Source organism: Apus apus, chromosome 4 (genome assembly GCF_020740795.1).
Source record: "Apus apus isolate bApuApu2 chromosome 4, bApuApu2.pri.cur, whole genome shotgun sequence".
Classification (NCBI taxonomy): domain Eukaryota; kingdom Metazoa; phylum Chordata; class Aves; order Apodiformes; family Apodidae; genus Apus; species Apus apus.
In genome coordinates, this window is record NC_067285.1 from 2205471 (window position 1) to 2475389 (window position 269919).

The 269919-nt window shown below is 43.0% G+C and overlaps 3 protein-coding genes across 5 annotated transcripts; 1 reads left to right on the forward strand and 2 right to left on the reverse strand.

Annotated features, from left to right (window-relative positions):
* Positions 1 to 109963: 109963 nt before the first annotated feature.
* Positions 109964 to 138199, reverse strand: MKI67 (marker of proliferation Ki-67). The gene is made up of 16 exons (XM_051616666.1): positions 138189 to 138199; positions 137547 to 137642; positions 133725 to 133806; positions 133528 to 133643; positions 132959 to 133028; positions 132007 to 132082; positions 127972 to 129453; positions 127439 to 127674; positions 126307 to 126730; positions 124137 to 124252; positions 123768 to 123939; positions 123545 to 123679; positions 121607 to 122823; positions 116547 to 116622; positions 111883 to 114957; positions 109964 to 110433 (listed from the first exon to the last, which is right to left on the reverse strand). The coding sequence occupies exons 1-16, from the start codon at positions 138197 to 138199 to the stop codon at positions 110282 to 110284; spliced, it is 7536 nt and encodes a 2511-aa protein (XP_051472626.1). The 3' UTR covers positions 109964 to 110281.
* A 6849-nt stretch (positions 138200 to 145048) lies between these two features.
* Positions 145049 to 243467, reverse strand: PTPRE (protein tyrosine phosphatase receptor type E). 3 transcript variants are annotated; one of them, XM_051619191.1, is made up of 21 exons: positions 243396 to 243441; positions 215091 to 215170; positions 180686 to 180795; positions 173074 to 173176; positions 172754 to 172827; positions 170543 to 170679; positions 166141 to 166231; positions 165557 to 165633; positions 165400 to 165436; positions 164739 to 164836; positions 163457 to 163576; positions 161488 to 161648; positions 157976 to 158111; positions 157407 to 157556; positions 155842 to 155935; positions 155059 to 155135; positions 153991 to 154125; positions 152836 to 152961; positions 152181 to 152341; positions 148817 to 148952; positions 145049 to 148157 (listed from the first exon to the last, which is right to left on the reverse strand). In XM_051619191.1, exons 3-21 carry the CDS (start codon positions 180786 to 180788, stop codon positions 148083 to 148085), a joined length of 2091 nt encoding a protein of 696 aa, XP_051475151.1. In that variant the 5' UTR covers positions 180789 to 180795; positions 215091 to 215170; positions 243396 to 243441; the 3' UTR covers positions 145049 to 148082. The 3 variants fall into 3 exon arrangements, with proteins under 3 accessions (XP_051475151.1, XP_051475152.1, XP_051475153.1); XM_051619192.1 differs by lacking the exon at positions 215091 to 215170 and having other exon boundaries at positions 243396 to 243467; XM_051619193.1 differs by lacking the exons at positions 215091 to 215170; positions 243396 to 243441 and adding an exon at positions 190166 to 190222.
* Positions 243468 to 251531: 8064 nt separating this feature from the next.
* CLRN3 (clarin 3) lies at positions 251532 to 260347 on the forward strand. Its single transcript, XM_051619065.1, has 3 exons — positions 251532 to 251760; positions 257564 to 257743; positions 260076 to 260347. The coding sequence occupies exons 1-3, from the start codon at positions 251532 to 251534 to the stop codon at positions 260345 to 260347; spliced, it is 681 nt and encodes a 226-aa protein (XP_051475025.1).
* The last annotated feature ends 9572 nt before the right edge of the window (positions 260348 to 269919 follow it).

The window sequence follows — 269919 nt, forward strand, 5'->3', positions numbered from 1 at the left end:
GTTGGGATCTGCAAGATTCCCCTACACGAGTTCCAGCTTTCAGCCCTTTTGCAGGAGCAAAACCTTCCTGCAGCAGTGGTGTGGGATGTTATGGGAGTGTTTCCTAGTTTTCAGGCAATTAAACTAATGCACCTGGAAATAAGTGGTCACAGAAATGACATCTGAGGATTCATGCCTAAGAGGAGCCTGTGCAAATGCACTTATGATATTTTACCTAACCAGACATCTTTTCTGAAGTGATTTTAGACTTCATGTATGAGAGAAGTGGGGGTACTGAAAAATGTACTTTTAGACACTTGAGGAGGAAAATGGTTGTGCTGGTTGGGGTATGACATTGCAGTTGCCTGGAAGGGATATGATGTCACAGTTTATCTTCATTACACCCTACCATGCTGTGAGCAACCCATTCACCGGTCGTGCTATTGCCTAAATCACATCTCTTACTCAAATAGTACAACATAAGAGGGTACTTTTTTCTTTATCCACGCTCCCCACATGATCACAAAACTCTCTTTTACAACCCACCTTGTGACAATAAGTATGATTTGAGTGAAGGTTCACCTAGGGTTACATGACCTATGCCCTTTTTAATACACATTTGAACTTCTGATAAAAGATACCTAGGGCAATTCCCCCATCAGAAATTTCCAGAACTATCTGTGGAGGTTGATGTCTCTTGCCATATTGTTTCAGGTAATATTTGGTTTAAATTCAAGTGAAGAGGTTACTAAAGACCTCAGTCTGCAGGGCAGTGGGAAGAGGCATTTCAGACCCATTAGATGTGTTAGCTGGGAGCACACAGGATGACAAGCCAGGAGACCCACCATGTACATCAGTCACTAAGCTGCTGGGAGCTGGGGAAAAGAAGGGGGAAAAAAAAGGAAAAAAATCCTCACTTTCCTCCTCACTGCCTCAATTTTGCCTCAGAATAAAACTAAGTGGATAAAAGTACCCTTCCCTTTGTGCAGGACGAATGTCAGCCTTGGCATAATGCTCAGGAGGCAGAGCCTGCTGCTGCTGGCTTTGGTGGTTCAGTGGTGCAGAGCAGAAGATGCCAGGCCCTCTACAGACACCAGAGAGGCTGTGTTGATTTTTCACTGCACACTGGCCTGCAGCTCATGGAGAGTTTTGTCTCTGTGCCTCTCCAACAGCAGAACTTAGCCCTTCATCTCTTTGTTATTAATTGGGTAAGAAAAATAAAACCGTACCTGAAAGCACAATTTTGGTTCTCTCGAAGTGTCACCTGCATGCTCTTTCACACCCTTTGTGCTTGATCTGGCCTCCAGCTTTGCAACTTGTAGGGGAATTAGTTTGTTGCAGCACTAAATCCTTTGAGGAGACAGTTGCCCTGGGCAGGGTGATGTTCACCTCCAGCAGCACCACCCGTGGTCTTGCCAAGACCTCGCTGGAACCTCCTGGCCGTGGGATGGGCTCCAAACCTCAGGGGTTTTCCCCTAAACCATCCAGGTTCAATATCTAACACAGGCATAGGGAGGGGAGAGAGCAAAGATCATAATGCTTAAAAACGAAACATTTCAGGTGCAAGAGTTACTTATTTCTAACTAAATGTAACTGGAAGGGGAAATACGTCCCAATGATCCCTCATCCCGTTTCTGTGCCACTGGGGAAGGGGAACATCACTCTCCATCACTTGATGGATAGATCTTGGGAATGTTTTACCTGGGCAAAGTCTTTGAGAGGGGCTTGCAGCTCTTCACAATTTTCAGATTTTTCACTGTGCAACCACGGATTTGAGCGAGATCCTTCCAGTGGCTAAAACTGGTCTCTAAGCAACAAGCACTAAAATGTTTTCAAATCTTTTTTTACTTGACCCTGGATTTGTACTGAGTTCGATGAGTAAATACTGGCATGATGTGACATTCTTGTTATTTATGTTACATCCAAATAAGTGGAAGACAACCTAGGCAAATTTCCATTATCTAATTATAAAAACCTTCTCATATTCCCATGAAACTCATTTTAATTTGATGAAAAACAGACAACTTGGAAATGGATTTCCTACGATTTGAGCGATAAGATTCTTTCTCAGTATGTTCTCATTTTACCAAAGACTCCAAAATTGGAGATCTCTATTAATAAACATTGCTGGTTGCTCATGCAGTAACTTTATGTTATTATTAAAAAAAAAAAAAAAATGAAAAGGGAAAAAGATTGCTGGAGTTAGCAGCTCCTCTGCTGCATTCAGGGGAAGGAGAGAGGGACCACTACGTTCTTTATTTTCAAGAGGGAACTGAAAGATGCTGAGCTACAAGGGCTGCTGCAGAAACCAGGTGAAGCTCTGGCTTGGTTAGAGGCTGCTCACACCATGTGTGTTTAAAATGTCCATAAGAATTTGACAAAAAGTTGTCTTTGGAGCACTGAGAAGGAGCATTACAGAACACACACTACAACCATGATATGCAGGCAGTTAGGCTCAGGGGAAACTAATTGTACCTTGATCCTTATTTCCTATTGAAGGACCCAATCCTGCAATCCTGTTCTAATCCTGCAAATTCTGTCTAAGGATAGAAAAGCACCACAGCAGAACTTCCTGCATGATTTAGGGTGACTGGGCAGACCGTCAGAGCCTCTCCTGAAACTTCTGACATGAGACAATGTGTAAAATGACCACCAATAAGAAGCAGCACCAGAAACCTCCACTCTGTACCTGGCAGGCAGCAGCTCAGAGCCAGGTCTGACCACTTTTCCTGAAAACTCAGCTGCACAAGCCCCCGATTTCCTGCAAAATCTAAGAGGAAGATCAATTTAACTAATGATGTGGGGGTTCTGTGTCCCCATGGACCTCACACATATTATTTATAGAATGCATTAATATTTCATTTTTCCCATCCCTAAACAGTCTTTGAGGGTGAAAAAAAAGAGATAGCTTGAGACAGGTAACATTTTAATTGAAATTAATGGGATTGGTTTGATTTCACCTCTGAGAATATAAAAATCATTCATTTTTTTTTTTTTTTTTGTCATGAAAAGAATCTTTAGGTCTCCCTGGTACCCTGACAAGCACGAGGAACACTGGGTCACACTGAGAATCCACCTCCTGCCTCTCACTAACCTGAGCTCCCCAGACCATCACTCTCCAGCTCATGAGAAAACAGCATGAAAAAAAAAAATGCATAGATCTTAAAAAGGCAGAGCTAAACCTCGATTTTTCTTTCCTTTTTCTTCGTGTTGGTCAGCATGGGCAGATGTTGTCCTTTGGATCAGCTGGTGTGGGGGCAGCTGTGCTGCCATCCTTCCAACTCTGCCTGTCGGTGACTGCAACCTCTGACCCGGAACAGTAAGTTGGAGAATTCTTTATGCTACCTCTGTGTTGTGCTAGACCTGTGCTGCTGCACGTGCCAAATGAAAGCCCTGCACAGATTGCTGCTCTCCAAAGGCTTTGCTGAAGTGTTGTTGGACCCTTTACAAGAGGTTTGCCAAATGGCTGCAAAACTGAAGTGCTACCAAACCTGAGCGTGCCGGCCAGCGGCGGGAGCCATTTCATTACTGTCCCTTTATTCATCCACTAAATAGTTTCATGCTGCCAAAGTAGGGACATGAACCTCTTCCCTTTAATTTATATTAGTAGTATTTATTTTTCCTAGAGAGCGTTAGAATGGGGTTGTGTTTTCTAAGCACCTGAGTTCCTTAACATCAGAAACGCACCCGGGTTGGTTGTTTGAACTCATTCCTGAGTTTGAAAAGCTGAGTCAATGGACCTCATGCTCCTAAGTGACTTAAGAGCTTTGGAAATCTCACTAAATCCTGTCATAAGCTCAAAATGGGAAATAAATGGATCATCACCCCAGAGCCCGGGTTACCTTGCAGTTCAGTCCCAACTTTCCTCCACGTTCCCTCGCAGCTCAGTCCCAACTTTCCTCCAAGTTTCCACTTTCTTGCTGTCCATTATGAAATAATTTTCCTCTTTATCATGAAAAACTCTTCTGGAAAAGCTTCTTATCATACCCTTTGCAAACATCATACAGGCCAGAAGCTTCCTGGTGTCTTTGCTGAGTTGCACCACACACGTGAATTCAGTCCCAGCACAGAGGAAGGTCTTGAAATTATTTATCTTCCACTCTGATTTGCAAATTATAAATGGGACAAGTGAAACCCAACTCACAAACAGAGGCGAGGAGCAGCTAAAATCCCACAGAAGCTGGAAGAGAGCACATGGACAAGTCAAATAAAGCATCCTCCACCTGAAAAATGTAAAAATGGCTTCAAGATTTATTTAAAATTTGCTTTTCTTGCCAGCAAATGAGGCTGAGCAGAAATAGGAATCTTACAGGATTTCCTGTTATCTTTTTTAGACCTTTATTTCATTTGAGAAAGCCCTTGAAATAGAGAAAAGACTTCAGGAGTTCTCTGTCATCGTCACCTTTTCATTTCCTCACTCATCCTAACTCGTTTGGCTGGAGTCAGAAGCACACTGCCCATGGGCCACTACCTCAAAAAACAGGGTAAAATGTTGGTGCAGAGACCCCCAGTGTTACATTTTATTTTTTTTTCAGTTCCCAGCCACACACCAAGTTCAGCCACTTCCTTTCAAGGAATTAATAGATAAGAGTAACAGTGAGATGCCTGCTCCGTATGAGGAAAGGTGACCTATATTCCAGGTAAGGAAATACTCATCCCAGTGACACACGGGATAGATCTTGGCATGAAAGCCTTTGCTAATAGCTACGGTTGTATTACTTTTTCATCTAGGTGCCCAAAGGATCTTCCTTTCCCATTCATGCCCAGTGCAGGGCCACCCTTTGTTACAACATTAAAATCTACTTAATTTTTTTTTTTTTTTATCATTTCACATCACAGCCACAGTAATTACACCCTCAGGAATGAGGCTTCTTCCAGCCTATGCTTCTCAATATTATTGGCATCTTCCTCATTTGGGGACCTGAAATGATCTTTTTTGCATTTTCACCGTGAAATGACAAACACGGCTGGTTGTGGCTCAAGCACTATTTGGAGCATGACCCCCTCAGCTCCTGGTGTTATCCAAATTAGATTTTGATCTTTGTCAATTAGGCTTTGCCACTGTGGACCTGCTGTGCCATTATCAAGAGAATCACTGTCAGGGTTGGGAAGTCAGTGAACTTTGGAAGCCTTTTCCACCTTCCAGGGATGCAGCTTTTACGATTAGCACAATTTAAAACATAATAAAAATAAAAATAAAATAGACCTTTCTGCCCACAACCTGAATTCTGGCAATCCTTGCACTGTTTGTCCTTGAACCAAGAATCAATTGCAGCAGAGAGAGCTCTGCCTTCCCATGGCAAAAAAAAAAAACCAACAACCAACAAACCAAGCAGGCAGTCCTCATTTCTGCAAGCAATTTGGCTTTCCTTTTGCTCCTTTTAATGTTCCTGGCTTTGTAACATTCCCTGTGATGGATTTGTCTGGGGGCCAGTTTGCTTCCGGGGGGAAAAAAAAAATGTGGCAAACTGAACAAAAAAACTAATGCCAGGAAATTTGCAGTTGTCACCCAGCAGGACTGTGATGCTGCTCCAGCCCAAGCGTTTTGTCAGCTGGTTGGTCTGGACCATTTAAACTGGGCTACTAGTGGGGGAAGGTTGGTCCTGGAGTATTTCCTTGCACCTAGTGACCTCCCACTACACCACATGTCTCAAGTGCCATCTGAAGTCCTTCAATAAGAGCAGCTTGGCTGCCAAAAAGCTTCATTTTCATTCTCATATTTAAATTCTGGCTCAGGTTTGCAGTGAGGTGTTTCGTACTGAGTCACAGTGATGAGGACATGGGATCTGCTGCTTGGACCCAGGGGAAGGAGGAACCTTCCTCGCATGAAGAAAAAGGGTCACATTCTTCCCAAACCAGGATTTTCCAGTGGGAGATGTAATTTCACAGTTTTAAGGCCAGGAAGAGCTGCAATGATCATCAGGTCTAAGCCTGAGAGCACAAAAGGTCAAGAGTTTTGCTGAATCAGTGCCTGTCTGAATTACAGCATCTCTCAAAAAAACTAGTTAGGAGCAAAACCTTCCTAGGATAAAAAGTCCTGCATCGACCTGCTCATGACTCCCAGTGCTCAAGTCTGAGGCACCTGTACAAGCTGCTGCCCTTGCCTTGTGGGCAGCAATTCCCCTCTCACATCCCTGACTCCAGTTCAGACCTGGTGTTTCTTCTGCCTTGAGGGCTTCCAGCAGTCAGAGGGGCAGCAAAAGCCCCTAGACTCCTGGGCTTGGCAGCTGTTCTTCCGTGTATTGCATCTGGAGAAACTGCCCTCCTACATGCAAGGGGAAGTTGATAGGTGACCTGTCTGGTCTCTACAACTAAAGAACCAAAAATATAAAAACAAATCAAAAAACCCTAGAAATAGTAAGCAAAAGGCCAAGAAGAAGTCATGGGATGAACATGGAATACAGGTAAAATCTAAAGTCTGGTGGTGCAAAGTGCATTAAGGAAAAAAAAAAAATAAGAGAAAATATACCTAATAGTTTAAAAATGATGTCATGAAAAGGCAGGAAAAGGCATCACTGACACAGGAGCTGGGAGTGTTACAGCCTGCAGAAAGCAGCTCCAACAAGAAGAAAATCAGTAATTTTCAAACTCCAGAAAGATACATGGTTTTCCAAACTTATCAAACTTACTGTGAAACACTGGGAAAAATAGAGAACAGATATAGAAGAGTACATAAAACATTTCAGTATCACAAAGACATAAAACAAATAAAAATAAATATGTCATATTACTATATTTACTTCCTTGTCCTTCTTACACCGTCTGGCTGAGTTATAAATTGAATATGGATGAAGGAGAAGGTAACATATCCTCAGATTTCAAACATAAATATGTAGCTGTAAAACAGGAGCAACCCACAAGCACATATGCCATCCACCTGTCTTTGAGGAGTGAACATGTCCCAGAAACATATGTAGTTTGAGCACGACACATGGAACATGTATAGCTTGCAAGGGGAAAAAGTCCAGGCTTTTCTTCTGGGGCTTTGCAGCCCAGCTTTGCAAGGGCTGGACCCATGGATGCTTCCAACTGGATTGCCACCCACAGGGATCCTGAGTCCTTCTGCCACAAAGGTCGCATTGTGGAGATGGAGAAGGCACTTCTCAACACCACCCCCATGAGCACGCCCATGTCAGGTTAAAAACCCTCTGGCACATCTATCTCCATCATCCAGGTGATGCAGGCTTTGGCAGTTTTCCACCTGCAGTAATGATTGGGGGGTTAAACAGAACATCAGCATTTGTTTTCTCTTACCTCAACTGGTTCTGTTTTCCAAGCCAGATCCAACCTTCCTCCATGTTTTGTTATTGAGTGCACCAAGGAAGAGCAAGGCAGCCAGAGCTGAGGAACTCAGCTTCTTCCACAGAGACTTTCTTGGGAATGCTGGTGTTATCTGGTGATAGAAAAGTGAGCATGTACAGCTTGGTTGGGCTTGGTCCCTTGCTGCTCCCTTGGCAGACAACACTGGGACAGCAAAGGGAGGTGGGTCAGCTCTCATCTCTCAGCTCCTCTGACTTGAACACACAGAATTTGTCAGAGCAGTGAGGATGGCAGAGCTCCTGACACCTGCTAGGAGGGAATTCAAGGTGGGAAGAGCCCTGGGGGCTGATCTTCCAGAGAGCACTTACACTGGGAGGTCTGGATAAAGGAGCAGATGTAAAGGCTGCTTGGGAAAATGGTTGCCAGAGGCTGCCTTGGTTGGAAAGAGTTGATTTTAGCAAAACTATTTATAGGAAGGTTGCAGGAATGGCTTGTGATGGTTCAGGGTATTATCACCTCCTTGGCAGTCACTTAATGTTTTCAACCAGACAAACTGAAGATAATTTTTTCCCATATTTTACCTACAGTTTTAAGCAGAAAAACCTGTTAATCTTTCTGCAGACACAGAGAGCAAGAAAACAGCTTTTTCAAGCTATGTTTGATAATAAAAACAACTTACCAGTTCTGAAAGACCTGTGCTCTGGAACTTCACTTTTGGCACTACAGCAAACCTCATGCAGAGAGAAAGGCAAGGCCAGATTTTGAAGAAACTTGATTTCTAATTAATCAGCTTATTAGGGTTTGATCCAATGCACTCTGACATTGAAATTTTTGGTCCAAGCCCTTAAAATACACACTGCTCATAGTTTTCTGTTTCTCAGCTTATTCAGCTCATTTAAGAACATGCACTAAGCTGGCTTGACTACAAATTAGCTCGATAGAGAAAGCCAGTACTAGATTTTTAGGATATTTTATTGTGTAGCCTGTCTAAGAAGTAAAGCACAGATTATGAGCTTCATACATCATTTTTTAGGATTTATTTACTCTTTCTTGCCAAACCATCTCCAAAGCTGAGAGGTCAAATCCTACAGATCTTGAAGTCCTTAATTTTGCCACTGACTTCACTGATGGCATAATTTCAGGCACGAAGACTAAGTTCTTACTTGAGGTTTGTTTTTTTGCTTTAGTTGTGCTTTTAGCACCCTTCCAAAAAAAACCTCTATAAAAAATTAAGAGCATTTATATAAATGGCACTCCCAACCCAAAAACCAACTGACTATCAAAAAAATGCATCTGAGAAAATGAATGGGAATATATCTCCAGCCCTGATTTTGTCATTTCATGCTCAAAGTTTATAGTGTGGCTTTTTGGATCACCTAGTGAGCCATTGCTGTGCAGTGTTACACTTTGCATCCTTCAGTGTTTTTAGCTGCTGTTGACAATGTCTGATATTAATGGTTGTGCTGCAAGACTAAATGACTGCAAATTGAATTAAGTTTTATCTCCTTAGCTACCTCCAGCCAACACAAGCAATTGCACAGGATGCCAACACAAGCCTTTGTCCTGTTTAAATCCTACTTGAGCCCCACATGATGCTCCAAAGTGGTCAGCAGACCTTTTGCTGGCTCCATGCACAGGACCACTGTCACCTGGTGTAATTCCCACTCAGTATCCCAGCCACAGCAGTGTTTTTGGGGTGAGTGTCCTTCCAGGTACGGACACAGCCAGAGGAGAATGATAAATGCAGCGAGCAACTCATTAAATGTAAAGCTTATTTTCTCACACACCTGCAAATACTTGTGTGGATCAGTTCTGGAGAAAAAAGCCAAGTTAAAGGCAATTTCCAAATATCCAAGTGGAACTCATTAATGTGGAGGCCAAGACTTTGCCAGTGGTATGTAAATTGAAAAAAAAGCACCTCATTTAATGGGACATTTTATTTTCGTTTCACATGTGTTTAAGACGTGTAGAGCTAAAAAGAAGTTATACATTGCATAACAGAAACTATATTAACTAATGTTACAAAATGAAGATTGGAGGTCATTGGCTACTGTGGTCTGCCCTGAACCTCCTTCTGACTCACTTTGATGAATGATGTAGGAAGTTCTTTTAATGAGATTCGATCTTTGCTATTGGAATACACACCATTTTAATCTCCACAGCATTCTGCATGCATATCCATACCCTCCTGTGGCAGAAAGTAGGGGATGGCAACTTGCAAGGACAAACAGGCCAGCTCACATATCCCTAACTCTGAGGCAGGAGGCAAATGCTGGTATTATTGAAGTTTACGGTAACTTCAATGTAATTCCACACTTGCAACAAGACTTGAAGCTTTACAGCTGAAGTCTACAAGAATTTCTGCCTGAATATAAACCACAGCCAGTTGTAGCAGGGTATTTTGAAACACCAGCACTAAGTAGTCTCTCAAGGTGGCAATGACCCACTGTCATCAGCCTCTGGTCCACCAGCCCCAGTTTTTCCCATCTCTAAAATGGAGACTGTAAGACCTTCCTTTCTCAATATTTATCTAAAGAATGCTTTGAATGTTAACTTATTAATGAGCATAAAATTACCTTTAGAAAAGGCAAGTTACAAGACTTTTATTTAAATCTCTAGTAGTATTAATAAAACTCTCTATTACAGGCTGCTCATGCACATACCCTTGTATGTTTATACAGATTACATACATGTGTGTGCTCGCCTATAAAAGCACCTTCAGACTCTGTTAATCCAGGACCACTCTAAAACATGGGGTTTAAGCTCCAATTCTAATTCTTTTTCTGCATATTGCTGATAAACAGGTCTGGATCCACTTCTGTCTGTGTGAACTCAAAGGCAGGTCAGCAGCAAAACCAACCATAGAACAGCAACGTCACCGGCTACAACAAACATAAAATGACCTGATCCTGTTCCCACTAACTTCAAAAGGCTGGATATTTAATGGCAACATCCTGACCCATGCTGGATCAATAGGGATTCTGCCACTGACCGAAATGAAACCAAGATTTTGGAAGAAGGACCTAATCCTGCAAATGATGTGTGTGATCTACAGGAACAAACACCTCCTGAGAAGGTAATGAATGTTCGTGGAACTGGCTACAAGTCAAATTCCACCTAGGCTGATCTGACATCATAATCAAAGCTATGTTAGAAAGCTTGCAAGATTATAAATATATATTTTTTTTTTTTTTCTCAAATGACTCTACAAATGCACAGGAATTTTTTTTTACTTAAATGGGAAGGAGAAAATCTATATCTTGGAGAGTGAAAAACAAATTAAAGGTTCTTGAAGGGTGTTTCTTAACATTTACCAGTGTTTTTCCCCATGGAAAAGATGAAAAATTAGCTTGAACCCTAGAGCTTTTGGTCTTTTGTAATCTTTTCCTTTTTTTTTTTTTTTTTTTTTTTCAGCACAATGAATATAGATTTTCTTAATCTTATAGAGGGAGATTTCACTTATTTAGATTTGAAAGCTTTCTTGTTGTTTTATGAGATGGCTTTAAATTAAAAATGCTTACCTGTGCAGGGACTTACCTGTGCAGCCAAAATGTACCAGCACTCGGGCATAAGCAAACACCATATGAATCTGAGTAATTTTTGGATCATGTTTTCAGAGTGTATAACAAAGTAATCCTATCATCAAGAGAGATGCTGTGCTGTCAGACTCCCTGTGATAAGATAAGAATCTTTGCTGTCTGCTTCTATTAGGCTGCGTGCAGGAAACCATCAGCGGTCATTACAGAGGGCTTTGCCATCCCCCATCTGGGGCTCATCATGGCCTCACATCTCACCCAGGACCCTGAGAGTGCAAGAGGAAATAATGCTTCATGTCTCAGCACAGCAGCATCGCTCTGACTGGAGGGAGAGGAATATTTACTGCTCTGTGCTGTTCTGCCAGGCCTGAGTCTGCTCGGCTCAGACTCAACCCCTCGCTGTCTCCTTCATGATTCTTCAGGCTTTGAGGTTTCCCTTTGCATCTCCAGCTTAAGGAAGCTGATCACTGTGCTCATTCGTAGAATGGTTTTTGGTTGGAAAGGACCTTATAGATCATCTAGATCCAACCTCAAATAAGCCCACCTCAAATAAACTCCTCCTTGTCCTTTCCTGAGGGATACAACACCCAGAAACCCGACCTTACTGCTGTACAGGGCAGGAACAAAATAGCAAATCCTAGAGAAAACACTGTATTTCTTCATAAGATATCTGAAGAACTCTCTCAGCCAAATCTCTTCTTGCAAACAACAAGCAAGGATTCAGAAATGTGGGTTAAAATTCTTTAGCATGAGTTACTGATCTTTAAAACATTCCATGCCCCGTTGGTAAGATGGTGATGTTGTAATTTCCCCTTTTCCCTCCCTTTCCCTACACTGCCCGTTCAAATGTAAAAATCTAGAGGAAGAACCTTCTCATTCTCTGTATTTGTGAAACCTCACACATGGTCAAATACTCATTTGAACAAATGAGAACAAATACAGGGCAAATAATATTTGCAGGATAGACTTACAATGCACCTGATTAAAATAAATAAAAGCATTGGCTGGTTAAAACAATTCAAATTATCAATCTGTAGCAGCTAACTTAACTAGAAATAGCAACACTCTTACTTCAACATTCTCTATCTGCCTGTTTACACATTCTTGAGCACCCATTTCAAATACCTGTTTTGATAAGAATTCCTCTTAAAGATTTGTTTGCAGGAATATTTGTAGAAAATTAAGACCAAAATGTTAAAAATTAATTAATTTAGAAGTTATGAATGTTTGTGAAAAATTCTTGACATATTTCAGTTGCAGGTCATTAACTGAGAATCAAGAGTTGTATAAATAGTTAACGAAAGGTCTGCTGGCTTAGGAAAAAAATACCTGAGAATTGTTTGTCACCCTAAATCACCTAATTCACACAAATATGTACTTAATTTCTGCAGATTTGATATTTTTATAATTTTGCTTTTTAGGCACCCCTTTTGACATGAAATTACTGGTTTTGTAAGTTTTGCCCCATAGTTAAAATATTTTAAGATGAATACACCACATTCTTCTACTAGCTCTCAAAACCCACCTCCTGGCCAGACCCACATCCCATAGATGCTCAGCCTTGCAGGAAGCTCAGTGTTATGGAAAGCTGAAGCAAGGAACAAGCCATCCATGCCAGGATTTGGCTCTGCTCACCTTGGTCACCAGGAGCATGACACCACCATCAGAATGCTACAGGGGACAGAAAATCCTTTGGGACCATTTAGCAATGCTGGCAGAGATGTTAAGATGAGACCTGGGTGAAAATAAAGCAGATTTCCCCCATTTTTTTTCATGCATTATTAAAATAGAGATTTTTTTAAAATTTAAACTTTCCTTTTCCTTTAAAAAAATAAAAATGCAACAGATGTGAATGAAGACAAAGCTGGTGCCTGCACTTCCTCATGGAAGCCTTTTTATAGTTATGTTAAGCAGTTACCAGAGGAGAGCACAGTGGAATGACTGCATGTATCTGTCATATGTTAATTAGAGGGATCTGCATAGAGCCAAGTTTTATAACCTTGATCAGTTTTAACAGGTTTTCACAGTTACTGAATGCATTAAACCCCAGAAAATGTTATGGGGTTGTCCACTGAATTTTGCACACCGGAAATCTCACTTGTTGGGCCTACGGGGAGAGTTGATTTAGTTTTGCTATAAAGCCCTGTGAGTACAACAAGGAAAACAAAGGTATAAAACTGAGCAAAACTGAGTTGGAGTAAACCGCCAAACACTCAGCAATAACCCTTAATTTCACTGCAAAAAAACATTGATAAAAGAGAGCTCTTGAACATCTCCAGTTCCTCTAATCACATCTAATTATGGGTAGATATGTTCTCTATGTAGAGCATCAGGAGAGATGTGGCATGTTCTCAGGTCACAGTGGTGAATGGTGGATACCTTATTCAGGCAAAATTCCATTTGAAATCCAGTCTGTTCTGTCTCAGAACTGCAAGTAAGACCACCAGGAAAAGGACTTTTGGTGAAGTGCCTGAGATAAGCAGAGGGATTGCCCTGTGAGCAGCAGCAGCAGAGAATAGAGTGCTGGGCACTTTGGTGGTTTGGTGGCTGCAGCAGAAATGACCACATCCACTTTATTTTGTTCCTACAAGCCATCCAATTAGCTGCAATGAAGATACAGCCCCTACATGGCTGAGGGGATTGTACAAACCCTGTGTCCTCTGCCTGAGCCCTTTCCCATGCAGACTGGTCCTGTAAAGGGCAAAGATGACTCCACTACGACCACTGCACAGGGCAGCAGATCCCCCTGAGCATCACTGGCTGCCTCCCCAAAACACAAGCAAAGTACCCTGCAGCAGCTGGAGCAGTTCCTTCTCTGTTCTTTTACCATCAGGCATCCAAAACTAGCACTTAATTCCCACCTGAAAACTGGGATTTTGCTGGGAAGCTGAAGATCGGGGCAGAGGTAGGACCCTCTCCCCAGGACTGACTGAAGATTGCTCTGACAAGCTGCTCAGGGAGAGCAGAAGACCTTACTGGGTGTCCATGGCCAACGAGGCTGAGGGAGGCAAAAAGAAGAAGAAAGGAGGTCAGTTCTTGGTATTCACAACCTGCCCCCAGGGGGCATCCAGCAGCACAGGGGCAGTGACAGGACACACCACCAGCAAGGAAGGAGGTGGCCAAGGTGTGAATTATCACTGTGTAATTCCCGGATAAATTGAGTTAAGAAAGGTGTGGCCTAATTAAACCCCATCATCTGCTTCCTTCCCTTTTCTTGAGGTAGTGCAAATCCAAGCAGTGCTTTCACTTCTGGGTGGGGAATCCTAGAGCTTTTTCCCAGGGGAAAAAAAAAAAAATTAAAAAAAAAATAGAGAGAGAGAGAAATAATTCCTGTTAAAGTATTTCTGAGTTTCTGCAAGATGAACCCTGCAGGACCTTCAGGTGAAATACTCTGAATAAGCAGAGAACACCAAGCACAACCAACACAGGATCAAACTTTGTTGTTCCCAGAGTTACTTAATAATTATATCAGAAACGGGCCAGGCTGTCCCAAGAAACTTCACCAAAGCTGTTCTAGATCAGAGCAACAAACAGGATTTGAATGAGCATAAATTTTGAAATGAGAAAGGTTGAATACACAAATCAGGACAGGGATTTGCTATGGAAATGTCCTATCTCTGAAACAGATACACAGAACACATACAACTAAGATTTGGCCAACCACCCTCATTTCAGGAGGTTTAAAATGTTACAGCAACCAACGACATGTTTTCCACAAGAAAAATGTGAATCCACAGCTTGATCTGTTCCCAGTTTTCACAAGCAAATTCCTGTCTATTATCATCTTGTTTTTCTCAGCCATAAACACAGTGTGAACAAAAAAAAAAAAAAGAAAAAAAAAAAAGAGAAATTTATGTTGAATATGGTTATGGTTATTATTTCCCTTCTGGGGATTTATTAAGCATGTGTTAGGAGTTTAGGTATAAAATGAAATTGTTTTTTTGCTACATGGATGTCTTCTGTGACTATCTGTAAAATTTCATTAAGGTGTTAGACTTGATATTGCAGATCAAAGTAATCCCGAGAGGTTAAGGAGACCCTGCTAATTGACTGAGGTCATGTACTGCACTTCCCACTGGCACTTTGGCCTACACTGACAACAGAGGAGCAGTCCCATCTCAGAGGACCATTCTATAAAAATACCATTTTCTTTATCTGTAGTCCAGTTTTCACACCACTATGATAACAAGGGATTTCATAAATCCAGGTGGACTGATTAGAGTTTTGAGTATGTAACTTTCTGAGTAAAAAAAAAATATACATGAGACTTTTGAACAATTTTGACATTTTATCTTACCCTTTAAAACTCACGGGAACGTATTGGCACGTTAGGTGTTTAAGAATAAAAAGTGTCAGCATCTATAGCAAGTTCCATCATTCAAACTTGGCACTAAAGGGGATATTGAAAGCATTGCTGCAGACCATTAAAACAGGCTAATTTACAACCAAAGACATTGTTGCATGAAGTGCCAACTTGGTCAGTAATTAGGGCCTCAAATACATATCCAGCTTTGACAAGAGAAAATTCCTAAAAAACCTTTCCCTGTTGATCCAAATTTGCAACATATTCGTCAATATATTCATCTCAACAGGGCAGTCACTGTTAGCTCTGCATTGTGATATTATTGAAAATTATGGACTATGGAGGGGGGTGTGGTGAGGAATTATTTCTCCTGTCAGCAAGATCTGTGAACCCGTTGCTGAGATGTGTGCTCCCTTCTGGATCCTCCCCTTTGAAATGTGAAGGCTGCAAAAGTTGGAGGGAAGTCAGAAAAAAAAACCCCAAACCCTACAGAAACGAAGCATGATTTGGAAAACAAGTTTCCTCTCTGTCTTCATCATGGGAGCAAAAGGAATGCAGAGCCAATTGACCAGAAGTTTATGGGTAAGATTTACAGTTGCATGGAAATAAACAGGGGAGCTCAGATCATACAGCTCATTAATTTGGCAGACCAGGAATAAGGACGACTGACAACAGCGAGCTGAGTGACAAAGGTACAAATTAGAAATTAGCTGCCATTTTTTAACTCATTAAGTTCTACACCAAGTTACTTTGCCAGTCTTCTTTTGCTAAAAGTCTTAAAACCAGATTGATTGATTGATTGATTTTTCCTAAAATGTTTCAGAAAGGGGGTTTGGGGTTTCCCTCACTACTTGTTTTTCCTCAAGTTTACCCAGGTTCTTCTTGAAGGGAAGATTCAAACTTGAGGCAATGTCATAAGCAATGGGTTTACTGGGTGCATTTTAATGATATTAATGGATGTAACAACCACCCTTCCATTCACCAGATGAAATCCCCACCTAAGCAGAAGGATAGTAGGAGCCTTATGACATACATAAAATGTGTGTCGTTTGCATGGAGATGAATTTCAGACTTTAGAAGCCAACAGAATCACATTTTCCATTATGTTCACCCAGCAGAACGGATTTCATTAATCAGCCTATCATCAAGGGCTCAGTCCTACCACATCACTCACCCTAAGTAATACCTAAGATGCAAATAGGTCCACTAAAGCAAAGGACGCATCTGGAGAAGTTGTGTCATTCTGTAAGTAAAGGTGCTTTAATGGACTTTGAGAAATCCCTCGTTTCACAAATGAAATTCTCATACCCTTTCAGCTCTTCAGAAAGGTCTTGAATAAATAAGCTGTTCAACAGAAGTATTAAATTGCCTGTAGAACTGGAGAACTATGAAAAAAAGTTAAACTGTTGAGTGATGTACTGGATGAAAACAGGTAAAATTTACCATACTCTACCTCTTTAGCTCAAATAGACAGTGCAAAATACCTTTTCATTTAGTGATTGATGAACTCTTTAAGGCACTATTTTGAGTAAGATACAGGAGGACTTAGGGCCTAGTAATATGGAAAGACTTGGTGCAGCTGAGGATGATTTTTTTACTCTTGATTCACTGGAATTCCACATGCTGCCAGTATTTTTTATGTTCCATATACCCATTCAACCACCCTGCTACTCAGAGAGGCTCAGTTTATCCACGATAAGAAATACTAGCTTTTATACTGTAATAAATATTTGATTCCTCTCTCTTTAAAGTTTTCCTGAAGTTGGCTGGATGCTACATTTTCCTTGTTTTATATCCTAATCAGTACTATAAAGTCTGAGTGACCAAACTGACTAAACAAACCTTGAGAAATCCCAACTTCTATATCCACATTGCACTACCCTTTTTTAAATCCCGCAAAGCTTTTTGACCTTCCTTACCTCCAAAGGCAAATGAAAAGGACAAAATTTTATTCTTCCCACTGAACTGAGTACTTGTGTATTATTCCTTGCAAAATGCCTAATAGATGCTGGGTGATTTTTGCACCTCTTCACGTAGTCAGTTTGTTAGTTGCTTCCTAGTGCGATCGGTGGTATGTGAATCATTTGAAAGACTCTCTGGGATAAAAGGTGGGAGAAGAATGATGTATTTGTTAATTGTTGCTGCTGTTCTTGCTCTGATCTTTGGCAACACCTGCTGGTGGTAGTACGCAGTGCTGTAGCCACTCTACATTTTTGCCTTCAACATATAGACCTTCAACTGGCCGCACAACCGCGATCAACAGCAAAGAGCACGGCCTCAGTCAGTGGGCTTCAAAATGCCAGGCCAAGTTCATGAAAGCATTTGCATAGACTTTACAGGCTTGAATACTTTCATATTAAGGTGGGCCTGATTTTGTTTATCAGTTCATCCACTGTGATTTGTAAAAGATGCAATTTTATGGTAACTTCATCCAAAGATCATTTTGTGCGGAACATCTCCTGCTCACTTCCTAGTAACAAGGTATTTTGAGCAGCCAGATAAATAACATTTAGGCATCTAATAAGAGCTGCCTGGGTCTTTGTTTTGTTGTTTCGATTTTTTTTTTTGGTCTCAAATCCTTTTTTTTACATAGTCCAGCAGCAAAGCCTCATATTGTAGGTGAAAGTCTGTAAATCTGCAGTAACTGAAAAATAACAGAAGGCGCAGCAGCATTCTTTATGTTAGTCTATATTGATCGGCTCTAATGAGCACCAGTGGAGCTGTAGCTAATGGTGGTATGCCTGGTGTTAAGGGCAAATGTGGGAGAAGATTATCAACCCAAGGGGTTTAACAGTTGCTGGACTGCCCTCAGCCCTCAGGGCAATGATGCACTTGAGAGGTCACTGTATCAAATGAGGGAAAAGATTCAGCTTGTGCTGCTGGAAGAAATGCAGCAGGAGCTGTGCTTTAGCCCAGACTACAGGCATCAACAAAACAGTTACTATCTGCCCTTCCTCTCTTCCCCTCTCCTTTTCCCCCAACCACAGCCTAACCAGTGTTGCATTTCTAATTGAGACTCATAACATCAGCCTTGGGGCCAGGGGTAGCACAGAGCTGCTCTGAATTAGTCAGGCTTGAATATGCACATGGACAAAGTGGTCACTTTGGTTCCATCACTGCAAGGGACCCTCATGAGGAGAACGACAAGCTACAGGGCAGGACACTTTCACACCTCGTGCCTCTTTGTTACCTGGGGTGGGTGATGCTGCCATTTGATGTGAATTTGCTTGATATTTCATTCACTATGTTGCCTGCCACCCCCTTCCGAGATCTGAGCGGGGTGAGATGAGTGACCACCAGAGCAGAGAAGGCCACTGGGCTTCAAGGGGAAGTTAACTGGCAGATAGGAGAGAATGCTCGCAGTAAAATGTTAGTGCAGAAAGGAAGCCACAGGTACTCACAAAGATAAAAATGAACTGAGAAATGCCTTGAGGTGTATGGCATGTTGCACATTCTGTGCTTTAATAGCATAATGGAATAATTTTAACCGTCTGAGGCTCCAAAACACACCAAGAATGTCTGTTGAGAACTGAGGTTTCAAATATTTATCACAATAAATACTAATAGATATAAGAAAAAAGAAACAGAATATTTTACTTAACGTTGTAAATAAGCAAATTAAATATTACCTTAGCTCCATTATGCCATGGTACCCTGTGGTTATGGCAAATTATTTATTAGGTCTTTACAAATTCTAAGACATGGATTCCTCTTGTCCCCTAGAGACAGATGATGGGTCAGATTATTAAAAAAAAATCTTCTCAGTTCTAATTTTTTTGCAGTGTTAATATGCAATAAGGCTGAATCTAGCATTCTTTGTTCCAGTCAGGGATTTTCAACCAGAGTTTTGCCTGAACAAGAATGAAGCAAGTCAGCATTTGGTCCAAGATGAAGAATATTTCCTACTTCTGTCAGCAAAAAACCAAGGCTTTAGACTGTTAATGGGATCTTGACACGAAAATACCTGAAATAAGTGGAGCAGGCACTAAAGCTGGCATGCACACTCACTGGGAGCAACCAGGCTGGAGACGATAGGAAACATTTTCTGCAAAGAAGCAGGAGCTGACACATCCGACGCTCGCTGCCTGATGGGCTCCAGCTCGGGGGTTTTCTGTCTGCCAGCTCCCACCACTGTCCATTAGACAGGCCCCCACACCAGGGATGCTGCAGCCACAAGTGACACTAATGTGCTCAACTGTTGACACTGGGGAACCCACAGAAAAATGTGTTCATACCCGTGGCTGCATGCACAGCTAAAAAGTGAACCAGTCTGGCAAGACAGAAGGAGGGAGTTTGCATCCCCGCTGCTTCGTCTGTCCCTGTCCTCATGCCTTGTTAGAGCTGACATTTAAAAAAAATAAAATAAAATAAAAAATTAAAAATAAGGTACATTCTTTTTAAAGTGCAACCTGAGCTGTATTTATGCATTTCCTGATGTAATTTGAATTCATACTTCGTTTAGGCAACGCCGTGCTGTTCTTTACAATATGAACCTGTGAGCAGACTATGGGTCAAACTCATGCCATTGTTTTTCTACAGACTTGAGTTCATAAGCACCTTGAGTGGGTTTCTTAATTTATACAGAGATTGAGATTTCTGTGAAACATGAGCAGAAGATGGCCATGCCTGCTGAGCCTGCAAAAATGTCATACTGACTTATTGACAAGGCCAAGTCTGGATTTTAGAAGCTTCTGAGGAAAACCAAGATTCCCATCTCAAGATGAAGCCAAGAGCAATATAAGGTGTTTCAAGTGAGTGCTCATCCTCTTCAAATGTTTTTCATGTTAACAAATGTGTTTATGTAGGTGTTTTTCTCCTGCTCCTATTTCAGTCCTAAGAGCTCTGTTACTCATAGAAATGGACACCCAGAAACACAAAAGACTGTTAAAGATTGACAGGTGGGATTCATCCATGGACTCTTCTAGAACTCTAAACCACTTCTCCACTCTTTGCTGTTGAAATTTTGTTTGGGGCAGATTTGGTCTTAAGAAGGTCATAGTTAAACTTTCAGGTACCTTAATGACAAGAGCCACAACCAAATTACTGTGTATATAGCAGCAAACTCCATAATACAGAAAAGCCAGTTTCAAAATACATTTCTTTAACAAGATCTCTGTGCACCCAAGTGAAACATATTAGCAAAATGTTTCTCTGAAAAGATAATGTGAATAATAGAACAAGAACAGTTCTGTGATGGCTTTTTTTTTCTTTTAAGGAGACCTAACAGTTTGTAATGCATTATTTATTTCATACCTTTTGTTCAACACGCTGTGCCTTTGGACAGATGAATGACTGGGATCTGAAATCAGCTTTTGTTGGGTTAGCTGAACTGGCAGGTAGCACCCAGGTAAGGAACAAGTGTTGTTGAGTCGTTTGATATTTCTCTTTCCACGGCTGCATCTCTCTGGTTTGAGGTAAGTGCCATGAGTGCATTAGAGAGTCCATCAAAGCCTGCAGAAGAATGAAGTGGAAATGCACATCACACAGCTGGCAGGACACTGGGTCTACACAGGGCTTACTTGGGACCCTGCTGTATTTACCCATAGCCTGGATGTTAACTCCAAAATCTAATTAGTCCAAAATGCTCCTTCCAAAGCAAACACAAAAATGTAAACCAGCACAAACTTTAATGTTACCAAAAAGCTAAAACAAATAACTCAGTGATCATAATGACATTTAGAGAGCAGGTTTAGAAGTGATTGGTTTACTCAGCTCTTTTGCTCTGACAGTTGTATAACGGAAAGATCTTGCTCTGCAACGTCTGCAACAAAACTCCATTGGAGTTTAATGATGTGGGAGTCCAGCTACCTTTTTCTTTTTTATAGTTGGTATTGACTAGTCATTTTGAAATGTTTGCATTGAAAAGGACGTGATATTTATTTTTTCTTGCCATTTAAATATCAAAAATAAAAGATCTTGCTCTAGCTCAAAACAATAATCCATCCAATGAATAACCACTCTGTGGCATAACAAGTTTCTTCACTCAAATGAAGACATATTTTCAGCTCTGGAGATGAAGTAGCCACAAAATCTATCTCTTTACCCATCAGTCTCAAAAAATCCTACCATTAAGTCATTATAACCTAGGCAGTAAATAAAATGTTGCTGATATCTTCTTTTCCACGTGCATTTCCACCACTTAAATGACATGCAGCTATTTCAGGGGTTTATAGGAAATGCACCTGATGTTGTTTGCACAGGAGGTTTTCACTTTGCAGTATCCCAGCCTTCACCCCTTAAACACCACTAAATCCCACCAGTGATCCCCAGATGACACTGTTTGGAGCAATTCTATTATTTTCAATGAAGCAGCAAGTAATGCTGCATGAGCTCTTGAAAATGTATGAATCTTGCCAGGTTGTGAAAAGAATCCAGAACTTGAACCTTGTACATTTTAGAGAAAAAAAAATAGAGAAAAAAAAAAACCCAAACCAAAAAATGCGCTACTTTAAAGCCACTTTAGACTGCATTATCATAAAGTCTGATTAATATTCAGTGATATTATGATTCTATGATATGCACAGACCACAGGGAAATCCCCTCTAAAGGAATGAGCCCCTTTGCTATGCACTTACTGGCCTCTTATTGGATAACACCGGCTCTGCTCTCTGCATCTCAGCATCTTCTGAGCACCTCCTGGGGAATCCAGCCACAGGGATCCTTCCATGCAGAATCATTCCCTTACAGAATCACGTCCATAACCCATGTCAGCCAAGGTAGGGTGGGAAGTTTCCTGGTCTTCACTGTCCTGCTTGGAGCACTCTGCTGAGGATTTAAAATAGGCGAAATACAAATTAAACCACTCCAACCCAAAACAGCAAAACTGGCCACAGCTTCTCCACAAAGTGGTTTTGCCACTTCCTGCAAGAGGAGCTTGGCTGAACTTTCAGCACTTTTCCCCCGTCACAAGGCTGTCCTTTAGAAAGCTTTGAACCTTTAAAAGTTTTGACAAGTCATTTTAAGATTATTCAATAGCAATACTCTTTGCTTGTTATTAGAGTGAAATAGCCAAAAAATCCGAAATTACCTCAGTGAAACACGACCCAACCAATAGTTTCTCTCTCTGACTTCATGGAGTTCACAGGACTCCCCTCTTCTTTTTTACTCTCTGCATCTTTCTGTCTCTGCAGTTCAAGCCAGACTCAACACAGAAGAGGAATCTTTGTACTCTGATATTTCCTAAATGCCCAAATATTATATTTATAGGAATTCTGCAAGGTCTTTCCTGGCTGAGCTCTCCTCACTGGCTGGTGGTCTCAGGCAGGTCTACAGTGGGCCTCGCTTTGCTGACTTTAACAGTTTCACTAAATTACTTGAGACAAATCTCAAGCTTCTTATTTAAACAAACTTCCTAAATTGCTTAAAGACAATATAATCACACAGTGGAAAAGATGCATTTGCCTAGTTATTAATTGACTTTCTTAAAGATCAAAATATTAAACGTCAGCTCAGCTCTGAGACTTCCAGGACCTGCATCTTCGATGGATGTGTTGTGTGACCCAATTTTTTGTAAGAGGATGAGACACTCCTGTGCTCAGGAGCTTTTTCCATTTTGACTCCTCAAAGCCAAAAGGACAAGGTTTAGTTTATCCATTAAAGCTCATTGTGATGAGCTCTGTTAACAGATCTACAAAATTAAGCTACGGGCACAATGGTCCCTCCACTACTCTTGTTCAACAGCTTTCTGTCTTCAAGGTTTTCCTAAATTTCTCCTTCCAAACTATTTCTTCTTTTTTTTTGGTGGACCATCTCCACAATGCTTTTATCTCATTTCACATCAACTCCATTTCTGCTTTTCTCCTTTCCTTTTGTCCTCTGCCATCATCTTCTCAGTGAATAGCCCTCCCATGATCATTTACCTGCATTTCTTGTAGGTTTCCTAACATCCAGGCTCCACACTTATGCCCACTGCCACTTGGTTTGGTCATTGGGTCTCTGAGTTCAACCATCCCTTAATTTCTCTCTCTTTTTCTTATTCCAGAGAAAGAAAGGACTTCAAAAAATGTGGGGTTTTTTCAAACACCTGGTTCCTCTACATAGAAAGGCTGCTGTGGGTGGTTTCATATTTAAATAAATATTTACACTAAGGTCACTAACAGTGCCTAATAGTCACTAGTAGTGACACAGAAGATATCAAAATCTAATTAAAAATGGAAAATCTTTTTTGATTGAGAAACAAAGAAATGTATCATTTCATTACCTCATCATATAAAATCATTAATGGTAAAAGGAGAGCAAGGAGGGAAAAACCCAGTGCTGAATCATGAAAAGAGTCAGCAGATCAAGGTCTTTCTTCTAAGAAATCTTTAGCAGGGAAAAGAAGAAACAGTGGATATTATTTCCAATTATTTCTCAAATTGGAACAGAGAAAGGGAAATAAAAAATACACGCGCGCACACACACAAAAAACCAACCCTGGCTTGGTGCTACTGGAGTTTGTAGCTGGAAGGAAAGTCCTTGCTTATATTGAAGTAAAGTTCTGAAAATAAGCAAAGAACAGATTTATTGATTTTTGGTGAAGTCTGGGTGTAAAAAAGAGAAAGAATAAAGAAGTGCTCTTTGCCCGCTATGTCCAAATGACATCCCCAGTGGCCTTCTTAATGGTGGGGGAGGGGAGGGGGCAGGTGCCTACCCCGGCACATGGACACAACTGCCCTTAGGCTAGGGCTAATGGTATTGGCTGAGCCTGCTGTAAGCCTCTCTTTTCTAATAGCCAACTTTCTCTGTGCGAGAAGACAGACAGATATTGATTGGTCCAAATGCCCTTGAGTTGACAACGTCTGAAATGAAAATCCACAAGGCTAGCACAAACTTTCTGCAAGTTCAATTTCTGGAATCTGATTATGAGGCTGGACTGCGAAACCGTTCAGACATGTAAAAGGTCTCCTTTTGTCCCTGCCTTTCCACGTGTAATTATGGGGAGGTAAGTGGCTTCGCCAGGTTTGCCAGACAAATGGCAATTTTAAGAGGCAATTTAAGGGTAATAGTGTTTTGATTAAAGGAAGAAAGCCGGTCATCTCCACCGTGAAGTTTAACGACCAAGGATCTAATTCACAAAGGCACAGGTCGCATTTCCTGTCTCTGAGCAATAATTAGGTACAAATAAATAAAATATGCATTCTCTTTTCATCTGCCTCAACAAGGGGTGCTTTCAGAAGTGACTAAATGGGGTTAGAGAAAGCTACACAACTTAAAGAGTTCACCTTTCAGGGAAGTTACTACATCCATGCAAAGCCCAAGGTTCAAACTAACGTTGACTACCAGCAAATCCAGCTTTATTTTCTAATGACTTTGCTTCCCAGAGTTAAAATATTGAAGTTGGAGTTTGCAAATGTTAAGGATGGGGAAAGGAGAAAGCTGAAGGAGTTTATTTGCACCTTATTAGGTATTCTTTTTTATTCTACAAATTCCTCCTAAATCAATACATTGACTACTGTATAAACCTTAAATAAAGCATTATTAAAGTGGAAGAAGTGTTCCTGTCTTGGTGGGTTATTTAGAAGCATAAAAGATACACTCTTAAGAATCAGTCTCGTGCCAGGTAAAGTACAGCTGGAATACACATTAAATTTATTCAGTCATTGATTTGTAATGTTGATCCTCCATGGCTTCATGTTTCTTTTCTCATTAATCTTAGTTAACCCTCTCAAAACAATGCCAACATTGTCGTTTGATGTATTGATGATCAACATGCAGAGGATGCTTCTTCTTAGACTGTGATTCCTGCCATCAGCAGGGCTAAAGTGACAGAACCAGAGACCCTTGTTTGCTTGGTTTTGTGTTAAAAATGAAAGTTTTCTCACAGAGGGAGAAACAAACAAAAAAGAAGCTGCTGTCCTAAGACAGAGCATCTGAATGATTTGGCTGCAGAATATTAATAGATCTGCTGGAGGTCTCCTATGGTGCAAGGAGCAAACTGCTGAGGTGTTTCCACTAATAAAGAATCAGCTCCAGAAGAAAGTCACTACAGAAAGCTGCAGAGAACAATACTAAATAAGAAATTCAGATCTCTGCCTATAAAGTTCCATTAGCTAATTGGTGACAGCTAATTTAATTCAAGGTTCTTCTTACTAAAGTTATTTCTATCTTCTACCTGCAGCTCCTCCCTATCCACCTGATATCAGTGCTGTTGTGGAGGTGTCTGAAAACTATCCAGCTTTCCTACAAATCCATCTCTCTTTTGATTATCATGTCCAAACTTCCCCACCTGACTTGGAATCCCAAAAATCTATTATCAGTATAAGACAAAAATAAAGAAAAAAAACCAAAAACTCAAAAAACCACAAAAAACCACAAGCTTCCATTTTCCCTGTCATTATTTACAGACTGTAGGAGGTCGAGACACAGAGTGGACATCCCCTTTCTTATCCATAGAAGTTCCATCCAGCATCAAGGGGGAAATGTTTCAGCTGAAGGCAGACCACGAAGCAAACATGAGCAGCAAATACGAGTCTTGTTTTCAGTAAATCCATCCCTTGAAACTCTTTCTTCCTTCAGTACCAAATAGTCTTTTTCTAATCTTTTGTCTTTTTCAAATAGCTGTGATAATATTAAAACCATGCTTCACGGCAAACAGCATTGCTGGGATTTTCCTAAGAGATGTGGCTTTGGATAAGAAAGTGCAATTGAGTTAAAGCAGTGGGAGAGCCTGGAGTCAGTGGGGTTTGTTGTGATCAGTTGACCACTTCCCAGTAGGCATCCCTGCAGTTGCTGAGAGTTGCTAAGCACCATTTCAAGGAATATAGGTAATTCAGTCAACCAAAAAACCAAACACAATAATCCCAGCATAAAATACATTTAAAAAAAAAACCCAACACAACAAACCCTACTGGCATGTGAAAAGTAGAAATCTGTCGAGCCTGCTTTGAATTGTTTCCAGGGTACTCAGCTGAGTGAAAAAAAAATAAAAATCAGTCAAAATTTCTTGTTGTGCACATGGATTAGGAAACAGTTATTGCTGCTATCACTGAAAGAGTTTTGAGATAGAGAAAAGACAAAGGTGGCTTTTTTTCCCAGTGGTTATAACATCTCACACCTTTCATGCAAGTCAGAGAATAAATAAACACTGTTTGATTTGACAACACAGAGAAGACATGCAACTGCAGAACCTCCTTGCTGGGGGATAAAAGCATCTTAGGTTTGCCCTGGACATGCCATGGCTCTCTGTGGTCTGGCTGCTATTTTTGCTACAATGCCCAGAGAAACCCTTGTAATCCAGACCCTATTTTCACAAAATGTTTCATGGTGAATTGCAGCTGGCTGGTAACAACCAGGAGGAGCAGCTGAGGAGCTCTCTGTACAGCTCACACTACTCTCAGGGTGTTGTCTTTTCACTTAAAGTCCCTGATATACCAGAAAAAAAATAAAATAAAAAATATGTATATATATATAAAAATTCTCAGCTGGACTTTCTTAGCCACTACTGACAATAAACACGTGTATATATGTCCATACAGGTGTCACACACTTTTCTGACATACTGGCCCATGCAAAATCAAATGAACAATATCTGCTCCTGTTTTATTGTTATTGCACTTCTAAGACAATACTCTGCTACCTCTATAAAGACAGATCGGACAGGCAGGCTGGAGTAGCTGCAGGGGATCCTGTGCCTGTTGCCTGCCAAAGCTGCTTACTGCTTAACAACTGATCAACTGGCCCCCAAGGCAACAGCTTAACAAGCCCCAGTAGAAGTGGACTCAAGATTTCTTCCTCAGCAAAGAAAATGAAACCATTTTCCAGCTATGACCAATATCTAGAAATCAAGGGCAGCAGCACCAACAACACTTCAGCTCCACAGCTCTTCAGAAATAGCAAAGTATTTTTAGTCTGAGTTCCTGAAGTCGAGCACTGCTCACTAATATTGCAATGAGAGAGGGGAACGTGGTCCAGGGCTGCCTTGCAGAGATGGAGCTTGGTTTGCTGTGCCCTGCACACCCACTGCCTCCAAGGGATGCTGGTGGGTGCTCCAGGGCAATACCAAGTCATATGTGTGTGTGTGAGAGAGAGAGAGAGACAGAGAGAGAAAAAAAACAGAGAGAGCTTCAGTACCAAAATGCAGCAATTCCTCTGGGGTGAGATGTGGCAGCTGTTTACCAGCACAAAGCAATTCCGTGCAGCAGTTTCGGAGAGGAAATGAAGAATACTGTACTCGCCTGAAACTACAGGGGGGATTTTAGGAAGGCAGAATTTAATTACCCAAGCTGGAATTTGGCCAGGACACCAGGGCTCACACCTCTGCTCTTGTGAAAAGTGCCAAGGGGTCTTTAATAGTAACAAACAGTCAAGATTTGGGGTTAGATTTTCACCTGAACGACAACACCTTCAATAACATTTTGCTCCATCAGAAAATGTTAAGAAAACTATCCAAAAAGTTCCAGGTTTTGCAGTGGAGTTACCATGAAGCACTGCTTTTTTTTTTTTTTTTTTAAGAAGTCTTTCTTTATCTCAGGATCATCTAGAAAAAGCCATCTAGTAACACGTCTTCAGGTCCACTGCAGGAAATGAAAAGAATAGTTGCCATTTAGAGGTGGGATAGACCATGGAGACTGTCACCTCGTATATCCAGATTAGCTGAATCAGTTCCATAACCTACCAATGACCTGGCACGTTTCCTAAAGCATCCATATTCTAGCTCTTCCATCCCTGGAGTCAGCAATGTTCTCCTTAGGAGATTATTTTTTTAGCACTTTTTCAGAAGGAGCTAGAAGGAGGGTTGGCATTTTTCAATTTGTTTCTATGACTCGTTTTTTGTTGTTGTGGGTTTTTTTTTATATATAGTTTCAATCCTGCAGCCATCAGGAGAGGTGTGAAGGAAACCTGCAAGGACAAACCTTATTTGAAAATTGGAATGATCTGTTGACAACTTACCTTCCTGCACACAGATCTATTAGCATATGTTACTTGGTGTATTTAGTGGGCTGTGTTGCCTGCATGAGCGGGTGAGAGTTCTCTGCTTCAAATTTCTCCTCTGTTTTTACTTACTTTACTCCCTTCCTTCCTCAGCCATACTCCTCAAATTATACCTACAGCTTTTTTTTGATGTTGTTTGATTCCTGCCTCCAGCTCTTTCTAGATCATTATTCACCTTCTCCATTTATTAATATACTAAAGAACTTAGAGAATGGTGAAGGTTGGAAGGGACCTTAAAGCTCATCAGGTTCCAACCCCCCTGCATGGGCAGGGACACCTCCCACCAGCCCAGGCTGCACAAGCCTCATCCAACCTGTCCTTGAACACCTCCAGGGACGGAGCAGCCACAGCCTCCCTCAGCTACCTGTTCCAGCATCTTCCTACCCTCATGGTGAAGAATTTCTTCCTGAAATTTCTTCCAACCTAAATCTCCCCTCACATAACCTTGAGGTCCTAAGATTTTGGAAGAGCTGTGTCAGATCTTCCGGGGCAGGTTTTAGGTTTATCAGCAAGCTCCAGGTTGTTTCAGCTATGCTCAAATTTGCAAGTGGTAATTGGTTATACATTACAGCACGCTCAATCTAGAAGAAAAGGATGGTCTTTAGGACCCCTATCAAGGGGGTCCAATAAGTAGAAATTGAGCATCAAAGCAAGAAACTGGTATGATGACGTACCCAGGATGACATTCAATACATGGAAAAATGGAGGACATGTCATGCACACATGATACAACCTCAGTGAAATAACCAAAATACCAAAGAAAATAGCAAAACAGTGCAGATTTACTCAACAGAAATACAAACAAAAACTTCAACTCGAAATTCTAGGCATGACCGTCCTTGTGATGCTGCAACAGTGTGTGAAATCTGAGCTCCATGTCTGCCAGCACCAAGAGGATTTCAATATCACAAGTCCTAATGATTTCTATTGCCTCATTGTAGGATCTTCTGAAGGAAAACACAGGACTGGATCAATGCAGCCATTGACTCACTCAGTGCATGGAAAACTGATGCACATTGACACAGTCTGCGTCCAACTGGAATGGTCCTCAGAATTACAACTAAAGGTACATCAATGCAATCTTCACTTTAACCTCAGCTGCACTGACTTCTCCAGCTCTGTCTTCAAGCAGACACTGCTCCAGTCTTGCAAGCCCCCAAGCATCCTCTCCATAAGAAGGGGAGCATAGTTAGGTGAATTAATCCCCAACCACAGCCCATCATCCTGTACTGTCTGCACCATTTAAAAGGACTTGCCACTTCTAAAGCATCTCTTTAGAGTATACTGATCTGTAGGTGCTTTAAATGTACTCTTAAAAACCTCACAGGGATGGTGAGAGATAAGAATCTACATTCTCATTATACAGATGAGCAACCAGATTGAAAAACACACTGCACAAATTGTCGTACCTTGTTTTCATAAACTGGAATCCTATTTCGTTGCTGGGCTGCATGTAGGACTTTCTCCTAAACTACAAAACTCATCTTTCTTGCAACCAGAACGAATCTGCTGCTATCATGTAGCTATCTTGCAATGTCACAGCTTCTTTTTTTTGTCCTGTTTGTTTGTTTTACTGACCCAGTATCCCCTCTGTGACATAGAAACCCAGGCAAACCATCAAGCCCTGCTTCCTGACACACAGAGCAAGGGGATCAGACAATAACTGTTCAGCCTGTAACATTAAATTACATATAGTGTACACACCTTGCCCCACTTTATGTGCTGCAGAAGAGATCTTGTCAGTGCAGCTGAGGTCTGAACTGGGTGCTAGGTGTTACACTGTTTATTTCGACCAGAAGGAGGAAATCCTTATGACCAATAAAATTAACACCATAGTTCACTAGTACCCAGAGGCCAATGGCAAACCACACATCTTAGATGTTTTGGGGGCATGAATACCTAGAAACCAATAACTCATCCAGCCAGGATAACTATCCAGAGTAAACAAATGCAGAGTCCCAAATACAAGTTCTACAAGGAATTAAGTCCTACATACCTTCTTCCCAAGCGTTCATCTTAAGCTTTGATTAGTTCACTGTTTGGTCCATTATTTTTTTTTTTTTTTGCACAGAGAAACAAGTGAAAGCAAATCCTGTGCCAGGGAACTGTTTTTTAAAGAGAAATAAGAGGAAATTTACAGAGAGACTTAAACCTTTCAAGACCTAGAATTTCAGAAAACAGGGTTACAGATTGTGCTTCAGTGTGGCTGAGTTTCATTTTTGGAAGTTAGTTTAATCACCTTCAACTGAAAGACTTCTGTCTAATGAAATGAGAGAGTAAATTAGCAGGATAATGTGAAACGAGGTTACCCATGGTACATTTACTAAAAAAACCCTACTGTTGTAGAATTTCTTATTTGGAATTTATCTTCAATATTGATTGATGATGTCATTTGGAAAATAATTAATCAGTAAATGCCTCAAAATAATGTTAACCTTTGAAAATTTGAAAAATACTTTTGAAAATTCTGAAAAAAACCCCTATTTTTTTTCTTTATGGAAATTGCTAAATCTAATTTCACCATTTAACACTGATCCATCGTGAGAGCAGTTTCTAACAGTTTATTCAGCAAGGACCAGTTCAAAATTTAAAGCAGAGAGACCGTTACTTTTTTGATGCCACACAAACTCTACCAAGTTTAAGCAAGACTTAACTGTGACTTCTTATAAATAAACCCAAACTTTCCTTACATTAACTTATTTAGCATACAGGCATCACAACTCTTTGGGGAACCATGTTTTCATGTAGGTGCCTTTAGCCAGAGATTTATCGAGTAACAATGTGTACATGGCACAAATTTCTGCTCCCTTATAATTTCTAAGCAATGCTAGGAAACTAATTTCTTGTGATCTCTGCTATAAAAGCCTTTGTTTTATTAAAAAGTCTTCTCACACCCCTTAATTTTCCACCTGATATAATTTCAGAAGTTCTCAGTACCATTTCTCAGCTATTATCAATGCTTAAATAAGAAGAACTCTACCACACATGTATAACTTTGATATCTACAAGGCTAAAATACAGATAAAAATTATACATTTAAAATTCAGTATCTAACTATTTATAAACAGGCTTTTATGTTTGCTTTTGTATGTTCCTTCACAATGAAAAAATTCCAAAATCCCTGATGTTAAGTAGTCTAGACAGACGTTGGATGTGTTGAAAAGTTTTTGATTCTTGTAATTGTAGCCAATTAAAAAAAAAAAATAAAAAGAAGTTCACAAATATTTTCAGGTCTAGGACTACCAACATCTTTTTCTTTTCCAGTGAAAAAATTTCCCTTAACATCATGGGTCAATCAAGTGTTTTAGTCTCAGGAGAAAGTGGAAGAAATCACTTGAAAATGGCTGGAAAAAATCTTAGTTCCAGAAGGAGTTTTGAAAAGGTGGACTCAAGGTCAGTAAAGTGCTAAATGCTGTTCCTGACTCTTGCCAATCCCTTGGTGCTCCAGTTCATATAGCAAGTTGATTAGAACAAGCAGAGCTGCCTGCCTTCAAGATGTAATTGGCCACGGTGCATCTGTTAGACTTTAAAAATAAGGTATATTTTATGGAAAGCCAAGGTATATTTGTTTATACATCTTAGAAGAGGAAGAGCAGATGCTCAGTCCTTTAAAAGATACAAATATATACGTTGGGATTTAACTCATAAAGATGCACAGACATATAATTTTTAAAATCATCCTCAATTTCCCTTAAAAGATCTGAAGAGCGATGCAACTTTCATGTCTAATCAAAGGTGGTAGTGGCCTTTACATGATAAAACTATTTTTTTGGAACAGAACTTAACCACACAGCAAAACCTTTCCAAGTCAGGTTAGTCCCGTTTGATGAAGCCTGTGTGCATAATGATCAAATTAATGAATGTCATGATGTTTTGGAGGTGACTTTTCTATCTGGAGAAAAACTACTATTGACCTGAATCCCAATAAACTGACATTAGTATGTGCCAAGCAGTCATTTTTATATTAAAAATAAGCTGGTACATGTAGAATTGATTATAGAAGCTAAATGCTCTTGGGATCCCCTACACTGAAATTAAGCTCATCAAGCTCCTAGGAAAGCTAAACAAACTGTCCAAGCTTGTGAAGCTTTGCTTAGGCTGGGGATACTGAAATAAAATGAAGAGAGGATTTTAAGATTTTGAAGTAAGTCTTCCAAAAGATCCTCTCACTTGTTAAAGCACCTGTTGGATTCATTAGCTAGAAAAGTTTATTTTCTTTTCTTTATTTTTTTTCCTTACCACTTTATTTAGTGTAATGTGCTCAGGGCCAGTTCAGAACATTTTAGGCTACAACAATTGACCTAGAAATTAGCTGACTGTCCTAAGTTTCTGACTTTAACACCAATTTACCTTCTTGTTTAATTTCAAGGACACACTTTTTTCACATCTGTAGACCGAAGGTGAAGTCATGTACACAAAATTGTTAGAATAGAAGAAGTGATATTTTAGAACTATAGTAACATAATGGATAATAAAAATTATATTCAGGGACAAACCAGTACTTCTTATTTATGTGCATCCATGGACATGTATTCTAGACACAACATGTGTGCAGCTTTCAACAATCATTTCAGAGATTTTTTTTCAGCAATGATTTCAGAATTATTTTTTTTGGCAAAGTTTTAAATTATATTAAGAGAATAAAATACAATAAAGTTAAGATTTTACCAAAATTGCATCTCTACAAATCAATCTTTTATTTGACCAGTTGGAGTCAGTGGGATTTACCACATGAAAAAGAGGGGAGTTTATTGAAAGAATAAGTTAATACCACCGCATTTTAAACTGCTGATTTGAATTTAACAGTAATTCAGTAAAATTCCTCACACAGGTGTCTGACAAACAGCAAGTCAAACTTCTATTTCAAGTCAAAAGCTCCTCTGCAATTGATACACTGCAAAAGCAGTAAAACAGAGGTATCACCACATCGGGTGAAGAAGCAAAACAAAAGGTGGATTGGAAAGCAAGTCCCTTTTTATTTCTTGGTCAGAAATGCACAAAGAGCCTTATTTTGACTCTAAGAGGAAAGACAATTTCCCTTTTTGCAACATTAAAAAGAATTTCAAAAGGACTACAAAGGTTTGAGGGCTAACTCCAGAACTGTCAGAAAAACTTTTATCTTCCCATGCTCACCTAGAACTTCTCTGTTTCTACAGATTTTCTATGTAATAAGATTACAAAGACCATCTGCAAGCTTTTCAATTTGTATGGATTTATTCTAGAAATTGCAGCTGAATGCATGAATTACTTGGTGGAATTCCATGCCCACTTATGCAGAAGGCCTGACTGGATGACCATAATAGTCCCTGTTGGTCTTAAAATCCATGAGTCAATTAATATATGAATCTGATACAATTTAGAGCCTTGTTTTCATGGATCCACTTGAGATTAAATATAAATGGCTAAGCTTTAATTATTTTAACATCTGATATTTGTCAAGCAAATTACTTCAAAATCAAACCATGACTTTCCATCCTGGTGAAAATATTTAATTACACTAACTACTAGTAAAATTAGTTCAATCTGGTCTCAAATGCTTTTGGTTAGTGTTAAATACTGACATGTCTATTTATCATCCCTTCTGGTTCTAACACTCAGCAACACTTCCCAGTTCCATCCATGCACTCACCTGCAACACAGGCAATGAAAGTTGCTACCTAGTAAGAGTTTGTGAAGAGCTGAAGAGTAACAAAGAGCTAAAAATGTGGATACTTGTTGAAGAACTTTTTCTAAAAGGCCCTCAAAACAATAACTCTAGGTCAATAGAACCTTTGTCAGTGACAAGACACTTGCAAAGCCAGCTCTTCTCTTCCAATAAAAGGCAGCATTGCTTGGGCACACAACCAACTTAAGGTATCCTGATTATTGATAAATCACCTTTCTGCTGAGGACCTGACAACTTTTCCGTGTCATGATTCACATGGAGTAGATGTTAGAGCTGAGAGAAATGTATTTCCATGCATTCTTCAATCTATCCTACTTGCTGCATCTGCAAATTTCTTTAGTAAAATCCTTCCACATTGCACAGATATTTTTAGAAGAGGATTGGCAGGGAGCTAAGCCAAGGAACAGAGGAAGCCAAGGGTCCACTTAGAAGCAGAGTTGTTTAAAAATGAGAAGGTTACAAACATCAGTGTTATGTTAATTTTAACTTCTGGTTATTAATACAGGCATGACCACAATAAGCTGAGGTTACAATATTGCTGTCATTTGTTCATACTGTGCATTTTCTTCATGACAGTAAAAAAGTTCCTCTGGAGTTGCTCTAGCACTGCAATAGCTGGCATTGGTAAGGTGAAATATGGCAGAAAAATAACATTCAGCCAAAGAACCTTTTACTGAGCACTGTGCAACAAGGTCACATCTTAAAAAAATCACATATCCTGAATGCATAGCTCATTCTTGCACTTGGAGTTCCACCCAAATGGGAAGGTGGCCTGCTTAACCTTTTTTAGAAGCACAAACTGATAAAAATTAGTGTTGCTTTAACATGAAGAATTCTACAAACCCAAGTTCTGCTCAACATGACCTGAGTGGCTGACTCAAAGTCTGGACAAACATTCATGTGCTGATGAGGAATCAGCTATAACCTCTCAACTGATCTAAGGTGAGCAAATCATATCGAGGGACAATTCAAATTATTTATACCCATGTAGAACCAAACAAAATTGAACATGAACATTTTAAGACTGCAGAAAAAACCATCTGTGGTGTTTTTCGGAAACCAGTATGAGGTAACTTGATTTAGGATGTTATGGATCTGTTAAAATATCTAAGGGTAGAGCTAAGGTTGCATAGGTAACCTTACCTTGAGAACGTCGCTCTGCTGAGGTTTGAGCAGAATTTGCTGGTAACAGCTTACATTTCCCTGTGTTGTTTTTTTCTAGAGCAATACAACACATGGCACTGGTAGAAAGGTGTAGTCAAATTCCAAATGCACTGCAGGCTGGTAGTTCTGATCTCCTTTAATCTTCCTCTCTTGATTAACAGTAAGGGCTTCTGTGAAGGACAATTGACGTGGTGCAATAGGTCGTTTTCCGGTCTCAACCTTGGCGGTGTAATCAGATACATGGCATTCTTAATAGAGGTCAGTTAATGCAAAGATTAAAATTAACTGGAAGTCAATAAGGGAATAATAAAGGAAAATGATCACCCTGTTGCTCCTACTTTGTAAGAGTAAACCTTACATTGCAGGCCAGTAGTAAAAAAAGAATGTTAGCCGCAAGAGCTCCACCAGGCCTTCATAAGCCCTCCAGCAAACAATTTAATGATTTCAGGTACCCTTTAAACTAAGTGGCCAATCACTGTTAAATCCTTTGGTATTCATTGTAATAACATTGATCATGATGAACTCTTTTGGTATTAATGTGGATGTAATATATACCTTTTTAATTATAGAACAAGAAAATCCAATTACCCCTTTGCCTCATCAAAGTTCTCTGCTAGCTGCGACTATTTAAACATACATTATGAAACATTCAGACTGAGAGAGATTTTTGTGCAAAGCAAGGGCCAAATCCTGCCAGGTTCTGACCACTCGTAACTCACAGGAATTCTGGAAGAAAGCGAAGTGTGCCTAGTACCCCTGAGGAGATGCAAAGCTCTTTGCAGGATCAGGCCTACATAGCACAGGGAGAAGTAGAGGATGTTGTGAGAAGCGTGGAGAAGCTCCTGATGAAAAAGGCAGAAAACATTTGTTAATATAATGGAGTGGAAGCTGCTGTGAACAGTTAACGTCATCAGTAGTTGGGACAGGGTTTATACTACAGAAACAGGAAGAAAAAAATAATGAGCTGAGCAAACAGATTCATCATAAAACCACGGAAAGGTTTGGGTTGGAAGGGGCTTTTAAAGGCCATCTGGTTCAGCCCTGCTGCAGGGAGCAGGGACATCTTCAACTAGATCAGGTTGCTCAGAGCCCCATCCAATCTGGCCTTGAGTATTTCCAGGAACAAGGAATCTACCATCTCTCTGGGCAGCCTGGGCCAATGTCTCACCACCCTCATAATAAAAAAAATCTTCCTTATATCCCATCTGAATCTCTCCTCTTTCAGTTTAACACCAGCACCCCTTGTCCTGTTGCAACAGGCCCAGCTAAAAAGCCTGTGCCCATCTTTCTTTAAGTACTGAAAGGCCACAATAAAGTCTCCCCAAAGCCTTCTCTTCTCCAGGCTGAACACCCCAACTCTCTCAGCCTGTCTCCAGAACAGAGATGCTCCAGCCCTTGGATAATTTCTGTGGCCTCCTCTGGATACATTCCAACAGCTCCATGTCTTTCTTGTGCCCAGGATTTGGTTTTATTCCATGTGCCACTGGCTGAACTTGCCACACAGGTTTTTGACATGGCTCCAGGAGGCAGATTGTACTCCAGTCCAAGTCAACTGGAAGCAGAAATCTGAGTCCTTGGATGCCAGTAGCCCACTTGGCAGCCAAGCAGCCCAGATGAGCAGATGTATTTTGCAGGCCTTTCTTACAGGGTAGAGATCTGCTCCCACTCACTACCCCATGTGTGCAGGGAGTATTTACACAGGTAAAACCACCAGGATTTTCCCCTGAATCAATAACCAGAAAGAATTATCAGGAGGAAAAAAAAAACCTGCCTTCCCAAGAGATCATATCCTGCTTTCCTCTCCAGTTCCTACTTGGGGAAAACTCAGGCAAGCTGAATGTAGAGATTGAAATTTAACTGTTGGGTGATAAAAGCAAAACAATTAAAGTTATAGAATTAAGTAGTTCTTTTTGAGATGATCCTCTGGTGTAAATAAAGCTAAATTCAGAAACATATAATTACACACTGTATGAGTCAGGTTCCCACGTGCAGGGGGAGCCAAGCTTTTTGAAGGATACAATCAGCCCATGCCCCATGATTACACTTCATTAGTTAATCACATTGTGGGGGCTGCTCAGGTATCTTTATTGTTGTCCCTTCCTAGCAACAGGACAAGCAAACCTCATGTCAGAAATTTAATTTTTTTTGTTTTATTTTTCTTGGTCATCCTGTCAGTTCAGTCCCAGAACAGCAATATTTACCAGAACAGCTCCAGCAGAACTTCATAACGTCACCAAGAAGACAAAATATTGCAGAAACCTGTTATGGAAGGGAAGCTATGAGGTATTTTCTCTTACTCCAGTTGAAAACTAACACAAAAATCACACACAAAAGAAAATTTTAATGACACCTCCAGTAGATTAATCCAGGTATAGCTGTCCCAAATGGCAAGCTATAACAGAGGTAGCAAAGCACTCTGCTTGTAGGTGGGTACACTGAGTAGGGATCAGGGGAGTTATGTGCTACTACAATATATAAATATACTTAAACAATACATGCCTTTACAGCAAAATGGCACTGTAATCGTGTCAGGCTGTAATTTGTAAGATATCACTGAACATTTATGAGATAATTGCCTGATTTCTACAGCTCTATTGCAACTAGAACCTGTTAATCTCAAAAGTAGCATTTGGAAAGAACAATACCAAATTTTCACAACACTTTAATGCTACATGAAGCAGTATAGGATTAATAAAGATATTTTAAATGTATTAAACATTGCTCTTTCTTTAAAAATTACATTATAAGATTCTATCTTAAACACAATTTGAATAAAGCCTCATTACTCACAGTCCAAAGAAGTTCATTAGGAGAAGATCACTTTGGAAAGCATTCAACTAACTAGCCTTTCTTCTCAGCAGTGAATTACATTAGCTACTTCCTAGTTATTTAAATCTTGAAATAAAAGATGTAAACGCTACAGTGACATCTTAAGATCATTGGTGAGGCAGGTCTTGCATGCACAAAAATGCCCAGCTGGTCGGGAGATAAAACAGATTGATAATTAGTTGCAAAATGTAACATTTCATCAGGAATATTTTGAATAATCCAATTTATCTTTGTCAGAGGCGCGGTGCGTGTTTCTTTCTTTTTATTTTTCTCCCTCTTCTTTTTTTCCTTTTTTTTTTCTTTTTTTTTTTTTTCCCCCCCTTTCCTCCTTTGGAGGCTCTTTGTTCTTTAACATAATATTATAATCTCAGCCTCCTAATTAAGGCGCCGGTGGCTCCGCCAGGCCTTGATGTGGCGCCGCGGCTCGCAGGCTGCCCGCGCGGCGCAGAGAGGAGGTGGTGGCCCCGAGCCCCACGCCAGCAGCACCCACCCTTGCCTCCCACCATCCTGCTGAGCAGGGAACTGGTTTGATACCGGGAAGATCAAAGGCAGCCTGGTTGGGAGGGAGGAGGGCCTGACTCTGGCCAGCCTGCCCGGCGCTCGGCAGCTGGGACGGATGTTGCTGCGCGCTGGCAGCGCGGGCTCCCACCTGCTCTGCATTCTAATTAGCTGATGGAAATGGCTTGCTCCGGTGCTGGAGGGGTCCCACGGCTGTCCTGATGCTGCTCCCTGCTTTTGCTCATCCCAGTAGTGCCAGGTTCTCCTCCTAAAATGATGGTTTGGGGTTTGCGTGGAGGGAAAGGCAAAGCCTCGCTGGGGGCAGGCAGCAAGGAGGACCCGAGTGGGCCAAGGGATGTAAACGCACAGGACTGGGCCACCAGCACCACCAGTTCCCCCGTGATGTGAGGCAGTTCAGGCCTTATGGGCCAGTGTCATATCATATCATAGAACCCTAGAATGCTTTGCATGGGAAGGGACCTTTAAAAAATCACCCAGTTCCAACCCCCTGCACGGGCAGGGACACCTCCCACCAGCCCAGGCTGCTCCAAGCCCCATCCAACCTGCCCTTCAACACTGCCAGGGATGGGGCAGCCACAGCTTCCCTGGGCAGCCTGGGCCAGGGTCTCACCACCCTCACAGCCAAGAATTTCTTCCGAATGTCTAACCTAAATCTCCCCTCTGCCAAGGTCTCTTTGGAGCCTTCTCTTCTCCAGGCTGAACACCCCAACTCTCCCAGCCTGTCTCCAGAGCAGAGCTGCTCCTGCCCTCTGAGCATCTTCATGGCCTCTTTCACATTGCAACCACAATAACCCATGCCCACCCCATGTGCTTTAATATGTTAATCACGTTGTTTGCTGTAACTTGTCCAACTCTTTAAATACATGCTTCTTCACACGCAACGCTTGAACTTTTTTAATTTCAGCTGATATTGATGAAAAAAAAATTAATTTGAGCACCTAGATTAAAGTTTTGTGCTAGTTCTTTGCCAAACTCTCTTCAATAAGAGATGGAAGTCATGTAGTCTTATCAGCCTGCACCTCTGATATGATAATGATATCTGTGCAGCCTAGAAAGTAGGTCACAGTAATTCTTCATAGCAGTTTTTGTAACCTACTCAGGGACTACAAGGCCAGCTATTTTAAAGATAATTCTGAATTTCTTTAATAAGATTTTATTGGATTCAGATAATTGATCCGATTATTGGAACCTGGGGAAAGTGCTATTGACCTGAATATATACATTAGTAATTCTCTTTTTTAAATTAATTTAGGTCATTACGAACTTATTGTCTCTACCTAACGTTGGGAAAGGTGTTCACTACTGGTCTGAGAAACAGACACAAGTCCTGTCCTCACCCTCTTCCCACGGCCCCCTCCTGTGTCTGCACACATGTCCCAGGTAGCTCCTGGTGGGCCGGGGGACTTGAAGCCTGAGTTAAGCCCATCACCGGGGCTGGTTTCTGATGACAATGAGCATCATGTACTTTCTTTTGATATTTTTTACTTTTTCTCAGTAGGCAGCACTAGCAGATGCCCAAAACTCTGCAGGTACTTGTCACCTTTCTGGTACACCAGCTATTTCTGACCATTCAATGCTAGACAAGTCCAACTTATTTTTCACCTTACTCTTGACTTACCTTCTGTACCATCATCTATCAGACTTTCCTCCATAACCTTTGAAAAAAATTTTCTGCAGAACCCAGCCCATCCAGCTCTCCCACACTTCTCCTCTTGGAGGACACCCACAGCTTGGAAGTAACTTCTAATTCCATCTTGAAGTCCCTCCTGTTTGTTACCTGCTTCGCTGCCCAGTCAACTGCACTCTGGGTAAGAGGGGACACCAACTCCACCACTCATGTCCTTTTGCAGAGCCAGCAGATCCCCCTATGAGGTGATGGGATGTGGTTCAGAGGAGATGGTCCGCAGTGATCCTCCTGCCTCTGCTCTGGGTGGGTAGAAAAGCTCTGGCTGTCTTCCCTTCCCCCACCTAAAGATGAAGACTTTACCTAGGAAGGAAAAAAAAAAAAAAAAAAAAAGACATTTTGTTTGTATCATACAGTTTATGGAGTCCCAGCCCAGAGTGGCTGGGGCTGCTCTGATTGTCAGGGCATGTCCAGCTGGCTAGGACATCACTCACCCTATTTCCTTGCTTTAATGCAATGCACTTGATTAGATCTCACACACCAGATACAGCCCTGATGGGCATGATGGAAAAGTGCAGAGAGCCAGAAAGCTGGAGCAGCCTCATTCCCACCAGTCAGATATAGAATGTTACTGAAATTATTTGCACAGCTGTGGAATGGACCTACCTCCATCATCCCAGATCAGTTCCTGGTGACTGACCTTCCACAGAAGCAGTGTGTTGCATGCAGAAGGAGTTAGAAAAACACTCCCAATTTTATTTATTTTCTTTTCCACTCCTCAGCTGCATAGTTCTCAAAGCAAAACTTCCCCTTGACCTTAATAATCTCACTTTTAATTTGACTGTGCACAGTATTTTTTCTTTGTACTTGGATTTTGCTTTTTACAAGTATTTTTTTCTTTCTTTTGTACAAGCTTCAAGCTCCACTCTTGCTACTTTAAGCATTTTTTTCTTCAGAGGGTTTCTGTCCTGAAGCAAAAGACTTTCTCCAAATTCTAGCCTGTAGCAGCTCCAACTTGGTGACAGTGTTACCCTTCCTTCTCCAACCAACCTCTTCAATGTATTTGAAACTCCAAAACAACAGGGAGGTTTTATCTGCATGGTTATGAACCCAAAGTTTTGAAGCATTAAATAATTAGCAAGTTCAAAATAGAGGCTCATAAAAGCCTTTAAAACTGGTCTTACATTGCAGACTGCTGGATGACATTCTAAAGCATGGTCCTCAGGGGTCTCCCAGACTGCTCAGGAGCCTCTCCCTCAGCTACATGCAGCACGAGTGGTGGAAGAAATTCCTGCACAGGATTCAAGCACCTGAGCAAGAGATGACAAGTCCCTCCCATCCGTGCTGGAGACCAGATGGTGACCACCAGCTGCTGAGCCAAAGTCATCCTGAGCTTGCAGCCTTGAAGTTCCACCAGAGCCTTATTCTGGTCCTTGATAATCAACCTATTTGGTTGTGCTGTTCAGTGATTTTTTTTCCTCTGTTGCTGCTTTTTATGTCTCTTTATGTTGTTGTGGATTTACATGCTCTAATTATGTAAACAAACAGTCTGAGACCAACCAAAATCTCTGGGAGTCCTGAGGGGTTTCCCTTCCCTGCAGACATGCTGTCCATTTTCAATTTCCCACTATCTTTGCTTTTCTCCTTTTTTTTTTTCCCTCTTGTGCTGCCTAGAGGGGAGAATTTGTCACTAAGCCAGAGCAAGTCTCTCAAACTTCTAAGAAAATCATAAACAGGCTGCAGTCCCTTATGAAAGCAAAGAAAACAAATGTGTGAAAGGCAAAATCAACCATCTTTAATTTATTTATCATTGAAAAGCTAATTGCATTCCTCCTTGGAAGCATCAAAAATGCCTCAAAGAGCTGCAAAACACACGAGTGTTTAGACCATCCCCTGGGATTATTCAAGCCAGCTCCTACTACCTTCTGTCTGATGCTGATGGAGATGGCATGACCCTACAGGCTTGAAACCCCCAGAAGTCCCTGGCTGGGGTGCAGCTCCCCATCCCCCTCAGGTCAGGGAGTGGCAGGGGCTGCTCCTCACCAAAATCCCTTAAAATATCATACATACAAATGGTTTTTTTCAACCAAGGCACTGTTAGGTTAGATGTGAGCAAAGTCCTCAACATCATGAGGAGGTCTGAGATTTTTCCAGCTCCCTTAAGGAATAAAATTTGCCCTTGGAGAGGTCCTGTAGCATTCAACAGGTGCAGCTCCTGAAAGTATCTAAAGAAAAACAGAGTCAGTTCCTGGAAACGTCCCTTAAAAGAAGAACTGAATGGAAATTATAATGTTACCCGGGATTTTTTATGAAAAACAAATTTCTACAGTAAGATAAAACCCTTGATTAAATTTTACAGTCTGGTATAAAAAGTGCTGTATCAGGTTGTTATTTTCTAATAACAATCAGGTTTTTCTTTAGGGCTCTGAAACAGCTCAGCAGGCTTTTCTCAGGCCTGATTTAAGACAGTCGGAGCTGAAACTGAGCCAGAGAGATGAGTTTTCATGAAAACCAAGTGAAACACCAAGTTAGAAGAAGAGCACTGACACAGCAAGGATGAGAACTTCCCTTTTCCTTGTTCTGAGATGGACACGGGGAAGCTGGACCTGCCTGTGGCAGCAGCTGATGGAAGAAGCTGCATCCCCAGCACACGAGCACCCAGATTTCACACTGGAGGAGCTGGAAAGGTGCAGTAAATACACTTAGTATCTTCTAAATATGTTGGTATGAATGTTCTGGGGGTTCCTACAAGTTCACAGAACTTTTGCCTTTCTTGCACAGTTTGGTAGTGAAAAAAATGTGGAATATATGCTGTACCCAAACAGTATCTAATACAATTAGCACAGAAATTCTATTACTCTGTTTTCTCTCTGTTATTTTGCTGTAGACTCAAAAGAAATGTACCTGTAAATCTCTAGATCTGAAACTTGAGGGGTTACCTTCTTTTTGTTGATCCTTTCCAGTGAAATAATTGCAAGTATAGTTAGTTGGTGTATAATCAATATCCTCCTGCCAGGTTAATGGGACATGTGATAACACAGAGACAGTCCCTCTGCGAAACAAAGTACTGACACTTACTATTAATCATTTCTGAAGGTGTTGTGTTTGTTGTTTGTTTTTTTTTCTCCAGACCAAAAATAAGCAAGGAGTGTGTTCTTTGTAGGCACAATCATAAAGTGGTCTTTTGAGAAAGCTACAGATTATCTGTGTATAATACAATCTTTCACCACAGGTTTATGTTGGCTGGGCTGCAGCGTTTCACATAAACTGTAAGTGGTACAGAACGCAGCTGCACACTGGGGTGAGTTGTTGAGTTTGCAGATGAACTAAGTAAATGGGTGAGTGGAGGAAGATATCCCTTTTTCACCAGGTAGAAGCCATCACCTTCTCACAGACTGAGTAAATATGCCATTCACAATCTGAAACCCACTCTTTCAGCACATTCTCAGAGCACAAATAACAAGATGCCTTTAAAAAATATCTGTAGATGTTGGGATTTCTTTTAAATCTGTCCTCTCTCAAAAATCCTTCCTTTTTAAAACAAACAAACAAACAAACAACCTCTGTCTGCTTCAGTAAAACCCTATTTTAATTCATCCACTTAAGAAACAGGAACAAAAAAACACCATTTGTGTCAAATAGAGCCAAGCTGTACACCGGGATACACACTGAACTTCCAATCCTGAATGAGTCGTGAAGCCAAAGCAAGTGAAAGTCAGTGTGAAAAAGAGAAAGTAAGAAAGAAAACACCCCTGAAATTAAAGACCTCTTTCTCTCCAGCAGCTTGGTAGGCAGCTCTGACTGTCATCAGGGGATAAATCAATTTTCAGCAGCTGTGGACAGCTATTTAAGTGTGAGCCCTGAATAGCTTAATTGGGGAAGTGTGTTGGAAGCTGAAGGGGCAGAGTCAGTCTGAGTTCAGGGCACACGTGCAGGCACATGTGCCCACGTGTGCACTTGTGTGTGGGCCTAAGAAAATCTCTTCCCCTTAATTCCTGGCATTGGCATTCAGGAGACACTTGTCTCTGTTCATCAATGAAGCTCCCAGACATTGTTGTTACCTGATTTGCAGAACTTTCTCAAAGAAAAGGGAAAAAATATTGATGCAGAGGGAATGATGGAACTGATTTTAAGAGTTAAAATTCAACTTATAAGCAGAGATGGGCCTGTTTTCTCCTTTGAGGATGGTGGTGCTGGAGATTAGAAGACTGCTGGTAGGGGCGAAAGCCTTGGAAAAGGCTCCGGAGACATCTCAAAGGGCTGATGCAACCCTGGGAAACACCTTCCTCAGTCCTGGCAGCTAACAGAGGATGAGTTTACACATCCCTTAGCCTCACCTCATGCAAATATTGCTATCCAAATCTTGAATTGCTCAGTGTTTAAACCCATGACCCTCCAAATTTCTGCAGCTTCACTGGCAATGAATCCGCCACCCAAAAAAGCATCCATCTCATGTCATCAGCCTGAGACACTGTCCCTGACATGTCCTTTGGCCATTCCTCTGCTCTTACATCAGCAGAAAGAGGGGGAGAAAGCGCATCCTCAGCAATTTCCTGGGCACTATTCATTGAGATCTCTTTTCCATCTCCATTCTTGCTAGCCATCAGATTCTTCTTCCAATCTTGACAGGCTCTCATCACGCACAAATCTAGCCCTCTGTCTAATCATTTCTATCAACTGCCTATGAACTTCTTCTGCTTCAGCTGCACCTTTTTTGAAGTGGAAATGACTACAGAGCTCAAGGCAAAGGCACTTCACCCCTTTATGCAACAGTATTCAAATATTTCTGTACCATTTTCTCTCCAGTATTTGCATACATCCTGTGCTGTGGTTTCCTTTTTATCACAGAGAAAATGGCTTTGATGAAGGGAGCCTAACGTGGTGCCCAGGACTTGGTAGAGAGAAACCAGCTGGTTAGCAGTGTTGTTGACCTAGAGTGGGTCATCCCTTTTCTGCATGCAATTTTGCCCCCAAAGTTGATGTGGAGATTGAATCTCATTAGTAAATTACTCTGTATCTCTCTCAGACTGGGCATCACAGGATAAACTTATCAGACAACCTAAGGAGAGTAAGTTACTCTATTACCAACAGCACTTACCTTGATGTCTTTGAGGGATTTGACCAGGTAAGGATCACAAGCAAAGGCAACTCGAGCATCCAAATGAATGTGCTGCACTGGACACCACAAGAAACCCTTTAGTCTGCTCAAAAATATTAACTATAGAGCACAAATAATAATACTCTGCTTGTTGGGGGACCATGCTTGCTCTGTCTAAATCCACTCGCTTTTGAATGGTTAATAAAGGAACTTCAAAAGCTGTTTCTTTACTCATGAATGGAAGAGACAAAACAGTATTCTTTTTCCAAATATTGGAACCTCAATAATATATCACACTAATCTCTTAGCCACAAAGGTATTTTATAACTAAAGCAGGGTGTTTTTTATGGGTCAGATGTTGTTGTCCTACTGTACCACAGCTTGTATCCTCCTGATACCACACATGTTTGTTCTCTACTTAATTTTTAATGTATGAATTTGTTTTTATATTAAAATTCAATAAAATTTTAATTATAAAACATAATATATCACACTGAAGTATATATATCTGCTGAGACACACATCTGTGCTTTTACAACAGATGCGTGTATCTCTGTAAATATTTAAGATGCAGATTTTACCTCTAAAACAAACTCATATCCAGCTTGTTTATAGATGAAGATTTCAGGTAGGCCCAAGCTGAATGCACTTAAATGGGTCCCTGATCACAGTGGAAGCAGAAAGTTGACAAGTAGATACTGAATATCACCAGGAAGCAGGAGGAAAAGGCAGAGCTAGAGTCAAAAGAAGCCAAAAGAAATGGAGAACATCTAACATGTTGGACTAGTTTTTCCATATATGTGTTTTTACAGATCTGAATGCTTTCTAATTTGTTTGGGTGTTCTGATTGCTAAAAAGTAACTTTCCTCCTACCTTTTCTGAACCATGCATCTACTTAATGTTGACTGTCAAAGGGAACATTTTCTGTAGGTAGCTCAAGTAAAATGTGCTCAGTATATTTTGTGCAAGTGGTGGCTCTTTGGTTGGATTCTGAATATGCAGAAATCCTCCATTTCCTTTTGGTTTCTAAACCAGGATTTATTCTGCTGCCATTGAAATGAATGAGTGCACCTCTCTGCTGTGTCTGCGTGTATGATATTTCCTATAAGCATTTCAAGATGCAAAAGCACAATCCTACCTACAATTCAAAGGAAACCTGGGATGAGAAGGAAAGAATGAAAATAATAACGAAGGATCAAAATTAAAGTTTGGTTTCAGCACTAATTTAAAGTAGTCTGAAGTTTTGTGCATTGGTCATGCAGATATAAAGCAAAAGTGTCTCCAGTACAAAAATAAATGTGATGGGAGGAGAAGTGGGCCCTGTGGAGAACAGTAATGCAGAATTTATCAGAGCTAAACTATATCAAGATGTTTCTTTCCAGCTGAAACACCAGCGTTCCCAGTTTTGCTGGTGCGAGTGGCTCTTCTGGTGTTGATGGAGCACTCTGGATTTGCACCGACGTGAGCAGGTGCTAAATCTGGCTCATGACATTGAGGGAGGCAGCTCTGGGACATAACATGAGTCTCCACCATGGCAGCAGCCCTTGGAGTGGCCTTGAGGAGCCCCTCACCCAGCCCAAATCACACCCAGGTTTGAGGTTGACAAAAAGCCATCCTGGATTTGGGGCTTGGCCAGCACGGAGAAGTTTCTTTCCCAGCTCCTTCATCTCTCTTATCTCCCAGTGAACTTTCAGTTTCTCAGCTTACACTTTTAAATGAGAATGTGGAATATTAAAATCCTCATCTGAATAATAAATAAAACCAAATCCCTGGGAATTATCCAGAGGAGCCTACAACAGCACACTGCAACTCTTTGCAGGACCTCGTGCACATACAAACTCTTAACTTGGCATCTTATACTTTGCTGCTCTAATCATTACCAGCATTTTCTTTAAAGACATATAAAATTCAGTTCCTGAAGTGCAGTGTATTTCCCTATTCATTGCTCACGTCATAAGGTTGACCCATATAATTTTAAGCAAGAAGCTGAAATCTTAACCAAACTCCACAGAGATTACACACGATATTGTTTTAACTGTTTGCTGAACTCTTTCTATTCTCATTTGTCCTTAATGTTGGTGAAATAAAGTGAATAAATAATCATGTTTCACCTGGGAGTATGAAATTCTAACAATTTTTAGCCATGAAACCACTTTTTTGGGGTGGAATAAGGGAGAAATCTGAGTCTGAGAGCAAGGTTTGCAGGTTGTCTACGTGTTTAAAATATTAATCAGTGGGCAGCCTTTCTGCACTTTCTGAACAAAACAAAATCAAAAGGAAAAAGGAAAAAAAAAGGCACATTACATGTAGCCAACAACACTCACAACTTGAGAAACTGTAAGATGATCCTTTCCTCAGAAAAATCCATCACCAGTTTCCCTCTGAAATCAGTGTCAGTTCTCAGGTTTGCTTTTTTTAAACAAATGAAATAGCTGGTCGTTCTCCTAAAACTAAGGAAGGGCTGATGCTAATGATGAGTTCCTGTCATAATTGCAGCAAGCTGTCATCAACAAGACACTGCAGCTAAGACCCTGTGTTGGCAGAGCTCTCGGGGAGTGCAGCAAAAGAGTAAAATCTTCCATGTCAAACTTCTGCAGATGGTGCAGATTTGTGCTATCTATTAGCCTCCCATATAGCATGCTGTCTTTCACCTTCTTTTTTTTTATATTTAAATAAAACTATTATTAATAATCTCCTTGGCGTTTACCACTCTGTGATTTGCTTTTGAAAATGATTACTCCAGCTGAAGTTTTTAACATCATAAATAAACTAAAACCTTTATGCTTCAAGAATGTCAATGCTGTTTGTGAGGAGCTTTCCCTTTCTTCTTGCCTTTTGCTTTTGCAGAGAAAGCCTAAATGCATTGTCTCCTTGGACTTTCAAGAATGACACAGAGAGCTATTTTTAAGCCTCTGTTTTCAGAGGCAGAAATAAACTTTTTTCTTATTTGTTTCCTTTAAAAAAAAAATATTATGGGGAAAATGCCTGATATTCTGTTACCTTTGCTCTTCATACTGAAGACACTGGGAACTCAAAACGCACAATGAGAATGTGTCAATCCCAGAGCTCAGTTTGCCTTCATGGACTAAAGATAACAAATTGGGTTTTGGCACAATACTTAGTCCTTTGAGAATCTCTGTGTTATAGGTGCTACTGTTTTGTAAACTAGCATTTTTTTATTTCTTTTGCTTATAAGAATGAAAACTGGACCCTTACAGTGCTTTGTAATTCAGTCTCGCATCCATGAAAATACAAATATTGCCATAATCCGAGTATGAATTAAAAGCCAAATGACTTTATGGATTTATTTATATTTGTACTCGAGGGACTTCATCAAAACAGACCTCAAGAGCTGAGAAACAGTTGCTTTCTTAAGCAGAGCTTTTCTCCTTCAGCGTTAGGTTAACAAGCTCAACTTTGTGATATTGTAAAGCCAAAAGGGGGAAATGGAACTGTACTCTGTGAGCATAATGAACTCACTACTTGTGGTACAAGGCATCTAAACACATGTGAAAGAAGCATGAACATGTTCCAACAGCATTTTACTGAAAATGCTCTTCTCAGAGTTACCTGGAAAAGGATGTAGGTGAGATTTGCATAGGGCTGTGCCATATATCCCCTTCAGGACATCCCAGTGGTGCTGCACCTAAAAGAGCCTGGTCCTGGTGCCACAGACACCAAGCAGTCCAGATACATTTCCCTTCTCTACCACATAACCTTGATATAATTTTAATCATGATTTTGTGGTGAGTTTGCTGCCTATTTTTTTTTTTTTTCCCAATGGCTCGCCTTCCACATTTGGAGGAATCTTGCCTTTTTACTGATTAAAATTTGGGATTCTGCAAAAAAACAGTGACCTTTTGATGCAGTCTACAAATTACTCCCACTAAACAGGCAATAAGTGAATCTAATAGACACCCCAACCCACGCCAAGTCCCATAAAATCTGGGTGTGAAGCATAAGGGAGAGAGGGATTCGTATTAATAATTCATTCCAAGCAACCCCCTGGAGCAGTTTTACTATGATATGCTATGCAGAATGCTTCAACACACTAATTAATATTTTCAAAGTGTTCCACGAGCCCCTTTTAAAAGCACTTTTTGCCATCCATTGAGCATTCTGCCTTTTAGAAGGGGAAGATCAGTTCTGCCCCCCAGACCAACTGATGAGGAGCTGCCCTCTCTAACCACGACTTGGGGAGCAGAGGAAAACCTTGCAAACCTTGACATACACACCCAACATTTCACATTCACCAGATTAATAGCCTGTGCATCTTCGCTCTTCAAAACCAAAATTAACTGGAATAAATTATGTTCCCTTTGCAATAGATGTAACTGAAAACACAGGTGACCTCAAGAGATATCTCATAATTGCAGTGAAGAGTCCCTGCCACATTCCCTTCTCTAGCTAACATGGAAAGAAAAGCACTGTAAATAACTTCCTAACTTATTATGCAAGTATCTGTTGTTTCTTGCCATGAGTTAGAGCCCATCTAGTGCATATTTACAAAACGACCCCATTTCTTACTCCAGTTAACAAGAAAACAGAGCAACGTGGTACTCAGGGATGAAAAAAAAAGTGGATTTTTATGAGTAATGGATGTAACTCAGTATCTGTCCATCAGTAGAAAATTGTATCTGTACCAACAACCAATCTCTCCATCATATTTCTATTAAATGCACTAGAACACTTAAAAAGAGAAACAACCAGGGATGCTCATGCTCCAAAAATCATAACACAAGAATTTCTTTAGGAAAAATGAGGCAGAACGTACCATGTGAGGGAACTCTGCCCAAATGATTGTTTCCTGGTTTGTACAAATAATCTCTTGTCTAATTAAGCACTAAAGAATTCAGTGAGTGAATTATTCTTAACCTCTGGTGTGCCAGGGAATGTTTTGTAAAGGTTGGGGAGGCTTCTAAAAAAAATAAAGCAGGACAAAGTTTCAGCAAAAAATTATCAGGTTGTAGATAGTAAAGATAGAGTGTTAAGCTGCTTATGATAATTAGGGCTGGGGGCCAAATGTGCACTAATGTCCCACACCCATATAAACCACAGGTCCTCCTTGACTTTTGAAGACCCAATTTTTGCAGGCTATCTGCACAGGGCTCACTGCATCTCATTCTGAGGTGATTGTCAGGATTTGACCCAAGAGGTGCTGTCAGCCAGCTGCTGATACAGACTGCACATTAAACCATCTTGACATTTATGAAAAAGAAAAAAAAATTAAAAAAATAATCAGATCTTCCACCATGTAGATGGATTAGCTGCTGCTCAACGGGCTCTGCAGACATGTGGCAATAAGCAGTGGAAGGACTGTGTTTCTCCACACAAATCTACAGTAGTTCTTCCAATGCAAATACTAATAATCAAGATAATCGTGTTGATTTTGGACACTCCCTTGAGAACGTCCTCTAACCCTGGCTTGGCAATTTTCAAAAGATGTCATCTAGCCCAGCTCTGAAACCTCTCCCACTCCAGCCGCCCTCCAAAGAGCCCCCATGGGCACTGGGCAGTGGTAAGAACAGGACCCCACAAGCCCAACAACAAGCAAAAAGCAGCAGGAATGGTCAAGAAGAAGCCAATGATAGGTAGGGGCTGGGAACCACTGCTGCTACCCCAATATTCACCAATCTACCAGACAGCCCAGCAGCAGGGGAGGAGGCTTCTGCTCACAGAGACTCCAACCTGCCAGCCCCTCTCCTAATGTGCCGGTGCCTTTAGGATGGGCCTCACCCCATATCTTTAAGATGTGCAGGAGATTATCTGGGAAGCATCCCACAAAGAGCTCGTTTGGCAGGCAGGGAGTCAGAGATTTGTCCTGTTTGCAACACATGCTCTGGCTGCCCCTGATTTCTCCATGTGCTGACCCACTGACACTTACTTGCTCATGTCTGTGCACAGTTGTGCAAGATTAGCTCCAACGCTGGCAGCACGGGCTGGCTGACGTGAGGAGGGCTGACATGGGGGCTGTGGTGAAGACCCTCTGAGCTTCCCTCCTGGCTCAGCCCCTGCCCTGCCTGGTGGTGGTATGGGCCTTCTTTTTGCATCAGTGGACGACAAGGTGAAACTCTCTTTCCTGGGGCATCCCCTGCCCCAGCAGAAGCTGTGCCACGAACCGCTGGTGGTCAAGACCTCCTGGAGAACTTTGAAGCTCTGTATTTAATAGGTAGAAAATACCTTCAGCTGGCAATGGGAACAAAGGAACAAGGTCTTGTTTTTTCCCCTGCCAGCAATACACATCAGGTCAGCAACCTGTACACAAACCCAGGCCCAGCTGCTGCCTGTGCAACCACCAGGTACCTCCAGGCTGCAGACCCAGAAAATCCTTCCAGAGCCATGACCACAAGACCCAAACCCACCACGGGGGGGGGAAAGGAGCAGAAATTGCTTCCATGGCTGTGTTGGTGTGCGGGGATTTGCTGACTTTTCTGACAGGCACACACATACCTCCCAGACAGGGTGGCATGGCCATCAGAACAACTGCACTGAGGAGGACAGGGCTGCCCCCACCACTCCCCCACAAACCTTCTTCCTCTCCCACACACGCTTAAATATGGAGTCAATTTAACACTCCCCAAAGTTGCCAGATTGATAGCAAAGAATTCTTGGGTTTAAAACTCACTTAACAGCTAAAGCTGTTCAAGAAAACAGCCCACGCTCCCGACTTACGTACAGCTGTGCAGAATAAGCTACAAACCAAAAAACATGACCTTTTTTTTCCCCCCATAAATGTCCAAACAAGAGCTTGCTCTTGGGCTGCAGTGTTTGTGGCCTTCCAGCCACGCAGAAGGTCTTTTTTTTTTTGAACAGGCATCTAAAATAGCGTTTCCAAGCTGCTCTCAGGTGCTGTTCGGCCGCTCTCCCTTCCTGCAAAACGGGGCTCCTGGAGGATCCAGCCCCTCCTGGCACCTGGGGACCAGCCCACGAGGTCACAGCGTGGGTTGGGCAAGGGACAACCTGAGACGTTCTGATTTTAAGGGGGACTCCAAGCGTCGCCGTCCCTCCCCACCTCCTCCTCTCCTCGGCTTTCGGCAGGCGGGGGGGGGGGGGAAATAAAAACAAGAGGTTTCGCCTGAAATGCCAAGCGAGATGCGATGGTTTGAAAGCTGAAGAGTGCCATCGTGTGGCAAAGGGACGGGGCGTCCCTGCTCGGGGGTTGGGAGCAGGGTCGGGTTCCCCCCACACCCCCGGCTCCCCGGGCAGCCGGACCCTGTGTCACCGCCGGGGCTGGGACCCCCCCAGAAAACCACGGATGAGGGATTCAAAGCCCAAGAAGGAGATGTTTCACTTGCAAAGAAAAACCGCTCCTCTGTTTTCTCGGGATTCCCACACGGAGCACCTCACGGATGGTGGGATTTCCCAGCAGAGAAAAAAAGATCTGACCAAGCACCACCAGCCAGAGCACGGGAAATTCCCCAAGGGATTTATGAGTACAAATCCCAGCAGCTTCCGAGAGAGCCTGTCAGCCCAGGAAACCCAGAAATGGCCCCAAAGCCTCTTCTTCCACCACCAGAATTATCTTTAATTTCCTAACCACTCTATTTTGGGGTCCCACTCACAATACTCTTCACCTTCCTTTTTTTATTTTAACCATCATTATTTTTTATTATCATTGCACTTTGTTACTGGTTTAACCTTTTCTCTTTTTGTGTGTGTATAGAACACACTTTGTCCTGGCACAAATCACATGAAACTAACCAAACCATGTTACAAGGAAGCAAGAAGAAAATAAATGTCTTCATTCCAAAGCCATTTCCTTTGTGCTTTTGGACTCCAGGTCTATTTGTATCCCAGAGTTTCATGTTTTACTTGATTTTAATCACCACAATCAAAAATAAACTAAACTGCTATTTGTGCCCACGGTTTAGCAATATGCCAGAGATTCTATTTCTAATATTAAAAAACCTGAAAGGTTTTTAATTCCATGTAAATTGCAGTTAAAAAAAAAAAGAGGGGGGGAATGAGATTTCCTGAAGTGGGTTACATTTTCGCAAAAAACAAACCAAAACAAAACTGAAGAGTCTTCTTTTTCTTCATATTTGAATGGTCACAGGCATGCAAAGATCCTTCTTTCCCTTTTTGTTGAAATGATGTTAATTAATGAAATATTGCTATCAAGCTATTTCAAGGCATGGGACTGATCCTTCCTGATCCTTCTCTGAATGTGGTGGCCTAATTCCCTCTCAGCACAGTAGGTCTGGGCTAAATATCTGGGTCTTTTTGTCAGAGAGTTTTTAAACCAGGCCCATTGAAGTCAACAGAATAAACTCACACTACCTGGATGAGGGTGGCCTCAAGCCCCCAGACAACACCTGGTCCCTATATACATTATTAAACAATGCAGGCCCCAAATTTTATCTTGTCTGCCTTGAAACTGTTACACTCTGCTAAAGATCAACCTCTGGATCCCAAGGATTTGCTCCTTTTTTGAAGAACTGAATTAAAACTCTGTGAAGGTCGGTTGATACTCTTACAAAAAACCCACACAAACAAACACACACAAAAAAACCCAAAAACAAGAAACAAAAAACAACCACCAAACAGAACGACCCAACCAAAAAAAAACACAAAACAAAGCCCAAAGTCATGCCCAGGAAAAAAGAAAATAAGAAAAGAAAAAAAGAAAAAAAGGAAAAAAACCAGCATTTTACCCAAAATACTGGCAGGGCCTTATGCTCCCGAGTGTGAAATTGCAGCTCTGCTCCACTCAGCTTTGTTGCCTGGGCAGGTGGGATGTACAGACCTGTATATTACAATAACACGAAGCAAAACAGAAAGTGAGAAACTCAGGGTAGGAAACTGCATCTAATTTGTTTTAAATTCACAGAAGTCTTAATCTTTTGGGAGGTATTTTTACTTTACATATTTGTTAATGCGAAACGTTCTCGTTGCCAAATACGCTTAATATGCAAGTGGAAACAGATTCTGCTTCAGCCTCCTCACTCTTCCTAAACCCAAACTAAATCTGCTTTTGTGTGACACAGATTTCCCTCGTACACCCAACCCTTTAAAATGCCAGCTGAGAAAGTGGAAGCACAAATGTCACTGGGAGGGTGGGATTTTCCTTTGTTGTAAAAAAAAAAAATAAATGTTGTGTCGGAAATTTCCTGCTTTTCTAAACAGATATTGCTGTGGATTTGGGAGAAGCAAAGCAAAGCTTTTAGCAGAGGGTCTATTTATTTGGAGTGTTAAATCTCAGAAACTGAAAGTGGCTCTTATAAACTTCATTTTAAAAGCAGACTAGACACGGGCTATTACAGCGAGTGAAATTGAATAATTCATATTATTTGCCATCATTTAGGAAAGCTGCTGAACACGAAGGGATAAATATTTTGAACAGCACAGAAACCTCTCCTTCAACAAGGGGGAAAAGAGAGGTGCCAGCAGCGAGCAAGAAGATGATCTCTGTGACAAACAAAGATGTTCTGCTGCACCGCGGCAGGAGTCAAGGACCAGTTTAAGGACCATCCACTGAAAAATGCCAAAAATATCCGAGTCCAGCTTTAGCTGCACAGACCAGCCCAAAGCCCCAAACTATTTAGGGTCTGGAACAAGCCTTCTCTAATAGGCATTACTTCTATTACTGCCTTTGTCATCAGTCATATGATGGTAATAAAATTTGTAACTGTTTCACTTACACTAGTGCTGCGATTTACCTAGTCTAATAGACAATGCAAATGCTAAAAGGCACATATACATCTTCATTATATAAGCTGGTGCCTGAGTCATTTTCCTCCAGAGACAGTTTTATTCATTTTTATACAATTTGCCTACTGTACAGTGCAGATGGTTTCTATTAAGTAAAATATCTGTTTGCTTCCAAATTTTTAGTTTTCATGATTAAATTACTTTAAAATGATGGTACATTGTATTATCCTTTTTCATGACTTAATTTAGTTGCAATAGCACAAGTATAAACTCTAAACCCTAGTTTCATTCACTCAGAAAATGGGTATTGTGACCACATGCTGACAATTTCTTAGGTCTGCTTTACACATGCTGCAGCTTTTTCCCATAGCCTTAACTATGAGAAGTATTTACTATATATATATATATATATATATATATATATATATATATATATATATATACAAAAGGTTTCGACAAGAGCGTTGGGCAATATGAAGGGGAAAAAAATATTAAAATAGTGGAATTATTTTTTGATTGTGGAAAAAAATCTCTGCTCCTCGGCTGGGGAGGGAGGAGAGGCCATGGCCACGGCTGTGCTGCCATCGGGTGGAGGGCTGGGAAAGCTGCACATCCCACCACGCCGTGCAGGAGGGGCTGGAGGACCACCACCCCCACCCCCAGCCAGCCCTGCCAGCGGGGACATCCCTCCTGCCACAGGAACCCCCCAATGATCTCCTTGGTGGACTTGGCACCAAGTTGTCTCCTCGGTGTGTGAGGTTAATGGTTGGGACTTGAAGAACTTAAAGGTGTCTTGTGTTTTTTTTTTTTCCAACCAAAAGAAGTCGATGATTCTGTTTTCCCACCTGTATTGCCATGTCCTAGGGTCACATCTTGCTGCTCAGGCACCCCCAGGACAAGGTCCTGTGTGAATCTTGGCTGGGTTGGTGACAGTCCCTCACACACAGGTAACTGCTGGGTCTGAGCAGACCTCAAAGCCTGGGGGCAAAGCCCATCCCTGGCGTTTCACCCCAGTCTCCCAAGCCCCTCCACTCCCCACACCAACACCTGACCAGGTTTGGTGCCCACACAGTGGCTGGTGGTTCTGCTCAGGGCTCCTCCACAAAGGCAGGTTTTCCATAATCTCTCAAAAGGTCAAATTCTGCGGGTGCCAGCAGACAGAGCAGCACCAGCTTCTGCCTCACAGCAGTACAGGATGTAAATCTACCATATTTCATTGCTTTTGAAATTCCTAGAGGAGAAAGGGGTGCAGGCACCTGACATCGAGGTGAGGATGGGAGAGAATGGTGCCCTGAGCAGTGTCCACTCCCTTGGTGATTACCCCTGTGCTGACTTCAGGGGCAGCAGAAAACCTGCTAGCACAAAGAAATAGATAAAATGAAACAATGAGGTGTCTCTTAGCCAGTCCTTGGTGCCAGACATGATCAAATGAGCTGACAAAACTTGCAGACATAGAGATTTACTAAATGCCAGCAATGGGAGCCAGGCAAACTGGAGTGACAGACCCCTTGTCACGGCCTGTGATGGCAACAAAAGTTCCTTCCCAGGGACTGGAGGACAGAACCAAACCCTAAACAAGTGGCAAGGCCAAGGACAGCTGGTTCAGGTCTGGTGACTCATGCAAACAGTAGCATGAACCTTTTCTGTTGTCTTCCCAACCCTGAAAGAAAGCTTGTCGTGTCTGCCAGAACGTACAAATCTTCTGGAGGAAGACAAGAGCAAGGAACATACATCTGTAACAAGTCTCTGCAACGTCAAGTAAAAATCCATTATCAGTCCAGATAATCTACTGGCAATGGCAACACAACCCCATAAATCAGACAAGGCAAAATATTGCTTTCATATCCATTTGAGATGTTCAGGGAAATCAGGATCTCATCTCTCCAGCTGACATAAAAATTATCTGTTACATCAGAAAAGGCAGATTTTGAATGTCAGCAAAAGCAACAAGAACATCTGTTATGTTCAGCTTGTCCACTGCCTTTGTCCTCCACAGCAGCCAGTGGAGAAAACCTTACAGCAAATAACAGCAGCTTCTGCTGCAGTCTGAAAGGGACACTCAACAGACATCCCACTGGAAAAGTTCTCTGACCACCCACTTCATGTCCCCAAGCACCACCTCGAAGGAGAGAAGAGCTCCCTGGCACCAATGCCAGGCCACTGGCTCAAAAACACCAACAGTGGCCAGAAATACCAAATGTGCCACAGAAAAGCCAAAGTGGAAGTCAAACCTTCACCTGTGTGTCCAGACTGGCAAGAAACAGGCGTGGTGAAAACGCACAGATGGGTCTGGGAAACAGTTACAGACGGGAGACCAGGAAGCAACCACTAGCACAGATCATGGTACGGATTGGAATCGTCCCTCTGTCTCATCTCTACAGTTAGAGATTTGTTGAAGAAGGGAAGCAGGACACTAACATATCCAACATACCCCTGAAACATAAGACTCCTGTTTTTCCATCTGCCATCTTTCACAGCAGGGTAAAGAAATTCCTCCTACAGCATGTGAACAGCCTTCCATTTTATAGTTTTTTTAATGGAAAGCAAATAAAAGCTCTCAAACTTGGAATTTATCAAAACCATCTTGAGTAGTGCTTCAAGAGTCACCCTTTCTGATAGCCACACCAGCTGCACCTAATCAGGCCAGATAATCCCTTTGCAGATTCCCAGGGAGCCTCAGGAGGTAACTGGAGCAGTTCACATCCATAGGATGATGATCTGTGGTTGATAACACAGGGAACCTGCGGCCACCAACAGAAACAGCACCGCGAACAAATTGCTGGTAATGAATTTCAGGAAAGCCAACATTTTTTTCAGAATTAAGCCCCACCATATGATAACCACAGACTAAAATAATTTCCTGGCTCCTAACACATGGCCTCATTCCCCGTCGACACTGGATTTTTGCAAGTACAGCATCTGAAGCAGGTAACTGGGAAGTTGCTGTTGGAAGGATGATGTCAGGGCTTCAGCCACGGGTGGGTGGGAACCATGTCACTCAAGAGGAGTGGGTTGGGCTGGGGTGATGGGTAGGTAGCAAGAAAAAGCATTGGCCTCCAATTCTGAAGACATCACTCCAAGATTTTAATTCTTGAGCTCCTGTGCTCTTAAGATTAGCAACGTAATGCACACCCAGAATTTCAATGCTTGGGAAGGGTTCTGGTCCCTGTGTCTGCAGCAGTTTGAATATTAAGTTCACCAAGAAGTTTGGAATGCACCGAAAAAAATGGATCCTACAAGATAAATTGAATATACTGAGGGGCCACAGCAAAAGTACTAAGGCAGATTAAGAGTTGAAACAGCACCACAAAGCATAAGCAAAACCAAAGCCTTCATGTGAAGAGCTCTCAGAGCAATAACCAAAAATTTCTCATGGCAAGGGAAAAGGGGAAGAAAGCAAGACAGTAATTTTAAAAGGTACACTGATTTTCAGACAAGAAGCAAAATTATAATCAACTAAGGAAGCAGGATTATTAAAAAATGTAGAGGGTGGAAGAAGATCACCCATAGAGTCTCAGCTCTTCCAGTGGTCCAACACCACCAGAGTCCCTGGGTAAGGAGTACAGACAGCTTCATGTCTCTTCTGAAATCAGCTCATTTCTTGAGCATAAGAATGCAGAATAAAACATGATGGTTAAAGAGAGCAATGCCATCAAGCCACCCAACCAATGGAAAGGCATAATGTAACCACCCCTCTCATTCTCCCTCCCCTCAACAAGAGAGGACAGAGTCACTGGCAGTGAGTGGGACAGAAACCTGTTCTCACCTCAAGGGCGCAGTGGGCTTCTGAGCAGCTCCAAGTCCAGAAAGACCACAGGACAGCCAGCTGGTATCCAGTCAAGGTTTAAATGAGTCAAAATATGACTAAAGCAGAAACACTCTCTCCTGCTCAGTTCAAAGGGCAGAGAACAAAACAATTGGCTAAGTGTTAGTGATATAAGACACAGTCACACCAATAAAAACTCAACAGAAACACTTGTTTTAAAAGTTGCCTTCCTGGTTGCTGTCATTTCATTTGAAGTGTTTTTCAGGCACAATGATGCACTTTGAAAGAATAGGAAAGAGAAGGAGTGTTGGGGTTTCATGCTGTTCATTTTCATTCGTGTCAGAGTGAAAGTTCATCTCTAATGAACTGTGAGCACTTGTTCCCAAAAAATGTTTTGTGGCACAAACCATTTCTATGGTGACATATCATGATGCAGATCTGGGGTAATAATGCATAGATCAGGATGTAAATGCAGTATTTCTGAGGGGAAGGAGAAAAACTGAAGAACAGAGGATAAGAGAAAACTATTCTCCTTGTGGAGAAAAAAAAAAAAATCTTTAAAGGAAAAATGTAGCAGAGTACACTGTATAAATCATGTAAGTGCAGTGATGTCCAACACCACTGCAAATGGCAAAGCAGTGAATTCATCCCCAGCTCAGGAAAATGCTTGAACTCTAATCTCAGCAGGACTAATCACAAACCTTTGGGATCCAGTTCTTGAAGGAAAATTGAGTCTTGACCTTCAAGTATTAGAGGATGAGTCGAGAAACATAATTTTTAGGCTCTACTTCAACATAGGTTTCCTCGGCGTTCCGGGCAAGTCAATTGTGCAGTCTGTGCATCAATTAGAACCTTACAAGACTGTGCAGCTGGTCTGTGTTTGAAGACAAAACCTTAAAAGTGCTGAGATGGTCTCTCAGTAGGCTTGTAGGGCAGCTGATCTATGGAGATCTAATCTTGGTTGAAACTACAATACAAATAGTAGCTGCCCACAAATACTCACAGACGAGGGTCAGAAGACCATTAGATCAGTTCTGCCATCCCATTCCTAAAAGTAAATACACAACTTTGTTCATTGAAATTAATGCAAATTTCTAATTTCCTGTAATCAAAATCGTGATTTGAGCTTCATCTGGGTGACCAGTCCAGCCAGGGTATTTTCTGTACCTTGTAGGGACACTGGTCCTTGAACCTGACGACGGACTAACCGTTCCAACAGTAAAGAACCCTGGTCTGCTGAATATCTCAGGTTCTAGTAAAGCAAGTGGATCCATCCTGGCCTCGGGCCAGCTAAGAAGTAGAAAGATTTATGAAAACTCTCAAGAAAACATTTCAAGCAGCTGTAATGGAAAGGAAATCCATGCAGCATCTGAATTGCAGAATTATTACCCTGCTGCTCCGTACAGTGTAACCAGGGTCCCTCCAGCAGCCACGTTATTTAATAGACCATTTAATAGACTATTACGAATCCAGTTGCCTTCATTACAGCAAACAGGCAAATTCATGGATAATGGAGCTATTTTGTGAGTGGAACAACTGCTTGGAACAAAAGGTGAAACAACACACTGGTAAACAGAGAAGTCAGGCAACTAGCAGAAGTGAGAATGTGTGATGATGTGGGCTGAAAAACAACTTTTCAGACACTGAACATCTTAATTTTTATGCTTAGCATGCAAAAATAAACTAATCAATAAATATGAGTGGGATTGGGGTTCTAACTACATGATATATATAACATTTCAAAGTGCTTGCACAGATGTTGAGCATTTTTCAGGATGAGTCAAGACAATGACTGCTTCTTCAGGACCACACTGACATCTGCAAACAATCAGGATGGAGACAAGGTCCAGCATTTCACATCATTCTTACAAAACACGGTGATTTAATATTTGTGGGGTTATGATTCAATTCCAAAACAGACCCAGGGTAGATGAGGCACACGGTGGCTGATCCAAGATGGTACAGAACACAGGAAAGAGAACAGAGAGAAGCATGTTCAGGACAGGGCAGGAGCACTCAGCACGTTGCAGCATCACTTCCTAAATCAGCCCTAACCACCAGGCTGCTGAAGTGTCACTGCCAGAGCTGGAAGCAGGGCTGGAGATCACCAGGAAAAAAAGTGGTTTTGAGCCAAAGTGCCACCAGAAGGCAGATAGCCAGGGCAGGCTGAGAACTGCCTCCCATTATGCCAAAAATTCAAGATTTAAAAAAAAAATAAATTAATAATCTATTTTTTAAAAAAATATCTTTCTAGATACTAAACTTTTCACAAGGAGAATTTTAAAGAGTCACTAGTTGAGAAAATCCCCACTAAATCACAAATTTACAAAAACTAGCTTCACAGTTTCCCACACACCTGAACTTAGATAGTGACCTAGCAAATCACCCCAAGTTTGGAGCAGCTGTCCCAGAGCCTGAGCCTCGGAGTGCCAAAACATTCCCTGCCTCCTCCTTGAGATAATAACTGAAAATAAATTTCTCAACAGTTTTGGGGCAATAGCACTCACCTCCATGAAGTCTACTGAAGCTGCAGAGCAGTAGGGAGGAGTGCCAGAGATCCTAGCAAGAGATCCCAGGAGCAGATACCAGATACTGCTTCTCTTCCCTTTCACTCTCTTGGGTGGACGGGTCAGAGCTGTGACTGATGTTCATCATGGTCTTCATGCTGATGAGGTCTGCACCCCTCACTTGAAGCTCGTATCCTGGATATCTGTGTTGTTACTCCTTGACACAGCTCTTAACTAGTCATCAGTCAAAGAGTACAATAATCTGCCCAATATTTTTTAAGTTTTGGTATTTCATAGAGAAAATTCAGGATGACCTTCATATTTTCTATATTTTAATGAAGCAAAATTCAGAGAGCTTATAAAACCCTGGGGTGGTTTTGGCTGGAAAAGACCTTTAAGATCACCAAGATCAACCATGAAGCCAGCACACTGCCAAGTCCACCACTAACCCATGTCCCTCAGCACCACATCTACAGGTCTTTGAAATATCTCCAGGGATGGGGACTCCACCACTGCCCTGGGTGGTTAAAAAACCTGCCTGTTCCTACAACAAATCATATATTTTATTTTTCCAGATATAAAACACTCAGGCACTTAAAGTCTGAACTCTCAAGCTTTTCCAAGTCTTGGAGTGACTGCTGGGTTTAACAAGGATCCCTCCCTCAGGGTTTTACATTGAGGTTCTTGCTGGCTGCAGACCCACGTGCAGATGTCCTGGGGCTGCTGCCAGTGGGGAACTCACACCTGGGGACAAAGCAGGAGTTTTTTTGTTGCTGTTTTAAAAAGTAACATTTCAAAACAGTTGCAAATGGTTCTGTCTTGCTAGAATAAAATTAGCCACTAATCTTCCTTTTTCCCTTCTCTGTGGTGTAAATTAAAGCTGCTCTGAGACAGTTCCCTTCAGAAAAACTACTGGTAGTAGTAACAAGCCCTTTACAGCCTTGAACCTGAAATAAACAGTTTGGACATTTTGATTTTCCACACACTTCAGCTTGAAAGGAAAGTAAAATAAGCACGTGGACTTGCAGCTCTGCCCATGTGCAAACAATTTGAAAGACAATTAACCTTTCAGTTACAAGACTAAAATACAGCACTGCTAGAGTAACCTCTCTTGCCCGTGCTCAGGGTGTTCCACAGCCTGCAGCTCTCACTTCTGGAGGCAACTTAGAGAAAAAAACAAGTCCACTTTTCAGGAGTTTCTGGGGTAGATTGAAACAAACAGGAATCCACTATTATTAAATATGCTAATAGGATCTAAACTGAAAATTGGATCAGTAGGAAAAAAATATATGAAAACGTTACCAGGGTCACCATTAGCAGAGATCAGGATGTCTAAGGTGAAGGGTGTGCTCCAGTGGTCCTAAATGCAAGAAAAAAATATGTCTTGGTAAATTAGCTCTCTGGAGGCCAAAACTGAAGATGAAGCAAGAGCATATCTTCATTTTCAGCAAACATCATTTCTTTTTCATGGTAATATCAATAAACAATCCTGTCAGTGCAAAAATTTCCATGGGAGTGGTCCAAGACAAAAGTGATTTTTCCTCTGGGATTTTTATCATGCCAAGTAATCCATATTTTAGCAAAGCTTCACCCATTTCAGCACAAGTCTTGCTGCAGCAGGAAGGTGGTAATGGATTCATCCATGGTGGAGTTGGAAGCATTTCCAGGGTGGGTCGTTGTCACCTGGTGGATCCCTGCAATGAGGGCACAGGGTTCAGCTTTTTGTCACCAGGCACAGGGTGGGGTACCAAAACTGGATATATAATGTATGCAGATTTTTCTTCAGATGATGGGAAATCTCAGCTCCATCAGCTTCCCTGGAAGGACTGGGCTTGGTGGTGGGTTCCTGCTGAGGACTGGCAGGTGCAGCATGATCACATCCACAGGAAAGATGGGAACCAGGGATAGAAACGAAATCTCGCCATCTAACCAGGAAGGAAAAGAGGAGAGGAGAAAATGGAAGGTTTTCTTACCCTGCAGCTGGGCTTCAGCCTTCACTGGTTGAAAAATATTTCAAGGTTATCTCCAGAGAAAATAATTTCAAGAGATGAGCTTGGAAAACAACAAGAACAACAAAAAAATTCAAAGTGGTCACCACTTTCACATAACTAAACGAACTCACGTACCTTGTGGTGCCCCATCAACACTGAAACTTCAGATTTCATGTGTCCCAGTTGTAATCCACAAAGTGCTGCCTTGATCTCCTCAACATCTGGGACTCATCTTTTCTCTCCTGATGTCCCACTGCTCTGCAGCAAAGACAGGCTAGGGTGCATGTGGGGTGTCATACAGTCCTAAGGGCCTGTGAAGGGAACAAAGAAGGTACATGTGAGTGATGAGGGGGATAAGAAGAGGCAAAAGGGCCTGACCACCTCACCTGGCATGGTTATTAGGCTGGGTCCTGCTGCAGGCTAATGGGCCTAGAACCATCAAATGATTTGGGTGGGAAGGGACCTTTAAAAATCATCCCGTTCTAACCACCCTAGACCAGGTTGCTCCAAGCCCCATCCAACCAGGCCTTGGACACTTCCAGGGATGGGGCAGCCACAGCTTCTCTGGACAACCAGTGTCTCCCACCCTCACAGCCAAGAATTTCTTCCTAATGTCTACCCTGAATCTCCTCTCTTCCAATTTAAAGCCATTCCCCCTCATCCCATCCCTACCTGCCCATGTCCAAAGCCCCTCCCCAGCTTTCCTGGAGCCCCTTCAGGCACTGGAAGGTGCTCTAAGGTCTCCCTGGAGCCTTCTCTTCTCCAGGCTGAACACCCCAACTCTCCCAGCCTGTCTCCAGAGCAGAGCTGCTCTGGCCCTCTGAGCATCTCCTTGGCCTCTGGACTTGCTCCAACAGCTCCATTTCCTCCCTGTGTTTGGGACCCCAGAACTGGCTCATTAGGGGGAGAAGCAGCTCCAGTTCTTCTCCCTTCTCCCTGCTGCATGTGGCCACTGCACACAGAGTAAGGCTGTGGATGAGGCAGATGTTTATAAGATATATATCATTACCCTGTGCAAGGACAGATCAGTCAAATCCTCTTTCTGCTGAAGAAGACAGACTTTTTCTACAGTGGTTCATTAATAGAAATTTGACTTTGTCAAAGACATGCATCTTTAAACCACACCACTAGAGAAAAGCTGTTTCAACAAGTACATCTTTTATAATAAATACAAGGAGATTCACAACCAGGAAGGAAATTGTATTTAGGAATAAATTTGTGTTAGGATTTTATTACTAATTCATTACATTCTTAATCTGAAAAATCCTGAAGCAGCACAACTACTTTAGAATTATCATTAATAATTACATTGATACTGAATTCTTTTATGCAAATAGTACAGAAGACTTAGAGATAGGCCTCTTTGTAAACCTCCTGAGTGTATGCGGGAAGTTTAATTCATTTCATATCTCCTTTAGTTTGCAAATGAGGTGTGAAACAATTGTCTGTTTCTAGAAGGTGTCAGCAGTCAAGTGCCACACACAGGCCGGGTGCTGCTCTGTGAAGTTAATGGATTGGTGGATACTGTCATCCAGTATACCCCATGTCATGCAGCCATCCAGTGAGGACATCCAGATACTATTAATTATTACAATTTCTGGAGTGCTGACAGCCTGCTTGGCACGGTACCGATGGCCCCTGTCACTCTGCAGAGTCCTGGCTCTGTAATTCCCTGTCACCCCACCAGGATGGGCAGGATCAGCTGGGGGACGTGGGGCCAGGCTGTGACTGAGCAGAACAACACCAGAACCTACCTGGTCACACAGGGAACATCTCCAGCCCATCATTAGGAGCTCTTCTGTCTTCCCCAAGGAGGGAAGAGCTCCTGAGCACGTAAACATCAGGATGGCTGATTAATGAGATGCTGTAACCTCCCAGATACTTTTTTTTTTAAAGGAAGACATGCTGTTGCCAAATATTTCTGTGAAGGAAACAAAACAATATTGCTAAAGAGATTGCATTTGAATATGTTGTGTCTGAGCCTCATCCTGGAGCATCTCAGCTTTCCTATCAGTCTCTGCTAATGAGTTTAGCTCCCTGGGTAGTATGTGTCTGGTAAATTTTTCAAGAACTGATCATTAGCAATGTTTTGTATATTTTATTTCCTTGTTTTCACTGTATATAGAGTTGTCATTTTTAATTCATTGCCCACTGGAATTTTATGAGGGAAAACTTACGTTCTCTTAAAAATAATATGAGCAGGTTGGCAAAGATTTTAACAGATGCATGTCTTGCTGCTGGTGAAGTTTTCTGATTCTAATTCAAGTGCGTGAGAAACAAGGCGACGTGGACCACGCTGAGAAAGCACAACACCTACAGAGATATAAAGCTTGCTCTTCCCATGGCAGGAGGGATAGTGCTCTGAACATTTAGGAAAAAGAAATCCTAATTCTTCCACCTACACAACCTGGCCACGGCCCTTCCTGAAGCGTGGCAGCTACTGCTGGCCTCTGGCTTGAGGTGAGAGAAGTGGAGCTCAGCAAAGCGGGGATTTTGTTGGCACAAAAACCTGAAAATGCAAGTTTAATCCTGAATTTTGGGGAAAGGGTAACATAATCTTCTTACTTCACGGTCTTTGCAAGTGCATAGAATCAAATGGTTTAGCTTGATTTCACAGGTTTTCTGTTAGATTTCTACAAGACGAAATAAAATCAGTGTGGCCACGAAACTCAGGGTGTCCTCCCAGGGCCAACAGCTCTGCTCGCAGAGCAAAGAGTCCTACCAGGTTTGTAAAACCAACTTTGCAAACATCCTGACATGAGTCAGTCACTTAGTGGCCAACATTGGATTGGAAAATCAACTTAGAAACCATTTTCTGCTTCTCCACACAGGCAGGAAGAGCCAGCCTGGCATGGGGGGTGTCAGCCCCCAAAGCCTTCCCACAGCACAGTGCCAATCCCATCCCATCCAAACCTCTTCCCAGAATAAAGATTCGTTTCCCCACCTCTCAGAGCATCACAACTTAAAAAAAAGCAAAATAAAAGCAAAAACTTGATGCATTTCCTGACTTTCTACTCCAAATCACAAGCGCCTTTGCTATGACACTGATGCTCACTGATCACCAGGCTGAGCATTTAAAATCCTGCAACAAAACACACTGACAACTCTGGAGTCTCCCAAGGAACAGCCAGAGCAAAACAATACGGGCAACTTACAGAAAACTGTGCATATTAAATGACAGCATATTTATCTGCTTTTGTTCATCCTTTGAAAGCACGTTTTATTGTGACTAAAGAAGATGGATAGGCAGAATATGTTAGTGGGTAACTAAGCCCAGATACCAGAGGACAAGGAAATATTTGACATCTTCGTGGTAATTTTTAATCAGAAAACCTGCACAAATGAAAGAAACAAATACATAATAAAGTGATTCCACAGGAGAAAAATGTATGACTTCAGCCTTACCCATAACATTATAAATGGATTTTGTCAGCTTGCAGTCTTACAAGGCTCGTTGACAGTAAATTAAATCTGGTCAGTTTATAAAGGTATCGCTTTCATGTTTCTCTCATAAGATCTTACATTCCTCCGAGGTTTGGAATCACCTTGCTTCTCCTAGCTTGTCTTCTGTCTTCTATTCTTCATTACACAGCAGATGACCTATCAGATATTCTTCTTCTCCTCCAACAGATTTCCCGTTGCCAACCTTCGATGAGAATAAAGCCTGCAACCCTTTTTATCTTCATTCTGCTGCTGTTTCCACCAGGTTCCTTTCTTTTCCCCCCCCCTCCTAAAGATCATTTGCCAGCATTGCTTTCTCAGCTTTACCCAGTGGGGCAAGCAGTGTCTTCTGAACTGACAATTCTGACTTTTTGCTGCTTGTGATTTTTCTAAAGCATGACAACTCCTCGCATGAAGACATGGCAAACCTTTTCAGATAAGGAACTCAAAAAAAGAACGGCCTTTCAAAGAACAGAAGTAGTTACTGCAGAACAAAACAAGTCTCCTATGGATTAATTTAATTCACTCGTACCTTTTCCATGGCAGGAACAATTAGAATAGTGACTTTTTAACACATTGTATTAATTATTTTTTAAAAAGAAAACGGGTATTATTACATAACCATTTTTCTTTGCTAGCAAAGTAAGGAAATCTTACTAATCTTTGATATATTTCATTCTGTATGAGGAGTATAAGCAGAAAGAAATAGGAAATGGATCACTGCCACTCTGTTACAAGAGCAATATTTTTAAAAAAATATTTCCACTATGTATAGAAGATGGACTAGATGATCTTCAGAGGTGTCTTTCAACCCTGACAACTCTATGACTCATCTTCCACTTTGCAAATTAATTACTGGTTTAGGGGTATTCATAGTGGGGTCTAGATGGATGTAATGTTTGTTACTGGCTGTTGTATATTTTTGGTAATTGAGAATAAACAGGTGGACAAAGACCCAGCAGCACTTTTGGAGCTCCTTGCCAGAGGCAGGAATGGGTGAAGCTCAGCAGTGAAATGCATTCACCTCCATGCCCTGGCTTCTCTTTTGCAGGAAACTTTTACTCCTGGGGCCACCCCACAGGGCTTCCACACAGGAGGGCCAGCCAACGTTCTGCGTGCAGCAGGGCAGAACACACTCAGGTTTCAGAGTCTTTTAGCAACACCTCTGAGATTTTTCACTCTTCTCCCTTCTCCTGCTCTTAAACAGCAGAGAAACTACCTCTCAGACTTCAAAAGACTGTCCCAAACCAGGAATTGAAGGCAAATCACTGGTTTCTGAATGAAAGAAAAGGATTCAGGAGTATGTGCCTAGGAATTGCTCCTTTCAAGATCTTGGTGTGACTAATCTGTGAGTAATGAGGCCAGGAGCAGAGTGGGGCATGGAGGAGGCTGCTTGGAGCTGCCCAAGGCAAGAGCTGGGTATTGGAGTGAGACCAGAGAGGCTGACAATAATGCAGGAAATAAATGAGCCCTTCTCAGGCCTGCAAGTCAGCCTGGATGGGCTGATCCAGGATCTGCTGTGCAGACAGTGCTGGAGCTGGGATGGGGGATGTGGCTGAAGCCTGGAGGGGCCTCGTGCGATGCTGATGGAGGGGCCGATGCTGCCAGGAGAAGACTCTCTCAGGTTTGCAGTCTGAGAGTGGCAAAAGCATGCTTCATGGTGCTGGCAGAGATGGTGTTTGTTTTGCACAGTCCTTAATAGAAGTTCAAGGAGAAAATCTGGGTTCCTTTTCAGAGCCAAAGGCATTACCCACGTCTTTATCTCTGCTCTTCAGAAGGAGCTTTCATCAATAGTCCACCTGGGTGAAACGCTGTTAAGACATACAGCACTGAGGGCTGCAAGTGCTATAAATGTGGCTGAGGAGAATAAGTCAATAGATCCTTACATACAGAAACAAAACTATTTTATCCCTCTGCCATAATGGATTAGGAGAGCAGCTATCAGGTTATATTATCTTATTGTAAATGTGAATGGGGGCTAATAGCCTTCTCCAGTGCTAAATTAAAAGGAGGATTGAATCAATATATGTGAGAAGATGAATCAAGTGTCCATTTCCTTGAACTGATAGCAAAAATAATGTGATAACACATGAGAAGCTCTACTCTAACATTGCTAGTGTGTGACTGTAGAGTTTTCATTCAGCAGCAGCAGAAGAGCAAGGCTCTTACAACTTGGGAAGTCAAAATTGAGACCTGATGTAAAATACATTGCAGAAAGAAACAAACACTGTGAATCCAACTCCTTACCAATAACTTCTGCTCATCAGCAAATCCGTAATCTCATTTGTTTTTCCCTCCTGCTAGATGGGAAGTGGTGCAAAACAGATCCTTTCAAATAATTTATTATCATATCTGCTGTTGTTTGCTTGTGCTGGCAGCATCCCCACCATAAATGATGGTCCTGTAAGGATTCCAAATTGGCTTTAGGAGTTTGTTTGCAAAACTGAAAGGAAGCAATCAAATACATCACCTGCTCTCTGCCGACTTTCACAGGGCCAGGAAAGACAGTTCAAAGGTGAGAGAGGGAGCAGCATGACCTAATCTCACCTTACCTCCTCATGGAACATCTTCTAAAAGCCATCAGCACCACTCATCACCTGAAATGATAGAGAGAACGATACTGTAATTGCAAAATGGTGCTGTTGGAACTGCCCTGATGTTTTCAGCAGCACTGATTAATCTCACAAGTTTTTTAACAAAGCAGCAAGTTCCTCACAGAGGTGATACGCAAAGGAAGGAGAGGTAAGAGAGATGGTCACTGCTGTTATTAATGTATTCATTGGAGTAAAGAGCCTGGATTCTGTTTCCAGCTCTGTCACAGACTTTGGATGTCACCTTGAGCTTCTCACTTTCTTCATCCCATTTCCCAAGCTGTACAATTAGGACAATAATAATTCCTCACCTTTGTGCTACAAGGGGGAGCACAGATTATCTTCCTAGAATCTGTTAAAGTGCATTTCCTGAACCCTCTCTACTATAATATAACAGATATAACTTTTTCCTGCACTGAAAGCTAGTTTTCCTTAAAAAAATAAACAAAGGAAAAAAAGATCTGTAATAGTGTGGCTGCTAAGTATCTCAAATAGCTTTACCATATACTTAAATTATTGGTATCTGTTAGAGTCACACAATAATTGAGGTTGAAAGGATGTCCAGAAGTGGTTGGTCTAAACCACTCAGAGCATCAGTTTGAAGCTTTTACTCCCAGATAATAAAACTGCCTGTTAGTTAACCTGAAATATAGCCCAGAATGGCTTAAGACAGGACAATCCTGCAGTACCCCAATGAGAAGACCTTCTTTCTCAGGGAAATTAAAGCCAGCTCTCTGTCTTCTACTTCTGTCAACAATTTCCGTATTTCTTTCAATCCTATTTTGGCAACCTCCACTCTCACCTGACTGAACCCCAGGAATCATGAGCCTTTCTGGAAATTTCTGCTTCTCTTACTCTTCCCATTCAGTTCTCACTTTCCCCTTTTACCCTCTGTCTTCTTCTGCAGAACATCCCACAACTGACTTCTCCTGATGAGCAGCTTATCCACACAGACACCTTAATGCCCCTTTTTATACAAATAACTCTCAAATCTATCTCTCCAGTCACAAAACTTGCCTCCTTTCATTCAGCCTTGCCTTTCACTCTCTCTTTTGACACCTATTCCTGAATGTTTCCAAGCAAATTCTAATTGCAAGTGACTAAAATTGGATTCCTGATCTTTCATCTTCTGACACTCTCCTTCCTGAATTCACTGTCAGCCCTGTCAATACTCTCACCTTTCCTGTCATCCAGAACTGGTCATCAATGATTACATCCTACTTATAATATTTTAGCCAATTAATGGTGACTAGAATGACAGAGATAGGAAGTTAATGAGTATCTGTGCTACTATTTGTAAATGTATCCGTGAACTTTGATTTTTATCAGTAAAATGTGTTATCTTAGTAAAGATGCTTACCTGGTTGTGCTACATCTAAAATCTGGAAATAAAATCTAGAAACAGTTACAGATTTTTTTTCTAAGTTTTCTGAAAAAAAAAAAAAGTCAAGTATCATCAAGAAAACCTTTCAAAAAGTCTGTAATTAGGAAAGGAAGCTAATGGATGGTTCATAAGATGAAACATAAAAGTTTCATAGAATCATAGAACGGTTTGGGTTGGAAGGGGCCTCCAAAAGTCCAACCCCCCTATAATAAGCAGGGACATCTCCAACTAGAACAGGTAGCTCAGAGCCCCATCAAGCCTGACCTTGAATGTCTCCAGGGATGGGGCTCCTACCACCTCTCTAGGCAACCTGCTCCAGTGATCCACCACCATTGAAGAGCTTTTGCCTCATGTCCAATATCCACAAGTACATCTAATGCTTTCCCAGCCCCACTAAAAACTTCAGGAGGAAATAAGTTCCATCCTGTATCGTGGGTGAGGATGAAACTCCTGCAAATTTATACACCCCACAGCAACAGGAATCAAGGTCATATATATGCTTCCACTACATTCAATTAACACAATGAGTGTTAACCAGGAGCTGGTTTGCAGGGAACTGTCAATCAGCTCCAGTACTGACCTCAACCAATGGAGCATCTGCTCAGGCTCCCCAGGATCTCAGCAGTAGGTGTGTTCCTCCCTGATCCACTCCTGGGTGCTGTTGTCAGGCAGAGAGGGGGAAAGGAGAAACTAATAAACCAGCAAAGTGAGGGAAAGGGAATGTCAGGGAATAAGAGACCAAAACGCAGCTCTCCCCAAAGAAGGAAACTGGTGGCAGGACCCAGAGGGAGGATGCTCATCCCTGAAGTCCTGCCACAACCCTCCCACATGCAGCCACAGGAACCAGCATCCCTGGTGATTTGTGCAGGGTAAGGAGCAGAAATTCTGGTGAAATCTCTCATTTTAGTGGTTTTGTTTTTTTTTTAAGTCACAGATCATCTAATGTCTCCAAAGTTATATGCTTCCCTTCCTACTTGCTACAACAGTTTTTTAGATATAATAATTACTGACTTAGACTGCCAGACTCTGTCATGTGGAGAAGCTACAAGCCTCTCCTGTCGTCCTGCTGCACCTCACACATGCCTTCTGGCTGTAGATGCTTTCAAGATCCCCCAAAGGCTTCTCCACTCTGTCAGAAAATAAGTGAGCATCTTGTTTCTGTGCAAGATGTTGTTCTCTAACTTTTTTTTTTTTTAAATAATAAATGTAAGTTGTGGGACAAACAAAGACATTGTCTTGCGATGGAAAAAGGATACACTCTGCTGTCTGCCAGATCTTGCAGCTGTCTGAGGAGCAGCAACTAAAGATGTCCTGGCTGAATTATACTTTGGTTCAGAGAAGAGTGTTCAACGTTGATGACAAGCATGAAATCACTAATGGCAGTTGCAGAGAGACCATGTCAGTCCTGCAAAGATACATAGCATAGATCAGACAAAATTGTACACAACCTGAGCTGCCTCTTTTAACTCCATGTAAATGCAGCTTGAAGCTCTGGATAGAGCTTTTAAACTTGGAGGTTTGGGCTTTTCTTGCAGGTGAGCCATTGCCAGGGCAAAAAGGAAAAGGCAGCAAAACAATTCCAGGCAGGCCAGTTTAAGGAGGTGTAAATAATAAAATAAAGCAACTTTAACAAGTAACTTCATCCAGCTAATATCTGCAGCAGTCTGTGAGACTTCTTTAAAGGGGTATTGCTTTTAGCATTACACACATATATGGATCTTTTTCCATAGGCCTGGTAAGATCACCTCATCACCACCCCACCTTAGTGTTGAAGGTTTCTGTCAAAGTGACAATTTGTTCATATTAAAAAAAAGATGCAGAAATGAAAATCATTCAATTCTCACCCAGTGCCCTGGCTGTGGTCAGCCTGCAGCAGAGGCTGGGCTGGGCTGGCAGAGGCAAGAAGTGGCTCTTGTGGGTTCAGTTCCTCCACACTTGGGTCTCCAAGAGCCATGGCCAAGGCAGCAGAAGGCCTGTTTGTCATGTTGCCCTAAATCAAATAATGTAAACAGAAAAGTTGTGGCGTTGCTCATAAAACTTGTAAGAAGCAGTGAAGTAAAGAGCTTGAGAACCAACATTAGGTCAACCATCAAAAACAAGAAAGCTCAAAAGACCAAAATCATAGAATCATTAAGGTTGGAAGGGACCCTAAAGATCATCAAGTTCCAACCCCCCTGCCATGAGCAGGAAACCCCATCACTAGGTCAGGTTGCACAAAACTTCATCCAACCTGGCCTTAAAAACCTCCAGGGATGGGGCATCAACAGCCTCCCTGGGCAACACATTCCAGTTCCTCACCACCCTGAGAGTGAAGAATTTCTTCCTAATATCTCACCTAAATCTCCCCTCTCTCAGTTTAAAACCACTACCCCTTGTCCTATCACTATCTTCTCTGATGAAAAGCCCCTCCCCAGCTTTCCTGTAGGGCCCTTTCAAGTACTGGAAGGTGCTCTAAGGCCCCAGCAGGGCTGTGGGGCTCCCAGGTGCTGGAGCTTTAAATCAGAGACCTGCTTTGTGCCTGCTCCAGGGTGCCTTACCCTGGACTGCAGGAGGGCTGCTGCTGGCTGTGCCCTGGAGTGGGTGTGATGTTCTACAGGAGCAGCCTGTAAATCCACACCTGCAGTTTATCCCAGCTCCAAGCACTTTGATTTACTCAGGAAATAAAGTATCTTCTCTCGCTCCATTCAAACGTTATATACAGATTTAATCACAAGCCCCAGGGTACTCAGTGTTATTCACAAAGCTGTGCTTTTGTACATCTCCCACTCCTTTCCTTTTCCTTTTCTTTTTTTCTTCAAGTACCCTTAAGGTTAAAAAAAAAAAACACAGAAGCCAAATCCAGAGGCACCAATGATATTTTTCTTCTTACAGTCTAATTTTTCAGGCAAATGACAAGATCTGGGGGACTCACCTCGATTCCTGAATGCTTGGGATTAGTGGTGCATTATGAGACACCCTCCATCATTGGCATACAGCACATTTCAAAGAACTGAGTACCACAAGTGACTTGGCAATGCAGTAACAAAAAGGTACACAGTCTGCTGGGGGTGAAAATCAAAGGGTAAAACAAGCAGGGAGGGAAAGAGGCAAGGTCCTGGATTCAATTCAGGAGAAAAGAAGGGGTCCCCTGAAAGCACTGAAAGCTTAGGAAAAGGAGAAAGAGGAAAAGGAACAAAATAGAGAAGGCTGAAATAAAGCTTTGAAAGGGTCACACCTTTATAAAAGATACTACTCATAACCACCAAAGCTTTGTCAAGACTGAACTGCTGAACTTTCCGAGGTACCAAACCAATCATTCACCTCCCTGGACTCCAACCATGTTCCCAAGTTCCCCTCTCCTCCTCCCCAGCCCTCTTCACACCCCAAAACAAGTTAATCAGTCTCCAGGTGAGGGAGCTGAGCCCCAACTTCCCTCCTGTGAGCAGGTCTTCAGGGGTCACCACGGACAAAAAGACCTTTGGAGCAGGCCCAAGGTCAGGAGGCAGAGTGTGAAGGCAGCACTGGGAGCAAGGAGGCAGCAGAAGGAAAAGCAGGTGCAGCAGCTGAGCTGAAATCTGTCCAGCCCTCGCTGCTCCAGTGGATGCAGTGTATTTAAGAGAGATGGCACTTAATGCCTCTGTTGCATCTGAGAACCCACTGTTTCCATACACACACACATTCTGTAACCTTGTGGGATAATTTATGCAAAAGACACAGCAGCAGAAAAAGGTCTTACGTGCCTTTAGTGGGATGCTGGCAGAATTCCCCCATCAGCCCCACTCCTGCACAGCACAATTCACTTCCTGGTGATTATTGTGCAGAGAAAGAGATGTCAGAAATAGCAAATCTTGGCCTTTCTTTTCAGAAACACCTGTGGGAGTGTTTCTCTTTGCCAGGGGTTATTTCTAATCACCTTCCCAAGCTTCCCTGATGGCTTGGGGTCATCCTTAGATAATCCAACATCACTTTGTGGTTTATTGCAATAAATGTCTTATTTGGTGGCATAAAAAAGTTTTTAACCCTAGAAACAGCACTGACCACATCCTATGTCAGCATATCCCCTGGCCATGGTAATTACTGATTTCCTTGATAAAGTGAAGTGTAAATTCTCACCTACACCAGACCTCTGAGCTTTCATCTTCAGTTTCATCCAGCCACCAGGATTAGTTTCCAAAAGCATCCTTGGCAATCAGATGCACTGAGGCCCCTAAAACCTCTCCCACCTCCTTCACGTGCTATTTGCATTTCTTAAATCCTACTTTTGCTGCTTTTTACACTGCACATTGGATATATAACACCATTTCAGAAGCCCTTTTTGAGGGGTCTGCTGCTGTGCTAGCAGCCAGGGGCATGCAGGAAAGCATCCCCAGTGCAAGTGTCAGCTGGGGAGTCTTGCTGGGGGGAGGTGGGAACCCTTTGGTTCTCTTTTCCAACGTGTTTGCCAGCACTGGCTGTATCACAGACAGCCTAACTGTGGCTTGGCGGCCTCCCACACGGACACAGACAAGTCTGAGAGCAGGCAGAGGAGTCAGCAGCTCCTCCCCGGGCTGCTCTGGGGGCTGGTGAGCAGCAGGGGGGTGGACAGCAAGGCCACACCGAGGGCAGGTGGTGATGGGAGGGGGGCAGAACTTCAGCAACTCCAAAACCAAAATGCAAAATGGCATTTACATTTAATTACAAGTAACTCACAGCACGTACCTGTTATCTTCACCAGTTTTGTTTTGCTTAAATAGTAGGGTCTTGTTGGTTGGAAAAGACCTGTAAGATCCTCAAGCCCAACCATTAACTGAATGTCTGGTGGTAGTCAGATTTGTAGTCAAATTCACTCCTGCTTTAGTTCACATTTCATTTATCTACACATTTCTTTCTCTGTGTGCCATTCTTGCTACCAAATGCCCATTCCTCGTGCAGTAAGGGGGGGGGGAAAACAACAATAATAGATATTTCTGATTTGTACCTTGTGGCCATGATTTTTCCCAGCACAGTTTTGTAACCTGATGCACATTCCCTTTGCACAGCTGCAGCAATCCTCACCCTTTCACTTTTGGGCAAGAGGACACACGGGTTGCCTAATTTGCAGGTCCAATCTAGGTCTATTAGAGAGAAATGAACACTGATGTTTCCATCAAAATCCAAGCGGGCAGCAGGTTGAGAAAAGCTGGAGATAGAGAGAGACTGACCCAGTACCAAAGGGTGTTTCTGGGAATTACCACGTTGCTGCCCAAGCTTTGCCAGCTTGAGCCATTAATGCCCAGGTGTCCATCACCTTCAACTGTCTTGTGGGGACCTGCAGCTGAGCTTTGATTCAAGAGCACAGTGATCCTGGGAAGAAAACAAGAGAAAAATTATTGCAGCGCCCTTCAGCAAAGGAATTGCAGGAGCAAAACACTGGATCACCTGCAAAAATACATGGCAAAAACCCCACAGCAGACACCACACTTGGGCTGTGACGGTCTAAATCTCTTCTGCCTTTCCTGGAACCACAGGCAGAGCCCATCACAAAAGCCCTGGAGCAGGACAGAGGGAAAGGGCAAGGTGAAAGCCTGGGCACTTGTGAAGGTTCCTGGTGAGCAGGCGGCCACGCCACAGAGCCAGGTTCAAGGTATGGAAAAAAAAAAAGCCAAGGAGGTAAAACTTTGCTCATATATATTCTTCAAGTGGTGTTTCATGCAGCTGCCTTTGTTTGTTTTGACAATGGATCTTATCTTTTGGTAAGGGCTGTGTTCAGGACTATTATTACCCTCTATAAAAGCCTCATAGTCTTTCTTTCCACTTGTTCAGCACACCAGAGTGGCATAGCAAATTTAATCGAAGAATGCAGCTCCAGGGAGAGCCTTTGGAGACTCTCCCCTTTTTCATAATGCTGTTATCTCCCCTTCCTTGTGTCGGGGATGCATAAAAATCACAAAAAAAGTCATTCTGAGTATATTCTTCCCGATAATTATTGTCAGACTCCGAGATAAGTACCCTACGTGATGTAATGTGTGTTAGACCCAGCTCTCTGAATGCAAATCCTGCAACACTTTTACACCCAAACAATGGTCCCCCTAAACACTGGGGCCTGGTATTTTGCCACAGACAAGAGAGAGCTTTGATTTTTTGTGTTTCGATAAGGCGCAATCTGGGTGCCTTTATCTCAGCTGTTATATTTAAAGATGACATTCTAGCCTTGCAGCCTCCCCTATTGTTTTGACCCTGATTATCTCCAAATGTTGTTGTTTAGTCAAACTCACCGGTTTAATGAGAGGCCTGCTCCCAATTTAAGGAAAATTATTTAAATGCAGAGTATCCTATACACGGCGGCTTCGACAAGAACTAGGCGGTTAATCAAAAGTTAATTGTATAATTCTCATGCAGATTAGGGCCTCTTGCAAATGAATCCCAGGTTGTGATTATTAAAAAAAGAAAAAAAAAAAGGGAAAGTGCTGGAGTAATGCACAAGGGTCTCCAGTCTGGTAAACAATCAGCTCAGGTTTAATTTGTGGTAAACAAAGTGCTGATACACCAGGGGTCTCCAAAGGAGACAAAAAGGTGAAAATAAATTAAAAAAAAACAACATACAGATATGATCTTTTTGTTTTTAGGCATCTTTCAAAAACACAGGCTAAATGAATAAGAAGTAATCCATTAATATTTACTGCCAGCATCCTGGCAATATGCAAATGAGAGCAGGGCTATAATTATACTCCAGCCCTCGGACAGGGATCCTGCTCACACAGTGTTGCCACCACCTCCAATAAACACCTATGTGGTGCTCCCATGTAAAATAAACTGCTGTAATGAAGGGTTTGATTAAGCACAAACATTTCTCTATACACCAACAAACAACCTTGGCAGAAAAGGGCACAACCTGTATGTTTAAAGCCCGTATGTGTGCCTTGGAGCTGTGTTTGGGCAAAGGAGTAAACTTACAGTTATGTCTCCCAAGCTCCAAAAAATCATAGCTAAGTTAAAAAAAAATTAGGCACTGTTCCAAGTCAATCTTTAACACCTTTGAAACTGAGAGGGTGAAATTTATGCTGAATTGTTTTCATTAGTTATGGCTACTTATGATGAAAAGTAAGAGTGATGTGAACACAGGGGAAGGTCCTATGTGACTGCAAAGCCCATTGCTGCCATGTGGGACAGGAAGAACCAGAAATACTTGTCTCTCTGCCCAGAATTAGTCTGTTATTAGCTTCTTTACTGATGACAATATGCTTGGTCCCATGAAAACCAGACACCAGCAGCACCCCCAGACCACGACAGGAGCTGCTGTCTGAGCCTCCTCCCCATGTGGGCAGACCAGAATCATAGAATGCCAGATTGGAAGGGACCTCAAGGATCATCTGGTCCAACCTTTCTAAATACTACCACCAGCTAACCATCCACTCCCCCCTGCCCCCCGAAGCCACCCAGAGAGAAGGACCCTCCTGAAAGGGTCTGTATTTCAGCACAAGGTCTTAGTGACCATGACTCTGCCAACCTCCAGCTCCCCAGAGCTCAGCAGTGGGGCTGGGGGCCAGCCCCAGCACACAGCCCCCCATGGCAGTTATGTCTTGGGATGCCAGGTACCCACCACCTTGCATTTCACTTGGCAGAGGGAAACTGAGGCACAGTTCTCTGCAATGAAGAGACTTACCCTTCAGCTTTGAATTAAGAACTGGATCCTCAGCCAAATACAGTTGATCTAGGCAAAAAAACTACATAGCTGGCCACACTCAGGCAGACAGAGCAGTATCCTGGAAGAAGAAAACAGGCTTATATATATGTGAAGAGTTATATTTATATAACACAGAATCAATTACTAATAGTACTAATACTAATAATAATCACAGAATCAATCACAGAATGTCAGGGGTTGGAAGAGACCTCGGGAGATCATCCAGTCCAAACCCCCTGCCAGAGCAGGACCAAATCTAGGGCAGGTCATGATTAAAATTGTTCCACACAAAGCAGAGAAAAAGCCCTGCTATGACAGCATCATATGATGCTCACTGCTTGGTCACCATCAGATCCACAATTAGAAAAAACACACTGAAGTTTCACCTGAATTTGGCTCAGTTTCTGGAGGTGTGACATTAAGTACGGAAGCAAGGAAGTAAACAGGGCCTAACCAGAAGAGTCTGTCATTCTGCCTGCAGGAACCAAAAGTTATTGTCAGCTACAGTTTCAAGAAGAAATGGATACAACACCTTTCTAAACATTCAGAAATTTAAAGAAAAACCTGCAACATCCAGGAACCACTGCAATATTTTAAGGAGACCATTCATATGACAGAAAATCACCAAAGACAGGAAACCTCCTAAAGCTTATGGTGCAGCCTTCATCTGGAGGTGAAGGTGAATGGCATTTGATATTAATTAGTAAGTGATTCATATTAAAGGCATACACATTTATTTGCCAGAAAATTGGAAAAGATGATGAAGAATGAAAAGATTTGTCTCTTAAGGGGAGTTTCAGTTCAGTATTTACAATACTACTCTTACTTAGAACATTTTATTTCAAAGTAAAGGGGGGGAAATGATGCCTCACAAATAAAAACCTAGGAACTATGAATTGCCCATTATTAACTTTAAAAAAAGTTCAACTCCATGCATGTGTATAATTAGCACTATAATGATTTTCCAGGGAGCTGGAGTCTGTCAGAAAACATTCCAGAACTCCACTGCAGCATTAATCCGTGCATCTCTGGGTGCTCCTGAAATGCACAACAATGAAATCACTCTCCAGCAGTGCTGGGTCCTTCTCACGGGGTTCGTCTCGTGGAGCTTGTGCTGTGACCTCTGCAACCACACCTGCAAGTCACCTGGGGTAACCTGCTCCCCTCACTGCCATTGGCAGGGTTTTGCTTCATGCTCATGAAAGCAGAAGCAAATGAGATCCCCTGCAAAAAGCCAAACAACTTGGAATTGCCAGACGGGCTCCCGGGGTGGGAGCGGAAAACGGGAGCCTCGGGGTCACGCCAGGGGGTGGATTTAAAAAACCAGGGGACACATCTACAAAGTACGAACTGTGCACTGCTTCAGAGCTGCCACACTCACTGCACAGAGCTCCTCCTCCTTGTTTCTTTTAAGAGAGGAACCCCAGAACAGCAGAGACCTTTCCACAGCACTGCCCGGGGTGCAGGGAAAGGGGAACGTTGAACTTTTCCCACATTTCAATCAGACCATGGCAGACACCAAATAAATCTCACACCAGAGAGAGGCTTTGGGAACTAAATTGCTCACTAATATGCATTTTAAATGCAAACACAAGGGAGACTTGAAAAATTTACTGTGCATAAATAAAATATTTGATCTTTCTGATACTTATCTTCCAAACCCTTACAGACACTTCCTACTAACATTGACATTAAACTTCAATATTGATGCAGGAAGGATAAAGGGGAACTGCAGGGTATCAATATTTTAAGAGGATGCAGTTTCCACAAAAATAAGTGTTTTCCAAGGGGTTCTTGGGATCACTTCCTCACTTGTGCTGTGTAGCTGAGGACAGCCAAGGAGGACTACAGATGAGCCTAGAGCAACAAAAAGACACATCTGGAGGTCAACATCAGGTTTCAGGGCAACTAAAAAGCCAACAAGAACTGAGATGGCTCCTACCTTGCTTAAAGCATTCATGGCTCTCTGCTCGTGTCTGGTTCCAGGGGAGCTTGGAGAGATGCTCCAAGTGTTCCCTGAGCACTCCTTTGGGGCTGCAGCCCTCTCCTTGATGGCAGGGTACACAGGAGAGAGCACAGAAATAAAAAATGCCCTGTGGATGAGTGTCTCTGGTGGGGTCTGGTCCCACACAGCCAGGGCCACCACCTCCTTGTTCATCAGGTGAGCTGAGAAAGCTACAGAAAGCCACAATTCTTGCTAAAGCACATGAGATGCCTGCTTAGCACAACACTTAGAACAGTCTCCATGGCATGTCTTACAGTTACTACAAGAACATCACACCCTTCATGGAGTTTTTTTTGTCTTTTTTAAATAACACTCAGTTATTTACATTGAGGTCTCTTCCCTTCTTGCTGTGCAGGAAAGATCAAGTGATCAGAGCCAACATGAGAACCAGCATCTAACCTAGTTTAAAAACAGAAAAAAAATAAAAAATTCAAATAATTAGAGCCAGGTTGCACAAGAATCATCACAGAAATCAACATTCAGCATCAGTTAAGTTATCTCCAAGTCACTAGTAAAATAAAGTTCTTTATTTTACTAGAGTGCTGTCTTCCAGGGGGGTGAAAAATAAAAGACTGAATTTTCCTTGAGGGAAGATAACACTAATCAAAATTTAATACTTCAGTTTTGTTATGAGCTTGTTCTCCTAATCAATATCTGAGCAGAAAGGCTGGGCTGCAGGGTGAGCAGCATGCCCTGACCAATGGGCATCTGTGTGCAGAGCTGGCTGGGGCTCTGCTCCTCTGGCTGGTGTGCAGACACATGCCAAGGTCTCCTCCTGCCTTCACATGCCCAGAGACACCTCCCTTTGAGCTGAGCCAGTGAGGTCAAAGCCAGAATTTCTCAGAATACATGTTTGAGAAGGCCAGAGCATAACGAGCAAATAAGGAGGAACGGATGCACTCACAGTCCTTCTCCTGATGCACCTCCTGGGCCAGGACCAAGCCATCAGCATCCCTTGGCCATGTGCCACCTCTGTGCTCCTGGAGTGACCAAGTGACCTTGGCAGTCTGTCCTCCTCCTCATACCACGTTTCCACCCATCTCCAGCACGTGGCTCAGTTTTTGGGTTTTCCTTCTCAGAGCAGCCAGGCTGGGAGACCTTTGCAAAGGCAGGCAGATACCTCTCTGGTTTTCTCATTTGGTCACATCTAAAACACTTGAACAGAAACCCAAGACCAATAATGTTTTTACACTCCTAATTCAACCCAAGTACCTGAGGGGTGACAGCTGCCAACAGCAAAAACCAATGCACAACAGAATCTGATTTTTAGATGAGGAACTCATTTTTGGTAGAACTTTTTACTAATCCTTTGCTGTAGATGAAGGGGATAACAGCAGAAATAAGAACAAAACCAGCAACAAGAACAGAATAATCGGGAGCAAACTAACACTGATTTCTTGGAAGTCCATGAAATTAGGAGTAATAGATGCAAAGAACTGTGAGGCTTGCAGCCCTGAGCCAGGGATGGGGTGGTAGAACCTGCCTCCCAGCAAGGGCCGTGGCAGGTGGCCAGAAGAAAGAGAAGCAGCACAGAGTACAACTAGAAATCACTGCTCATCAGTTACCAAAAGCTCATTTTTGATATTTCAAAGCTGATTGATGACTTGAGGTTGAAACCTTTTGCAATCTGTCACCTGGTTTACAGAGGATCACAGACAAACCTGATCAGGTTGGCACAAATTGTTGGCTGGTTTTGCTTGTACCTAAATACCACTCTGAGCTACCTGAACCAGCCCATGTTACTGCTGTTGCTACCCAGGAATAACTTCCTTATCTGATAATGAAAAGCTGGAAAATAGGAGGAATGCTAAGCATACTCCCAGTACTAACTGGGCATATCTATACAGGAGTAAGATAATTTTCATGATTTTATACCTAGGTTTTAAGGCACTGAGGTCACCTATGCAAATTCACCTTGTATTAGCTTAAATGCAGAAAATATGTAGGCATTAATCTGGTAATTTACACACTTCTATGAATCATTATAGAAACAGTCAATGGCTGTATCTGTGAGTGTCAAAACTGCAGAAAATCAGGTTTGACAGCAAATATAAATTAAAATTACAAAGCATGCAATGATAAATATCTTGTAGAAGATCCTGTTTTGAGCTGTGTTTAATTTCTCCCTTCTGTCAGATACCAGATCAGTATTTCTGTTATTGCAACAAAACCTGAAATACTTAGAAGCTCATACCAAAAGAGTTTGGCTGTGCAGCTTCCTGGACACTGCACTTAGTGTAACAACCTACAGAGATGTCATATTTCATCTTTAATTCATTTCAAATAAAGCGACTGCATGACATCACTCTGACATTCCCTAAGATCGTAACAGCTAGCTGATGTCACGCTCACTCTGAGTAAATATGTCAAAATATATTAGCTAATATTTTTATCTGGACAGCTATCAAATTAAGTCAACAGAAAACAAGCTAGGTTGAAAGCAAACATTTCCATTTTTACAGTCAGTCTCAAAAGGGAACGAACAAATTATTTATAACGTTGCAATTTTTACATGCAGGCAAGACCTTTCTCTTTTGAGTTTAGGAAAAAGAAAACAAGGAAAGTATTACAAGCAAGCTTATTTCCAAGTCTGCACAAATTCCAATTTCATAGGTGCACAAGCCAGCATTCCCAGCAGACTGTGATTCATAATTCTGTCTGGAAATGGGCTAAGTCTCGCTTCTTGTTTTTAACATGAGCATTGTGAGAGCTTGGGAAAAAATGCCAGATGACTTTTTTGGGTGGTTGTTTTCTCAGAGGCTGTGGGATGATTGGTGAAAGTGTGTCCTGGTTTGAGGCAGAATAGAGCCAATTTTCTTTCTAGTAATTTCACTTTCGGTTAAGTCTCTCCTAAGTAGCAGCGCTTGCTGAAATTAACAGCACCTTTTCAGTCCCTGTCTGCTCCTAGGACTGATAACACCCACTGTTTTAGTTACAGCTAGAGAATGGAGAGCAGAACCAAGGCTGCTCCTTGCATCTGAGAAAACATCTTATGGTATTTGTTTAATTGCAGACCCAGCATTAACCCACGACACAGGGATTTGCAAATCGAATATATCTCCAGCTTTTGAGGAAAGGTACAAGATTAGCAGAACCTTTAGGGTGGAATGCAGCTGATGTGCACAGAGTCTGTACCATGCTCATTCCCCAGGTGACCCCGGTCATTAGCAGCATCAGGGGAGCGTGGTGTGCTGACTCCAAGGACATCAGCAGAGGGTGGAGTGGAGACACCATGGCCAGGCTCTGTGGTGAACATGGGGGCCTGAAGGTGCTATGGAACTGATAAGCTGCACATTTGGAGACATCATGGCTGGACTTTCTAACAATGTGGGGATCTGAAGGTCCATTAGAACTCACAAGTCACATATTTTATATCCTCAACCAAAATTGTCACTTTTTGACAAATGACTGTCCTTTAGTGAACTTTGCTCGTTACAATCTCATGTTAATATGAAAACAAACATCCATCCCAAAAGCTACCTGCCTCCCAGGGGTAGACCACTCCCCAGTGAGCATGTGCCCTGAATTTTCTTTAGTCTAGACCTTTAAAAGCCAAGGTAGAGAATTTCAGACCCATCATGACAAAGGCCTGTATGACTAGAGTCCCTCAGGCTCCACCTGTAAGATAACAACCCTATAAAAAATGGCCTAAGAGGGGAAGGATGCTAGAGAAAATCCCATTCATGTCAGGGAAGATCCCATCACCTTTGCCAGGATTACCCTTGACTCCTGGGATCAGACAATGGGCTGAGCCTGCCTTCGCCCCATGGGGACACCTTTGGGCAAGATTCCAACACTCAGTTATGTCAAGTGCACCCTAGGAAACTTAGAAACTTCCCTAGAACTCCCTTTTCCCTTTGTTTTTCCTTTTTTTCCCCTTTCCTTTCTGTTCCTTGTCACTTTACACACCAGCAGCCAGGCTGTATCATTCATATTCTTGGTACTTGTACCTGCTCTGTAGTCAGCTAATTTATCCTTGGCAATCCAAAGAACTTGTGTATCCGTTGCTTCAATAAATTGCACTATTGTTTGACTTAGCAGAGAGTGTTCTCCCCATAATGTGGACCAAATATTGGAGTTCAGGAGGGGTGAGGCTGGGCAGGGGGTGTGATGCTAGCAGTGTCTCTGGACCCATGGTGGTCCTACACCGGTGTTGGGTGCAACCAGAGCCCTAACGCCGATCTGGGCATCACTCAGAAACTGAGCCCAGCCTCTCCAGTCCCTCTGATATCTGAGGATATCAGAGGTACTTTGGAACACAAGGGGGTCTAGTTTCTGCCCAAATAGTTTAGCCCTTCTGTAACAGCACAGAGGCAGACACTGCATCTGCCTCTCTCATCCCAGTCTTGCTGCAAATCACCCACAGATCCTGGCACCTCCCAACTCTGCATTCCACCCAAGCCTAAGAGGCAAATGGCAGTGACTTTGTGAGCCTTGAGAGACTCATTGGGAAGAGTCTGAACCAGTGTCACACAGCTTGCTGCAGCTTTAAATAATAAATAACCTGTTTTCCACATTATTGACACATTTGTCACAGCAGCCAGTGGTGGCAGAGATCAATGCCCATCTCTGTCCCCACCAGCTTCCAGGTCCCTGTCCCCACCTGTTGAATGGCAGCAAGATTCAATGCCAAAGCTGACATCAGGAAGCAGCTATTTTGGTTTTATCTCTATTTCACTGCTGGCTTCATGCCCTGTTTTGATTCCAAAGATAAAGCATCCTGGAGTCCTCAGGCTTGAGCAGGAATATCTGATTCCGTGCATAGATGGCAGCAACGGCGGCAGCTCGAGCTGAGTCACCACGCTGATTACAGCCCAGTTGCTCTTAATTTTCCTCAAATTCCTGTGGGGCTGAAATTTTCCATGTTTGCTCTCTGCCCAGAGGCAAACAGTGAGCTCCTGCAAGAGTCAACAGAACCTGTTTTGCTCTCTGCAAATGTTTACCAAAAAAAGTTTGTTTTAGTCCTGCAATCGAGAAATGTTCCCGTGCAGTTCAGGGGCAGAGTATTTTTGGCCATTTCCTAGACATTAATGGCTCTGAAGAACAAATAAGGAAATGACCTTTCAAGGTTGGGAGCTCCAATTCTGACAAATTTTGTCAGGAAGCTCATTTGCAATATTGGAATTTCAGCCAAGATTTTGATTTAGATCCCAGCTGTGAGCACTGGTGATTCAGAAACTCACTGAAATGGTTGCTTTTGCTAAAACAGAACAACATTTAGGTCTTTCAAATAACAACCAAAGGAAGAAGTGGGAAATACAACCACTATTTTACTGCAGTCTTTTCCAGGGTGAGGTGGTTAATGGTTGGTGATCTTAGTGGTCTTTGCCAACCAGAACAATTCTATGATCAGTTTTCATGTCCAGCTAGACAGAGCAGGTTACCTACAGTTAACTCAGTTCTTCAGATAATTCCATTCAGACCAAACCCTTTCCTGCTCTGCAGGCACTGGGAAGCACATGGTGTGTTCTGTAGAAGGGATTTGTAGAACTGTCCTGGTGTCCAGCACCTTTATTGCCAATCTTTGGGCATCATCCTGCACGTTGCTGGGCCGCAGCTCCCAGAAATGATCGTGCCCAAAGGGTTTCCTTTGTAATGGGTGAGCAAAGAGGAAAGAAAACAACTGTTGAAAGACAAAATGACATTGTGCTAAACTTTGCTCAAATCTTATTGCATTAAACCCTGCTGAACTGAATTTTATACTAAGGAGACCTCCCCTAGGAAAAGGATGAAGCTTAAACAACACTGAAGGAGAATGTTAGTTAATCAGAGCAGCTCTACCAGAAATTTTACTTCATGGAAATATGTTTAGCCTGTGCCAAGGAGTTACCCAGGTATTCAATAAGCAGAAATCACCCAACCTTTTAATACACATAGGCAAATAAAGATTAAGATATTTCCTGGGTACCCAGGAGAGGTTGGTTTCAGGGCACCAAATTTGCAGCATTATCAAACCAAACAGTTCTAGAAGCTTCAGGGTTAATTTTCAATTCTCTCTTTAATCAGAAAATAAATCAAGATGCTAGGCAAAGATTTAACTGCATTTACTATTTTAAAAAAATAACCAGCCAATGGTCAGGAACTGCAGAGGCAAGGTTCTTCTAGAATATTCCCAGCTCTTTTCTTCATTATTTTTTTTAATTGCCTCTACCAGGTATAGTCTCTCTTGATATCACAAATCTTTTGTTAAATAACACAACATGACCTTAATGATTCCTCACCATGTACACAACAAATTCATGAATTGTCCTTCTTAACCACAATTGTGTAAAATTCCTTATTTTCACCGGGGTAGCCTAAAAACCTGTGAACAGTAGAACAGTTCTGAGTTTACTTTAAAAATGTCTATTTATAGTATCCCTGGTCATTCAGTGTGTTTTGACCAGCAGTAACGAAGCACTTGCTGGGGGTCTCCTGACACATCAACCAGATGTTTAGAACAGGACAAACACAGGTTTGATGCTGACTCGTAGGCGACGCTCTGACACGTTGCTGTTCTGTATCTTATTTACCAGGATATATTACCAGGATCTCATTTTATACAAGGGCATGAAGGCACTACATATGGAAACAACTTCAGAGCATAATTTAATGACTGTAATTGTCCAGATCCCACAGCCACGCAGAGGAACAGTGATGACAGCTTCACTGTCAGTATTTATGAAGTTATAAGCCAGCTACCTCTTGCATTCCCTGTATTTCTCTAGTGTCTCAAAGCTGCTCTGCTTTTGCTGTTTTCTGCATACTTTTATCACTGACTCTGCCATATTTTAAGATAGCAAAATTTATCTATAGGTCCAATTTTTTTGCATTTTAAATCAATAAGATTGTTCAAGGCTCTTTTCACCTGGGAGAGGCTGAAACAAGACCCAGCCTTTGTGTGCTCAGCTCAGCCCAAACCACATCAGGCTGTGTGGGCCATTGGTCCTTGCACAGCTGCCTAGTCTGTGAGCTGCAATGAATTTGATCAAAGCTGGTTGCCCCCTGGCATCATGGAATAAGGCACCAATCCTCCCCAACTTTTCTCATCCCCCATGTTTGTACCAGAGGTTTACAAAAGCTGTTACCTCTATTGGTAACCCAGGTTTTATTGAACACAGCAAAGCTCCCAACTCAGACTGAAACCCAAACTGACTTTCTGGAGGACTCCTCACAAGCCTCACTAGCTAGTTCATTTTTTTTCCCTTCTGATAAGGGTTTTCCTTCAGTGGAAAGCTACAACGTTCACAGGTGGCTGAAAAACACAGGATGTCTAATAGTACAAGTTCAACAAAACAGATATTGTTGCTAATGCTGTAAGAATTCTACTCCGAACTGTATACATACAATATAAACACACTCCAAGTTATGAGCTTGACTGCACATCAGTGCTTACTTAGAAGGCTTCTTCAAACTCTAGTCTGTATTACAGCCTTCCCAGGAAACAAATGTCCTTATTCAGTCTTTCTGCTGTGAAATGCACTGGGATTTTACAGGTCTGGTACAAAACATTGACTTCATATTGTTTTGAATTAAAACAATCTTGACCCAAAGCACCAACTCTTACTGGGGGTTACATGTTATTTTATGCATGAATCACAAAAATTTAATTCCTACATATATATGAAGTTCCAGCTCTTTGTCCCAATTTTTCCATTTGCTGGTACATTTCTGTCATTGTGTTAGAGCCAATGTTTGGCACTGAGCAGAAGGCAACTGCCACATGAAGACAGGAACCTCCAGAAAAGCACATGGAGGTCCAGATTTCAGACCACTTCCTTTCCTGGCTCTGAAAGGCTGAGCTTTTGTGAGCAACCTACTGGCCCAGGGTAAGTTTTTGGGCTAAGGTGCATGGAGGCTTTGCCTTTTGATGACCATACCCTAGATTAGCCCCAGACAGTCCTTGAACAGCATCATTATAACCAAGTAACTAGAACAAGGGTTGATAGCAGTGTCTGAAAATTACAGGAGACTGGACTTGTTTGTTCAGCTTCCAGGCAAACTTATGTACAAATTTCACTCAACATTTCTTTGAACATAACCCCGAGGTAGCACTTTATACTCACAAGTTCAAGATCACAAGCTATTCTGACAATAATAAAAGTATTTTGGTCAAAATCTGCTACTACTTTTTAATGGGTTTGCTCAGGATTAATGGAAAATACTCAGTGAAGTTGAACTATATAATTTTTTTTTCTTCAAAACATCAATAAAACTGTATAACACTAAGGCCAGAAGATCTAACAGTTAATACATTATAGCAATGCAGCTGCAAAACATTTCACAGGCTCAGGTTCAGACTTCATCTGATATCAATTAACAAAGATCCACTCTGGCAAGGGGAGCAACAGAATCACATCGACTTAGACCCATCACCAACTCAGTTCTAAGCATTTCCAACACCACTAAAACACACACTTGTGTGGCAACATTTTACTGCACAACACTATGTCACATTAATGTTTTCCCTTTTTCCTCCAGGCTGTGCTTTATTTCCCACCACCTCCAACCACTGGAGTGCCATAGAACAGTGTTTCCTAGGCTAGGGCTTGCTGGATAGAGCACAAAGATTCAAGACCCAAGCAGGAAGGAATCACAAAATCACCACAAGGCATTAAATGGCAATGCCAGGGTGTAAGAGGGCAGGAAGAACTGTGAGCTGATGAAACACAGGGAGAAGTGTTCCCAGGGGAGATGTTTTGATCATGCTGAGGAGAGGACAACTGGTGGTGAGTCTGTCTTGTAACTGATCTCAGCCTTGACCTAGCTTTTTATCTGGCATTTCTTTCCACTTTGGGCATCCTTCTCAAAGATATGGGTCTCTGTTTTAGTGATCTTCTCCAGAAGCCACCACTACACCATCTCCCTGGTTCAACAGAAAAGTCTCTACATTCTTATCATAGTGCCTGGTCATGAAGGCAAAACCTTTGATCAACTCCTGATTGACCAATCATTTTGGAGAGCTGCAAAGACTTTTACGTCATCTGGTCTAATTCTCTTTTAGGTTCAAGTGAAAACAGTATTTTTTTCCCTTTTGTGTTTTTTGGAGCCCAAAACAATTAAACCAGGTTTTAAAAAATAATAATTAAAAAATCACACTTAGTACAGATGCTCCTGGACAATATGTTTGAATGCTTACAAAACTGTAGCTTGTAGATAAACCAAAGTGATGGGAAATTAAGTACTGGCCACGGAAAGTACCACACTTAATTTCTGCTACTGCTTTTGAGCAAGCACCAAAGTGCAGCCCTCTGGAGATGCGTGCTCAATATGTGCTCAGAATCAATTTGTAGTGCATTGCAGTGATGGACCAGACTGGAGCAGCTACAGCCTATTGTGTCAAGGTGTATTTTGGGCAGGCTTTAATCTGAAGAGCCACTCGAGTGTGGTTTAACTGTGTACATTAAACTCATTACATTTTTGATAAAATGTAGTAACTCCCTATTCACAGCAGCCACTTTTCAAAACTGTGACTTGACTATTTAATTTGTTTTGAATGGCAAAGGATGCAGAGTTTGCATCACCGAGCCATAATATTCAAGATCATGATATGGAATAAAGTATTTTTTAAATAACAACTGTCCTCTGAAAAGACTTTCTAGCCTGAAAATCTTGGGTGTGTTATTATTGCTTCATTTGTCCTTTGCATAGGGACTTAAAAATAAATGCCATAGGGGAAGTGGGGTAGTTTTTACATGAACTAAACCAATTCATGACACATTTTTACCTTGAAAGGTCAAACATTTGAAAATATTGACAAACAAGGAGCAACGGAGACGAAGAGAGACTGATGAAAGTGTGTTGAGAGGGAGAAACAGGAGAACATCAGTGAGCTGACCCCATCTTTACATTGGCTTTCCAAGACACCAACTGATGCCTACTTACTCTCTGGCTCCAGAAGGTAGGGCTGCTTTTTCCTGTGATTCCACCCTTTGCATGAGTCCTCAAAAAAGAGCAATGCAGTTAACAAACCTCTGTAAGCAAAACCAAAGATGTGGTCATTTGCCACCCCTGACAAAAACATCTCTTCCTTCCCGCTTCTCCAGAGCCATCAGGCTGTTCACAGAACTTACTTTTCTTCCAAGTGATCCCTTGTCCTGGGAACACAAAGAGATCAGACTCTCCATGAGTACCCATACCCACTGTGACTGCAGCTGATAGTCTTCAACTTTCATTGACTGCTGGAAGCAGGGCTGGGAAGGGGCCAGGGCAGCATTCCTTCCCTGCCCTCTTACCAAAATAAATACCTACTGGCAGAAATTCCATTAACAGAGGTAAATGGTAGATAGGAGAAACTATTAGCAGCCCTATTCAACTCCAGCTCTGGGTTTTTTCTCTCTCCCTACTCAAACACAGGCTGAACAGTAGGCAGGACACCTGGTACCTCCCCAGAGGAGCACAACACATCTCTGAAGAACTAGTTGGCTTTGACAAGAACAAGACTTGGAACCAGGCTCTTGGGGGAGCCTGGCTCTGCAATGGGGCATCCAGCTTTCTCCCCAAACTGGTCTGGAATGAAAACCCTGCTGGGAATACTCATCCTGATATATTCATCTGAGCAAATGATGTACCCTCTGAATAAAACACATACCTTAACATCACCAACGTAACTCAGAAAAGCTCAAGATGCCTGCAATAACTTCAGAAAAGCTTTGGTCCACTTGAGCCAAAGGTAGGGAAAAACCATAAGTGATCAAAGTATCATAAAGGAGATAAAAATAAACATAAAGGAGGTAAAAAAAAATAAAATGCTGATAGGCATAGGATTTAATGTTTAAATGTGTATGTGAACATGGAACCTCTGAGTGACAAAGGTGATCTACTGACAGAAATATATACAATAAATAGGTACTTAAGTAAAGCTGAGGAAGGGGCCTTACCATATGGATGTCCTATGTCTTGGCTGACTGTTTGTTCTTTCTCCTCAACAGTCCCTGGCAAAGATTCAAGCTGAGCATCTAGAAGTGGGCTTCAGGATGTAACATCTGTTTGTAGTGCTGTCATGGCAGTTTGGAAAAGAATGAAAGGATGATGAGTTGATTGTCCAAGAAATTTGTCATTTTCAGAATCAGTATTGGTTGTCCTGGGCTGGGTTATCAGAATGATGTGGCCTGAGACCTGCATGAGCCTCCCAGTGGTCCTGGAGATTATAAGAACTGGAAAGAAGACATAAAACTATGCCAGGGCTTAAGACAAGGTAAAAGCATTTGGCAGCAAGCCTGGACTTTCTCCCTGGAGAAGATCTGTTGGCACTTGTACTGAGAAAAAGTTTCTGCTTGTGCAGCATTTCCAGGACAGAGGAACTGAGAAAGCATTCTACAGAAAGGACTTATCATGGAGGGTGTTTTGGAGACCTAGAGAGAATGACATTTGAGATTGGATGTCAAATTGAACATATCAAGTCCACAGACAAATCACATTCCAGCATCAAAGTGACAACCTTGTTCCTTCATTTCCTACTGGTTGCTGTAGCATATCCATGAAAGCACCTACAGGCTGTGATCCTAAGGGAAATTATGTCAGGGGAAATCCTCTGGTTCCTGGAGTACTTACAGTGAGCTTTCTTGTCAGTGCTGGGGATGTTTCCTGCAATTGGAATTAAGACACTGCTTAAGCAATGGAAGAAAATTTTAAAAACCCTAAAAGACGGCATAAGTAAGAATTTGTGCTGCAGAAATCTAAACTCCTGTGCATGCAGCATTAAAAATAATAATTGGGAAAAAAAAAACAAACAAAACACCAACAATGAGGGAAGTGTGTGTAGACAAGTATGTGAAGAAGAAATAACCAGCCTTGGGCATCCCTGCTGCTTTCTTTCATTTTCTTCTGAGCAGAAGGAAATCTCACCAACTCTTCTCACACTAGAAAAGAAAGAAAAGAAACAGTCACCCCCCCTTTCCAGTCCCTTTATGCTGAACAGAATCACTGAAGATAATCCTGAGACAGGATGGCCCTGGAGACACGTGATGTTTCCAAACAGCTGAGGAGTGGTTGCACAGCCATCAGAAGAGCTCAGTGATGGAAGGGCTGGGTGGAAAGCCCATTAACTGGTCTCCTGGAGAAGACAAACAAGGGCTGCCAGGGTGTCTCACCTGGTTACTTACTGAGGTACTGTAGCAGCCAGCTGATGTAGAAGCTGATGGCATCACTCCAGGGATAAGCTGGTCCCATCCCCGTGTGCTGCCTGGGGGCCTCCAGTGGCCAAGTCATCTTCTTTCTATTTCCAACAAGGTGAGAAAAGCCGTTTACATCTTGGAAGAGAAAAATCTTGCCACACAGGAAAATTTGTCCACCTTTATTGCAGACAATGTTTTGCCTCTGGAAAACAGAGTTTATTATCAGGTAACACGGGTTTCCAAAATTAGGTGCATTTCTATTTTGAAATCTGTAAAACTACAAAGATCTCCTGGTTCCAGTTCTGGGTTTACACAGAGGTTTTGCTATTTTTTAGGTTTGTTCACCACAAAACCTAACTTACACTTTTATTGCTTCCACTTCTATCAAAATTCAAGGCAATTTACTGCATGAGTTGATGAAACTCTGGAATTGAAAAGCTTTTTCTTGTATATGATAAAGGGAACTGATAAGACTCAAAGTATCAATTGGTGCCCAATGAAATATTCAACAGTTAGGTCAGAAATCCTATTTCTAGATCCAGAAACTTCATGGGTGAATTTCTGAAGATGGGCTTTGTTCAAAAGATGATACCGGGCACCAGTGTAGGGCAAATTTAGGTACAGGGAAACTGCTGGAATTGTTCTGGCACTAATGCACTCGAGCACGGCAGCTGGCAGATCTCATCCCACCAGGCTAAAAGACAAAAATGTCTGTTGTAAGAGTTAACAGAAAGAAATGACAAGGCAGGAGGAAAAAAAAAAAGCTACATATTGTCTGCAGGCTGATCCCAGTGAGACAAGGACTTCTGAAAAATAGAAAGGAGCTGCAAGAGCTAGACTGTTCTCAATCCTAATGAGTAAATGTCTGTAAGATCCAAGGGCTTCTTGGCCAAAAGAGAAAGGTGAGAGGGTCTAAGAAACATCATACCTTATCATTTTGTAAGAAGATTAATTAAAGTACTAAAAAAAAATGCCCTGTTCACATTTAACTGTTTTTCCAAAGTCAAATTTGCCACTAATGCACTTACACTAGCAAAACTGTGTCCATGTAGTTAATCCTGAATCCTTGAAAAGAAGCCTTTCCTCCTATTACTTTATATGTATATATATATAACTCGGGGTAGAAGATTTTTCTTTTTTATCTGACAAGACTAACCACTTCTAGTTGAGGCAGCTGCAGGCACAATTAATTGGAGGAGGAACTCTGCTTCACATGCTATTTGTATAAATCACAGATTCAACTACATGTATTTTTAATAAGTGCCCCTTAAAAGCACAGACTAAATAAGAACACCTCAAGACTGCAAAAGCAAAATTGTTAAAGGTTTGATTCTACTTCTGCCTAAACCAAGCATCTGCTTTGCTGAGTGCTGGGTGTCTCTTGACATCAAATACACATGAAGCTAAGGGGAAAAGTGTCAGAACAGTAATATAATCTAAATAAATGGTTACACAGGAACATCTGTGTATGTTTTCTGTTGCCACTCCACCCATACCTCCGCAAAATGAGAAGCTTCTTTGAGTTTGGTGTTCCATTTTTAAGTCTTTGTTTTTACTACTTCTTTTTGGTTTTTTGGGGGGGGTTTTTTGTTTGTTTTTAATTAGTTGGGTTTTGTACTACTTTACAGCAGGACAGTTTTCACGTCTGTTTATTGCATATCCAGAAGCAACTGATCTGCTCATGGTTGGGTATTTACAAAATCTCATGCAGATTTATTGTTGATGCTGTAGAAAGATAAGCCCTGGTAAATTAAGTTTACTAAATGTACAAATCTAAGAGAAGCAGTTTAAGTAGTGTAATGCTGTATTTTCTTGTCAAAATTTTCCACTAAGCCAAGAATGAGACCTATTTTTTTTACCTCTCATTTACATTCCCAGCCTTCTTTCACAGACAAGTATCTACTTACTTATCTTAACATGATTTCTTTTCATTCTGCAAAGCCATTCATGTAAACCATTCACAGCAAGTCACGCCTGTGGATATAAACACATTGTACGTTTCAATTCTGGGCAACATCTAACATACAAAGTGACTTTGCAAGGTGCTGGGCACTCAGCTCTCCCTGACTTCAACCACAGACCTTTTCTCTGCACAGTAAATCACTTACCAGTTGTGTACACAACAGGTACTTCCCCCTGCATTTGGGACAAATGAAAGCAGAAATGTTTATTCTGATAACAGGCAACACCACTTGCTTATCAGCTGTTTTCCACCTCTACAACACAACAGCACCTTGAATAAACAGCCGTGCACTGATATCTGGTAATAAGCAATAACTGAGATGCCTTGCTGCCTGAGTATGTTGCACACTCAAGTTAGTGTTTTCTGAGTAGGCACTCAGAAAAAAAAAACAAAAACCACACAATTCCTTTTTGCCCTCTTCAGTTTTGCATGTTAATTGTCACACTCTACAGCTGAGAAATTACATCAGGAGATGTAGTGCTGGGAAAGCTCTTCCATGCTGTTTTGCCAGTACACCTCAGTCCTGCCCTTCTGCATCTCTGTTATTCCAGCCTTTGCCCTCTCCTGAGCAGACGCTGCCAGTTGTGCTAAATTGGGTAGTGGATTTGGAAGTGAACAAATTGGGACTAGAAAAAGACCCCAAGCTCATTTTCAATTTTGTTCAGAGCTCCTATTTGAACTCGAGCAGTTAGGAAAGCAATAAATAGGCCAGGGCCATAGGGGAACAGCACTTGATGTACATTTGGGTCAGGGGCTACCACTAGGGTTTCTTTAGAAATCCAGATGATATTATATTAAAAAAAAAATCCCAACCACAAAAAAGTTTTGCATGGAATCTTTTGGCTAGTCAGGCACACAGTGTTTGCTTAGACACTACAAGAACAGAGCAATCAGCACTGCAAAATAGCTAAGAAAGGTGTTTATTTTACCCAGTCACTGACACATCATAAACTCACCTCCCCAACTGTTGCAGGTTCCATTCTAAAATGGGTATTCTACACTTCTACAAATAATTTACAAATAATTACTGTGAAAATTATCTGGCAGAGGCCTTAAGCTTTTAGAAGAATCTGTACTTTAGTCCATGATAAATAATACTTTAATAGCAAATTTTCAATCTTTGTTATTATTTTACAGATCCTTAAGCTAGTCTCATGATTATATTATCCAAGTTCATCACAGTTACATAACTGAGCAAAATAATGAATCTAAGCTTTGTTTATTCCTCTGCACTGCCCTTTAGCTGACTAACAAAGAACAGGATGATGGAAATTAGGTTGATCTTTTTTAAATGGAGATTTTAATAACAATTTGGAGGTTGGTGGGCTTTTTAGCTCAATTTCACTCTTAATTGCTTCATGCACAGGCTGTAAGGAATTTATGTTAGAATGGGCCAGGCTGAAGAAATTATTCCTGTGCTTAGACTAAAGGCAACCAGGTTCCTGTGCACACCTGCTCCTGGCAGCAGGGCCACCAGCCCACAGGTGACAACTGGATTTGGTCCCAAAGAAACTTCCCCACTGAATTTTCACAAAAAAAATACTAAAAATAAAACCTGAAGATCTTTAGCTGAAATTGCTGGAGCATCAAGAACAAGACTCAAGCCCTCTCTGGGACAGAATAATGTTGCTATCACAGAACATCCAGGTTATCAGGTGGGACAATGTATGACACAAACCCATCTTACAGGCTCTGGATGTGGGGCAAGCCAAAGAAAGGGATCCAAGATTTCCTTGTTTCTACAGAGATACTAACAACTCTATTTCAGAGGGGCTCACTTGTTTATTTTCTAAGGAATTTCTAATGACGATGCACAATTAGTAGTATGTGAAGCAGCTTTATGTTCATTACTGTCAGGCCTTTTGAAACAACAAAGGGGATCCTTTGGTAATCCTACAAGTAGATTTGATTAATGTAAACAACAGGCACCTGTTGTTTGTCTTGACTCCTTTCATTCCTTCACAGTTGGACACTGCTTATTATGGCTCATTTTGGAGTGAAAGAAAATGATAAAACAGTTCCTCTAATGGAATGAATCATTCTAAGGAATGAGAGGAGAATACAAAAGCCCAACACACATTCTATCTTTGCTGTTATGGAGACAAGGCCCTTCTTCCCTTCTGCTTCAGAGACACCCTGGTGTTTTTTGCCAACCCTAAATTTATTCCCAGGAAGAAACCTCAAATAGTTTTACAAAATTCACAATATTAGTAAAATTGGTGGCATGAAAACTTATTCTCAATCTTCTTCCCTGTCCTGCTTGCATCTCTTCAGCAGTCTGCTTGCAGCCCTTTCGGAGACACGAAATATGCACATTGGCTTGGAAAGAAATTAGAAAAACAGTCAGGAAAGAAGGATGAGGAAGCTTAGAGCTACATTATTAATCAAGGCCAGAAAGGTTGGTTTCAAAAATGTGATTTTCAACAGTAACATCTGTTAGTAACAGCTATTAGTAACAACTAATATCATGACACATGATATTAGGTGGATTGTAGGATGGATTGCCACCGTAGTGCATAGGGAGAGAACTGCAGGAAGGCAGCAGCTCTGAGCTCTCTTTTAAGTTTCTTTTGTTGTATGTTGTTTGTTTGTTTGTTTTTAAATAAGAAAAGCATCCAGTCATAAATATTTGACCAAGTTCTATATGAATGACAGAAAACCTTGAGTGGCTTCATCTCTAGCACTCGTCCCTGTGGGGTGACCTCCAGTGACTTTACCAACACAACTGATGGCACAGGAAAAGCTGCTTCTGCATTTCTACCTTGGCAGCACTATGGTAGCCTCTGAGGAGGATGCAGGTGGAACAGAAAGCTGAGCTCACCTCATCAGACCTTTGCAACCTGCAACCAGAAGCAACAGGAGCTCTGCTTGTGGCACGTGTGGGTGTCCAACTCCTGGTGCCTCCCAGCTAGCAAGGCCTGCCAAAAATCACCTCTTCCACTTGCCACCAAGGGCTCTGTCAGTTGGGGTATGCAAACAGGCAAACACAAAGCAACACAGCAAATTAAAGAAGCTTTATCCCAGCCTGACAGCCAGCACTTTGACCACTGTGTACAAAGCAGGGGTAGCAAAGAAATAGCATAAAAACTTACCAAGATTTAGAACTTCTTCCTAGACAAGATCAGCGAGTGTTGTGGCAGTGGAGAAGCTCCTGCAATGAGACCTGCTGTGCACTTCATGGCTCATGAGCACTGGAATGTATTTACAAAAAGGTAAAAGTAAAACATGACAATTGCATGAAATGTAGTTACTGGTTAAGCAGAAACAGTTTGGAAGCTCAGACCTTTGAACAATGAAGAGCACACAGGATGCACTGGGAAACACTAAATATTCTGAAGTAGTGCTGTCCAGCTCTAAGAGTAATATGACAGAAAAATCTGGAGAAGGAGAAATTAAGACTTTGCTAATACAAAATAAAGACTTTTACTTAGAAGTTGACTGTTACTACAGTTGTTTCCCATTTCTCTGCATCTGAACAGAGCTCTTCACTGCCACTCTCATGTTGAAGTTTCAGCCAATTCAAAAAGAAATGGACAAAAACTAGTAACTGTGAATCTCTCTTTTCTGAACATGGGTATTTATTAGTTTGAAACTAATTAATTTGAAATCAGCTTAAGCAAGGGAAAAGACTGAAACTGCACCTGTGAGTGTCCTGCTCTCAACGCAGCTGCCGTGTGACTGAGGCCACGTCAGGATTCAAAGGAATGAAATTATTTCAGTTTAACAAATCATTGCTCAGAGCAACTACACGCAAATATTGCCTGACTGGTTGCCCACTGCACCTCTCGGTGACTGAGACAGAATTCACTCTCATTATTTCTCAAACATGCTGTTCAAAATGATTTCTAGCAAGGGCTGTTACGTGGTCCTGAGCCTGAATAATACACGAGTATTTTGCAGACTGTCTTCGTTCCCCAGGGCAAATGTATTTCCTCTTTCCTTCCTGCTTTTCACAAGGGAACTGGTCTTTTCAAAACATCAAAAAACAAAATAAAAAAAGCACCTGGAAAAAGAATATGACTTTCAGAGAGATACTGGAAAGTTTTTAGCATGTGTGCTCTAAGGACTTTTCTTAATTACTAGATCGTCTGTGTCATGGTTTTATTCTGTCTACATGTGCAGGTAAAAGAGCATGGAAAAGCTAATAAAAACCAGCCAAGTCCTGGTTTTTAAGGTTTGGAATTATCCACACATTGTCCAGGACTGGAGGCACGGGAGGGACATGTGCTGTGAAGGCAAACAAAGCAGCCTGAGCCATTGCTTTTCCACTCAGCTCTTAACCTGGCGTTTGAAAAGATGATGCTCACAAATACGGTTAAGTCATGTATTCAATTCTGCCCCAACTACTGGTGTGAAATTTTAATCAAAAAACTGGAGAGCTCATTCAAAAAAGAAATTAGTGAAAAAACTTTGGTCGTCTCTCATCAGTGAAAACTGATTTAGTTATGCAAATTACTGCTATGAATATTAAACCACTGATGAAAGGTTTTTAATGAAGGGATCTTTTGTTTTGGAAATGCAAGGGTATATGCTTTAATTTCTTGCTAATTTACTGTTCTTTGATAATGTTCACATTTTCCCCAAAGTGACTTCACTGATGGGTTTAATACTGTGAATAGAACTACAGGCCAACAATACTGGTTTTGACAAGCCTTCCCCTGTGTAACTATAGATCATGATTTGCAGCCCCTTATGCACAATTCTATTAGGGTGAATTTTGTCTACAGGGCTTTCCATGAAATGAATTCTCATTTTAATGTTAGCCTCCTGCAGTTTTTAATTTTTAATCTGTAATATGAAATTGCAAATTTTACAAACATCATTTGAAAAAGCCACTAGGACAGAACCGAATGCCAAAGTTTACATATTGCCTAATTAGACTGTTATGAGAAGCAGCTTATCAATGTCAAGCCAAAGATCATCAAAAAATCCAATTACTAATTTGAAAAACACATATATTTATAGGTTCATTTTGTTTAATTTGCATCCGATTAGCTTAATAATTGTTTAAAAATTGTATTAAGGTTAATAGTTTTGCTTCCTTTAGCAACACACCTGGGCTGCCAAAGTGGTTTAGCAAATCAGTGGGCTACCCTGCTGAAAATAAAATTCACTTGCAATCTTTTCCAGCATAAAGCACAGAGAACTCATTACTCAAATGACAAGGCAATTTTAAGTATGAAAACGTATTAAATTTGCTTACTAGCTGCCTCTCTTTGCAGCTGTGTGATGGGTCAGACACTAAGGATGGACTGGATCCATGTGGGTCTCCTGAACCTCTCTGCAGGACACACCTCATTTTACAGCACAGTCTGTTGTGTCTTCTAAGAGAGACAAGATCTCTTTGATATCCTTACACAGCACAGCAGGATTTGAGGATCTGGCTTTTTAAAAGTTGGCATTCAAAGGGGAACAGCAGTATGCCATGCAAACAGCTTTCTTCTTTACCATCAACTGGAACTTCAAAAGTTTAGATTTATAATTACAGAAATTAATAGGTACATGAAATGGGTCTTATGGTTGGACTCAGTCTTAAAGGTCTTTTCCAACCTAAAAGGTTCTATGAAGCAGGTGCCCCATCCAACATTCCTCTACAATTTCCACTCATGTGGAAGGCTCATCAGTTTCCTGTTCCTCCCTGATCCTGCATCAGGTAGGTCAGCGGTGTCCTGAGAAAACAGGAGCTTCCCAAGAAGGAACTGGACACTACTGATCCTGGGGACCACCACCACGGTAAACATATGGACAAATCCCAGCTGGGAGAGGTGGAGCAGGAAGGTGGTCTCCATGTTTCATGGGGTGACATGAAGGGGGCTCTTTTCACAGCAGCAGAGGAGCAGCCTTGGCCCCAAAACTCAGCATTCAACTCAGCCTGTGACTTCCTTTATTAAAATAGGAGCGTGGCTGAGAAGGGCCAGCTTTTGCCTGGGGATGCCCGTGGTTCCCTTTAGTTAATGGAAGAGGAAGGCTTCTCTAGAGGGTGAACGAGAGCAGAAACCCAAGCTTAAGTGCCCTGGAGGAACTGCTGTGTCTCTGCTGACTGCACAGGGATCTTGGGAGGCAAGTCTCCGGGTGATCAAATTAGTCTTTGTGGCTGCCTCGTTCCCTAATTGGCAGTAGGTATGACAACTAATGAACGATGCTCGGCGTCACGGAGGAAGCACACACTGGAAAAGGGGAAAAATTAGCTGGTGCTAATTGGTGGTCTGGACTTTGCTGACAGTAATCACACACATTGTAAGAGGGGGGCTGCAAAGCAATGCACACACTCTAAAAGACACTAGAGTGGATATCTATCATCTATCTATCTATCTATCTATCTAAAACAATTAAACAAGTCTGCCTTGGTAAAATGACAGCCTTGAACTTCAACAGCTAAAGCTGATGGTTCTTCACCTGGTCAACCTACCAGATTAGACTGATGGAAACTTTATTTTTAAACTGATTTGCAGGCTTTGACTGAAAATCTGCTCTCAGTGAATTCAATTCAAATGAATTTGGGCCTGAGCTTGTCTTACTGGATGATTTCTGACAAAATGACCTGGTTGACCCTCCTAGAAGGTTTTCTCATTTTCCATTATTTAAAAATAGGTCATTCAGAGCTTTATGAGCACATGCAAAATATTAATTACAAAGTTCACCCAACACAGTTTTGGTTAGCTTGTGGAATATCTTCCCTCTCAAAGAAAAGCAGGGATTTACATCAGCATGTTTTGCTTCAGAGATTTAGACAGTAAATGCTCCTAGGTGGTGTAAAAGCAGCCCAGTCTTTCAACATAATCTACAGCTCTAATTAGTTGATTTTTAGGAAAGTTTGTTAGACCTTCTTAAGGGTAAAGAAACCAGCACCTTTTCCTAGTATTTAAAAGCTACATTTTAAAATACTTCTAGGGTGGCAAAACTAAGTATATTTGATAAAGATGTAGACAGAGCTCCCTCTGAAGCAAGCAGGAGAGAAGATCCTGAGCTCATTTCTATGCCACACAGTAGCAGACATTTAGGTTTCCTTATATTCTTCCATACCTACAAAGCAGCCTTGAAAAGTCTCATAACTGCACAACATCCCAGTTTCCATTCCACCATGCTAGCACTTCTAAAACTATGTCTTTTCCTAGAAACTGTGATCATCTCACTGATGGAAATAATACTAAGAAATTTACATATAAAAGCTAAATATTAAAATTAACCTGCTTTATTAGAAATACACTTTGATTCAGAAATACTTTTTAGAAAGCTGCAAATCTGTGTAGTCTTTTTATCTCCTATCATCAATGGCAAAAAATGGTACATTTCTGGAAATCAAGTTTTTGGTTTAAATGAAAGAGCTTCTTTAAAGCATCTTTAGGATTAAGAAGTTTCTCTTGCAGTGCAAAAACATGTGTGCACATTAGAACAACAACAATCCAACTAAACATTGTGCCTGTTCAAGCACTCAAACTTGATTAAATGTCTCTTTCAATGTACTGCAGTTCAGTGATCCCAGATCTCTCCTAACACCTGGATATTTCTGTGGAAGGATTTGTGTCAACAGCCTATTTTAAGCTGCTGTTCAGAAGCCAGAATGGGTTTTTTTTTTATTCCTAAATGAAGACTTCAGAGTAAGACTTTGCTCACACAATTTTTTATGTGAACCATACATCTTAAGGAGATAATACAAGCCACAAGGTGTTTTCTGCCAAGATTTGTTTTGATTTCTTGAACTTAGCATCTTACTATAGGCTTTAAAATGGCATCATTTTATTCGTGTGATTCTAATAGTAGAATTAAAAGTAGTGTTAAAAATACTGATCTGTTGCCAATGTTTCTTTTTCAATAATTTGTCTCAAAGTATTTAGATTTCTTCTGGCTTTGGCTAAAATATATATATGTAAAATCTGGAGCGATCTGGACAAGATGATCCTGAATTATGATGCACAAAATCAGATGTAACTGGAAATTGAAGCGATTTTTCCCCTCCCTGTATTTCCATTCCCTTCAGTCTCAACTCTGTTTGTCTGTCTCTGAGTTCCTAAGGCACCTAGGAGGAAATATAATTGTCAATTTACTTTCTACACCCTTAAATAGCACAATTTATTTTTGTTCTGAGTATAAAATATGCAGTGTATGACTTTTGAAACCTTTGTTTAGGTGTCACATAACATAGAACACAGGTTTTCCATGAGGACATGGCCACCTTTTCACACATGACAACTTTCTTGTCACCAGCTATTAGAAATAGGTTTAAAAATTATTCTATTAAATCTGGTTAGATACTGAAACACTCTGGATCCATTTCTTGTTAAAACCAATACTTCTCAGTGCAAGACAAGGAAGTTTTACTTGTTACTGCTTCTGCCATCTATCCTGTAGAAGCTGTGGCTCTCAAACATTAGTTTTGGACTACAAGGGTGTATTCTTGTTGGGTTTTCGTTCCCTTCTTAAGTACTATAAAAGGAAAGGTTATTTCATGAGATGTTCCTCAAGTTTACTGCCTCCACAAATTTAAGCCTTTGAAGTGCATACACCTCTAATCACAAGCCTGAGAAGATTCACTAATTATGACTTTTGGGGTTGCACCTAACCTCACATGATGTTTTTAAAAAGGTGAGTCTCACCTGCCCCCAGTTTTTTTTTGCGACCTCCTCTGAGTACCAGCCATGAATTATAAAGTAGCAGAAAAGGAAGCTGAAGCGGGAATCTATGGAGACAACCTCCTCAAAGATCATCAATTACCTGATATCTTTTCATCTTTGAGAATTGCCTCCATCAGATCTCAGCCTTTGGGAAATTATCAGACCTGACAGTGTTTACAACCCGGCATCAAGGTTAACAACCACGATCGTGGTGCCCTCCCAGAATAGCACTGCACCTTAGTGTCAAGTCAGGAGAGGAGTGCCGTGGAAAGATACAAATTAAAAGGTGGAAAATTCCAACCAATCCATGTTGTTGTGTTGGTTTTTTTCCACACCTCATGTAATTAAGCGTCTGATCTTGCTGTCAAGAAACTCTTTCAAGTAAAGAACTAAGAGTACTCAGAAAGGAGAGGGAAGAGCATGTCACAAACAGACAGACCCGTGGCACTGACTGCAAAGCAGGTTTGAAATATTAAAACCCAGTTTTGTTGTCAGGGATTTTTTGAAAGTTTTTAAACACTCCATGACAATCAAGTTGCTTTTTCAACCTTGTTTATGTAACAGAACTAGAAAGTCCATCTATTTTTAATAAGCATGGAGATTAAATTTAGAGTATATATGTAGGTTCCTGGAGTGAACCGATGAAGGGCAGTGACAATCAACAGCACAGCAGAGAAAATGCCATCAAAGAGCTGCTCATCCTGACACTCCTAGAAAAACAGGGTAATGTCTCCTACTTAAATATCACCAACAGTCAGCTGGCTCTATTGAAAACAAGGCTTAAAATATTCATGTCCTTTTCACTATTAGTTCAAGATCACTTGACAAATCTGAGTACTGAGGTGACTAAAAGCCCAGGCTTAGAAGGTAACAGTTTTGTGACCATGCTCTTAAACACAAAAAGAGACAAGAAATCCACTGTCTGTATAGTTACCATCTTACTGAATCCATATAACATTTTCTTTAAAAGCAATAATTAAGTAATTTTATTTAAAAGTAATACTAAGTAACAGCCTTTTAAAAGGTATATATTATACCATTCCTGAAAGTGTTTTTGATCTTATATTAACATACTTGCTGGTATTTCTGGAATGTTATTTCAGCCTGCTGAAGAAAAGGCTGCCAGTTATGGTGCTACCTGGCTATGCTACCTGGCCTGGTGTTTACCACCACTCTTCACCATCACCAAGTATCAGAGAATCACAGAATCACCTTGGTTGGAAAAGACCTTCAGGATTATCTGCTCCAACTGTAAACCTGACACTGACAAGTCCTTAACTAAGCCGTATCCCTAAGCACTATGTCTATGCCACTCTTAAATCCCTCCAGGGATGGTGACTCCACCACTGCCCTGGGCAGCCTGTTCCAATGCCTGATTATCCTTTTGGGGAACAAATTCCTCCTAACATCCAATCTAAACCTCTCGACACAAATTGAGGCCACTTCCTCTTGTCCTAACACTTGTAACTTCATTGAACAGACCAATCCCCACCTCTTTACAACTTCCTTTAAGGTAGTTCTAGATGGTGATAAGGTCTTTCCTTGGCCTCCTCTTCTGTAGGCTAGACAACCCCAGCTCCCCCAGCCCCCCTCTCTACTCTGTCCACGTATATTAATCCTTCAAATAGATCTGCAGATAGAAATATATAAACATGTAAATGCAAACTGTCACAGAGGCACCCAGCAACACGCAGGCGTTTACTAGGAATGAATGTTTATGCCAGTCAACACTATTTAGCACTCAGATAAAAATATAACATCACAGATTTGGATGTCAGTCAGGAATACACTACAGCATGACTACTTCAGGATGAATACACTACAGCTACTTAAAAATTCCTAAGCTTTTTCTGGACTAGTCTTACTACATGGGTAATAATAAACCCACCCGTGAACATCCCCTCTGTCTGAGGGAAAGCCTCCCCCTCAGAGTAGGAGAAAGGCTCACTCAAACATCTACCTAGAAGAATGAGCACTCACCAAAAATGAAGTCACTTCACCTCAAGAATTCTCCTCAGGTGACATCCTGACCTAAGGGGTCAGCTCCTCCCTCACAGCCCTGCTGCTGCAAGGGAAAACTGAACCAGGACCTACCCCTGGCAACTCCCTTCTATGGACTCAGTCAGCTCTGACCCGTGGTCATTCATTTCTTCATCTACCAGAGCTAAGACACCCCACTGGCAGGAGACCTTGTTGGTTGAAAGAAGGTCCCACCCCAACACCCCTCGGCTTCCCACCAAGCCCAGGTGCCCTGTGTCTGCTGACGGCTCCTTTGGGTAAGGCCCAAAACTCAAACACAGCCAGAGACAACTCTAAGCACATTTTTATGCACCCCTGGAAACCAAAGTAATTATCAGAAAATATTAAAGTAACATTTTTTGCCTCCATCAAACAAAAACTTTCCAGGACCAAGACAATAAAAGGAGTGAGGCACATATAGAACATTAATTACGTTCTTTCAACATTCGCAATCAAAAGACCCTAGTTAATTGCTAATCAACACATTATCTGGGATAAGAGTGCTCCACCACTGACAGGCACATGATGACAACATCTGCCTGACACTTTGATCCCTCTTCATATTGAGAATTACAAAACCTGTTTTGACACTAGAGGTCAGCTCTCTATCCGTCTTCAATTCTCAGCTCCTTATTCCTGTGTTTCTTTAAATGAAAAACAAACTGTTCTTCCCAACAGGACACTAGAAACTTGGCTGTATCTTGGCTGCACTCATCTACAGGTCATATTTTGGGATAGAAAATAACAATGTAAACTCACTCACCTCCCAAAGGTAAATAAGTGGAGGTAGTTGATTGAGAGATAAATATCTCCTCACAAGATATGTTACAATTTATTATCAAATGTGAGCATTATAACATCTTTGAACTCTTTTAGCATAGTTCACACTTCAACTTTCATTATATTTCAATTTTGTGCCCAGAAGTTCTGCACAGGTGCAATTGTTATTCCCTGGATTTTTTACTTAAAAGATTTAGAATAACAGCCTGTTTTTAGGAGACATTTTGGCATAGTAAAACAATTTTGATTTGCATTTTTTGAGGTTTTCATCATGGCTTTGGGGTTCATTTTTCTGATTCCCAGAGAGTTTCACAGAAAAGAAAAAGTCAAAAGCTCTTCTGTCTGATTTCTGTATCTGCACAGCTGATCTCATCTTTTGTCAGATGAGGGCAGTAGTCTGGGTCCCTGGATCAGCATTCAGTTAGGAAGGAAATACCAGTTCTTCTTTCTTGATGCCTAACCCCCAGTAAATACTATGGTAAAAAGTAGTATTCAAGTTAACTGCCACACATCTAGTAAATGTGTACCCACACACAGCCGAGTGTGTGTTTAGAAACAGGTAAACTGAAGTAACAGAGAACAATAGTTATTATTACTTGTACTGTAACTCAGCTTTAAAAGGTTAATTTCATTCAGCTGCATCACAGATGAAATATTTAAATAGCCCATACCTTAGAACCTAATCCACAGATAAAATCTATCTAAATAAGTATTTCATGTAGAACATTGCTTTCATCGAAGGCGATCTCAACGTGGGAAAGTAAATCCTTATTTAACTATTTTCTCCCTAAGGTCATATACACATCAACTGAAGGCAATTCTTCAAGGACTAAAGATTCATAAACTCAGCACTTAATCTAGATAACAGGTTCTAAAGCTTCTCCCAGAGGTCTGCAGAGTGCTCCTATCTGACTTGAGAAATGCTGCTGGTTGCTAGACATTCTCAGGCAGCACTTGGGCAGAAAGTAAATTTCTTCCCTCTGATAACTGGCCTATTGCTTAACTAACTATAAATAAAGAATTAACATACTATGAAGGGAATGTTTTTTGTATATCAGCCAGACAGAATTTGCATATCTTTCTACACTGAAAAAAATAGTTATTAAATATATAACTTTGATAAGCATACTTTATATGCACATAGACTGTAGAAGGGGTAGAGGCTGATGGTGGTTTGGGGATGGATGACATCACACCACTCTCCATTCAAAACACCATTCTAATGATCTGTAGCACTAATGATGAAATCAAACATATTTAGATACCAATTACACCAGAATAGTTCACTCTTTCCATTAAAAAGCACAGGTATAAGATAGATCCTGTATATAGAGGTGTGAAGTGGTTGCTTTGATGATGCAAAATTCTGGCAGTGGAAGCTGGCTAGTGACAGGCAGTCACCACTCTTCAACTCCCTTTTTCTATATTACTGAGCTTCAGAAATACACTTCACTGCAGTGAAGCAGCTTTAACTTATACTGGCAGTGTCCTTCAGAGATACAGAAGTAATGCCCAGAACTGGCCAGAAAATACTGCCTTTGAGTTTCTCAGTAAGAGCATGACAACCTCTGCTTCCTGATTGTTACATTTTATGTTCCATTCTTTTCTATTTCACAACAACAAAGGAAGAGTTTTTATTAGGTTTCTGAGGAATATATAATGCTGGCCTTTGATGACACAGGAAAGGTAGCAATGAGCATTTTCCTACCATGTTTCCTTTTTAAGTTTGCGTTGGCACACTACCAACAACAATGAAATCTCCCCACAGAACAGGGAGATCAGGTACTTTGAAAATTTTCTAGGGAAGAAATTTTCTAAAAGGAAAAGACTTGTTTCTTTGGTCTCTTTTCTCAGTGAAAAGCTTTGTCTCAGGTCTTCCTGGGGAATTCATTAAAAAAAAACTTTGGGGGTGCATTTGAGCTAGACATGCCATTTCAAATTTTTCTAGCAGAAATGTAATAAAATATCCCCGGGTGCCATTACCCCAACAATGGGGAATTTTTTACAAGCTCCCTCTGAAAGGAAACCCCAAATCCAGCAGCTGTGGCTGTTGAAGATCAGTATAGCCATTTCTATTTATCTATCTGAAAAGCTGAGTGCCAGTGCAGGCTTAGATGAAAACACAGTGGCAACTGAACATGTTCTGACTCTGCTGTAAACTATCTGTTGCTTTGGGAAGTTCCTGGTCTTTATCTTCCTGTATCCCATGTGCAGGAGTTATTGTAATGGGTCACACCATCTTGTCTTTTAGATAGTAGGTATTCAGTTCTTATCACAGAGGAGCTAAGCCCTGTGCAGGCACATTGCAGAAACGTGAATAGCTACAAACTTATATTAAAGACTGAAAAGATGAGAGGGGCAGCCACTTACAGGCACTTGATTTAAGTAGAAGAGCAGAGAAGAAACTTCTCAGATGCGAGCTCAAAAACCAGCAAAGCCTGTGGGACTCACCTGAAAGAAGGGATCTTACCTCAAAGCCTTAAGAGGCTGAAGCATTCCTGTATTGCCTCTTTTTAGCCACATTTCACAGTGAAGGCTACTGAGCCAAAACCAGGAGAGCTTGATGTAGTTCTGCCATCAGGACAGGCAGCAGGAGAAACTCCTTGTGGCTCAGTGAAATCCAAGTGTGAAAGCTAAGCAGAAACACCGAATTCTGAGCAGACACCTTCATTCAGATGGATCAAATAGAGAACAGGATATGAGAACTTAAGTGATTTCTTGAGTAGAATGCCAAGGCAAGTGAGTACTCCAACAGAAATACCCTCTGCAGCAGAAGATAGATAGATAAATACAATGGCACATACATAGCACAGCAGAGTGCTCCCCAAGCCCTTTACCTTGATGTCATGTCCAGCATTTAATTTTCTCTGCACACTGTAATTTATTAGTGTGCATTGCTCATTCTTCCCTTCTTTGTTCTGAGATTTACCCATCTTCTGCAAAAAACTCAGTAGACAATGCCCCTCTTCTCCATAAGACAGTCAGATGCCAGGAAAAACAGGGTAAGAAACAACACAACATCAATGCTAACAATAAAAATCTTCATTTCAGCAGAACTTCTAAATAAAAGCATAGCTAAGGGATTTAAACCTACAGCAGTGCCTGCAACACTTGGGTGCTACAGGGTTTATTAACCTCCATGGGGCTAATGGGGTTCTGACCAAGTGATCCCCTCTAGGCTAACTCCATGGGGTTATAAATGCTGTTACCTTGTCCCATTTCCCCAACAGTCTTTGGGCTTCTCTGAAACCAACAAGATACCTGTAGGAAGCAGACAGTAGGGGTTGAAAAAGAAACAGGTTAATGAAGGGGGAGTTTTACAGTCTGTTCTGCAGTAAGATAAGACTTAAAACCATGAACCAAGTGTGAGGAGAAAAAGACCACCCCTTCTGTAGGGTGAGAGGAAACTTGGAGAAGCTGCTCAGCCTGCTGGGACTTAACAGAACTGCAGAATCAGAATGGTTTGGGTTGGAAGGGGCCTTAAAGATCATCTATCATTCAATAAAACAGGTATGATTCTGAAAACCAATGAGAACAACAGTCTAGACCTACTGCTTCAGGTGTTGCTGTGACAAGATTCATGAATCTACATGACCTCAAAGTTGGGAAGATGGCAAATCTTGTGCCACAGATTCAAGTAAACATTTTGGGTAAAGATGTTCCTCATATCTGAAAGGCTTAAAGCAAAGCTGGAGAATAGACTCCTCAATCCTAAAGCAATAACCATCAGCAAGTGCCAATTCCAATCACAAAAAAGGGCTGTTTCCAGAAGAACAGACCATCCACTGGTCCTGATGAGTGGAAAGCATCTAACTGCAGCAGAGCAAGCACATGCAGGAAGCAAGAGAGCCAGTTTGAAAATACAACCAGATCTACACCATCTTGCACTTGAAATCTACACATTAGAATTGAAATACAGAAAAAATAAGTGAATTATAACAGGATAAAATGCCCAAAGTATTTAAAAAAACTATGGATATAGACACAGCATATTAAACATATATTTAAAAAAACCCCTAAATTTAAAAAAACCTCTTTATATCACATTACATCTGAGCTCCGAATGTCTGGACAGCAACTGGTGCATTCCTTACTCAATGTATTTCTGAGTCTGATGAAAGAGAACAACAGAGTTCACAAAAAAGAACGCACCTGAAGAAAGGGAATGAAGAGCTAACAAGAACATCCAAACGTGGCATCCACCTGTTCTTTAGAAACATCCATAACTCCTCACAGACTCTAAAAATACAACCTTTTAACTCTGGTCTCTTCTCCCTTTCTGCATTCCATGCAGGAACAGGAAGCACCCAGCTTTCCAAACAAACACACACAGCTGTTTTCCATCTCTCAAGAAGGTCTCCAAACCACACGAGTGGCTCCATGTCAACTGCAACTCTATGAAAAGGGCCAACACCACAACTTCACACACTTCCTACTGCTGTCCCTCTCACCCACCCAGACTCCCTGCCCACGTTCCCAAGATAAGTGTCTGCAGCAGACCCATGGAATGCTTTCAAACCTCTGCCAGCTGGCTAGAGAATGGGTCTTTGAAACACACCTGTGAGAGGACAGCAGTAATTACCCATTCTTGACTGTTCTTAAGAAGACAAAACACACAAGCCCCAAATTGTTTACAAATTTAATGAGTTACAAACCTGCACTTTTCAGTACAATGAACTTGCTTTTTTTAAAAAAAATTACCAAGCTTTCAGCATAGTAGTTCTGCTCAGATATCTATAGTTTTTTAAAGAATATTTACAGAACTGTAACAAAAAAATAAGACTTAAGCGTATTAAAATTTAAGCAAAAAATAGCTCACAATTAAACTGGCAGTAAAGTAGTAACATCATCCAGCAATTGCTTTACAAAATCTGAACTTAAAATCTGAGTGCAAATCCATTCACATTAAAACCCCTGCAATTTTATTAATGAACTGATTTAAAAATGGGTTCTGTGACTGTTTAGATTATTTTCTTGCTCTTGCACTTGTTCTTGAGCTTGATCTTGTCTTCCTGTTCATCCCTCCAGCAGTCTGAGTGGCCCTTCCATCCTCTTCACCAAGTTCTTCCTTAGTTTGGTTTCTTTTCCCTTTTTGTAGCCTTCTATTGTCATCACTCTCTATTTGTACACAAAAAAAGGTTAACTGTAAATTTGTATCACAAATCAAAACATTTTACATAAAATTCAGTCTTCAGTTACATTGTTTTTAAAGGAAATGTCCCTCATGACTACATTTCAAAGATTACATCTATGAATTCAACAAACCAGTTACAAACCCCATACTTCTGCACATCCAATATCCTTTAAGACAGATCCCTGAGGACTTACAGCTATTTCTGAAAGTAGGTTAACATTAATGAGAGCACCAAAACCAATTAGCTACCATTTTAGCTAAAACTCCTTCTACTGATGTGTAAGACTAAAACATATCCAACACCAAAGAAAAATCCTGCAAAAGTGAACAAATAGCAACTGTTTTGTGGCTCAGACAAAGCTGGAAAGTCAGGCTTTAACTATAAAGACTAGACACCTCATTGAGTATTTGGATAGCACAGGGAAGTTACACTGCTGCATGAGATCAGCATCAACCCAAGCACCCGACAGACACTGTCACTAAAATCCATGTGGGAAAAGATGACCTCCCTGGAAGAAAACATCCAGGCAGGTAGGAAAGCACCAGAAAAGATCCATCATTTGGCAAGAACATGTATCAGTACCAGGAAGCAGGAACTAGCAAGTTAAGGTTAAGCACAGACAATAGAACAGGTAAAGAGCCAAACAGACCACGCACAATTTGGCAGGAAATCCCTTAATACGTAGCACTGAAGATTGTTATTTCTAGTTGCATGCATTAATTTAATTATATTTTCTATACATGGAAGATACATGGAACTTTTGTTGTGTTTTTAATTCAAATATAGCTACAAGCTCTTCTAGCATCAACTTAAAAAAACAGTTGATGACAAGTAAAGGTCCTTCAAAACCTAGAGCTACAAAAGCAGGACCTTAGATGGTATTTAGGAGAAACAAGAACAATGGGTGCTACAAATGTGTCTTTATCATGTTCATTCATTATCACCTTCTTCTGCATAACTGCTGCATTTACTCTAAACTACAATTTATTTTTATGGACTGAGACAAAATATATTCTAGAAGAGCACAAAGACATTTTAGAAGCCCAAAAGGAAGAATACATGCCATGTCCCATAAAACCAATCCCCTCTACTTGCTCTGAGCTTGTAGCAACCTTGAAAGTACAAACAGAGGCCAAGCTGATGTTCATAACACCAGCTGCTCTCCAGTGTTGAAGAACACGGAGCCCAGCCCAGCCACAACTAGGCCTGAAATGGAGACAAAGTAAGAACTAACAGACAGGATTTTGCTTGGTGAGAAAAACACCTTTGTGGGTTTTTCCACTGTTTTCCTTTAATTCTCCAATGAGAGATTTTGCTCTCTATATTAAGAGCACAGCAGCCCACAGGAATCTTAGAATTTTGTACACATTATTGTTGTATCTTCAAATAACTTAGCTTTTCTTAGAAAATAGAAAGCAATTCCTTGCCTCACCTGATTTTAACTTCTTGGATGCCAAGTCATCTGCTGGCAACTGACATTTCCTTTTGCGAGAAGTGGACGTTGCCTGTTGTGCAGGGTTAACCCCTTTTCCTTCTCCAGACTGATGATTTTTTTCAGAACCAGTGGATGTCAAACACCCATTTTGGCTTTCTGAACTGGCACCATTCTCTGGCAAGTCACAGCTTTTACGGACAGAAGTAGAAGAAGCTGCCTCTGATGAGAATTCTACCTTTGTCCTTTTATTCCTCAATTGCCTTGTTTTTTCCTGGGATGAATTATTTTCTAGAAGTGTATCCTTGTCTTGCTTAAGGATCCTCTTTTGACCCCTACTTTTGGGCAAAGTAGGTTTTTCCCTAAGAATAGTGGAACTAGTTTCTTCAGATTTGGAAGAAATATTTTTCTTTCTGCCCACTCTTGATAGATTTTCTTTTGCAGTTGGAGCTACTTCAGACAGTATACTCTGCTGTTCTTCAGAAGTTTCATTCTTACCATCTTCTGGCAAGCCCTGAAGTGAGGTGGAACTCACCACCACTGAAGTGACTGTTTGCCTCAAGTTCCTTTTTGAGAGATTAATTTTTTCTTGGGGAGTAGAATTTTCCAAAATCAGCTTTTTTCCTTCCCCATAATTATTCTTTCTGCCACTTCCTTTTGATAAGCCCTGTTTTCCCTGAGCAGAACTTGTGGCTTCTATTAAGAGGGTAATTTTTTTTCTTCTGCCTTTTCTCAATTGATTTTCTTTTGCAGATGAATCCAAAGTTTCTAATGGAACATTTTGATCTTCTTTAGAAGCTTCTTCTCTACCATCATCTGCTGGCAAAGCACGTTTTCCTCTAAGAGAAATGTAATTAGTTGTGTGTGATGCCAGAGCAGTTTCCTTCCTTCTGCCCCTTCCTAATGGCTTCTCTTTTGCACAGGACACTGTTTCCAAAGGCATGGTTTGTTCTTCATTAGTTCTCTCCTCTTTATCATCAGTATCTGACAAGCCACATTTTCTCTGGAGAGAAGATGAACTTTTTGCCTCTGCTACTAGATCAATCTTCTTCCTTTTGTCCCTTGCCGACACATTTGCTTTTTCCTGCAAAGCTTTATTTCCCAAAGCTGAATTTTGATCTTCTCTCCCAGTCATCTTTTTATCATCACCTTCTAGCAACCCACGCCTTGTTCTGATAGAAAGAGATCTAGATGTTTGTGATGCTGCAGCAGCCCCTTGTCTTTTGCCTCTTCTCAGTGGCTTGTCTTCTGTTGAAGAGGGAGCAGCTTCCAAAGCTGAATCTTCCTCTTTTACAAACGCCTCATCTTTACAATGATCTGCACTCAGTGTTTGTTTTTCCATAAAGGTAGAACAATCTATCTGTGGTAGGGAATCAACTTGCTTTCTTCTGCTCCTCCTTACTTGTGAAGAAGTATTTGCTGAAGCCTCATGTTGACCACCTTTGCAAGTCATTCCATTGTCATCCCCAGATAAACTCCCTTTTCCTCCAACTGCTTTGGAACTGGATTCTTCAAGTTCAAAAGTAACTTTTCTACCTCCACCTCTTCTACGTGCAGTTTCACCATTTTCTGCTTGATTCTCCTGCAGAGTTCCAGATGGCTCTGGTTTAAGTACTCCCTGCTCATTTCTTGTCCGCTTTTGACGGCTATGAGCACGACTGGCACTGTTGGCAGCAGGTACTGATGCTGCAGCCATGTTGCTCTTGTCCTTGACATGGTGCTTATTCTGGATACAAACAGAGCCCAAAGAATCTTTGAGAGAAGATTCGTCCATTGCTGTTTCTGACTTAGTTTTGGGAGTAATTATTTCTAGGTTGCTTACATCTTCAGCAAATTCATCAGTCTTCTTCTCCAGAGAGTCTTCTTTGCCTCTCCTCCTTCTAGTTCTGTTTGTTTCTTGTACTGCACTCCTGTTCAGAGCAGTAACTGCCATATTGTTTGTGTCTCCAGAACATGACTCTGTCTTTAATAATCTTGGAGATGCCTCTGTTGTACTTCCCTGAGCATTTTCTGTTTCATCTCCCTGAGATACTTCAACCTCATTTTTGATGCATGACTGTGTTTCAGTATCAGCTGAAGTTTCCTCTGTTTTCTGAATGTTCCGTATGTTTTCAAGCACCATCCCGCAAATGTCAGCTTTTCCATCAGCTGAGTGCTTTCTAGCCCTTCTTAAAGACTTAACTCTTTTCTCTGCTATCTTTATTTCAAGCTTGGTTTTGCTTTCAGCTTCTTCTGCTGGGGCAGCCTCAGTATCTTGCTCACAAGTCTGTTCATCTCTTTTTATCATCTTTGCTGATGGGACTTTGCGAAGCATCCTTGTCCCATGAAGTTGCTCAGAAGCAGTTTGTTTAACTTGGTCATTTCTAGCTCTTCTTCCTCTTCTAAGTGGAATCAGTGGTTCTGTGTTTTCTACCTTCTTTACTCCTCTAGACTTCTTTGCAGGTGACAGAAACATTTCTTCACTGTCTTCTACACCACCTTCATTAGATTTGTTTTCAGGACTTTTTAAACCCATTTGTACTTGACAATTTTCAGCTTGAGTGCTCCTGGATGCACTTACTCTCTTCATGGTTGGATCACCTTCAGTTTCTAATACGCCATACACCTGCAAAATCTGCCCCATTGTCTCAGGTTCTTTTTGTAGCACTGAAGAATCTTTCCCACAAGACTCAGGATTCTCACTTGGATCTTTTAACTCCTTCGGTTCTTTCCTTTTACCTTGTCCTGATCTTTGAGTAGCTCCATGTGATTCCACAACTGAAACAGTTTCTATTTTTTCCTGAACAGGGTGCTGTGAAACCATTTCTTCTTGTATACAACAGTTTCTTCTCCTTCCTCTCCCTCTGTTTTTAGCTACCGCAGCTGAAGTACTGATTTCTCCCATCTCCTCTTGGTTGCTCTTTTTTCCCAGATCTTGCAGTTCTTTTAAATTCAAATCCTTTTCACACTGCTTTGCTGAAGTAGGATGTGCTGTCTTCCTTGATCTGCCCCTTTTTGGTCTCTGGGTAGACTGGTCTTCACTGGTTGATTCCTGCTGTTGAGAATCTTCACCTTGTGAAATATTTCTTGTGTCTTCTAAAACATTTTTCCCCCATTTGAATTTTTTACATAGAAAAGAGCACAAACAAAAGTTACACATGACAATGTATCAAAATATCAGTGAGTTCCAAACTGTCCTAGTAGAGCCTTCTTACTTGACCAAATCACACTTAATTTTACTTTAACCAGTTATCTTTGAGTGAATGTTGTCCCTGTTAGACAAGTGACTGAGGGGGAGGCTTTTCCTTTTGTCTGTGGACCCATGTGGGATTATTATTAGTTGTTGTTATTATTATTATTATCATCATTATCATTATTATCCATGTTAAGTGGGAGGTGTCCCTGCCCATGCAGGGGGGTTGGAACTAGATGATCTTTCAGGTCCCTCCCAACTCAAACAATTCTGTGATATGATTCTATTTTAAGACTATTCAAAAAAGCTTAGGAATTCTTAAGTAGTTATGGTGTAGAGCAGTAACATTCCCAAATGATCTCTGAACTCATGGTATTGTTTTTTAATTTATTGGAGGCTAAATAGTGTTGCTTGCAATAAATGTTCATTCTTAGTCAGCTCCTGTGTTTTGAGGGATCTCCATCACAGTGGCACTCAGAGATTTAAGATATGTTTTGGAAAGTGTCCTGGTTTGAGCCAGGATGAAGCCAATTTTCTTTTGAATATTTTTTTTTTTCCCTTCAGTGAACTATCTTACAAGCAGCACATTTGCTGAAACTAGCAGCAAGTTTTCCAGCCAGTGGAACGATAGAGCCTGAGTGTTGATAGATTCTGCTGAGAGACTAAGGGCATTTTGCTCTGCTGGTGGGATTTGCTACTTTGGACACTAAGGGAGCAGAAGACTCGTATCTACAATCCTCCCACAGGGAGGAGTGGACTAGACAGATGGCAAAATGGGCCAAAGTATTCCATCCAAAAGATACTTGGCATTTGGTATAAACTCAGGGATCATGGAAGTTAGGCCCCTTCTTCTTCCTTTCTCTTTCATCCATGGCCAGTGTCCAGAGAGGACTCCATCTATCCATCACTATTGATGGCCTTTGCCTTCCTGCCCCTCAAAACTCTGCCCTCAACTCCTATTTTGCTCTGCCACCATTTCCAGACATCCTGGAGCTGCTCACAGCTCAGGAGAGTGATGTGGGAGTGGCTGCAGGGAGGCAATAGGGTTTTGCACATTCCTGCACATTATTTTACAGTATTTCATTAAAGCTATCTAGCTTAGTTTTCAATCAGGAAAGTCTCTCTCCTTGTTCTCTCTCTCCTTTACCTACCTGTGTGGGAGGGGATGGTGAGCACTGTTGTCACTGGTTTAGTTGCTAATCCAGAGTCAAACTGTGACAGAAAGTTTTTGCAGGGAAAGATGATTCTAAGTGGAGATCTTAACATCAGGTTTTTTAGTGGCATATTTGGAGATGCCAGCTTCACCACACCAAAAAACTACTACACTGTTACTTCTGCACCAACAGAATTCCAACACCTGGTGCTCACCGTGGAGAACTGAACAAATTCCCTGAACTATCCACACTTTGCACTGTTTTTGAATTTTCTTCTAAACTTCATGATAACTTCATATTTTTTTTCCTCTAGATCAAGCAAATATATTTGTACCTACCGTGTTTTTGATTGGAATGTGTAGAAGGAGATGCACTGTCTTCTGGCTTAGAATCTGTAACATTTACTGATCTGACCTAAGGGAATAAACAAAAATCAATAAATGCATGTCTGACAGGACAAGAAATAATGGAGTCAACCTGTACAAAATTAATGTACAGTAATAGCTGAAAAAAGTCTTGTCAACCACTTTTCTCCAAAAAAGAAATCAAAGTTTTGTAACTGTATCCGTGTATCTGATATTAGCAGTAAATACATAAAACCTCATACTTGCCATCTGAGCCAGTGTAGCAGTTCTTAAAGTCAAAGACAACAGTACATAGAATTTTAAAAAGTATTTCTTGAATTGGTTGAGAAGTGTCCAAATGAGTGCTCAAGAGGTTTGGGGGATTGCAGCCAAATCATTTCAGTATTTCGTGGTTCACACGGGTGAGCTCTAGGCCCAGGGATACTCAACATTTTACCAGTGGATCTGGGAATGAATGTAAAAATCATTACTAATAAAATTCACAAATGACAGGAGTGATGAAGCTGTGGATTATAAGGTTGGAATGGTAGAGCAACCTCAGTAACATTCCTTCAAAGAAAAGTAGCATTAGCACAGGCCAATGCACAATGATAAAACCATCTTTATGAAAGAGGCATCCATCCAGGAAGCCATGAAAAGCTTGGGGGCACAGTGAGCAATTAGCTGATCACACAAGAACATGTTTTGTCAAATGCTTAAAGAAAAACAGCTTAAAATTTAACCTATAGGGTATCAAGCAGCTGTACAAAAAAAAAAAAACAACACAAAAACAACCAACCATACACCTTGCTTATGAAAAGGAAGGCTGAGAAAGGATTTGATATAAGCAATTTGGAGGGTGCTTTAAAAAGAACAGGAACAGATTACCAGAGAAAAAAAGTGTTCAGATTGCAATGTGTATTGAGCTCTGTCTGCCAGCAGGGAGGCAGGCACAGGAGAAGGCTACCAGGAAGAAAGATGGCCATCTTCACAGCCTTCACATCCACATGAAGTGCTCTTCAAGAAGGTATCTTTTCCACCAGAGGGAATGGGCATGGCCGATTCCCGCGCAGACCACTTGCGGAGCGGAGAGCCGGGCTTCCCGGAGTCTGTGAAGCCGGGGCAGAGCGGGCAGACCCGAAACTGAGTGGAAATTCTATCAGGAACCGGAAGGCTGATGTGTCGGGGACGCGTCTGAGAACCGCGACAAAATTGAAAAGTGGCCTCTGGGCAGCTCCTCAGAGCAGCGGCAGCGCGGAGAGCGGCACCAGCTGGGTTAGAGTGGCACGGCGCAAGCAATTTCGTGTGGGTCACAACACGACCAAAAGCCCCCGTGAGAAAGAATGTGGGAACTCGGGCTGAGCTTTCGTGCAGGTCTGGGGCTGCAGCGAATGGCTGAGCCTGGCACTGGTACCAGAGGGAGGCAGGGACACTGCTTGCGTGCGGTGTGAGCAAGAACGTGATCTGCACGGGCAGGTGGGTGAACTGAGGGAGGAGGCAGAGAGGTTAAGAGGCATCAGAGAATGCAAAAGCGAAACAGATTGGTGGAGCCACACTCTGAGGCAAGGGCAGAAGGAAGAGGTTCTGGAGCAAGTGATGGATCCCCTCCCCTCCTGTCATCAGAGAGAAGGAGGGAACTCAGGGGACAGGGAGGAATGGAGAGGTCAGTGAAAACACTCATGCCCCGCCCCCCCCACCTCCCAGCTGCCCTTGAAAAATAGGGATGAGGCTTTGGAACTTCAGGGCCAGGCAAAGGAAGATGGGAGAGGTAGATCCATCTAGTGCATCACCTAGGGCTTGTCACTCACCCCCACACCGTAGGACTTCTTCAGCTAAGAAGAAAAGGAGAATAATTGTGGTGGGTGACTCCCTTCTGAGGGGAACAGAAGGGCCCATTTGTCAACCAGACCCATCCCCCAGGGAAGTCTGCTGCTTCTCTGGGGCTTGGATTAGAGATGTTAAAAGGAAACTCTCTGATCTGGTGCAGCCCTCTGACTACTGTCCACTGCTGGTTTTTCAGGTTGGCAGTGATAAAATTGTCACAAGGAGTCCAAGGGCAATGAAGAGAGACTTCAGGGTCCTGAGACGGCTGGTTAGGGGCTGTGGAGCACAAGCAGCTCTTGCCTCCATTCCTGTTGCAAGAAAGGGTGAAGAGATAAACAGGAGGAGCCTGCAGATCAATGCATGGCTGTGTGACTGGTGCCATAGGCAGGGCTTTGGGTTTTTTGATCACAGGCTGCTATACAAGGCACCTGACCTGCTGGTGGCAGGTGGGATGCACCTGTTCCAGAGGGGGAAAAGGCTTTTGGGGCAGGAGTGCTCATTGACAGGGCTTTAAACTAGATATGAAGGGGGAAGGGGAGATAACTGGGCCTGTTAAGGACAAGCCCAAGAGAAACATGCCAGGGCTTGAAGGATGGTGGACTAGGGAAGATTCTGCATTTCATATGAGAGAAAGGATAGGTAAGTTTAGAAATCATGGAAGCACCTGAGAAGGGTCTGGTAGGAAATGGGGCCCACAGTGGAAAAAAATGTGTTGGAATCATTAGCTCATCTGAAGTGCATCTATACCAATGCACACAGCATGAGCAACAAATGGGGAGCTTGAAGCCATGATACACCAGGAAAACCATGACAGTGGCTATCACAGAAACGTGGTGGCATTCATCAAATGACTGGAGTGCCACAATTGATGGCTACAAGCTCTTCAGGAGGGATAGAAAGGGAAGGAGAGGGGGTGGAGTGGCCCTGTGTGTTAGAGAATGCTATGAGAGCTTGGAAACCAAGTATAGTCATGATGAAGTTGAGAGTGTGTGGATGAGGTTAAGGGCCAATAAAGCTGGTATTGCTGTGGGAGTCTGCTATAGACCTCCCAACCAAAGCAGTGAGGTGGATGAAGCTTTCTATAAGCAGTTGGGAGGAATCTCCCAGTCACTTGCTGTTGTTCTTGTGGGGGAACTTTAACCTCCCAGACATCTGCCGGGAATACAACACAGCAGAGGGAACATTCCAAAAGGTTCCTGGAATGAGTGGAAGATAACTTCCTTGCACAGCTGATAAGTGAGCTGACCAGGGAAGGTGGCCTCCTGGACCTGCTTCTGGTGAACAGGGAATATCTTGTGGGGGAAGTAAAAGCTGGAGGCCATCTAGGGCACAGTGATCATGAGATGACTGAGTTTTTGATCCTTGGAGAAACAAGGAGAGGGGTTAGTAAAACTGCCACCTTAGACTTCCAGAGGGCAAATTTCACCTTCTCAGAAGAGTGATGGACCAAGTCCCTTGGGAGGCGCCTTGAAGGATAAAGGAGTTCAGAAAGGCTGGACATACTTCAAGCAAGAAGTTGTAAAGGCACAGGAGCTGCTGTCCCCACGTGCTGGAAAACCAGTAAGTGGAATATGAGACCAGCCTGGCTAAACAGGGACCTTTGGCTGGACATTAGGAACAAAAGGAGAGTCTATGACCTTTGGAAGAGGGGACAGGTCACTCATGAACTCTATGAAGATGAAGTGAACCTATGCAGGGTGAAAATTAGGAGAGCCCAAGCACAGCTAGAGCTCAAACTAGTTACAGCTTTTAGGGATAATAAAAAATGTTTCTACAAGTTCACAGCAAAAGGACGATTAGGGAAAATCTCCATCCTTTATTGGATGCAGAGGGAATCTTAGTAACAAAGGATGAGGAAAAGGCTGAGGTGCTCAACACCTACTTTGCCTCAGTCTTTAGCAGTGGAACCAGCTGTTCCATGGATACACAGCCACATGAGGGGAATGAGGTCATCACAATTAAAGAGGAAGTGGTCTGAGACCTGCTACACCACTTAGATGCACACAAGTCTATGGGACCAGATGGGCTACATCCAAGGGTGCTGAAAGAGTTGGCAGACGTGATCACCAGGCCACTTTCCATTATTAACCTGAAGTCCTGGCTAACTGAGGAGGTCTAAATGGACTGGAAGGTAGGAAATGTAACACCCATCTATAAGAAAGGCAGAAAGGAGGATCCAGTAAACTATAGACCTATCAGTCTAACTTCAGTACCAGGGAAGGTCATGGAGCAGATCTTGAGTGTTATTAGAAGACATATAAAGAGTAACCAGGGGATCAGGCCCAGTCAGCATGGGTTTATGAAAGGCAGGTCCTGCCTGACGACCCTGATCTCCTTTTATGACCTGATGACTTGACTATTGGATGAGGGAAAGGCTGTGGATATTGTCTATCTGGACCTCCAAAAAGCACTTGACATGGTTCCCCACAGAACTGACATAAAAAAAACTGGCTGCTCATGGCCTGGATGAGCATATGATCTGTTGGACCAAGCACTGGCTGGACAGTTGGGCCCAAAGAGTGGTGGTCAATGGAGTCAAATCCAGCTAGGGCCAGTCACAAGTGGTGTTCTTCAGGGCTCAGTGTTGGGACTGTTTCTGTTTAACACCTTTATTGATGACCTTGGTAAGGACATCGAGTGTATTATCAGTAAGTTTGCAGATGACACCAAGCTAGGTGGGAGTTTTGATCTGCATGAGGATAGGGAGGCTCTGCAGAGAGACTTGGACAGATGAGATGGTTGGGCTAATGTTAATGGTCTGGGCTTCAACAAGGGTCCTGCACTTGGGCCAAACAACCCCAGGCAACGCTCCAGGCTTAGGGAAGTGTGGCTGGAAAGTGTCTGGCAGAAAAGGACCTGGGGGTTCTCATTGACAAGGGGCTGAATATGAGTCAGCAGTGTGCCCAGGTGGCCAAGAAAGCCAATGGCATCCAGGCTTGTATTAGAAATGGTGTGACCAGCAGAAGCAGAGAGGTGATTGTCCCCCTGTCCTCAGCACTGGTGAGGCCACACCTGGAGTGTTGTGTCCAGTTTTGGGCACCTCAATTCAAGAGAGATCTTGAGGTGCTGGAGTGAGGGCAGAGGAGGGCAACGAAGCTGGTGAAGGGCCTAGAGAATAAATCTTATGAAGAATGCTTGAAGAAGGATCTAAGAGGCCTAAAGATTCATTCTAACTGCAGGCTTCAAACTCTAAATCTGTTCCTTCCAAAAGCTAAATGAAAGTATTTTACCTTTGTTTCCTCTGGTGTACCAAACATTTCTGTGACTCCACCATAGTCCACTTCAGAATCAGAACATTTCTGCCTGGGTTCTGCCAGGAGTCTTTGCAGACCCACAAAATCATCAACTGCTTGATACTTCTCTCTTGGAGTCTTCACTAGTCTACTAATACCAAACATATCTTCTATGGGTTCGACCTTTTCCTTTGGTGTCTTGAAAATACGGCTGACCCCAATCATGTCTTCTACTGGTTGAGACTTCACCCTTGGAGTTTTCTTGATGAAACTAACACCTGCCACATCTTTTACTGCTTCCTTTCCTTGTACTGGAGTTTTCTGCAATCTTCTAAAGGCAAGTTCATCTGTAATAGGTCCCAGCTCTTGCTGTGGGGTTCTCAATAGCTGCTTTATGCCTGACAGGACCTCAACAGGCTCCAACTTCTGTTTTGGGGTCTTCATGAGTTGCTTGATTCCTGATAGGACCTCAACAGGCTCTGGCTTCTGCTTTGGGGTTTTCATAAGCTGCTTGATTCCTGATAGGGCCTCAGCTGGCTCTGGCTTTTGCTTCGGGGTCTTCATGAGCTGCTTGATGCCTGACAGGACCTCAGCAGGCTCCAACTTCTGCTTTGGGGTCTTCATGAGTTGCTTGATTCCTGATAGGGTCTCAGCTGGCTCTGGCTTTTGCTTCGGGGTCTTCATGAGCTGCTTAATGCCTGATAGGACCTCAACAGGCTCTGGCTTCTGCTTTGGGGTCTTCATGAGCTTCTTGATGCCCGACAGGGCCTCAGCTGGCTCTGGCTTTTGCTTCGGGGTCTTCATGAGCTGCTTGATGCCTGATAGGACCTCAACAGGCTCTGACTTCTGCTTTGGGGTCTTCATGAGCTGCTTGATGCCTGACAAGGCCTCTACCAGTTCCGGTCTTTGCTCTGGGGTCCTTAAAAGCTGCTTAGTGCCTGACATGACCTCAGCTGGCTCCAACTTCTGCTTTGAAGTACTCCTTTTTCTTCTTGACGTCACTTGAGATACTTCTTTTTCTGGAATTCTTGACAAACTATCCCCACTACCAATTTCTTCCAGCATAGTTTTTCTTTTTTCAGGAGTTTTTGTGGATACTGCATCAAACATAGACTTGAGAGACTCGTTCTCTCTTAATAAGTGATAAATGCCTGGACTATCTTGTTCCTGTTCTGCAGCATCTGAACTATTTAATGGTGACACCATCATCTCTCCTGAAACAAGCAGCAGATTGATGTAATTTGCAAAAAGAATTCAACAGAAAATCCAAGCATTCTAATTGCTGTATAACTAAGTAAAACAGATTCAAACAGCTGGAGCCTTCCAAAAATGTGCATCAACAATTGCCTTGATAATTAGCTTCTACAAGACAGAGCATACATTTTAAAAATTGTCTATAAAAATTATTCTTTCTTATTTATTCTGATATGAAAGTTTTCTGTTGTCCCAAAAATTTCCAGTGGTGCAAGTTTTTAATTGCAATTTCTTCTATGCTCTGAAGCAATACCAGACACAAATCAGAAACCTGCACATTAAAGAACATACATTTGACTTTTCTGACAACAAGAAAAAATAAATTACAAGAGATTTTTGTAAAATTTGTATCATAGAATGTCACCATTTGGAATGGACCCATAAGGATTAGAGAGTTCAACCCCCTGCTCCTCACAGGTCTGCCTAAAACTAAACCATAAGAACTAGTGTTCTCCAGACATTCCTTGGACTCTGACAGACTTGGTGCCTTGACCACTTCCCTAGGGAACCTCTTCCAGTGACTAACCACCTTATCAGTCCCTTTTCCTTATGTTGCCAGATGCTCTATCTCAGAACATCAGCTCTGCCCAGGCTTAGACTACTCACTGTCTCAAGCAGCAGACACACCTCTACCCCTAAATATACCTAAACATTTCCTTTCTTTTCAGGTAACAAACATACCAGATTCCTCAGGAGTCTGCAACTCAGAAATATCCACTGCATTACACGTTGGTGTAGAATCAGTCTTCTCAACAGTGGCCAAAGAGAATGTACTCCCATTCTTATTTTCTGGAGTTTGGAACATTTCAGTCATTCCTATAAATTATATTCAGAGAAATGAGGATATGCTTTGACAGAAGAACTACACAACTGGCAAAGTGGGCTACAGCCTCTAAAAACTTACCTGTGAAACTTTCATCCATATTCCTGTTTAGCTTCAAGACAGGATTTTTTACCACTTTAGGCACCCGTCCAGCTGTTCTGACTCTGGTGGCATAAGCTCTACCTACAACTATTGTATCAGGTGACTCTGCATGACCTGTACTGACATGACCTTTGACTTTTTTTTCTGGAGTCTGCACAAGAGAAAGAAGGAAAAAAAAATAATGTTAGTAACCAAAGTTCCCTTTTATACAAAATCTGTATTTTTTATGAACTGTGACAAAGACACCAACACCCATTTGGTATCATACTAAAAGCTCACCAGCTTCCAGTTTCTGTAGCAGAACACCTACGAGCTGTTTTGTGGTTGTGGAGAAACAAAAAGGAATACCTTTGGTGCCCGAGTTGTCTTCTTGAGAGGTCTTCCTCTTCGGACACTTCTTTTAACAGCCTTTGACTGTGGTCTTGCAACACCTAATTTTACCACTTCTGCCCAAGATTTTGCAACTAAGAAGAGAAATAACCACTTTAATTCTCAGCTTTATAAAGGGAAATTCATAATTTGTTTTTATTCCAACGGATTTGCTGCAGTCAGACACAGGGAAGTCCTTATGGTGTCATCAGACAACACCTATACCTAAGTGCCTTGTGAAATGCTTTCAGTTGGAAGACAGACTCAATTTCAGCTGAAGTTGATCAAGTGCCCAATCACCCAGCATGGCCATTTCCACCACAAAACAACAACAAAAAGCTCCACACAGTGTCAAACAGATGTTAGATCCTAGAACTGAGGGCTGATCCAATTGTGTCCTCTCTCTTTTTGTAGGGAAATAATTTTTCCCAATAGAAACTTGCCATAAGCCCTTCAGTCTCCTTCATTATACTGGAACTTTTCCCTGGTGGGACATGAGATTTCAACATCAGAGGAATGGCTTCTTAGCAAAACATATCCAGCTTTTCTTTTTCACCACCTTCCAAGGAAGGTTGTAGCCAGGAAATTACTTATTTATACTGCTTACAGCATTTAGATCTACACAGATATTCCCTAATTTTTTCTTATATCACCTTCTCCCTATAACATACTGTGAAAATTCCCAAAGCAAGGTTATCTTTACCACACCATCATTCTCTACTCAGAGGAACAGGGGAATTGGTTACAACTCTGGAATAAATGAAGCTGTAAGGTGGAAGGACATCTGCCCTGTTTCCTTGAGAAATAGGCTATGAGAAGACAGGCATCCTATACAATAAACAATTGTGTTTTTTTGTAAATAGAGATAAAAGGGGAATGCTGTTTCTGAAGGATGTTATTCTCTTGTCAGAATTGCTGTGCAAGTTGGGGAAAGTCTGTAAATAAAAAACTTTCAGAAGCTGTCATTGCTAGGGTGATCAGGATACGCAGAAAAAAAGCCAAGGATGCAAAAAATTACCTGAAAAAGCATTGGAAACACAGAGTTTTCTTTTGGATGCAAAGTAGACACCCAAAATTTATAAGAACTGTGGTGTGCTTTTCATATTCAAGAAGAAACTGCTGCACTGCTATCAAAAAGCACACATTTCAGAGAGGTGGTATGTCATAATTTTTTAAGTATTCTGATGCCATGAAAATGGACAGAACCACCAAAGCCACTGAAAAAAATAACCTAATAATTTCACTAAAAGAATAATGCCACTTCCAGCTGTAGTAACCAGGAAGTATTGTGATTTTATCTCATCATCTGATAATAATTATGAGACCATTGTTGGGACATTTTGTAGTATGTTGTTCAAAATTATAAACAAACAATGGAGACAGTAAAGAGTAATCAACATCCCTGGGTGAATAGTGGTGTTGGTGGGAAACTTGAAATTTGAAAGAATCAAAATTAAGTTAATTTATGAAAACAGATGACAAAGACACTTTATCTGTAAGTTTCCTCAAAGATAAAAATGTCAGGAGCCAGGGCTTTCCTATCAATGCTTCTGATGCTGCAAAAACTACCTCAAAGCAGTGTTCAATGTTTAAATACAATGGTTCAACTTCCAAAATATTCCAAATGACACCCAGTTATCATCCTGTTTTTCATTATGTATGTTATATATAATTGTCAGCAGTTCAGGGCAATCAAGTCCATGGATAAAGTTGTGAATTGTGCATAAAAACAAGGCATAAAACCCAAACTGAAGCTCAACTGCTTAGACAGTGCAGGTTTTCAAATGAAAATTGATGGAACTGACAAAATTTGATTTAGTTCAGTACTACTTGAACTTGAAGGACTTGGATGATCACTACTGCAACTAAACTTGGAAAGACAACCTTATTTCTACCGTTTTCCAACTTCTGAACATTTAGATTTTCGCTCTAGATACAGGGTTATTCATACTTTAGTAATTTGTTTTATGAATATGAGAAAATGTAACACTTTGCAATTCACAGTGGTTCACAGCAAGTAGAACCCCCATCAGAAGATACACTAACCATTTGGTGGCCTCTGCATAACAAAAAGATAGGCTTACTTCAGTTTTGGTCCTGTATTTTAAAGCATGAAAAATCATATTAAAAATTAACTGCTGAAACAAACCTAGTAAATTGGCACTAGAGGCACCACTTCTTCTTTTTGCATTAATAGCTGCTACAGCCCCACTCCTCCTCTTCATGGGAGTGACCTTCAAAGCAAGTTGTGCACTTCTGGTTAACTTGTCAGGTGTAGCCATTGACAAGGTTTTATCATCTTGGTTAACATTAGAAGATTTGGGTGTTTTCACTCGGGCACTACTTTTCTCCTTTGGATTCACAGCATCTGCACCAGCCTCCTTCTCTTCTGCAATTGGAGATGGGGTTGTGATGTGAGCAACAGAGAAACGTCCTTTTGCAGAAGGTGCTGGAGAGCCCAAAGGTAATTCAGGTGTTGCCTTCCCAGAGGCAGGAGATGAGGCAGCTGGGGACTTCTGGGCTAGTATTTTTCTTGGTGACATTTTTTCTTTCTGCAAATATTCAGTAAGTTCCTGGTAGAAAAAAGAAAAAAATACATAAAGCTAAAATGTGACTAGATATAGCTGAGCTGCAAATGCTCATCTGCATCTGGCATGTAAATACAACAGTATAAAATATCAGACCATTTGCAAAAGCCTTAAAAGGTATTTTCTGAAAACAAACTTTTAACAAGTTTAAAATGTCAAAGCAGTCTCAAAAGACACATGCAAATTCAATTGAATAAGTTAAGTGAACTTATTATTCCACTTCATTCAAAAGTTTTGTTCACAACAAGCACATCACACACATTTTCAGTAGTTTAAATCAACAGCAAACATATTCAAGCCTCTAGCCATCCCATGTGGCAGCAGCTGGCACAGTTTGCCAACAAACTACTGTTCTGTTTTCTGTTATTTATGGTAAACTGCAACTTTTAGACACTGCTGCTAAGCACAAACATGCAGAAACATACTCCTGCATATGCACCAGAATGAGCAATAGGTGTGAGGTGAAAGGCAGATCTAAATGGTAAGGTGAGCCCCTTCCTACAATGGAGAAGAAAATGGCCATTTAAATGTGATTCTTTCAAATATCTTTTTAATTTGCAATTAATTACAATTTCCACTTCCCAACATAGATCTAACAAGGTTTATTACTCATTGTTCATTAATTTTACAAGTCTTAGAATTTATAAAATCTGTTCCCATTGTCTTAAGCACTTGGTTAATCTCAACACTTACCTGGACTGCAAAGTGCTTCAGGCCCTGAGCTTTTTTCAGAACAGCACGTGGTGAGTTTCCAAAGGGCAAGCTCAGCCTGGCAGGAATTGCTCCTCTTTTAAGGGGGGAGTTGGGAGGCAAACTTTTATCAAAAAGCTCTGGACTCAGGTGACCACCAAAAGACACCCTCTTTCTTTTCCCCGAAGGCTGAAGCAGCAAATCACTTTTCCTCTTCTGGGATACCCTTTTCCTCTTGCCTAAAAGTAACAATTGAAAATATTTCTATATATCACAGAATCCAAATCAATATTTTAACCAGCACAGAAAACAGTGCTTACTCATGCATTTTAAAGTTGGAAACATATTAGAAGGCAACTTACCTTCAAGAAAAATAGATTCAACTGGGTAAACTTTTTCACATCTTGTGTTATTTTTATTGTCTATATAACTATGATAAATATTTTAGAGCTGTTATGTCAGCAACGAGTTCTGTGTTTTATGCAAGTGAAAAAATTCTCATAAAAACAATGAGGGAGAGGATTAAACATATTTACCTGATTCTTCTTCAGCCAGCGGGCCAGAAACACTCGTTTCTGTGACAGTCTCGTCTTTCAGTTCAGTAGCACTTCCAGAAGACCTTCTCTTTGAGGACAATCTACGAGGTCTTGTAATGCTGGGATCTTCCGAATGCTGTGTCTGATGATCCCCCTTTATGGGCAGCTCCTCCTGACTTCCACTCTCTTCTCTGGCTGTACTCTTGTTGTCATGCTCTGCAACATCACTTGTCTCCAATGCTTTTTCAGTTGGCAGCCCAGAGGTCCTTGGCCTGCCCCTCTTTCTTCCAGAGCCAGATTTCTGACTAGCAGGAGATGCCACTTTTGATGTTACCTCATCTGAAGCCAGTGTCTCTGAAAGGACACTTTTGTTTGCTATTTCTTTACTTTGCCTGCTGTTTCTTCTGGGACTCTTGGAGTTAGAGGCAGGAGTTTCAGGATGTCCATCTTTTGAGTTAACAAGGTTTGCCTGATCACAAGTTGCTTTCAGCACATCTTCTTTTACAGACTTTCGTGGTGTGTGCTGTGTACTATTTCGCCTTTGTTTTAAGCATTTTTCTGCCAAAGGTGGTTCTTGGAGGCCGTCATTTCTGCAGACTGCATCTTCTCTTTGACCTTCAGCTAAAGCTCCTGAAAAAGACTTACGTTTGAATGACACACGTCGTCCAGTTTTTGGAGTATCAGGATTTCCAGGAGCCACTCCACTGGTTTCTTTGAGAGGTGATACAAAACGGGACCGAGGACTCTTCCTTCTGGGTGCTGGTGCAGGCAGAACATATTTCTCTGCTTCAGAAGCATTTGTCATGTCTGTTGTTTGTCCTGGTTTATCTGCTGTTAGTGCAGAGCTGTAGATTTTCACTATATCTGGACAGTCCAGGCGTTCAATGGAGCACTGCCTCAGGGAAAATGCTGCATTTCCACCATTCTGTGCACTGGGTTTGGTTGGATCTTCAGTCCCTGTAGATTCCCCTGCTGTACTTAGTTCCTTAAGTCCGTGCAGGTGATTCATTTTACTAATATATCTTGAGACAGAAAGTCGAGGAGTTCTGGTAAAACTCTTCTTGGCAGAACTTCCCACAGGTGAGAACCGGTTAAATTCTGAAATGATGACATCTGTTATTTTACCAGCGTCAGTATTTTCACTTCTGCCTATTTCTTTTTCTTTCACCAGGCTTCCCAGAGCACAACCACATCTGGATGATGGAATCTGAGCACTTGGTTCTAGCACAACACTCTTTCCATCTTCTTTTGCACCTCGTTGAGAAACATTTCCCTCCAGCAGAGATTTTTTCACTTGAAAGTCATGCTTCAGTTTGTCATACAGTTGACTAAAAGGAGACTTTTCATATTGCATTTTAGTAGATTGCTGGATTTTGCATGAAGATTTGGGTGTTTGTAGTTTGACAGGTAAAGCTTTGGTAATACTTTCCTCTGTACTTTGCTTATTTTCATTGGCTTTGTTTTCTTCACACTCAGCATTATCTACAAAGGAAAAAAGCAAAGCACAACAAAAAAGCAAGATTCAGAGTTACTTTAAAACTGAAGAACTACAAATAGGAGCTCCATAAATACAGATAAAAATTCCTTCCTTTTTCCTCCTAAGACAATCAACCAGAGCCCAGGTTACTGTGAATAAAGTTCTGTTAACAATAACAATTTCTCTCATAATAGAACCACTACTATTGAAATGTTTGATGTAAATTTTAAATTGTAATCTGGAACTTATTCCATATACAGGTAAGGTATTTGGTACTTCACAATTCTATTTTTCTTCTGAATCAATGGCTCATGGACACCTTTTTCTAGGGCTGCCACAGACAAATCTGTAAATACAGAATTACCCAACCATTTAGATGGGCTTGCCACAGTTCAGCCTGGTTTTTGGCAGGGCACAACATGCATTGCACGAAGCGTGGCAGTGCTTTTTTTGGGTAAAGCCAAACAATAAAGCAAAGCCACCACTTCCCAGGTGAGAAAGCAAGTGACTGCACTTGTGCTGCCAACCCACTGCAACCTGCACACTGCATCCAAGGAGGCTGGAGGCAGCATGTTCCACTTGGTCTTTCCCACGAGGGGCACACACCAGCTAGCAGAGCTCACCTGGCATGATGGTTATCTGGTATTTCTATCTGGTAGATACAAATGTTGATACATGCTGACTTTTCTTAATTGTGATGGGAAATAAACCATGTGAAGACAAAGGCAGAGACCTGACATACATGGAAAAGCTGCCAATTATCTTCCAGCAAATGGAAAAAGGGGTGGAAGGGGAGGAGAGACATGGGTAAGACCAGGAAATCAGATCTTTCTGTGAAGCTTTTACCCAACCACAGGCACATATGACAGTATTTTTTTTTTACCAAGCTGTGGGAAACTGTTCTTTTCTCCCTCACGTAAGTTTAAACAAAATACCTTTTAAGCCAGCGAAGGCCTTCTGCTGATTACTGCCAGCTAATGGACTAAAACAGACTTGCTACTCAAGGACAACTGAAACCAAAACAACAGGGACAGAAAGGATGGGCGACCAACCAGCCGCTGCTGCCACCAGGAAAGGAGCTGTTGGGGACAAGATGTCGGAGGGTAACATCACCACACACACTCCTCTCCTCATACTTGCACACACAGTGCACCTTCTTAAGGAGGACTGAGGTTGGGCTTCCTCCCCCTCCCTTTGGTCCTCAACCCTCTCTCGGAGAGAACACCTTAAAAACACAGGACCTTTTGCATTACCTCCCTAAAGGACACTTTCTTACTGTATGTATATATATATATCCCTGGTAGCCATTTACAGTTATATTTTCCCTAAACATCATCCTTCAGTTTGTGTTAACCCTTAATAAACCGATTAATTAGTGAAGTAAACATTGGTCTCAGCAGCAATTTGTGAGTGTGGTGGGGGTGTGCATTCTAACCACCACTCTAAGATACAGTCCCGCAGTGCCCGTTCCTCTGTGAGAGGCAAGAGCCACGTGAGACCCTCAGGCTTATTCCAAAACCCCTCCACATCGGAGGGGGGGGAAGTCACGGAAGCACCTGACAGCCAGTAGCCCCCCAGTATCGGCTGGCGACACAAGCTGACAAGTTGCTCCCTTACAAGTGACAGAACAGTGAAGCAGAGACTGTTGTACTGTAGGGCAGTGCGGGGGAACCTGTCACCGGATTCCTATGACTAGAGATGTGCTCACAATCCCCCAGTGAAATGGTAACACTTGCAAACATGCCGAGTGTTCTGCACCGAGACAAACATTTGTCACAAAAATCAAACCTGCCCGTAGATAAATAGCATCCATCTAACAAACCTTGTCACTTCCCATGAAAATTAGCATTACTTAAAACAAGGATGAGAAGGTGAAGTCCTGGCATTTAACCAGCCTGTGGTCTAGATTTTTACTGGGCCTACATGAAACAGCCATTGTAAACTGTTTCAACAAGTAAAATTAAGCCTTGCTATGTATCCCCAAAATGATACCTGTTCCAGTGTCTTATTAGGGAAGAATACACGAGGTAACACAGTATTTGCCCAAAGGGATCCAGCTGTACTCTAAGTCAGCACAGAACTGAAATTTTAATGTTAACCACAAAGAAGTGAATTTGCCGTGATGTACTAGATGCTGCTGAGAAGTAAAATGGAACAGATAATTGTTTCACCTGCCAGTTCACCCTGTCAGTGTATTGCATTGGCAAGGCTGGTGTACTGAACTCCCTTCTTTACTGAACTCCTTTCTTAGCTATGATCTTCAAACACTGCATTTGCACAAATGACCTCAAGCATTACATATGGATTTTGACAATTCCAGGCTAACTGTTAATGTCCATTTGAAATTAAATTTCTCCTGGCAGGATTTGGCTTTGGGAAATGACAGTATCCAAGCATGATGAGACAGTACACTGACATAACCAGGTGTATTGCACACAGCCTGGAGAGTTTTAAGACATTTCTTTTGCTCTTTCTGACCTTGTCTTTCCTCTCATGCTAAGAACAAAAGAAGTTTAGAGGGAAGAAGAAAAGAAAGCCCCCATAAAATGGGTACCAACCTGAAGCATGAAGACTTTTAGATCCTGGAGTTTGTTTGTATAATTCCACTTCTGCCACCTGCTGAACATGAAGAACCTGTAAATTTGCACAATATTACAGCAGAGCAACAAGTGTTTTACAGTTTAGCTTTCAACTGCATATTGAAAACCGCCAGATGTACAGAAGTAGATGCACTGTTTACTGAACAGGCTTAAGCACATTCAAATTAAATTCTTGAATATTTCAAAATTTAAGAACCTTGAGCAAGACACACGTGAAGCTCTATGTGACATGAGTTTAAGACTTGTTTTATCATTAAAATATTAGCCCAAAAAGTGGCCATAGCATAACAATCTACACAAGCACATCTGGATCTCACCTGGCCAGACCTAGTGGAAGATTTTAATTTAAATAAGAGAACTATAACATTAAAAATAATCTTCTAGTAGAAAACTCACACACCAGCACTTGTCCCTTTGAGGGAGAAAACTTTGCTGAGAATAAAAAAATAAACTAATGAAAAGAAATTATTAAAAGATAGGCTTAGCTTGATATTTATTAATTCCAACAATACATCAGTGAAGTAGCACACAGAACACCAGATTATTTTTGACAAAGACAAAAAAGCCTATTCTCTAGGGCAAACTTCTGTATTTTAAGTACAAGGATAACCAGTGCCCATACTCTTCGTTTCCTGTACCCTTCCCTCTCTTCAAAAAAGCTAAGGATTATTTTTTAAAGGCTTACCTGTATTAATAGCATCATAGATTATTAAGTAGCCATTACTAGTCTAAAATTAATCAATTACAATTTTTTAAAAAGTATTTATCTAAAGGAGTTTATTTTCAAACAGAAAAGTAGTCTATGGCTGAAAAAATATTCCCAATAAGAACACAGAACACGGAAAAGGAATACCATATCCCTGCCAATACCAGCATATTTGCAAGAAATAAGCCCAAGGCCACAAATCACCTGCAGTGTCTCATCTTTTGGAGATCTGGAACGCCTCTTTCTTGGAGTTGACTGGACAGGATATTCAAATCTAGAAGAAATATTTTAAAAGACAACCATTTTTTGTCAAACAGCTGATGACTCAATTCCCATTAAGATACATGACCCAGCAATTGTCGTCCATTCCCAGCCACATACAGATATTACTTGTAAAGACTTTAACTACATGAAAGTACTTCTAAATTTTCCCCTACAAATTACTACCCTTGAAACAAAATCAAAATTATCTCTGTAGACAATTCCATCTTTATTGGTTTAGCTTAACATTATATGAAAGTGTTAAAAACAAATATCTTTAAGCTATCCTGCCTTCTGAAGAAGATTATTAAGACTCTGTAAAGAAATAGACTGGATTAACTTCTGCTTCCGAGGATGGTAAGAGAACATTAATTTATCCTATTTATCCACAGCCATCTTGTGTATCTTTGTCCAGCAGGAAGAGCCTGTGCCCACAAAGCTCCCTGCACACTCTGCCTGCAGAACAACACAGTCTAGGATCAAGGCATGACCAGTCTGTCAGCAGCACTTACCTGAAACAACGATCAATAATAGTTAGCACATCTCCATGCCTCAAAGGTACAGGTTGCTGAAAACAACTTCCATTCAGCTTGGTGGGATTTACTGTACTTAAATTAGTCAATATTGCCTAGAAAGAAAACAAACACTTCAGTAGCCTGATGAGATACAGCAATGCAATGCAACTATCATTGAAACACATGTATCTTACCTCCTTGTTTTCATTGACTTCAATTTTACAATGTTCTTTTGAGACCTGAGGCAGCTGGATGCGAATATCACACTCTGGTCTCCTGTGGAGGAAACACAGGTTGAGTTTCATCACACACAGAAGACAGAAAGATCTGACTACTATAGAGTTAGGTGACTTGGCAACTTTTCAGCTAGGACTAATACAGCAGCATGATACTTCATTACATTTGGCAACATGAAGAAAATTAACTACCTAAGTCTTTCAACCACAGGGAAACATAACAGGAGCTCAGACTTCCACAGCAGCAGAGAATCTGTATCAGAAACCAAAATGGGAAATACCAAAGTTCTGGAAAAAGTAGTTCACAACAAGCTGAAAGAGACACGTCTACAGTACTCACCTGGTGGTCTAAGACTACTTGTTTCCAGACTTGCAGAATATTTTTAGAAAATACCAGCTGTTAAGCTCACACTGAAGGGCTGTTTACTGATCAGCCTCTGAGTACTAGGTGGCTGGAGCTTTGCTCTCACCTCGAGAGCCACTTCTGCCTTCTTAAAATTGTTAGTAAGTCAAAGCAGCGTTTCAAAGTCTACACACTTTTTGTTTCTGTTTTTTTTTTTTTAAGCTGCTTTCTAATGCTTTTGACATGCTGTAGCTCTGGGGCAGCAACACTCAAGCAGAGGTCCTGTTCCCAGCAGTACCTGACACTCCTCATGGCCGCAGTCAGCAGAAATCAGTGCTTGCACCTTAGAGCAAAGCCTGTCCAAGCATCCCTGCTGGAGCCAAAGGACAGTACTGACCCCAGGGGGCTTCCAAGGGACTTCCACTAGGGAAGCTGATCCAGGACTGAATGGTTACAGTCATTTAAGATATCTATCAGTCAGCAAAGTGCTGAACAGACCCAGCTTAAGAGAAGCAAACACATTTTATTTGAAGCTCACTTATTTAAGGTCATCTAACCAAGTCCTCACATACACAATTCAGGTACATTAATTTTATCATTGAAGTAAAATAGCTGGATCAAGCTCAAAACTCACTATCATTTAAGTGTGTAAGTCCAAGTGAGTTTCAAGACTGGAGCAGAAGGTCTAAGTTCTTATTAACTTTTAATTTTAAATTCCAGATATTGGCTGATATTTTGCATTACTGAGGATTCTGAGACCCAAAAAAACCCTGAACAAAACTGAAATTTGAGAAGAGCATTGGTGTAGTGAAGATGATCAAATACAAGCCATGAACCCTTCTTTTCACTAGTCAATTATCTGGAAATTGCCTCTGGATAAAACAACACCATCACTTGTTTGGCAACAATGTATCCTTTGGCCAGAAACTTAAAAAAGAGTAGTTCTGGCAAGGAAAGGACAAAAAAGCAGTGGCAAAATTTCTAGTCTTACAGTTAACGTCAGCCCAGTGTCACCTTCCCTCCCCTGAAGATGATCCATAAAACAGACATTTATTTTTGCAAATAAGCATTAAAGACGTAAGCTGGATGAACAATATCACTAATATTGTTTCAATGTGTGCAAGTACTGAACTGATTCTCACCTTCCAAATAAACAAGAACTTGCAGTGAGTGGAAAGGTAATTCCATCAGTCCCATTCCTTTTAATCACAACAACATTCCCAAAGAGTGGCATCTTCAAATGTAAGGAATCTTACCTGGAAAAGATTATCACCGTTACTCATCCAAATAACGCTTTATGTATTTGTGAAAGTAAATCAATGTAACTGTTTGTTTTTGCTTCTGTTCAATAAGCTTTTCCCAGTGTACAGCAGAAGAATCTCAGTGCCATTCCCACATGCTTGGCTGTGTAGAAACTGGGAATTATTTACGTTGAGTAAACACTGTAATTGCAGAGGGGAAGCAGAAGGTACAAGCGTTTGGAGGAACCAGGAACTGGTGCCAAGAGCAGCCATCACGTGTCCAGGCAAACCCAGTTATATCACTTCGACATGGGCAGGATGTTTTGTTACCCATCAGAGCCCTTGCAAAGACTCGGGGCCAACACACGTTAGGTTCCATCCCACAAACAACTTAAAACGATTTTCACCTCAACAGTCGCTCCTCCCCGCTTACACCTAGATACGACACCTTGTCTTATCTGCGTGGAGGATCTTAGGCTTGATTTTAACGTAAGCCAGCTGATGATAGTTGTCTCCTGCTGAACAAGGAGGGCATGGTGGCGTTGCCACGGAGGAGCCCGGGCAGGAAGGCAGCTGAAAGGATGGCAGCTGAAAGGAAGGCTGGAGGTTGAGCAGCTGCTGGGATGCCCTGCTGCCGGGTACAGCTCCGAGGGCGGCGAGTGCACCTCTGCGGGCACGCACAGAGAAAGCAGAAGGAATCGCGTTTGACTTGCAAAAAACCCCAGCTCCCAGCGTTTGCTGCTCCGTTCGCTTCCAAATACGAGCGTGCCACGAAGGAAGTACCAGCAGCCCCCAAAAAAGCAAGCGTGGAGTGCACTACTAAATACGTTAGGAAGCGGCAAGCTAAAAACAAGGGCACTAAATGCGATTAACACCGATTACAGATCCTAGGGGTTGGAAGGGACCTGGGAAGAGCATCCAGTCCAGCCCCCCTGCCAGGGCAGGGTCACCCAGAGCACATCACACAGGGACGTGTCCAGGCGGGTTTGAAAGTCTCCAGAGAAGAAGACTCCACAGCCCCTCTGGGCAGCCTGTCCCGGGGCTCTGTCACCTTCCAAACTTTTTTTTTGCCGAGTTTCATACGATAACATATTTGCTTAAAAAAAAAAAACACAAAACAACACCACAACGAAACGCGCCCGAGGGCAAATCTGACAGTATCCTTCAGAAAAGCCTCTCCCCGTCGGCCTTTCGTTTTCCTTAACCCAAGGCGCCCCGTTAGCAGTTGCCCCCCCCGCTCCTACAAGCGGCAAAACCCCGCGGGAGCTGCGGAACCCGAACCGGACCCCGGGTGGGCCAGGGAGGCCGCCGGGAAGCAGCAGCCGGCCCCAGCTCCTCCCCGCGGGGCTCGGAGCCCCGGACACCGCGTCCCCAGGGCTCGGAGCCCCGGACACCGCGTCCCCAGGGCCCGGACGAGCCCTCCCCTCCCTCCCCTCCCCGCCGCGGCCGCCCCGGCCCTACCTGGCCCCGCCGAGGGGCGACCCCGCGGCCCCTCCCGTCAGGCCGCGCCGCGGACTGAGCCCGCCCGCCCGCGCGCGCCCTCGCACTCCGCCCGCCCGCCGTATCCATGCGCCGGGTCCGCAGAGCACAGCCCGCCCGCCCGTCCGCCAGCCAGCCAGCCCCGCCGCGGAACCGCCCCGCAACCGCCTGTCACAGCCGGCGGGACACACCGGGACTGACCGGGACACACCGGCCGCGACTGGCGGCCCGCGGCGGCCGGACTCTTTTAGCCTTACCTGACGGCAGCTTGGCGGAAGGAGAAAAAAAAAAAAAAAGCCGCACCACACCAAGCCTTCCACTCCCCCCCCGCCGCTCGCTTATTTTAAAAAGGCGCGCGGCTGCCGGCGATTGGCGGGAGGGCGGTCACGTGGGGGGGAGGGGCAGCCAATGGGAGGCAGGCGCGGAGGCGGTTTGGTTTCAAACCGCCGCCGTTCCCCGCCCCGCGGCGGTTGCGGCGGCATCTCCGGGGGGAAAGGGAGAAAAAAAGGGGAAAAAAAAGGGGAAAAAAGGGGAAAAAAAGGGGAAAAAAAGGGGAAAAAAAGGGGAAAAAAGGGGAAAAAAGGGGAAAAAAGGGGAAAAAAAGGGGAAAAAGGGGAAAAAAGGGACTCTTAGGGGCTTCGGCTGGGTCCCTAAAAGTCACCTCTCCCGAGAAAGCCTCAGGCCAGCATAAAAATAAAAGGGCCAGAGTCGCCTCACGTCGCTCCAAGCTGCCGCTTTCTAAACCCGATGTAAGCAGCTCTGCTTTCTGCGCTGGTCTTCTTGGCAATTGGGCGAAAACGTAAAATTGTGAGGCTTTAAAGGAGGGGGAAAGAAAAAAAATAAAGGAGAGCAAGGATAGGTGAGAGAAAGCAGCAGTAAAAAAAAAAAAAAAAAAAACTAGGATTTAAAATCCGTTTTAATCAGCCCTTTAATTACCTTAATTCATCTATAAACCCTCGGTTCTCGCCTCTGCTCCCTGAGAGGAATCCATTAAGCTGTAATCAAGAACCTGCAAGACAAACAATGGAGACAAAACACTGTATTTGGAGACAGAAATAAATAAAATACCAAAAAAATATATAAATAAATAAAATCCAAACCACCAAATAACTGGCAAGTAACCAGCGTTCAGCTCAGTCACACAAAGGTAGGAAGAGGTGGTCCTAGACAACTTCAGCATCATTCCCATCCTCGTCATTCCTTCGGCTCATGTTTTTGTCTTGCTATCCTGCCTTTGTAGGAACTTAAAAACTCATCTCCGAACAACGAGATCACCTCCTCGTAATAAAAAAAAAACCAAAACGAGAAGGAGCCATAATTTGAAACTAGCCAAGGAAAGTTCCTTGGGTAGAATCTCACTTTTGGGCCATGGTGCCCTAAAATCCAAAGCAGATTAGCTCCTGTTGCTGTACAAGTAGAGAGAAAAGATATTCAAAAATAAGCACAGACCCAAAGTACTTCCAGAAATTCTGAGTAATTTTTTTTTTTTTCAAACTGGTATTTTAAACATACCCTGCATGACATGCATAAGAGAGTCTGAATTCCTCGCAGTTTCCCCCTCTATTTCCTAGCCACGAAACAGCAACTGGTCACTAACGCTTCAACCTATTTTTTCATCTTCCCAGATGACCCCAGGGAAAACACCCTGAAGGAGCCGTGTGGGTTCCAACTCGCACAGTATTTTTGACGTGTCTTTCAAGATCTATAAACCCCAAACATCTTGATTATCTGCCTCCTTTAAAAAGCAAATATTAATCTCTGCTAATTTACAGCAACAACAGCCTTGCCCAATTCCTTCCTTTCTGCCCCAACACCCCACTGTTACAGTTCCAGCCCCGGGATGGCTGGGGAAACTCCAAGGGATAAAAAGGTTGTTGAGTGATGCCAGATTTTTTATTTTTATAATAAATACGCAATAATGAGGTGCAGAATCTGGTGACCTTCATTCCAGGTTGAACTTCTAGGCCTGGGATAAAGAGATACAGAGGGAGAAAGGCCTTTTCCAAGGTCATCCAGCCTTTTGTGCTTCAAAGGATAAAAAAAAAAAGCAGGTTTCTCACCCAACAGAACTCCTTTTGATATTGCTCCTATTTTATTTAATTACCTAGGCTGCCTCAAACACTATGTGATGGTGACTTCAGGATGTGACACACTTAGATGTAAACAGCTTTTTAAGTGTTTTGTGGTTTGTTTGGGTTTTTTTCCCCTTTGAATTAAATTACTCCAAAGTCTATAAGCTTCGGTGGGATTTTACTTTTTAGTTCAGCATATGAAGTCATGACATTATTACACCCCCAGCTTGTCACGACAGCTTAACTGCCTCTGGACACCTTGTGTTTAGATGGAAAACATTCAGACCAAGCAGAATCCTAACGCTGGGTATCATTGCCAATAAACAGGTATTAATGTCAGACCCTTCCCGGAGACCTTTGCAAGTCTCTTTATACCTGAACAACACGTTTACACCAGTAAAACTCTTTGCAAGCTAAATTCATTCCAGCCTCTCCCAGCCCACATCTGATCAAACTGAGCAAAGAGCAGTTCTGCTGCTCCACTTACATGGGCACTATGTTGACCAAAGCTTTGGGGATTTAAAAAATAAACAAAACCCTGTGGGGTGGCAATAACTATACATTCTGCCATAGCACCCAGCGGTTATTGGCACACTCACTGCACCCAATCCCATCACATCCCTCCTGTCTCTGCAAACACAAAAGTACTTCCAGGAAAACACAACTTGGAATAAAGGCTCTAAGCATGCCTTGACATCTGCCTTGAGGAGCAGCAGTGTCCTCTTGAACAGCAGAAACACAAATATTTGAAAAAGTAGATCCATAGCAGAGAAAAAAATAATAATTAAAAAAAGAAGACATTTTCTTCAAGGCTTCAATTTGCTGTTACATTAATTTGTATCTGTGAACGTTTAATTTGCCAGGAGTACAAGCTGAGGGGCACATCAGCATACCTGTCCAAGTAAAACTGCCAGATCTCAAAAACGTGCTGAAATTATTTTAAACCACTCCTTTTAGATTTGTCCTACAGACATTTTTACCTTAGTCAACCAATCAACAGGTAATTAGGAAAAAGACTCCACTGAGATCCAGCAGCAGGATCCATGGGCCTTTTCAGGACTTAATTATAACAGACAAAGGCCCCTAATCACTAAAGCAAACTGGGGCTGAGGTCTTGAGCCAAGAGAAGAACAAGAGCAACAAAATAAAGAGAATTAGAAAAATGAGCATCTTAATTCCTCACATGAAGATCCTCCCAGCAGCCCATTTGTTCCAGTTGCTGAGCAGGTGGTTTGGAAGCCCCGGAATGAAAGCAGCTCATTTCTCACAGATTTCTACTACTGCTGTTTTTTAAACAGAAAGCCTAAGAAAGCTCAAGCTCCAGCTGAAGCTGTTACTGCTGCTAGAACTGCCAAGACGGAAAGTTCAGGCAGAATTCCACCTGCTACGTGATGAGGGAACTGCCAACTTCTGCCAAACCAGTGCTCACGTAGCTGGGATTAGCAGGAATTCTGTCATCACAGATCAGTTCTCCATGGGATTTAATTTATGATCTTTTCATTGGACATTGAAAAATAGAAACTTCAAGATGCTCACGCTGTGTAAAGCCAAGTGCAGAGGGTAGCAAGTTGTTGTTTGAGGAATCTCGGAACGTTGAACTTTTTTGGCAGTAGACTTTCTTCAAATGATGGTCGTTACACTGACATACTGCATCTGAGCTTCTGTGAATGCTCCTGTTCGGACACAGAACCTAGTTTTGACAAATAATTTCATGTGTGAGGAATCTGCTTATGAACAAATGGGATATGTTTTCCAAAGTGCTTCCCACTCACATTTAATATATACTTTGAAATAATGAGTTTATTTTAAATGGGGAAAGAACACAGCACCACAAACTAAGGGAAATGAATTGCAAGAGATCAAACTTCTGTGTGGGATGGGAAGCACTAGGATTTTTAAGCAAAAACCTTCTGTACTTTGCAAACAAAATCAAAGCTCATCTCCAGGCCGAGCCTTCCAGCAGGCTGTTTTCACACCAAGCATTCCAAGCCATGGAAGATGACTGGAAAGAAAACTACACAATGTCATGGTGAAATATATAATCTTTCTAGTGGCAGTGAACACTCTGTACCTGGGACTGGGCATGTCCTTGTTCTGGGTCCCTATGCCTCAGCAATTACAAAGCCCCAGGACGAGTCAGATAACACACCAGTGTCAGTGTCACTGACATAAAACAATTAAAACCCTTTCATCTGGGAACAAAATTCCTACTCCTGGAAACTTTGCCACAGATCACCTGTCATCCTAAGGAGGGACTTTGCATTGCCCATTCAGCCCTTTTGCACATCTGCTGTTTGTGGAAGAGTCTGTGATTTGTGAGGGAGACCAGGTAGCCCTGAATCCAGCAGGTTGCATCAAGCTCAGCTCAAGCAGGCTGTCCTCCAGCATGGGGGGAGAGCTATTCCATCTGCTGCTTCCTTGGAAAGGGCTTGTACTTGATCCTCAGGCTACCACGTGCTTAGCATACAGATCTCAACTAGAAAACCCTCCTGTAAAATTTTGAAGCAAAATAACATAAAAGCAAAAAAAACCCCAATTATTTCTCTCCTCGTACTGGTGTCTCCAAGAGACAGGCACATAATCACTGACAGAGACCAGGTCACTGCCTGACCCTGCCACATCCCTGCTGCATAAATCCTCCTCAAGCTCTTCCAGGCTGGTGTGGTTTTGCTTCCTTTGCATCTCCCTGACTGGCATCAAGTCACAAATTAGATCTTTTGTTCAAATTTCTAAGTCGTTTGAGCGTGACGTTGATGGAAGTGCTGGGACAACTCCTGGTGCAATGGAAACAGGCAAAGGGAAAAAAGGATTATTTGTGAAAAGCATTTCCTTGGCAAAGTCTCAACCTGATTAATAATTTAGTAATTCTCCTACTCTGTGCAAAGTAGCACAGAAAATGTATAAAAGACAGTAAAACAAAGCTCTAAACTACAACATAATCCTTTAATACCTAAGACGAAGAACATTCATGGAGAAGTTAAATTGCTTGAAACATTCTCAGATGCACTGAGCAAAATCTCTGTGAAGGAAAGCACAGCCTGGACTTGACATACATGCCCTACATAGAAACACATCCTTGATCTTGCTTAGTTTACACTGTTTAAAGAGCCTATTAAAATAAATACATTTCAGGAACAGTTCTTAACAATGAAAATGTGTTTTTGAAAAGCAGGGTTTCTAAAAACATACCCAGAGTCAGCATCTCAAGATGTAAAATGCAGAAACTCGTTGGAGAAGTACAAGGTCTTTATGGTATTGCTTGGGCATGTTGAGAAGCGGGGGACAAAAAACCACCACCTAGTGCATGTTCTTATCAGAAGAGCCAAGAAAAAAAACAAAACCCAACAAAACACTGGAGAAATGCAGAAGGCTAAAAGGTACCGGTAATTAACCCAAAGCTATGATTGTAGACACGACTGCTAAAAGGTTTCATACCTTCTGTAGGGTTGAATTGTTTCCGTTTCTTCTGTTCTTCTTCTTCTGTTTTGTTACAGATTTGTAACAAATCTATTTGTTACAGACTGTTCATGGGCCAGCAGACAGCAGAGGGTGTCTGTGAGAAGAGCCCTTCCACCCACTGGATCCGCATTTTACTGTCACCTTCTCACCACAATCTCTTCACAGGTTGTTAGAGGCAAATGCAAAAACTTTACCACCAATACAGTATCTAACCAGCCGTGTCAGCTGCTTCAAGGAGGTGAAGATAACCTGATCCAAGCCCTTGCTACAGATTCAGCTTTGTTGTTACTAAAAACAGTATTATTTGTTGCATGTTAACAAAGATGCTTTTTATTGCTGATCCTGAGACCAAAACAGAAGCGCCCTGAGACGAAGACAAGAAGAAAGTCGTTCTTCACCTCATAGTTTGTAACCCCTGTTACTTAGCTTGAACAATCTGAAAATGGTGATTCTACTACACTGCTGGACAGTACCTTGTTGTACTAGAAATTGTGCCATTCTCTAGTATTCAATAATTATCATAGAATCATAGAATCTTAGGGGTTGGAAGGGACCTCGAAAGATCATCTAGTCCAACCCTCGCTGCTAGAGCAGGGTCACCTAGAGCACATCACACAAGAACGCATCCAGGTGGGTTTTGAATGTCTCCAGTGAAGGAGACTAATTATGATTATCAATAATTATAAATTAACCAATGGTTCATTAATAACTGACTAATTCTTGAGATTCCTCCACTCTCTGAAGCCACACAAAGGCTCTGTCTGTCTCACACACAGTTAACCTTCAGTGGGCTCACAAGCTGTGCTGCTCGAGATCTGCTAAAAATATATGACCCAACCACACAAAATATTGTACCAGTTCATCTGGAATTATTAAAAAAAAATAAAAATACATATATATAACAGCTTTTATAAGTAATGGAAAATATACTTTTAACTTAGTACTCTTTAGTGTCACAGTAAGAAGCAGCAATATTTTCCTGAACACCAATGTCTCCAAGGCTCTTGTATGTCAGTGTGGTGCATCCCTGTATTTAAAACTCCACAGGCAAACTCCTGGTTAGCAGATCTGCCTTGGTGAAGCAAAGACATCTGTCTCTCCAGGATGCTCATGCCTGCTACCTTTAGCAACTTACAAGTGAAGTTACTCCTGGCAAACAAGTTGCTACAGTTACTCCTGGATGGTTCCATTCAATATTAGGATCAGGCACTTGGTAAACATCCCCCAGCAGAGAGTTCTGTAGCAGGTGACCACGCAGTGCACAAGGACACGCAAACTGAAAGTTCTTCCAAACACGTGGGGGGGAAAAAAAACAATTAGAAAATTATCTGCATGGAAAAGGTACCTCCCAAATGTCAGGTGCTCCAGATGGAACGGGGCTCGAGAGGTCAAACAGAAATACTGCTTCATGAAATCACACCTGACAAGGAACATTCAGGCTTTTCAAATCTCGGTGACAGCAGCTTGACACTAGGATGGTGATCTTTCTGCATGGTTACTCCAGGTGTCCACCAGCCTCCCCTGCCCCTTGTTCCCACCGAGACCCTTCTTGATTATTTTTGGCACATGAGGCCCCATGTGAAGCCCACAGAGATCAACGAAGAAATTGCTGTTAACTAGAGAGGGCTTTCAATTCATAATGGCTGACACAGTTGAAGGGGAAGCTGTATTGTTTGGTGTGACACCAAGGTGTACCATGGCATTATTAAAGCTTACAGAGAAAAGCACAGAAAGGTTTGTTGTGCACTGAGCTCTCTCCTCTAACCTTCCCTACCACACTTCCACTCACCAGGGACAGCTGCAACCAGCCACAACCAGTCACAACCAAAGCTCTGCACTGTCAAGTCACAGAATCATGGATTATGCTGAGTTGGAAGGGAACCATCAGGATCACAGAACTGCTGGAGTTGGAAGGGACCTCTAGAGATCATCTAGTCCAGCTCTCCCACTGAAGTAGGATAACCTGGAACATTTTACACAGGACTGTATCCAGGGGTGTCTTGAATATCTCCAGAGATGGAGACTCCACAGACTGGGCAGCCTGTCCCAGGGCTCTGTCACCTTCACCATAAAGAAGTTTCTCCCCATATTTCAGTGGCAATTTCCATGTTCCAGCTTGTGCCTGTTGTCCCTCATTCTGACACTGGGCACTACTGAGCAGAGTCTGGCTCCATCCTCCCTGCACCCACCCAGAGATACTTGTAGACATGAATATGGTCTCTTCTCAGCCTTCTCTTCTCCAGGCTGAACAGTCCCAGCTCCTTCAGCCTTCCCTCATAAGAGAGATGCTCCAATCCCCCCATCATCTTCATCACCCTCCTCTGGACTCTCTAGTCATCAATCATCGAGTCCATCTCCTGTCCCTGTGCAGGGCACCCCAAGAATCACACCATGTGCCCGAGAGCATCATCCAAACACTTCTTGAAGTCTTACTTCTCACCACAGCCCGGGCAGACCCAGCCCTGCCAGCATCTGTCACGACTTGATGTGCACTTCACAGGCACCACTTCAGGTACAACACCAACCTGAACACGGCTCCCAAGGGGCTGCAGACGAGCACCGAACAATTATTTATCTCGACAATGGATTCCGACTCCTCCAGAATGCTTAATTTAAATGAAGGCACAGTACAGGAATGAAATTAAAAGATTTAAAGAAAGCAATACAGTTTGAGAATAAAAACGCAGCTTTGTTCTTGCATCAGGATGTATTAGATCTTGCAATTTGCATATACAAATAATTCAGCAACATTCACCGGCATTAAAAACACAGCAAGATCAAATTATAAATGTAATAAAAGAAAATAATAATAGCTGAAACTGTATAATACATACATATATTATAAAGATTTGACAAATTAAATACAATTTGGTTATTCAGAAAAGTTTCAACAGCTTTACATTAAAAAAAATGGTACGAGGGAAATGAAAACATTTCAAAACACTGAACATAGGTGGTCAGGCTCATTTTAAAAGTTTAAAAAACTGATACGTAAAAAGACCCTAAAAAACACTGCTAATTACAGGAGGCATTCTTCATTAAGGCCCAATTCAGCAAAGCACTTAAGGGATTGCTTCAGGAAGAGAGAACCCGAGGAACCGCAACCTTTTGTGGAACAGAGATGCCGTGAAGCCAAAGCTTAAATGCTGAGGTGAACTGGAACCTGCTCTAACACATGAAAACAGTCAAGTCACATAGTGACCAAAGCCACGCACAGATCAGAACGTACCACTTCCAATCAGCTGTTTGGCATTTTGAAGCAAACTCCATGCAACACAGGAAAATCTAAGAGAAAATCCATCTCTCTCAGGGCACAGCTCCCCTGTCACCAGGTGCTGCCGTGAGCCCTCCAGTGACCAAACACGGGCTGGAAAAGCAGCTTCTCCAACGAGGAAAAAATTATGCAGCTATACTTGTGACTTCTGGAATGCATTACAGGTATTTCTGTTTGCTCCTGGAGATGTCCATAGTTAGGCACTAAAACCTGAGTGCCCCCTTGGCACGTGACGTCTCCCCTGACTCCCATCCCTCCACTTGCTGTAACCGGGACACGCTGCAGAAGGATCCCTTGGAGCAACCCCCCTGGACAGGTGGAGCCCTGCTAACATCACACCCCCATTGCCACTTGCTTCATGAGGCAACTCCTAATCCAAGCTTTCATCTAAGGGACCCAGCAGGCTGTCCAACAGACAGATCATTTTTCCAATGTAAGCTAAGTATTTGGAAAGATCCCAACATTAGGATCTAAGGGGACCATGAAACAATGGGAATTTCTTCACATTATTTGCTGTCATCATTTAACCTCTGAGTCTCCCTGTGCTACAAATGAGCATACTGAAAACCCCACTGTGTTGGTTTCCATACTGAATTTATTTGATGGCTTTTTCAAATCAGATAAAGTTTTAGCATGCAGTAGTGATGTAAACTTGCTCAGCACTCGTTTCCGTTACTCAGCCCTTTTCTGTGGCTCGAGTGTATCTCCTCACAGCAAAGCTTTAAGTCTTTAAACAATCTTTTCTAAGTGCATAATTTACTGTACAAATAAATAGAGAAGTGCATCGATGGGAAGGCAAGAAGCAGCAGAGGGCAGTGTTCAGAGCACTGTGCTTAGACGTGTCCAAGCTGCATCCTTCCAATCCATGTGGAACAGACGGAGAGGTGGGAACACCTTCCCCTTTTCCTTGCATTGTCACCAAGTAGAGTGCCATTTGTTACCAGAAATGAAAAATGGTGATGGGATAAAATAGTGCAAGAACAGTGAAATGACAGTGTAAGTTGCTTATTTTGAATAAGGCTTTTATGTTTGCATTGGAAAAACCCAACCCAGTGGACAAGCCAGAACTATTGCATATGAGTTAAGTCATAAAAAGTACATGTTCACATACTTTGTGCTCATTAATTCATATATGCATTTTAAAGAGTGGAAAAGATATACTTTTTAAATTATTCAACATTCTGATGCCCTGGGATTTTTGGAATTTCTGACCCCCAAGCATATCCTGTTCAGGGCTACAATAAAGACTTTAAAACTTGATTTCACCAATTATATTATCAGTAGTACTTTCATTAAAAATATAGCTATATACAGTCATATACCCCTTTGAGATAAAGGAATCGTCCCTTTTCTGATAATATATATATGGGAGGGTAAGAACACTGAGGAGCTTTTTGCTACAATGCTAGCATTACACTGTTAGTAAAATGGTTTGGTCAAAATTTTAGCAAATACTGTTATTTATTCTGTTGAGCAGAATCTAGGCATAAGACTTCATCTCTTTCACCTCTTCTCAGAGAAGTGGGAAATGATGCACGTGCATCTAGAGAGACTTTACATCCATTTCTGACAATGGCTGTAAAGCCTCTTCAAGTAGACAAGTTCAGATGCTGCAAAATATACTCTTCTGATATGCAAAATATCCTCAAAATAGTGGTAAACTCCCATTATTGTCTTTCTAAATTCATTTAAGCTGGTGTAGTATTTAGGAAAGAACAAAATAAATGGACTTGGAAAGCTATATTAAATCAAACATTCACAGCTGTATTTATACTGACCAGACCTCACTGACAGTGAGACTCAAAGTAGAGCTGCCACCAACCTGGAGGTCCTCGAGACCCAACTTTAAAAGCAGTTCCACTTTTCAGCTGGACTGTGCATTATTACACCTGAAGGGCCACATCCTGACACCTTTACCATTAACAGCACTTCACTCCAACAGCCTCTTGGCCTTTAGTGAGACTATCTGTGAAATAAACTCCAGAGAAGTCAGCAGGTTATCAGAATGTGTCCTCAAAACCACTTCCACACTGAAGAAAGGTTTATGGCCAAAACACATTTCAACATAGGTACCACAATTCAGTTCTTTTTTTGGTATGAAATGTAAATCACCTGTGTAAAGCTTCAAGAGCTGGAAGATAGCATTATTGACAAATATTTATAAGTGGGAAAAAAAATAATCAAAGAAATAGACCTTCAGTAATTAATTTACTGTTATTTAGAATAAAGATTTCTATACCATCTTAGAGTGATAAACTGTATAGGAACATTATACTTTGCTTTAGAAGGTATTTATATTTAAGAAATAACTTTATACAGCAAATGCAACTTTTTAGAGCAAACACCAGGTCATATTTACAGTAAAGTCAACCATCAAAGTGACATGGAATAAATTAACAGAATGTACAACTATTTATACAGACAAATTAAAAAATAAGGCAGGAATTCTCATTTGAAGTTAGCATAATCCGAAAATATGTCGATGAAATCTTGTACCACTCTGTAGCAGAACTCATACTGTTCCTGAAAAGCAACAAAAAGGCATCAGTCAACCTGTCCTGTGGTGGCAGGGCACAATTCCTACCTCTAGACTATGGAGAAAATATCTACCTGAAAAAAGGGGTTTTGAGGTAAATTGCCTCTAAAGAAGTTCCAAATGACTGAACGGAAGCTGCTCTCAAAATACAAAATATCTGCGTGTTCATGTATTTTGCAAAAAAGGCAAGACTCAGAAAACCTGTTAAATGTGCATTCAATAGGGGGAAAGTGCCTGGACCAAGCTTCACCTGCAGATTGCAGGTAAGTTTAAACAAGTCCAAAGCCATTTCTCCCTTTCAGTGACCACCTGCGAGCTTCTGTAAGCCCAGGCATTTTGAGGTAGGAAAGAACAGCTGCTGATAGCTTAAAAGGCATTTACTTCCTGTGTTTTGTCACCTGCAACACTCACAACACCTGGTTTATCTGCCTCCAGTTCCTACCAGTCACAGCACGTTTGGCCAGGTTGTATTTTTAGAAGTGATATTATAAAATTAAAAGAAGAGATTTCTGCTAATACCTTGTACACACACAGCCACCATACATAATTCACTGCAACCTGCAAAGAAAGCCCTTTGATCTCCTCCCACAGGAATATTTACAAACACACATCCTCTGGCAACCACCCGGGTTGGTAAATATCATACCAGGGTTTGCACCATGTGTGGCCTTTGCAGTCGTAAGCTCTTCACAGCTTGAAAAACATCTAAGAGCCCTTCAGCCTTCACCCGCTCCAGGATGTTGCTGAGTGCTATGAAGGTCCCTGTTCTCCCAGCACCAGCACTGCAAGGAAAACACATCTGCTTGAGGATAACGTTTGAAAGAATAGTGATGGAGAACACCCAGACACCACCATTATCAGCCCATTTCTGTGTTGTGCTTAGCTTGTCACCTCAGAAGGCAGCCAGAATGAATGGAAATTAACTCAGAGCCAGGCTGGGACCAATGAAGGCTGCATCCTGACAGCTTCTGGACCGAGGTGGGAGATCCTGAGCTGCCTGCAGCACCTCGTGGACCCTCAGCTCCAGGAGTGAAGTAGCAGGCTCAGCACCAGCTGCAGCCAGGACAGCCCTCAGTGCTCCCACACTTGTGCTCTGGATGGACCAGAGCTCCCCCTTTAGACTTTACAGAAATGCTGTGTGATCAAACCCATGTTTTTCTGTTAGGCTACGATTTATACTTTTCATGTTTGTATACTATTCCTGGTTCAGTTATGAAAGCTTTCTTCTCCTTCCAAAGCAATTTGATAGAAAAGGTAATTATTTCAATGGCTCTTACAATTTCAGCTGTTTCTTGAACAGATGTATTAATATAAGGACAAACTAAAGCAGCACCACATGAGGCTACAGTACATCAATAACCTAAAACTGACTGATCTGCCTCTCTCTTGACTGCAATAAGTGACCTGATGCACTCCAAAGGAACTGCAGTTTCACTGCACTATGTTTGACTCAGTATCTTTCATCCTTACATCTGTTTCAGATCACAGCTCCATGGAAACAAAACATATTTCAGTAACTATTATCTGATTTATTATGACTAACTCTAGAACAACAACAAAAAAAAACAACCCCTAACCCAGTTTTCTTTATCCTGATTGCACTAATCAGGGACTATTTGACACCAAAAAAATCAGCTGTGCACTGGAAGGACAACAGCTTTGCCAGGGAATAGTTACTAAAAACAGGACAGGACTGGGAACGTGGCAGTGAGTGGCAAGAGCAGAAGGTTCACTGGATTGCTAAGTGAGAATAAGCAGAGGATTTATTACATTTACAATTTACAGGTGTTTTAACCACAAACAGGTGAATTGTAATCACATCATTGCTGCTACCTTCTTTCTGTCAAATACAAAAAAACCTGATCAGCACCAGCCTTAGGAAGAGACGAAGTGCAAACGTGTGTATCCTCAGCTGGATACGCGGAGTCTCAGGGGGGGGAAATGAAGAGATAGAAGGTATTAGCTGTGCTATTCCCTTCAGACAATTACTGTTATCAGATTAAAGACAAACACAAAATCTAACAAGGCTCAGATTTATCTGTAATTAGCTAATCTCCAGCAGCCATCTGTGCTTTCTAGAGTAACCCAGGAGTGATGCACTTCCAAACAGCTCTGAAACTGTCAGAAGATGAGGACAGAAGCACACGTGTGCCCACACCATCACACATGTGGTTTATTCATTTATGCCTAAAGAGGTAGGTAGGCAGAGCTTCCCACTCCATTTTTCATGCTCCTTCCTCCAGGCTCACTCTCCTTTCTCCCAAAAACTCTGTTTTTAGCAAATCCATAAAGTTGGGCTTTTAAAAATTAAGAATTTTTAGTATGGATGCATGGAAAACTAAACTGCATAGATAACCTCTAAATCTGACTCAAAACTTTTGTTTCTTACCACAGAAAGCTAAAAGCCAAAGAACATGCAGAATTGGGCAAAAAAAACGGATGTAAGGATCTCTAAATAACAGCAGAGTCTGTTAGAGTGCAGAAAGAAGGGGACTGTGAAGAGAGATGAGCTCCAGAGGAGGCAGCTGCAGACACAGACTTAGGACAGATGGGCCCTGAATCCTGCTGGCAACTCAGCCAGCAAAACCCTTCGACACCAGTCAGGGTTACATCTTGAGTCTACTTATATATCACCTTTTTTTTAGCAGCTCCTTAAACTGTTTGTAAATAGTTGGGGAAAAAAAAAAATGAATGGAAGTTCTCACAAGTTTGTGTGAACATTCAGAAAACTCAGTCTCAGACTTGAAATGTGTTTACTTATTCATAGAGTTACATTAATTCATATTTGAAGACTCAAGCATGACTCCATGCAGAAGTTCAAGTAACTCCAAAGTTGTCCTGTACAGGCTGACCAAGGAGGGACAGGAGAGAGTTCTTAATGCTAAAAATCCTAGAATTCATTTGGGTTTATTTTCTTGTTTAAATCAGTTTTCTAGTGATTGCAGGAGGTTTTAAAAATCAAGGACAAATGCATGCCAAATGGTTAAGCTGAGCCCTCAGAAGCTGCAAGTCTAAAAGCTCAGAAAAGTAGAAGCAATTTATACCTCAGATACTTTTGTGTGTTTCAGAGACATTCATTAGTTACTTTTGCCTCTTACTTTTACTGGTTAGAACTCCTGGATATTTTACCTGCTTGAATTATAAATCAGACCTGTAACTCCCTAGCAATTAAAAAAAAAAAAAAAAGGGGGCGGGGGGGCAGTTCAAATGTGTCAAAATGCAGAATCCAACACAAAATGCCCTCAAGTGCACCCACCCCTGGGTGAGGGAACTCACAGTCCCCTCCAGAATATGCATGAAAAGAGCAAAAAGCAGAACACTTCTGAAGCACAGAGGAGGAAACTCCAGCCATGAATGAGCACAGGCACAAGATCACGTCCCAAATGACCCACAAATCTGAGTCCTGGCTCAAGCTCCCAGGCTCAATCTGCAAGGACCTTAAAACCCAGAGGAAAACAGAGATCAGCTGCAACTTTCCCATCCTTAGCATCAATGCAGACATTTCCTCTGTCCTCCCAGCTCTCCTACCTGCTTTCCAGGACAGGAAGGCATGTTGCCTTCAGCTGAGATTAGGGATTGATTTTGTTCTCCTGATAGTTTGTAAAAACCAACAGTGTTTTGAGCTGGATAGAACATCTGGGCACTGTTTTGGTGGGTGTATCTCACAGCACTGCAGGAAACCTACAGCTTCCCTTTCCCAATCCCAGCACTCAGCAAATCTCACCTGCAAAATTATAACACCCCAAGTTACTAACACACTCGTGTTCTCCCAGCTATTCAGTGTTTGCTAACTTAGCAAAGACAAGTCACAAATCTTTCATGTAACCCTACTTTTTACTATTTTTCCTATTTTTTTATTGTCTTTCTGAATTTTTTCTTTCTTTTTTTTTTTTTTTTTTAAAAGCCTGCAGTCTGCTCCTCACTAAGAAAAGCTGCTGCAAAAGCAACCGGACTGGAGGAAAAGGAAGCTGGTTCCTTGGCTAATGGTGGGAAGGAGAGGTGGGTCTTACCTGCAGTGCACTGTAATGGGGTGGTTGCCTGTTTGCTGCTGCTGCTTTTGAACAGCTGCAATCAGGTCGATCATCCCTTTTCCTTCAGCAGGAATCCCGATTTCTGGCCACCCGTGGAAGTGGAACTGCCGAACGAGCCTGCTCTGCTTCTCCTGGTTACCCTGTGCAGGAACACACCACGTGCAGCCAGCTGTTCATTCAGAACAGAAACACACTTCTCACCTTCAACAGTGGGAGCAGGAATTTTGCAGCACTAGGGCAGAGGGGCTGTTTGCAGCCCGGCCGGCAGGACACTGGTCCCGCACACCTGAGAGCTGTCTTTCTAAATCCCCCTCCCACTATGCTGACACAGTTCTCCTTTTGAACAGCAACAATAAAACACTAAAAGACCCTGTGGGAAACTCCACTGGCTGCTTTGACCAAGACCTGTTTCGCCTCCCAGAATTTTCTGTTTTACCTCCCAGAATTTTCATGGGGCTTTAAGCAAATACGTTTCCTGTGTCCCCTCCTGACTGAGACAACGTTGCATGTTGATTAACCACATTTATCTGTGGGAAGAACTTCCAGCACTTAATAAGGTACACAGTCATCTTGGTAGATGCCTTCAAACGCAAAAGAAACCAACCCAAACCCTCATGTTATTTGAAAACCTCACCTGGTTGTACGTAACGAGGAAGTCCCTGACACTGATGGCATCTAACAGGCTGTCACTCTTTATTTCCACGGTGATCTCTCCGTGAGTTACAGAGCCCTCTGATGGCCAGTACTGGCAGCATTTTTCCTGCAAAATGGAGAGAATTGTGAACATTCCTTGGAAGTTTTTCCAGTTATCTGCATTGTCCTGCATCTCTGACAGAGGATGTGACACAGCATCACACCTGTGTTCAACATGCTTGGTAATGAGAAGATTAATGACAGGAACACAGCAATACAATATTCCTACAAAAGAAACCACCACATTGAAAATGGCTTAGGAGTCAGAGATGGCAAATGCTGCTTCAAAACTGATTAGAATAAAATAAGTAACTCTCTTCATTAATTCATGAGAGGTTCAGATTAAGCCACTGCAGCTTCCACTGGCAGGACAGGGAAGGAAGGAAATTTTCACAGAAGCTCTGTCCAGCTGTTCCCAACCCCCAAGCCACTGATCCATGTCAGGCATCCCTATGAATTTTGTGCTTTTAATGTGAACTGGGGCCTTTTACAAACCACCATTTTCATTAGTTTTTGTGGGGTTGCAATTCAAGCAAAAGCAGCATCCTTGGCCCACGCCAAGAGCAAAGCAAGAGTTCATTTCCAGGAAAGGCAAAAAAAAAATCTATTGCTAGATAAGGAGCAATAAATAGTTGATAGAACTGTGGAATCGTTTGGGTTGGAAAAGACCTTTAAGATCATCAAGTCCAACCATTAACCCAGCCCTGCCAAGGCCACCATTGACCCATGTCCCTCAGCACCACATCTACCAGGCTTTTAAACTCCTCCAGGGATGGGGGCTCCACCACTGCCCTGGGCAGTCTGTGCCATGGCCTGACAGCCCTTTCCAGGAAGAAATTCCTCCCAAAATTCAATCTAAACCTCCCCTGGCACAACTTGAGCCCATTTCTTCTTGTTCTATCAGTTGTAACTTGGGAGAAGGGACCGAGCTCCCTGGCTCCAACCTCCTCTCAGGCAGTTGCAGAGGGCGAGAAGGTCTCCCCTCAGGTGTTCTCCAGGCTGAACACCCCCAGCTCCCTTGTCCACCATCCCTGCCCATTTTCCAGGTGTTGAGAGCACCAGCTTTGCTCTGGAGCTGCAGCTGCAGGACACGTACCTGCTCCCTCTCCTGAACCTCCGTGAGCATGACGATGGTGTGGCACTTCCACTCCCACACCATCCTCCAGAAATCCTCCACCGTGTGTGGGAGCGGGCCCTGGGTGGCAATGAAGTAGTCCTTCTGGCGATAGCCCTGCCGAGAAAGGAGGGGAGGTGTTCATGTCGCGACATGGCCACGCCAGGGAGGAGGGGCCGGAGAGATCCGGGCTCAGCCGGCGCCTCCCGCTGGGTGACAAACCTGCAAGCCTGGCCCTGAGCCCACCCTGCTCCTCCTCGTTGCCAGGAACAAAGGAAAAAAAAAAACAACCCAACCCAAAAGCCCAATCCTGAATGATGCTTTGTGGCTTCTTACAGTCTGGGCTGAAGGGCTGAAGTTCTGGGGATCTCAGGTACCTGCAGGGATGTCACACCGAGATGATGTGCAGGCTGCAGTGCAGCCAGTAGCTGCAGCTGGTAACACCCAGCTCAGGCTGTGAGCTACACTTCTACCATCACACCACGCATGATCCTCAGGGCTGTGACATCCACAATCCCCAGTCACACAAACAGGATGTTACTGCTTAAGGAGAGAATTCTCCTATTTAAATGAGTCCTGGTGGAAGGTGTTGCCCAGGTTCCAAAAGGAAGCTGGGAACAAAGTTAGGAACCCACACAGGTCTGCCCAGTCAAACCCTGGCTCCCAAACATGATGGCAGCCTTTCCCCACCCTAAATACAGACTGGTTTTTTTCCCTTTTCAAGTCAGAAGAGCACACACTCCTTTTATCACCCTGAACACAAACAACCGAGCTGTTGGATGTCAGAAGTAGGGCTAATTGGTTTCACTGTTTGTTCAAACGCAATTAAGACTTGACTTTATAAAACTAAAGATTGTTTTAATTACACAACCATTTAAAAGAAAATTGAAAACACCAGACTGAAAAGTTTATTTGGAATACATATGGCAATCCCAAACAAATCAGCTACTGTTCTTCATAAACCAACCTGTGTCTCTTTCAAAAGACTTACCCAGGAAAAGCAAAGTATTTCACTTTCCATTTAAATCCACAAACATTTGTTGCACTTACATCTATGAAGGAGGCATTGATGTAGTCTGTGTACTCCTGCCCTCTTTTCATTGACAGAATCACCCTGTTAAAATCATCTGGAAAGAGAAAAATAAAGTTTAGCCTTACTTTTTCCAACTGTACATTGATTGAGAGAACAAAACCAACCAAATCTTTTATCTGAAAGCCAAAGGGTCTCAAATCTTATCCAGGATTTCTAAGAGTGTGGAAAAGGGCACTGGTTTTGTTGCTCTTGTTCCATTCCCACAGGATATGGCCAGCAAGGTCTGAAACTTTCATTTTTGGGTGCAGACCTTACAGCGCTGCTGCAGACAGAGCAAGGAACCACACGGGAAACACGTTGGCTTAAAAGGTGAAACTGCTGGATTAGCTAATTCAGTTCTGAAAAAATACCTGATCAAAATTCATTTGACATGGATAAAGTAAAAACCAAGTCATTACATTGTTTGCAGACCCTTTATAAGGGCATTTGATTTTACAAGGAGAGGACACTGCTGTTTGTGTCGGTCAGTTCTCAAGAAACTTCAGAGCAGAGATGCCTGCACAAAGGATGACAAAACCAGAGGGATGGCTAATGGAGACACCCCAGAAAACGTGCTCCAGCTGAAAATAAAGTAAAGCCCAAGAAATACCACCTTGGACAGAACAACCGTTTTGGAAGCATTTGAACTTTACGGAGAAGGGATTTTTTTCCCTTGAAGGGAAACTCGCAGTAACTACTTGGAAAATTCCAGTAACTTTTGGGAAACTGTATTTATCCACAAGAAAAAGTGGATCTCTTACATGGGATAATCTGGATGACTCTGGCTTTCTTCATGTTTGCTGGAAGATTGCCAGTTCTCATGTTTTCCTTCATTATTCGAACATTTGTCAACTTCTGCAAGAAAACACACAAGAGGGTGAGGACTCCCTGGAACAGGAGCCATTCCCCCTCCCCAGGTCCTGCACTCTGAGGGTGCCCAAGTGTCTTTTCCCAGGTACAAAACTTGGCCAAAGCAAGGCTGACTTGTCACAAAAGCCACTTCATTGTCCTGGCTATGAAAATTAAAAGAATTATTAATAAGAGTGATGTAATGTTTTCACTGATAGTTACAAATGTACACATACCCCAAGGCCCAGCAATAAAGTTTAAGGCTGTACAATGGAAGTGGAATTTAACACTTCATGTCCTTTTTTTTTTTAAAGACACTTTTGGACAGTCTGACTGTGACTTTCAGGAGCATGCCAGGATCCATTCCCTTTGGGAAGATCTAAGTTTCTCTCCTGGCAGCATGCCACCCTGTTTCTGGCATAATGAGGTTATGAATTGCTGTGCAGCTCTTCATAGAATCACAGACTGGTTTCGGTTGGAAGGGACCTTTAAGATCATCTAGTCCCAACCTCCTGCATGGGCAGGGACACCTCCCACCAGCCCAGGCTGCTCCAAGCCCCATCCAACCTGCCCTTCAGCACTGCCAGAGATGGGGCAGCCACAGCTTTTCTGGGCAACCTGGGCCAGGGTCTTGTCTCACATCCCTGGATGTGTTTAGATATTGTATAGATGTGGTGCGCGGAGACGTGGTTTAGAGGTGAATATGCTAGAGCAGGGTTAAAGGTCAGGCTTGATGGTCTTAAAGGCCTTTTCTAACCTAAATTATTCTAAGATGTTATGATCTTCTTTTCCCAATTTCTGATTAAATTAATCCTTTAGCAGGAAGAGAGAATTCCAGTTAACACCTATATGTCATTCAATGCTTTAGACCCATACATAGAGTAAGTATTTTAGCACAGCAAAAGTCCTAGAAAAGCTCTCCCTATCTCCCCAGGACAACAAAGTCTGTTTCAAACTGATCAAAAGCCATCAGCATGGCTGCTTTCTGCATGGGGGGTGGGTTTCTCCACTAAACATAAATGCCTTCTTGCCTTTTTTTGCTTTCCCTGACAGGTCTGGGTACTCAGCTCAAGGTGTGGAAACCCCACAACTCTCTCTGCAGTCCCTCCTGACTGAGTTAATGATCCCACTGGGACGCAGATCAGGCGCGTGTAACCCAGCACCCTGTCCCAGCAGGATCTGATCTGGCATCTAGAAAGAATAATTCCATTTCTCTTTGATAAACAAAGATACTGCATCTAGGAACAGGTCCATAAGACAATGTAACTTGAAATGAGCATTTGCAGACCAGGATGTTCAGCAAGGCCCCTTCACCTGCTCCACAGGACCCACTCCCAGCAAGCACAAAACAGAACAAGCTGCTCCGCTCGGATGGACCTTTCCTTTGAAGGTTACACTCTTCCTGCTTTGGAAGTACCTTTTTGGCTCAAATGTTTCCACACTTAGAAGCCCTATGGCAAAGGACTTTCATACTTACTTTAAACTCTTCCTCTAGCCCTATCTTGACCAGGTTTGGTGCCGCAGTGTGTGATGTTTGTAGATGTTTTTCTAAGGATGACACATCCAGCTCCGTGTCCCCGTAGAGGTAGTATTCAAGTAAGGCTTGATAAATGAAGGAGTATTGCATCTGGAACCAAAAAACCAGCCACATAAGCACACTGCAAAGCAAGGAAGTGGAACTATCAAATCAGTCATTCCATTTGGTCCACCAGCCACTAATTAGCAAAATATACCTTAAGCTACAACAGCCTTCCTGTTACATCCTGTTTAAGTGTCACCTCACTTCCCTAAAATTCCACACTCTTCTGCATGGGGAAACCTGGGCATGACACCTAAAGACAAGGTGCCTCGTGGTGGTCTTCACAGCCTAAATGTGCTTCTATCTCCTTCCCCAACCTCATCCTTCCAAGCTTTGTCCATTTCCCAACTACCCAGGTGTGCAATGGAATGGGACATACTGGGATGCACGTCAGAGGGGGAACACAGAAGCATATTTTAAATTTCACCACAAAAATTTGTCATTTCAACCCATACAAGTTCACTTACGTCAGTCTGAACCATCTGTGGACGCTGGTTACGGATCCTGGAAACAAACTCAAAGACATCAACCTTCTGCTCAGAGTGCATCATGTCCATGATGGCATCGATGACGATGAAGGTGCCGGTGCGTCCCACGCCGGCGCTGCCCGGGGACACCAACAACAAACAGCTCAGCTGGATTCCAGGAATTGCTCCAGCAATGACACAGGTAGAACTGGGGATTTTGCAGTGGTTTATACTGGACTGAAATACTCTCTGACCAACGGAATTTCAGGTTTTATTTCAGCAATGAGAGCAACAAAGAGGGGCCTAAGTTTTTAACATGAAAAGTCACCTCTTAGGAGGGCAGCAATGAGTTGCAAATTACACTACAAAAGCCTTTGGAGGAAAGTTCTACTAGCCCAGCTATAATAATTCAGTCTAAGACGAAGTTTTAGGTCTTTTTTTCTCAATTTTTATCTCGTTTGAATGCTTGCTGCCACATGCTACTTACATCACAGCTACTCGTTACAAGTGCTACACTTCCTAACTCTGCCGTCCCAAAATAGATTATTTTTTTATATAAATATCCCTCAGCAGCCAGGAGAGGGAGCACGATCATTATAAATGACACCAAGCCAGCGACTTCAGCTCTTCCTTTCAGAGGAAAAGGGCATGGCATCCTGTGCTAGGCACTCACAGCTCTCCTTTAGCCTCCTGTTAGCTTAACTTTGTCCAGCAACTGCTGTAGTGTCCACCAACACCTTCTGAAACATGACAAAAACCTCTACCCCCATCCTGGGGTGCCTAAAGATACACATCAACTTTTGGCCTGGAAACATCAGGCTTTAAATAACACCAGAAAAAAAAATAAATACTGCATACATAACAGGACTTGGCTCATGTTACTTTGTCCACACACTCTTAACATCAAATGCCCCATGAAACCAAAGCCCCTGAGTCCTCCTACTCCCGAGTTCTGGAGGAACAATGGAGATGAGCAGACCCATGGAGCACCACAGCCCTACACCAAAACTTCATGCAACCTCTTCACAGCGAACAAGCCCACTACAACCTTCCGCCTCCAGGTCCCTTTGCGTTTAACCCTGGCTTGGCAGGCTCCCCCCTCTCCTTGCCCAGCCCTGGCCCAGCACTCCCAGCCACCAGTCCCCTTGGCCCCTCTGCAGCCATTGACCACCACAGCTTCCACCCCTGGGTGGCCAAGGCTCCCTGCCCTCTCCTTTCACTCATGTTTGACCTCTGCCACTCTGGAAGAGTCCACCTTGAGTCCTACTGTCTTGACTCCCAGTTCACAGAGATTTTCTCTTTTCCTGGAGTGTCCTGGAAACCAACTCTGAGCGTGGGCTGCTCATACCCCCTTCACACTTGTCTTTCAGTGCTCAGGTCTGTGAGCTTTCACCCACCAGGCCCCAGGCTCAGCCTGTCCCTCACTTCTCTTCCCTGTGCCAATACAATTCCTTTTGCACATTCCTGTTCCCTCCCTCTGCCTCTGCCCCAAGGTTACATCACTTCATTCAATCCTTGCATGTTTCCGCTAGAGCTGGTAATGTCACCAACCTGGACATTCGCTCTGCAAGTTCCCTGATCTTATCCATCCTTCACCTCCTGCAGGGTGTCCCTTACTCAGCTGCTCCTCAGTTTACCTTTCTGCTCACCACAAAAACACATTTCTGAAAACTTCTGGCAAAATAAATATATTCTGTCAGAAGTCCTCCCCACTCCGTTCCATCCGCAGTTCTTCACTTCCTGAAGTTTACTCATTTCCAAAAGATTCCAGTTGAGCAGGTTTTGCTTGGAATGAATTAGGAAAGCCCACTAGAAGTGGAGGGTTACTCACTATCGATGAGTTTCCCTTTCCTTTCTGCAACAATTCAGCAGGGTCATTTCCTGAAGCGTCACGGAAATGAAGTGTCACCTCTCTCGTTCGTGACTTCTAGGGCAGGCTGGGGCACTGCTCTGGCCCCAGCACTGACACACAGCAGAGGCACTGCCCTCCCTTGGGCCATTATGTTTAAACCTCTGCTGATATTATATTAAGATATTTTGTCTTTTCCTTTCTTTTGTCTCTGTGCTGATCAAACTAGCCAGAGAACGTGAGTGCAAAGTAATGCTCAAGTACAAGTCTCCACAGACCATCATCACAACAGGCTACAAAAATCTCATGGGTTTCTCACAGGAAAGACTAAGTGAGGCTACTAACATAATCTTTTTCTGTTTATTGCTTTTCTTTAAGCCTCTTATGTGTGACACCTGGGAGAGAGGATGAATCCTAGCAAGGTCTGGATGGAAATGAAAAGGAAAGGCTGGCTTGGTGGGGACAAACAGGCTCTTTTGAATAGTACACTTGAAGGACTCCTGGGGAGTAGTTCTAGATGTCTGACACAAGCAAGAGAAAAGGAAACAAATACATGAATCTACAACCATTTCCTTAAAAACAAACCCCAGAAAGACAAAGCTGCCATTCATTTTATTCGAACCTTGCTAAGATGACTGCTCCTGAAAAGACACTTCTTGCTCACTCCTGAGCTTAGAGTTGCAAGAGAGGTGGCAGTTCTTCTTTTAAAACTGATTTGGAGCTTGTTTGTGCTGCCATTAACATAAGAACTTCAAACAGTTTAGCAGAAGCCTTTAACAGCAGGAAGTTCATGTGTTTGTGACCAAATGAGTGGGGTAGTGTTCTGTATTGGCATGCAGCACATTTTTAAAATTGCAGCATTTCAGTCTCCTCAATGCAAGTCTTTACTAAAAGCTTCCTTAGCATTTAAAGGACAATTTACAGAGCAAATTGCAACTTGTTTGTGGGAGAAGTGGGGGATGAATTCTCAGAGGAGCATTTAGTGGCAAAGGTCATAGATTTGTATTAGAAGTCTGTTTTTTTCTGACAAATACATATTTATACTACTGGATATTACTTATGATAAAAAAACCCTAACAAAACAACAACTTCTGTTTGAGCGTTAAAGTGACAGTAAAGACAGACCTTTTCATAGAGTCATCATAGAATCACAGACTGGTTTGGGGTGGAAGAGACCTTAAAGTTCATCTAGTTTCACTCCTCCTGCATGGCCAGGGACACCTCCCACCAGCCCAGGTTGCTCCAAGCCCCATCCAACCTGCCCTTCAACACTGCCAGGGATGGGGCAGCCACAGCTTCTCTGGGCAACCTGGGCCAGGGTCTCAGCACCCTCACAGCAAAGAATTTCCTCCTAATATCCAACCTCAGCCTCCCTTCTTCCAGTTTTAATGCATTTCCCTTCGTCCTTTCACTACAAGCCCTTGTCCAAAGTCCCTCACCAGCTTTCCTGCAGGCCCTCCAGATACTTTTGAAGTTGTTTACCCTGGGATCTGAAAAACCTTAACATACTATAGCCCAGTATATATATAAGCATATGTGTTTGTATATATATATACACACAAATATACACAGCAGCTTTGTAGCAAAATTAACATTCAGCCTTGATATTACACACGTAACTGCAGACCAAGTTAAGAGAACGACTGGTGGAGCACATACTTACCTACAGTGAACCACAATTGGTCCAGCATGGGCAGGATTCAGTGCTTTGACTTTTTTCAGGAATTTCAGCATCCCAATGGGTGTGAAAGGCACCCCAAAGTCAGGCCAGCTGGTGAAGTGAAGCTGCGTAACGAGCCTGGGGGCTTTACAGCCGTCCTGGAGCTGCAGGGAACAGACAGACTCAGGGTTGGACACTGCATGTTTCTTGCAAAGATTTATAAACAAACAGCTCTGGTTCTTTATGACTTTAATCCCTGCAACACTTAGAGCCTGATTCAAGGATTGGAAGTTTACAGTGTACGTAAAACACAAGTACAGAGTAAAATGAGCAGATATTCTTAAAGCGCAGCTTTCCAGTGAGAACTGGAATAATCCCAGGATGGGACTGCAAAGAGTGAGACTCACAATTAATGTTAATAACAGGTCAAATCTTAATTCCTCTTCCACTTATGAAATCCCCACGACACTTATTTATCAGCCTCAGATGAAAGTCACACAATTCAGCTCAAACATTCAGGATCTGCATCACTACAAGATGCCACACGGGAGCTTCTGACATAGCATGAAAAATGAACAGAGGGCTTCACCTCTGCTGACCAACTACTGACAGGTCCTAATCTGACCTACTCTTCAAGAATCAAAAACAAGACACCACAGAAGAAACCACAGCGGAGTTCAGCATAATCTCACCTGCCCTCACTGACCACAACCTCTCCTTTAGGTTACAAAGTGCATCTGTCTCAAGCTCAGAGCCTGGAAGCCAGGGATGAGGATGTTTCTTTCAAACTGGAGAAAGCCAAGTGGTTTTGAAAGGCTACCTGGTCTCCATCAGTGGAGATACAACCCCTCCTAACACAAACCCAGCAGAGATCATCATCAAATCACAGCCTGATCTGGATTGAAAGGGACCTTAAAGTTCATCCAGTTCCAATACCCCTGCCATGGGCAGGGACACCTCCCACCAGACCAGGTTGCTCCAAGCCCCATCCAACCTGCCCTTCAACACTGCCAGGGATAGGGCAGCCACAGCTTCTCTGGGCAACCTGGGTCAGTCTCACCACCTTCACAGGGAAGAATGTCTTCTTAAATCTTCCCTCTTCCAGCTTGAAACCATTCCCCCTTGTCCTGTCACTTCCATGCTCTTGTAAAAAGTCCCTCTCCAGTTTTCCTGTAGCCCCTTCATGTACTGGATCAACAAGTGAAACGCAGCTGGGTCCATTCATAAACTTCCCAGCCTTTCAGCTTCTCCACAGTAGGTACGTCTCTGTACTGTTCCCTCTTTCCCATCCTTCTTCCTGAGCACAGTTTCTCTGAGCATTTTTATCACTAGTCAGACCAAAGTGATGTCCATGCTGAATCAGCAGAGACTGCTTCACACTTTGGAATCTGTAACTAATGCTGAATGAACCCACCTGTGTTCTGAAGGGTTCTGAGCTCCCTATTTAGTCCTACACAGCTATAGGAGGTTCATCACCCCTCCCCAGTCCATATTGTCTTCACTCTGAGTTCCAGGATCATTGCACTACACACAGAGCACAGCCAGGTGAGGATCTCTAGCAACTTGCTCCCACATCAGGCTACATGCTGTGGGCAAGAGCAAAGTCCTCCCCACCACATCTCTTGTGATCTAAAGCTAATATCCACACATGACACAGAACACCCAAGCATACCCAAATTCACTCCTTTCTTTATCTGTGCAATTTGTCCCCAAAAAGGTCAAGATGCTGCTCCTGGTCTCTATTCCTGGCAGTCACAAGGAATGACTTTCCGTGACCCTTGGCCACAGCCAAGGAGACTGAGCAGAACCTCTCCCAACCTACCAAAGCACAGCAGGTGCAGCATGTGCTGGCCTGCAGAACTTGCCAGCCTGCCTGGGAGTCCTAGCACACCTTTCTCCACTTGCAAGTATGTTTCCTTAATTCCCTGGATTACTTTTGGGGAAACATTTGACACTGGAACTGGCTCCTCACCGACTGCACGCAGAACTTGCGGATGGTGTAGTCCACCAGGACGATGCAATCTTCCACAGACACCCGGATATTCCCATAAGTCCAGCACCCTTGGTCAGGCCAGTACTGGTGACATTTTTCCTGTACAAACATGCAATTAATTTTATCAAGTTTTCCAATAACCTGAAGTCATTAGCAAGCAGCGTATGGACACACGCACACGTGTATGCAGAGTTTCTGATCTGGCACAACACAACTTTAACACTTTTCTAGAGCTATTCACACTTAAAGGTAGGCAGAGAAGGTGAGAATAGCTTTGAAGTTGTTTTTCAACCTATCCAGAGCTCACCAGCTTCTGTTGGTTTGTTGTTTGGTTTGTTTTTTTTTTTTATTATGGGGGGGCCTAACTGTAGGGACTGCGGTGACGTGACTCTTTGTTTTGAACCTTTAGGTGCAGTCAGTGGGAAGTGCGAGGCAATCCTCATCTGGAGTTGCCAGGAACACCCAAGTTTAACAGAAGCAGCACAGCCTGGCTCTCAGGGCAGAGTGTGGCTTCTGCCTCCTCCCTCTCCTCACTACCACAACCTCCAGGGAATCAGGTTTTTTCCTCAGGTATATGTTTTTGAGACATTTATATCTATATATATATAAAATGAATCAAATAAGGACATAGCACGCTTTGTGTGAACAACTATCCCCCAAGGGTAAACAAAATAATGAAAACCCATATTTTATGTTTCTAATGATACATTCCCTTATTGTTTGTACTTAGCTTCTCAAATCTGAGAAGCAGGAATGAAGTTAAATGTTTTACGCTTGTTGGGTGCATCCCAGCATTCCACCAGTATGCACAGAAAGCCTCACACAAGGAGAGGAACCAGACTCATCTGAGGCACAACGGGGGGGACAGGAGGGAAGAGCATCACTCTCACAAGCGTGTTGGGTTTTTAATTGTTATGCACACGTGAACTCTGAAATCTAGCTCTCAGAAAAATGAAAAAAGTTTTAAACCTCATTTCCAACACATCCCACCCACAAGGAGGGCCTCACGCTGCAAGGAGAGCACAGGCACGAGGCCTGGGCTGTGGGGGCAGGACAGAATGAGCTACCAGAACGTTCTCCTTGAGCTCTACACATGTACATTTGCATCCTGGAAATTAAAATGAGCAGAAATGCAGCTGTGCTAAGAGGGGCTGGAGAAGGAAGTGGTCAGCAAGGTGACTGGCCAGGTGCTGAGCAGCCAGGGCTGCTTTTGGAGAACACTCCCATAGAGACACCCCAGAGCACATGGAAAGCTCCTCACCTCCTTCCTCTCCTTCAGGTTGGTTAACATGACGATCACAGCTGACTTCTGCTCCCAGATCATCCTCCAGAAATCATTAACTGTTTCTTGCTTGGGTCCTGCAGACAGAACACAGCTTTGCTCAGGAGAGGGGATTGAGACCAGCACCAACACTCTTGCCAAGAATTCTTTTCCCCCTTGTTGACAGCTCTGTGCCATTGTCTGCTAGCAGACCTGGTGCCCTGTAAACATCTCCATGATCAAATAACCCAAAGTTCATCCGACAGCACCAGCCTCTAAGCCATACATTAACCAGTTGTGTTTTCCTAGTCCTTTCAGCTTTTCCTGCCACTGAAGGAGCTGAGGAAAAGACCACCTGTGCTCCTGATCCCGCAGCCTAGTTCTCTGAAAGCCCTTTTCATCATCCTGGGACTTGCCTTGGCAACCTCATCAGTGCCCACCTGCATGACCACTTGTGGGTAGTAATCAGAGGGCTGCACCAGGCCTGAGAGTTTCTCAGTAACACCTCGCACTCACTTTAACTTAATTTAAACTGTAACCTCTAAATCCCACCTCATATTTTGCCACCATCCGCAGCTGAATGTCACCTTTAAAACACTTCTAAAATTAAATACACGTTGAGCCATAAGATGTACAGAATAGAGAAATGAGAATAAATTACCTTGTGCTGCTATAAATTTGTTCTTTTCATTGTAACCCTAAGGAAATAAATATCATAGTGGTTAAAAGATGAAAGGCCAACATGTGCTAGCAGAAAAATACTTATTTAATTCACAGTCAAATGCAGCAGCTTGGCCAGTGGAAAACTGTCAACTTACATCTATATATGATGCATTAATGTAGTCTGAAGGTGGGACTCCATCGAGCTGGGTCAAAATCACTCTGGAATGATCATCTGGAAGAAAACACATTTCAAGAACATTTGCATGTTACTCAGGCTGGAATATGTGACTTCCACACCAGCAGGAGGCCAGGCTAAGCACTCTCTTCCCCAACCAACCATCTCCCATATCGCTTCTGGCTCTCATCACAAAACTTTCTCCACAAGCATCTTGCTTTGCTCCCACACCTGCAGGTCACCAGGACTGCAGCTCTACAATACTGGAAGCCCAAACTCCACCATATTTGATTGCCCAACACTAACCTGAGACAGCACAACACCCATTTGATGTGGTGTAATTTGGCAGAACCCCACCAGGGCTCAGGATTCATAGCGACAGAAAAACCTACCGGGAGTTAGGGACACGCCACAGCAAAACTGGTTTTGCATGAACAGTTTATGAAGAACATTTGTTACCAGTGAAATTACATTACATGCATATTTTCAGCAAATTAACACTACTACCAGCACGCTCAGTGCCACAGCTAATTGTCTGATTTAAAAGAAAAGGCAATGCCTTACATGGCAGGATGTTTGGGTATCTGTTCTTCTCCCTGTTTTCTTCCTTATTTGCAATTTCAAATGTTCCCTGCACATATCCAGGTGTTAAGGACTGAAAAAGATAAAAACCCAGTGTGTTAGATATCAGCAACCTGTGCATCGTTAGGGACTATTTAGAGACTATCATGCACACACACTGCCTTGCATCCAACAAAATGAAACATCCTTTTATATATAAATATATATATATATTATTTTTTCCTGGCTATAAATTTCTTTACTCTAAAACAGGAAACCACGTCCTGGCAGATTTCACCAGAGAAAACAGAGTTCAGCAGCTTTGCTGGAGAAATCAGTAATTTTCCCCCCAGAGATGGCAGCTCCTCAGCAAGCTGTGAAGCTCGGAAGGGCCACGTGGAGCTGCCATCTGCTGCCGTGATTCACGGCGCCGCGACCCCGCCGCGCCGCTCCCGCAGCTACTTTTAGCAGTAACAGTTGGTTCAAGAGCAGAAATCCAGGTGGATGGTTAATAGCTCACTGCTAAGGACATGAAACACCAAACATCACGCCGGGACCTGCAGGTGAGTGCCCAGAAAGGGAGGAATTCGAAAATAAATCCTGAATTCTTCTATGTGAAAAGTCGCTGTATGAGCGCGAGTCCAAGTCTGCTGGTCATCAGCAAGATCTCAGACTGCAGATAAAATTAGTCAGGCTTAAAAAAACCCCAACAGTCTTGCAGAGCAATTAAATGAGGAAACAGAGAAAGAGGGAGAGGATGAAAACAAGGAGGTGCCTGAGGTGGAGCTGCACTTCCAAACAGAAGCTGCTGAGATGCCACCACCGTGGCCAAGTGGTCAATAGCCCAAGCTATAGGGGAGAGCAGAGGAAAAGGTACCATCCATCAACAGACATGGCACAAGGCTCCTGCCAGGTTCTCTGAGCTGTCCTTTCTCTGTGAATGCCATAAAAGAGAACCAAGGTTCATCAGATTTCTTGTACTGAACTTCTAAAACCCAGGGTTAGTGTCTCGGATCCCACAAAGACAAAATCCCCGTGGTTTGGGAATTCACAGCCACCTTCTTCCACCCTTCTTCTGCCTCCCACTTCCCCATCTGAATCATGTCAGGGAAGGGAAAAAAGTGGTAAATGACTGTAGAGCTCCAAGCAACTATCCCCGCTTGCCCAGTAGAGCAGGGCTTGGAATTTCCCCTCAAAACCAGCACTTCGTGTTGTCAGGGTAACATCTGATAAAAGGGGGGGTGTGGAGAGGACTTCACCACCACCACAGAGGAGACTGCAACATGCAGTTGCAGGTTTGGTTGTTTGGGTTTTTTTATATCACTTCAACTTGTGCATATAAGTACAGGATAGAGAGAAGGTTAAAAAAAAGAGTTTAAAAAGAAAGCTGCATTTAGCAAACTGCTCAATTCTTTGTTTGAGTGAAGCCCATGGTTCTGCTCATTAAAATATATTAGAAAATCCAGAAACTGAATTTATGTTTTGCACAGAAATAAATAATTAGCCCTTCAAACATTATTTCTTTAAACTGCAAAAGTCAGACAACCAATTCCCAATAAATAGTCACATAAGCCCTGCATTGTCATGTGAAAAATGCATGAAAAGTAATTATCTCTACAAAATAATCTCTCCATCCCCTGCTCCTCACTCCTCCAAGGCCCTGACAGCTCCCTAGAAACCTCCTCAAGTCACACTGCCCAGCTTGGCGTGGGTGTGGAACCCTGGTGCCAGGACATGACTTGTTCCACTGCTCCCACCCATCTCCAGAGGGCAGGATGTGACTCATGGGGGATGCACTTCACCACGTCCCCTCCATCACCCCATGTGTCCCAAGGAGCTGACGAGTCTTGGTGGCACTGGGTCATCTGCTGCCACCACAGCCTTATCTGCTGCCACCACTGCAGGAAGCCTGAAATCTCTCTGAAGGTTCCAAGGGGGCTTCAGATCATTTCTTCTTTTTTTTTTTTTTTTTTTTTTTTTTTCCCCTGAATGAACCTCAGGGACATCTTACTCAAGTCAAAATTAAAATTTCAAAAGCAAATCCTTACTGGAAGGTTTTCAGATGTTAATCTGAAAAATCAAGGCAATAAAATAACCATTAGAAACTTCAAACATCCACCATGAACTTCAAACAACCATTATGACCTTCAAACATCCAGCTCATCTGGTTTAGATATGATAATCAGAGGTAAGACTTATTTGAAGGGACCAGAGAGAAATATGTTTGGTTTTCAAATTTTTTTTTTGCCTGTGAAGAAAGAACACCTTCTTCCTGGTGCTCTGTGCCACACAAAGAAATCAAAGAACTGAAAAAATGAAGCAACTGAGGGTAAAAGGAGCCTCTGCTCCTCTGGTTAGTGTACAAGTGCAAGGTACTTCTTGAAGGTAATTTAGGCTTTAAGGATAAAATCAAAAGTATTGAAGAATACTGACAGGCACATAAATAAAACCCCCTTTCTATCTCCTGTGTCTCTTTGTCTATCAACACTTGTTTTGTTTCTCTTTTCAGCAGAAAAATCACTTGGGAATGAACTTTGTTGGCCGGTGCAGGTGCCTGGCCAGCACTGGCTCATGGGACTCACCATTTTTGGTCCAAATATATTTCAAATTCACAACAGAGCCCCTGGATTTGTGTTCCCAGAGATGTCCGAGCCCTGTCATGTTAGACCAGGCTGAGAGAAGCAAACCCCACAAGGGGCAGAGATCCCCAGCATCTCCTGGTCTGTTCTTTAGAGCACTGGGCTGTGCTCAGGACCCACCCAGGCACAGCCTCTCCCACCCAATGAACTGGACAAAGGGGACAGCTTTGGACCCAGCCAAAAGCCTCTGGATTTGGCACCTGTGGCTTTGAGGGGCAGGGAGAGGAGAAGCCCAGCTGGTGGGGGGGGATGGAGCTGAGTTCAGGGCTTCCACATGCTGGGGGATGCTCTGAGGAAGAGACCACCACACATGTCTGTGCTGAAGGGCTCATTTCCCAGCCCTTTTCCTTCCAGTGCTGCACTACCAGACTTCTGTTTGTCAGCCTTCCTGATCTATGCTACATCAATCACTCCACTCCTCAACTGCCTCCCACCCTTTCTTCCCCTCTCAGGCTTGAGCAAACAGCTCATATATCCACACAAGCAGCCACAGGAGATACAGCAGGGGAAAAAAAACAACCCACCACACAAAGCATGGAGCAGACCTCATGGACCATCACCCCCTTAACAGCTCTGATGGCTCATTTGTGGGGACTGGACCCCAGTTTTCCAGCTCAGCAGTTGTGTGCAGACAAACTCACACATTCACAGCATGAGGCAGAAGATGATCCGAGCAAAGCAGGTTTTAAAAATAAAAATAGATGGTTTGTTTCTCTCCTAACAGCAGAACAAATTAGTCAGGGGAGTCAAAATTCACAAGCACACATCTTGTCAAGTGAGTTTTCACACTCATATTGTTGACTGTGACAAATATCTCCACAATGCTCCCTCTCTGATAAGGCAAAGAAATTGTGTGTTTTAAATATATCATCCAACAAATTGCAGCTATAAATACACTACCAATTAAGAAGGTAACTCAACAGACTGACTAATCACTGCCTGCGCCGCCTTTGACAACTCTGGATTTGACATTTAAGCTGCTGCTCTGTGCAACTTGCTCCTGCTGGGAAAAGAAATAACAAAAAGTATGGAAAATGCCCCCAAAAGCAGGCGTGTGAGAGCAGCCTCAGTGTGCAGGGTTTCTCCATAGAAACCAGCTCTGCTGCAGCTCACTGGAGTCTGGGTAAGACCACAGGCGACTGAAGCTTGGTTTATAGGCAGAAAATAAGGTCTCCTTTCTGGTCAAGGCAATGCTTCAAAGAAAAACACCTCACAGTCAAGATACTTCACAGAAATGTAGGTGCCAGGGCAGAGGGTGCTGCAAACAGGGAAGTGATGGGATTGTAACAGAGAGCAAAAGGTCAAATCACAAAAAAAAAAAAAGTCAAACCTCCCTGAGGCTGTATTACAAGCCACAGTGTTTTTTCCTCTTAAGTACTTCCCATAGAGGTCACACACTCGGGCTCCTCAAAACACCCTCCACCACCACCAAGGAAGCCAATGCTAACCAGATCCATATTCAGTTTTCCTCTCTTCCAGCTTTCAGGCTGACACCAAAGACCTTCTTCAAACGTTAGCAAGTGTCCAACAGTCCATACATTCCAGACGTGGCACCACCACCTCAGTTTATGTTCCCAATGCTGTCCACATCAAGGGTGACCACACGTGACAAGAGCATGTCCGAGCAGCACCAGCACCCTCACACCACATGTGCTGAGGCTCCCAGACACCAGCCTCGGGCACCCAACATTTTCAAGAGAACTGTTGATATCTGGAGGTGCTCTGATTTCCCCCAGCAGCCATGCACTCCAGGTGTGAGGACTTACATTAAACTCCTCCCGGAAGAGCTTCCCTTCGTCTGCTGATCGCATCCGGATTTCCTCTTCGAGATTTTCTACTGGAATGGGGAAATACTTCTTTGGGCCTGAGGGAGACCTGCTGAGCAGCATCACCCTTTGCTGTTCTGTCAGTACAAAGAAAGAACGTGTTCAAGGCATGTCCAGAGCAACAGATAACGAGCTACTTCCGACTACAAATTAATTTTTATGCTGGAAGCTGCCAAAACCTCCTCCTCACATGAGACTTCAATCGGTGATAAAGCCGATTTAAAGGAAATAAAAAAAAGCAAAACCACAGGCCAAGCAGCTTCTCTGAGAAGATAATAAATTAAGCAGAACCACTACTGAGTAAAACCACTGGTTTCTGTATTTATGCTGGAATAAGATGTGACCAACTTTTATTTAGAAAAGGAGAAGGTTCTTTTTGCTGTTAAAGAGCTGCTCCACCCCAAGGCAGAGACAGCTTTTACCACCTATCACCAGGGATGCTGCTAGATTAATTCACTTGTGGAGGGGAAATAATCATAATAAAAACATCTTTAACTTGGCAGACAACAGGAACTCTGCACCAAGAGGAGCTGCTGCTCTCAATTGTCCCAGCTCACTGTGCACCAGCCCCATCCCACAGCCCCTCTGCAGCAGCACAGTTTGTTACCAGGATTGCTGCATGAGCTTCCTGCCACCTAGACCTTGGCTTACATCAAGAAATAAAGCCCCAGGACACCGTTATTCACTGCCCCCATGGCTCCTCAGGAGGCCAATTGATCACTTGGCATATAAGTGAGCATCTCCACAGGCTGCCTGGCAGGACAGCTGGAAAAAGTGGAGAGATCAGTTGGAGCGAGTCCAGAGGAGGCCATGGAGATGATGGGAGGGCTGGAGCAGCTCTGCTCTGGAGCCAGGCTGGGAGAGTTGGGGCTGTTCAGCCTGGAGAAGAGAAGGCTCCAGGGAGACCTTAGAGCACCTTCCAGTGCCTGAAGGAGCTCCAGGAAAGCTGGGGAGGGGCTTTGGACAAGGGGAGGGGGGGACAGTTTCAAATTGAAAGAGGGGAGATTTAGATGAATTATTTGCTGTGAGGGTGGCAAGACTGGAACAGGTTGCCCAGAGAAGGTGTGGCTGCCCCATTCCTGGAAGTGTTCCAGGCCAGGTTGGATGGGGCTTGGAGCAACCTGGTCTAGTGGGAGGTGTCCCTGCCCATGCAGAAGGAGTGAAACTGGATGATCTTTAAGGTCCCTTCCAACACAAACCATCCTGTGGTTCAGTAATTCCATGATTAAGCCCACTGTCTAGTGAAGACAAATTTTCCTTACAACCAAAGGCAAACAGAGGCAGACCACTTCCCCACCCGCCAGTTATGATGAGGTGGTTTCCAGCTGCAAACTAAAGCTCTGGGGGTGGCACAAGCCACTGATGGCCCAAGGACATCACCCGGCGTGGGGCCACCACGGGGATCTCCCAGCCGCGCCGGCCGGGGCTCCCGCACGCAGGCACCGACCCAAGAGGAAGCCAACGGGTGTATTTAGAGGTTTGACTTTCTCTCTGCCGCCACGTTTGCTAACTCACTCTTTGGTTCACCAACAACCATGTGGAACCAGCACAAAGACGCAAAGATGAACTTTTGATCATTTACTCTCCCTCTTCATTATGGCCAAATAATTGCTGAGCACGACGCGGGTGGCCCCTCCACGTTTGCTAGGTTTGATTTGAGCCCCAGAGAGCAACCCACCCCTTGGGCTCCCTGCTAACAGAAACAAACCCAGCACACGGAAAAAGCCAGTGCAAAACATTTTCAGTTCCTGAGAGTGCTTTATTTTAGTGCAGCTGGCTTACAGGACTGCCCCAGCTCATCCCCTTGATGTTTCTCTCTACATTCAGGGACCAGCCGGTTATTTCACAAAGAGTTAAGGACCCTTTTCACCCCCCTTTAAGAAGAAATCCTGCAACTCTTTCTGTGGATAGAAAGCTCACAGTGCTAGAAACCTGCATCTCAGCTGGCATCTTAATAAAACAGATAAAGAGCAGGAGGAACACGCACAAAGAAACATTTGCTGTACCACAACTGAAAGTGAAAATTATTTAAAACCAACAACTGAAAGTTAAGATTATATATACCCAACATATGAAGCTCCACTTTTCTTAACTATTTTCTCTTTAGTAACAGTCAGAAGAAAGTCAGAAGGAAAGCAAATCTCTCCATACCTTGTTCTTCCAAGATCCCATTTGGCATCTTTTTGTCCCCGGAGTTCACAACAGCTTTCCTGTGTCTTCTAAACCTGAAATACACACACCACATTGCTCTGGGTAACTAAGTATATCAAAAGGTAAGAAGCGTTTTCCCAAACCAATCTTTACACCAACCATGTAATCCTGGAGAAACTCTTTCTGTTCATCTTCACAGCAGCAGCCTCTTCTGTGCTGTGATGGAGGCTCCTGCCTCATCACCACGTTTCATTTCCTCGTTAGATCATATCGGAACAAGCCCGAGCTAGTTCTGCCCACAGAGCCCCACATGGACCTACCTGAAAAAATAGCCAGCCAACAGGATGAAAATGATGAAGACCAGGAGCAGAATCAGCACGGAAGTCAGTAGGTCCTTGTGTAAATTGTTCTCCTCGGTAGAGTCTGTGGATTGAACACTGCAAATGTGAAACTTTATGGACAGATTGCCTCATCTGGTACAGGAACTGTGCTCGGGGCACCAAAAATCTGTGCCTCTCTGCAATCAGCTGCTTGTACTTGCTGAAAGCACCACAAATTACTTAACATATACAAGGCTGAAATGGAAAGTTCCATTTCTTGCAGTTGTTTTTTTTATTTCTTCCTCCTTTTTTTACCCACTGTAAAAGCCCAACCAAGCTGCCTGCTCCAGGGAACATCAAGGATCTTTTTTAGAATGACTGGTTAAGCAAAGAATTTACACATAGTAAGTTTAATGGGTACAGGGTACTAAGATAGGCTGAGACAGGCTGAGAGAATTGGGGTGTTCAGCCTGGAGAAGAGAAGGCTCCAAAGAGACCTCAGAGAACCTTCCAGTGCCTGAAGGGGCTCCAGGAAAGCTGGGGAGGGGCTTTTCACCAGAGAGGGCAGTGATAGGACAATGGGTAATGGTTTTAAACTAAAAGAAGGGAGATTTAGGTTGGACATCAGGAAGAAAATCTTCACTGTGAGGGTAGGAAGGCGCTGGAACAGGTTGCCCAGGGAGGCTGTGGAAGCCCCTTCCCTGGAGGTGTTCAAGGCCAGGTTGGATGAGGCTTGTGCAGCCTGGGCTGGTGGGAGGTGTCCCTGCTCATGGCAGGGAGGTTGGAACCTGATGAGTTTTAAGGTCCCTTCCAACCCAAATCATTCTATGATTCTCTAAGATAATTGTGAAACCCACTCCAGAGGTTTGCTGCAGCACCCTCATGCACATCAGCTGATCCTCAGCAGGACAGAAATCACCCAGGAATGCCCTCAGTGTAGATTTCATTTGTTGATATACTATATATGGATATTTGCTGACATACTATCTAGTACATTTTATGTATGAGTATTTTATACCTATAACATTATATATAAATATAGGAGTGGGTAGGAATGATGAGACTTTCAATAAATACTCCCATTGGAGATTCCCTAACACTTTGTTTTACCTAGAATAAATTGCATCTCATCCTTCCATTAACGATGCTTTTACGTACATGACACTTTACATTTCAGTTTCATTATGCTCCTCTAACCTTTTCATTCTACCGAACAATTGAATATATAACACCTTAAAATAATGCTCAAAACATGTAGAAATCATCTTATGAGCACTCACTCTTCTAAAACTATGGCAACTTTTCTTGCTCCTGGCGTGTTTTTTTTTTTTTTCTTTTTAAACTATATTTACACACTTGAATGAATTCTTCACCATTCCTGCAGCAGTCATTCTCCTAACACCCCCTGCATTCACTCTTCCCTAAACTCTTTCTTCTTCCTTGCTTTTGGCAAATGCTTTTTGAAGAGATTTTAACCAGGAGACTTGATATAAAATACCATGAAAGCACAAGATTACAGTGAATGCTCAGGAGCAGGAGACATCTGCAATATTTTAGAAAGGAGCTCATTTGGATAAACCAGCTGGCCAGAATGGAGCTCTGTAAACCATCTGAGTATTGGTTTGTATCCCATGAGCAGCTGGAAACTCTCTGGATGCTCAGACAGGGTCTTTAGCCATGATAAAAATTCCTTTAGAGGCAGAGGTGGACTAGAGGCACACCCAGAGAGAAGGTGTCTCCAGTCAACATAATAGTGCAAAGAAAGGGAAGGCAATAAAATGCATTAAACTTGACATTTAAGTGGCATATAAAGACCAAAGTAATAGGCAGGACAAAATAGTAATGAGAAACCATCAGCTGACAGAAAATCCCTATTGGAAAGAACATCTGGATGAAGATGCATCACCAGGTTTAAAATGCTGGTGTGGTTCAGCAGTACCACACTGCATGGAAAACAAGGCCTGACAAAGGAAAAACAAACAAACAACCCACAAAAATACCTATTTTAATATCTATTTTATATCTATATTTCCCCCTCCTGGGCAAAATGAAGCCACTTCAGCCCACTTTGAAGTTTAGAATTTTCAGTCTGAATATCTTGGAATCCTCCGGGATTTGGGAGTTTTGTTTTAGTTCTCATCATTGGCTCAGTGTCAACATGACAAGAGGGGGGAAAAGTAATTTCCCTCAGTTCATTACACCACCCAAAACCCACCCATCTCTTCTGTTCAGATCTGATGTACCCACACCAGTGTTTCTGGGGTGTCTTTGGAAAACTCATTCCTAGACAAACATGGAAAGCCTCAATCCAAGCTCCTACTGGTCTCCATTTCCTTAGTTAATCATAGAAGAATAACAGAACGGTTTGGGTTGGAAAGGACCTTAAAGATCATCTAGTTCCAATCCCCTGCATGGGCAGGGACACCTCCCACCAGACCAGGTTGTTCAAGGCCCATCCAACCTGCCCTTGAACAACTCCAGGGAGAGAGCATCCACAAACTCCCTGGGCAACCTGTTCCAGCATCTCACCACCCTCACAGGGAAAAACTTGTTCCTAATGTCCAATATGAATATTCCCTTTTTAAGCTTCAGACCACTGCCCCATGTCCTCTCACTACACACCTGTGTAAAAAGACCTACCCCAGCTTTCTTGTAGGCCCCCTTCAGATATTGGAAAGTTGCTATAAAATCATCACAGAGCCTCCTCTTCTCTAGGCTGAATGAACAACCCCAACTTCCTCAGCCTGTCTTCTAAAGGGAGTTGCTCCAGCCCTCTGATCATTTTCATGGCTCTCCTCTGGACATGCTCAAGGAGTTCTATGTCCTTCTTATGTAGGGGACTCCAGAACTGGACACAGAATAAGGACCAAGCACTCCTGCAGTGACCGATGCAGTTCTCTGCATCAGGATCTCTCCTCTCCTCCTTATCTCACAAGAAAATTAGGTCAAAAACCCACAAACGGTGCCATCGTCCTTGCTGAGGAGTACATCTGGTTTTGAGGCCTGCAGTGGCACACCAATGGCTTCCCCATGGGTAAGGCTCCCTGTGGTTTGAAACAGTTGCATTTATCACCTGTATTTTTTTCCTCAATATCTGCCCTGGCCATTTTTTAAGTGTAGCTCAAAAATTGTAAGAGAAAGTTACAACCAGACTTGGGTCATTGTGGACTGAAAAGATCTTTGGCCAACACAACTGCCTGCATATTCAGTGGGATTTTAAGGGGAGACAGAAAGACCTGAAATATTTTGTTCATCAGTGTTGTCTCAAAAATTGTCAGCTGAAACATAAAATCATAGAACAGTTTGGGTTAGAAGGGACCTTCAAGATGTGAGTAAATGCAGGCAGATGATCATAGAATGACAGAATCTTCATGGTTGGAAAAGACCTCTGAGATCACAGAGTCCAACCATCAGCACAAAAAACCCCAGACCAATACAACCAACCACACACTCCATCAAAAAGCACCCACAAAAAAACCCCACAATCTCAAGCACTGGAGCATGTCCTGAAGTGCCACATCTACACGTTTCTTGAACACCTCCAAGGATGGTGACTCCACCAACTCCCTGGGCAGCTCCAGTGCCTGACCACTCTTTCAGTAGAGAAATTCTTCCTCATATCCTATCTGAACTTTCCCTGCTGCAACTTCAGGCCATTTCCCCTGGTCTTGTCATTATTTACCCAGGAGAAGAGGCCAACACCCACCTCCCCACAGCCTCCTTTCACTTAGTGGTAGAGGGCAATGAGGTCTTCCCTCAGGCTCCTCTTCTACAAACTAAACATCCCCAGTTCCCTCAGCCACTCTGTGTATGACTTGTTCTCTAGAACCTTCCCCAGCTTGGTAGCTCTCCTTTGGACATGCCTGAGTCCCTCAATGTCCTTCCTGTACTGAGGGGACCAGAACTGCACCCAGTGCTCAAGGTGCAGCCTCACCAGTGCCCAGTACAGAGGCATGATTATCTCCCTGGTCCTGCTGGCCACATCCTTCCTGATACAGGTCAGGATGCTGTTGGCCTTCTTGGCCACCTGGGCACACTGCTGGCTCATGTTCTTCCAGCTTGTCAACCAGCATCCCCAGGTCCTTTTCTGCTGGGCAGCTCTCCAGCCACTCCTCACCAAGCCTGTAGTGTTGCCTGGGGTTGTTGTGACCAAAATGCAGGACCCAGCACTTGGCCTTATTGAACCTCATAAAATTGGCCTTGGCCCATCGATCCATCCAGTCCAGGTCCCTCTGCAGAGCCTTCCCACCCTCAAGCAGATCAACACTCCCACCCAATTTGGTGTCATAGATGGTAGATGCAGATCTCTCCTGCAGCCACTGCCAGGGAAAAGTTCTCACTGCTCCAACACGAAGAGAGCTGTGGGCCAAAACCACAGGGCTTTCTGTTTACAGCCCCATGAAGAACACCAACCCAAGGGGATTTTTTTTTAGAACTACAATGAAATAGTGGTTGTCATCTTGAAGAGAGGAGGATTATGGCCAGAAGGCTGGTGGCAGCCCCTCATGCTTCCCTTGCCACCCACGAAGGCTGACTCATGGGTTCTTCCCAGCTTCATTCCCTGTGCCACAAGCCCCACCACCCAAACAGCTCTTTCTGGAAATGCATCACCCTTTCCTTCAGGGTGATGATGTTCCCACTTTCTGTATGTGTCAAAACCAAAACCACCCACAAGAAAAAAAGGGAACTAAGAGCAACATACACACACACATCAGTAACTGCCCCGTGATCCTCCTGCCACACTGTCTCCCAAACTTTGGTTTTCTTCACCCCTGGATCAGTTCCTCTGCAGGTGCAGGTAGGATCTGAACAGCAGAACAGCCCAGGAACTTCCTACCTGAACCAAACCCCACGAGCTGAATGTGAAACCCCCAGCTCTGGCTCCTGATCTGGCTATCACACAGCATTTAGCGTTTATCTCATGCTCTCCACACATTGCTTCACTTATCTTCAAAGGCACCCACTGACTTCTTAAAAGTAACAAATAGGGCATCAAAAGCTGCACCACTTGCTGCCTTCCACCCTCCTCCCTCTGAGAAATTCATTACCTCACTTGTTAATAAATCAGTAGTGGAAAGAAATTGTAAAGATGGGTGTGAAGCCCATCAAATATTCATGGAGTAAACACTAAAGGAATGAAAACATTTGGGAAGGACTTAAAAGCTTTATTATTGCAACTCCCAGGCTGCTTTCATATTTAAACTACATCACAAGTAAAAAAGTAAGAGGAAATAAAAGAATCCCAACTACAATTAATACTGGATAACTAATTAATATTTGAGTAACCAGGAGTTACTTGAATGCTACGGACAGGATTGTGTATAAAAAGTCTGTCACACATACTTGATAGCATCAAGTTTTATCTACCTGAACTATACATTTATTTATGAAAAAAAAAATAATAAAAAATACTGGTTTATATTTATTTAATACAGTTGAATACTCTGAGTAAATGGGAGTGCAGTTTCTCCAGTAAATGGTGTAATAAACCCAAGAATATCTTGATTTCATGAAAGAGAAATATCAAGGTAGCAATTTCATGGCACTCCTGCAGGAAGCAGAATGGTAGCACTGCTGGAAAACTGAGTCATTCAGACTTGGTATCCGTGTTTAATATATAAATAAACCCAACATTTTAATTTAACAAATGTTTAAAAATTAAGTCAGCTAAAACAATGACATGCAAGAAAATAGAACGATTCCTTTTAGAATCAAAAACATCTTATCTTTTGGGGTCATTCATCAAATTAGCTAGCAAAAGGAAAGCTGCAATTTTTTTTAGTACCCTCCAGTTCTTTCCATATTATTTTAAACTGAGTTTTCCTGATACTTCAAGTCAAAAAACCTTTTTCAGTTAAATATACTGTGTTAGTTCAATGGCCATCAAATGTACCAGATAACCCATTATCTTGAAACTTTCTATACAGCAACATATTTTCAGTGTGCACGTACTTGCCTATCAGACAAAACTCCTCACTGCAAAGTACTGAAGACTTTGGTATTTAGGAAAAACAGTCTAGTCGTACTAATAATTTCTAAGTTGTATCACTGAAATTAAGTTTTAATTAAAACACACATGATAAGATTTCTCTTATCCATCTTATCATCCTTAAATTCCACACAATTTTGAATTAAGCTTTGAAGACAAGCAGCATCTATGAAGAAACTCCCTTATTAGTAATTTAACTAAAATTCTGGGAAGTGACACATTGAACAAGTTACTTCCCTTTCCCAGTTCCCCATTTTTTCACGTATTTAGACCAACAAGAGTAACTTTTTCTACAGCTCCAGGTGCCAGATGAACAGCAGGGAGCTGACAACTACTGGACAGTATTTCAGCAGAGCCATTTATTAGCCATTTTATACTCAGCTACCTTTTTTATTTATAGCAGCAGTTAATTTCTTTTGAAAGCTCTAAGGAAAACAGCACTAGGATTATCAGCACTAATGGTAGAGCCTCTTGTTCCCCTGACCTTCCATGTGGAGCAGGGCTCAGCTGCACCTCCATGCTTCTCCTGCCTCAGATTTTGGTGGAAGAAAACACCTGACACTTAAATTACTACAACTAAGAACCAGAACAACCAAAGCAGCCACCAGCTGCCTGGCATTTGATTCTTGCTTGGTTCTTCTTTCATGAGGGCATAAAATTCACAGGCACTTTAGAAACAAACCAAAAAACCAGCCCACAAAACCCCTCTCCTATACAGACTGGATGTCAACAACCGTCACCTGAAAACACACCAAAATCTCACCACACTGTTTCCATGGGCACATCAACAGCTTTATTTCCCCTCAACCAAGCCCACAGAGCAGCTACCCCTATGGAATTCCCCTTCTGACATCAGTATGGCATCATGCCCTGCCACCTCCTGAACAGCAAACCACTGCCTGACCACACCACCCACCAGCCTAAACCTCCCCATCACAGAACATACTAGTAGAAACCAGTATCTTAAATAGAAGACCCCAACAAACCCTTAATGACTTGAGCCAGCCCCTCTCCAGGATGGAATGTGTTAGCATGTAGTTGTGGGAGGGCTTGAAGCAAGAGGAAAACACTCTGAAAACAGAAATAAGGAGGAACAAACGATGCTCTGGTGGATCGGTGAGCAGAGGATTGCTCTCAGGTCTTTGAAAAAGGCCTTGCTTTTCACCTGGCCTCACTTTATGCAGGACACCTGCACCATTACCCAGCTCCTCAAGTCTTCCCTCAGACAACTCGTATCATTAAAAAATACAGAACACTAAGACCATAGTTCCTCGTCATGTTTAAATATATTCATCCTGTTGCCTAATTGATAATGTATTTCATATTATCTGTGCCCAGGTCCCATCCTATTGGAGAGCTTGCATACCAGGCTGGAGGACACATCCTGAGCTTCTCCACCTCTCCCAAAGCTATCCTGTACATTTCCCATCCATGTGAAAGAGAAGGAACACGTACAGCACCAGTCACGTGGAGATCAAATACAGAGGTCACCTGGCCAGATTAGAAGCACATCAGTTGGGTCAAAGTCCTGGAATAATAACCAGGATGATGTCACCAGGAAGACCTCACTAGAAGTTCATCTCCACACCCACTCCCATCCCACAAACTAAGGGATGTCCTTACTTGTTGTTGCTGTAGGTTTGGGTAATTCAGTTCCATTGGGAGGTAAAGCTTGTGCCAACAGAAAACTAACACAGAGCAGCAGGAGCAAGCAGGAATGTTCCATTCTGGACCTACAAGAAAACAAAAACAAAAGGCAAATTTCCAGGTCAAATTACTATCACTTTTTTTTTTCTCCTCACATCAGAACAAAGCTAGAAGAAAAGCAAGGTTTGCTTTAGATGAGGGAAGTTTTAAAACCTCTTTTATACCCTCCCATTGCCTTACCACTTCCAGTTTTGATGGCGAAGGAAAACACCAGTTGTATGCACTAAGAATTCATCAAGAATGTTTCAAATCCAAGAACAGGAAACTAAGGCTCAGCCATTGTTCAAAGACAAGGACAGAAGTCAGGCCAGAAAAGTCATTCTCAGTAAAACACAGCACCAGGGACACTGAGGCAAGGAGTCCGGAAGTCATTTCCATGGATAAGAAGAAAACTCCTGAGTACCAGCCACTGGAATCTTGAGAATAAATGCAAGTCTTGAAAATAAATGCAAAAATAATGTAGTTTTGGTGGTTCCTGCATGTATGATATGTTCTGCAAAGAGCCTGAGTAGAAGCAGGGTGGGCTGTAGGGAGAAAAGAGCAGCCCAAAACCCCAGAGTGATCAGACTCTGCCTTAAGGGTCCAAGTGACCTTCCTTCACAAGACCAACACTTCTACACTGTGAAACTTCGACACACAATTTTGGCATCAAAGAGGCCTGGTGACCAAAACAAAGAGGAAAAGCTGTTACCACCAAGCAGACCAGTAACAACCGGAAAGTTCAAAGCACCTGTAAACAAGAGATTTTCCTTATCCCAGCTCGATCTCCTAAAGACACTTCAGAGATCAGTTCCTTTGGAGAACCCATGTGCCACAGCCATGGGTCTGAGAGCTAGAAAGCCTTTCAGAAAGCCTTTCAAACATGTAGAATTTCAGGGTCTGTGAGACCAGAAAATAATTTCCAGTGCCAAGAAGGTTAGAGAAAAGGTGGGATGAGAACGTGCTGCTGCTTTGAAGACTTGCAATATGCCAGGAAATGAATAGTTGGGAAAAAAATAAATGCTATTATTAATTTGCTGTACATTTACCCAGTCCTTAATGAACGTAATGATTGTAAGAGGCTGCCACCTCAGCCATTAGCCAGTCTTGCTCGATTTAAAAATATTGTCTTTGGCATAAGACACAAACATTACTGTCTGTGTTTCCCAAATGGCAGAACACCTCCAGATGGTGGCTCTACACCCATTGCTAAAAATACAACCATCACCATACTGCACAACCAAGCTCTCCCGTGCTGCAGTGTATTTCATATTACAATTTCCACAATATCTTACAAAGTACTGCCTAACAACAGAAAAAAAATAATCCAGGAAGCTGACAGTCAATAGAATAACCATTAGAAAATCCTGCCTTTTGATGTAAAATGGGGTAATCCACCAGAAATAATCTCTGAATAAGTTCGACTGTGTAAAAAACTTCTACAACAACTTTTGCACCCCCTTTTCACCACTCCCACACTTGTTACTCAGAAGTGAACCTTATTCCCAGCCTCTCTGCTATACCTAGGACTAAATTAAAACTCGGCACATACCTGCTATTCTTAAAAAAAAAGGAAAAAAATAAACAAGACTTAAAAATTCATTCTCTTGTGCTTTGAAGGGATGGAGCTGGGGTGGGAGCTGCCAGCACAGGCCCTGCTCAGCACCAGGACCCCCAGCTGCCTTCAGGAGCACACAGACCCTAAAGGAAGGTCATCAAATAATCTCACCTCATACTACAATTCATTATTGGTTTTCCTTTTCTTTTCTTTGTTAGATGCAGAACAGCCCTTCTGCCTGCTGAAAGCTCCCAAAGCACCCTCAGTTCACCAAGGGCAGCAGGATGCTCTCTATCCACTGCCCCTGGGATGCCATTTTAAATTCTTCCAAGTGTTACAAGAACACAGGAGTAAGAAAAAAAGGAACACCAAAGTAAAAAGAGAAAATATATTTTTTAAAGGGAAAGAAATGTATACAACTTCTTTTACATGGGAGCACACATTTGATAGCATTTCTTTATTCTTGCTCACCCCTTCTTGCAGTTTGGAAGCTCAGTGGATCTAGCTGAATATTTTCTTTAACATACTAAGTGCAGAAAGAACAAGAGAAAGTATTAATAGCATAAACCTTTATTTTCTTAAATGTCTTTTTTTTTTTTTTTTCTCCAGTCCAGCTTCCTACTGACAGATTTACTCAATCAGTTTCTTCTACTATGGTTTGTAATTTAAGCAGACAAGACATCTTATACCAACAAGCTCAGTCAACAGCCAGGTTAACCCTGAACTAGCCATTCTTGGGATTAGGTAATTATGTGTAACAGCTTAGTGTAAAATATATCAACGTTATGTGTGCAGACCTGGTCTGACAACTGACACCTGGCTTTGTTGGCAGGAGACCCATCCTCTCATTCTGAAACACTCCAGCTTTGAGAAATCACTTGAGCCAGGTCTAACCAGACAGGATGAAGTTTATAGTTTTGTATGGAGGTCACCACTGAATGGGGCCATACTGCTGTCATCTACATGAAGTTTTATAAACTTGGGCTGAGTTAAATGTATCTTCTCAGTCTTGTTTGTCCATTATAAGAGTTGAGTAAGAAGTGAATATTTAGATGTTGTAGGGGAAAAAAAACAACACAACCAAAACACAACCAAAACAGGCTATATAAAGAAAAAAAACCAAAAAAACCAAAACCAAACAACCAAATTTAAGATAATCACCTGCCCTAAAAACCTGCAAGTCACGGTGACTTTTTCTGTTCAGCAAAACAGTCATCCCCAGTGGAGTTTGGTGTAATTTTGGAAGCAAACCATAAAGTCCCAGTAGGGATACGCTGCATTTAGCATGATAAATAACCTTCCAACATTTCACAAGTTAGAATTCTAAAGCAGTAGGATGCTGGAAGCTCAACGCCCGCAGCAGCAGCTCACGTAAACTGAAGGGACGGGAAAGGAAGGCAGAGGATTTGGAAATCTGGAATGAAGCCAGAACAAAAGGGGCATCGACAGGGAAAGGGCTGGTGTTGCCAGGACTGAGGTGCTGAACAGTGCACTTGCCCCCACGATGCTCCATCCCCTTGGTGAAGGCTGTGGAGATCCACTGGACTGTTGGGCCACCAGCCCTGGCAGCTGCTCTGCTGAACCACTTCAGGGAGCGGGGCTGAGCTCCCTGGCTCGCGGCTAAACACACCCAGCTCTTAGGAAAAAAAAGTAAATAATACTATAATTGAGGTTGCTGGCAAGTTTCCAAAAGACTGGGAAGTGTCAGGAACATCAACCTGTCTCACAAAATTACTGTTCTGGGGGTTTCATTGATACAAACCCCCCCATTTTGTAGGTGTCCTCTTGGATGGGATGAAGTGCAACTCCAGCTTGCAGCCGATGCCGCAGCGCTTATCAAAAATAAACACTTCTAAACATCTCAATCAACACATCTGAAATACGAAGATTATGTAAATTCTGGGACCTCATTTTTGCCCAAAGCACTTTGCCTTTCTGCTGGCTAAAGAAAGGTGGGTTAAAACTTACAGCAAGCACAGAGGCAAGAGCCTTAGCTTTGCATGACTGAGCATGGCACAGGACCTCACTCGTGTAATTCTGTGAGCCTAAAAACAGACACAGCAACATTTTCCATCTTCAAGAGTGGAAACGGTCTGTTAAAAAAAACAAAACAAAACAACAAACAACAAAAACACCACACACACACAAAAATCCCCCCAAAACCTCAACAACAACTCTCCAGAGAGAACAGGCAAGTAGAAAAGAATTGTTGAACAAGAAAGGACAACAACACGCTACAACAGAAGCCTCATGTTGCTAACTCCAGAAAGAAAAAGCTCCAGGTGAAGACATCCACTGTCATTATGACCCAGCTTTGCTGTCAAGAAGCTGCTGTCCTGCCTGGAAAAAGAAATAGGAGCTGCTTTAAAAGCTGCAGGTGAATACAGTGCGTTTTTATCTACTTAGATCCTACCACCTCCAGCCTTTATTTCAAGGATATGCACGGGTAAATGCTCAGACACTTCAACTCCATGCAATAACATCTTTTGTAGTGAAGGATTCTTGGGGATTTCTGATTCTCTGAAGCCTTAAAAAGGTGCCAGAGGTTCCTGCTACAACCAGTTTTAAAAGTCTGCCTTGTCATAAATGCTTCTACATCCAACAGAGAACTTGATACCATGACAAAAAAAAAAAAAAAAAAAAAAAGAGAGGCTGTAAAATTGCACTGCTGATTCAAATCCTGGCAGGGAGGCAGAGCACTCGAAATCCAAATGCAATCCAACAAGGATCAGCTTAGAAGTCCAGGGAGAGTGTGAAGCCTGTGCACAGCTCATCCCAGCACCGGGATCGCTGCCACCGCTCCCGCGTGGCACAAGGAGATGTTCCCCAAAACATGAGGAAACAGCATTATTTTCAGGGATTATCGGATTAGTACACATGCTTAATTCCTATTTTTGCTGCAGAACTGAATCCTCATCTGACCTGACAGCTTCAGAATAAAGCCTGGGTTGTAGGAAAATATTCTATTGAAACCTTTGTCATTGCTAGAGCTGCGTGACTTCCTGCAAGAATCCAGATGCACAAGCTGCTTTAGAAGAGTTGAACAGACACCCATTCCCTGCATCCTCCTAATGCCCCAGGAGAACAGCAAAACATCCCATCCAACACACAGGATGGTGGAGAGACTGTTGGGTTTGGATTCTCTCACACTTTAGTCTCACGCACCTCAGGTTATGCCCCAGATTTTTCAGTGCTAAAAAAGTAGTATTAAAGGATAAGCACCATCAACTCACACAATGTCATTAAAATGTCCCTACTGGCTGACAAAGGTGTTGGCACTGGGACATTGGCCATGCCAAGAGCAAGTGCCTGCCCTGACTGATAAGGCTGACAACCGTCTAACCTAAACGACTGATGATTTATAAAAAAAAGAGAAAAACTCCAAAAAGGCAAGGGGGAAAACCATCCTCTCCGTCCTTCCTCTACCTTTTCTCCTTTTGCTCCCCTTGCTTTTCACCTGTAAACCCCCAAACTCAGCTGGTCCTGCTGAAGCCTCTGGTGTTTTCCTCCTGCTGGCCAAGGCGGTTGCCCTACCTGGAGCCAGCGAGCCAACATGGTGACATCCCCCCTCAGCTGGGAATCCCGGGCACTGGAAGCAGCTCCCACCTCTGCTCATGCTGACCACAGCAATTTTCTCTTTCCTGAAACTCTGGCATTCCCACTGTGTCTCCACTGACCCACCCTCAGCACACCAGGTAGTGCCGAGTCACAGTTTAACTGGAACAGCTCTGGCGTGACTTCATTTTTGGTTCGGGCTTTATTGCCCCTTGATGTCATAAGGAAGGTAAGAAAGCCTTACAGCAGCATTCCTGAGGAAATCAGTCATTTGAATTATGGGTTTTTTACAAAACAACTAGAAAAAGAAGTGCTCCTTTCCATTCCAAAGGAACAGGTGGGAAGTGGGAGCTCACATGAAGATGAATTCAAGACAGGTGGCTTCAAGATCACTCAATAAAGAGCAGAGAGTAGCACTGAGTCTTGAATCCCTGTAATCCTGGCTCAGAGACTGAGGGTGTCCTGAAACCCAGAGGAAAAAAAAAAAAATAATAAAAGGACTTGAGATATTTGCTGAGATGTTTGCAAGTGAGTTCAGTGCAGCCCAGCATGAAACTCGAGCAGGGACCTCTCTGCTTGGGAATCATTCCTGAAGTTCAGTGGCACACTCTGCTGCATGGCTGCTCCTGAGGCAAGTTAGAAAATACCCCATGATGAAAAGTTAAACTTCATCATTAAATTGTATTGCTTATGGGACCATCTACAGCACTCTCACCCTTGGGCTTCTGGTACATGTAAATACAAGCTTTGTTTCTGACCTCTTCAGGAAGAGCAAAAGAATTTAAGGGATAAATATCTAATAGTTAAAATCATGTATCATTTAACATAATGGTTCACAAAATTATAACTGACAATAACAATTCCTCATGTATTCCACATAAAAACCTGGAATGAAGATCATTTAAAGGAGAGGAAACGAACTAGATTGAAAGAATACAAATTAGAATAATCACTTACACATAAGAAATTGAGTGAGGCAAAGTACCAATTAACCGAAGAAAACGAACTCCCATTTAGAATTACCAAACTTGATAGACTGTCTCACTTACTTAGTCACTTGGTGCCTAATTCAGGTAGACAAATTATTACATTTGCTTTCATTTTCACGTAGGAGGAGGTCAGCACAGAGCACGTGTGTGACAAGAAGTGAGAGCAGTGTTGAGAAATGACACCTCGTGACGTGCCAGGGCCAGCACAGCAGCCACCTGCACGGCACAGGCACCCGTGGGCTGGACACAGCCTCACAGGGATTTATGGAGAAAATACATTATCTGCTCAACACAGTTCTGTTTGAAGACACAAACCTTAACAGGACAAAAATTGCCACCTTGTCAACCATCTTTAAATTCTCCTGACCCAACAGAGCTGGTCCTATCTGTCCTTCTCAGGAGCATGAGCCAGACTCCAAGCCCAGCCCACGGCTCACACAGCTCCAATCCCTCTCAATTAGCAACGCTGGGACCTCCAGTGACTATAAATCACGGGTTGTCACCAGCAGATTAAGCACTGCATTAGCAGCTCTGCTCTGAAAAGGATGAAATGACAGTGTGACAGTGGGGCTGTCACACCACCGTGACAAGGGGACGTCTGCCACATTCAAAACGGTGAGGGATTTTCCAATCAATCGGATCCTACAGATGCAGCCAGGAGCTGGGGATGGCAGGGTTAGATGGTGATCTGGTTTCTTCTGTTTTCTTGGAACTGTTGCTCACCAGGATTAGATTCAAAGCAGTTACGAAGAGATGCTGAGTGCTAAATTGTATTACATAGAGGATTGGTTTAGATGTCTTTAAGACCAAAGACATAATGAACTTTGCAGCCTTCATTTTGGACAACTGTGTGTATCCTGCTCATGCATTATGCATAGACGGCTTATCTGCAGCCCCATAGCTCTGGAATGAAGCAGCTGGCTGTGAAGATTTTGGGACATCTTATATAAAACTACAGAGGTCAGACTTGGAATAGTCAGCTTCCATACCGCAGAAATTCAAAATTAGGAAAAGAGAACACAAAAAAAGAGAAAGATCTAAAACTTCAGAGAGAGATGAAAATTGTCTTTAAATCCAAAACTCTTATTTCCATGCTGCATTAAAAAAGGTTAGGAGGATTAATACATTCTCTCACAGATGCTAATGTACTCACAAACGATTCTTAAAGGACCCTTTTGCCAGTTTTTGCAGCTCTCTGACCAGCTTTTGCAGGAAACAAGGATCCCAGGAGGTGCTTTTCTAAACTAGTTATACTCCATCTCCACCAGCTAGCACTGAGACCAGGGTGGATTGAAACTGAGCCAGGGACAGCCAATTCACACTAACCCGAATAAATTAAGTATAATTACTCAGATGAAGCCAGCAAGCACATTATAATGCATAAAATAACCCCCCCACCTGACGATGCAGGAACTAGCACTAACTGTGGATGCAGCATCATTTTCAGATGTGATGAGTACCATTATGGATGTCAGTCTTGCAAGCTCAGATCACTACAACCAGGAGCTAGAGCTTCCAAGTCAATGCACCAAGGACACTATCCCACAATGCTCTTACCTGACGTACAGAAAAGTGTTTAAATGTTCCTGAAAATTTAAACAAAATTCCTGTAGTTCCTTCCATTATAAAAAAGCAACAAAAAACAACAAAACAAACCCCCCAAAAACCACAACACACAAATACCTATGTTAATTTAAAAAAACCCAGATAATATATTTTTTTAAGATTCATATCTGTTCTGTTATGAACTGAGGTCTTTAATCATTAAAAAGGGTGTTAAAATAACTCCTACCTAAAGCCAAGTGTAAAGCCCCATGGTTTCAGTGTAATTCATTACATGAGTCATTTTTTATTTCAGTGTTTACACAACTGCAAGAGGATTAATTCTAAACATAATCAATACAGCTGTAAAGTGCTTAATAATACAGCTGAGCAAAAAGGGCCTTCTTTGCAAAAGGTCCCTGACAGGTCACCAAGGCCATCCCCTCCCCATTGGCTGGACAGAATATAGCTACTTTGGTTTTGACATGCTAGTGTGAAGTGTCTATCCAAATCTCCAGTTCTTCAGCATCCCTCAACTCTGTTTTCCAGTCCTTCTCTTTATTTAGATTTATTTTCCCCATGTAGTCAGCCCACTGCTCCTTTGCCACTCACCCAGAAAGATGGATTACCAGCTACTCCCATCTGAGCTTCCTGTGCTGGCAGACAGGCAGCTCCTTTTCATCATCTCTTCTAGCAGCAGCAGTTCTTTTCAGCCTCTCTAAACAGATCCCTTCTAAACCCCAGTAATTCACAACTGTCTTCTGGATCCTCTTAGTCCAAGGGCCTTCCCAAAGGCCCTGATGCTCTGGGTAAAGCTTCATCAGCACAAAATGCAGGGCGACAATCAGCTCTCTATCTCACTATCAAGTCTGCATCTTGTACACCTCATGGCATGGGAAGGCTCAGACAGGTCCTCTCCTGAGCTCTCCCATGGAGGGAAAGCACTTCAGCAACTTGCACAGTGCAGCTGATGGCTCCTGCTTCAGCCTTTGCATCTGCTCTGCACCTGCATGCTATCCTCTCCACCTGCATGCTGTCCTCTCCACCTGCATGCTGTCCTCTCCACAACGTTTCCCTAATTAGTCCAGATTGCTCTGCCTGCCATTAGTGCACCCCAGCCCAGCCATTAAAAGACACAATACATGACACCTGCTGTGAAGGCCACACACCTGCACTCTTCAGGGTAGAGTTTTTCCCATCAACAGCTGCTCTGAAAGCATCTGCTTCACCCCATCCATCTCTTTGAGATGGGGCAAACCCCCCCTCCAACACCTACAGGTTCTGCTGAGTTCCATAAGGCAAGTTTCACTGCCATGGGAAAAAGCCTGATACACCAGGACACGTCACTCCTTGCACATCTTTCCACCAGTTTCCAAGGGGTTACTGATATTCATTATTTCAGTATTTTTTTCCTGGAAATGGAGAAAAGCTGACCGGTCTGTGAGACCTCCAGCTCCTCATCTGCTTCCCAAAGCAGATTCATGCAATGCCCTCTGCCCACCCACACATCATCTCCTGGCCCCTGCAAGCTCCCAAACCACCCAGAGATCACTCCAGCCTGTTCTCAGATGAGGATTTCACACAGGCCACCTTATTTCAAAATACTTAACTTCATCTGAGTACAAATTTGCCCTTCCCTTGTTGCAGCCTGAGTTCCCACCCCTGTGCCCTGTTACCATCCAGCAGTGGTGGGTTTGGCTGCCTGACGTACTGAGCACTTTCTGCCAGGGAGGAGAGCTAAGCCACTGCTCTTCAATACGTTCTTCCACCTACCTTTAGCATTGCCTGAAGGACCACTTCAATCAGTGACACTTAAGCCCAACCTCATGCAGCCATCTCGTGACAGTACAGCTGTAACTGAGCAGAACATCAACTCTGCAAAACCACAAGTCTGTTCAGAAATCAGGAAATTCACAAGAAGTTGATTCTTCTCTTTTTGGTCCCTGGAAGAGACGTTCTCCCTCATGTCTTAGCTGCAATGCACGGTCCTGTCCTCAGACAACAAAGTGCAGCTCTGGGGAGAGAGCTCCTCGCTGCAGGAACAACAAACCTGAACTGAAAACACCAGGTCTGAGCCAAAACCCTGCTGCGTGACAACTTCAGCAGAAACTGGAAACCAGAACAGCAAATCCTAGAGCCTGATGCCACCATCGCTCCACCTGTACACGTCCTGTTGTCACCACCTCATAATGTCACCTTATCCACTCTCCATCCCCTGTGCCACATGCCAGCCTTGGCAGGTGACTCCACATGCAGGAACAGTTCTCAACCAACTGCTTCCTTGCAAAGCACAAAAGCTGCTGTAAAGGTATTTCTGGAGCTAGAGAATATTTCCTGATCTAAAGGAAGAGCTGGATCAGTTGTCCACAGAATTTCCATTGCTGTATTTCTGCAGGCTCGTCAGATAATCCTCTAACTTGTGTCTCCCTTGTAGGACATTTTTACAGGAAGAACAAACTATTTTCAGTTTACTGCCATTTTCTTACTTCTACAGTGCAGCTGGGTTTGGACTTACTTCCTTTTTATGACCACTTTCACCATTTCCTTTTTGCTAACGTGTCCAGTCACAGCACTGGCTGCTGCAATGCAGAACATGTCCTGCATGAAAATCAAGAACTGTGCCTTGTTCTCAGCCATTACCAGAACACCTTGTGGAAAGCAGCCATACCTGCTCTGGCTACTGCTGAATTCATGAAACTGTTAATAGATATTAACTACTGAGGGCACACCTCAAATCCTGGGGTCAGTTCTGGGTCCCTCAAGATGAGAAGGACATGGAGGGGCTGAAGCACATCCAGAGAAGGGCAATGGAATTGGGGAAGGGGCTGGAGCACAAGTCTTACAAGGAGCAGCTGAGGGAGCTGGGGGTGTTCAGCCTGGAGAAAAGGAGGCTGAGGGGAGACCTTGCTCTCTGCAACTGCCTGAGAGGAGGTTGGAGCAATGAGGTTGGTCTCCTCCCAAGTTACACCTGATAGAACAAGAGGAAACAACCTCAAGTTGCCCAGGGGATCTTTAGATTGGTTATTGGAAACAATCTCTTCCCTGAAAGGGTTGTCAGGCCCTGGCCCAGGCTGCCCAGGGCAGTGGTGGAGTCTCCATCTCTGGAGGGATTTAAAAGCTGTGAGGATGTGGTGCTGAGGGATGTGGGTTATTGGTGGCCTTGGCAGTGCTGGGTTAAGGGTTGGGCTCAATCTTAAAGGTCTTCACTAAGCAAAACAACTCTATGAGTCTGTAGTTCATACCACGTTGGCAGTCACACAACCAGTCACACAACTGAAAAGCTTCCCATCAGCAAGGAGCCAGCCCTGCCTTGGCCCCCGCTCCCCAGCACAGATAACATTTTATCAGCATTTTGCTGAACATTTGAATAACCCCAGCTTTGGAGCCTACGAAGAGGAGCCAATCTATTCAGTGTGGGAGAAAAGGCCTCATCTCACTTTTGGCAGAGGAGGTTTATCAATGGCCTGGCCTCCCACTGCTAACCTCGACTTGCTCCATCCATCCCTTTCCCAGCCCCCATCGCTGTCCCTGGGGGATGCTCACACCAGCCCCACTGCCAAGAGTTGCCCAGCACCCAAGCAGAGGGTCTAGCCGAGAAAGACCAAGTTGAGATTAAAGCACAGAAAATTATTATGGTGAAAATGAAATTAAAAAATACTGGATTATTTTAAAAAGACATGTTGTTTACCATTAGGTCTACGCCACGGCCATTTTGCAGTCCTATTTCATACCCAGATGTGTCTCTTGCTGCATAAATATTCATTGTCCATCCTTCTTGGTCTCATTTTAGATAAATAAAGATCTCTGCAGCAAAGCTCTGGTTTGCATTATTTACTGCTTTACCTGCAAGCTCACCAAAGGGCTGAGTTCATTAACACAGAAACAAGGAGAAGGAAAAGAGACTTATCAGACCAGTATTTTTCATGGCACTCAAACAATTCAACACCAACCAACAAAACAGTTTCAGGACTTCCGTAGAAAACCTGGCAGGAACAAATATTTCAGGAAAAAAACCTTGGCTGATTTTAAAATGTCATTAATACCTTCTGAACAGTTGCTACCCATCCCCCAAATCAATTATGTTTTACCGAGTGCATATGGAGAGCCTTTCAATCACACATAGAAATTTGCATTTACACGTCTGCAAGTTCCTAGCATCCCCCTCTCCCAACACGCCTGTGCTGGAGATTGAAGTCACAAATCAGGGTCACCTTTCCCTGTGCACTCTCAGCAAATCAATCTGTGCCACCTTCCAGCCAGGGCTCACACGTAAATTAGGAAAGCTGCCAGTGATTCGCAGGAGAAACCTTCCAGCAGCTGAGTGAAACACCAATAAAATCTTACAATTAACTTGAGAAGTTGCCTTTTGTTCCATCCCAGTGGTCCTTTTATTCCTTAGTTGCAGAGAACACATCATGGTACAGATGCTCCCTTGTAATAGATCTGTATGAATATTTATTAACATTCTTTAAAATTGCTTCCTGAAAATGAAGGCTAATTATACGTTATGGAAAACACATACAGAAGAATTAGATGCTGCACAACAGCCAGATTAAATGCTTGTTTTTCAGCAGCAAAGTATTTTATTTTGGAAGGGAGGATTGGAAACACAGAAGCACAAGTGTGCACCCTTGTCTACATACTCTGACAAAGCAGAAAAGGAGAACGTGGCACCTGAATGTTTGAGGATTCATCCCTAGGCACCTCAGGAAGGTGTGCACAGAAAGGAAGGCAGCAGTGTTACAGATGCAAGTTGTTCAGCCCAGCAGGTCTTGGAAACCCTACAGGTATATCCAAGGTCTAGTGCAGTTTTGCACTGCACAAATTCAAACCCAAACAACATCCCTGCAGCAAAAGCAACGCTCAAGCTCCAAGTTACAAGGCGGATTTCTCAATATTCCCCCCCCCCAGCTCTGCAGCAAAGTTGTCCGATGTGTACTTGGTTTTAAGCCTTCAGCTGCTTCCCATGCCCAGCAATAGAAATTTTAGCAACTGCATAACTGGAGAAATAGCAATGGCACCAGAGCCTTCCACGGCCTTCACTGACTCTCACCAGCTCTGCACCACATCCACACATGGCTGACACCCTCCCCCAGCATGTTCACTGGGACACAGAGCTGCCAAGACTGAAAGAAGGAAGTGTTCTATGCTGAGGGTGGTGAAACACTGGCCCAGGTTGCCCCAGAGAGGTGGTAGATGCTCTACCCCTGGAAACACACAGGGTCAGGTTGGATGGAGCTCTGAGCAACCTGGTCTGGTGGAAGATGTCCCTGCTCACTGCAGGGGGGCTGGACTAGATGGCCATTTAAGGTCCCTTCCAACCCAAACCCTTTGTGATTCTCTGCTACCTCCTGCTCACAGCAATGGCAGGCAGAGCTCAGAGGCAGTGTCAGAAGGGCTGTACCAGCCTCTGCTGCTCCCAAGTCCAGAGGGTCTGACAACACAAAGCTTTACATGTTCTCATACCTTTTGTCTTCCTACCACCCCACCCACTCCTGCTTACGCCTACACAGCTGTACATCACACTGGCAACAGCTCAGGTTAAAACAAGAGAGAGAAGGAAGGAAATATTTTTGTTTTCCTTAAATCCAAACCAGTTGAATGACCAAACTCACAAGCATAGCCCAGCCAACACTCAACCAGGGAAATGTAGGTGCCCACATCCTGAGAGGGGCTGAGGAGCAGTGGTAGTGAGCAGTGGGACAGGGCACCTCGTGCTGGCAAGGGTATCAGACCCAGCCTGGTCAGGAGCAGCTTGGCCACGCCTGCAGATGACACAGGCACTGCAGGAGGGTTTGCATGACTGTTCAATGACAACGACTGCTTCTTCACTGCGTCCTTGGAAGAACGTGCACATCTCTAGACCCTGATGATGTCCTGCAGACAGCCAGGAACCCATTCTTCAAGCTGAAACAACACGTAAACCCCAAGGCCTCCACCCCAGTCTCTCCCCTTTCATTAAGTGCAGAGTTATAACTATGCTCATCCCTCTTCTCAGCTCCTGTTATGACCCACATCCATATCTCTGGGCTGGCCAGCGTGGACCCCCATGTCAGCAGCAAGGATACACCATTCACACCCCCTCTGCCAGCCATGCAAGAGCAAGCCCGGGCAAGCTGCTGGGTTTCCCCACCACCAGGAACCCAAACAGATCTGGGAAAACATCCCTCTGTGGGGGTGTTTGGATAAAGCTTCCTCATGCTGAGCCAGCTGTATCCAAATATTGACAACTGCATGAACCACAATCTTGCAAAATACAAGACAGCCACACGATAAATACCACTTTGGGGATTATTTTTAAAGCTAAAGCAACAGGAGTTCTTGATCTTCAAACTAAGCTGCTCATCACAGAAGGGGAGCAGAGGACCATGCTCACTTCGTACTTCCCAGGGGCTCACAGAAAGCATCAGCTTCAAAACAGCACACACTGCACTTCCCAACAGGCAAAACCATCCATACACTTTGTTGCCCTTTCTTCTCTGCAGCTTGTACTTAAGAAGTGTGTATGTGTGGGGGTGTGCATCTCCAATTTTTGACAAGAAGTCACTGATATTTTAACTACTAAAAGTTACCCCGTAGTATTTGTCCTTCATACAACCCAACAGTCTCCTGAGGCAGCAGCCACAGCAGAACAGCAACGAAATAAAGGCTAATGAATGTGATGGCCACATGCTACCTGTGCAATCCTGCAGCTTCCAACCACAAGCACTTCCCACTGACCAGCCAGGCTATGTGGCAAATTAAATGCAGTAGAAACAATTACAAAACTAATGAAGCAAACAACACCAGATGTTGAGCTTACGCCCCAGATAATTTCATGTAACACCTGTTTTGTGACTGGTGTTGTGTGCCAGCAACGTGCTCAGAGATTCCAGGGTAACATCTGTTTTTATATTTAGCTGCTTGCTGAGCATTCATCAAAAGCCTGATACTCCAATTATTTATTTGAAAGACATGGCTGTGCTGGGGACAGGCAGCAGCCCTCTGCTCTTCCAGCTCCCCTGCACCAAGCACTACAGCAATTGCAGGGCCTGTGTGAGATACATATTGCAGCATCTGTCACCAGTGTTTGCTATTTCTTCCTGTGACATTCACAAAGTTAGCAGATATATTTACTTTATATAAATAAATTTATGACATAGCAGCAGCAGCTTTAATTCAAAATAAGGATTTGGGACATGACATGCATCTGATTTTCTCACCCATTATTAAGTTCTAAGGCCTGTTAATAAGCCATTTATCTCAGAAGAAGATCATTACCAATGCAAATGTCTAGGGATAGTAAAATCCTTTACAGCCTGGAGCCTCAAGAAATAAATAGAAACTGCATTTACTATTAAAATTGAACTAGCAAGCCTCTGAGTTATTGGAAACATAACATCCAAGCCTGCAGTGTGGTTTGTGCAGGCAGCTCTCTAGTTGAGCCCCAGCAATGCAGGCACTCAAACCTGTCCACAGAAACCACAGGCATAGAAACCCAGACTGGTTTAGGTTGGAAGGGACCTTAGAGATCACCCAGTTCCAACCCCCTGCCATGAGCAGGGACACCTCCCACCAGCCCAAGCTGCTCCAAGCCCCATCCAACCTGCCCTTCAACACTGCCAGGGATGGGGCAGCCACAGCTTCCCTGGGCAACCTGGGCCAGGGTCTCACCACCCTCACAGCCAAGAATTTCCTCCTGACGTCTAATCTACATCAGCGTCCTGGGGATGCAGAAGGACAGGCCATCACCTGGGGCACAGCTTCAGCATCACTACATACAAGCAGTGCTCAAAGCATCAGCACATCCCTCCTCCTGCACTGAGAAAATCCAGTCCCTCCTGAATCAGCTATCTGCAACTTCTCATGGCTAACGGAGGAGTCAGGTTTCTTGGGGGAGAAGATTTATCTTTGCTCAAGTCTGCAAATGAAAAATTTGTATCATAAAAGAGAAACAACGACTAGAAAACAAAAGAAAGAAACAGTTAATCCTCAGAGGGAAACGCTGATGCGGGCTGGGAAAGCCAACAGATAAAAACATTACATTAGGAACGAGGTCTTTAACACTGTGTGCTCTGCAGCAGCTGGGGAGGTGAAATGTAGCAACAACCTCCTCCCTGCACTACTGGCTCTGACAGCTAAATACTGACTCTAGACCATGAGGGCCATTAGCCACTGTAACCATCCCTGCAGGAACACAGTGAATCTCCCGTAATTTCGGCTCAGATCAGCACTTGAATGGGAAAATACAAGAAAACCCAAGAAAAGACAACTGGGATAAGCAAAGCCCTTGGAGAGTCTTTCAAAAGTCTGAAGCCTTCCTCGATATTAAGCTTGTCCTGGGTTTGGAAAAATGAAAATGTTCTGGAAGATATTAAAACAGAAAATCAAATTTACTTTTATCACTTCAGGAAAAAGTCCTTCCTGAGACACGTGTGACACTTGGGAGTCCAGGCAGCTGCTCCCCTCTGGCACTGCCCAAAATTAACCTCTTTCATAGAATGAGAAAAAAGAGAGAGTAAGGAATAGGGCAGGAAGGTACAAATTAAATGTTTGAATGTTCAATCATAACACCCACACACCACTCCAAATTATTAGTGGTGGCCACATGCTCTTAAAAAAAAAAAAATTCAGTTAAGTGGAAGCTCAGAGAATGTTTTCAAAGTTCAGATTGTTGGACAAAAATCAGTCAATTCTGTTTTAAAAGGGAATAAAAATTAAAAGCCACTAAGAACAAAAGAGAAAATAGAGTCTGATTTAAAAAGTACTCCAAAATCTCTGAAGGGCAACACAGAGCCTGTGGCTGCTTATTCTGACATGACTCATTTCTAGGAGTCAAGAGTCAGAATTCTGCTTTTCATGCAATATTATACCTTCCAAAAATTTTACCAGTCTCTTCAAAGAAATGAACAGCAAGAAAATCCCAAACCAACATGTGATCCCTGTCCAGACAGCAAGTGAAGAGCAATCAGGGTTTTGCTGATAACCCAAGGGACCAGTCTGGCCAGAACCACAGAGCTGCCCCTTATGCCACCCCCAAAATGGCACAGAATGGCAAGGAAGGGGTGAGATTTTTCACTTTTGTACAGGACATCTAGTTTGAGCACTGCAGAATGGCAACAAACTTCCTAAAAAGGACATTTTAAAATATTTTAATTTTTGAAATTGTTTTATTTGATGTAAGAAAAAGGAACGAGAGCCTGGACCTGCTGTAATGCAGCAGAGAGAGAATCAATGTTTTATCACATGGGAAAAACATGTTTCCTTTTCTCTGGTAACCTGAATTACCTTTGATGAGAAGTTGTTGCTCAGTAGAATAGAATATCTCAGTCCATTTGAGTTGGATTTACAAGCCCAGTTTAGCAGGTGACCATTCCAGGCTGGATTCTATCAAATTACTTAAATCACTCTCCCTTTCCCCCCAGGTTACAACATACCCCCCAGGCTCTGGAATCAAACATGCCACTTGTTATCTAACTAGCTTTAAAATATTCTTGAATTAATGACCAGGCATCATCTCAGCAAGGTCTGCTTGCAACGGGACCAAGAAATAAAGAGATTGGAGGAAGGGAGGTACTGATAAGCAAATAACTGGTGAGATTTTGGGCTCTAGAACAATCCTGGACTGTTGTCTATCACTGTCCCTGTACTTACTGACTACCCAAGGACAGAGCCACTCTTTAGTATAAGCTGCATGATCTAAACAGTAAGCTTGAAAAAAAATTCCTATTATCAAGCTTAGAAAAAAAAAGGGTAAAGCTTCACACAAGTTATTTTTAGCAATGCTACTTGCAGTTACATTTTAAAATTGAGCTGTAAATTAGTATACATGGAGAAATGCTGCCTTCAAATCACACAGCAGCTGGACAGCACTGCAGGGAAATTATTCTGAAATCAGCTGGAATAAAATCTACCAAAGATGACCATGATCTCTGATGGTTACACCAAGAGCAGACACAGAGCTGCCCAACCTATCACCAGCTACACCAGTGGAGATGTCCTTTCCTGCCTCACCCACCTCCCACTCAACTCCAGCATCTCACTCCTACAGACCAAAAAACTGATGGATTCATGGTCATTCCTCAAGGTAGTGGCATTCACATTGCAAAGCCAGGCTCTTGGTGAGCTACAACAGACCATTTGTCACCCCTTCAGGTTCTAGCTGGCAGCGTGGACTCTTCTCCAAAATTCCCATTGCAGCCATCTCAAGAGAGCTCTGGGTGAATGCACAAGGAGCAGCATCTCTGCTCACTTATCCCACAAGAAAGTGGGTTGAGCCTCAGCTTGAAGATGCTCTGATCAAACAGTAAGAATTCACGTGGGGGAAAAAAACAAAACAAATTTTAAAATAAAAATACCAGCAGTTCCCAACAAGCCAGTTAACTGTCTTCCTTGTTCTTGGTGTTGGGGACACCCTTTGGGGTTGTATCCAAACCTAATCTACACAGAAATACAATCAATAAGAATGGTAAAACATCCAGTTTATGCAGTGAAAGTGAAACAGTCTGAAAAATATGTTAAAAGAACATCAATAGGAGATTTAAAGAAAACAAAACAACAACAAAAAAAAACACCTGAAGAAACCTGCTGCTGCCAGTGCTCCCCCAGGGAGCCCCTCTGAGGGACTTGTTATTTCTTAGCTCCCCTCCTCTAAACCTCCAGCCTTGTGAAGCAACAGCTTTCTCAGAAACAATCCTTCCAGTTTCATGCCACGTTGTTACTCTAATACAGGAAGTAGTCCAAAACGAAACTGAAGGTTTCCAGTTGTTTGTGTTTCACCTGCCACCAAGCACGTCCCTGCTCTGGCTGAGCCGTACCTGTCGTATCGGTCAGAAGCTGCTACAATGCTAAGACTGCCTTTTTCCCCTCTATTTTTAAAAAAATCACTGCTTTTGTACTTATAGTCGATACAGAGTCAAGACAGACATCCAGGCCTTGTTATGACTCCAAGCAGTCAGGGAAGCAGTATCTTGCTGAGCTGTGTGACAGCAGCGTGCTGCAGCAGACCCTTGAACTTCCAAGTCGAGGACCCTGCTGAGGAAGCTGGTGTCCCATATCTGCTCCCACAGAGGAACAGCCATCCTGTTCAGACACCAGGCTGGGGAAAAAAGGAATTTTTCCTCAGAATTTCTTCAGAATATTTCTTCAGAATAAGCACTGTAACAGTATTTCCATTACTTGGCTAGTTATCACTAAATTAAATTAAATGGTTTGGGTTGGAAGGGACCTTAAAGCTCATCAGGTTCCAACCTCCCTGCCATGAGCAGGGACACCTCCCACCAGACCAGGCTGCACAAGCCTCATTCAGCCTGGCCTTCAACATCTCCAGGGATGGGGCAAAGGAAGGATCATAGCATCAAAGTAATAAAACACAACCAGAACCACCAAGCTCTTAACATATTTAAGGTGCTAGCAAAATAATAAAGACTCACTCAAACCTATTTTCTGAATCATCCAGAAAAGCTGGTACAGATTTTGTGCTTTTGTGCTACTATTTACAAGGAAGGTATGCAAGACCTAACTAACCGCCCAAGAAATATCAATTCACAGCACTTGAAACACCTTTAAAAAATGTATTTTTAGGGAAAAATAAACAGTGCAGAATTTGTTTCTGGTCTATGTTGCAATAAGCAGGGGGAATATCAAGCAAGGAACAACAAAACCCCAACACGTCAATGCCCACATCCCTCCAGAGCATCCTGTTCCATCTGCAAAAGCACAAAGCCCCTCTGGAGCAGAAGCAAAGCGCCCACTCCCCTTTTTCTGCCCTTTCCTAATGACCCAGGTCCAAGAACTCTAACCAGAAGTTAATCCATTGCATAAAGAAGAGTAACCATCTCTGTTCTCATTCCATCCCCACAGGCCTGCTTACCTCACTAACTTACTGAGCAGCAATTCAAATGCAAAAAAGATTCTGGAGTTTGACCACAGTTCTGCCAGTACAGCAACTGCTTGGCAGCTCTGGGGACTAAACTGCAGAGCACAGCAACAACTTTTTTACATTCTCATCTCAAATTTGCTAGAAATTTCCTAGAAATTATGAGCTGTCCCACATGCTGAAAGTTTGCGTAATAATGTCCTTGCCCATGAGGAGCACCAGGACATCCAGTTCCTTAAGTGAAGGCTGGAAACCTTAAACTCTGTTAAAAAGAAAAATTATTTCCATTCTCAAGCGCAAATCAGAAAATGCAGACAAATTCAAAATGTAACTAAAAAAAAATAAATCCCACTTACCTTCTATAATGAATCTGCCCCAAAACTGTGCACCTCAGGCAGAAAGCTTAAGGTTGAAGCCTTTATACATCAAAAAGCACACAGATAATTCTTCTGTAACTTCTAACATTGGATGGCTTATAATTTTTTCTTCTAAATGAAAACAAATTTCGTTACTGGGACATTATTACAGTTGGTTGTTTTTTTTTTCCTTTCTATCTGAAAATAACCCAGTATTGTCACCTGAGCATCCCAGCTGTCAATGGACAATAGCCTTAGGCTCTGATCTGCAAGAACTTACCCACTTTGTAACTCATCAGAAATGAGCCCGAGTAGTAAAACACAATCTGTGGAGTGTGTGCTAGTTATTAACTTTGCAAAGATTAAGGTTGTGACTCCTGGCACTTAGGAGCAGCTCTCAGTGTCTGTGCTACACAGCACAGCCCACGTGCATGATTTCTCATGCAAGTCAGCAGAAAGCTCTCCTTAAATACAGGCTGTGGGCTGCATGGAAGAAACATGACAAAACTTCTGTCCCCAGATCCACACCTTCTCCCCACACCTCTGCAGGATGACAGGGTGCCTTGTGACAATCAAATGTTCTGCCTTACACAGTCCTCTGCTCCTTTCCACTCATTCCATGCTTAAAGGAAAAAAGTTACTCTGCCCCCCAAGATATCTCTCTTTGTCCTTGGCAGCTGAAAGAGTCTTCGCAGGCAGCACAATTTGCTGAACTTATTAATTTGATTTTCAAACTATATCAAGTGGGGCTCTGAGCAACCGGGTCTAGTGGGAGGTGCCCCTGCCCATGCAGCAGGGTTGGAAATAGATGATCTTTAGGGTCCCTTCCACCCAAACCATTCTATGATTCTATGAATATAAATAAAATATTAAGATACACAGCAGAGGGTATGTTTGCAGCCTCTTTAGTGCATTAGAGATGCCACTTACAAATGTGAGAACTTCAGACAGATAAAAATCACTGTCGGTAACATATAAAAATTATCGACAGCATCTCATGAGTAAAGAACAATGTTTCTCTACCTAGAGCTTCTGAGCCTCAAAGAAATTTGAACTGTTCCAGCTAAAAAATTATCTCCTCCATCTGAACGTTCAATAAAATTCATGAAAATTAGGTATAATACTCTGTCTAATGTGGTGCACTTTAAATCTGTTCTTACCTTCACCCTAAGTTATTACTAATACATGAACATCCAAGACAACAATAAATTGCAAGATAATTAAAGAAACTGTGTCATAAACACAGAAGAATGCAGGGCAAGTCCATGCAAAATACAGGTCCTTGAGAATCTCCCAACCCCTACTGATTTAGAACACTAAGATTAAGATCACTTTTATTTGAAAACCTCCCTGGAATGGAACAGCTCTCAGATAAACATGTATCTAGGTCAGTGGCTTCCCTGCCTTCTCCAAAACCTGTGCTACTTACCCAAAATACAGCAACCTTTTGGGTGGAGCTGAGCATCTTTTGAGAAAATGTATCATTAGTTCAGGCAAACAAGGTCATGCTATTTTGTTCTGATGGTTTCACTAAATAATTCCGTCAGGTTTTTTCTCTCTTCGGTGCCACCTAAATATAAATCCCAACTTCCACTACAGAAAGAGGTTTTCTGGTCAACTGTGGTGCTTATTGTGAACTAATAATGCTCCAACTTCAGCAGCAAGGTTCTTCTTGAAAACCTTAAGGAAAATCATCTGTGTCACTCACTGCTGCTTAACACTTTTATACCACAAGTTTTGTGTCTGCTGAGCTCAGCTTAGGTGCCAGGGACCTCCCAGCTATGGCAGTGCCACCTGCCCTGCTTTAGCACGGGCAGAGTCTCTTCTCATGAATATGCAAGTTAACTGCACAGCCCTCACAGGCTCAGGTTGCTTGACTACTCCAAAAAAGGCACCCTTCATCATTTAGACTGCTCTTTCTAGATGATGACTGCTTATTTATCTTACTCTTGACTATTCAATGTTTCAGCCTACTACGATACACATGCATAGAGGACCACACTGTGTCAAAGGGTGCAAATTGTCTGAAATGCAGAAATCTATCACCAAGAAAGCCAGGAAGAGCAATTATAAACATTGACAGCATAGGCAGCCTTCACGTACAGACATTTCAACATGGAGAGAGCTGGGGTTGTTCAGCCTGGAGAAGTGAAAGCTCTGGGGAGACCTTAGAGCACCTTCCTGTGCCTGAAGGGGCTCCAGGAAAGCTGGGGAGGGGCTCTGGATAAGGGCAGGGAATGATGGGATGAGGGGTAATGGCTTTAAACTGGAAGAGGGGAGATTTAGATTAAGCATTAGGAGAAAATTCTTCACTAGGAGGGTGGTGAGACACTGGCCTAGGTTGCCCAGCAAAGCTGTGTTTGCCCCATCCCTGGAAATATTCCAGGCCAGGTTGGATGGGGCTTGGAGCAACCCGGTCTAGTGGGAGGTGTCCCTGCTCATGGCAGGGGGGTTGGAAGTAGATGAGCTTTAAGATCCCTTCCAACCCAAACCATTCTATGAATGGATGATTCACATTGTGTAACAGCCACCCTACAGCACTGCTGGACCATTTGGTCCAGGAGACATCAAGAAAACAAAAGGAGTCGTCTGGGGAACGTGGAAGGTTTCTCCTGGACAACAGCAGACCTTGCAGCTTATTACCACTGACCTCCCCACAGGTTTTACTTCCAGCTCCAACACAGAAGCAGTGTGCTGCACACCTGTGCTCTGCTTGTGGGTTTTAAACATCACTGAAAAACCACAATCCAATTTGTTCAAAATGAGCAAAGTCATTAAGCCGCAATGAATATTTGCACTTACACGACCAAACTTTAAATGCCAGACATTTCTCAAGAGCCCCTGTTTAAAAAATAAAAAACACAAAACAAACAACAAACAACACAAAACCACACTAGGTTTAAAATACTAATGCATAACACGGGGTAAAGCCAAGTACAAAGTGTGAGTCGATCCAAGGGCAGCTGTCAAAAGTCAGATCCTAAAACAAATGCAAACGTGCAGTGGCAGGATCCACCCCCAGCAGCAGGACTTGACACATCTCTGTTGAGCTTCAGCAGGCTCCTGCTGGTCCCTGCCTGCAGCACAGCCATCAGGCACACCAGCCACCCTCCCAGTTGGGTGCTGTGGGCAAACTGGGCAAGGCTGCGCCCTGCCCAGCCTCAGACCCACACAGCATTTCCGCAGGGCGGAACAGTGGATAAAATTCATCTGCAGCCTCCACGTCTGCAGACTGCTTCCCTTGCTGCCTGCACACCCAGTGCTCCTATTCACCAGCTCAGAGTTGAGCAGGAGAGTGAGCTTTGTTTGCCCCAAAGAAGAGGAGAGAATTACAAATGAAATAACAGCACTGTGTTTAGAAAATAAGCTCTCTGTCCGCCGCAGTTAAAATTGTGCGAGTGTCATAATAGTTTGAGCTTCCTTGTGTAGAAGTATTATTTGCAGAAAGAAACCCACAACACTGAACATGGCCCATTCTCACATCACCAGCTGTACTGAAGAGGATAGCATCAAAAAGCTTCCCAAAAAAATGCAGCATAAAGATTCTGCGTCAGTCTCTTGCCCCTGGGCTGAACCACCCCTGCATCCCTGAGGCTCCTCAATCCACACAATTCCAAACTCCCAGCTTTTACTACTCCCAGCCCCAGTACATGCAGATACTTTTTTTTTGCTGTTGTTGGTTTGTTTGCACTGTGAAAGAAGAAAAATAGGCTTTTTTCACCAGAGATTAGGAAAATGAAGTTTGGAAGATGCTGGGTGGCCTCCTTTGATGTGAGAAGTTCACACTTCACCTTCTGTTTTCCTTCCTGGATATTTATACCCTGTTGGCTCAGACAACTGAACACCAGTTTGATACACCTCACGACCTGCTAAAGTGAAGCTTAGATCCTTCTTCTAAAACTGTGTCCATGGCACTTGGCTCTAACATTTTTTTTCTTCAACACTAACCACAGTGATAAATGAGACATCTTCAGTTGAGTTCTCTTAGTATTTGAGCTGGCTGAAGAGAAGATACCAAGCAAAATTTATCACTTCCATAATTCCACAATATTGCCTCAAAAGGCAAGGATTAGTATTTCAAAGACACAAAGAAATTACAGACCCTGAAATGAATGGGCTGCAAAATCTAGCCCACCAGTGTTCTGAACTGTGGTGTGCTCAGCTCAACCTAGGACCCCTGAAAGAGGGGAACGCTCACATGTCATCTCTAAAGATACAGATATAGATCTGAAAATGCAGCTTTATGGCTCATTTCTTCATCAAAATCAAAACTACAAGGGAAAACAATGAGACTTCATACACAAACAATTGCTCAAAAATACTTCTGTGATGCATGAACACTCATTTCTAAGACAGCTACAGGATTTTTGTCTTTATACGCCTATAATCTTGTGCTCTCCTTTTAATCAACATGCAATACATTGCTTATCAGAAAAGAAGCCAGTTTGTATCTGGCAATGAGGCAGCACCACACATACACAAAAAGCAAGGCACCCGAGAAAGCTGGGGGAAAGGGAAAGGATCATATTTTAATTGAGGACAAAAACTTTGATCCAGGCAGGCTGTTGCTTCTCAAGGAAGGTGAACACACACAGCTATCTGCAGGTCGTTTGAACAGGACACGCTTGAATATTCATTTGCATCCCAGAATAGCTCTGCAGCCTGTGCTGAGAGAATAAATATACTGTCCAAAAATTATCTGCATTGTGACCACACGTAAATGACTTCATTCTACTGCTTTAATGATGAGTAACTTCAGCAAAACAGCAGCTGTGCACAATTTCTGAATGCATCTGCTGGAATGCACTTGGATACAGCTAAAACCAGGAATTCCCTATGGGCAAGACATCCAGTGACCATGGGGGAGGGCCTGTCTTATGCTCTGGGGAGCAGCCTAATGCTCACATGCTCCTGGAGAGGGGAGCAGGAAACCTGTAACACTTTCCTATTCCGTTCTTGTTAACCAAAGGATTATGATCCTTTCCCATCACCGTTTTTCTAACCACTTCAGCTAATTCAGCCAATACATATTTATTAAAATTCTTCATGCAAACCCAGCAAAGCCTTGAAGTTTAAGCCCAAAGCATCAAATTTCTCTTTAAGTCTTCCTTGGGGTTGTTTTAAACGGGTGTTTTCTGTAGTCTCATCAGTACTGTCATAATCTAGACTAATTCTGAGGACTCAACTGCGAACTCATAGAAACGTTCAAGATCTTCTGAAAACGTCCCATTTTTATGTGAACTTGGGAACAGTTCTTTGAAAAAAAAGTAATTTCAAACTCTCAAGCAAAATCTAATACCTACCAACACATTTGTCAGGTGTCCCTGGTGTTGCACGTGCAGCTCCTTGCAAGCAACGTGTCTCTTGTACCAACCTGCCCCATACTCACAAACAGCAGTGATCAAAGTAATTAATCATATATAAATTATCTGTTAAGTCTATACTGATGATCAGGGGCTATAACAAATGTTATTGGGAAAATACCAAAGGAAAATAAATCCCCAGTATCGAAAGAAGACAACAAGGCTCTGAGGCTGTTCCACCTCCACTCACACACAGAGCCCACAGGAGTGAGTTTGTCTGGAACACTAAGGTTTTCATCTGCAAGCCAAGCTGACAGCAAACACAGGTTCAGATTCTGTTGATCCAGGCAGTGAAGCCCGAACAGTCATTCTGTGACAACTGTAGTACCTTTGATTTTGCATTTCATTTGTGCACAGGCCGAGCTACTCCAAGTGTCACATCAATGAGCATCACATGGCTGCTACAGGAGACAAACACTGCACAGGATTATCACCTTAAATAACCACCTGAAAGGCAACTACTGCCTTTTTTGCAGTATCAAGGTCTCTTCTGACCCCACAGACTAAGAGCAACAGAAAATGAAAGGTTCTGCTTCCCCAAGACCTTGTTTACACCACTTAGCCCCCCGGTACATTATTCTGTGCATGACATTCCCATTCTCATCCCAACCTTTCCCTGTCAACTGTTATGCTTTTGTTACATCTTGCACAGCAGTTGGCTCTCTTCAATTACTGCTGCAGTTTGACATGGGAACAGCAAGTTTCTGTCACTGTACTTCTCTCTTTCCACTCCAGCACAGGTTCAATGATGTTTGCTCCCATTCATCTCTGCTACAGCCAGTGGGGGTTTATTCACCAGCACAGCAACTTCAAACTAGACTGAAAATTTTACTTTGAGAAAAACAGAAGTTCTTTTAAAGTGGAAAAGATCGTTGTTCAGTGGATTAGGCAGATGCATCATCAGAGGGACAGAGAAGAAGGGCAACCCAACCTTCCCTCGTGTCTGAGGATGCTCTCAGCAACCTCTTCCCTCCTCCAGATAGTTCCCTCCACGCTCATGTCAACATCAGCTTCTCCAGGAAAGCACCTATTCTTGCCTCCACCTGACAAGAATTAACCAAAAGTCTTCTCAGCAAGAAAGAAGGAGGAATTACACAACCTTTCTATATATCTTCACTACACACTCTCCCCTCATAATCTAATTCCTTCATTTAGTGCATTTAAGAGATACACAAGAAGGCAAAACCACAATGAGATCTACAGACCAGGCAGTTCTTGGATGTAACACTTGGCCTCACTCAGCCAAGCTTTTAAAGTAAAGTAATTTTAAAGCAATTCCATCATTCACTGGAAATTGCAGTTTAGTTTGCTCAGACTTTCAGTAGCAACCCAATTCCAAACAAAAACCAGTAGATGGCTTGAAGATGGAGGCACATCTCCAGGTGTGTTTTGCCCAGTGTTGCAGTTCAGATGGAAGAGAAGTCCTTAGAGGAGACACTTGGCTGCTTCTCGTGGGTGTTTCAGCTCAGATTCAGACCTGTGTAACACCTATCTAGTAATCCTCACACAGCTGACACTCGGAGAAAGAAACTTCACAGTATAGTGGTGGGAATAAGTATTCACTAGGAGAATTCCAAGAGCTCAAACCCCTGCATTTTCCTTCTATGTAAAAAAAAAAAAAAAAGAAAAAAGAAAAAAAAGAGTGAAAGAAGTCATATCTCCTCAGAGGAACATGACCCTCCTGGAGAAATGAGCTGCTGTATTTTCCCACCAGTGCTTGGAATAGAAAAAAAGTGGAAGCTGATGACTAAAGGAACAACTAAAAATATCTCAAGTAGTCTTGATCTGGAGAGTTGCTTGGCCTCATTGCAATCACCAAATAGCTTTTTCTATTTCTGCTGCTAATGCAGGCAACAAAAGTTCATTTATTCCAAGATGAACTCCAAAAAGCACTTTTCCCCCCCCAGTTAATGACAGTTCTTTCCCTTTGTTATAGTCCTGGTTTTTGCCTGCCCTGAGAGCAGTAAACCACTGCCTCACTTGGTTCAAATATGGCTTGAGGAAAGCAGGGGAAACGAGAAAAATCCATCTCCAATCCATCTTAGTCTCCAGACTAAGAGAAGGAGAAACCTGCACTGGATGGGAGCAGATGGATGCCAGACTGTTTCTGAGATACAGCTGTAATTGTGTATGTTTAAGCAAATTCAGGAAGACCCACAGAAGGAAAAGTCCAACACATAAAACAAGGCAACTCTGGTGCCAGCCTCATAGGCTGGTGGCTCCTCTGGCACCTTCACAGGTTCAACCACCACGTGGTATCAGAGGTTTAAATTCAGTTTGCAGGTCAAGTTGGGAGAAAAACTGCAGCCTGTATAAGAACTCCCCACAGCAGCATCAGCAGACAGGGCCAAAATGCTACAGTTTGCCATTGCTTATTCAGGAATAAAGTTCTTCTAAGTCCTTCTGACTTTTACCCCCCTTTTTTTTTGAAAGGAGAAAAGAAAGAAATGGTTCAAGGGCTGGACTTCAATAAAAAATGGCAACATAGCATTTAATTAGCAGATAATTTCAAGCAGTGAATTTAAAATAAGGTTAAAAGCATCACTCAGGAGGAAGAGGAGGTGGTAGATACATGGAAACTGGGAAAATACAATGAGAAATCAACCATGAGATGATGAGACTGCTTCCCCCGAGCACAAGTTGGGCTGGCAGGGAGGAAGGCAAACCCTCCTGGATGCCCACGGTGTGGCACACCAGAGTAAGAAGCACTGATGTCCCCCAGCCCAGCTGGGAGCAGATCTCATTCCTACATTTGCCATTTGCCCCATCAGCTATTAATACACAAACCCCCTTTTTTATTCTTTTGCTCGGAGATTGACAATGTGAATTAAAAAGCAGCGTGCAATGTTAATTAACAAAGAGGTGTGAAGCAGCAGCATCCAGGAGCAGCAGTCTGGCAAGAGGCAGTGCCTGATGGCCAATCCAGCTATTGATCCTCCTACACGTTTCTGCCATCACTTCTGCTGCCCACAGATAAACAATCTAAAGAATATTTGCTTTCCAATGGCAGCTGCTGTCAACAAGTAGGCATTTCCTGTCATACTTTCTGCAGAATAATCCATTATTTTATGACATCACATGGTTTCGAATCACCACCCAAATTCCTGATGCCATGGCTGTTGAGAAAATGTCCACACATCTTAAAGCACTAAACATCCACAGCCAGGCAGCATTCAAATTCTTCTCAATTCTTTTCAAGAGGTGGTATTAGAAAAAATTGCTACTCTCAGAACACATTCACTAAGGAACAGAAGAAAAACTGAATGAGATTAATACACAGTAATAATAGGAATGATGCTGGAGCACAGCCTTGAGCAGTATTGAGCACACATGGGGTTTGAGTGCTGTCCAGGGTATTTACAGCAGGTTTTGTTACAACCCACAAAAATATCATTTTGCAAGGATTTCCAAACCCATTTATTTCTCTCATTCACTTTGCAAGTTGGATTTTTTTGCATAAAGGAATGTTTTTTTTGTGTGAGGATAGGATAAAAAAAGGCAAGGTGTTTTCCCATCAGCCCTTGACAGCTGTTTCTAAGCCCCCACGTGTAGAAAATTCAGAAGGGGGTCCCATTTTGGAACCTCCTTGGATTATAAAACCTGTAACAAGGTTGTAGGTTTGACCACCATGTTTAGAGATGCTGGCCTATGTCATCCAAAAATATCCTTTGGTGGAAAATACCTCCTGATCAAATGTGGATTGTTACCATGGGAATAAGCTTTTTGGACTGAGGCTGCATCTTGGACTCAAGATCAAAGAGAATTAGATTTCTGTTTTGGAAATAAAGAAATACGTTAACTTCAGAAAATTTTCCAGTATTTGCACAGGACTCTCAGTTCCCAACCTACAAGCTTTATTTTCACAAAGACACCAGCAGACACCAGCAAGAGCAGAGCCTACAACCTGGTACTGGCTGGCAGGCACACGTCCTGCCCTCACTGCCCTTTGGTGCCAAGCACCAGCAGCAGCCACCCAAATAACAAGGTAGGGAAACTCCTCCCACTGTCAAACCAGTTGCTCTCTGAAAGGGAAGGGGGTTTATTTATTTATTTGTAATAAATAAATAATTTCCTTTTATTTGTTGTTTTTTTTTCCCCCTGCCCCAGGGCTTATGCATCTTCAGGTAAAAAGGAAGCTGGCAAGAGCTCCGTGTCTGCCCGAGCCATCTGTCTCTGCCTGCTGGAAACCTGCTGGTAGCCCAGACTCACGTGGAGGTTGCACCAACACAGGCTCCCCGTGCTTCAGAGGCCGGGTGTCCAGTTAGTCCCTTAGGTGACATTTAGGTCACATAATTCCCATTACACACTGAGAAAATACAAGCAGGGGTGTGTTTAGGGGGAAAACGCAAGGACGGGGGGGGAAGCACATTTCACATCACAGGAGGAGCACAAGCCAAGGCAGCACAACGTTCCCAGGAACAGCTCTGTCCCTTCCCAAGGGATCACGGAGATACTGAGGGGCCCCAAGGTCCCGGACATGGTGCACAAGGACACCTGGGGTTGCTGATCCCACCTGAGTGCTTGCACAGTGCATGGCTGCTCTCAGGGTTTCACCGGGACATAACACAGAAGTCATTTGTTATTGGAAAACTCACCCCCTCCGTGTCTCCCCTTACCAGCCAGCACCTGCACCCAGGTACCACACACCTCCAGGCTCATCTCAGAACATAGATTTTCTTTTCATATGGAAAAGTTCCATACGAACTTTCCAGTTCTTGCTCAAAGTGCAGTTTTGCAAGTATCAAGCCAGATTTTTATGCATCAGAATAGTATGTTCCCGTTGCTTCTTCTGGCAATAAAAATACACTGCCAGTATGATATAGCTCATTAAACAGCAACTTTTTAATAAGATAACTATAAAACTTTCAGATGAGCTCAGATTCCCTTAGGCTAAAGAAACAAACTTTTAATTTTAGTTTGTCAGATGCAGAAGGACACTTCTAGCTTCAGAGAATATGAAACTAAACCGTCAACCTCACCTCCTTCTAATAAATAACCCTTTCTAATTAAACAGGTTTAAAATAGTATCACTAATCTCCAGTATGAAAGCAGTATAATTTACAAACACAGGTACTAGTATTTTTTGCTCTTTTGTTTGTTTTTGCAGTTTCATCTTGTATTTTGAGTAATTTTGAGTTACTCACCCTGTAACAAATGAGTTTCTCTAAAACAAGGAATCTTTCAAAGCAATCGGTATTTAAAATACCTCCCGAGTTCTCTGCATTTCCTGGTCCAGGGAACATTATCTTTTTTCCCCTGAACATTCCTGACCACAATCACTCAAAGCACAAATACACACCTATACTTTTAAGCCCAAACCATAGTACCAGCTTCACAGAGATGAGTCACACACACGTGCATTTTAGGGTAAAAAAAACACAGGCACAAGAGACTAAGGAAGGAGATGCTCCAAATTGTATTTCCAACTCTTTTCACCCAATTAATTAATATTTTGCTGTTCTATAGTCCCCCCTATTTTGTATTTATATTCCTGGAGAGATTACTTGAAGTCAGTCAATGGACAGCATCCTGAAAGTCATTTTGATCCATCTGCAGCCCTCCAATCTAAATACACAAGTTCAACTATATTTCAGCAAGACCCGTGTACAAGACATGTTCCCTCCATGCCAGCCCTGTCTCCAGTCCCTGCGTCCTGCACCCCCAGCCAAGTCCTCCTCTTCCAGCAGCATTTGGGCAGATTTACCCCTGCGTGGCAAAACAGGAGACACTCAGCACCCCCTCTGTTTCCCCTCTGTGCTCCCAAAGACAACACACATCTAGAAATACAGGCACACTTGGTTCAATTTCTTTATACAAACCATTTCTTTTTCCTTTTATTTACCTGCTCTCCAACTGATGCAGAGACACCCGAGAACACACACCACTGCTGCCCCACGGGACCCATTTTTTCAGATGGGTTGAATCCTGCTGTCTGTCAAACTTGTCTTTTATATCTTGTATATCAGCCAAAAAAAGGGTGAGCTTTTATATAGGACACATCCAGGGTGCTTCTATAGTCCCACCCTGGCAATGGAAACCCTGGTTGGTGAATATTTTGCTGGCAGTTTTAGCATGTGATAAGTGCTCATTCAATGGAATAACCCAAGAGGCTCTGGCCACATTATAACATCAACATTTTCCTCCCGTGACTGGAAAAGTAAACGTTCAGGCTGATCAATGACTGGCCCTCTCTTTTTTTTCAACAGAGCAGCTACTGAGAACCTGGAGATGTATTTCCATCCCAGGAAAAAAACAGAGAAGATCTACTTGTGGTACAGGGAAACAAAACAGTCAATATACAGCGCTCAGTCTCCTCACACCCTGCTTGCAAATACTAAAGGAGAAGGGAAAGAAAAGTTACAGGAATATTTGTTTTCTGCAGTTTTTCCTCTTCCCTACAACTCAGCATGCTCCCACCCAGCCTGCTCCCCCCAGCCATGGGGAAACCCAGCCCGGGAAACTTCTTGAAACCAAGTTTACAGCTGGTTTTGATGACCTGCTGCCATCCTTCAGATGCCCCTGTTCCCACCCCCAAACGCAGGTTCCTGCATGAGATTAAATTCAAAACCCACTCTCCACCTGCTTTATTTTTTCACAGGTGTAGGGAAGCATCTCACAAGAAAGGAGAGGACAGAAATGTTGTGTCTGAAAGAGACACACAAACCCGAGACAGCAGGTACCTCAGGAAAAAGTAACCAGGTTTTTATCTTCCAGTCAAGGTACTTTTGACCATATTCTGTTTTCAGAGTTCAGCAGGCACCAGGCAACTGTTGCTTGACAGGGATTTGAGGGAATCAGGAATTGTGCTCTGAGAAATGGCAAAGCCAGTTTTAAAGCCTGTTCAATACCCAAAAGCAAAGCAGTTACTTTCTGGGAAGCCACCCCAACTGAGGGTGTAACTCACACACATTTTGAGTGGGGTGGTAGAAAGAAGAGTCCCATGTGCTCTGGAACTGTTTCCAATAACAACAACAAGAAGGTTTTTTTCTTAGACACAATTAGCAATGGCTAATGTGGAAAAATCCAAAAGGCAGCAGATAAACTTGAGTTAACCAAAGTCTCAGTAAGGCTCATGAAGAACTTGAGGCCTCATTAGATGGAAGACTTGAACTGATTTTCTGGCAAGAAATCTTTCTGGCAGTTGTAAAACCAGCAACAGGTAGCTCTGGTTTTGCTAGATTTAAATCAATCTTAAAATCAATCTTTAAATCAATCTTGCATCAAAATAAGAAAATAAGGATAATCAGCTCATACAGCTGTGAGCACAACGTGCCCAGCAGAACCCCACGCTCTTGCAGTGGGAAAGATTATCCCACAGACCTCAACCACAAGAAGCTCTGAGAGGGCTTCTTCCCATCTCACACACCTTTCAACAGCAAAAAAAATGAATATATACATATATCCTATGTACAGCATACCGCAGTGATGGAGAGAAATGGAGCCAAGCTGCATTTACACACAGCTCTGCAGCCTGACTCGAACACATCCCTTCCTTCTCCATCCCATCAGGCAGTAGCTACAGAAACCTGTCCTGTGGCCTGCATATTTTGTGCTTATGATCTGCTTTTCCAGCTGAAGGCATTCCTGTGCAATTTGGTGCAAGTTACCTGTCTCCTAAAACTTATCCTGGCCTTATCAGAAGTAACACCATAGCAATTCTCAAAAGAAATCCTATCCTCAAGTCTTCTCCCTTCTCCCTCAAGTGTACCACAAACCAAAGAACCACAGCTGTGTTGCTGAAAAAAGAAATGAGACAAGGGGATTGTAACTCATTTCCAGGCTCCAGATCATTTTGCACCCATCTCACTGTCTTAGTTTTTTGGCCATATTACAAAACTAGGTTACAGAAAGATATATATTACAAATAAATACATAAAATTGCTGGAGAGCAGAGAGCAAAGTCTAATTATCAACAAAACTGGTGGTAACTAAATTGACTTAAGTCAATACTAAGTCAATACTACTCTGCAAAAAAAACACTTGGAAGCAATGACTAAACCAAACATACAAAATCAAAACACACTGACTTCCAGGAGACCTTCTGTCCACAGGTCAAATAGGTGAACTATAAAGGAAAGTGTATTTGTGGGAGAAGGGCAAATTAAGTCAAACATCCTATGAAATGAACCCCTCATGTCTGAAGAGAAGCTTTCCAGCTGTCACCAAAACTGCCAAGAAAGCTTTAAAACTTCATGGAAATAGCCAAACTCTTTGCCTTTTACATCTCCTGGCTGCTCAGGAATCACCCCCTCAGACCAGGTCAGCAACAGAAAATGCAGATGTTCACGACAGACAGAGGTAGACGTTTGGCTGCTAACCCCAGGTTCAAGGCAAAGCACGTGCTGACACTGGGGGGCAACTTTCAGGAAAACAGCAGCATTTAAGAAAAAAAAATCTGCCTGCGAAGCTACACAAAACCCTGGGACATTCCTTAACATTTCTTCTATGGAAAAATGGTCACTGTTTTTGCTCATCCACATTCTAGAAACTTTGTTTTCCCTCTCGGGCACAGGGCTTTGATTCTTTCAGGGAACCAAAGAAAGGCTTTAGTTAACATAAAAAGCAAACCAGATCAGCTTACAATGCTTCCTTAAGAAAAAAAAAAAAACAACACATCCTTTCACAGCATGCTAATTAATAGATGGAACCACTATTTTGATATCATGATTAAGAACAGTTCATTTTCAGCATTCTTCTCAACAGCAGATCAATTTAAGATGCAATTACCACCAATGCGATTATCTGGCAATTTGCTCACTAAATGACTTTCCCAGATGTGCCACTGAGATAAGGCACTGCCTTCTTTAAAGTGCCTTTGAGCTACTGAAAAATGAACCTGCAGGGAGCAATTTTTAAACAACATATATCTTGATTCTTCAGTCACAAAGCAAAACTCCTGCTTCCCAAGTGATGACAACAAATGTGAAGGAGGACGGGCAAAACACTGGGTTTTTTTCCTCCTTATTTCACAAACAATAATCACTAATAAGAACACTGTGATGGAGGACACATCCAAAGGATCATTTTTGGACAATATAAAACTGAAGCTCTTGACTTCATTGCATTTTAACCAAGTGAATCACTCATTCCTACCCCTCACTCCTCCTGCTGTAGCTACTTACTGGTTTTCACAGCGGTGCTTCACAAGGAGCTGCGCTGGCGCCTGGGCAACAGAAAGAAAAGAAATCCATTCTCCAGGGATCTGGAAAAAGGATAAACAGGGAGGTGACAAAATCTGCATGTGTAAAGTTATTCATTTTGGTCAAAGTTACCAGTTCCTGATCAGATTTTGGGGGAAGATATCACACCACTCTATCATGGCCAACACAGATTTGTAAAATGGGGAAATGTTGACTATACACGCACCTGGTCACCTCTGGACTCAGTAGATAAAAACACCTTGAGAAGATCTTGCTGGCTCTAAAAAAGCCCCTGGCTTTCTGTCCATCCCTGAGGACCAACCCACTGCATCCAGGAGCACTGATGGCTCACAGTGCTGCCAGAAACCTAAAGGATCTGCAAAGTCACCAACGAAAGCTTGAGGTGCCCAGGCAGGGCTGCTGCTGTCTAGAGCAGAGCGTGATTTCTGACCAACATGCAGAGGTTCTGGTGCTCAGTTAATCCATGTACTGTACCCACAGGAGCTGGTGGCAGTGGCTGACAGCTATGGCTGTAGCCACCAATTTTGTCCCTCCACCTCCCAGCACTGATCATGAAGCACTTTTCTAAATACTGCTCAAAAATGGCCACAGGAGCTTTTGTAGTGATTCATTCATCAGCCTTTCAAAAGCAACAGTTCTCCCAGCAGAGTTTAACTGGAAACTTATCTGCCTGCCCTTCTGTGCAACTCCCCAGCCTTTTACTTCTATGAAGATCTAAGCCTAAATACATTTTCTGCTGATAACCTGATGCCTGCAGAGGTTCCTCCTCCTGTTCTGTGAAGGGGAACCCCTCCCTGCTTCAACAAAAAGATCTGAAGAAAATCATTACAGTTCCATGATTTCTGCCACTCCTCAGCCTTCAACATGCTCCTCTACATATGCAAACTGCATTACTAAATCACAAAAGTAGACATATTGTAAGACACAGCTGTACCAACTTCACCAAAACTGACTTATTTCTCTAGACTGAAAATTCAAAACAGAGCAGAACTGTGTGTTGGCTTTCTTATTTATGATATTTACTTACATTTACATACATGTGTCACAGCTACCAACAAAGATATATAGATATAAGTCTTACTTGCTTTGTAAACTGTTTCTGGTGTTGGCTGCCCTAGTTTAATGGGCCAGGAACAGCACTCTTTTTGATATAAATACTACTATGATGGGATGAGCTTTTTCCAGAGGACATGAGGTGGTGAGTGACCAGTAAGATGTCAAAATCATCTTCTGATTACTGAAATATGGAATCACTTCTTAGTTTCTGCAAAACCATGAACTACAGACTGTAAAGGTGCTTTAACCAACATGAGTTTTACTAGTGAGTCAAGTATATTGATCAGATTTACATCACAGGAAAACAATCCTTTCCAGCTATAAGCAGAGCTCTCAGTCTCCCCTACAGGTTTGTTTTTTTATAAGCCTTGATAGTTTTAACATTATGGATAAATACAATTTTACTTTCCTCCTAATCCACGGAATTGTTTTTGATCTTCAGTATTACACCAGCTAACAGCACAGCTAAAAATAGAAGCACAGCAGTACACCTGCTTCATGAAAATTAATTTAAAATATAATTCAATCAATGTCTGTAACCAGAGGATGTTTTCAAGTCGTGCAGTCCCACAGAACAACACAGAACTGCTGAGATAAGCTACACTATTCTGTCAATACAGACTCTGAAACATTAAACATATCCTTAGACTAATCATCATGATTAATAACAATGAACAAATTAAGCAGATTGATGATAAAATATGTCAGGATCTCCAGCGTTTTGGAATAATGCTACACATGCACCTGAGTGCAGCTGGGGCTGCTCACAGATGTGAATTCCTTTTCATTACTCATTCAGAGATTAATTTTTGGCATTTTTTCCTTAATTCACAACTAACAATAGCAAGTCACTCAACAGCACGTACAGCTTCCTGGCCAGGATTTTCAGTGGGCATCAATGCTGAATGACACAGTAACTTCAGCTGAGAAGGACCTTTGGGGGTCACCCTGCCCACTCAGAGCAGAGCTGGGCTCAGGCTGGTGGGGCTCCAAGGAGGGGATGCTGCAGCCCTCTGGGCTCCTGTTCCCATGCTGCCCACCACCCTCACCAGGAATTTTCTTCCCCCCACATAACCAGTTGCTTGTGCCCACTGGCTCCTGCCCTGAGCCTGGCTCCATCTTCTCCATTACCTTCCTCTGCAGGCTGCAGTTCAGTCCCCACCCCATAAGCCCTCTCCCTCTGGGCTTGTTCTTCCCATCCTCATGCCCTTGCATTTGACTTTGGCCAGAACCAGGAGGCTGCTCGTGACCTGTTCCTCCAGCTTCTCGACCTCCCTCTGCACAGCATCCCTGCCCTCCAGCAGAGTATCCCCTCCTCCCAAAACCAGGGCCATCTGCCAAGCTGCTGAGATCACCCAGCTCACTGGCGGAGATCTTAGATGTGACCCTACGGCTGAAGGGTATCCAGTGGAAAACGATGTGTAAAGACCTTCACTCTCCTGTTTGTTCAGATTAAATGAGGAACAGCTGCTGGCAATTCGACTTCAGAGCCTGCTCCCTGCTCGAGAGCAGTCGGAGACACTTCATTTTGATCCCATGTGTCTCCCACAATAAGACGATGAAATCACACAAAATCCTGACTGATCTCCTGGAAGGCCCAGAACATGCCAAGTTTCACTATCTACCTTACACAAACTTCCACAGACATGAACTTATTTGGTAGTCTTCATGACAAAATAAATAATTTTTTTAAGGGTCTTGGCCAAGGTAAACAGGAAGAAAACAGTGTTCAGAGGCCAGGCCTTGCATGCCTTCCATGCTTTTGATGTACAAAGGATGTTTGTTAGACTGGTTTAAATGTACACAGAATATAAAATCAGGACAAAGTTAACTAACATCCAAATGCATCTTAAAAACAACAGAACAAACAAGAATTGCTTCTTGATTAATATACAACACTTTTGAGAGCTGCAGTTATTTCAGCTGACTTCAGTCTCTAATGTTTTGACCACTGGCCACCAGCACTCTGGAGAGACCAACTCACAAGTGTCACTGCCCCTCAAGGCAGCAGAAACAAAACAGCTCCACTCAGATGTTCACTGCAACTGAATTCACTTTTAAAATGCAGATTCCTCACCCTGCATTCACACATGCATTAAAAGGGGTCTGCAACTATCCCCTCAAAAAAAAGAATGCTTGAAAACAGTTTACATGTGTCCCCCTTTTTCCACTTGGAATTCATTAATTGAATCTACTGAAATGGCTGCAAGTTCTGTAAGAAACATGCCAAGTGATTTTAAAGTTGCTCTTAAGAAAGCTAAGGGTGACAATCTTGCTCTGTTGTATGTGATGGTGTTTTGATCCTGCACACCAGTTCATTTTTGGCTGGACTTTTGGCAGACCTGTGGTTTCTCCGAGCTGGTTTTGGTGATGTTAGAGAGCTCCTTTTTCCCTTGGTTCAGTATATTTTCCGTGTCCACTTGTGCCTTTTGAGTGTATCTATAATCTGTTTGTTACTAATTCAACACTGAATTTTAGAGTAATAGAAATTGCCATTTGGACTGCAGGAAGCTACAGTGAGGTTTATGATGCATGGCTTTAAAAAAAAAATAAAAAAAACAAGAAACGTGATATATGATTTACCACAGGTCAGTCTGCCACCTATTATGGTTGTCAGTTTGTTAGATCATTTGCAGTTGCAAGAACCCAGGAGCCATATCAACGTCTGATGAATGTTTCAGGAATCCCAGCAGCACTCTTAGCTCTCTTGCTACTCTCTTGTGTTTGCCTCAGTTGCTGCTTACAATTACCACTAGTGATTGCTCCATGGGGGGGAGGAGGAACCAGTGCAAAAAGAGGTAGGAGAGCTGAGAAAAGAGCTTCTGACCACCTGGTCCAAGCTGTGGAAAGCTGAGCCCCAGATTAGTATTTCCAGGGACTATCAAGCCAAGTCATGAGTATTTCCTAAATGTATTTCAGAACAGTAATTACGAAAATTACTTTTACCCGGCGCTCATTAAGGAACTTCCTTTAGTGCAAGAGATCACAACAACATTGAAGCATTTGCTGCGTGTCCAGCTTTAGACAAACCCACAGATGAACTCCTGACCATAGCAGCGAGGTGAAGCTGTACCAGACCAGACCAAACCCTGCGTTATCTCAGCAGTCTCCCCTCTGCACAGCTTCCCCTTGTGCCTTCAAACCACAGCTGCACCCATGGGAGGCAAGCACAGCTTTGGGGCTGGTGGCTAAGGCTCTATAATGCACAGGCACTGCTCTGCACCCTGTGTCCTGAAGCAGCACCTCGGGACAGCAGGATATGTCTCTTTGACCGAATTTCCAACACGACAGGCACTTCAGTTGATGCCTGTGTCCTCCCAGGGGCAGTGAGACAGCAAAAATGCCATCCTCCTGGGGATCATAATTCACACCGATGCCACATGGTGGTAGCACTACTAAAGGGATGTCCCTCCAGGAAGCCCATTTCATCTAAGCTGCCTGGAGCCAAAACAAGACAACACCACCCTCGTTTCAAATAACATTTTGCACTGCAGTTTTACATAACTTTTCTCAGTTTTACAGTCACTTTTCTCACGTCTGTGCCTAAATGCAACACTGAAGCACAGCAGATGTCACACAGGAGCCTTGCAAAGTCCTCTGAAATATGCAACTGCTGTGGTTTTCCCCACAAATGCACAAATTTCTTAAAGCTGTACTTGGAGAGCTGCTGTGAACTCCACCATCTCAAGGCCTACACCTTCACAAGAAATCAGAGAACCACTAAGGTTGGAAGGGACATAAACAATCATCTAGTTCCAACCTCCCTGCCATGAGCAGGGAACCCCACCGCTAGACCAGGTTGCACAAAACCTCCTCCAACCTGGCCTTAAAAACCTCCTGGGATGGGGCAAATCCCCCCCTGCACATTTCTTGGGCTCGGATGAACACAATCCCAAACCAGTCACTTACTGGAACCCATGTACAGAGAGTACAGAGGAACAGAACACAGCTGTTTCATAAGGTGGTTACAACCTTCTTTCTAGTTCAGTCAAATGTCTTACTTGAAGTTGAGTCAAATAAAAACCAGAAGAGAAAACAAAGGAATGGAAGGCCTTTTCAGCTTCACTTTGCAACTGTCATTTATACGTTTAAAATACAGTTTTCCTACTGCCCAACATGTTTTCAGAAAACAAATCCATGGGTCCTCAAGGCCCAAGTTTTCATGCCACTTAATGCTGGAAACAAGCCACACCATGTCTGAAGAAAGACTCAATCACCAGCAATCTGCTGTCCCCATAAACTGCAGAGGACAGAAGAGGACGTGGGGGGAAAGGAGGAATGCCTGCCCTTGGGAGACACTTTTTCTTACAGTGTTCTTGACCAAATACCAGCCTTCACATGTCCCGTCTCCTCTGTTGACCAGTTCTACCCGCAAATAATATTGAGAGTTTATAGTTTGTCTGTAGAGCAGGAGATGGGAAAGAAGTTTGGGAGATAATGGTGGAAGAAAAACAAACACAATTAAACCCCATAAGCCACAGATTGAACCATTCTAGTATTACGGAGGGAAATCCTACAAGTTAAAGTTGTTCACTGGGATCACTCAGTTCTTGCTGCTCAACTGCAGCCACCACCTCTACCTTGCCTGGACAACTTCAGCAGATGTTTGCCAACAGATTACAGAATTGCAGCTACTGCAGACAGTTAGGTCAGGTCATTTTTCAAATCATACATTAAATACCCATGCAACAATTTCAACCTTTCAAAAATTAACCCCAACCTCTTCCCGCCCCCCCCCCCCCAACCCATTCTGAGTGAAACTGCTGAGCACAACTATCCTCCTCCCAGATCCTGAGCAAGTACTGTGAACTCCTCATGAATAACTCCTCCGTAGAAAGGAACACTGCTGTATTCATTTTGGAAACAAAAACGGCATTGTAAGAAAATATGCTGCTCACAATTCTGGTGTAATATTCCCAAACAACAGTATAATGTCAAAAATGGCATTTTCCTTACCCTGACTTGAACAGTGAAATTTCTGGCTCTCTGTAAACAAGCAACAATTTCAGATTTTCCTCTTCGACAGTAGAAGACTCATTTTTTTTCAAGACACTATTTTATTATGAAATACATGTCTAAATTGCTTTTGAGGACTTTGCTGGTTTTTTCCCATTTAAATTTAAACATTTAAAACTCATGGTACAATTACTGAATTTCTACAGCTGCCTACATTGTGCAAAAGCCCAGGGTGAAGTTCTGCCTCCAGCCAGACCACAGGTGCTTATGAAATGTCCCAACGTTAATTCAGAGCTTTCTAAACTCATGAGCATTAAAAAAAAAAGTATCTTAGCATCTCTGCCACTAGAGTTTATGCTTCTTCCGAAACAAAAAGAAGCAACAAAAAAGGAACTTCCTTCAGATTCATCCTTGAGGCTGCATTATCCAGACTACTCCGTGGACTTCTTCAGGTTTCTGTGCTGATCATCAGGTTTAATTACACTGCAAATAACCACAAAGAAATAAACCACCACAAAAATAATTAAAAATAGGAGTATCTACCAAGTGATGACCCTATTTCTTCTGTTCTTTAGTAATTATTGTGGAGTAACCCAGTAAAATGTGGTGCATTCTGGTCATCTTTAGGAAAGGTATTTCTTCATTTCTGAATATTTTTATTTTAAAAAGGTATTAACATGACTTTTTTTTTTCCCTCCAACATAATGAGGTTGCAAAAATAAAGCCTTGGCTATCTAAGTATATGGTTCAGATATGGAAGGTCAATGTTTACTCTTAGGCCTGCAATCTCATTGTGATTAAACATGCACAACTGCAGTGCTTTAAAAGCTGCAGTGTACTGGGGAGCTGAGGTTCTGAAGCTACTGATAGATAAAAAAGGAGGGTAAAGCTCTTCATCACCCTTAACTTCAACGTGCAACCTTAGCACAGCATGAATATGGATTTGGCATTTCATATATATAATCACAAGTTTGTACGGTGCCTTGGGACCTCTAAAGAAGGCAAAGGATAAATGAAAATAATTTTAATTAAAAGCAAATTAAAGGGTCTTCTAATCCAGGCAGCAGTAGTAAATCCATGGAGACTTTTTAGAATATGGATCCTTGAAATCACATTGGTTAGAACCCTCCCTAATTCCAGCTTCCTTCCCTCACTTCCCCCCAAAGGAGGCTCCAAATCTGCACGAGATCAGGTTTATTATGAAAATTCTGCTCTAGTTTCTAAAAAAAGATGTTGCTCTAGTTTCTGAGTGGCCAGAAGCACTAGCAACCACACGGAGCAAATAAAAACAAAGACATAAGAAAGTGAATGTCTTTTCTCACTGCAGGGGAAAAAATATAAAGGAAAGATTCTACTTTATGCTTTTAAGAAGTCATTTCAACACTGATTAAGAAAGCTGCAGTTCTCCTTCTTGTCAGGAGGCTTTTGAAATACAGCTCAAAAATACACTAAGCAACCACATACTCAGATGTTATCACAGAAATGGCTTCATATTGGACAAGGTAGAAGAATGTGTAAAAGTAAAATAGACATTATTACTGTAAGCTCATTCATTACTGTTCTTACAGCAGGTCTCCCACTGGCTGTCCCTAGTTCATCATTGCCTACAGCAGTAAAGAAAAGAAGAAATTTACAACTATTACTAAAAATGAACAGGAATCTAAACCCAGTAATATTATGCTCATTTCTGTCTAAAAGGCATTTTTACATATATTTATCCCATTAAGCGACTGAATTCCTCCATTAAGAGGAAAAAAAAAACAACACCAAAACCCAAACCACCAAATCCCAACCTTCAGGGAAAAAATCCAAACAACTGAACAAGAGGAACAAAAAAAGAAAATGGGCAAAACGCCTGGAGAAACACTGCTTTGATTCTGACACATGGGAATAAATGGGAAAAATATGCAGCTAACCCTCTTTTTTTTTTTTTTAAATCAAAACATCTTCCATCTCGTGTGCAAATTTCAACAGCTGAGGAAGCATCCTACTCAATCTCCCCAAAGTGGTGTCAGCATGTTTTATGTAAATACTAGTTAACAAGGGATGTGTGTTTGCAGGAAACATTTTAGGGTTCTGCTTTAGAAGCTCTGCATTTACCCTCTGTGTCGAAGGAGAAATTGTAATTCTGAAGAAGATAACAGGAGCTATACACTGAGGACACGAGGGTTGTTTTTCTCCTCTTTTTAAATAGCCAGGATATATTTGTTATTGAAGAGTTTTAAATAGTTATTTAACAAATTATCAGTAGAAAAACTTGATGACTAAGCTCTGCATCAATGAGTGGCAACATACGTCTTGAAAACAACTTTATTTTGCAGCATCCAGAAATAATGGCAGGCTTTGATAATATGCTTGTTCTGAAGGGATTGATGAGACCAAGGCAGTTTCCCCCTGGCACAGTCAGAGAAGTGCCACCCAAAGCACCAGCATGAGATGCTGAGTGGTATCCCTGCTCTCAAACAGGGATATCCAGATGAGGCAACAAATTAAGGACATAACCTCAGGCAATGCCCATTCCCTCTACCCTACTGGCACAACTGGCCAAGGCACCTACTGCAACCACCCACAGCAGGGACAGCTCCTTCACAGCCAGCCATGCTTCTGCAGAAACATGGGTCTCCTGATCCAGTTTCATACTGATTTAGTAAAAAATTAGTTTATGATTCTTGCTATTCAGTCATTTTACTTTTGTCTTTGTGTGGTGTCTTTATGACACAAACCACCAGTTGCAATGCTGGCATCTAAACCACCATGTAGCCACAGGGGATGATCTTTCCAACGTCCCACTGAAAGGAAGCACAGCAAACAGCACGGGGAAAACAAGAGTGCAGCGTGCACATGAATATAAACAGCAACAAAACAATGTCCCAGATCAGAGGCTCTGTCTTTCCGTTTTTTTCTCTTCTTGTCTCCTCCCCTCCCACCACTTCAGCCACTCTGCAGGACCCCACCACTGGTGCTGGCACCACTGCTGGCTGGAAGACAGCCCGAGGAACTACCTGGGTTAAAATAAACTCATTTTAAAATTTGAAAGCAAGAACCCTGCAGAAGGAAAATTTCCCTGATCTGATTTACAGCCTGCAAATAACACCATCATACACCCTCAGTGAGCTGCAGCTCAGGGGCACGAGTAAGTAACTGAGGACAGGCAGAAACCTATTGACAAATGTTTGCTGGCAGAAGACGTTCATACAACCAAAACAGCCTTCATTGAAGTTGACAAAACAAGAGCACTGTTAGTTCATTTATTTCAGCCTTTGCTTGTCTTCTCTCTTTAGTTTGTAATTTTTCCTGTCCAAAAATCTCCTCCGTGTAATGGCTCCTGTGGGCAAAGGGAAGACACACAGACCAGACCCACCAACAGCGATGGGCTGAGCAGCTCCTCTGCTGCCACAGTCATCTGTGCAAGCACCTCTGCTGCCACAGTCATCTCTGCCTCGTGCTCAAGTAAGCTATGAACCATTTGACTTTAGAATAGTTTTTTTCAGTGTACTGCAAAGAGAAGCATTAACGGAGGTTGCCCAGAGAAGCTGTGGCTGCCCCATCCCTGGAAGTGTTGAAGGGCAGGTTGGATGGGGCTTGGAGCGACCTGGGCTGGTGGGAGGTGTCCCTGCCCATGCAGGGGGTTGGAACTGGGTGATCTTTGAGGTCCCTTCCAACCCAAATCAGTCTGGGATTCTATGAACCCCTTTCCTATCCCAGAGACTGGCAGTGCCAGGTCAGGTCTGCTGCAGTGCACACCTCTGGGAGCAGGATCCAAGCTGTCAGATCCCTGATAAGAGTTAACAAGTTATTTCCTTCAATCCTCTCTTCCACAGCCTGTATCATTCAACTATACTTCACAAACATAAATGATTGTATTAAATATTCTTTAAAGAATATATTTATCCATCAACTAGGGTGCCCATAAAACCTGTTCCAAATGAGATGACAAGTCAGTGGATGGCAACTTTTTTCTCCTCAGAAGGATAACTTCCAGGTAAGTCCATACAATCTCTCATTTCTGAGACATTAAGTTTTATCACAACAGGATTCTCACAATCACACACCAACAGCAGGAAAAATGTAAGTATCTCCTTCATCTTCATTCCAGCACAGCCTGGCTTAAGTCCCAACCATTCTATGATCAATCACTAAGATTCAAGTAACTATTTTCTCATGTAACATTGCAGTTAGATGACAAAATAGTTCCTTGAAGATGGAGACAAGACTTTCCCCTCCCTTATGACAGCTATAGTTAACCTATAGCCTTTTCTTCCTTTCTGTTTAAGAACAAATGTGACGTGAATAAACTTGTTTCTCTGCCTTAGTGCTGAAGAAACTTCCAGCTTCACATACCGAGTCAACTGAAGAGGACCCCTCCTTGGAGACCTGTAAACGTGCAGGAAGGACAGCATCCTCCTGAGACTCACAGTGGAGCTTTAAAGAGCAGAAATTGGTTCCAAGCTTTGTAACACTGAGGGGATAAATAAAAGCTATTGCCCTCAGGGAGCATTTAATGTTTGCATTTAAACAAAGTTCCCTTCATCTGAGTACACTAAATATGTCCCACAGGAACCTGATGTTTTTGCTTGGACGGTGCTACCCTAAGACCTTCCTGCAGGAACTGAGAACCATGATTTGCCTTATGTGAGAGATGGAAACCCAAACTCGTATCAGTTTTTGCCTATTTCAGCTATTCTTCCATATGATTATCCAAAGAGAAATGCTAAACTTCATTCTTCCTGATGTCATTATTACTGCTGGCTCCAGGAGCATGTCAAATGCTTGTGTTTGAAGACTGGGTAAACAACCAGAAATCCAGATGCAAAACAAAAACCACCAGCGGGAGGGTGAAATAGAAACAGATTAAACTCCTTTCAAAGATACCAGATTTCATATGGAGTATCACTCACTATTTTGCAAAAACATGATGAGGAAGCAGTTCTGCAGCTTCAAGCTGAAACAGATCATGAACACAAATACATGCTCTGGGATGTACTGGAGTTGCTCGAGGCAGAGGATGACCACCAGTACTGTGACACCTGCCACCTCCAGGATCTCGTAACATCCAGTGCATATCTTATACACCTTTTCTTCAGACTTAAGTCCACATGTGACAGGGTTTTAAAGTGACAGTCTTGACTCTCCGTGAGCTCTTCTGCTGCCCCACTCTCTTCCACTCCTTAAAGACCGGAGAGTTTTGCCCAGCTGTTGGCACAGACTGTCTGTTTTTCCATGAAGAAAACACCCTCTGTGACTTGGCTGCTTTCGAAGGCTCAAACAACAGAGTGTCTTTCAGATGAACTTTTCCCTCCAATACTAGCAGTCAGATAGGAATTCAATATAAACACCACAGAGCTGGAGATCAGTCATCTTAGAAAGGCCATTTCTGCTCATATGCTCTTCTCTCCCACTTGCTCTGAGACTGAAACTACACGAGGGGCAGAGATGGTGATGGGACCCAGCAGGCATGTCCCTCATCAACAGTGTTGTGAATCACTCAAGAGGCTGATGGGCCACCCCAAGAAAGACTGTCCTCACTCCAGGGATGTGGCAGAAAAATCAACACACAGTCTCTTGGGTCATGCATACTCTGTTACATCTCCCTGCTGCAACCACAACTCCCAGGGAGATCCGTTTCAGGAAGAGAGAAAGTGACGGGGTCCAGTATGAAATCTCCCTGACTGTCCCCATCATTCAACCTAAAATTTAGGGCCCTCAGGAAGCTGAGAACTCAGAGCTATGACCAGTTTAGCAGCTTCTCACTAGGTTAATCCACAGCTGGGAGAAAACCAAAGAGAAGAACCACTCCCAGAGCCTTTAGAAATGAAATGACAACACAAATGCTGGAAGATGACTTTCACCAAGTCAGCAAAAACTCAAAACATCAACAAAACACCTTATGGCAACTCTTACCTCTTCTTTTAATGATCATTTCCTATCTGAAAACTATCCTCCTCACTCTAACACACATGAGATACAGAAACCAAACATGATCACTGAGTTGCTGTCAAAATTCTTTTACAGGATCCTGTGCAGAACTTGCCACATGACTGAACAAACCTCATCGGCAAATGCGGGTTTTGGAGAACAAGAGATACATGGAAAGTGCTTCTCTTTACAGTAAACACAGGAGGAATAAAGAGAGATAAACCCTTCCTCAGATGCACAGATGTACTTGCTGCAGTAAAAGTGACTCAGTCAAAAACGTAAGAAGGCTCCTACACAAACCATCCTCACCTGGCTGGCATCAGAGGCACTCACAAAATTACACACACAGCACAAGCCTCTAGAGGAACCAGCAGAGAATGCCACCACATTACCCCAGATGTCCACCCATCTTAGTGCCTTCACACCACGCAGTCACATACTCAATATGCTCACAATAGCACACGTTACTTCACAGTATCAGTACACTTTTGATTTCAAGGGTGGCAGAAGTATTGCTGAAATAGAGTCTGCACAGACTAAGTTGGCTCCTGGCTGGTCCTCATGGACCACCAGCAACTGAGGTTGACTCAGCAGGAATATGCAATAAATTTGTTCCATTTGTTATGCAGAAAGATTGTAAAAGGAAAATTAAAACCAGCCGAGTTGTGTTGTTTTTTTATTAAACTGTTACCAGTAAACATGTTGTTGAAGACGAAAATGGAGATAAGGTATCCACAAAAGATGAACTGAAATGAGAAGTAACATCACCCAGCCAGCCCACCCACGTGCAGTGACAAGGGCTCAGCACTCCCACCAAGTGAGTTCTTCCTTCTCTTGTAAAAATAGCCCCAGAAAATGCCCCAAAGCTGCTAAATTAAACCCAGCCAGCATCAAACCAGACTGCTGTGTCCAAGTGCCACCCAAGTGCTTTCCATCAGGCTGGAGCAAGGGATTCCTGCCCACTCCAGGGCACTCAGTCAACATGAAACTATTTAAAATAAAGTTTTAACAGATGTCTATGGAATAATGCCTGCTAATATTATTCAGGGGCAGAAGGAAAAACAGTTTGGATTTGGATCTCTGGACCACATGAGCCCTTGACATAACTTAAGTCCCCTCTATGATCCAACCCTGTAAAGGTTCCTGCTTTACTCAGATGCAAGACCCAAACCATTATTTTAAAAGATTTGATCCTGCCTGGTTCATGGACAGACACTCAAGATAGTCTCAAACAACATCCACCATCTCATCCTCCCCTCAATGCTCCTCCTGCAATGCTATTTATTTGCATAATTTATTTTCCTTTTCTACTTTCAGCTTTACCTTCTGGCAGGACACTGACGCTGCATTAGCTGGTTTCATTTGTGTTGAGAATTAGTTTTTGCTCAACTTTTCAGACCCCGCACTGCACCACTAGCAGAGAAGCTCTTCAGGCATTAAGAAAATAACCCACACCTTGAGTTAAAAATAAATAAATGAGGGGAAGCAGAGACATTTCCAAAATAAGGAATGATAGCTGGAATTTTCTTGGAATTTTCTTCTATTGCTCAGGATATCAGGTCAGAAATATAGAAGGCTATTTCAAAATAAATTAGATTAGTAGAGTCCCAGAGGCTCAGTAACAATATCCTTTCCTCACTGTCCTCACTTTGCTTGGAAATAAAGCACACAAATGATTCCAGTGTTTGAGAAACTTTATAAACAGGCAATGCTTTGTTTGCCCAGCCTTCCAACAGAAATCATGACAGCATAAACCTGCTTGCATGTCTTGGGGAAAAAAATAAGATAAAATGAACAACTGCCAAATCATCCACACACAACATGGGCTACAGGGTCCAGTACAGAGAAATCTCCTATTTTTGGGAGCCAGCAACACTAGGGAACTGCTGCCATAAACATCACCCTTGCTTCATTATTTCACTTTGGTCTTAGTTAAAATAAACTGAAAAAAACCCAACCAAATGAAAACCCAGACAAAAAACCAACTACAACAGTGCTGTCCCAAGAATCCCAACATTAATTTTACTGCCATTATTACCACTAACTATCCTGGTACAGCCTTAATTTGGTCAAGCTATTTACCACAACTTAGGTATGCAGCTATTCTAAGGACACAGTGTTTCACAAAATCATATTACCAAACAGCATGTGTTGCAATTAAACATGAGTTTCAGCATTTAAAAACTCTGATCAAAGAGCTGGCATGTGATGCAATTGTTTAAGTGTTTCCAGGGAGATTTAAAAAGCCAGAAAACAATAAATACTTAAAAAGCTAGAAAACACCTGTTGGTTTTAAGAGGCTCCCATGGGAGTTCTTCAACATGGAATTAGAAATTACACGAGTGCCTCTGAGGTTTCTGAGTTATGTTTCCTTTTGGCCCTGAAAATTAACAGAATTTGTTTAATGCTTTTGAAAACTGATAAACTGCTGATCAACTGCTGCAAAACCCTGAGCAGCTAATTCTGACAAGCCACCAGCTCCCAGTCAAAGCAGCACTTCTGAAGTTCACACATTCACACATGATGTTCACACATCATTTCTAGCTTTTGATTTCAGTCACTGAAACTACCCCAAAAATCCCTCCTTTCCTTCTACCTGTGACGGCAGTGTTTTGAAGCAGAGTTTATATTCCATAGATACCATTAATCAATACACTTATAATCAATGCAGTATTTAAAATAAATACATTTTTTAAAGACCAATGCTCCAAGGAATACTTGAGGAAAGCATTGCACCTTTCTGATCTAATGAGACTTTTAAAAAAAATATAAAACCTCATTTGCGAGAAAAATAAACATACAGAAAACACAGCCACGAGCCCAGACACTGAAGAGTTGGTACCACCTGCCTGTGCCTTGGGGAAGAGGAGACTTCCCTACGATGAAACACAGCAGTGCTGAGCAGGCTCATTTTCCCCCTGGAGCTTTGTTGCTTCTGTCCCCGAGGAGAAGCGGAGTTTCTCCGCAGAGCTGCAGCTTGCTGTCAGCCCCCGGCTCAGACCCTGAATAGCCGCAGTGTTCGGCGCCGCGGGCCGGGCGAGCTCCCCAGCCCCTCGTGTTGCCCAACACAATGATGTGTTTGTGGGTCCTCGGGCCAGGCTTGAGCAGCAGCCTGCAGGCAGCAACAGATGCGCCTCCAGCACCTCCGGCCAAGAAATACTCGACGGAAAGAGCGTATTTTCTGGAAAGTGTCGGCTCCTTCGTTTCGTTCACACATTTTTAATCAGCTTCCAATAACTCCCGTCAAAGCCGTGGAGTGTCCTGAAGGGAAAAGCAACCGGGAAACATGCCACAGCACGGCCAGGTTCAGTTCATTAAAAAAAGGAGGGCAGATCTTGCTATAAAAGTAATTGTCATGACAAAGTCTTTAATGCAGGGAAGGATACATTTCCAAGGTGTTCCCTGGATTCAGGCTCGTCTTCTCCAATGCCAAAGCAGGAAAGCCCACCGTGCTGACTAGCTGCAACCCAGCCCTGTATAGTGTTATACTGAGAAGGTGGTGACCAGCAGAGCCCGGAACCCACAAGTCCACTTCCACCTTTCAAACCCTGCCCTTCCTGTGGGTTTTCATCACCTCACCCATCTAGACCCAGGCACCACCACAGCCCTTGCTTGAACTCATGTTATCTGTTCTCTTCGTTCCGCCTTCCCCCAAACCACTTCCTGACACAAACCACCTCCACCCTTGGAAACTAAAAATCAACAGGCTCACGCAGCTTTTATCAAGTTATCAGTGTTATTCGTATACAAGAAATACTCCATTAAAATATTTAGTCTATTTGCCTTGTTCTGTTGGATTTGACAAGTTTCTTTTAGCTGTAAGAATCAATCGCTACTTACGTATAGACACAGATACATAAAATGCACATTACCCAGCACTGGAATCTGAACCACTAATCTCATGTGCTCCCTTCTTTCATCAGGTAGGACAAGTGTCTTGAGACAAGAAGTGCCCCCAGCACAGGACAGAAGCCCACAGATTGTCTGAATTATCCCTGCAGAAAGTTCTCTCTAAGGACAGAGCTTAAGCAAACCAGGCTGCTAGTTTAGGGGTGCAGTGCTAGGGAGTGCAAATACCCAAGGTCACAAACTGGGGAATACAAGTCTACAAATTTCAGTAAAATTAAAAAGCAACGTATCTAGGTTCCTAGAGGCTTTAATTATCTGACATTTACAAATAATTTGCCTCTGAAAACACATGAATACATTACATTACTCTTGGAAAAACCAGTGTATTGTACTTCAGGCTGGTAAGCGCATGACCAGCTGCACACCTCATGCACTGATACAACAGTTTGAAAATTCACCCAACCATCAAGTTTCCATCCTGATCCTAGGAAAAGCTGCAGTGTTAAAACACAGCATACACATAAATTCCACGTTCTGCATCTGCCAACACCAAACAACCATGGAGAGGCAGTCCCAGGGGTGTGCCTGCTCTGCCAGAAGATGGGGTATAGCCTCCTTCCATCCCAGCAGCAGTCAGACCTGGTCCCACACACAGGAAAATAACAATAGTTCACACACCTCCAGTGTGTAAGAGAACTATTGCTCTGAGTGGCTGCAGAGCATCTTTCATCCTCCTTGTTACAAGAATAACCTGACTACTGGGGGGAAAGCAGAACATCCCAGTTCCAACTCTGATGCTCCACATGTAAGGAACAGAACACCACACAGCACCTACTCTCTGCCTAACTTCATTTTTTCCCACCTGTTTATTAAGGGAGCATAGGAACCCGAGCAGCAAAGCACTATCAAAGGGGCACATCACTCTTTGAAGGACAAGGCCCTTCAGGTGGGAGGTTTTTTGTTTTAAAAAAGTAAAACACAATATAAACGTTTTCCCTAAATGTGCTTTTATAAAAGCAATGTCTTTAAAGTGATCCTGCCACAAATCTTACTAACAGCTACCTACTAACACTGCTCTGCTGTCCATTTAACCTTGAATCACCAGCCTCTATTTTGTGGCTGTCACAAGACACACCAGCAGAGAGCAGGAAATGAGGATATGCTACTTTCTGTAATACAGCCCAGAAAATTACTGAAAAACCACTTGAACCACGACAGGCCCCTGCTCTGTGTTTGCTGCAAAGATGAGGGTTCTGTTCCCAGTCACACGAGGGCTGTTCTGGGGTTCAGCATCACAGGGTGAAAGCCCAGGGATGAGGAGGAGGCAGCTATTCCCCTCCAGGCAGAACACAGGTATTTTGGGGAAGCAACTGACACATGCTAGAGTCACTGACAGCTTCAGAAACATGTTTTTCAAGCAGCTTAACAGGAATCTTAGAATGGTTTGGGTTGGAAGGGACCTTAAAGCTCATCAGGTTCCAAACCCCCTGCCATGAGCAGGGACACCTCCCACCACACCAGGCTGCACAAGCCTCATCCAACCTGCCCTTGAACACCTCCAGGGAGGGGACAGCCACAGCCTCCCTGGGCAACCTGTTCCAGTGCCTTCCTACCCTCATGGTGAAGAATTTCTTCCTGATGTCTAACGTATATCTACCCCCTTTCAGTTTAAAATCATTAGCCCTTGTCTTATCACTGCCCTCTCTGGTGAAAAGCTTCTCCCCATCTTTCCTGTAGGCCTCTTTTCATCAAGTGTGATGAATCCAATCAGTGATGAGGATATTCATTACTTGGATGCAAAGAAGGTTGAGAGTAGCAGGATGGAACACTGCCAGAGCCTCCCACCAACACCATGACAAACATTACTGCATGTTTAGCAATACATTAAATAAATAAGCTGAAATCCATCAGCCTTTCAGCAGGTCTTTGCATGGTAGCATCATCATGTGAGATGTGAAAAGGTGCCCATAGCACTGTTAGATAAATATGGGGCTGTGTAGCAGCACAGGACAACAGCATGGTTTACACTCAGCTGCAAGAGAACATGACAGCCTGGAGGTTTTGCAGGAGGCTACATTGAGAATAATAGAATGGTTTGGGCTGGAAGGGACCTTAATGATCAGCCAGTTTCACTCCCCCTGCATGGGCAGGGACACCTCCCACCAGCCCAGGTTGCTCCAAGCCCCATCCAACCTGCCCTTCAACACTGCCAGGGATGGGGCAGCCACAGCTTCCCTGGACAACCTGGGCTGGGGTCTCCCCACCCTCATAGGAAAGAATGCCCTCCTCATGTCCAACCTCAATCTCCCCTCTTCCAGTTTTAATCCATTGCCCCTTGCCCTCTCACTACAAGCCCTTGTGAGAAGTCCCTCCTCAGCTTTCTTGTAGTCCCTTCAGATACTGGAAGGCCACTGTGGGGTCTCCAAACTTTAGTAGAAGATACTAAATTGAAGAGTTTGAAATACATATACATTCGAGTATGAAAGAAGGAAAAAAAAGAAAGAAAGAGCAGCTTATAAACCACCTGCAAACCCTGGTACACAGCTGTGAATGCAGTTCCAGCTGAAAAACTGACAAAAGCCTGCTTTCCCCCCCCGGCCCCTGACAGCTGGGCATGTTCCTGCAGGACAGTTCCTTCCTTTCCCACGCTCCGGAGCGGGCTGGGATTCCAGCTCCCGCGGGGCAGCCCGGCTTGCGGAGCCACGGGCACTGGGAACCACAGCCAGGGCTGTCCCCAGGTCACACTGCAGCGTTTCTAAGGGGCTGGACAGCTTCTCTCCACTGAGGTCCCCTCTCGGCAGAGCACAGCCAGGCTGGATGGGAGCAGTGGGTGCTTATTTATCCACTCTCCAAGAAGCCCAAGATGAGTTTTACCTCCAAAAATAGAATCGCTGGAGGGTCCTGCCTTGATACAACAGCTAAGGTGAATAAATGCAACATCTCAAAAACCAAAGGACGTTTCTTATTCTCATCTATTGCTGGCAAAGCAAGCACTGCACACCTTTCATCCCGTTTTGCAAGCTGGGTAATTTCTCTTTCAAAAAAAATTAAAATCACTGCCCTCCCCCAGAGGGAATTTTCTAACATCGTCTTTTTTCCCCTTTCAGCATTTCATAACCAACCACCTCTAGGTCCAATTTCAATAAATACATACAAAGCAAAACTGTCCTTCAAGAACAGCTTCAGCACCAAAGCATCCTGCATAGTATTAATTCCTTAAAACACCAGCAATGAGTGGTTATCCCATGGGCAGGCTGCAGACAACTAGCAGCAATTCCCAGGCTCTGGGCTCTCTGGCTCCTGACGGTCCCTGGGTTTCACATCTCTTTTACACAGTCCCTGAAGAGGAACAGAAGGTACCTCCAATTCCCACAGAGGCAATACCCACTGCAGTCAAGCATCAGTCAAAGTACAACACCTCAAAGCAGTCAATCCATTCTCAGGGGGAACAGTACAGTGCAAGCTGCTACCAACTTCACCAGCAGTATTTCACCCTGGTTTTCCCTCCTCCTCAAATCCAGAAGGTGCCACGGGGGCTCAGACACTGCAGGATCTTTTGCTTGCCTTTTTTTTTTTTTTTTAAAGCAAAAGCAACATCAAGAATACAGCTGCTAAAACTGTTACGGAAGAGCCTGGCAGATGAAGAAAGGGAGTACCAAAAAAACCCAACACAACTCAAACTAAAAGCTACTGTGCACAATTAACCTCCTAAAAATAATTGTATTTAAATATAACATTACTAGTGGGAAAAGCAGCATGCAGACCCACTGGTAGGACAGCAGCAGACAGGCAGAACTGAGCCTGAAGATGTTAACTGCATACAGAGCTACAAGACCAAATATGTAATCTCTTTTGGAAGGCATTAAGCTTTCATTTTAAAGAATAAACTGCTAGCCAAGGGCCTTTGGAAATGTAAACCACTGTTTACAGAGAAAATTTTGAGGGTTCCATGATTTTTCAAGGAAATCATTCAAGTTCATTCCTCTGAAGAGCCTGGGAAATGAGGCCAAATTTCAAGGGCAAATAGTTTGATATAGCACAGCAATTCTCAAGCTTTTTCAGCACTAATTACAACTCAATCAAGTCATGGGTACACATAACTTCTAAGTAACTTCTGCAGTTTGCTAAAGATATTAAAAGAAGACAAAGTGAAGACACTGACTCCTAAGAGCTTTCCTGCACATCGCTCTGTATCCCAGCAAGTCATGCTGTGCTCAAGTGAAGCAGAGAGCGGAACAGGAACAAGTCTCCTTGGAAAATCCCACATTAAGAGATTACCCACTATCTCAACAGCACATCTTCCTACATTTATTTCTATTAGTTTAAACTAAGTAGTGCAAATAGGTCATGACTTAAATACAGTTCCCTGTTTCCACCTCTTCCTTTCCTCCCTGCCTTCCCAGAAATATTTAAGTCACTAAAACTTCCTCTCCCCCAACTGCTGCCAGGAATTGGAGAGGTGCTGGAGGTGGGAGGTTAGCCAGTGAAAACCAGATTACAATTAAGTGGTGTATCTGTGGCCTTGAAATGTGCCCTCAGCTGAGTTTTTAATTTGGCTTTTCAAGACTCATCAGCGCATGTGTAATTTAAAAGCAATTTGAAGCAGCAAGCTAGGTAGTTTGACTTAATATTGATGAGCTTCTGACAACTGCGAACAAAAGGATAATATGAGTCCATTTAAATTCATCCCTGTATTTCACAGGAAAACCATATCATTTTAACTTGGTTGTAAAAAGGCTTTTCTTCTGCAATACAAAACCTATTTCACTACAGTTGTGCTCTCAGTAGCAATCTGCAAACTTTGCTCAGCTGTACCAGATGAGTAGAAAGACCAGCAGCAGATAAATGAGTATTGTTGAGTGATTAAAGGTTTTAAGTGGCATTGTGCAGTGACATTGAATCCACCCATGAACCCCAAATCTAAATTAGCAAACCTCAGACAGTACCTGACACCTAAACCCACAGAACACGGGATACAAACATTTTTCACTGCTGGCTTAAATCAATAGCCTGCTACTCCTGAAAAAGCACAGCACTGCAGCTCCAGCAATATACAGCAACTAACAGGAGAAACAAGGCTGGGAATGTCAAGGAAAATACTGATCAAAGGACAAACAGCAAAGAAAACAAGAATAAAGGGCAAAAGACAATAAAAATGGAATTTACAAAAAAACCACAACAACCCCACCCAAACAATCAAGGTGAAGGAAGGGTAAATAGATACATTTGAATTGCACAAGGTTGGTTTTGTTTGCTTATTTGTATTTTAATGTGCAAGATTAGTTGGGAATTCATTTGAGAAGCAGCTACAGGCAAAGAAATCAGCATGTGCAGTGATAAAATCTCATTGGATAAAAATAATTTTGTGTACATTTGGAAAGGTTCACACTCTTCTAACCGAGTCTCACAGCATTGGAAGTCTGAAAATTGCAACCGAAGGTCACTAGGAGTGAGAGCAGACCTAGCACTGCTCAGGCAAGTGAGAAAGGAAAGTATCCTAATAAGTGATGGTCAGTTCTCTGCAGATTTTACACAGATATGCTTAAAAGCTGCCACATTATACAAAAAATTAATTTAAGGACAGAAAGGGTGGTTGAAAGGTGAAACAAATTAAAATGCATCTTATGTAGTAATGAAACCTGCTCTGAAGCGAAAGAATTACAGGTCTTGGAAAGGAAATATTTACAGATCCTTTATCAAATATATTGAAAACAAGAGGGTCTTGACCACAGTTTCCCATCACTGGCTTCCACAGGTTCTCTCTCCTTGGTCAAAGAGTTATCCTTCATTGCTGATAAAAACTTTTGTTAAAAGAACCGAGGGAAGCAACAAATTATGGGAGAAAATGCCAAAGACAACACAGTCTGAACCTTCTGGGGTGCAGTCCCACCCTTGAGAACACAAGCAGGCCATGGGCACCAGGACCTTTAGGTTGCAACCTCCACATTACAATCCACATTAGACCAACCACCTCCACAGGAAAGTGGTGTTCAAAAGCATTATGCTCCCACCATTCATCTCAGTCTGGCTGTGCTGGCTGACAATCAAAATTACTCTGCTAGTCTCCAATCAGTCCCCTGCAAGGGGCACTGCCATGAACTCCAGCAGCAATCATTTTAGCTAAGCTCTCTTTAACAGTTATTTCAGATGAAAGAGATATCGATTTTACTGAAGAGGAAGAAAACTCAAGAACCACAACAACTAAAGAAACACCCAACCATCAGGAAACCTAAAACCCATTGGTCTCAGAAGAGTAAGATATTGTCAAGAATTTGGAGCTACACATTTCATTCTGAATTACCTTCTAATACCTCCAAAGCAACAAAATTGCAAGTAGGAGAATATCTCTTAGTTCATCTAAATCCCTTGCTGTGGTAGAAAAGTTTATCCTCCAGCTTATCCATTTTGTCCTGATCTTTTTAAGTGAGATCAGTTGCACCACTTTGACTTCCCTTGAAAATCTGCTAATCACTTACTTGTTTTCTCTTAAGAAAACCTAGTACTATTAGATCCAAAGCCTTTCCAGACTGTGTTGTTTCTGGTGCTTCTTGATGCTACTGCATCCTGGTTTGTGTGCATTATCTTCAGGGCACAGCAGCACGATTGGGAAGCCTGGTCAGCTGCTGGGGCATCTTGGCTCTCTTGAAAGAAACAGCTGGGATAGAAAAACCCACGACTGAGTTGTGCCACATGTTCTGGTGACGATAAGCTGTCACTGCAAGCAACAGACCATTCCAACAAATTTCTTTCCAGTTTTCTTTCTTCCCATAGCCAGGAAACACCTTTGAGCACGGGTACATGCTTTCTGCCTGGGCAAGCACTAAATCTCTGCAGGCAGCTTTTTATTTTGCCACTTCCAACAGTGAGTCACTAGCCAAGAGTCAAAGGAAAAAGGGCATTTTTAGGGCATCACTGTTCAACAGAAGATTTACTAGACAGACACAGCACTGTCCATGGCAAAGGCTCCCATCCACATGCTGCAGGGACCAGGACTGTCAGCGAGGCCACTTGTCCTCTTGCTCAGTGCCAGGACCAGGAGGACAGAAAACAGCAGCCCTTAATACTACACTTGTTCAGGGAGCTGCTTCACTGAAGATAATCAGCTGGCTGGCTGGCTTAGGAAGAAAAATCTGAGCACCCTGCAATCAAAACACAGACCAACAGCATCACCTTCTCCTATCAGCAAGAAAATCTCCTATCTGTTCTTCCGTTTCCCAAAGGCATCCTCTGCAGGCAATACAAGAGGATTTTGGCAGGCAAAAGGACATCACTGATGGAATTATTACACCTGCAGTAAGTCGACTGAATTATAAAGCACAAGACTGTGCACATGCCTTAAAAATATGTTCAGTGTTGCGAATAACTCTAAAATAAACCCTGTACAAATGCTTCAACACATTGCTGCTGCTGAGCTTCTCCTGATCTGCTTTATCAGTACCTCATTTCAGCTCTGCCTTACACAAGTTTTCTGGTCTGTTGTCCGTATATATTTTAAAGACATCTACATTTCAGCAAAAAGTGTGGAATAAACACTGGCTTTTTTAAAATAATAATTAACCCTTATAGCATTTGGGATGAAACAATATCTATTATCAGACAGGACAAAGACTACACCTGGATGAAACCCTGTGCAGAAAGGCATAGACAATAAGGAAAAAAAAAAACACAAAAAAACCCACAACAAAAAAACCCAAACATAAAAGATTTCAGTTAAAAAGGATGCAGAAAGCTGCACAGAGCAGCCTGGTGGCTATTGCCACTTCTCATTCAGCTTCAATTCTGCTGCATCACATCCCAAATCAGTTAAAGCAACATCTGAATCATTCCCTAAGACAGCTCTAAACCCATAAAACCAGCCTCACATACTGGGTGCCCATAAATGCTGCGCCACAAAGAACAGGTAATTCAGAACTCTTTAATAATATATCAATTCCATTTACAATACTTTTGATTAGGGCACCAAATTATATTTTAGGTTACAGAGGGATTCTGTATTTCATTAATATTCTATCAAGAAATCAATAATGAAATGTCTGTCAAGAAACAAAGACCTGCTCCCTGCAGGCATCACAATGGCAGCCCCCAGGTCTGGCTCCTCCATCCCTGCTTCCTGGGCCACAGGATCCAGTATACAGTGGATGTGGAACCAGTAACTAGGTTTAAATGTGCACATATTATTCACTGAGAGCACCGTATTGCACTGTTCTTACTACACTACTTATACATGAATTTAAAATAGCAGGTAGTTCCTTGAAATGCAGCATCCGGTGACACTCCGGGATGGGGTACGTAAACCACGTGGTTATCTCAAAACTCAGACATGATGAATTACAGTAACAGGCCTCCCATTCTAAACAGGCAGTAAATTTCTTTGAATTAGGATGCACCACTCTTGCTAAGTCTGACAACACGCCCGAGAGCCCATTACCCCTGTCAGTAAACTCCAACAGAGAACCGTGAACTCAGCAGTCTCTTCACCTTGCCCCTACTGCTTCCTCTTGTATATAAATTAAAAGGCCAGCATCGTCCTCCCAGAGCAAGAGGTCTGACTGTGGGCTCCCCAGCTGCCCAGCTCACTGCTGCTTTCCCCATTCTCTGGGCAGGAACAAGACCACAGCTTGCTCCCACCTCTGCTCCACACAGAGATCAGCCACAGTCCTTTCCCACCAACCCCTCTGACACCAACGGAATAGCTAATTCTAGTAAAAAGATGTTTTCTTGCCAACTGCTTTTGCTGACACATTTTCAGGGTACTTCCAGCTACAAAGCCATTTACTTTCATGTTTCTACATAAAGGCAAGTTTTTTTTTTTCCACTAACACATCTTCATTCACCTGCTGGTGGCCTCCAGGTGCTCTGGATACAACCTCCAGACACAGGATCTCTAGCTGGTGTTAAGCTCCGCCATAAATCTATGCTGAAGAGTATTTTGGAAACAGAGATTGAAACACAGTATCACATTTACCGAGAGACAATAACATCCAGAGGAGGTACAAACATAACCCTCAGCTTCTCTACGCAACTGAACAATTGCTCCTGCAGAACCTCCCCCTCCCTCAGTGAGCAGGGGGAACTGCATCACATCAGGGAGGCAAACACCCGGTATTCCTTTTTATCTTTGCTTTTCATCCCACACAGCATTCAACACTGGCCCCAGCTCTTTTTTGTTCTTCACTACAATACGACGGACCTGCTCCAGTATCTCGGCGAGCAAATTTACAAGACACCATCCAACATGAAGAAATATGTAAGCAACTCAGTGGAGCTGACTTCTCAGAAAGCACCGAGGATAATTGTGACAAGGCAGCCTTGCACCACAGACTTCCTACAGCTCTTCTTTGCTTTGCAGTTTGTCAGCCCATGTCCACCCATTTTTCTTCACATAACCTCTTAAATGAAACAGAAAAGGTCACCAAGTACACCAGTCAAAGTACTCCTACAACGTGCTCTAACACTAGTTCAGCCAATGATGCAGCTCTGCAGCTTTTGTCCATTAACCAGTGACCCAAAAAGAACCAAGTTCTGGCACAACCAAAAAGCATGGGATGGGAACAGTGCTAGGCAGGTATCTTGCCATCAACAAGCTTAATTCATGAGAGCAGGTAGTGCTATAATGAAGCACACACTGTTCTGTGAGAAAAATGCCAAGAAAATACCAAGTTTGATAAACCCCGTAAAGCCACAGCGGTCACCTTCCAGTTGGGAACACACAAGAGGCTACTCAGCCCATGTAAGAAAAGGACCACAACTCTGCCCACCCTCTGGGCAACCCAAGGGCCACGGCTCTGCCCATCCCCTGCTTCAACTTCCCAAGAACCCACGTGGAAGAGGAAGGTCTTACACAGGCCTCAAACCTGCAGAGTCCCCAAAGCATCATCTTGCAGCTTTCCCTAATTTCAGCCCACATGGTGCATTTCTGACATCGTCCAAGCCATATAATTCAGGAGCTGGGAACGCCAGAGAGGATGGGGGAAGAAAAATAAGACCAAGAAACGGAGGGATTCAAGACAGCTGTTCTGGTGGAGGGCAGCCCTTAGGTCATATAAATGAAGCTGGATAACAGATAAACACAAACACATGAAGTAGAAAAGAGGAAGGGAAGATACAAAAGCAAATTAGGACCTAAATGTGCTAAAATTATCCACTTTGCACCTGCACTTCACAGGCTGAGGATAAATTACTGTAGTCCAAACATCATCGTCACACTGATTTGAGGTATTTAAAGATCTCTGGGTTTATTAAAGATGTCTCAGGCATAGGAAGCTTTTAAACTAAGAAGTCAGCTTTTATCTTTTACTCTGAAGAATATATTAAATACATATAAGGCACACAGAGTCAAAGCACAGCCAGCAAGGTACTATATAATTCTTTTACTTGTGAGCAAAGGCAGAGCAAATTAAAGGAACCAAACATGACACCCACACCATTTCGTTTCTCACATTTCTTCTCCCACATTTCTAAAACACCTGATTTTGTCACTTGAGAAAACAAATGCTTTTAGCTTGACTCCCTTCCACTCCCCCTAAGGCAGAGTCCCTGTCTGTGACGTTTCCATCCACAGGAGCAGCCTTACTCATCTTGGAGACCTCAGGCCCAGCTTGTCCCACCTCCACCCTTTCCCTTTCGGGCCACAAATGCCAACACCCCCCAGCACAAAGCAGAGGCAACCTGCTCCTGGGTGCCATCCTCAGTAATTAGAGTTCATTACCTCCCTTAGGGACTCCTCAAGTCCCAACTTCCACCTCCAGCAAGGTCCCACCTGCATCTTCCCACATCAAGATTTACATGGTTTCATTTGTTACCCAGCAAAGCAAACCAGAAACTTCAAATGCCTCCTGGATGAGGACAGCACATCGTGTCCACCTAAAAAGCCTCTTCAAAATGACATCAAGTTTCCAGCTGAATATCAATAATTTTCATCAAAAGTTAATTTTTCACAAGCTCCCAAAGTGCAACGTGCACAGAAGCTAAGGTTGCTGTGCACATAATAAATATTTTTCAAATCTCAGCCTCTTTATTTCTACTTCCCAAGTTTTCTCCGAGACCTTATGACGTTTTAAGGGGAAAAAAAAGCTCAATAAGCAATGTCATTTCTTTTAACCCAGCAGTCTCTACCCCATACGGATCAGACAGAGGCAGTGGTTTAGAAGCAAATCACCTCACTTTATGAAAACAAGCCAAGGAGACAATAAGCACATGGAGCCTCACAGAAAAAAATTAATTCAAAAAAATGAGACATCATTTCCCAATTAGAAAACATTGTTCGACCTCACAGCAGACATCCATTAATCCTTCCTACAAACCACATGACTAAAGTGCAAAAAAATGCAATGGTGGGAGGCATGAAAAGTTGCCTTCCCATTATCCTGGTGAGGTTTATCATTACTTTTCCCAGTATGTTAAGCAAAACCATAAGCGGGGGCAGGGGGGGGGGAATAACTTTGGGTCTGGAAGTAATAGACTTGTTTGTTTGTTTGTTTGTTCCCATGAAAGCCTCATTTGATTTCTGTTTGTATTTGAAAGCACGAAGCTGTTTACCCCGAAGGGGCCACCGGAGGCATCACGGGCAGCACCGACCCCGGTTCCTCGGGTGACCCCCTCCCTCCGGACACCATTTGGGGCCAAATCGCAGCCGGCCAGTGTTGTAGGAAACCAATAAAAGGCACCGGTGGGGACACGCGGGTTTTAGGCATCAATTTAGGCAGCGTTCGCTGAGCCCAAGAGAGCGCGGGTAAGCTGGTGCACAGCCCTGTCCGCCCCTCGCCCACCGCTCCTGCCCGTCCCAACAGACCCACTGCCCCGCTCACCTCGGGAAGGGCTGGGTAACAACCCTGTGGGAGGGCTGACAGGAGATAAACGCCTTTTTAAACCCGACACTTACAAACGAGCCCCACGCTGGAAGCGCTTAGACAGCCCGGACACCTTCCTTCCCAGCCGGGTGGTCTCGGAGACGAGTCCATGCGGGATGCCCGGCACGGGGTGAGCGGGGCCGGCCCGTTCCCTCGGCCCCGCTGCATCCCCCCGCATCCCCCCGCATCCCCCAAACCCCCGCCTTCCGTCACATCCCCCCGGCCAAGGCAGCCGGCCCCTCCACGCCAGCCTGTCCGCAGCCCTCCCGGCGCACAGCGGAACGTCCCGGCGGGGGAGCCAGCACGGCGGCAATTCCCCGGGATGGGGCATCCCAGGGAGAAAAGGGGGCATCCCAGGGAGAAAAGGGGGCATCCCAGGGAGAAAAGGGGGCATCCCAGGGAGAAAAAGGGGCACGCGTGTCCCCGGCCCGCCTCGGGGGCAGCTCTGAGGACCGAACACCCGGGGCCGGCTCCCGCAGCTGGGCGGGGGAAGGAGCAGGAAAACGCCGGGAAGCAGAGCAGAGGGAGCTGCCGGGTCCCCCCGCCGGCAGCACCTGCCGCCTCCCCCAGCCCGCCTCCCCTTCCCTCCCTTCCTCCCTCCCTCCCTCCGTCCCGCAGCCCGGTGCCGGGCTCCCCTCACCTCCCGCTCCGGCGGCTCCGCGGGCCCCGCAGCGGCGGCGGGCGCGGCCGCGGGACGCCCAGGCGGTCTCCGGCCCCAGGCGGCGGCAGCGGCAGCCGGGCAGGAAATTTCCCCTCCCCGCCGCCTCCTCCTCCTCCTCCTCCTCCTCCTCCTCCTCCTCCTCCGCCCCCTCTCCCGGCGCCGCGGCGGCGGGTCCGGCGCCGCCTGGCGGACACGGGCCGCATCGGCAGCGCGGCCGGGGGAGACCCCCCCCGCAGAGCTGGGGCCGGTCCTGGGGTCCCCAAGAGAAGGGAGGACGCGGGGATGTTGGAGAGAGGCCAGAGGAGGGCACGGAGATGATGGGAGGGCTGGAGCGGCTCTGCTCCGGAGACAGGCTGGGAGAGCTGGGGTGTTGAGCCTGGAGAAGAGAAGGCTCCAGGGAGAGCTGAGAGCACCTTCCAGTGCCCAGGAAAGCTGGGGAGGGGCTTGGGACAAGGGCAGGGGGGACAGTTTCAAACTGAAAGAGAGGAGATTTAGGTGAGATATGAGGAAGACATTCTTCCCTGTGAGGGTGGTGAGACCCTGGCCCAGGTTGCCCAGGGAAGCTGTGGCTGCCCCATCCCTGGCAGTGTTGAAGGGCAGGTTGGATGGGGCTTGGAGCAGCCTGGGCTGCTGGGAGGTGTCCCTGCCCATGCAGGGGGGTTGGATCTGGATGATATTTAAGGTCCCTTCCAACCCAAACCAGCCCGGGATTCTATGCTTCTGTACAAAACACAACAAAACATGGAAAGTGGCTTCATCCTGGCTCAAACCAGGACAGGTCCCTTCCAACCCAAGCCGCTCTGCAATTCTCCTACAACAGCAAAGTTTCAAGCAGGGCTGTGGCTCCACTGCCTGGCACAGTAATGGATACTACACCAGCCAAAATTTCAGAGATCAAACCCACTCTCTGCATTCTGGAAGTGTCTTGTTTCTTCCTGCACTTCCAAAGGCAGTGCTGAGGGTGAGCTGGAGCACAAGGGCCCAGCTTTTGATGGCACAGAGTTCTCTTTGGGCAGCAGGTGTGAGGTCGTGCATCCTCCTTTCCTGAGATCATCCACGGTGGGTGGATCTGAGGGTCCCTGTCAGGGTCAGACAGCCTCCAGCATCCTTCCCCCACCTGCTTACCCAACCATGGACATGCCACCACATCACCAGGCCTGGGGGGGAAGGGACAAGTCTGAGGCCTTTTGCACCCACCTCCCCGTTCAACTAAACCTCTGCAGCAGCTTGGGCTGCACGGGGCAGATGAATCAGGACGGTGAAACCCAGAATAGAAACATCAGGCTGAAAAGTAGGACAGGGAGGAGGGGATTACTGAAGGGAAGGAGAGAATCAGGGAGTCTGAAGGCACATCTTGCTTTCTTTTGTCTCCATCCCTAGGAAACCACCTCTTGCAGAACAGGGGAAGTCTCCCTGCAGAAGAAATCTTTCCATCAGGAGGGACTTGTGCTTATGTTACTTTCAAAACCCCGTATCCATGCACACCGTATTTATTTTAAGTGTAGCAGAGGATGTCAGACAATTTGGGGTTGTATGAAAAGACCACTGAAACAAAAATGTTAGAACGTCTGTGAATATTTGTGTCTTCTCTGGAAAACTTCATTGGAGCCTAATCATGTCCCTCTGGCATTGTGTTGACTAGGAAACAGCAATTGAGTAGAATGCTAAAATGTTTCAGCAGCCATGGCACTGCAAGTGGGCACAGCACCAGGAAGGCGTTGGATTTTAATGAACATGTTTGCAGATCAAATGACTGCAAGTCAGCAATTTTCTCACTAGTAACCATTTGCAAGAAACTGTGTATTAATTTAAATGACTGCTTATATCCAAGCAATAAAAAGGAATTATTATACATGTTGGATAAAATTACTGCATTTTCTAGCAGTGCAGAAATTAAAAGTACTATTATACCGTGGTCGCAAAGTTAATTAGTCATGAGAAAGAAATATGAAGCTAAAGTTGTACAATACAGAACTAAAGAAAAGGCATTTTGTGGTTGTTGATGTGCTATTTGGGGGAAGGATTTTCTGTAGATGAGGGGAACATCTAAATAAATTGTACAACTGTGAAATAAAGTTACAAAAGACATTTCATCTAATCTTTCTTGCTCCAGCACCCGATACTCAAATCCTAAAGAGAGACATGATAGAAGATGACAGAAATTTAGCCTTGCTAACCCACTTTGGTGCTTCCAGCTCCTCTTTCTTGCAGTCACATCCAAGATACTTGTAAGATGGGTTTCTGCTGCTGGTATGTCTCGGGATACACTAATGAGCTGGAGCCAACAGGAGCGAGCAAAGCCTGAGGCTGATTTTATCTTCAGTTGCTGGCTAGAGAAAAACAACAGAGTATGATGTTCTCTGATATAGGGCTTTACCCAGAAAACTCCACAAAATCTAGGGACTGGAGATCTGAAGAATGGATCCTCTTTAAACCCATTTTCAGTTCTCCCCAGACAAGGTCTAAAGAGAATTTATGCTGTTAAGAAAGGGGAAGGGATGAAAAATGAAGCTGCTGGGGGCTGTGAAGCAATTTAACTACATTGTCAGAGGTTATTTGCTTCATCCGAAAAGAAAGGTAAGAAATTGGAAGACTGAAATACCATAGCAAGAACAAGCTAACCAGTAGATGTCTGGGTGTTTACCACAACAGAGCTTCAAGAGCAGCTTTTCTTCGTCCATCTCACAGTCCACTGGTCATCTGTCTTTTCCCTCTTTCCATCATAAATCAAGCGCATTCTCAGAGATGTCAGCTCTTTGGCAGCCATTCCACCCTTGCTTCCAGTTTGCCTGAGGAGCTGCAGGACCTCCGACAGCTTCTGGCAGGTCCCAGAATCTCCATCCCTTGTTTTGCAACGTGGAAAGAGTATTATTCCAGTGGAAGTGACGGGAACTTCCCCATGAAGAATTGCAGGCACTTTGCTACTCTCTGATACAAAAAGTGGCTTCTCTGCTTCAAGCTCAAGGAATATGGTAGGAAAGAGGCAATATTCGAACACTAAAACATTATTTCAGCATGACAGTGAACCTGATAGCACCGAGTCAGATAAAGTTGTGTTTCCTGCTTCTACAGAATCACAGAATGGTCGGTGTTGGAAGGGTCCTCTGGAGATCACCTAGTCCAACCCCCCTGCTAGAGCAGGATCCCCCAATTTCTGTACAGTGCCTGTAAACCCAAAAGAAAATGATGCCTGGTCAAAGCCATGAGAGAAAGAATTTCAGGGAGGAGCCTCTATAGTCTCATTAAAGAATACAACGGTGAGTATAATCCTGCCACTCCCCTTCACTTAGAGAAAAGCTCTCCAAATATTTACCAGGCTTGCTGAGCAGTGGCCACTATACCCTCGGTAGATCTGTCTCCTCACTGACATACTGGAACACAAACTGTACGTGTACTGAAGAATTGAAGAATTTAGAAAACCAGAGGCAGCACAGCAAATACCAGATACAGACATGTGGATTCTGTCACTGCAAATACATCTCAGCCTAAAAAATATGGAAAAAAACTCTTTTAAACTCCAGATAATTGGGTAAAAGCATGAGATCATGTAACATCCCAGCAGTAGCTAATTTAATGACTTCAAAGAGGCATTTGTTTAAGATTTTTACATTTGGAATCTAAAATTCTGAGTATCTATCTAGGATTAGATTTAAGTATTCAAGACTAGATAACTTCGTAATTGTTACAGAAATGGCAATAACTAAAAACCTGCCCTGCCAGCTCTTCTCTCCATCTCCGCCTCCAGGGTTTGTTCTGAACCTTACAAACCTTGACACAGCTTCAAAGCCACATTTCATGAAACTGAAAATACTGCAAAGGCCATGTTTTCTGTTTCTTACAAGGCTTTTCCCCCCTCCCACTCTCCAATAAACTGTACTTGACCCCTCATGAGTGGCAGCAGCTTCCTACCTCCTAAACACATTGTTTTACAGTTTTGCAAGTCTTCTGAGGTGTGAAAAAAGGACACCCTCAGACATCTTAGGCTTCTATGGAGCTCAGCTGGTTTGGTAATTGCAGTCACTGACATTCAGGATTAAAGAAAAATGGAAAACACCTCTACGCTTTCAACATTTTATTTTAAAATATGGTGTTTGTTTTTTTTTTTACCCGAGTCGCCAATGCTGTTCAACCTCCCCCCAAGCATTTTGTGACTTGGAAATGAAGAGAAGCAGGAGGAGCAAGAAGTCATGTTCACTGAGCTGCTGCCGAGGTCCAGGTCTCCTTCACCCACCTTGGCAGGTGTCGTGTGACAAGTTTTAGGAGATAAACTTTCCAATGGAAGAATTAATTTCTTATGACAGCTGAATGCTGGCTCCTTTCCTGATTTCAAGATCTTTGAGGAAAGGTCATGGCAAGGGCTGCCCCTGCAAGTGCTGATGTTCTGTTTGGGCGAGAAGCGCTCATGGCAAGAGGAGGAGATCCTGAACGAGGCCTTTCCTCCTCTACCAAGACCAGGCTTATTTGGCCATGATCCCTTCAAGCCTCTGAGTACAAAACACAGTTGTATTGTGAATATATTCTAGGGTAGCACAGGTTGGGCCTAGAGCCACCAGAACAGACACCAGCTAGCTCACCCAGATGGCAAAGCAGAGGAGAGTTCTTGAAGCAGGCAACATTTTAATAGAGGATTTTGCTCATCACACATTTGTGTTGCTACCAGTGTGGTGGCTTTGGGATCTTCTCCCTTTTTTCAAATTTATTTCCCCGTTGGAACCCAGCAGTCACTGTTCCTGCTGACTGCTCATGGAGAGGGATGCTGCTCTGGAGGGGCCAGAGGCAGCACAATATTTCAGCCATCACCAATACCAATATGCTCCAGGGTCAGAGCAGAGAAATCAATAACTATCTAGCAATGGAGTTCTCAGCTGAGGAGATTTAGTCCCTTTCTGGGAAGAAATCCAAACAACATTGAAAACATGTTTGGATTTTTTTTTCAATAGTGCTGTAAAAAAAGGTCAGAGCAAGAGAAGAATGAAATCAGAAGATGGATTAGCACAAATTTCACCACACAGCAGCACTGGGTCTGGATACACAAAAATTGTTGTGCTCACATCCTTCTAATTTTTCCAAACAGTTGTTGCAATAATTTTGCAGTTCAGTTGAGCTGCAAATTTTTCATCTCCAGCTACAATAAAGTTCATGATGGCTTATTCGATTTTCCTCACCCAGGCCAAAAGGCATAAACAAATCCCTATTTCAGCCACTGCTCAAAGTGCTGGCTGCAAAGCTTCCAGAGAATAAAAATAAATCAATCTTGCTCTTAGTATTCTATTATACATTTATAATCATTTCTTTCATTTACATTTTATCCATCTTAGAAGAGGCAACATCTCTAATGCATGGCCTGACCCTGCAGTGCTGCACATTCTTCAGTCTTGCATGGAGCTTTATGGATTCCTTTTGGGTCCAAGTATAGCTCAAGGATCTTCCTGTCTCAGATGCTGAGCTCCTCTGCAGCTAGACATGGGAAATGGAAAATAAAAAGGATGCAAAAACTTGGTGTGATATACAAGTCTGTATCCCAAGGGTGGTGTCCAGGGAAAATCTCAAATATCAGCACAACTGCCAGCCAGTCCCACTGTTAAATCATCTTGCCCTCTGCCAGTATTTTTTTTTAAATGAAAGATTTTAAATATATGTGGATGTATTTTTATTTTTTTTTTAATCACCAGTTGAAACAATGGAAAATAATTTGCAGTGGTTTCCCCTGGAGTGTTCCTGGCTGCTGCTAAGCACACCTGCCTGTGAGCCAGCTGGGGCCCAGAGGATGGCATCCCTCAGGAGGTGGTGGCATCCCTCAGGAGGTGGTGGCATCCCTCAAGAGGTGGTAGACAAAGCAGCAAACCCACCATGTGATTTATTTTTTTCCCCTCATATATAAGAATGTGTTTGTAACACAACAAAAATAATCTGTAGGAAACATTTGCAAATAAAACCTGTCGCGTTACGTTTTTGTGACACATCTGGTTGCTTCAACTAACTTGTACATAAACATAGGAGAAATACTAGTATATTCTACCTTTAAAAATACAGTTGTATCTGCAATTTTAGATAGCAAAGAATTCCAAATCTCTCCGAGTCTGATTCACAACCAATTACTCTGATTTTTCTGTTGGACTGTTACGCAGGGCTGAGCCTACATTAGGGGGTGCAGAGTCAGTAACGTGCTGGTTGGGAAACATTTTCTCTGAGTCAAAGGAAACAAATCTCCTCTCTTTCCTCTCTAGTGATGAGGCATGTCATGTCAAACTGCAGTTTTCATTACAAGTTATATGATGCTTTTGAAGGTAGCTGTGAGGAAAAAAACAAGGCACAAGGAATCTGTACCACTGGTGGAGAATAGATTCATTTCAAGGTGACAGGGAAGAAAAAGGCAAATTATGGTCTCATTTACGGAGCAGTTCCCCTGGTTGCCAGAGAGCTTCAGCTATTTGAGCCACACAAATTTGAGCTGAGTCACTGAAAAAATCGAATATAATTCAGCAAGATTGCTTAGAAAGGAAGTAGGGACTACCCACTACAGCTCTTAGTCTCTGTTATTTAGCGTCGTTAAATATGTGCCTGCTCAATTAATTTAAATTTGCTTCTTTCAGGTCTGCCAAAGGAGGACCACTGAGCACCAGCTGAAAAATTCTACCCCCTCAAAGTGAGAACCAAGACAAATTTCAATTTCTAAAAAAATAGATTTTTTTAAAACATATTTCAGAGGGGACAAGTGGCACAGCACTTTTACCTCAGTTTATTAAAACACGGCCTTGGACTATAAATACTTCGACTATGCTCTTAGTGTGACACTGAAGGGTGAATGAAACTATTGGATTAATAAACCCGTAGAGGTGAATCAGTCCAATAAAATTTACATGTAATAGTGTGGTTAAAGTTTAACTGAAGCACTGGACAGAAAATGAGAGGCAGGGCTCTTGTTTCTTTTTCCTTCAGAAGGACTGAAAAGTGTCCCTTTGTTGCTTAAATCATACACTGACTGATTTCTGCTAGGCTACATATGTTAAGTACATATATGAAGCATATAAATTACTTATTAATAAACTATATACATTCTTAAAAGTACCACTCAAGTCCCATGTCATTTCAAAAAAAAAAATACAGAAGCCCATATAATAGAAAAGACTGGTTGTACATCTCAGAAATACTGTTTCAACTGTGATTACTGCTCTAAAGTTCAGAATCACCCCAGAACAATTATAGTATAATATCACAGTGTTCCAAAATAAAAAGTTATTTTCTCCTAATAATTTATTTGCCATTTTAAATGTATAAAACTTTACTCTCTGTGTGTCTTTACAGTACAAACCAGTCAAGATGGCTCAATGGGTGGATGATCCAGAGCCACAGGTTCAGTATAAGATGGGATAATGACATTGTAACTAAGAGAAATAAAAGCTAATAGAATCTCTTACTTATCCTGACACGTATGGAGTTATTGCAGGAAAATATATGGAATTTAATTGTTGCAGCTCTTCCTTATAAAATTATTGACAGTAGATAGAATCTCCTTACCTCTCCAAAAGCCAGGGCCAACCCTACTCTTCACAAAGAGCACCAAGAATTCAGAAGAGGTCTCAAAAGAGGTAGTTGGCTTCTGGTTAGGGATGCTGAGAACGTGAACAGAGAAGGAACATTTTCATTACTCTTTACCATAAAACATTAGAGACAAAATTTATTTCCAGCCTGGTTATCAGCCCTTTCAAAAGAAAAAGCAAGAACAGACCAGAAAATTTTATCAGGGAGTGAAAAAAAGTCTCCCTGGCAGCAGCAGGGTGAGCTGGGAAGCTGACCTCATGGGCATCAGGCTCTAGAAGATGCCTCCAGAGCCACAGTCTGAAAAGCTACGGTTGAACAATCACAAGTCACCTTCCCAGGATTCCTCCTGGCCTTTGCTGGGCTGGTTGTGTTGTCCCTATGGCAACTCCTTTTCTCCAGATCAAAGTTCAATTATTTTACATTTTTATTACCTCTGCTGTTTGCTCAAAGTTGACCAGAGGAACTTTCTGCTGGCGCAGCGAGCAGATCCCCGGTCGCGAGGAGGAGGAAGCAACCTCATGCTAAGCTGGACTAAAGAGAAGAAAATACCCTGAAGAATCTCAGTCTGACAAAATGCCATCCAGAAATAAAACTACCATGTTTGCATCTGCTTTTTTGACCTGTGTTTGCTCCTTCGTGGTCATTTGTGTCGTGCTGGCCACTCAGAACTGGGTGAGGAGCGATGTTTACTTTTCTGGCACGAACTCCACCGTGACCGTGAGACTCACCTACGGACTTTTCAGAGGTACCTGTGAGCAGCTGGTCGATGCTGGACTTCAGGTTTCAGAACAGGGTTTCCCAGGTGAGTGGTGTTATGCCTAGGAATGGATGGTGTCTTCTTCTTCGTGCAGGTGGTGGTGGCAGGAACCGCAGCTCATTCTTACACTCAGCTGTGACTGTAACACCAAGTGAGAACAAGAATCTCTGTAAAGCAGATTGGGGGTTTAAGTGGCAGAAAATAAGACCTCAAAAAGCCAAGAAATGCTGCAGGGCTCTTGCCAGTAGCAACTTAGTTACCTGTGATCTTAACCTATGTGTTAAAACAAGGGAAAAATACAACATAGGAACTTTGTGCAAAATTGATTTTAATTTTCAGAAGCTTCAGTGAGGGACAGAAAAACAACATCCACTTGTCATTTTGGGAAAGGATTACAAACCTAATTCCAGGACTTAAAAAAAAAAATAAATTGTTATGTTAATTGTTTGATTTTAAAACATTCTGCTACCTACTATCAAATCAGCATTTTTGTAGGAGAAGGTTTTGTGAGGCTGCTGAAGGGAAAAGAACACAACACGTGAACCAATAGTTTAGGTAGATATGCTGTTCGTACCTGTGGGGGACATACACATTAATGACCATATTCCTTTTTTGCCCCCCCCCTCTCTTTAAAAGCACACGATTCCATCTGCAAGTGCTACTATCAAACTTCACCATTTAGTTAGAATTTTCAAACCTCATGTCTATTTTTTTGTTCCTGCTGGACCGTGCAACATGGATTACAACATGATTTGTCATCCTTTAGAAGGCTCTTCCTTCCTCACCCAACACATGGTTTCAGGTGACTCGTCCATCATCATTTCCAAAAAACTCTGAGATGAGCTTTGGAAACAAAGTTAGTAAAATAATAGTTCATCAAAGATCCAGCAGATTCAAATTAAGCTGTATCTTATGTTGATAGGCAACGGGTCTTTTTGTGCATCTGCAGTTCTTGGTATTTATCTCAGTGAGAGAATTATGACGGGGGAAAAATTAAAATCTTTAAATAGTCAAGGGTGAAAATAACTGAGAATAAGTGATGAGAGATGCTACCTAGGAATGAAGCAATATTAAAAAATATGGGAAAGAAAAGGAGTTTTACCTCGAGCAACCGTGGAGAAAGTTAAAAATCTGAGTCTGAGAAGCAAAACATGAGGAAAAGGAAACCAGGAACAAGAACTAATTCACACCAAGTATGAATCACAGACTCAGTACTGATTTGACATGGTTCAGCAAAGATTTACTTAACTCTATGCACAAGTAGCTCGACTGATGTGAAGAAAAGCACTCACAAAGCCCAAAGGTAGAGAAGCCTGAAAGTTGTCACAATGATCAAGGGATTTGACTTGTCTTCCTGTCTCACTGAGTTCAAAGCAATAATGCTGATACACTGAAAGTGAAGAAAGCCAGGCAAAAGAAACTTAATGAAAATTTGCGAGAGTAGGTCAAACTACTTGGAAGTATGAGATGCACTTTTAAAGCAATTTTTAAACAAAATTTAGTACAGAAATTTTATCCGTACCAACAGGCACCCAAATTACCACAGTATCACATAAGGCAGTTTCCATTCTAACAATTCTATTGTGGAATTTCTAGTGGGAGGTGTCCCTGCCTATGGCAGGGGAGGCTGGAACTAAATGATCTTCAAGGTCCTTTGTAAGCCAAACCATTCTGTGATTGGCACAAAAACCCTGAACACAGCAGAGCTCCTAGCAAAGGGCAGATCCTGTATTGAGATCTTTACATAGCAAATACAAAATCATAAATAATTTACTTACAGTCATATCAGACTAATCAGAGTAAATTTTATAAGAGCAAATATACATTGGTCAAAACAGTTTATATATGATCGTATCTCTGCCTGCCAGTTGGCTCAAGCCCCAAACCTCGTGTTGTGTGGGGAGACTCTTGCTGATTTTAATAGGGTTCCACCTGAAACCAGGAGTCCACCCACAGAGAGATGCCTGCAGGATGGGGGTGCAGCCTGGCAGGGATTTGAGGACATGGTTGGTCTTTGTCTGCACAGCAGCTGACAAAACCTAATCCCAGGGCCCGGGCACGACCTCCATGTCAAATATTAATTACAATCAATGACAAGAACACTTGCCTTAGTAAAGGATTTCAGTTCTTTGCATGGTCTACATACATTTTGGTGGTGGTTTCCCCTCACCAGATTTAGGTCTTTCTGCTTGTCATTTGCGAAGTGTCGTCTCAGTTCTCACATGTAAGACATTCAGGGAGGAACAAAACAAGTGAGCTGGAGGAGTAGTTGGTTGCCCTCAATGGCTGCTGGAAGTTGTGCTTTTTGAATAGTCTAAAATGGGATTTGCCCACATCCCTCACTAGTTCAGCTGGGCATATATCCAAGATTGAATGAACCCATTTTAAATTAATTCTTAGACTCTCTACTAGGCATTATTGTCACATTTTACATTAAATATGATTCTGTACATTCTTGAAGTAGAAGAAATACTTCACAGAAGTACATACATAATATTTTTTAAATTCAAATAATCTGAACCTCCTAAAACAAGAGTCTTTTGTTTGACAACGTCCCTAAGAACATGGATTGCCTGTGCTCTGCAGAAATGAAGTGCTGTGTTTTCTCCACTCTACCATTTCAGACAACAGGTAGATGAGTTATGAGCATCCTTTTAAAACCCAGCATGGTCTACTGTAAGTATGGCCTGGCTGGGCATCTCTGCTGGGCACCCTGAGTATGTTTCTCAGATGGCATTTTCACATTTGGGTGTGAGAAAAGGAGAACAGAAATCACGAAGGAATAAATCAAAGAGGATAACTTGCAGATAGAGAGCACTAGTTAGCAACTGTCCAGGTTGGCTTTTATTAATGGCCATACAGAAGTAGGTGAGCAGCAGCCTTTCCAAAGACCTTATTATTTTACCACAACATTCAAAGAAATTTCCAAGCATGAAGATGAAAGAGAAACAAAGGAACATGGTGTCTGCAAGTGCACAGCGCATGAGCTGCCTGCTCGGGGTGGCCTCTTTCACAGGCTGCCACGAGCCACCTTAATAGAGCAATAAATCAATAGAGCCACTCCAGAGGCTCTGGGGATGAGCAGAATGTTCTGGCAGAACGTAAAACTATTAAATAACTCAAGTCCTTAGAGGCCTCATTAGCTCTTTTAATGATTTGTCTTAGAAAGGATCTACCTATCAACATAATAGTCTGCAAAAGAGCTTGTTTACAGCCTCACTGGTTTCCAAGTGAAACATGTAAATATTTTGAGGGAGGTGCAGGAAGAGGCACACCCAGAGTCCTGTCACATCAGGGTTTATCCAAGTGCTGGGAACCAGCACATGAGCAATTCTGAAATTTGCTCTGGGACAGAAGCATCCATTAACTTTCCAGCTTTCAAAATGCAAAATGAATGCTTGAAAATTGCTGGAACTTCATTATTGCCATCATCAGTTTTTCAGGTGTGCTCTGGGATCTCCTGACAAGTAAAAAGCTAGGCTGGACTCCACCTTGGTTTTGTTGTTGTTGTTGTTGTTTTTAATGAACAATACCTTATGTGCCTGAAAATTGAGCTCAGAAAAGCTGCCAGATCAGCAGTGCTTGGCAAAGACCTCCAGGCTGGCAGCTGGATGTTGGTCCCACTCAGGGCAGGAAAAGTGAGGGGAATTCTATCCAACCATACAAGAGTTAAAGATGAAAAAATATATGAAGATCTGTGAAAAGATATATGAAAAAAACACAGGAAACTAAGGAAAGACCTGTCAGAGGCAAAACCCTCCACTTGCCTTCAGGAATTTGGCTATTTTACACTGATGCAGAGGGGGTTTTGTTTTGATTTAGGGCTTTTTTTGTTTCTTTGGTTTGTTTTCCTGAGTAGACTTGGTGATCTCTAAGATCTTGGTCTTTTCCAACTGCAACAATTCTATGATTGTGATTATGCAGCTACTTCTGATCAGCTACTGGAGATTACTTCAGTTTACACAGACTGCTTTTTTAAAAGAAAAGAAGAAAACGTACCTTCATGAAAGGAGCAATTTATTTATAACCTTTAGTCTTGCACTGTTGCAGGCGTCCCTACACCAGGAGGAGTCTGACAAAATTACATCCCCTGAGCTGTAGATCAGTGTCAGAGATAAACAAGATCAATTAAGGGGTGCAGTAGGTGCAGCCAGTCAATTCTGGAGATGTTCTGAGGGAGAAAATTAAGTGAGGCTGCCAGAGGGAAATTACACTAACCTGTCTGATTCCAGAGTTATTTCTTGAATGAGGCAATGCCCGGGCAGAGAGGCTGCTGCAGCACCAGGGCATGGCACAACCAGTGGTGTGCTCACATCCCTTCCATGCAGTGACGTCTCCTAAATGCCTGTCTTTGCTGTTCTTCTAGGAGAATTGCTTAAATTTGCATCTGATTTCCATAAAACATCCTTACCTGCCATTTCCTCATGCAGAAATTAACTTATACCAGGAATATAATATGAAACAAAAGAGAAGATCTCCTTTTCATTTAATTCCAATAGCTCTTCTCTTCTCTATGTGTTTTTTCCCTTTTTATGGGGTTTTTACTATTTTTTCTGCTATGTTCTCTCCTGTTTATGCACTGAGTATTCTGCAGTAATGGCTTTGTATTAAAAGCAGCATGTGAAAGAAGTTTCCCCACAGATGGCTATCACAGCACCCACTTGAATAGAGCTTGAAAACACTGTTGTAATTTGTTAGAGGGTGAGGCAGCCACAGGCACATTGGAACTGCCTTTTCAATCTTTACATTGAGAGGAGGAAAACAATACATTTCAATGCAGCTATCCTGCAATTACACTTTGAGTGTATTCATCCACATTTGTGCCTCTTACTGTCAGCAACCTATCAAGTAACTAGAAGGATTTAGGCAAAGACAGTAAGACTGATGGATGCAGCTACAACCACCCCACGCAGCAGCCTCTCTCCGTCAGCTGCAGGAAGCTGGAGCAAAAAAGAGGGGTGCTGGGAGCTAAGGTGCAGGACTTCTTGCCACTGGGCCTCAGGAGGGGAGACCTGGAGTGCAGGAGCCAGCAGCTTGGGGGTCACCTTGGTCCCTTACCAAGCCCAGGGCCACCAGCCCTGAGCACAAAGCGACAGGCTCCCGGGAGCCACAGCACCCCACACACTTGGTCCTCCTGGTGGAAACAAAGCAGGAGTTTCTTCTTTCTTTTAAAAAAAGGGAGCAAGTACTGCCTCCACCAGTTTTACTTCTATTATACAGAATGTGAAAAGAGTCAGAGCTAGTCAGCTCAACCATGCCTGCTCTGTCCATGACTGATCATGCTCACTTATGTTTCTCCTACAAATGCACCTGACCCTTCCAGCCTAATGGCTTTACTGGACTTTTAGAAGCTGTTCCCCATGTCAGATTTGTTCCATATGAGGGGGACCACTGCTATATTAAAAGGAAGTAATCTACAATTGGAGCCAAGTTTTAGATAGGCACCTGTAGAAGTCATCAGACATCTCAGGAAGGATAGGCAGAGGAACACCTAGCTTTCTGATCCCATTTAGGCATCAAATTTCTGTCTAGCCATATGTGAAGAGGAAATATTTCCACAAATATTAAAGAAGAGAAGTTTACTACCCAACCCAATGCCCAGGAGGTTTGTATGCCTGCAGGATTAGCAGACAGGCAATTATTTCAGCCTAATGCTCCTCCACCCTGTTTTGGGTTCATGTGCTGTGTCCAAATCTACTGCTCCTGCTACAGCCAGATCTCTGCAGATCAGCCAAACCTCTGGTTATTAGATCTCAATTACAACCATGCCAGGAAGTGATAAGGTGGTTGGAGCCCTCGGGGCTGTGCTGGGGAGGTTGAGGGTCAATGCTGAGCTGCTGTGTTTCAGTTGCAGGAAGCCTGAGCAGCACCAAGACGAAAAGCACAAACACAGCAATTATTGTCATTCTGGCTCTCAGTTTACTGTCCTCCCTCCTGAGCTCTGGATTTACCTGCACTAATGTTTTCAGTAATCCCTACCAGACGTTTTTGGGACCCATCGGAGTCTATACCTGGAATGCCTTAAGTGGTAAGTAACACATCCTGTGCCAACCACCCTCTGCCCATCACCCTAGGGATGAATATTGCAATCTCATTGACTTCAAGGTTAAGAAATATATAACTACGGCAGAAAACATCTGGAAAACTATTCTGTTGGTTTTATTTTCTAACAGTGTCTGCTAGGACACCTGAACACTATCTTTTGATTTCCAGTACGATAGTATTCTTTACTTGAAGTGGCACCATTGATCAGTAGGAGCCTGGATTCACTGGTGGCAAAAACAGAAAGGAAAAAGCCCCAGCAGCTGTAGCACCATTTCATACATGATGTGCACCAAGAACAGAGTAAGCTGACGATTACTGAATAAAACCATAAAAGAAGTGTGCACTGGATATGATTACAGTGCAATTTGTAACCTCTTTAAGAACTTATGTCACTATTTTGTGGTATTTGTAGCATATTTGTTGCTAGGTTACCTACATACCAAATTAGGTCTCAAGGCTCTGATCTATAGGATGGACTCTGGCTTCATACCTGAAAAATGTGTTGAGCAAAACACATCTACAGCAGTCTTACCATGGGGGTGGCAGTTAAGAGGACTGAGTCATGGCAAAATCTATTTCCTTCTCTAAAAAACACTTTCATAGATCAAAATAAGGTTTAACATCCCATAAACAGGGAAAAAAAAAAAAAGGTAGAGATGCAGAGGTGTTAGAGACTTTGAACTCAAACACCTCCCTGGAGGGGTAACCCCTCCTTCACCTCCTGTGCTTGACCCTGGCTCTTCCAAAGCACCTTCCTACCCTCTTCATCTTGCCATGGTAATCACTTCAGCTCCCACACTCAATTTGTCTCCAGAGGATCATGTGTTCTCCTAATCATAGATTTGGACTAATACAATTTTCTTGAAAGACATCTGATTACAGAGTACCTCAGCGTGGGCATTTTGTCCTTCAAAAGCTCTTCAGGTCCAAAGATGCTCAGAGCAGGAGCAATGTCCTGTGCTGGGGGCACACTCTGTGAGCTGCCTGCTCCAAAATCAGACCTCGGTGGAGAGGGACTTGAATAGGTAAAAACAACCTTACTCATAGTGATTATAGGTGAGGATGTGAAACCCACCCCTTTTTTCATGCCCCCAGTGCAGGGGGGTTGGAAGTAGATCATCTTTAGGGCCTCATCCAACCCAGACCATTCTGTGATTCTATGATTCTCCAGCTGTGGCTAATGCAGCATATAAAGATAGATGTTGGAACAGCTGTGGATGCCTTGAAGCACAATCAGAGAAGTGAACAGAAGCCTAAGTTAGATGATTCATCAACTTTTGAGACGACCAGGTCATTGTCTCATCATGTAAGTTGCTTATTTCCCAAGCCCAGCACCCACCCATGGTGCAGTCTGCATCTGCAGGCTTTGCCCTGAAATGACAGGACTGTGGGCTTGCCAAAATAAGTGCTAGTGAGAAAGTAACCCTCACTTTGGGTGAGGGTTGTGGTCAGACTTTGCAGCCATGTAAGTGCTGTGACCTGGAAGTCTATTTTGCCATGAGCATTTTAATTTTTTTTTTTTTTTGAAACATCATCATTTTATGTGTGTCTTGAAGGTTTTTTTTATTCTCCTACCAGATGGCTTGAAGGTAGAGTGACCTCCTGCAGAAAGCTGAACCTGAGTGAGAACATCTGTAGGACAGTGTAGCTAGAGGGGAGGAACAGAAATATTGTCACCAAAGTTCAGTGGTTATACCTGTGTTAGCACTAGGAAAGCAGAGATGGAAGAGCATTATTTAGCTAAATGCCAAAGTAACCAAACTCCACTCGTGTTCAGAAGGCTACAGGAAACAGATACAGATCCAATAAGACATCTCATTTCAGCTCATCAGAGTCTTTGAGTAATTTGGGTTGGAAAGAACACGAAGTGTCTCAGTTCTTGAGCAAAGCTGGGCCAACCTGGAACACAGACCAGGTTGCTGAGGGTTTTATCCAGCTGTGGTGCTGCACGCCCCATGGGTCAGGGCTCATGCCAAAGAGATGTTCTGCAAATCACCCAAGGACCGAGTATATTATACTCATCAGAACTAAAGTCTGTGAAAAAAAATGTGCATTCAATGGCCTTCTCTAACAACTGCCAGTAAGAATCTGTTCATTTTAGCAGAAGATCTTGTTGTCAACATGAAAGCACCAGGCAGATACTGTTAGGTGGGACAAAAGTCCTTTAAACACCCTCATATTTTTCCAATGGAAAAATACTAGATTTATCTTTGTCTTAGTCCAGGCATCCTAACCAATTTAAGCAGAATATTTACCAGTAGCTGCATAAATAACACCACAGTTTCATCTGTGACATTTGCACTTGTCTTTTCTAGGAATCTTTGTACTTGTAGCCATGATTCTTTTTCCTGTGAACACAGAAGCAAATGACCTCTCTTTAGAACTGGCCCAGCAGTGTTCTTCTTATGGAACCTACCTGGGGGCTGCACACTCTTATGGATATTCATACTGGATCATGCTGCTCATCATTTTTCTGAACATTACTTCTGGTGCCATCATCTATTTCTACGACCACGCAAGGTACCATAAGAAGAAACAACAGGAAAGACCCATTGAAAATGCACCAAAAGATGGCATTCTGTTTTAAGGACACCACTGAGAGGAGGGTGTGAAGGAAAATGGCTATTTAAAGTGGACAACCACAGCTGGTCATTTCCATTCCGATTGAAGCTGTGTATATAGCTCGCTCAACAAAACAGTGTCTCCAAAGGAATTGGGTTTTCTCTTTGTGGCAGGTGTTAGTGTAAAATTTACAAGTTCCCCTTGGTAAAAGTGCTGCCCAAACCCCTCTCAGTAGGTACAGCCTGAAGTGTGTGATTCCAGCATCATCCTGAAGGAATGGACCTCATGCACCTTATGACTCTGCTCCTCCCTAGGACAGCTGTGGAATTACACTCCTAGAAGGGTTTCTCCTCTCCATGCCACCATCATCAGCTTTCCAAGACAGTTGCCTGCTTGCCCTCACAGCACAGAGGAGTTGGTGCCCACCTCTTGATTTCTGGACAACAGGACAGACCCATGGTGGCTGTCCTGGCTCTCCTCAGGGGTGCACCAACATCAGCACCTGGGAATGCATTTCTGCTTCACCCTTTGGGTCCAAATGTGAAGATCAGACATTGTTCTGGTTGTCTATGTAACTTGGGAATGCAAGGGGCAGAAATAATGCAAACACTGGGAACTCTAGAGATAATAATGGTTACTCAAGTATTGGTGCTTCATTCTGCCCTGCAGTTGTTATTGCTGTCCTTTCCCTGCTTAGGGATTTTCTCTTGCAGGTTCCTCCAGCACTGCCCCAGTGACCAGAGCAGGCTTGCAAGCTCCTGGTCATAGGCAGGAGTCTGAGCACCTGAACAAACCTGTGGTTGATCACCTTCACATCAAACCTCCCTTGTGTGTCCAGGGAAGGGGCTGGAGCACAAGTCTTATGAGGAGCAGCTGAGGGGCTTGGGGGTGCTCATCCTGCAGAAAAGGAGGCTGAGAGGAGACCTTCTTGCTCTCTGCAACTGCCTGAAAGGAGGTTGGAGCAAGGCAGGGGGTTGGTCTCTTCTCCCAAAGAAGCAGCAATAGAACAAGAGGAAGCCGCCTCAAGTTGAACCAAGTGAGCTTTAGGTTGGATCTTGGGAACAATTTCTTCCCTGAAAGGATTATCAGGCCCTGGCACTGGCTGCCCAGGGCAGTGGAGGAGTCTCCATCCCTGGAGGGATTTAAAAGCCTTGTAGATGTGGTGCTGAGGAACATGGGTCAGTGGTGGCCTTGGCAGGGCTGGGTTAATGGTTGGACCCAATCTTAAGGGTCTTTTCCAACCAGAATGACACTGATTCTGTAACAGCAGCAACTCTGCCCCTGGCTGTGCTTTCTTTGCTTGCTGCTTTCATCCATGGCTGGGGTGGCAGAAAGGGCAGCATGAGGATGGGCCATGGCCTCCAAAAAAACAGCACAGGAACCCTGTACCTGTAAGTTATTAGTTGCTACAAATATTATCAAATGCTGTTGCAGGTTATTTGTGGACCCTTGGTCACTGTTGACAGCAAAGCTGCACTTTGAGCAGGTGTGGCCTCTGCTTTCCCACCTGCCATGTCAGGTTGCTCCACCACAGGTGCCAAACAGCAAGTTTTATTAGCAATGGTTTATGGCCAATACCATCCCTAGGCCCAGGTCAATTAGTATTTAATTAGTATTTAATATGCACAAAAAAGACAACTGTAGGACTGAGTGGAAGTGGGGAGCTCCCTCCCTGCCCCCCAGGGACAATTAGCAGATGAATGTGACCTTGGGACAGATGCCATGGTGCAAAAATCATGCTCAGTGCACATGTCCCAGGAGAAGTGCACCATGCAAAGGGTTCTCAGCACCTTCTGCTCCTCACCTCTGCACCTGGCAGAACAATTTCTTTATCTCCTGGTTTTCCTTTACAATATTATTTTTGCAGTCACATTTGATAGCTGCCCTAGTATGGAAGAGAGGGTCACAGAGAGGAAAAAATAAAAGGCATTTCTGAAGAAAGGATGAGAAGAAACAAGATACAACTTCACTATTTATGTAAAAAAAAAAAATAAAGTCACAGCATTAAATTTCCCAATACTTTATGCTTTTCCATCCTGCTTGAGCACTTGACTGAAAAGTATGACAAGGGAAGAGCAGGGGGGCAGGGGGGAAATAAAAGAGCATTTCTAAGACTTGAGGGATGGCAGAGGTCAACACAATAAGAGATGTTTTCTGCTCTCCACTGCTGACAAGAGCCATGCCTACAACTGCTGTAAACATTGCAGTTAAAGCCTCCCATTCCCTGCCAGCAAAGGTGGCCCAGAGCCAAACACTTGCCAGTTTTGCTTTGGCTGCTAAAATTTTCACACTGTTTCAGCAGGCAGCTGCCAGGGTGGTGCTCAGCCAGCATCCATCACACAGCACAATTACACTTCTATCAGGCACTTGCTGGCAGAGAAAGAAAGTCATCCTAATAGAATAATTCCAGAGGAGTGGTGGCTCCAGCTTGGAAACACAGTGGCTCCCCATTGCTTGGGTGGTTCTGCTGCACTCGGGTGCTAATTCCCATAGAAGAGGTGGAAAAAAACCCCAACATTCCCACTTGTGTGTGTCCATTTGAACCACCTAGCTCTGTTAAAACAAAACAAAAACAAAACTCAGTCTGGAAGTCTCAAACATCTCATGGATGCCAATTAGAGACACAAGTCACCAGAAAGTCACTGGGTAGTGAGAGCTCTCCTGTGTCAGTGGGAACTGCACCATGTTGCAGCACTAAAATTAAAAGTTATAGGTGGCTAAAAAGGCTACCCTGACATTCTTAGTCTGTTTGGGGTTTTTTTTTGCAAATTACAGGTGAGAAACTCCTTCTCAAGCTCATCCGCTCTGCCTTTTGCTACATACTTTCTGCTTCATGCAATGGTGTCAGCTTGGCAGATGTACCTGGTGGGGGTTTAGCAGCTGGTGATGAGGCCAAGAAAGCTGGCAGCTTCCTGTGGTACCAAGCCCCAGTGCTCCACGGAGTGGCTGCTCACATATGACACTTGCCCAGGTTGCCCAGGGAAGCTGTGGCTGCCCCATCCCTGGCAGTGTTGAAGGGCAGGTTGGATGGGGCTTGGAGCAACCTGGAATGGTGGGAGGTGTCCCTGCCCATGGCAGGGTTTTGAAAAAGGTGATCTTTAAGATCCCTTCCCACCCCACCTAGTCTGTGAATGTATGAACTGGCTCCACTGACAAGAGTGCCTGACTGCAGGAGACAAAATGTCCAAGTTGAGTCTTACTGGAGAGCCCAAACCCAACCATTCTACGATTCTCAAGTCACCCAACCTTGGCCAGGCTGTTGGGGAAGCCCAGGGAGAGCAGCTGTGAGAGGCAAAGCCAAGAGGAGAGGGGAGGACAGAACATTCTCACAAGCTTTTCTCCCTATATTCCCCCCAGAATGCCACAACAGCCCCATAAAGCATCAGCCAAGCTCCATGTGCTGTGGGGACAGATGTATTTTATAATGAGGCCACAGAAAGGTCAATCATCAGGTACCTGCCTGGATATGGAAGCTTCTGCTCCCAGTTAAATGGCAAGTTCTGGAATTATCTGTCTCCTGAGAACAGAGCAGGCTGCCCAGGAGTCATCCAGGACAGGGCTGACAAAAGCTTGGGATGAACAAAGAGAAAGCTAAACAGTTGAGGTGTCCATTTGCTGAACCAAAACCTCCTTAAGAAGGGATTGTGCATTTAAGTTACAGGTCCTTCCACCAGAGGAATCAAAAAAGAGAAAGAAAAAAGGGAAGAAGAAAGGATGCAACATGATCCAACCTTTAATTTAACTTTTAGAATATCAAAAAGGAATTGGTCTGGCTCTTGCCTACCAGACAACCTTTGAAATGAATGGAGCTGTGTTTAGGACACTCATCCTCTTAATGAGGACAAATTCTAGCAGTTTACCCTTAGGTAAAAAGAAACAAGCTTGCACTGTCAGCTTGATACACTCTTGAAAGAACTATCAAGCTCCCATCTTATCTGCGCCCAAGGTAATTTTACACATTCATCACTTGCCAGCAGTTGAAGCACGTTGCTTTTCACCAGGAGCTGTGTCTGATCAGGTCAAGGGGAGGATCCAGGCTGAAACCAGCAGGGTAATGCATCCTGCCTCCAGCTGACAAGGTCCCAGCTCCAACCTCACAGGAGGAGGATGCCTGTGATGTGCTCCCTTGGCTGGCACCTCAGGTCTGCAGGTGGCTTGGGAACACCAAAACCCAAGCTGGACTCCTGCACCAGCACAAGTGGCTTCTGCTGCCAGGCAGGAAAGTGTGGGACATGGCAGCAAAGTGTGGGACCTGCTGTGAAGAGGACAGGAACCCATATCTCACTGCTGCTGTTGCAAAGGCCAGCTCAGAGCTGGAGAGGAATGAGAGGAGGATTATCCAGCAAGGCAGCCAGCAGCTCCCCACTGCTCCCCCCTCCAATGGGCATGAAATGGCTCTTTTCCTTCATCTCCACAAGGAGAAACACCAGACATCCTATTACTCCCAATCCATGCTGACAAGTTGCTCTGACTAGGTAAAGAACTTGGATGCTCCTACTCTAGTCATCATGATTGAAATTCCAAGTCAGAGGTAATGGGCACAAATTCCTCCTGAGGAGATTCTGATGGGACATAACAGGAAAGCTTTTCACAAGGAGAGTCAGCCCTTGGAATAACATCCCCAGGGAAGTGGTGGATTCCCCAACATTGAACACTCTTAAGATTCAGCTGGACAGGCTGCTGGGCCATCTTGTCTGGACTGTGATTTTACCAAGAAGATTTGGATCAGATAATCCTTCAGGTCCCTTCCAACCTGGGATTCTGTGATTTTAAAATAATCACATGCAGCATTATTTGCTAAGACATCCCCACCCCAGCAGCCCTGGTTCCCATCCACACAAGATCCATTTCAGCTTTTATGGCTCACTCAAAAGGTTTGACACCAGATAAAAGTCACACCAAATTCAACAAGTGTGGAAGTGCTGGATAAAGGCAGCTTTTAGTTTGAAAACACAGAAGATCCTCAATCCCTGGTAAATTAGCAGTTACCTTAATGTTTAGCAGCAGCTGAAAACATTTAATAAGACACATTGCAAACCTCACAGCAGGCAAAGGCAATAATTTCTGATGCAGGCACATCTACTTGACAGCACGGCAGAAGCTAGTTAACTTCACAAGTGCAGAAAAAAAGAGCCAGCACAGCTTTGCTGTTACCCACAGGCAAAGAGACTCAGTCAATAAAACCAATCCCTGTCCCCCAGGAGCTATTCAGCTAAAGAGTCACCAGGCTCCTGCTATTTAAAACCCTCTGCTGGTGGGAGAGCTGCCAGCATTAACAATCGATGGTCTAAATCAAGCAGAGGATTGCCAGCATGCTCATGATTACAGGGGTATCAGGGAATTAAATATTCCTCTTCTAGCCTTGTGGTAGGGTGGGAGGGTGGATGAAAGGAAGGGGTGAGGATCACAGAATGGTTTGGGTTGGAAGGGACCTTTAAAGGCTATCTAGTCCAACCCCCTTGCAGTGAGCAGGGACATCTTCAGCTAGATCAGGTTGGTCATTCCAGGTCCAACCTGACCTGGAATGTTTCCAAGGATGGGGCATCTATCATCTCTCTGGGCAACTTGGGCCAGTGTCTCACCACCCTCAGTGTAAAAAATTACTTCCTTACAAGAAGTCTGAATCTTCCCTTCTCCTGTCACTACAGGCCCTGCCAAAACATTTTTCCCATCTTTCTGATAGGACCCTTTAGAGAGGTGGTGGAGGCCCCATCCCTGAAGACATCCAAGGTCAGGCTTGATGGGGCTCTGGGCAATCTATTCTAGTTGGAGATGTCCCTGCTTATTGTAGGGGGATTGCAGTAGATGACCTTTAGAGGTCTCTTCCAACCCAAGACATTCTATGGTTCTATGATGAGTTTTCCCCAAAAGTAGCCTCCCCAAAGCCTTCTCCAGGCTGAACAACCCCAGCTCTCTGAGCCTGTCTTCCTAGTGGTGTTCCATCAATACAAATCTGATCAGAAGGATCATTTGGATCATCACAGGAAGCATGGCAGTGCCACCCCACTCTGGGACACGAGTCTGACATGTCAACTGAGCACAAAACTTGGGGCTCAGACCACTGCTGCAGAAACATCCCAGAGGAACCCCTGCTTGCAAACACTCTACTGCAAGGACAAGCAAATCTTTTATATTAACTTTAATGTCCCCGTCTGCTTAATCTTTGTCATCCATGCTCCTTGGTGAGCTTATCATTCCCTCTGCTATAGAGCAGGCACAAGTTAGTAGCCACATTTCAGGGATCATCCCACCTCTCTCCTATCTGCCCATTTAACTTTTAAAAGCAATCTATGTAAGAATTGCAGAGGTGTCCAGTGGGGACCCCTTTAAAGTTGTCTCGTGGAGAAGATAGTGTGGTATCTCCTCATCTTCACTGCAGAGCAGCACTGGGGAGGGGGGAAGCAGCTTCCCAGAGGAAAGCCAGAAGGATCTGGTATGTCCATGTCTTAGCTGTCCATGCTCAGATGCCAAAGGGATATAATCAAAGTGCTTAATTTTTTTTAATAAAGCAGCTGCAATTAACTCCCCCTTCCAGGCCACAAGGTACAGGTGGTGGTGACAGACGTTTCTGTTTAATCTTGATGCTCTCAGTCCTGAGGGCAATGAACTCCAGGCATTACTGGGCTTCTGCTGCTGGGGAGCAGTTACCTGCTGCCATCAAACCACGTCAAAATGACCTCTGGGAAGAAAAGGAACTGAAAAATAAGGAAGCCAGACCCCACAAAAAGGCGTGCTCTGCAATAAATCAGGACATTGAGTTACCCTTCCCTGCTCATCCTGGCCAGCCAAACTCCCGTGCCTTGCAAGACCTTTGCTGGAAAATAAGGGGGATCCTCTCGGGGACCCAGTGACCACTTTGCTCCCGGTCGTTCTCCTCGGGAACCATGAGAGGGCAGCAAGCTCCTTCCCAGGCTGCCCTGCCAGCCTTGCCTTGCCTTTTCCCCTCTTTTGCTGCGTTTTCCTTTGAAGGGGAGAGTGAAAAAGAATAGGGGGGGAAGAGACCTGTCTTCACTGTCTCTGCAAAGGCAGCACTGTATTTCACCTCCTTCTCCGAGACCCAAAAACCAAAGACAAAGCATCACCCAAACTGCAGGTGACTTTGAGGTGCTCTCATCAGCAGCCCAACCCTGTGGGCATCCTGCAAACAAGCACCAGGGGTGCAGCCTGGAGTGGTGGTTGCAGGTACATGACCACTGGTAATGGTTTCTTGGCCAGTTCCCAATATTACAAGAGGCAAAATGCCAAAACAAACAAAAAACCCCTGAAGCAAGGAAGTCCAGAAGAGATTCTGAGCCACTTAGAGCTGCTCTAAGATTCACCTGATAGATTTTCTCTATGATTATCTATTCTGTATGCATATAATTCTGAAGTCACACAATATTTCTTGCATAGCATCATTTAAAGGAACAAATTGCCCTTCAACATGTTACTTGTTCAAGGCATTTTTTCACCATTACTGTGATATATTTAAAGAAGGTGATTCAACCTCTGTTAAATTTGTTTCCCCTAAAGAAAATTAAGAAAAACACACCTGTAAAGCCCTAAAAAAAAATATCTATATCTTCCTGTGCTTTTCCAGGTGCTCTCTGAAGATGTGAATAGTCTCTGCAGCTCATTGTTGCTGCAGCAAAGTGCCCTGTGTTGGGACAGCTTCATCTGAGGGAGCTTCCACCAAGGTGGAGATCCTGCAGTGGTGCCCCAACTCACTCTGGGTTTGTTTTCATGTGTGTTATTACATGTTAAAGATCAAATTCATCTCCCAGTGCTCCCAGCTGCCAAGTGGGACCATTTGAGAAGAAAGCTGTTATTCTGTGTAGAGAAACTGGAGCGATGGGAAGGGCTCACAGAGTTTTTGCAGAGCAGGGCCACACATCAACGTGCTGGTGCTTGGCCTGTCTACAGCCCCGAGGAAGCTGTCAGTGGTGATGAAGCCACTGAAAGATGGATGGTATCCTAATTACAGGAACTTCAAAGAAAATCACTAATTATCATAAAACTACAGCTTAATTTCCTAAGGACCTTGGGGTGCAGCCTAGGGATTGCCTTCATCCAGCCCTGCTCTTATGTGCAGTATTTCTGGCCTCCTTTCTGAGTCTGAGGGTTTCATATGTGAGAGGTCATGGCAAGGAGAGGGGAAAAAATATTTCACGTGAAGTACCAAGAAATGATGGGTTCATAGTCAGTAACCCAAAGAAATGAGCAAATCTAGGGAATCCTTTCATTGCACTGTCGCCAAATGCTCCAACAGAAACTGTTTAAACAGGGGCTTTGGGCAGTAAAAAAGGTGCCCTTTTAATGGTGGTGGGATCATGCAGAGGCTGGAGGTCACCATGGCCATTCCAGGGGACTCCTGCTGTTCAGCATTGTCACATTCTGAAATGAAACTGGGAGAACGACCCACCCATTTCACATTTGATCACTCACCAGCATATTTTAAGCTGACTGTTCAAGGCTCTTCCCAAACCTTAAGGTGACTTTTGAGTCTTCCTGACAGGAGGATGTTGCAGCACAGTGACTGAAAACTGCTGCTGCCAGGGATGAGCTGCTGCATCTTTGTGCTGGGAACAGCTCTGCTGGCTTTATGCCAAGTATTGGGAAAGAGGAACTTTCATTGACTGGAGTGGGCTTTGGATCAAGCTGTGAACAAATTAACATGACAAGAATGGGGATCTGCTCATGTTTATCCTGTAAGGGGAAGCTGATGGGGATCAAAATGTCCTCACTAATCTCAACTTCCTTTCCCCACCTCCTTTTAAAGAGGAGACAACACGGATTAGAGAGAGCCAGGAGCAATTTCTGCTTCAGCCATCAAGTTCTCCAGACACTTCTGCTCCTTTTGGGGGAAAGAAACAAAATCAAAACCAATCCAAGAACACCTGCATTGAGGTAACCTAACAATGCTGAGAACCCAGCACCTTTGCATACACATCCCATCTAATTCTTGCCATGCTGATACTCTGCTGAATAGAAAAGCACAAGTGCTTAAGCACAGCAATTATAAGCCAGCTATAGTGGTGTCATCCTTGGAAAAAGCTATAAACATTGCAGAGTAGCCATAGTCAAGCTCTTCAATAATATACATATATAAAGTATTGTTCTCAGAGCTAGATCACTGCTGTATTACAAGTACATTGGGACTACTCAAAAAGACCTATTTATTCAGGTGATTGTGGCAGGACCACACTCAACAGGTAAGATATGCATGAAGATCAGAAGTGCTCAGCAGGCTCCTAGGGAATCTTCTCTGCATCACAGCTCAGGAGTACCTGCATGTGCAGACCCTGCTGCCAGGCAGTCTTCCCCATCCACTTCCTTCTGCACCGGAGGGACAGAAACAACAAATCCCCTCTACTCCTCAGTTTCCTGACTTGCTCAATCACGAAAATGCATTCAATGCAGTCTGATGAAACTCCTAAAGACAGGCTGCTGTCCCCTGGGCAGGCAGGACCAGGGGCACACAAGGGACACAGAGCTTGCCCATCCCTGCTGGCCTTGGAGCCTTCCACCAGTGCTTCAAGGGGATGGTTAGCAGCAAGCTGGCAGGAAGAAACAAGCTTTTAAGAACAAGCCCACGTATTTATCAGGTTTAACAGTCTG

What these genes read in the sequence shown, in the direction of transcription:
- MKI67 (XM_051616666.1), bottom strand. An exon ending in GCTGGCTGAAGAAGAATCAG is followed by an intron (nt 127,675 to 127,971) that starts GTAAATATGTTT and finishes TGTTACTTTTAG; the next exon opens with GCAAGAGGAAAAGGGTATCC. An exon ending in ACATTCCAATCAAAAACACG is followed by an intron (nt 114,958 to 116,546) that starts GTAGGTACAAAT and finishes AAAATGTTTTAG; the next exon opens with AAGACACAAGAAATATTTCA.
- PTPRE (XM_051619192.1), bottom strand. Translation starts at nt 180,788, where the DNA reads ATGGAACATTCCTGCTTGCTCCTGCTGCTCTGTGTTAGTTTTCTGTTG. An exon ending in CCAATTGTGGTTCACTGTAG is followed by an intron (nt 158,112 to 161,487) that starts GTAAGTATGTGC and finishes GTCCCCGGGCAG; the next exon opens with CGCCGGCGTGGGACGCACCG. An exon ending in AGTCATCCAGATTATCCCAT is followed by an intron (nt 155,136 to 155,841) that starts GTAAGAGATCCA and finishes TTCTCTTTCCAG; the next exon opens with ATGATTTTAACAGGGTGATT.
- CLRN3 (XM_051619065.1), top strand. Translation starts at nt 251,532, where the DNA reads ATGCCATCCAGAAATAAAACTACCATGTTTGCATCTGCTTTTTTGACC. An exon ending in TTCAGAACAGGGTTTCCCAG is followed by an intron (nt 251,761 to 257,563) that starts GTGAGTGGTGTT and finishes GCTGTGTTTCAG; the next exon opens with TTGCAGGAAGCCTGAGCAGC. An exon ending in TACCTGGAATGCCTTAAGTG is followed by an intron (nt 257,744 to 260,075) that starts GTAAGTAACACA and finishes TGTCTTTTCTAG; the next exon opens with GAATCTTTGTACTTGTAGCC.